The sequence below is a fragment of the Pollicipes pollicipes genome, unplaced genomic scaffold (genome assembly GCF_011947565.3).
Source record: "Pollicipes pollicipes isolate AB1234 unplaced genomic scaffold, Ppol_2.1 Scaffold_7261;HRSCAF=8764_pilon_pilon_pilon, whole genome shotgun sequence".
In the NCBI taxonomy this organism is placed as follows: Eukaryota; Metazoa; Arthropoda; class Thecostraca; order Pollicipedomorpha; family Pollicipedidae; genus Pollicipes; species Pollicipes pollicipes.
Genome location: NW_023597054.1, coordinates 13,954,766 through 14,202,321, shown reverse-complemented (window position 1 = coordinate 14,202,321; position 247,556 = coordinate 13,954,766). Strand labels below are relative to the sequence as shown.

At 56.6% G+C, this 247,556-nt stretch overlaps 13 protein-coding genes, 1 long non-coding RNA gene and 1 pseudogene across 28 annotated transcripts in view; 8 read left to right on the top strand and 7 right to left on the bottom strand.

The window, feature by feature from the left end:
* Nucleotides 1–4,561: 4,561 nt before the first annotated feature.
* On the bottom strand, nucleotides 4,562–22,023 carry LOC119111789 (uncharacterized; the record flags this gene model as incomplete). The annotated part of the gene is given in 11 exon segments (XM_037235613.1): nucleotides 4,562–4,699; nucleotides 5,158–5,288; nucleotides 5,736–5,874; nucleotides 6,379–6,782; nucleotides 7,013–7,097; nucleotides 11,123–15,554; nucleotides 16,636–16,772; nucleotides 17,279–17,345; nucleotides 17,753–17,915; nucleotides 18,138–18,194; nucleotides 21,745–22,023. Coding segments are annotated over 10 exon segments (5,712 nt in total), but the record flags the coding sequence as incomplete, so codon positions are not given.
* A 125-nt stretch (nucleotides 22,024–22,148) lies between these two features.
* On the top strand, nucleotides 22,149–31,114 carry LOC119111854 (neuroguidin). 3 transcript variants are annotated; one of them, XM_037235688.1, is made up of 3 exons: nucleotides 22,149–22,296; nucleotides 23,558–23,614; nucleotides 30,112–31,114. In XM_037235688.1, the coding sequence occupies exons 1-3, from the start codon at nucleotides 22,293–22,295 to the stop codon at nucleotides 31,068–31,070; spliced, it is 1,020 nt and encodes a 339-aa protein (XP_037091583.1). In that variant the 5' UTR covers nucleotides 22,149–22,292; the 3' UTR covers nucleotides 31,071–31,114. The 3 variants fall into 3 exon arrangements, with proteins under 3 accessions (XP_037091583.1, XP_037091584.1, XP_037091586.1); XM_037235691.1 differs by having other exon boundaries at nucleotides 22,160–22,184; XM_037235689.1 differs by lacking the exon at nucleotides 23,558–23,614.
* Nucleotides 31,115–31,294: 180 nt separating this feature from the next.
* Nucleotides 31,295–70,500, bottom strand: LOC119111074 (uncharacterized). Its single transcript, XM_037234900.1, has 9 exons — nucleotides 70,279–70,500; nucleotides 65,329–65,678; nucleotides 58,886–59,114; nucleotides 56,909–58,690; nucleotides 56,051–56,842; nucleotides 38,241–38,348; nucleotides 33,365–33,458; nucleotides 32,380–32,467; nucleotides 31,295–31,532 (listed from the first exon to the last, which is right to left on the bottom strand). The coding sequence occupies exons 1-9, from the start codon at nucleotides 70,498–70,500 to the stop codon at nucleotides 31,295–31,297; spliced, it is 3,903 nt and encodes a 1,300-aa protein (XP_037090795.1).
* Nucleotides 70,501–76,945: 6,445 nt separating this feature from the next.
* LOC119112905 (uncharacterized) lies at nucleotides 76,946–79,601 on the top strand. Of its 2 annotated transcripts, none has more exons than XR_005095799.1 (4): nucleotides 76,946–77,073; nucleotides 77,875–78,057; nucleotides 78,841–79,007; nucleotides 79,512–79,601. It is a non-coding gene; the product is annotated as an uncharacterized LOC119112905 (long non-coding RNA). The 2 variants fall into 2 exon arrangements; XR_005095800.1 differs by lacking the exon at nucleotides 76,946–77,073 and adding an exon at nucleotides 77,513–77,610.
* Nucleotides 79,602–82,254: 2,653 nt separating this feature from the next.
* On the bottom strand, nucleotides 82,255–89,784 carry LOC119112162 (store-operated calcium entry regulator STIMATE). Of its 9 annotated transcripts, none has more exons than XM_037236219.1 (7): nucleotides 89,607–89,776; nucleotides 88,936–89,219; nucleotides 87,844–88,027; nucleotides 86,892–87,036; nucleotides 86,458–86,579; nucleotides 84,837–85,033; nucleotides 82,255–84,436 (listed from the first exon to the last, which is right to left on the bottom strand). In XM_037236219.1, exons 3-7 carry the CDS (start codon nucleotides 87,965–87,967, stop codon nucleotides 84,248–84,250), a joined length of 777 nt encoding a protein of 258 aa, XP_037092114.1. In that variant the 5' UTR covers nucleotides 87,968–88,027; nucleotides 88,936–89,219; nucleotides 89,607–89,776; the 3' UTR covers nucleotides 82,255–84,247. The 9 variants fall into 9 exon arrangements, with proteins under 9 accessions (XP_037092114.1, XP_037092117.1, XP_037092112.1 ...); XM_037236222.1 differs by having other exon boundaries at nucleotides 89,661–89,776; XM_037236217.1 differs by lacking the exon at nucleotides 88,936–89,219 and having other exon boundaries at nucleotides 89,703–89,784.
* Nucleotides 89,785–90,393: 609 nt separating this feature from the next.
* Nucleotides 90,394–116,579, top strand: Usp32 (Ubiquitin specific protease 32). Its single transcript, XM_037234899.1, has 29 exons — nucleotides 90,394–90,653; nucleotides 92,574–92,701; nucleotides 93,945–94,050; nucleotides 94,964–95,085; nucleotides 97,052–97,211; nucleotides 97,777–98,016; nucleotides 98,327–98,434; nucleotides 98,933–99,060; nucleotides 102,205–102,372; nucleotides 102,625–102,755; nucleotides 102,993–103,170; nucleotides 103,240–103,275; nucleotides 103,630–103,770; nucleotides 104,212–104,356; nucleotides 106,183–106,355; nucleotides 106,707–106,872; nucleotides 107,567–107,705; nucleotides 108,912–109,017; nucleotides 109,492–109,665; nucleotides 110,130–110,304; nucleotides 110,969–111,120; nucleotides 111,551–111,748; nucleotides 112,078–112,403; nucleotides 112,871–113,078; nucleotides 113,503–113,694; nucleotides 113,972–114,094; nucleotides 114,572–114,925; nucleotides 115,183–115,272; nucleotides 116,451–116,579. Exons 1-29 carry the CDS (start codon nucleotides 90,596–90,598, stop codon nucleotides 116,529–116,531), a joined length of 4,506 nt encoding a protein of 1,501 aa, XP_037090794.1. The 5' UTR covers nucleotides 90,394–90,595; the 3' UTR covers nucleotides 116,532–116,579.
* Nucleotides 116,580–117,991: 1,412 nt separating this feature from the next.
* Nucleotides 117,992–123,420, bottom strand: LOC119112577 (required for meiotic nuclear division protein 1 homolog). The gene is made up of 6 exons (XM_037236792.1): nucleotides 123,259–123,420; nucleotides 121,716–121,821; nucleotides 121,021–121,240; nucleotides 120,384–120,546; nucleotides 119,872–120,069; nucleotides 117,992–119,236 (listed from the first exon to the last, which is right to left on the bottom strand). Exons 1-6 carry the CDS (start codon nucleotides 123,319–123,321, stop codon nucleotides 119,078–119,080), a joined length of 909 nt encoding a protein of 302 aa, XP_037092687.1. The 5' UTR covers nucleotides 123,322–123,420; the 3' UTR covers nucleotides 117,992–119,077.
* A 2,279-nt stretch (nucleotides 123,421–125,699) lies between these two features.
* Nucleotides 125,700–136,383, top strand: Cmpk (cytidine/uridine monophosphate kinase Dak1). 2 transcript variants are annotated; one of them, XM_037236103.1, is made up of 6 exons: nucleotides 125,700–125,900; nucleotides 132,308–132,451; nucleotides 132,739–132,885; nucleotides 133,178–133,315; nucleotides 133,967–134,143; nucleotides 134,634–136,383. In XM_037236103.1, exons 2-6 carry the CDS (start codon nucleotides 132,314–132,316, stop codon nucleotides 134,670–134,672), a joined length of 639 nt encoding a protein of 212 aa, XP_037091998.1. In that variant the 5' UTR covers nucleotides 125,700–125,900; nucleotides 132,308–132,313; the 3' UTR covers nucleotides 134,673–136,383. The 2 variants fall into 2 exon arrangements, with proteins under 2 accessions (XP_037091998.1, XP_037091999.1); XM_037236104.1 differs by lacking the exon at nucleotides 125,700–125,900 and adding an exon at nucleotides 131,900–131,923.
* Nucleotides 136,384–139,922: 3,539 nt separating this feature from the next.
* Treh (Trehalase) lies at nucleotides 139,923–160,457 on the bottom strand. 3 transcript variants are annotated; one of them, XM_037236101.1, is made up of 12 exons: nucleotides 160,263–160,457; nucleotides 152,520–152,605; nucleotides 147,776–148,021; nucleotides 147,102–147,290; nucleotides 146,556–146,765; nucleotides 145,945–146,082; nucleotides 144,943–145,064; nucleotides 143,463–143,683; nucleotides 143,008–143,129; nucleotides 142,460–142,664; nucleotides 141,777–141,993; nucleotides 139,923–141,521 (listed from the first exon to the last, which is right to left on the bottom strand). In XM_037236101.1, exons 1-11 carry the CDS (start codon nucleotides 160,359–160,361, stop codon nucleotides 141,778–141,780), a joined length of 1,854 nt encoding a protein of 617 aa, XP_037091996.1. In that variant the 5' UTR covers nucleotides 160,362–160,457; the 3' UTR covers nucleotides 139,923–141,521; nucleotide 141,777. The 3 variants fall into 3 exon arrangements, with proteins under 3 accessions (XP_037091996.1, XP_037091995.1, XP_037091997.1); XM_037236100.1 differs by lacking the exon at nucleotides 144,943–145,064 and adding an exon at nucleotides 144,215–144,357; XM_037236102.1 differs by lacking the exons at nucleotides 144,943–145,064; nucleotides 160,263–160,457 and adding exons at nucleotides 144,215–144,357; nucleotides 160,160–160,250.
* A 17,004-nt stretch (nucleotides 160,458–177,461) lies between these two features.
* LOC119111072 (uncharacterized) lies at nucleotides 177,462–178,231 on the top strand. The gene has a single exon (XM_037234898.1). The coding sequence runs from the start codon at nucleotides 177,482–177,484 to the stop codon at nucleotides 178,229–178,231; it is 750 nt and encodes a 249-aa protein (XP_037090793.1). The 5' UTR covers nucleotides 177,462–177,481.
* Nucleotides 178,232–181,545: 3,314 nt separating this feature from the next.
* On the top strand, nucleotides 181,546–187,326 carry Non2 (upstream activation factor subunit spp27 homolog Non2). The gene is made up of 4 exons (XM_037237001.1): nucleotides 181,546–181,657; nucleotides 185,071–185,453; nucleotides 185,830–186,040; nucleotides 186,666–187,326. The coding sequence occupies exons 1-4, from the start codon at nucleotides 181,615–181,617 to the stop codon at nucleotides 186,728–186,730; spliced, it is 702 nt and encodes a 233-aa protein (XP_037092896.1). The 5' UTR covers nucleotides 181,546–181,614; the 3' UTR covers nucleotides 186,731–187,326.
* Nucleotides 187,327–193,033: 5,707 nt separating this feature from the next.
* Nucleotides 193,034–195,424, top strand: LOC119112456 (uncharacterized protein F58A4.6; the record flags this gene model as incomplete). Its single annotated transcript, XM_037236655.1, has 2 exons — nucleotides 193,034–193,174; nucleotides 194,028–195,424. Coding segments are annotated over 2 exons (402 nt in total), but the record flags the coding sequence as incomplete, so codon positions are not given.
* A 2,324-nt stretch (nucleotides 195,425–197,748) lies between these two features.
* Nucleotides 197,749–214,415, bottom strand: LOC119112150 (bleomycin hydrolase). The gene is made up of 10 exons (XM_037236199.1): nucleotides 214,113–214,415; nucleotides 206,326–206,483; nucleotides 203,793–203,942; nucleotides 203,410–203,502; nucleotides 202,269–202,406; nucleotides 200,558–200,806; nucleotides 199,881–200,107; nucleotides 199,400–199,520; nucleotides 198,997–199,107; nucleotides 197,749–198,591 (listed from the first exon to the last, which is right to left on the bottom strand). Coding segments are annotated over exons 1-10 (1,356 nt in total). The 5' UTR covers nucleotides 214,114–214,415; the 3' UTR covers nucleotides 197,749–198,483.
* Nucleotides 214,416–217,534: 3,119 nt separating this feature from the next.
* On the top strand, nucleotides 217,535–229,348 carry LOC119111071 (kinesin-like protein KIF23; annotated as a pseudogene).
* A 1,612-nt stretch (nucleotides 229,349–230,960) lies between these two features.
* LOC119111070 (serine/threonine-protein kinase 10) overlaps nucleotides 230,961–247,556 on the bottom strand; it is an 18,990-nt gene continuing 2,394 nt past the window's right edge. Inside the window, exons 2-24 of the mRNA XM_037234897.1 lie at nucleotides 246,191–246,376; nucleotides 245,744–245,908; nucleotides 245,124–245,322; nucleotides 244,468–244,646; nucleotides 243,727–243,897; nucleotides 242,586–242,687; nucleotides 240,002–240,115; nucleotides 239,213–239,689; nucleotides 238,750–238,828; nucleotides 238,272–238,450; nucleotides 237,611–237,884; nucleotides 237,050–237,177; nucleotides 236,557–236,733; nucleotides 235,929–236,192; nucleotides 235,328–235,507; nucleotides 234,586–234,723; nucleotides 233,960–234,085; nucleotides 233,482–233,595; nucleotides 232,840–233,096; nucleotides 232,312–232,424; nucleotides 231,782–231,885; nucleotides 231,374–231,433; nucleotides 230,961–230,987 (exon numbers count right to left, since the gene is read on the bottom strand). Of these exons, the coding sequence (XP_037090792.1) occupies nucleotides 230,961–230,987; nucleotides 231,374–231,433; nucleotides 231,782–231,885; nucleotides 232,312–232,424; nucleotides 232,840–233,096; nucleotides 233,482–233,595; nucleotides 233,960–234,085; nucleotides 234,586–234,723; nucleotides 235,328–235,507; nucleotides 235,929–236,192; nucleotides 236,557–236,733; nucleotides 237,050–237,177; nucleotides 237,611–237,884; nucleotides 238,272–238,450; nucleotides 238,750–238,828; nucleotides 239,213–239,689; nucleotides 240,002–240,115; nucleotides 242,586–242,687; nucleotides 243,727–243,897; nucleotides 244,468–244,646; nucleotides 245,124–245,322; nucleotides 245,744–245,908; nucleotides 246,191–246,352 (3,789 nt within the window). The 5' untranslated portion in view covers nucleotides 246,353–246,376. The remainder of the gene's footprint in view (nucleotides 230,988–231,373; nucleotides 231,434–231,781; nucleotides 231,886–232,311; nucleotides 232,425–232,839; nucleotides 233,097–233,481; nucleotides 233,596–233,959; nucleotides 234,086–234,585; nucleotides 234,724–235,327; nucleotides 235,508–235,928; nucleotides 236,193–236,556; nucleotides 236,734–237,049; nucleotides 237,178–237,610; nucleotides 237,885–238,271; nucleotides 238,451–238,749; nucleotides 238,829–239,212; nucleotides 239,690–240,001; nucleotides 240,116–242,585; nucleotides 242,688–243,726; nucleotides 243,898–244,467; nucleotides 244,647–245,123; nucleotides 245,323–245,743; nucleotides 245,909–246,190; nucleotides 246,377–247,556) is intronic.

Genomic DNA, 247,556 nt, shown 5'->3' with positions numbered 1-247,556 from the left:
AGAATCCCACAAGGTCATTTCGTGAAAGGCCAACGAACACCATCTGGCTTTTCCATGACGCTTCAGCCAAGCAATGCAACGTTTGGATTTTGTGTTCCGTGAAGCTGGATGACCAACCTATAATATTAATCCTAGGTCAAGCCGGCGAAAATCCCATGCCAACAAGCTCTCTCTCTCTCTCTCTCTCTCTCTCTCTCTCTCTCTCTCTCTCTCGCCCTCGCCCTCGCCCTCGCCCTCGCCCTCGCCCTCGCCCTCGCCCTCGCCCTCGCCCTCGCCCTCGCCCTCGCCCTCGCCCTCGCCCTCGCCCTCGCCCTCGCCCTCCGCCCTCGCCCTCGCCCTCGCCCTCGCCCTCGCCCTCGCCCTCGCCCTCGCCCTCGCCCTCGCCCTCGCCCTCGCCCTCGCCCTCGCCCTCGCCCTCGCCCTCGCCCTCGCCCTCGCCCTCGCCCTCGCCCTCGCCCTCGCCCTCGCCCTCGCCCTCGCCCTCGCCCTCGCTCTCGCTCTCGCTCTCGCTCTCGCTCCTCGCTCTCGCTCTCGCTCTCGCTCTCGCCTCTCGCTCTCGCTATCGCTCTCGCTCTCGCTCTCGCTCTCGCTCTCGCTCTCGCTCTCGCTCTCGCTCGCTCTCGCTCTCGCTCTCGCCTCTCGCTCTCGCTCTCGCTCTCGCTCTCGCTCTCGCTCTCGCTCTCGCTCTCGCTCTCGCTCTCGCTCTCTCTCCGCTCTCGCTCTCTCTCTCGCTCGCTCTCTCTCTCTCGCTCTCTCTTCTCTTCTCTCTCTCTCTCTCTCTCTCTCTCTCTCTCTCTCTCTCTCTCTCTCTCTCTCTCTCTCTCTCTCTCGCTCTCTCTCCTCTCTCTCTCTCTCTCTCTCTCTCTCTTCTCTCTCTCTCGCTCTCTCTCTCTCTCTCTCTCCTTCTCTCTCTCTCTCACTCGCTCTCTCTCACTGCGCTCTCTCTCACTCGCTCTCTCTCACTCGCTCTCTCTCACTCGCTCTCTCTCACTCGCTCTCTCTCACTCGCTCTCTGCTCACTCGACTTCCTCTCTCAACTCGCTCATCTATCACTCGCTCTCTCCTCACTCGCTCTCTCTCACTCGCTCTCTCTCAACTCGCTCTCTCTCACTCGCTCTCTCTCACTCGCTCTCTCTCACTCGCTCTCTCTCTCTCTCCCCCTACCTTCCAACGGCCGGATTGGTTAGATCTGCTAGTGTGGGATCTGGATAAGCTACACCAACTACTGTTGGGGTGAATTCACATTTCACATGCGTTACCGTCGAGCGACCTGCCGTGCAGGCACTCCACGGATGCTCGACGCGTCAGTATCGAATATCACAAGGACCTCTCCCGCAGGCAGAGCAGGTGATGAGCGGAACTAAACAAAGGTGGCTGTGGCACATGTGCGTGGCACAGTGGTGGTCGCCACTTTCTTCCTTCTGCTTCGTTTTCTTTATTGTTTGTTTGTACTCCCGTCCAATCGCATCAGGTGAACGACCAGGCCACGATAAAATGCGTTTCATTATTGCTTCCCGGGACCGCTTTCAAGGAAAACGACAACCGTCATGTCCGAAAATTTACAGTAAACGTGAACATAAGCATGCGATAATTCAAGCAAAATAGCATAAAATGCACTTTGCAGTAAACCAAACCAAGAAGTTCTTGTGAGTCACGGAGGACCACCAATGGGCTTTTATGGCGTATTTACTATCATGACTACACTAAGTGCCACGATATCAATGTTACGGCTGATACTCCCAAAGACAGTAGTGCTATATAACTTCTACGCGACATTACTTAGCCTGCAAAAACTCCCACAGCCGTTACTTATACGCAATATTCCTTCTACTGCAAAGCCTTAAACGCGAAATGAGCGCTAAACGACATCATGCATGCTTCGAATACATATATCCGACACTACTTCTACCGTAAAAACACACCTGAGTCCCACGCGATGCCACTTATACTATAAAAGCGTATACTCGTGATTACTTCGACAGCCAAAACCTAAACCATCATTTCTTACAATCCGTATACGTTCTACTGTGAATACATATACGTCACATTTCTGGTATGAGACCGGTCGCACTTCACAAATTATACTTGAACTACTTCCCCTCATACAATAAGCCTCACCTTAAAGGGAAACGCAGGGAAAGAGGCCCAGAAAGAAAACGGAGGGAACGAGGCCCAAAGAGAAAACGGAAGGGAACGAGGCCCAAAAAAGAAACGGGGGAATCGAACACATGGTTAAGCCTCACCCAAAAAGGAAACAGGGAGCACATGGGAACGAGAGGGAGCGAGCACATGGGAATACTTGGATGGCAAAACCAGACTAGAAATGCCCACTGAATGGTGTCGATGCATTAGTGCTGCTGCAAATATTGCTATCGATATACCCACACCGGCAATGGTCTACACGGCATTTATTCTACTTGAAACATACCTAGTGTAGTGTCAGTGTTGCGGAACTAGCCTGGGGGCTACGCACAAAAAGACGGCCAGACCTGTCGCAAAATAAATGAGACACGGGGTTTTATCACGCAAGGGGTTCTACCACAAATTGGAGCTGGATGGAGTCCTCGCCTAAATATGAAACTACAACCCTGGCCTGGTGTTCACTAAACCGCGCCATTACTTCTGCTGCAATGACTCATTTAAGGCATACGTGTAACATGACGAGACTAGTGCCCAACAGTTATACCCGTCCTTGAGGCTCTGGAACCGCGACTGCAACAACCCACCAAACAAACCCACCACCGGACGACAAACACATCAAATAACGTAACCTATTAAATAGATCAATTTCATATCGGTACTATAAGTTAATAATTGCAGCATCACCCAGTCGGGGTACCCTGCCACAACCTGCGTTGTTCCTACACTCTTACTAGATGTCCATGCATTTTGCACTCCACGGCTAAGTAATGGCAGTAGAAGTAATGTCGCGCACACGTAAGGCAAACATTTCTAAGCATACGTTTTCACATGCAGCACGAATATGCGTGTGTTTTTTTAGTACAAATCATGTCGAGGGCAAATTTAAACTTTAACTGTCTAAATTTTAAAGCATAAGTAATTTAATTATTAATTTAAATGTAAGTTTTGTCGAATAGTACTAATGCTGCGTATTAGTATTTGCAGTACAAGTAATGTCATGCACAAGTGATGACAGCAGACGTTTTCGCAGTAGAACTAATGCCGGGCATATGTTTTTGAAGCATAAGCTTTGTCGTGTAGCACTTCCGTCGCGTACCATATATTAGCCGTCAAAGTAATGTCGTGGCGCTTTTATCGGGAGTTTTTGCTGCAGCACACATGCCGTGGAACTATGGCAACTCTACTGCGCGGTCCACATATCGTGCATACATAACACGACCGACTTCCGCGCTCGGGGAGTGGCGGTTCAGCACAAACGCACGTCATGTCTAGGATGCATCGCGCCGGCTCGGGGGCCGCCAGCCCGAGGCCTCCTCGTCCGTACTTAGAATAAACTATAACGAGCAAGGATCGACAGATCTACAGCAGTGCTCGACCACAAAGCAGATCTCACCACGGAAATACCAGACAGGCCATTAAGAGCACTTGCACCGATAAGAGCCGACTAGACTATTCTTGATATCGCGCCACAAGTGCCCCAGCGCTTCTTCCGATTGCTCTCGCGGAGAGACCCACACCGCACAGGCAGCCCCTCCCGAACAACAGCCACCCAAAAGATATCACCGTGTATGGTGGCGTTGTCCCTCGCTATTCTTGATGACGTCAGCACATGAAAAGACATCGGGCATACAACTGACGAGCCCTTAAATCTACGACCACCTGGGAAAAGTATCCCCACTCCCTTCGAGTTACTCGAATAACTATAAGATATACTAGTAACTAGTGAGCAGTGTAAGGTATCTTGACTTCATCTATTCATTAAGTGCCTGACACATGATAAATTCCACGCGTTTATGACTAAAAAGAAATAGACTTTGGGGCAGGTTGCTTAATTGTGCGTCATCAATAAAGGCAACCCCGGCGATTTTGACCTCCATTCATTCGCCGTTTCTTTCCTAGGTTTGCATTGCTTTGACGCAGTTTGTCCATTAAGTAGATTGTCTGCCAGTCAGGCTCAGCTACACCACACGAGGTCACATCCGATAGTTTACGTAGGTTAGGTGAGGTCAACTCGCAAGGGGTTGAACTAAAAGGGATTTGCTGCGCTTACTTGTAACAAGAGAGCGGGCGTAACTGATGCAGTTCTACAACAGTGACAAGGTGCGCAACTACAAGTATTGCGGGCGTTAAATGCCCCTGACGCCGTTTCCATTTTTCGTTCCCAAGGTTATCCGCTCGATCTGTGGTGCCATCAAGCACGTAACTGATGTCAACTCAACGATTTCTGTGCCAGACTGACCACGGCCGCTGATTGTCATTTGCTTTTTTTCGATCCCACGTTTCGGTCCTAATACGACACCGGCCAGTGCAGCCTCAGCCTCAAGCGGGGTACTTTCACCTCGCCCATGTGTTCGCGGGTCGCGGAACACCCCGGTAAGTGCTGGATTAATAAGCAAGCAAACAAAAGCGGATGCTGTACCTTGGGGATCCTGGCGTAGCATTTGGGTGGATCATCTGGGTGAAAGTCGATGAGATGCTTCTTGACGACGTTCTGCTCCTGGTGTGCGTAGCTGCAGTACGCGCAGTGATAGGCCACGTAGCCATGGCCGACGTAATGCTGCAGACAAGAACCAAGTTAGCCACAATTACATATCGTCGTCAAAACAGCTCATAATGAAACTTAACTGTTGACTGAGGAAAACAGCCTGCCACACGCACCAATATATACATGAGGGTTTCAGATATCATATCTGGCGTCGCGGCACGGTATATTCTCAATCGGATTAGCGTTGCGTGCCTGTCTTAAATTTTGTATCAACATTCATTCACGTACGCATCAATACAATGCATAGATATGGTAAGGGGGAGGGGCATGCACCCATGGAGGCGTGTGAGTACACCCTGTTCGCACCTACAGCCCCAGCCCCAGCAGATACGAAATCAACGGACACCTGACCAACCAGACAAAAACACCCACCACATCCCATCAACGGTTGGTAATTCAGAACACAGCCCTCTGAACAGCGGAGCCGACAAGTGGTGAAGCCGGCGCCGCACTGCCGGCCGACGGCGTACCCCGATCAGAGCGCCGAAGGTGGCCACCTTGCAGCCGCAGATGTGGCACGGGAAAGAGACGACGCTCGGGTGCGCCTCGCGGTAGTGGTTCTCCAGCACGGCCGCCTTGATGAACGCCCTGTCGCAGCCCTCTGGTGGTGGGAGAGGCAGGTCGGACACCGGCACGATACTCAACCGCGGGCCGGCCGGGGACCTGATACCAACAAAATGCGCGTCGCACGCCGAGGCGGCGATCAGCCGCGCGAACTGAAAACTGTCGGCGGCAGCACGAACTGCTGCTGCACCGGACGGCCGCCGCAAGCCCGACAAATCCAATGCACCGGTTTCTGACTGGCACCAATGGGACGAAAACCCGCCTGCATACAGCCCAAACCTGAACAGCACGAGCCACGAAACCCGAGCACCGAAGCAAAACACACTATCGCTGCCGCACAGCTCGACTAAAGCGACCCGAGGTTCACGCGCCCATCCCATGAACCGAAATCCAAGTCACACGCGACGCCCATCCCTCGCCATTGGCGCGCGTCCGCCGTCATGCCCGACAGCGGCGGGACCGGAGCGGCGGCGGCGGCGCCTACCCTGCGCGCAGATGTACGGCGTGAGACTGGACTCCCCCACCATCTCCGTCTCCACCAGGTGCGAGGCGTTGAGGCCGGGCGGCGGGTTGGCCGGGTCCGATTGCAAGAAGTAGGTGGGCATGTCACCGTGCCAGCGACGCTGCGGGTGGAAAGCACGCCGATTAGCGACGGTGAACCGCGGCGCTCGCAAACCGCAGCTCTTTTGATGTCAGCAGATATAAGGAACGACAACATTGTGCTTACTGGCAGGCTTATGCATGATGCCGCTCCGGCGAAACCGATTCAGAACCGGTAACTCCTATCGGGACTCATCTTCCATCACGCCCTGCCTCCCCACGTGGGCAGCCAAGTCAGCTCCGTGCATTCCTGTGGATTCCCGCCGACGAGCGTATACGGAGCTAAATCGACAGTCGCACACCCGTCCACACCGGCCTGTGCCTAGCAGACGGTTCGCACACCCGTCCACACCGCCCTGTGTCTGGCAGACAGTCACACACCCGTCCACACCGGCCTGTGTCCGGCAGACAGTCGCACACCCGTCCACACCCGCCTGTGTCTGGCAGACAGTCGCACACCCGTCCACACCGGCCTGTGTCTGGCAGACAGTCGCGCCCAGGTCCAGAGCCCCACAGCCAGCCCTCACCTGGTGCTCGTGCATGTACGCGTTCTGCCGGGTGCGGTAGAAGCAGTAGCCGCATTGGAACTGGGAGACGGCGTGCCGCTTGTACACGTGCTCGGCCAGGTCGTCGCCCTTGTAGCCGCAGTAGACGCACACCAGCCGCGTGTTCATGCACGTATAGGCGGCCTCGTTCGGGGCGCATACGTCGCACTTCTCGTGGTTGCGCAGGTGCAGCTTGAAGAGCGTGCCGTTGTTGGTGGTGAGGCTGCAGTGGACGGCGTTGCACTTGTACGCCGACTTGTGGTGCATGTGGAACATGAGCCGCATCACCTTCGACTGGTCCTTGAGGGTGAGGAAGTACTTCCACGGCCGCCGCTCGCCCCCGGGCGGGAACGAGAACAGCTCAGCCGCCTTCCCCGCGCTCCCACCTGGCGGCCAGAGCGCGACTCCGTTCAGCCGAGGCGCTCCAACACCACTACTTGCGTCGCGTCCTCGCACGGCTACACCGATCATTCGAAACCCAACCATCAACGCAGACCCGCTCCTCACTGTCAAAGGAGTTGGAAACTCGAACCGCACTAGGCGCGGCGGCGTGTCTCAAACCCAGAGTTCGAGTGCGCGCGGTCACTTTCCGAATGCTACGGGCGACCGGTCCTACCTGCGCCAGCTGAGAGTCCCGGGTCGGCCTCCGACCCGCCGGTCAGGCTCATCACACTCGATATCATCAGTCCAGTCCCGGCGCCCTGCGAATCATGTAGCACATTTACACGGATGCGATGGTCGATGGATACCTCTGCTACGACAGAGTTGATAAATTTGAATGAAAGGTTGGCGGTTAAGGATGTAGGTTGAGAAACACAACGTTTTATCAGGAATACTAGTTGCGTGATAAATTATTATGATGATGGCAATGGGCGTACAAAACAACTTGTTTGCAATGTGATATGTATGCAAACATATATATATATATATATATATATGAAACGGACCGAAAAGCATGTCAACCTTTACTCAAACGGGCACTTATACCACACGAGGTGTGTGAAGCCCCAAACACCCGTCAGTGGTGGCAAACCCAGGCAAATTTCCAAAGTCAGCACGGACCGTCATCTCGGATGACATCTACTATGAGCCAGAGGCTGACCGACTCATCTGACGTGACAACATTTTGCCCTTTTCCGGGAAAGTTCTGGGCGCCAGTGGATGCCTTACGTAGTCAAGAGTCCGTGCAAGAAGGACCCGGGGATATATCACTCTTGCACAATAACCGAGTTGCGTGAAATGAAAGGTACACTCCTTAGACCCCAAAAGCTGATCAGGCTTTATCTTTCAAGAGGCCCCATCGCCGAGTCATGTACCCAGTACTGAAGGAGGTGATGTATTAAAGCCCCTTGACAGACGCTAACACCATACAACATAACACCTTGATAACGGTCGATAGACCCGGAGTGAGCAGAGGCACGTTTGACGGCAGGAAGGTTATCGAAGGACATGGCACAGTCATTCCGCTGGGACGACCGGTCCGATTAAGCACCCCAGCCTCAGTTGTGTGTGACAATGATCGCCCATGCAGCCGCCAAAGGCCACAAGTCTTTCGTACTCGCCCCGTCTCAAAGAGCGCAGCGGCATAAAAGCGCTCGACAGTATCGTCGCCATGCGTCACATGGTGACCGAAATGTGCAGTCTGCCAAATTTCCAACCGAATCGCACGCAATGTCAGTTTTAGTCGTTTTAACCCGACTAGCGTGAGCGACCTCCTTCCCCCCCCCCCCCCCCCCCCCCCACCACCCCCAAAGGCAAGACGTACACTACACACGCACGCCGTTATCAATTCAAGCCACACGCTGTGGGAAAAGTTTAATGTTTTGGCTAGCGTCTATGCCTAATTATTTATCACTTAAGTTTGTATGCCTTTGTCGTAACATTTGAAACCAACAGCGTGCCAAAAAATGATTAAGCAGTGCATTCATCTTGGAGCGGTCGGTCGAATCGCCATCGCTGCATCACGTGACGGCGACTTTCTTGTTCACACGATACTTCGGTTGTCAAAACTCGGAGCCGTCATTGACGTGGCCGGCACACCCAGCCCAAAGGACGTTGAACGTCGGCCATGTCTTTGTTTGAAAATCCAACCCCAATGGGATGTTCACGAGCCCATGTTAAGTCCATGACTTGCACTTACAGGCCTCCTATTGCATAACTGCCTTTTGCCCACGAGGCGAGCACTACCGCAAGAATACCAATTAGGATGCATATGCGACCATTTATGGCACTTTTCATCTCTTATTAGATGAGACCAGTCAGATTTTATCGGCAACAAGTTTTCTTGAAATTTCTGGGAAGCTCAAAATCTTGAATTCAAGTAGGCGCCGCTGCGGGACAACGCTCAATGGATTCCTTGCTCACCACTACGATGGTAGTAAATTTTATGTGCGTTGCCTTTTCAACGTGTGTTCTGTATTAAAACACTTATTTTTTAACATGTTCGTGCGCGAAATGCCACGAAAACTTGAAACACTGGTAAGAGAAAAATATATGCAAGCGCGAGGCCATAACCACGCGAATTCGTGAAACGTTATACTATGGCTTTGATTTATCCCTACGATGATTGTAGTCATTCATACCCATAGATGTCCCACCAAGCCCGCAGGCACGCAAAGTGTGATTGAAAACAGCTCAAGAGTGATACCTCTAACCCGTAACCGCCGACAACGGCACTCTGCAGATTCTGCCGTCGTCCTGACGACGGCGATACTGTAGTCATTCACACCGATAGAGGTACTACCAAGCCCGCAGGCCGGCAAAGTGCGATTGAAAAGAGCTCACAAGTGACACCTCTATCCTGTAACAGCCGACAACGGCCCTCCGCAGATTCTGCCGTCGTCACGACGGCGGTTGTCATAACGGCGGCCGCGACACGCGACGCGATACTTCTTGCGGACTCTGGCTAAACTCTGGGCTATCATGAGGAGTGTCGTGCTGTTACAAAGCCATGTCAGCGTAATTTGGATTCAAATGCAATACAAATTTACATTCTTATTACATCTTGATGGCGCAGTGGTGACGCCACCCAGTGTTATGGTAAGACGTAAATGGTCCTGAGGTTTCACCAAAGTATATTTCTGAAGTGTTCCAAATGTGGAACACCCCCATTAACCCGACAGCAGCGCTCCAACGTGAACAGCAACGTGCAGCGTCCATCACACATGCAAGATACCCCACCGCACACTCCAGAGTCCCCTACGTCGGGCGAGTTCGGGAGTCGCAACCCACAGCCATAGTGCTTGGAGCACCGTGCGGACCGTCTTGCCTCCGGGGCGCGTCATTGGCCGCCGTTGGGCGCGCTGCAACCGGTCACGTGTGGAAAGCGTCGGCACTGATCCCAGGGGCAGCGCGTGACTGTTCAATGTTCTCTGTTCAAGTTCAACGCACTCTGAGGGCTGGGCGCAGGCAGCTCGCCAATTTTCTTCAGGAGGGCAATGCAAAATTTTCTCCAAACTCTGCGAATTTGGACCGAACTCATGTAAAAGAGCCCAACTATTACGTGTCAACCTCTTGGTTCATGGGCCCTTGCCACGCGCCCCACTCCCTCACCGGCTACGTCCATGCATACGCATTACTTGACAGGCTAGCGAACTGATCCATACCTAGATACACAACGCAGGTGATTCCCCGGTTGTCCGGGGCAATGCCGGGACGGGGAGTCCTCTATGGCGTGGCGATGATGTCAGGCAAAGCAGCCAGAGCGGGGGCAGGGGGGGGGGGCTGTCCTGGGTCACGTGTAGAGGGGCTATCCTGGGTAACAGACATGTTCCGGGTGGAACGTTCGAGCGATGCTGCGCTTCGCTTGTAACAATGTTTGAAACCGTACGAATCATTTAGTTTTTGCACGAACCTCTCGCACACCATACAAAGATACGCTGTTGCCCCTTTCCGACATCCGCCGCTCCACTTGTCAGTAATTGGTGGAACGTTCCCCGTCCTTTTTACAATGCCAACCTGGTTGGGCACCCCGGACATTCAGGTCAGATTGGGTGACACCGCGAGAACTGTACGACGCGCATACCTGCCACCCCAGTGCAGCAACGCGGGTCAAGTGCATGGGCACCCCCTACAAATTTTAAGGTTAGGGAGTGGATCTGTCACGGGGTGCTAAAAGCACGGAGGGAGGGTTAAAAGAGAAGGGGACATCTGTTTTTCTTCCACCAAACACCTGAACCGCTTTACACTATAACTCGCATGTGTGTCGGTGGGAGCCTTGAGCAATAAAACCAACCCGCGTTAGGTACCACGCAAAGTCTTTGCTCACTTTCCACCCATAGTAAACAATTTGTTCTAATGTGTTCAACGCAGGAGTGACAAAAATCTGAGCAAAACGTGCCTGCTCTAAGCACCCATCAAGATTCTGGGTGACTACTTTTGACTGGAAAATTATAGGCCTCATTATCAACTTGTATGCACGAGACACATCAGTTACAGGTTCTTCCCGCACCAGATTTCATAACACACCATTTTAAAATTGATCAACCCGGAACAGGCCGTGTTAACTGCACAATCTTTCAACCACTAAAACTGATGCCAAAAACGTAAACAGGAAACAAATCTCTGCATGCTGCGATACCGCGCAATCAATGACATTGGCAGTGTTACCACACGAAAATGTCTTCACGGAAACTGTGCCACTCGGGGCGTCATCGTTCGGCGGACACCTGAATGAGACAATCGCCCGATTACAGCAAACGTCGACCGAACACAACATGATACGTACCGTGTCATCCGAAGACAGCATGTCGCCACTGAGCTTTCGAATCCGCAGCTTCGGTCGGCTTTGCTGCTCCTGCTCAAACTGGTCGAAGTCGTTCATCAGCGATTCCAAATCGTCGGTCATCGAATTGAGGCCCTCCGTGGCCCTCGCGTCGGACTCGGCGCTAAACACGTCCAGCGGCTCCTGCTTCACAGCAATGGCCGAGATGTTCGCTGCGGCCGCGCCAGGCTCGCTTTTCGAGCCCATGGATTGCAGCCTCAGCGCTCTCGCCAGCTTCAAAGTGACCTGGTAGCCAAACTCGGACGTGTCGCTAGGTTCGGCCGACTTCAGCTCTTGCAGCGTTAGAGCGAGAGGGGGCACCTCAATAGGGCTCTCTTCGCCTTCCTCCTGAAACTCTGAACCCTCAGCATCCGATTCAATGTCGTTCTTTTTCTCCTCCTCTTCCTTTTCCACCTCCTGTGAGACTTGGTCCTCGGATTTCGCGCGCTCTAGAAGACGTTGCTTTCGCATGATCTCGAGATATTCCATCGGCGTTTCTTCTGGATTCTCCAGTTTGGCCATGAATTTGCTGCAATCCTGACGGGCTGCCAGAGCGAGCCTGTCGACATGTCGCGCCAGTAGAGCGTCCATGTCCGCCTTGCGCGACTGCTTCAAATTCGATTCCTCGTTTAACCACTCTTCCCCCACCACAAACACGTCCATGTCCTGAATCGGGGGCGGCTGGGCAGCCGCCCTCTTCTCATCCTCAGCTTTCCTTCGCTTTAAAGCATCGCTTACTTTTTTGCTGATGTCAATGGGAGGCCCCTTTGTTGACATGTTGACTTTGGCGTATGCCAAACTTCCTGCGTGGCAGTCATTCATGTGCTTCTTGACATTTCGCTCATGGAGCTGAACAAAACCACAGAGTTTGCAGGCATACCCATAGACCCATCCGTTTCCGATATCCACTTCTTCAATCGCTATGTTGTCCATCTGACACCCTTTGTGCACGTTGGCCATATGAACCTTGAGGAAATACATGCGGAACACTCGGTACCCACAGTACCGGCACGAGTATCTATATTCGCCCGTGTGCGAGCTGATATGATCAAACATTTCGTGAGTGCTCACGCTCTTGACCTTGCAAAATCTGCATTTGATCGAATACTGCTCGGGAGCAGAGGTCCCCGTCTGAAGATGGTCAGCGATGTGCTGCAGCATGTGGCGCTTGTTCAGAGCGGTAAATTTGCAGTACAGACAAGCGACGCTGTCATCGAACATGAGGGACGGTGGTATCCAGCTGAGATCGTCATTCATGAGCTTATTTTCTAGTTCCTGGCTCAGTGGAGCTCTCGCGGAATCATCACTTGGACCAAGTTCTTCCCCCAAAGTCGTCTCCAATGCCTCTTTGTTCAGCCTGACCGATATGGGTTTTCCAGGGTGGGAAACTACGTAATGGCGAATGACCTTCTTCCCACTGTATGGACAGTACTCACACTCGTCTGGTTCTATCCGCGGTTCCTTTTCGTTCTTTTTTACTACTTCCTCTGGAACAGGCATGCTACTCTTGACGTTAGAATCCGTGCTGGCCACAGGTGCCTCAACATCCGGGGACAAGACATCAGTCACATCTGTTGTGGAAGTTTCAGCCAGATTATTACCCAATGTGTCCGACCCAGTAGTTTCATCCACTTTCACTTCTGATTTGTTGGCCATGGCAGCTCTTTCCGCGTTTGTCCTCGCTCTGGTCAACAACAGCACTGGTTTCTTAGCAAGAACATTGGTAACGTCATCCGCTTTATCCGAAGCTTCTGACCTCCCAACTTGACACCGTTCTTCTTCGGACTCCTCTTCTGACAAGTTTTGGTCTTGTACCGCTGGCATGTTTTCGCGCACCTCTTCTTTCCCCTTGGTGCGCTCTGCAGCCTTACCCAGCCTTCGTGATGACCTCCGTTCTTTGGGGGCCTCCACTTGTTCAGTTTCCTCCGCGACATCACCGTCGCTTCTTTCGGGCCGTTCCTGCTCAGTCTGAACATGAACACCGCTAGCTTTTGAAACCGTCGATTTCCCCGCCTCCGACTCAGAATCGCTGTCGGACATCACAACCAGGCGAGTCCGCTTCCTTTTTTTCTTGCCAAGTAAGTCATCCGTGTCTACCGTAGAAGATACAGTATCTTCCTGGTGGCACGTCATTGGCTGCTTCTCATCCATCCCTGACTCAGTCTTGTCCAGGGGCTCAGGGTCCTCCTTCGCTGCTACTGATTCTTCAACAGAATCTGGGCGCTTAAGCTTGGGAATCTTGAAGCTTCCCAGAGAAGCCGCTTTGTGGGACGATTGGGGCACTGTGGCGGGTTTGGACACCGGTTTCTGAAGAATGAGAGGCATGTTGTTTCGAGCCGGTTTTTCCAATTGTTTGCGTTTATCTCTTTCCTCTTTATGTCTCCTCAAGATTTCCAACTCCTTTTCTAGTTTTTGCTTTTTCTGTTCTTCAAGCGTCATCTTGGCAGCACGTCTAGGATCATCTTTGCTCGGCAGGTGTTTCGCTGCCTGGCCTGGCTGGGCGTCGTATGGGTTGTAAAAATTATGCTTCCCGGGCGGTGGTCTTGCCGGGGCTTGATTCCTTGGGCCCCCGCCATGCTGTGGAAACCTGGGGTGATGGTGCAGAAGTCCAAGCTGAGACGCGTGTTGTGGGCTATACCCAAGCAGACCCGGGGCTGGCGGCCTTGGACCGAATCCCATCCCGGCCACGTGAGGTGGACGCAGGCTTCGGACACCGTGCACATGACTCGGGTACTGCTGCTGCTGATAACCCATGGGGGGTTGAGGCTGTCGCGGGTACTGGATTGTGGGACTGACAGGCGCAGGCTGAGACTGAATGTTTTGACGCTTCGCGTATTGGTCTTCACGGGCGTTCATATCCTGCTCGTATGTCCGCTTTGCTTCTTTGAAGATGGCATCCGCACATGGAGCAATCTTGACACCTTTACCATGCACTGTTTTTTCAGCAAGCTCTTGTTTGGCGCGCTTCGCTTCCGCGTGATCTACTAACTGCGCATATGCTATTCCTGTACACGCGAATGAAAAATCTACTTCTAAGACCAATTCAACCATGCCGAAGCCCTGAAAGAAACGAAAAATGTCCTGCCGCAGGGTCTTAGGTGGAAGGTTACGGATGAGCAAACATCTGTAAGTCGCATCAAGATCATTCACGGGCACATCCTTCTTAGCCACAGGGCTCATGGTCTGCTGAACAGTCTTCATAAGATCTTGCACGGAGTACTTCTTCAGCTGCTCACTGACTTTCTCCAATGTTGGATCTATCTTCTTTGCTGACTCTTTCGACATGGTAGATTTCATTCTCGGATCCTTCGACAGACCGGCCTTCGACGTACCTTCTCCAGCGGCATCTATCACTGAAGACGTTTTCGACCTGTCCATATCCTTACCACTGACATTTTTCACACCTGCACCTGACTTGGAAGGGGACTTGGATTTCGAACTGACTTCAAGTCTGTGAGACGATGCATGATCCCCAGACTGATGCCTTTTATGGGCATGGCTAGATGATTTGGCGGGGTCGTGATGAGTTCTACTATGGCTAGAATGCTTCATTTCGGCTTTCTGTTTCTTTCTTCGTTCTCGACATTTCTCGATTTCAGCCCTTTTCCAGTCTTCAAACTGACGACGTTGAGCCTCGGCCAGGGTTTCACCTTTTTTAACAACCCTGTTTTTGGTTGTAGAATGCCCGCGCTCTTCACTTCTACTTCCACCTGTTTTTTCACGTCGATCTCCGTCCGCCTTGCCTCCTGCTTCCCAACGCCGCTCACTAAATGTCCTGTGACTTTCAGGCGCTTGGCGTTCCGCTTCTTGCGACCTGACCTTTTCCGAAGATGTTCCTGTGCCGAGATCCCTGTTCAACTCCTCTAAGTCTTCTTTGGACAGAGGGGGTTTTACCATGAACGAAGGCATAAAGGCTGGTTTCTTCCTCAGCTCACCCCACTCGTCTTCGGGGTTGTAAGCATCCCCGTGGTCGGACGCATCCGACACCACAGCACTGTGTGAGACTGCAGGCCGGTTGCTCGAATTGGATCCCGCCACGCAATCTTCCTCATCATCAGCAGGAGGTTCAGTGTCAGGAGTTTCACTGCTGGTGCGTTCTAAGGGAATGATCTTCGGTCCTTTTGACTGTGAATCCATCTCCGAAGGACTTTCAACCCCAGTTTCGTCTAAGGTTTTAGACATGCCAACCATTAGTTTTCTGAGAATTTCCCGACCCCTTTCGAACTTCTTGTCCTCGCGATCACCACCCGCGAACGCCCCGGGTATCTGTGCAACAACTTCCGGACTTGGGCTTCGTGGCTGATCCATGTCATTGAAGTTCGTCGGCGATGACATACTAATCCGCTCCACAAAGGAGCTAAGCGGCGGACTATGTGTCGGAATGTCGTCTACCGGCCTGCCGAAAAAAACAGCAATTAGTGAACAGACTTTGCAGTGGAACTGAAAACACCATTGAATCATACTAAATCGATAATTAATGCATTCACCACTTTAAAAAATTACAGGATACATTTCATAATGTAATGGGACAACGTCCCATAAGCATAGCATAAACATGTAATAAGCATAAACCTGGCATTAATATTTGATGAACAATGTTGCAAATTCCACCCTACACTTAATCTCAGACGAGGAAATGCGGGACCATGATGCTACTGATCATGCTACCCTCTTCCCAGCAATTCTAGGTCACCATTCCCGGTGATAAAAAACATAAAAAACCGACACAGGCAAGCAAATACGCCGAGCCCCAATTCAACAAAGTTGGGAGACATAAAAACTCGCTAACGTTGGGAGACATAAAAACTCGCTAACGCCTGACCCACGTCTCCCAGTCGACCGTTTCAAATCTATCCACCATACCGGAGATGGGCTGAAGACCCCTGAGATGTGAAATTATTTCCACGCTACAAAGAACATAAAAATGGCGCTCGCTACACCAAGCATCCCCGTGGTCAGACGCATCCGCATTACGCATGAAAAAAGCCTTCGCTACACCGAATTCAGCATGCAACGCTGATACATTTTAACCCACAATGAGGCAACCTTCGTCCGAATAGAACTTTAAGGAGTCCACAGCGCTTTTCTCCTCCGTAATACAACACCCATCAAGATGCATTTGCGCTTCACGAGCAGAAAGGTCAGCCCAGCCCCAAACGAGTATGGTCAAACTCAGACAACTGGGGAGGACGGATGCCCCCAAGAGGTTAGCTAAGCCCGGACAGCCAGAAATGACGTGCCCGGATTACAACGTTCTTAAGTCATCCAGTGATGTGTGTAGGATGTAAATTAACTCCAAGTCAAACTGAAGACACCAAAGAAAAATGAAGCCGCTGCTATCTACAACCCTAACCCAACAACAAATTTCCGGCATGGCTAATCACTTCACCGGTACGTCTCGCAGTCTTTCATGTGGCACGGCTTCCACAACACACCATCAATACGCTAGCAATCAACAAAAACGACTTCACGCAAACCTCATGCCGGATGAGCTCGGTGTTGAGTTTTGCGTGTCCCGCGGTGGAGATGGACGTTCCCATTCGGATTCCGGATACAACAGGTGTCTTGGTGGTTCTGGTGGCCGAGGTACTTCCATGACGTCGTCGTCTGATTCCTACACGAAAACATCAGAAATCAAGCAGCAATTTAAGGCAACCCAAAGTTTCCTCCGCACCAACAGCACTCGGAGAGCACCAAAAGCAAGAGCGAATGGGTGTACCTGAGGATTTACCGGTTGCATTGGTCTTAGAACGAGTGGAAAATTGTGATAAGATACAACCATTTAACCAAAACAGGTTCCTAAGAACAGATATATCGCCACTTCGCCTTTCTCAGCCATAAGGGTATGTATAATAAAACCATCGCTGAGGAATACCCAGACTAAGACCTTTATACATGAGCAAAGACGCGTTTCAGCAGCGAAAGAAGAAACCAACGGAAAACCCACAAATGGCAACCAATTAGTATACACAGCGTTTGAAACGGTCTTGGTGGACAAAGTCCCTCACGATAAACTGAGTGGCACACCCCTAGCAGCTGTAGTTTTGTCACTACCTGCCCCCCCCCCGCAGTCTACGGTACACGTAAAAGTGCATCCGCAAAGTGTGATATGCATCTTACCCCTTCTATCTTGTCATGCAGCTTTTGTAATACTTCCTCGCACTTCACCAACAGTTCGTACTTCAGCCTGAAAACACATGGATGTCGCAGGTTGTTAGGTTCAGACAGTTAACATCCTCATTCATTGGCAGAACAACGAGAGTACAAACCACCAAGAAATGGTGCACGCAACACAAGGTAGCATAGCAATCAGATATTATAAAGAGCGGTGCTCTGCAACTGTAACCGAGGAACAGAATGCCTTTAGAACGGTGCCATAAGCACACACTATCTCATGAAGGCCGCTTGAATTTATTGCTTGCGCTAGCGCCCATCGTTTGGCCATCTAGCACCAATTTGTGAGCGTGCATGGATAGTAAGAAAGGCACACTGACGTCAAATATTAATGATGTCGTCAGAGCACATCCCATCATATATGTGCATACCATTTGAAGCGCGGCGTTCCGGTGCCACACTGCATAGGTTACTACTTACTTCCGGGAGCTGTCGGTCAAAATTCCGAGCAAATGCTTCATCTTCTGCAACTGCGCAGCCCTCGCTGGGTCGTGCGTACGTTCCAACTTCGTTATCATCTTCCGCAGGAAGGGTAGATAGCGCTGAAGTTTCTCAAGCTTCTGCTCGTACGGTTGACTGGAACCTTAAAGATTGATCAGCAGCTATCGATTAAAAACCGTTCACTAGAGCAAAAATTCACGAAATTAAATGCCTGTTGATGCAGATCAGACCAGGCGATACAGCAGATTGGCTAGCCCCAGGTATCAACGGTGGCGTCCATCACTAAGATGGTACCGTGCTATAACAAGTAAAAGCACCCTTACGATGCCAGTCAGAAAAGCACAAAAACGAGCTACGAACTTACCTTGAAAGCTACTCATCGTGAAGTTGTTGATCAATCGACGGACGTGATTACAACGTCCTGCAAGTAGAGTAAGTATGTTAACAACACATGCGCGAAAGGTCAATTTCACATCGACCACTCGCGAAACTGGGTACCTCATATGTATAGAAAAAAGTCCGTGATTTTAAAATAAACCTGCATTCATAGCAAAAAAGGCAAGGTTCGGAGGCATATGCGGCATATACATATCGCGACAATTTACCAATCCCACACACACAGTGCAAAATGGTAAAACAACACAGCTCCATGGTAATACTGAACTTGTTGTCATCTGACTGTTAAAGTGGCGTAGTGCATCATGAAACCAGTCAAAGAAGTACAGAGAACAAAGACGACTTAACGGTTTTGAACACAATGTCATTTACTTTGACAAAAAAGAGTGGGTTCACACGGTTTTTTTCACAGAACCAGTCGAGGGCGAGGATAATCTCCCCCGCCCCAGAGACCAGTCCACATTTTGGTGTCATCAGCTGATTGTCAAGCACTTACCAAAAATATGTGTTTCCAAGACCCCCATATATCATGAACACGATGGTTATGCGTACATCAGGGGGTTACCATTTCAACGGCGGGTTTCGATCATCTATGCGGTATATTTTAAGCCTATAAACCTATTTAAGCCTAAGTTGTTCATCAGAGTTCATAACCACTGAAGGTCACCAAGTCCTACATGGCTTCGAATGGCCCGTACACCTGATCACATTTCGCCAGATACAAGCCCATGAGCAATTTTGCTGCACCTGAGCAAAAAGTAATCTGGAAATATGTCCCGCGACACTTAATTCGGTTACCTTAAACTTCAAACTCGCATGGCCCCACCTTCACCTGACCCCTTCGAGTTGACCACACCATGGCCTCAGAGACCTATGAGCAGCTTTTGGGAGGATACTAGGCTCTCCGAACGTGTAAATATTTCCGACCCCACGATGGATTCCCGAGACAGGTTTCGGGGATCAGGGGGTTGGATCTAACCCTTCCGTCCCCGTCCCCCCCCCCTCCCCCACGCAGTCCTGGACTGCACATGATTACCACAAACTCCTTAACGAAAATCGAGTGTTTGTTATTGAGCATGTATGGAACACGACGCAATGCTCATAAGGACACTTCAATGGTTTGTTATATTTCCCTTCCCAACACATTTAATACGTAAGATCCAAGGTTATTGTCACCGCGTTGTTATTTCGCCTAATAGTCCAGCTATTTTTCGGCTTTCGGCTTTAGTATAGGGTGTCAAAAGCCAAATCTATAGTCATCGTTAAACGGCGACTTGGATGGAGCCTGCTACCCCCGCTCAGTAGAATTATCACTACTCTTCCCGGAGCACTAGAAGTTAAGTAGAGTGGAATACATTATCAATGTATTTTATCATCACATCAAGTGGAAATAAGCCTGCCAGAAATGCACCTAGTCATTGACCAACTGTGTGCTCAACTGGGGTGCCGGTAGCTTCGTGGTTAGGTCGCGTATGTTGAAAACAAGAGGTGCGGACGATTCCACGCGGAACCGACTTTCGTGCCACTGTGAGAGGCAGGCGACGCGATGAGGCCTCAGCTGCTGAGTGCGTCATAAAGCCTCCATGACCACGACTAAGTGACAAACTCCTGTTCATTTAAACCGCAGCAATCACGTGTATCACAGCCCAAAATGTTGTTCTTTAGCTTAGCAAACAACAGAAGATCAGCGCATATGTCATGCGAACAACATATCTTAAAAGGACGAACCATTTCGGTGCAGTCCACGCCCAGGGGGCGTCATTTCGTAAAAAAGGTAGAGGGGGCTGTGCAATGAAAAATGACTCAAAATCAATCTCTCCGTAACAGGCCACACACGGACTTCTTCCGGATTTGGCCCACTTTCTTCCCAAAGCAGGGGGGGGGGGGGGGCTGGAGCCCAACTAAGAAGCAAACTACACCCCCATCCACGTCATCTGACTGAATTGACTACGTAAGACTAGGGAAGGCAGTTCAGGAGACATGTGTCCCGGTGGGCATTCTGGGGGTGGCGTGACAGTGGTGAACCGTACTGGGTGGAAAAGACAATTCGTGGAGATGGGTGCCCGATATCCCACAACCAGTCCTATATACATGCCCTCTTGAAACCAGTGGGCTGTGCTGTGTTGTGGACAAGTTACGCACAATCACATACACCTCATTCTATGCTATAGCTTAAGTCTTTATCGCCCCCTTAGTAATCCACTATTTTTTGGTTTTGTTTCTTGGTAGGCATGAGGTGTCTTATTGCCCTTCATTAAAAAAACCGTGGTTGTCCGGCTGAGGCTTTGCTCGGTACTGCGTTATTCCTTGGAGTAAAACCTTGGCGCCAATGCGCCCCTTCGACGCCTGAACTCGTCAATTAGACCAGGAACTCCGCAGCAGCTTCAAGGTTCTCTCTAGCCGACATGATTCTCTTCGAAGACGACCCACCCTTGCTGGGCTCAGGGGTCAACCACCTGGGTACACGAAATTTCTAGCGTTATTCGCACTAACCATGAACCACGTGAAAGAATCCCATACTCCGTCAGATGTGAGGACACCACTTGATATACGCCACGGAAACGACTTTTGCAGGCCTTATTCCTTAAAAAAGATGTGGGGTTTCTGTTCAGCATCTATACTGTTATAGTACGATTAGGGGGAGGCCCCGACCCGGCTTTCTATCCGAGCATCCATTCTGTCTAACGGCGTGGAAAGTACAACGCTCATCTATCCATATCAGCGGTGCAGAGTCCTGGCACCTCCAGGGATCGTAACAGCGTGGTAAATCATGAGTGACCATTTGACGTCCAAAACAAAGTTTAACCCCACCCCCTTCCACCGAATAAGGTTCGGTAAAAATTTTGCGCCTCGTCTGGATTCATCAGCGATGCTACATTGTGGATAAGCCCCTTGGGACATTCCGTCCCCCAGTCCATCTGAGCTGTTCTGTTCATGGCTATGTTCAGGTTTGTCCAGATTTGATTCATATGTCCAGACACTCCATTCATTAAAACTACCTGACAAGGTCCGTCGCGTAGGATAATGCCCTCAAAACTTGCCGACATCCCGACTCCAAACCCTCCTCTACGATTTTTCATACCAGTCAGTGCTACCCACTTCCCCGCCCGCACTCGACGACCGTCGTGGTCACTGGGCTTTAGGACACACCCAGCTGCTGACATTATACGGCGTCGCCAGCCTCTCATCTTCGCAGGACAGGTGGACACCGCGGGGAATCCAACTCCATGCCTCCAGTTTCCCAGAGGCATACGATGATGCCTCACGATGACGCACGCATGGCATTCGACGATCGATCGCAGCATGTATGCCATAACGGATCACCGCATGACCTAACGGATGGCATGCATTTACCCATGAAAATACACAATGCAACGCATACAAGCATATGTCATCAGTTAGGCAAAAGCAGATTTCTCCAATATGGCTGCGGAGACTGCACCAGTGCTGCCCTTCACGGCGCCAACCGAAACAATGGCCGCCCGACGCCCAGCAGGCCGTTGTGCGGGTACATCAGGATGACGTCTTCTCCTCTAATATCAAGCCATATTTCAGTTCGATTTCTTAGCCCGTACCTGGAGAACACCTTCAGCGATGTCTGGATGCAAGCAGATCACCTTCGTCGTTCTCCTGGACGACAGGACACCATTTCTCGTCAGTCACCATTCTGGACCAGCTACCACAAATGCGCAGCGGAGGCGATCGTACATCTCTTCAGCGGAAAGCTAGTTTCCAAAGCACAACAAATCTGTTTCTTCAGTTTCTGACGAAACTTCCAGTTCAGCTTTCTTCACCTCCTCTTAATGTTGCACCATACGCCACTCTCTGTCTTCGGAAATTCTTTCCCCGATCGTTGCCACACATACCCACCCGCCCGCTCACTCCAACACTCCCCTGCATCCGTGCCTGCGGCGTGAACGCCATTCGCTGTGCTCCACCAACGGGCGCATGCGCAATAAGCTCAAAGTAATGGCGGCGCCCAGTGGCAAGGGGGGGGGAACACGAGTGTGGAATGGTGAGAGTGCTCGTATGATACCAGTGGAGCGTTGGTGGGGCTGTGCACGTTAGAAGTTTCCTGCTGTGAAGGAAACTAACAGCAATTCATTTTGCGGATTCCCGCACGATGGGTAAGGTCTGAGGGAGGAACGGATTGTGACTGCTCTGCTGTATGTGATGTAGGGATGCAAGTGCCTGCCCAGCCGTATAGGTCCCCAGCTGGTTAATGGGTGGCTACCTCAACTGTCATCAATGTTTTTGTAACCCATGTAACCCACAACCCATTTTGTAACCAATTTTGTAACCCATGTAAGCAGAGCACAATGCAAAGACTGTTCTCCTCAGGGGTTTGTAGCTTGGAACATTGGTACTGCTTTGTAAGAAAGTTGCTTATGTAGTTCCAACTATACAGTAACTCAAACTTGGGTAGACCAAGGTAAGGCTGCTGATGTTTGTGAGCTGTCTTGTGTAATTATTGAGTAAAGGCCAGCATGCTATACAAGCTTGCACAGTTGTGCCAGCAATTATTATGGTGTGCTTCAAAAATTATGATAACATGAATGAGCTACTATGGTGGGCTTGAAAAAGAAGCTTAGTGTATGCTAGCTGGTTCAGGCTAATTTCTTTTTTTTCTTCTTTCTGTGGAAGGTTAGGTTTTTATGGTATAACATTAATGTTAATGTCACAATTGTGAAGAGCTTAAGGTGGTCTCCATTAGGCCTTCTATATTCCAGCAAAAACATGTTAGATATCTGTAATATTTCTAATGCCATGAACCTCTAAGACTTTTCCCTTTCAGACCCTCTTTAAAAGCCAATAATCCTTGTGAAAAGTTATATCCCAAACTGGTATGCATTGCTACAAATATGTCCTTACAGATGTTTATGGGCTGCTTGATGATACCCCTAGGTTTGTGTGTTACATTCCTATTCTTAGCCCCATGTATTTTCAGCATGTCTTTCCCTCTCTGCACAGTCAGCATGGTTACCCTGTTCTCTGATGTTACCTGATATGTAGCATTGCTGCTGTCACAGGCGTTGGCCTTAGCTGTGGTCATCCCAGACAAGGGCAGAAGGCAAGCATCTGAAGTAAGCTACCACTAAACTGAACTGCTATAGTTGGTTAAAGTGAAAGGCAGGAGCTTTAACCAACTGGGCTATTGGGATTGACATATGTTCTGTGCCTATCTTGGGTCAAATGGAATCCAGGGCAGGTACCTCTGCATTGTCATGTTATGTGTACTGCTGTCATGTGCTAGTAGGTCATCTTCCATGTATAACTTAGGTGTTGCAATGCATCCAGTAGCAGAAGCTCTATGGTATTACGGGCATCTCACTTGAGCAGGAAGGGTGGGCACCAGGGGAATCAAACCAAAAATCTCTGGTCTTCCAGATACACAGCCTGACTGCAATACCATCAAAGCATCACTGCAACCTTCTGCAACATCAGGTGAACCATGTAAACACTCCAGAGGTTGTGGTTGAATCAGTTTTTGAATCGCATGCCTCTAAAGCAAAAGTGGAATTCTGATTGTCACAAAGAGTGATGTCATTTTACATGGCTGAAGCTATTTTTGGTGCTATCCTGTTTTTTGATGATCACTGTATGCCATCAGTTGTATGTACTGTTACAGCAGCATGAGCAAGATGTGTGGCATAGTTGCCATGATGGGTACATACATATATACACATCTAAACTTGTGCGCAGATCATGATCTGGAACTTGTCCCCATGCAATCATTGATAACATGCTACCACATAATACCAAGTGCACAATTCTGGATTTGCCATCCAGCAGACAGTTTAAATTAAGTTAAACATCATGCAAATAACCTTGACAGCAAATGAGCACCACCTGATCTCATTCAAATGAATGGGTAGTAGGTCATGCCCCAAATTTGAGTGAAAATATGTTGACAGTTTATTATGCAAACTGATGCTGCATTTTCAGTTGTCTTAGGCGTAGCTTAGAATGCACCCTTCCATGTACGCTGGTAACCTGCTACCATCCTACACCATGTGCCATCATGTAGAGTTAGCAACAAAGCATTTTGGCTATGAAAACTAAGTTGATGCAAAATGTCCTGGTTTTAGCCAGACTGCATCATTTACCTTACAACATACTTGAAATTTAACAGAATCATCATGGTATTTCTGACTGTTTCATAAAATGGACAGAGCAATGACTTTGAGGGCTGCAACTGTATGCAGCAGAAATTTCTGTGGGGTAGGTAGCCATTTTTGGTGGTTTCTTTTTAGTTAATGCCTATTGTGCCCACATTAAAGTTCAGAAAACTATGGGAATACCCCAGCTCTCTCCGTAGATCTGATGTTCCTGAACGGCCCTCCCCCTCCCCCTATCCCCAGCACTTTCCATGGTTTTGATGGTCCTGATGGCAGCATGTTTTAAAGCTGGCAGATGATTTGGAAGCATTTGGGGTGTACAAAGGCAATAGTAACTATGACCTGCTGCTAACTGATGTAAGCAAATTCAGTGAGTTGTCTGCAGCATGACAAATGAAATTCAACCAGCATTTGTGAAAGATCATTTGTGCAAGCGCATATCAATTGAGATGTGATCATTCAAGCTGTGGTAAAAGTGTCTAGATATTATTTTTAATGGTGAGTTAACAACATCACATCAGAACATAGAGGCAGGGCTAAAACACTTCAGATATTTGGGACCATTACTAAGTATGCAGCATATGATTTGGAAGGATTCATTATAAGAAGCTGTGCTTTGCATAGGTGAGGTCATCTTTGGACATGTAATTGGTCCATGCCTGTGCACCAACTTATCAAATAAGTTGTTGGATTTTACATGAGGGGTTTGATAAGGGGAACTAGAGCAGTACATGGAAGACATCACCATTGGTTAAGATTAAACTGCATCAGTATTGTTTTGCGGCATCATTGTCACAGCAACATGGAAACAAATCATTGAAGCAAACTGGGTTATGAATCAATCAAAATAAGCTCATTCATTTTTTCTTTTATTTAAACATGGTGCAGACAACATCTTCAAAGGACAGAAAAGGCCCTTTGGAATACAGGAAAAATGGAAGTGACTTCTGGTTATTTTAGGCAAGCAAACTAAATAAGGGGCGTGTCAAAATTTGATCAGCTGTGAGTCAAACAATGGCAGCTCAGTTCCTCAATATATGTATGTATCAAAACTATATCTGCTTTACTGGGTGGGAATGGTGCTACTTACAAGGGTTGCTGTGGCTCATTGTGCCATTTATGCCTGATGTTGTTTGGTCCTGCTTGTGTACATTGTATATCTACATCAAGTGACTAACAGGCTCATTAAGTACCAATTTTCACACTTGGTTGGTGTAGGCAGTGACCTGCTCCGCAGCTGCTAAGTAATGTCTGGCAGAGGTATCACGACATTTCCATCAACGTGGCTGTAGCCATAAAGCAAATGGCTGGCAGGGACTGGGGGTCTATCTTTAGTTGCTAGTTATGTATATCAACATCAATTTGATTCAGCTGAATAATTAGGTACGCGAAACATGAATCTGACGGGCTAAAGCGGTATTGATTCCGGAATCGGATTTGATTTTGCTAGAGTTAAGCACAAGCCTGGAGGCATGCAAAAATGAAATGCAACTGCTGTCTGTGTGCTTGCTATTGTTTGTTTTGTTTGGTTTGGTTTGGATTCTTTGTGAGTTGCTCATGTCTCGGATGTTTGGTTCTAGGGGGATCGGTGGATCGATGCTAACGTCTTCAGGAGATGTGGTCATATTCACGACACAACGATCAAATTCGGATTTGATTACGATGCCATTTGGCTCAGCCTTTCTCTGTGTTTGAGGGGCCCAAATGAGGTCAGACGGGCCTCTCGGGACCGAGGACCAATGGCCCGACTGGAATGCTAAAGGGCCCGAAGTGCCGGCTGCAGATCCCATGAAGAATCCCGATGCCAAGTGCGGTGACCTCAAATGTCAGTCAGAGGGCCTTTTGCACCGATTGTGGACCGCCTGGGCAATGCAGGCCTCTGTTTCGGCCAGAGACCACCAGCGCCTGAAAGTCGGCGCTGTGACGGTCCCGACCCTGGGTCCCGTTTCTTAAGCAGGGACAAGGCGGGGGCCCCTGATTGGTATTGATCGGAGTCTCACAACACAGAGGGGCCCCCTATGTCAGTCAGGGGCTCATAGTCGACAAGGTGCTTTTCAATGTTCCGTCCAGTGTCCGCAGTGTCCCTTTGTGAGTTAGCATGTTATAACTCCCGATATCATTATTGCTGTCCTATCAGCATGTGTATTATCCGCACGCACGTGTACGTACCTCTACTGATTGCAGTATTTTATCGTTAATTCATTGCGTTTCGAATATTGGAAACCATGCTTTGTTTTATTCATAAGTGTCTTTCTGCCCCTTTCTGTCTGCCATAAGCCTGCTTATCTTGCACGTGGATTGCGCGGTCACGTTGCACCAAGGATCTCTAAGGCCGTTCCGTTCATGAGTTGGTGAAAACAAGCCTGACACCAAAATCGCGTAAGCATGCATTGTTGCTCTATAAAACTATAACGTCATGCATAACTGAAAAAAATGGTGGTCCTGCAGTCCCTCATCCCGATTGCTGCGATACGGGTAACACAATATTTAGGCCGTTGCCTAATTTTAACTTTGGCTAGCACTCCGAAACATTATACGATGCTGGTCGCGTCATTTATCAAGGATTTATGCCTTTTCTTTTAAAATAGTCCTCAACTTATAGACGTCTCGCTCCTTACTTTATATCGTTGACCAATGTGATGTGATGATGTGAGTGTGTTGTGTTGACCAATGTGATGTCGAGCATTGCGGTCTCTGGGGGCGTAAGCGCCGAGTGGCTGGCGCCTTTGCCCTCCATGTGGGGATTAGAGTCCGAACCCGGTTGCGCCACGGCCCCTGTTTCACATGGCCCTCGCCCTCACGTTTCACATCGCTATGATTGCCTATGCAGTCGCTGGCTCTGCATAACGGGATCCACGACGATGTGCGTGGCTTTCTTTTTTTAAATAAGAGAGAGGCGCTGGTCCCAATATTCGCCTTTCCTGGCACGTCCAATTCATTTAAGGCGTACCCTGGCTGCCTACCTCTGCCGTCCAGACAGCGGTTTGCTGAGACACTCGGATGTTGATGACAGCCGGGCCTGAAGACTGCCAGCCCCTCGGTCAGATCGGGCGCCTGCGTGTTGCGCGGGAATGTTAGATGAGCTGTACAATTGCTCTCTTCCCCTGGTGTCGCCACGGCCAGCTTTCATTGGGTGCATGGACCGCTGCCGCGAAATATTGTCAAGCTGTTTCATGGTTTATTTACGAAAGGCAATTGTTAAACGGCCTTGCGCAGAACTTCATACGTTCCCTTACGTCATGCGTTTGCGGGCAACGGTTAAACGTTTGTGCGCTCTACCGGTATATTCACATGCAATTCAATGGCCACAAGCAGACGGTTGTCACCGCTGCTTGACATATCCCGTCCTAATGCTATTATTGTCGGCTTTACAAGGGCTCGCTCACACTTTGCGGGGTACCGCGGCGCGGCGCGTCGTTATAGTTCGTCTCGCGCCCGGGCGCGCCGTCCGGGCAGCTGCCGTCACGTCAAATCACAGATCAGCAGCGTCCGGTGGCCTCGGCACCGCAGGCCGGGGTGCCGCTAGCACCTGTACCGGTGCGTGCAGACAGGGCCTGCACCGCTTCACCACACATACCCGCATCTCGAAGGTTTTGACATACGCTACACAAGGCCGACAACGGTTGATACAGATGGCTCGTCGCCGGCCATGCCCGCCAGGCGGGAACTCCGCGCCTTTTAAACCCGACCACAGCTTCCCGCTGTCGGTTGGCCTTCCGCCTGTGTGAAGCGTTAGTGCATGTCCTATACGATTAGTACACTGTTTTCGTACGCAGTTTTGCAAGCGTACGATTTTCGTACTCAATTGTGCAAGCATTCTTATGGCGGTTCTGTTGCGAAATGAGTGTGCAGGTATAACACCGGCTTGGTTGCGTTTCTGCATCAGAATTGAATCGCCGCCTGCCACGAAATGAATGTTGGCCCGATAATTACTTAAACCGGTATGAATGTCATTCAAAACGCAAATTATGGAGTGAGGTGTCCAGGTTGTCTGAAGGCGAAGGCAACAATACGTACAAAACACAAGCACCATAACAACACATCGCATTCAGAGGACCAAAAACAAGTCGTTAAAGGTTTAACATTTCTCGTCACCGGCGACCGGACGCTTGCCAAGTGTCTAAAAAGCATACTCTATTGCACGCAGCACATCCGCGCCGCCTGGCGCGTGGTCCGCCTCCGTCCTGGTCCGCTCGTCGGCCGCCGTCCGCTTCGCGCGCCGGCGATGGCGGACGGCGTCGGCGCGGCGGCGCGCGGTTCAGGCACACTGTATCACATCGGGGGAATGGAGCCGCTCACAGGCACGTCTCTGTCGGCGAGCGCGTCTGGAAGAAGGTGGGCGCCGGGATACGGGACCTGCCGACCTCTCTCCGCGGTGTGACGCCGGCTGGCGGCGGCGGCGGCGGCGTCACGGCCGCTGGCGACGCCTTGTGCTGCCGCAGCAGCGCCTCCATCTTGCGCAGCAGCCGTTCGTCGCTGTCGATGTCTGGATCGTCGATGAGCTGCGCCAGGATGCCGCTGTACTTGCGGCGCGGTGGCGTGGGGCTGGCCGGCTGCGGTGGTGGCCGGCGGCGCGGCCCGGGCGAAGCGGACGTGGCGCGGCTGCGCGCCGCGGCGCCGGCCGACGGCGTGCGGAATGTGTCCGCGCCCAGCGCGGCGCGCTCGCGCGGCTGCCGGCCGCCGCCGCTCCACGTGTTCTTCCCGCAGCGGGCGAGGCGCGCCTCGCTGGCGCGGTTGGTGCGGAACGAGCCGCGCAGGCCGGCCTCGCTGCCGCCCGACATGCTGCGCTGCAGACCGCGCCGGCCACTGTCGGCCGACATCCGCCGGCCGGCCGCGCACGGCGCCGGCGGCGGCGGCGTGCACGGTGCGCACGGTGCGCTCGTCTTGGGCTGGCGCAGGATCTTGAGGCCGCGCAGCGCCGTGTCGATGAAGGAGCGGCGCGGCGGCTTGGGTGGCTCGGCGCCCGGCCAGGCGGGCGCGCCCGGCGCTGCCCGGCCCGTCGGCGACGCCGGCTGCTCCGGGTTCGTCTCGCCGGATTCGGTGGACGAGTGCGTCAGGCTCGACTCGGGACGGTCTGAAAGGCAGCGGACGATTACGGGGCGCCCACAGATGTCGGGCATGGGTGTGGCATAGATCAGTTATTGCTGTTATGTCACATACTAATTGTATATATTAACAGGATCCATTCAAGCTCACTACCTGTGGTTCACGAAATATTTGGCGTTCCGGGACCCTCGAAACGCCTTCACGAGTCAAGCGCAGCCATTGCCTCAAACAATGAAGTTCGTAAAGGGGTAGTCGCGAGGAAGCCCTGGGTGACACCTCTCGTTGATGACCTAGTTTGCGTCGAGTTAGCCAAAACCACGGACACGTTTTATCCCTTTGAGGACGCTTTTAGAAGCTTGTAACACCCCGCGCATGTCGAATGCCCTCGCCAGTATTCCTGAGAGCACGTTGGCATCCGTGTAAAACATGCCTCGTGGCTGACTGCTAACGAAGCGTTTGTTGCAGACATGCCTCATGGCTAACTGCCAAAGAAGCGTTCGTTGCAGGCAAGCCTCATGGCTGACTTCTAATGAAGCGTTCGTTGCAGACATGCCTCATGGCTGACTGCTAACGAAGCGTTCGTAACAGACATGCCACATGGCTGACTCGCGTGCGTTGCGGACATGCCTCATGGCTGACTGCTAACGAAGCGTTCGTTGCGGACATGCCTCGTGGCTGACTGCTAACGAAGCGTTCGTTGCAGACATGGCACATGGCTGACTCGCGTTCGTTGCGGACATGCCTCATGGCTGACTGCTAACGAAGCGTTCGTTGCAGACATGGCGGTCGAGGATGTATCGAGCGCCGACATGGCCCGCGCCAAGACGCTGCTAGACGACCTCTCCGACGGCATCGGTAAGACCAGCTCGCTGGTGGCCGCCCTGACCGCCAAGGTGAAGGACGGGCAGCTGGACACGGCGCATGGCCTCAGCTTCCTCGAGATGAAGAACTACCTGCTGCTGAGCTACCTGGCCGACCTGACGCAGGTTATGTCACTGAAGCTGCGCGGCCGCTCGATCGCCGGCGACGCCAGCGTCGACCGGCTGGTGGAGTTGCGCACCGTGCTGGAGCGCATCCGACCCATCGACCAGAAGCTGCGCTACCAGGTGGACAAGCTGGTGCGCATCGCCACCACCGGCCAGCTGGGCGAGGGCGACCCGCTGCGCTTCAAGCCGCAGCCGGGCAACCTAGCCAGCCGGCTGGACGACGAGGCGGGCAGCGGCAGCGACAGCGACGAGCCGGCGGCAGGTGCCGGCCGCCAGAAGTCCGACGGTGCTGCCCTCTACGTGCCGCCGCGCATCGCCGCCGTGCCGTACGACGGCGACGAGACGGCCGAGTCGCGTCGCGAGCGCCGCCTGGCGGCAGCGCGCCGCCGCGCGCTCAGCAGTTCGGTGATGCAGGAGCTGGGCCGCCAGTATCTGGACACGCCCGAGGAGGTGCACGACCTGAGCGACACGTACCGCAACCGCAGCACGCGCGAGGAGGCCGAGCGCACCAAGTACGAGGAGGACTTCATGGTGCGCCTACCGGAGACGAAGCAGGACCAGCGACGGCGGCGCGAGCTCACCACTGACTGGTCGCTGGGCGAGGAGCTGACGCAGCGCGCCGACCTCTCGGCGCTCGAGGGGCGCTTGCCCGGCCGCGGCAACAAGCGACGCCGCGCGGCCGCCGCTTCTAGCGCCGGACCCAAGCGCAGGAAAGGCAAGGGCAACAAGAAGCCCAGATTCAGTCTATAGTGGCGTAGGCGAGGCTGGTTTTCAATACACTGACGACGAGCGTTTTCTCCGTGTTCACCTGCGGATTGGTGACAGTTATTTTGTAAAAATGCGACGTGCTGCGTGGCTATCGAATCCCATATCTAGTTTCAGCGGGACGGCCCTGAGCAAGTGAAATGCCTCGCGCGCCCCGTGCCGTCGCGCGTGCGCCCAGCGCCGTCGGCGCGGAGTCGAGCACCTTGTCGTTACGTACCCATGTGCTCGGACTCCTTGAGCCCGGTGGCCAGCTTCCAGGGCCCCTGCGAGCGGTAGCCCTCGTCGGAGACCTCGGAGCTGGAGTCGCCCGACGCTTCCTCGTACAGCCGCTTGCCGGGCGGCGTGTGTGCGGAGCGGCGCTTGGGCGCTGGCGAGCTGCGGTGGCTGATGGGCGTCCGCGCCGCTGCCGTCGCCGGGCTGGAGGCGTCGGCGTCGCTGTCGTTCAGTCTGTCGGCCAGCCAAGCGTCAGCGCTCTGGTTTTGCTGTCGCTCTGCGCTGTCGTATCGTTCGTTAAGTCGGGGTGGGGGAGGGCATAGACATGCGCCGGCCAGAAAAGGTCAGTATCGTTCCGTTGTCCGGAAAGGAACGCCGTTTGTTTTGAAGCGTCGCCCTGGTCCCAGCTCCTTGTGCCGGCGTGGCGGGGATGGCAGCGGCCTGGGACCCGTCCCTGCTGCCCGCGCCCAGTCTGTCGATTGGGGGAGGGGACAGCAGAGCGCTGCACCCGTCCGCCCGCCCCCTGTTTATGGAGGACGGGCGGCAGCGTGCTACGCCCATCATCGTCACACTCGTTAGGTCGGCGCGGGAGCCTAGCGGGCTAAAAATGAACGTCCGCTGGGAGGATGTCTCTGACGCGCCCCACGCACCGCACTGACGCGACCGGCACCGTCTGTTTACACTCGCAGCATGGGTCGGTGGGGGAGCACACTTGGAGCGACGTGCTGAGCGAGCCGGCACTAATGCCCCGTCGATCGCTAACCATCAGCCCTTCGCTCTGGAACGGCAGCTATGCCTCGTCATCTCTGCTCACCCATCATTAGTGCCAGGATCAGTTACCTCCTCGCATTAGCGTGAGGGATATTAACTGCACCGGAGCTCATTTTGCACTCCACTCAGGACACAGGACATCTTGTGCCGCCTGCACGACCGTCCTAAATCGGAAGACGGGAATCTACCACACGCCACCCACTTGACACCCGATGCAGCTGCGGGCGCTACACGGTCGCCAGCACACCGGCGGCCTGGCCCCGACTGACCCGTCAGCGAACGGATGTCGCGGCCGGCGCCGCGCACTCACCGTTCGTATTTGACCCCGGACAGCTGGCGCTCGCCGTCGTGCGGCCCGCTCTTCATGAACAGCCTGGACGCGATCGCGGTGCGGTGCCCTGCCGACGGCGGGCATGTGACGTCACGCAGTGGCCGCGGTCGTCGTCCCGCTCCGTCCTCCGACGAGCCAGACCTGGGGTCGGCGTCCGGACCGCTGCGGGGCACGTGCGCCCCGGCCCGGCGGCCTGGTCGTCGCCGGGTCGGTGACCGCGGGCGGCGGCCACACATGCAGGTATTCACGCTCGTAATGGCCACCACATCCCGCGCTGTCATGATCCACACGGCGGGGCTGTCGGCCGCCCACTCGCCGACAGTGGGCATTAATTACCCTTTACACTTCACAGGCGTGATGTGGGCCGGGACCTTTCGCCAGCGAATAGACTCCAGTCCATATGACCCACCCCATAACCTGGCGCCGCTCAAAGCATAACGGCGCTGGTGAGCCCCACACATGCGGCGATTCCGCAGCCCATGTGTGAGTTTGCAGGCCGGACGAGGTCGCCGGAAAATAGAGCACGCCGTCCTCCACGCGGGATATGACGGGCGAATGCTGCCGGCGCGCCCCGGCTGCGCAGGGGGGGGGGGGGGGGCGGAGCCAGCCGGTAATCAATTCACGCTGCTGGCGAGCGGGTCTGTCCGCATGCGAGCGAGCACGCCCGTCCGCGAAACATGACATGTTTTACAGCCGCTGCATGCGAACGGGCACAAAGCCCGACGGTGGCCGCGCAAGAAATCAGCCTAATGAAACCGCTGTCGCTGTCGCGCGACCAACTGGAGCGCAGCCACTAAAAGATTAACCCACTGCGGCCAGCCTTTGTCCGGCTCTGCGTTTTCACCGCAAACGGTTCCCAGCCCGCCTGGCGAGGCCTCCCGGCCGTGCCGCGTCGCGTGGACGGGTCGGGGAGCTGGTACGCCGGCGGCCGATCTGCCGCTTCCTGCGCCTCGCGAGGGCTCACCTGCTTTGCACCGGCACGGGTCATGCTTGTCCAGGTAGTGCTCGAGCGTGTCCCAGCCGCCGCCGACCCGAACCATCACGTGGTTGCGCAAAATCTGGGGACGGGCGCGGTCATGAGCCGCGGCGAAATGCTGCCGTTCCCTGGCGATTCGCACGGGGCGCTGGCTGGCAATGCGCCGCGCTTCATGGCAGGTTCAGCGGCGTTGAGCGCGGCAGCTGTTTCACCACCGTTGTGCGACACGTCCGCAGAACACTTGACGGATGTGAATTTTCCCAGGAAAACGGCTGCCCTGCACTGGAGCGTGTTTGAAATGTTCATGTCATTCTGCATGGCAACTCCTTTAATTCCGGGTCCTTGGACCAAAGAATATGTGTATATGCTACACATATTGGATGCAGTCAAGCTCCATTGTCAGGACGCCGTTCACCTCCGAATGCACAGCCGAGTGTGGAAGGCCACACGGACACATATAAACGGACACATGGATACATATAAACGGACACATGGACACTTATGAAAATGTGCCTGGTAGCGCATCATGCAGAAGGTCTTAAAAAAACCGCCCGGCTCAAAAACTGGAAAAATCCCACATCCTGAACCAGAGTTGGATACAGGTGACGTACCACGGACAATAGCGAATCACAGACGCCGGTACTCCTGCATCCGTGACAGGTTCAACAATACGGGGGGAGGGTGATTGACGTTCTAGTCCACATACGATGCACCAGCCTGAAATCCCGAATCCTCGTCTCAGGAGTCCATGCGCGCACGTCATGCAGCTATCATTGTCACTTGTATTCGCTGCTCTTCACAACAGGACGAAGGCAAGTATCCTAGGTTTTGCGGAGCGCAAGTTCAAAACGCCTTAAAGGGATTGTACAGGATTCCTTACTGAAATGAAATGCAGTTTCACGCGTTTATTTCACCAGCAAATCAGTAACAGTTGTAGTGAAACTACGCCACTGCGTATGCAATCCATTACCTTGATGATTATTAGCGTTGGAACGTGTGTAGCAAAAGTATTTGTCAAGGAAAATCAGGAAATGCCACTTGACTTCATCATTCATTTAAGAGCGGATGACTTATTTTACATACTGCAGTAGTCGCCTATCTTCGTAAGACGAGCTGAAAAGGCTTCTTTTTACACGTTAGATACTACAAATGCGAAATTTGGTGTCACCATCTTAGAGATGGACAGCAGAGCGCCAAATGGTTCTGCAGAGCGTACCCTGGGACAGCAAAGTGTCAGATGGTTCTGCAGAAAGTACCCTGGAGCGTCACCGCGCGTTTTGGAACGATACTTCGTGCCGATGAAGCCACTTCCAGAAAATCCCGTTACCATTGGATTTCTTGATCTAGACCTTGATCTACCAGTTTCAGGAATAGCCCAGTGTCACAAAAAAGCATGCAATCCCGTTAAGACCGTTCATTACAATTACAATAAGCAGATGTCACCGACTCGTTTTGAAAGTTTTTTCCCCAGGGACAACTTGACGTTAACTAAGATCTAACGAAGCAAGGCTATCTGTTTTGTTGCAGCCGTAATGCCAACTGCCGGTTTTGTTCGGAAATCCCCTAATTCCTACTAAGACCGCAGCCCATTCCCATTCCTGCGCCATTGAGAACGCTGCAAAACAATGGCGCAACAGAAGATGTGAGGGAATGCTGTGACAGTAGCGATAATCTGCTTACAATAAGCACCTGGCGTTTTGTGGGCTGACGACTGGCGACCATGAACCCACAGGATGCCCGGCTCAGGTCGAATGTAAAGCTGCAGCCTCTCACTGGCAGCAGGCCCGTGGCACCTACATGGACCTACGCTCGTCAGAACGTGACAGTGCCTGCAAGGGAATGATGCCTACCGACTGCGACGCGCCACGTGAGGGAAGTACAGGGCTGCCAACACACCCATAACACAGGCCTCGCCTACCCCTGGATGACGAACCGTAACTCGCACTGTGCAAATTGTACTCCCGCGGGGCAAAATGACTCAAGATAGCACTCGCTGCCGCCAGCCTTGACGCTGCATTCCCACCAAAGATATGAGCCAGGGTTTCACGCCGCGGGGAACAGCGTCTCCCTGTCGTCCGACTGGGACGGCCCCAGCTGCAGCCGTCGGCGGCCCCAGCTGCAGCTCGACGGCGCCGTGGGCGGATTAAGGCCGTGTGACGGCGCACCTGCCCCGCCACGTCAGGCCTCCCCTCGCCAGCTGACCTCGGCGGGCGCGGCACTGACGCAGCGCTGGCACGCGCACTGGCAGACGTTCGGAACGGACGGTCGTGATGTCACCAATCACTGACCGAGTTGCGTGCGGCTCTCTGTCGTCATGTCTCGGCTCGGGACGGTGCCACCAGACTGATGCTTCTTGCTAGCTAATGACCATGTTGCGCAAGCGTGGGTACATCCGAGCGTTTGGTTGCGTTGCACCCAGGCATTGTACCCAAATAACAGTATCGGATGCTCATGACTATGTTTACGATCTGCCGCGCCCCAGCCGCTCACGGCGCGAGGACCTGAAGCAGCGAAACGTGCTTTCGCCGACGTCATGTACGCTCCCGAGTTAAAAGTCAACCCTGATCAGCTGTGCTGGTCACTGCACGCATGATTGTATTGTGTACCCCATACGATGCAGTCCGAACTCACTGTTCATCCGACTAGGAGCACACCCTGGCACCGATCTAGAGTTGACGTCACCCGGCTTCGGTATGCAGGGTCAACATAGCCAAGCCCATGGTTCTTGCACTGCTACCCGTGTCTGCATGACGCCCCCCCCCCCCCCCCCACCTCGCTGTGGTCTATGCTTCACAGCAGAAACAGGACCCTCCATGCGCGCCTCCCGTTGACTGGCGACGGGGTGCAGTGCATGCTACATTGACTGGCATACTGAGGTGGTATTGCAGCTGTGGGTCTGGTCTTCTGACGCCTCCTACAGTTGTGCTCTCATTAAGTCACATGCGAACAGCTCACGTTCGGTCCTAAGAATGCTGCTCGCTACCAGAGCGGCACTTGCTTTTGCGCAAGATGGCCTACTGTTACTGCCGGTCAAGACATCGATTGTTAGAGACCCGTAATATTGGGGAGTCGCTAAACCCCCCAGGGCCCATGGCCACTTGCCACACTCGCTCTGATCGACAAGGTGGATGAGGCGAGGTTAAGCGAGCACGACAGGAGAAGCAGCTTGAGGTGATGCAAAGCGGCCGGGCCGTGAGGCAACGCGAGCCGCGGTCAGTGGGACTCGGCCCACGGCCGCGCGGCGCCCGCGCCGCCGGCCACAATGGAAAGTGTGGACACCCGGCCGACGGCTCGGAACGCTTCCCACGGACCGAGCCGGCTCCGGTCCTCTACGGCCAGGGTTGACTGTTTACCGGCGCGGCTATGCGCGGTCGGCGCGCGGCGCGGCCATGGAGCGGGGCGCAGCGGGCGTCCACGCGCCCGCCGGCGCACGGGGCCCGCCCTTCCGGCTGTGCCGTTAGGCCGCCGCTGGCGGTCACGTCCGAAAATTCAGCGCCGGCTGCTGTGTCTGCCGCGGACGGTCCACTGGACTGTCGCGCGGCGTGGATTGAGCGGCCGGACGGCGCCGTCTGTCGCAACAGCGGCGCCGGCTGCCACGGGCCCGGCCACTCCAGCACTCCGCGCAGGAGTGGCCGGAGCCCGACAACCACCGCCGGTCGCCACGGGCCCGGCCACTCCAGCACTCCGCGCAGGAGTGGCCGGGGCCCGACAACCATCGCCGGCCGCCACGGGCCCGGCCACTCCAGCACTCCGCGCAGGAGTGGCCGGGGCCCGACAGCCACCGCCGGCCGCCACGGTTCCCACCCACGGCCGAAACGCGCTCCGATGGAAATGACACGATAACGCAACTCACACATCGTTTAACGTTGAGCCTTCGGCTTGCGAAACGCGTCCACGCACTGGCGTGGGCCCCGCCAGCCAGTGCGTCGGCCCGGGACTGGGCCGCACCGGCGCCATTCTGACCGCAGCGTTGCGAGGCGAACCCTGCGTGTTTCCGTAGCAGAGCGTGCATAGCGCCCGTTGTACAGGATAATGGGCGAACAAAGCGAGTGGTACACGCCGCCGAGTGTCCCGATGACAGCCTGCATGCCGTATAGAGCCGTGGCATGGATCAGGTTACGTGTTGAATGGTGGGCGACTTTCCCGTTCGGTTGACCGGTGACGCCCCGGACACGTGCCAGGGGTGAACCACCGACCGCCCCGTGTATTGGGCGCAGCACACGGACACAGCTGCAGGGCTGACCACGGCGGGCATGTCCCCGTGGCGTACATACGCACCGCCGGTGTGTTATGAGCACATGGCCTGGATACAGCAGGTCAGCACTGGTCAGGACGTGGCTGTCCACGGGCTGTATGTATAGCCGGCTATGTCCTCAGTTCACAGCACAGATGCAGCGCGACAGAACTGCCCAGGACAGGAGTGTCCCTGATAGGTGTGTGCCACCGGGTGTGTAGTCAGCACATGGTTTTGAGGGAGTAGGTTCGTACGATCAGGATGCCCCGTTCTCGCAGTGATGTACATCATCGGGTGTGCATCAAACTTAGAGCCGAGATACGGTCGGGGAAGGCATGCCCATTCCGGAAACGTAAAGATGTGATGTGCATCTCCACAAATGATCGCACGTCTCGGACAGAGCGGGGCAGGCCCTGCCAGGCCAGACCCTGAAGGGTCAGCCAGCTGAAATACGCCGAGACACTCCACTGTATGCGCTGAGCACCATTCGGGGTTGGGGGGGAGACTGCGGGAAGACGGCGTCGGACGTGATGTCCTCCCTGCCGACACCGCCGTCCGTCGGGCGCCGTGACCGCCGCTGACGCCGCTCCCCGAGGCCGGCCGCGCTGGACGCCGAGCCCGCTCACTCACCCGCACAAAGATGAGCGTCTTGGTGTCGCCGATGCGGTACTTGCCCTCGGAGACGCGGATCATGGGGAACTGGCTGGGGCAGGAGCACCGCTCCACCAGGTCGCGAACCTGCCGGCACGACGTGCAGAGTTAGCTGCGGTGGCGCGGGGCGACAGATCTGGCGCGGCGTGTCGCTGTGGCGCCGGGCAGATAGCGGACTCGTCGCGTCCGCGTCCGCGGCGGACGCTGATGATGAACGATAGGGCATCACGATGGCCTTCGACAAACGACCTGATACTGGACTGTCCTGGGGTGGCGACCCAGATGGTGACCGATACAAAGCTACGCTGGTCCTCGACCTCTACGCGTCGTTGCATTGTTTGACACCAAGACCGTTATCATTAAAGACTGCACCTTCAGCCCATCGCCTTTTGTTCACTGTGTTTCTGGACACGTTTTGATGTAACGGTAAGAACATCAATGACATCATCATTCAGGGATCGCCACAATCCGGACACCGCACTGTCAGATCAGCCTTTTATTGACTAACGAAGGGCTTAGACATGCACTGCGTTAAAATGTAACCAAAAACTGTGAAATTGTTGGAGCTCGACTAGAACATGCGGTTAATAGCGCTAATATCAGCAATATATGCATAAAGAGCAATCAACAAGCCCACCACATATCCCACATGCTTTCCCTGATAGTTTTCCAGCCATCAATTCCGACTGCCATCGTTCGTAACTCATTACCACGGCCTCTGAGGTCATCAACAGTATTTACTGAACCCGTGATATCATCAACAGATATTTAGTGAGCCAGGGGTCAATGCGGGTAAGTACCAATGGACGCGCCACCAGTGAGTACTAGCACGACTCGGGGTCACTTAGCGAGCCTGATATACCTACCTATCCTGGCATAGCAGACCCGCAAAACCAATCATTCATTCGCACGGCGTACTCGCATTGATGGGACGAAGTCACGCCTCAACATGCACGGCTCGAAGCAGGCAAGCACATCGGCTCAGAGGCCGCACGTGAGCGCCATCGCCCGAAGCCCACTCGAGTCGAAGTGGAGCGCAGCTCCTGCAGCGCCAGTCACTCCGCAGTCTCCGCGACCGCCGCAGCTCCGGCGGGAGCGCTGGGCCGGCACGGGTCTGCACGCGCCGGCCCCATTGTCCGACGGCCGCTCATCGGCGCGAGCATTGCCACACCGGCGGAGGGTTCACCGGTCAGCGCGTGGGGCCGGCGCCGCGCCCACGTGCGGCGCCGGCCGGCAGATCGCCGCCAGATACGGCCCGCGGACGCGACCTTGACGCCTCGGCAGACGCAGCTGCCACGCGAGCCGCCGGGGCCGCCGAGAAGCCGTTCCGACGCCGGTGCAGAGCTGGGTGGGTGTGGCACGAGCGGCCGTCCCGCGCCGCCCAGGTGTCGTCTGGGTCAGCCCGGTCACGCGTCAGAGGCAGTCTGGTCGGAGATTAGCCGCGGCTCTCGGCCAGGATACCGTACAAGGCGGTCACAGTCACGGCCGAACCGACAACCTAGGCCCAGCACGGGCATGACCCAGACCAGACTCCCCTGTGCAGTGACTCCCCAGACTCCCCAGACTCCCCTGTGTAGTGTGCCGACGCCGACTCGGGTGGTATAAGCTGAGGAGGTCCGGTCCACCGGCTTTAGCCGGCCCGAGAGATGAGCGGCCGCCGTATGGACTGAAATGTGTCTCAGCCTGGACCTGACCTGACCTGACCTGACCTGACCTGAACTGACCACACCCGAGCGACCGCCCAGGGCTACGAACGGGATCTAGCCACTCCGGAGTCCAGCGCCGCGGGGTGACGACGGGGGTGAACGCCGACACCCGTCGTCCAGCCACCGCCAACCGCCAGCCGCGGGACGGCGGGGAGGCCGATCCAATCAGAGGCGCACTCTAAGTTTGGCGATCTGATACCGGCGTGTGATAAGTGGCCTAGCAATCCCGGAAGCCATACGTTATCGCTCCCTTGTCTATGTTCGATCGGCTGGCGCTCTAACACCATTCCAAATGAGGAATCCTGGATCGCAGCGTGGTGGCGAGAAGTATGCAGTTCATTATGCCGTTAAGGAAGCGATAAACCTCCACCCATGCGAGTCATGCGCAGTTCATGCGCGACAAACTGCCTTGGCTTCCCGATATCCCAGAAGCTGGCAAACAACTGGCCCAGCCGCGTCATGTTTCGATGCAGTCGGGGGCGGACGGCGGTGGGAGGGAGGGAGGGGTGGGGCAGCTGCCCCTAACTCTAGGCAACATTTCACATTAGCCCTGTGGCGGTACATGGAAAGGAATGAGGTAAAAGTAATGTCCCCCCTCCCCCCCACACACACAATTTCCTCAGATGTTCTGCCGCCACTGGATGCAGAGAGCGAGGCTGCCGAACTGCGTCCGTTCCGGCCGTCTCAAGCCTTATCAGGCGACCGGAAGCCGCGCCAGTGCATCCGCAGCCAGTCAGACGAGCCCAATACCGGCCGCCGCGAAACAGATAGCCGGCCAGCCGCGCGCCGTCCGTCTCCATTACGGCCGCACGCGCCGCGCGATCGCCGTCTGCGCCCGGTCACGCCTCTGCGTCGAAAAGCGACCGGTCGACGGGTAACAGGAGCGTGCCGCGCGCGCTGGCCAGCTGGTCAGGGGCCGAACGCGTAAGCCGAGCGCGGACCGGCGGCGTGCCCCGCCACCAGCCGCAATCTGGAGCAGATCTCGTGCTCGGCTCACGGAAAATGCCGGCGGGAAGTCGCCGACCGGCAGAGCTGCCTGAAAATGGTCCGAAAAAGTCTCTGGCGGAGAGCTGGAGACGTGCGGTGCTTCACGCTGAATCGCAGCGATAGCGTGACATGGCACGAGAGCTTGGCTTAGGCGGGGCCCTGACGGGGCAAGACTAGCGGGCGCCGACCCCCCCCCCCTCCCCCTGGCTCGTCGGGCCGTGGACCGGCGCTTATAAGGTCATGTGGAAGAAGCCGTCCTCATCTCGGCCCAGTCCCGACGCGGGCATGGTGCCAGAAACGCGGCTCAAGCCCGGGGCCTTGCGTGAGTTGGGCCTTGGCGTGTGTTGCGCCGGCTCGCACCCCCAGTGAAGGGTTCCGGGGTTGCGTCGTGCGCCGTCGATAACGTGCCGGCACACCTGTGCGGCCGTTAGCACCTGCGCCGGGGCGTGCGGGCCGCCGCCGAGTCGGTCGGCGTCGGAGGCCTTGACTCCGGGGCGGCCGAGTCACTGTGTCAAGAGCGCATCGACTACGTGCGCGCCGGCCGGCCGACCCCGGACCGGAACTGCGGCGTCCGCGGCCCGTGCCCCGCTGGGCTCTCTCGAGTCCCGGGCCGGACCACTGCGGCTCAGTGCGGCGGGACAGGTCTCATGGACCAGTTCTGCGGCTAAGTCTTGCCGAAGGGGCTGGCTGGTCTGCACGGTTTCGGCAGGTGCGTGGTCCGCCACAGCTCGGCGGCAAAATGATGCACACAACACACAGGTAGCTACGATGAACCCCAATCCCCTGTTTGTGGTTGTCCGCCGTCATCTGCCGTATTTCGAACCCTCGTGAGCCCAGACGCATCACTGATCTGAGAAACGGCAGACTCGATTCGTGAACATGAACTCTGCCGAGGGATGGCCTGCGCAACACACACGCCAGGGGAGCTACCCATCCGGCGGAGCACTTGTATTTAAGTCGCTAAGAATAATGGACCCCACAATTATCATAGGTTTATCGCAACCTATAGAGCTAGAGCATTCAAAACGTTATCCGTTGAGTTCTGATACCGCTTCACAACGGCTACGCCTCATTCGAACCGTAAAACGTCATTCAAGGACGCAACGCCATATCTTGTGCCATGTTTGTTCTCGGCTTGTATGGACCCCCTATCTGGGCAGCCCCTGCGCCATTCGAGAGTGGCGGCATGCGACGATCGAACGCTGTCTGCCCTTCCCCACCTCGAACGCTCCTGTGAAGCACCGGCCCCGGCCCGGAATGTCCGGCATCCAGGCCCTCGCCGCTCGCACCCGCCTCCGCCGGCAAGGGGAAAGTTGGGTCGTTAGTACCTGCACTGGGTGGCCCGGTCAGTGCGCAGCGGAATTTGGCCGGCCGATGTGCGCCCCCTGGTCGGCGGCGGAGGCGGAGAGGTGGGAGTGGACCAGCGGCCGGAGCGGAGCTCCAGTTCCGCGCCCGCTCCCACGCCGGCCCCCATCGCTGAGTGAGAGTCCAGCCGGGCGTTTCACTTCAAAATGGGAAGACTTCGGGTTTGCGGCTCGGCGATTCATCATGCTCAGACAGCGCGGTCGAAGAGCCCAGGCCGGCAGGGCGGCTGGGTGGGCGGGCGGACGGGTCGAGGTGGCGCGGTGCACACGGGCGGCTCCGTCTGTTGACGACGGAACCTCGCGCCGATGAGGATCGTAGCGCCCGAGGCAGGCCGGCGCTTCATTAGTGGACCGGGGGTGTCGAGACGCCGGTCAGGTGGATCGAGCTCTGTCAGGCGATAGATGGATCCCGAGGAGGGAGACGCTCGCAGAAAAACAGGCGCCCGACCAGCCGACCGTGTGGGAAGTAGACGGAGTGGCGAGAAATTGAAAAAGGAGGAAAACAAAGTGGGCGGTGATGTGAGGCATAGAGTGGTGATCGCCAAATAAGCAAAAAACTGTAAAAACCTTATTGAAATTTTCACATAAACTGTATGCCACACTCGCACTTACGCAACTGCAACTGCTACATTTCAGAGGACCTAATGACCTCTAAAATCAGTGGAACCAGATATGTGGACCCAGTTAGCAGCACGGAATTGCACAGTGACAGGTCGTGCACGCACAGCGAGCAAGAAGGAAAACTCGCAAGCTCCCCACAATGAGCTGCAACGTGACACGGTGAGAGGAATGAAAGATGCCGTGTGATTCATCACATACCTTACCTATATCAGCCGGATAGTGCTGGCGGGCATGCGACATCCATCACCGGTCTGACGTGTGATGGGTGCGAAGAACCAAACACGCGACAGCATGACTAATGAACAAAATGAGGCAGGTGAGGAATGCCATGGAAGATGGAGCCGCGCAAGAACAGCTCGAGAAGACTGGCCGCGTGCACTGACGCTGGAAGGCCAGCCGCCGACCTTTGACCTCGGTGTGACGCATCGCCGCCGCACGCATACTGGTGTCGCGCATTCGTCCCGCATCTCCGACCTCCCGGACGACGATGGCGACAGCCTCCAAACGACGGCCACCGCCGCACGACAACAACCGCGCCACAACACGTCAGCGCACGCGCGTTGCGCCATCTCCTGTCGACCCGCGCGTTGATCGGCAGCACGCGACGCCGGCAGGAGACGAGGGAGTGGGGACGGCCGAAGCGACGGCCGAGACCGCCGCAGGGCACCGGCTGGTGGAGCGCATAGATCGTACACCGTTCTGCTGCCCTGCGCGGAGCCAGCCCGGCCACCGCGAGGGCTGCCGCCTGCGAGCAAACAGACCACAGGTAGAGGATGACAGCGGGAACTTTATTTCGTAAATGTTTGCGTGAAATGATCGCAAGCGATGACACCGGATGGCTCAGCGTTCCTGTGGTGGCGGGGCAGACGTCATCGCACAGCCGCGTGGGTGGCGGGGTCCCTCAGTCTCCCGCAAGCCCGTCGTTGCCCGGGTCACGACGGTCATGGCCGTCACGGCCTGCGTCACGCTTATCCTCGCCCCTGCCGGCGCACACGCCAGTGCGCGGAGGCGTGAGCGCGGACCGGCATCCCCGAGGCCGTGAGGGCGGCGGCCAACAGCCGGCGCCGCCCGGTCACAGCGCAGCGGCGCCGGCGCCACGTGACACCGCATGCCCCGGGGCGTGGCCGGCTCATCTCCCGAAAACGGGAAAGCTTTAATAGCCGGGCTGGGGCGACCGTTTTTGTGTGGGCGGCATTTGCATACGCGGCCGGCGGTCGGCTGCCGTGCGTCTGTCCCGCCAGCCGGGCGGCCGACCGGGCGGGCGGGCGGGCGGGCCATGTGACTGACGGCGAGGTCCGGCCGGCCCCAGCGCCTGTTTGTGTACGAGAGGAGCCGCCCCACACGACGCGACCGCCGCTCGGCGCCGCCCGTTAGGCGCGCCGCCGCCGCCGCCGCCACCGCCGATGACGGCTCGGTGGCGCCGGCGAGGTCGCCACGCCGGTGCCGGTGCCATGTGGCTGCCGGCCGCAAGATTACAGTCGCTGTTGGCACTGCGGGGACGGATTAGACGGCGGGAGGCTCAGGGCCGCACTGGCGAGTGAAGGGCGGACTGGGAGTGTTTACCCTCGCATACGTCAGCGTGCTTCATGGGAACAGGAGCTCACAGTGGCCGCTGACGTGGAGCATGCAATGAGACGTGGAATGGTCTGTGCAGAAATGGCGCTATCATGCATTCCTCACCGTCGTCATTTCAGACGTGAGAAAGCGAGGATATTGTTTGGGTAGCCTCCACTCAAACAATCCGAGGTCTGAACTCTGACCATGTGGCGTTTAAAGGTCGGCGCGGAACGGCGAATATCAACACCAAGAGCCAGGCGGGATTGGTCCAAACATGCCTGGACGCGGGCTTCCGACCGCCGGTCCCGCAGCCTGACGAAGACGAATACGAATCCCCTGACGGCGGCGGATGCGGTCGGACGCACCATCGCGCGTTTCATTCGTCTGGCATTGTGGCGGACAAGTTTCACACGTGCCTACCAATCATTGTGAACATATCGTTTTAGTTTTTGGAGAACGAAAAGACAGAAATAAAAAGATTTCAGACAATGAGAAAATGCCAGAGCATCACGTTTCTCCCTCCCCTTCCCCCCCCCAAAAAAAAACCTCACAACCACCCAATCGTCATCCTGGCCTTTTCGCGCTCTTTATCATCACTAGCCCGTTACGATCTACCAGCTCTGGGAGTCGTATCACAGGGGACCGGCTTTGTCGGTTTGACGCCGGGGTGAGTCCACTGTAGCGCCGCGTTCTCGGAACGGACGACTATCATTTCCTGCGGCTCGCCGACCGACCCCCGACCCTCCCGTCTGAGAAAGGTCCGTCCCGGCGCCGCGGGCGCTGCATGCTCGCCATTCCACAAATTTACGATGTGACCAGGCGACTGCAGCACTCAAAGACCGGACTGCTGGGCAGCCGTCCTGTAAACCGCGTGCCCCCCCCCCCCTCCCCAGGCCTGGGGGGCTCGCCCTGGGGTCATCGGCCAGGGTCGAGCGCCGGAGGGAGGGGTCGGAGCAATGCCTGCGGCTTCGGCCAGATGGGACGCTTCCGCGCCGTTCGCCCGCTGCAGCCGGGCATTTTTAGACGGCCTGTGCAGTGTGCAGCGCTCCGATGATGGCGCCCCCCTCGCGCTCCAGGGGCCATCAATCCTGCGCACACTCGGCCCAGATGTGCCCAGCTTCGGAGCCGTCTCTGCAGACGCCGACTGAGTGATGGGTCGCATGGTGGTCAGCGGGGTAGCGGGGAGGGGACGGGACAGGCGCGCGCCAGCTGCTGGGGCGCCGAGCCTTTTAAGTCCGTCCTCGTCCTTTTAAAGCCCCCGGGACGGCGAACATCCGATGGTATCGGGTGTCAGCGGCGCGAGCAGCGGCCCCGCGGCCGGATCCCGTCACGCGGGAGCGGGAGATCCGGCGGCGGGAGCGCGCTCGCCGGCGATGGCCTTGTGCACCTGTCCGCCGGCCGTCTGCACGTGCTCGTCTCGAGCGCGCCGGACCGCCGGCGGCCGCCGTAGTCACCTTGGCGGAGCGCGCCGCTCGCTCGCCGGCCACCGCGGGCGTGTCTCCGACGGGCCGCCGCATCAGCAGGCTGCGACGCGGCGTTAATGGCGCGCCTGGGGGTCTCGCTGCGTGCCACCGCCCGCAGATGGACGGCTTTCACGCAGCTTCGCCGGGCAAGCGCAGTCGGCAGGAAGCCGGTTGTAACCAGAAGCAGAGCTTAAAACGACGCGAAATGGCGCACCTCCGGCAAAGGCTCTGCAGTGACTTGCATTCGGCTCAATGTGTGCACGACGCTTACGTTCACGGTTGGGTAACGGAGGAGATCCTCGAGGTCGCACAGAGCCCGACGCGGAACTTCATGGGAATCGTGCGAGCTTCTACGGCGTGACGGCGTCTCTGGGACCTATGCGCACTTGTGACCTCGTAAGGATGCACACCCACTTTTATCGATAAGGATAAGACGTCAACAGCCTCCGAGCAGGTATTCATGCCCGTCTGTGATGTGAGTGCGCTTCTTTAGCTTTCAAATGTGACCGGGTGTCTGTGGATCAGTCATGCTTGGAGAATGCAGTATGACAGGGGAGGCAACGACGACGCAACGTCCTAGCTGCATCGAAATTACGCACATTTTAAAAGGGCATTGAACAATGCTTGTGACGGCAGCTTTCCCACACTGGCTTCTCTCAGTATTCTCCGCCCAAGCACCCTCCCACGTTCCCACGCGCCCGAGACTATCCGGCACCGGCGGGCGGACCGCCTCTCGCCGCCGCTGCCGTCTGACACGGTGCGCCGTCGGGGATCCGCCGCCGCCATTAGCGGCGGGGGTGCAGACGCGATGAGTTTTCCATGTCGCCGTGCCGCCCCTGGTGCGATCCATCAGCCGGGGTCGGCGCCAAGTCACGCACCTCCCCGGCCACCCAGCCACACGGCACATTCAAATCAGCCGCGGCAAAAACCGACACACACCGGAGACTCGGCCGGCCGGCCGGCAGACGGGAGCGGGACCAGCAGCCCGGCGGCCGCCCCGGAGACTTGGCCGGCCGGCAGACGGGAGCGGGACCAGCAGCCCGGCGGCCGCCCCGGAGACTCGGCCGGCCGGCCGGCAGACGGGAGCGGGACCAGCAGCCCGGCTGCAGCTCCGGGATCCGACGGTGCCAGCGCCGACGGGAGATCAGCGCATCTGACGAGGCGACGTCGGTCTGGCGGCCGGCGCCGTCAGTCGGCCGGAACAGCCGATAAACGGCGGAGGCGCGAGCAGAGCTGTGATGACTGGCCGTCGATCCGCCCAGCGGCCGGCCGGACCGCCGCCTGGCCGCCTGAAATAGGGCCTGACTGCCGGGCGGGAGAAATTAATCAGAGGCGCGCCCGGTGCCAGCTGCGGGCTGCCCTGCGTGAGTCAGGCTTCCGACGTCGGCAGCGGCGGCCCGGTGACCATAGCCACGCCCCCGCCTGCCGACGCCGACGGGCGGAGGTCGGCTCCGACTCCGGCTCCGGCTCCGGCGCAGGGCGCGGCCGTATTCGGCCTGACGCCTGTCAGAGTCGGACCATAACGGAGCGGGCAGAGACGGATCGCCGCTGAGTCGGCTGTCACGGCGCAGTCAGCTGAGCGGTGATGCCGGAAGACGACCCGAGCCGCAGCCTCAGACTGACACCGGGAGACTGGCGCTGAGGCTCAGACTGACACCGGAGACTGGCGCTGAGGCTCAGACTGACACCGGAGACTGGCGCTGAGGCTTAGACTGACACCGGAGACTGACGCTGAGCCTCAGACTCACACCCGAGACTGGTACCGATATTCTGACCAGGCCCGACCCTGTGTCAGGTTTGGTCTCAGCCGCATACCAGGGCTAGAATTACGCGACCTTAGCAGCACATTTGATCTTCAGACTGCGAATGTATTTAGTTCCATGGTCCTGACCTCTTTAACCTTTTAACTGACAGCCAGTTTTAACTTCTAGGTTACATCAAGGCCCAGACACATTCGCGGAAGTAAGATCGAACCGGCCCCTCACACTGAGAATAACGCCATGCCCACCCTTAATCAGGTCCTGCAGCCCCACCTCCGGCGCCGCCGGTGACGAAGCACCCGTGGGGTCATCCCTGGCGTTCCCGGCCGCGGGTGGTCGATGCCGGCGGCGGGCTTGGGCGGCGAGCCCGGCTCTCGCCTCACAGACGCCCCCCCCCCCCCCCCGCGTCCATCCCGTCCTGGCGTGCAGCTGCAGTACCCAGTCATACCGCTGTCCCGACGAGAGCGTTGTATAGCCGCCCCGGGAGGTGTGCGGCGGCCGGACAGCCGCGTCTCCTGCTCGGGGAGACGCCCCGCGACGTCCGGCGGGGCGGCGTGCGACGCCGCTGAGCGATCTCCTCCCCAGCGGGCCGGGTGTGAGAGGTCAAGCTGCCGACGTCCGGGGTCAGAGGACGCTCGGGTCGGGGGTCAGAGGTCAGGAGGACTGCCCGCGTGTCTCTTACTGGCCGCACTCCATCTCCATCTCCCGAGATGGAGGGTTGAGCCCACACCCGACAGCTGGGTAGTGGATGCGGGTCTGCCCACCACTTGGGCGTGGATCTGCGCCCGTTCGGTGCTATCACAGTCGCCATCCCATCAGCACTGGCCACCCAGGAAGACGCCACAGCTTGTTGCCACGCACCGGGTCCAGATGTCCTTGTGGGCGAGCGCCGATGGCAGAGGAGGCGGCCCGTCACGACCGTCACCGGCGGCCGTCATCGCGTTGGGACGGGCCACGGGCCGGCCGTCCGCGCGGCCGATAATGTGTTTATACGAGCGGACAGCGGGGAGCGCGGATCGCTGTCGGCCGACGTACCGTCGATAGCGGACCGGCCGCTGCGAGCCGACACGCAGCAGCTGAACATACTGTAAACACCGGCCGCCCGCCCGGCCGGCCACCGCCATCGCGGCGGAGCAGCTGCCTGACCGCCGACGGCGCGGTCGCGAGACGCCGCGCTGCGAGACGCTGCGGCGCGGCCGGGCGCCGCGGCGCGCCCATTGTCTGGCGGCGGGGCGGCGGCTGAGTCAGGGGACCGGCCGGCACCCCGAGCCGCGCCAGGTCACCGGGGCCACTTAACAGCTTCCGTTCGGCGAGGATCCCGTGAGTCAGGCGGCACGCCGTGACGCCACGGTCGGGAGATGTCCGGTCCCGCTCCAGCTGACTGGGCTGACCCCGGCTCGCCCCGCCCCGCCCACCCCGGCCCGCCGACCTCGCCCGGGCGTCCCCACCCGCAGGAAAGTGAGTTGAGCCGGCGCTGTCTGCAGCTCGCGCGGCCGGAGCGCACGCTCCCAGACAATTACGGCGCGGCCGGGCCGGCGCGCGCCGTTCCACACCACAGATTTCTGTGTCATCCACTGCTTTATGAAAGTATTCCGTGGCGTCCACAGATAATTGATGCCCACCGCTAAATGGCGGCACCAATTTTTACTTTTCTCGAGAATCGGAACGGCGGCGTGCGGCAGCGGCGGCCCGAGCCGCCCCCGGCAGTCGATCGAGCCCACAAACAATGCATTCGCCCGGCGAAAAGAAAGCAAACGTTCCGGTTTCGTCGTCGATTTGAGCATCGCGGCCGGCGGCCGGTTTTGTAACGATTCTAATTGGGTCCATTAACGCCATAAGGTGTCGGTGTCAGATGTTCGCAGGCGATGCCCGCCCGAGATTCGTTCCGGCTCTCGTTCCAAGTGCGTTCGTTCGCGGCGCGAGAGTGTGCGCCACATGACTCCACCTTCGCCCGGGGATGTGCGTGCCACGGGCAGGTTTCTCCGCGCGAGGCGACATACGGTCCGCCGCGCGGACGCCGGCCGCCTCCTGACTGGCCAAGTCCTCGCGCGACGTTTCCCTGACCCTTGACGGCACTTTCTTGCTTTCGACCCGAGCCGTGTACGGCCGGCAATGGCTCGCACGGCGCCACAGCCCGACCACGGCCCAAACCGGAGGCGTTGACCGTGCCCACGCGTGACCTGACCCGAACGGCACGATCTGATGCTGCGTCGACCCGGCTGGAGCTGTCACGGCGGCGGACGGGCAGCCGGACTCAACGCGCCATAAACGGCCGCGGCGCACCGAGACCGTCGCCGGCACCACCCACGCCGCCACCGCTTTCGGCCGCGGCGCCCTCCTTCGCCCTGCTGGCCGGGCCGAAGCCGTCGCGAGCACAGCGACGGCGGCCCGATTTGGCGGCGAGATGGCACGTTTTGACGCGCCAGCGCCGCCTCCTCCGATGCGACTTGTCGACGGGCGCGGGCCTGGCGCAGGTCACTGGACCTCATCCGCACACCGAGATAAGCGCGGCGCCGTCAACAGCGGTCGGCACGGCGGCACCGGTCCAGGAGGAGCCGACGGTGTCGCTGGGCCGGCTGCCGGCGGCGACGGGGCGGACCGTGGCGCCAGGCACACGTTCACGCGGCGCCGCCGGCCGCTCGTGCGCCATGCAGAACGGGCCGCGACAATTTGCACAGGCACGGAGCGCGGCGGTGTGCCGTCGCCTCCGCCTAACCTATATCGGATGAGCGATGATCGGGAAAGAGGTCCGCGCGGAGACCGGTGAAAATCGCCGCCCGCCACGGTCTGCCATTGACACAGTTGGCCGGCAGAATGAGAGCGTGGGCGCTGGCTGGCGACGCCGTTGGACACGCCGCGCCCACGGCGCCGCCGAAAACGAGAGCGCGCCCGGCGGCGCCGCCTCGGGCCGCCCCGGCACGGCACGGCACGGAATACGGCCACGGCGCGGCACGGCAGACCGCAGGATGGCCCGGCGAGAAGCGAGACGCCGCACGGCGTGGCCCTCGGGCTGGCAGAGAGCAGTCAGGACGCCGGCGTACGCTCGAGCGCGACGTCACGAGCTCCGATAGCCGAGGCAGTATTGGAAGCCTACTTACAATGCTCGTCATGTCTAAAACGATGACAACAAAACAAGGTCAGCCAGTTGACAGAGTCGAAACGAATGCTAAGATGAGCGAATATGCGTAACAACAAACCGTTTAAAAACGCCTTAACCGAGCGGGCACGGTTTCCCAAGCAGCCCTCGCTCTGGGCGCGCGGTAATAGCGCCGGTCGCAGACAAAGCCACGGGGCAAATCGAGTCTCAAACAACAACAGGCGTCCGAACAAAAACGTGGTCGGCTGAGCTGACGGCAGCGGCGGGCGGTCCGGTGTTGTTGGGGCGCCGGCTGGCCCGCCCCAGCGGCGCAGGGGGGCGCCGTGCCCTGCCGACCAGCCCAGCCACGCCGATGAATAATGCGCGTTGCGCAGGAGCGGTGCCGCCCGAGTGCGGCGGGCGGCGCGCGAGCCGCCTCAAAACAAATCCGCCGCCGCCCGGGCCACTCCAGCGAGCGTCGGTGCGGTGCTGGGCGTGTGCACTGGTCGGGCGGGACTGGAGGGACGGCGGGCGGTATTACCGCAACGGCGTCATGTGCACGTCCGGTAACCGAGGCTGAGCGGCGTGCATCCTGCCTCTGTAAACGACTCAGAAGGGCTCTCCGCGGGCTCCGCCGTCGGCGAGCGAGGCGCCCGTGCTCGCAGTCCCCTGACCGAAGCGGATGCTGGCGTCGCGGTCGCGAGCCCAGCCGTGACCGCAGACAGCTCCGCTATTGACGGCGCCGGCCGGTTTTCACTTCTGCACAGTCGGGTGCAGACGGACGGCGCATTCATCCGACCCTCGCCGGCGGCGCACGGACCGCCGGACCCCGACTGGCCATGACGGTCCTCCGCCGGACCCCGACTGGCCGTGACGGTCCTCCGTCGGCCCCGACTGGCCATGACGGTCCTCCGTCGGCCCCGACTGGCCATGACGGTCCTCCGTCGGCCCCGACTGGCCATGACGGTCCTCCGTCGGCCCCGACGATCACGTCAGCGCCGCGGGCCTTGCCGCCCCGCCCTGAGGCCGAGACCGGGTCGCGCCGCGGGCCGGCTGTCGGCCACCGGGAGGAGAGAGCGTGTCGCTGCACCGCATATGCAGAGCTGCGGCGCCCGGTGGCGACGAATGTCGTTTGTGGCGCCCGCGGGCGGCGTATGTAGAGTTTGTGGCGCCCGCGGGCGGCGTATGTAGAGTTTGTGGCGCCCGCGGGCGGCGTATGTAGAGTGCGCGGGGCCGGCGGGCGTCGGCGGATATGGAGTGTGCGGGGCTCGAGGCGGCCGGCTCGTCACTGGGCCGGGAGTGTCCCGCGGCAGCCGCGCTGCCAGCCGTCACGCCAGCCCAGTTCTCCGCCGCCCACTCGCCCGCGACAAGTGGCACGTAACCGGATCAAAAACGCGGCACGTCCCAGCGTGGCGCTTGCATGTCGCCAGGCGACATGCCGGGTTGCTGAGTGAGTGAAGAGAGAGAGAGAGGGGAGAGGTTCAGCTAGAAGGTGGGGAGGGAAGGAACCGAAGCAAAAAACGGTGAGAAAAAGGTGCAAGAGCAAAACCAATCCAAAACAGCGCAGACAAATAAGGAATTTGATTGGCCGAGGGGGCGGTAAAAAGAAAAAAGAAAACGGCAGAAAAGAAGAAATGGAGGGATATATAGCACACTGCAAAGATAATGCCACTACGCTAGCGCCCGCGCGCACCTTATCACCACCCACCAGCCTCAGACGTGCCCGCGTCTCGTCGACACGGCCGTCGGCGGATGGCGGCGGACGGTAAAAACCGGCGTCGGCTCGAGTCGGCGGCGGCTGTCGGCGCTCAGGGGGCCGCCGGCCAGCGAAGGTCGCCCGGCAACCTTCGGCGGCCGGCCACGCCGCACAGGCCAGACCTGCGCTCTGTTGACTGGCCCGCCCGGCCGCGGCCCGGCCGCCCGCTGCTCATTACACACCCATCCGCGAGTATGCGCCGTCCTTGAATGCCCCACCGGCCGCGCGCGGAGGAAGCAGGCGTTACGGGGGTTATCGGTAAAAAGGGCGGTACGGTTCGCCGCGCCGGTAACAATGCGCCTCATGGAGCGTAGAACGTGGGCAAGTAATCCAGCTGGTAGTTGGCACGCCCTCAAAACGTTCATGATAGTTAAACGGTGACAAAGTACCGCCAGGTCATCTGTCCGACGCTGCTTCCGTGACCTGTGTCAGCTGCTCGACACTGCACTTGCGCGCCCGCTGTCCTCATTGGGGGATATTACTGTTCTCACGCCCCGCCGCCGTCGGGCCACGCCGCTCATCTGACATGCCACCCTCATCTGCATGTGAGATGGCCGATCCCAATTGGGAGCAGCACCCACCAAAAGTGGGCTGAAGCGGCGGCCCACAGGGCAAGGCGGGGAGAGCGTAGAGCAAGTATACACGCTCTCCGGGCTCTCCAGGCTCGGCCAGGCTGCCCGACTGCAGCTTAGAGCGTTGCCAGGGTCTGGCCGAGGTGTCATGCACTTTGCAGCATCAGGGCACGGGAAGTATATGTCATTGACGCTTTACGACGCACTTAGCTGCTAAGGCTATGTGGCGATGCCTGCCTGTCACCCTGACAGGAAGGGCGGGCACCGCTGGAATCAGACCCCGTGTCTCTGCTTTCCCAGACGCGCGGTGGTTAACGCAGACGGGTTTACCACTACATTACCAGCATCCCGGGCACGAGGTGCGTGGACCAGCCGCGCGTCCGGTAGACTGAACACCTCCCAGCCTTGGCGGATATCGACCTGCTGTCCGGCGCGCCGCGTCCCAGGCTCTGTACGGAAGCCCGCCGGCGGCGCGGCCGGAGGTCAGAGGACCAGTGATGATCCGCAGCGCCGCACGGCGCCGGAAGCCGACCCAACCGCGCCGCGCCGCCCACGCCGCCGCCGGGATTCCGCGAGCCCGGCCGTATCACCTGACAAACGAGCTGGCCGGCGGGGCTGGCGGTCGCGCTGATGGTTCGGCGAGGGCAGGGATCGCTGGTCTGACGACCCAGCACCGCTCATGACCCTCGGAAGTCTCTGCTCGAGCTCGGAAGCGGGACGGCTCTAGCTGACCCACCATGTAGGGAGCGAGACCAGTCCATGAAGCCAAATCGGTCTGGCGGTCCAAATTGCGCTACAGCTCGGTGACCCCTCGCTCGGGACCGGTTCGGATCGGCGGACGGCGCCATTGACCGTCTCTCCGACCGCCCCCTCAGCCCAGCCGTCGCCCCCCGCTCCCAGCGCCCGGTCGATCCGGAGCGCGCCGCCGCGCCGGCCCGCCCGCTTTGGCGGGGTGTGGGCGCCGGCACCGCCCTGCCATTACGGGTTGGCGCGCCGGCGGCCGCTGTGTGACGGGCGTCGCCGGCCGGGTCGCTCCCGATCCCCGACCTGCCACACGGGCGGCGCGCAGCTGCGTGTGCGCCCAAGGCCGCTGGTCGGCTTGCCACAAGTGCGTCGTCTCCACGGCCTGCTGTCCGCCGCGCGTCGGCGGAAAGCCTCGATAGCTGCGCCGGCTTACCGGTTGAGTTGCGTCAGCGCGGGCGAGAAAAAAAAACCGACCTCCGGATGATTTAGGGCGGACACCCGCCAGCGCTGCAAATGCCCCGACACGGTGTATGCCGTACATTGTCGCCGAGTGCTTCAAAGAGACTGTGATTGGAAGGTATCGGCGTAGTCAACACCACCTCTGACGGTTGCCTACGTCTGTGAATTTTATGACGCGTCTGTGCCGCTTATGGCGAGAAGTGCAGAGGAGCACGCAGCATGAGCTAACGCGGCGCAACGTCTGACGAGGCTTCACCGCACCGCACGGCCCCCGACCGACCGCAAAGGTCAGACTCGGCGGGATGCGGAGCCCGGTTTCGTTCACTCGGACAAGGCCCCACCTCGAGCATGGCGAGAACAATGGACGGCCGCCAGTGCGCTGTCGTCGCAGACGGCTCCGTAGGCCACCCACCGTCTCACTCGTGTATTGCATCGGTGTTGATCATGCAGCGCAGGCCGGCGCCGGCCGGCCGCTGGACACGCGTCGTCGAACGCACTGATCACATAGCGACGATAAATCACGGCCATCTCACAAGCGTCCGACAGCACGACTCTTTGGCAGATCGCTCCCAGATCGCACGCAGTTCGAAGCTTTTGGGAAATGCTGGGCCTATGTCCAGCCATTCGGCGGCCTCCTCAAACTGTCGGTATAGACAGGCCGCAAAGATCGGCTGCGCCAGTTTCCAGATAACACAGGTCTACATCTAACGCCCAATAAATCACGACGGCGCTAAAAGCCCGCCTCTGAGAGGATCGTACGACTTCCGGAAGAATTTAGAGGGTAGTGAGGCCTGTTTTTAGCAAGATTTCACCATCATTCCGTTGATAGACGGCAATAAAACTAACCGTTATATCGCCGAAGGCCTGAGAGAGTTACCATCCGCAGCCAACAACCGCCCAAAGCCATCTGGAACTTTCACCTGTAGTAATGCCTATACATATCGCCGTGCAGCTAGGCTCAGCGGGCTCAAAATAAAATAAAAACTCCCTCCACCGTCCTTACAAATGCGGATCAGTCAAAACGAAGTCGTGACCGGTAAGGCTTCACGCGATGGGCTGGCCGCGCTGAGCACTGGCACGTTGTCCAACGCAGCCTCAAAATGGCGTCGAATTAAGACTTTTTGCGAACACCTATGCTGGCGTGAATGGCAGCGAGTGCTTGCGGGTAAGATCACAGACATCAGTCTTACGTGCCGACAACCACCTGCGTCTTGGTCTAAGCCGCCCGGGGCCCGATGTATTTCCTCCGAGCCACGAGGAATGTGCCCAGATTGTGGCCTGCCGATAAGAAGCGTGCAAAAGCTGCTTAGGACGGGACGACAAGCCCAAATGCGGGCGCTCTGATACACTTAGCTACCTTATCTTGCTACAACATGCGTCGGAATCCAGCCGACGACAACCAACCGACTGTCAGATTGACAGAATCTGCGATCTGGGGTGGCGCGGACTAAAACATCCGGTTCGAAGCCGGCGAAGCCGCCAGACCGGCCGCTCGTCCGCGAACCAGGGGAACGCAGCACCGCGTAACCAAGACCTAACGCTGCGCGAGTGACCGGCGAAACCGGCGCACCGCCAGCGCCCGCGGTCGTTCACCGCCCGGCCGCCGCCAGCACCAGCGCCGCCGCCAGCAGCAGCGGCGGCGGCGGCGCGCGCGCCCAACCCCCGCCGCGCGGAGCCGGCGTCGGTGGCAGCTCCAGCGGCCGCGGCGGCTCCGGCGGCTCCACGCGCCGGCCGGGCTCGCCCAGCGCAAAGGCGTGGCCGAGCTCGTTGCCCACGGGCGCCAGCGGCGGCGCCGGGAAGTCGGCTGGCAGCTCGGTCAGCAGCAGCGGGTTGCCCATGTCGATGTCGTCGGCGCTGATGTCTCGCGAGCGCTGAGCCGGTGGCACCGCGGCGCCGCTGCCTTCCTGCAGCCGCAGCTCGGCGATGACGCTCTCGATGAAGGCGCGGTCGACGCTGCCGCGTCGCGGCACCGTGCCGTTGCGCAGCGCGCGGATGACGCGGTGGAAGCGGAAGCTGGACTCGAAGAGGAAGGCGTAGTCGTACTTGGAGTCGTGCAGCGGTGTGCCGTCGCCGCCGAAGTCGACGCACTTGCCGCTGAGGCAGAAGGCGGTGCGCTGCTCGCGGCCGCGCGCGCAGTCCATGCCGGACGGAAACCAGCCTTCGCGGCCCTTGACGCGGTAGAAGCGCAGCGAGGCGTCGCGGTCCTGGCAGGTGACCGTGCAGGGCCGGTCGGGGTCCTCGGCCGACGCCGCCAGCTGCATGCCGATGCCCGAGAGCTGGCTCAGGCTGAGCTTCTCGCGGTAGCGCTGGCACACGTCTGTGGCGTACTCAAACGGCGTGCGCAGCGACACGCAGTCGGTGCCATCCAGCTGCGGCGCGCAGTGGCGCACCGTTTTGTGCAGGCCGCGGCAGGGCGCGCGCCGGCAGCGCCGCTGCACCAACTCCAGACCCTCAGCCGGCGCCGTGCAGCTGAAGCGGCAGCGGGAGTAGGAGCGCCAGGCGGCCCAGCCGACCGGCTCGGGTAGCCGCAACCCGTTGTCGGGCGCGGCGCCGAGCGGCGCGCGGCCGCACTTGCCGCCGGCGTCGGCGCCGGCCGCGAACAGCGAGTCGCCGTCGCAGGCGAACTCCTGGCAGCGACCGTCGACGCAGTGCTGCGGCCGCAGGCCGGTCGTGTGGCGCGTGGCACAGCGCACGCCGTCGGGGAACGACTGGCGGTGCCGCTCGAAGCCGGCGTCGCGCCGCTCGCACCAGATGTTGCACGCGTCGAAGGCGTTGCTGGTGACGCGGCTGATGCCGCGGCCGGACAGCTTGCGGTCGCCACGCGCCGCCTTGGCGCAGATCTCCTGCGCGTACTCTGTGACAGTGCGGCGGCCGGCGCGCGCGCACAGTGCCGTCGCGTCGCACGTCTCGTACTGGCGCGCGCCGCCGGTGCACTCTGTGCCGCCGTTGCGCGGGTACGGGCTGTTGCAGCGGCGGAAGCGCTCGCGCACGCCGGCGCTGCCCGCCGCCAGCGAGCCGTCGGCGCCGTACAGGCACGAGCTGGCGCACGGTGAGAACTCGCTCCACTGGCTCCAGCCGCCATCGGCTGGCGCCGAGGGCGCAGCGCTGCCGGCGGCATCGCGTGCCACGCACTGGCCGCGTCGACACCACGTGTCGTAGCCGCACGCGGTGCCCTCCAGCGCCGGGTGGCTGGTCCAGCGGTGGTGGTCGTACTTGCAGTGCAGGTTGACGCACACCTCGCTCAGCGGCTGCTCGCGGGCGCGCGCGCTGCTCGGCCCGTACTTGAGCCGGCACTGTTCGTCAGCGCCGATGCGCTCGCCGGGTAGCGAGGACGGCCGCTGCGCCGCGAACCCCCCGCCCAGGCTCCAGTCGCGCAGGCAGTCGGCCTGCCGCGCAGCCGCGAACCGGTCCAGGTAGTCGCGGCTGCACGTGGACCACGTGTTCTTGCCGGTGCCGAGCGTCGGTGACATGATGTGGTCCTCCTCGTTGCAGGCGTTGCCTTGGCCGTCGTGGTGCATGCCCAGGCTGTGGCCGATCTCGTGCGCCACGATGTACACCGACTCGAAGTCCTTGCCCTCGTTGACGGTGCAGCTGCTGGCGGCGGTGCACATGCCGCCGACGGGCGCGAAGCCCACCACCTGCCGGTTGACCTCGCGCTTGTTGGCCGTCTTGGCCGCCGTGAAGAGATCCACCCCCGTCAGCAGCACGGCGTGGTCCCAGTGCAGCGGATCCTCGTCCGCCGCTGGGTTGTGCCGCTGCTGCCACTTGCAGAAGCTCGTGAGGAAGGCGTTGATGTCGCGCTGCTGCTCCAGCTCGGCAGGAGCCGTCTCCAGCAGCTCCAGCCGCTTCAGTACGAAGCGGATCTTGCGCTCCAGCGACGAGTCGTCGTACAGCAGCTCCATGGCGTTCACCATGGCCATCACGAAGCGGGTGATCTCGTTGTCGGTGTGCTCGCCATACAGGTCCTTCATCTGTTTCTGCAGCGCCAGGTCGACGAACACGGCCAGCTCGATGGTCAGCTGGTGACGAGCGACGGCGCGGCGAGGCCGGCCGGTGCGGTCCTCTCTCACATCCTCTTCAGCCTCCGGGCTACGGTCCTCGTTACGCTCCTCGCTTCCGTCCGGCTCACAGTCGGGATCACAGCTCGATTCACCACTGGTGTCACGACCCAGGTCACGGTCCAGGTCTGAACTCCGGTCCGGGTCACCCTTGGGGTCACCGTCCGGGTGTGAACTCCGGTCCAGGTCACCCTTAGGGTCACCGCTCAGGTTTGAACTCCGGTCCAGGTCACCCTTAGGGTCACTGCCCGGGTCTGAACTCCGGTCCAGGTCAGCCTCGGGGTCACTGTCGGGATCACGCGCCAGCTCGAGCCGGTCGGCAAGCCGGCGCAGCGTCAGCGGTCCGAGGACAGCGCCGGCGAGCGGCGAGCGCGCCTCGCGCCGGCCGGACCGCGGCTCGATCACCAGGCTCTGGCCGCCGACTTGCAGCAGCCCCAGCGGGCGGCCGCAGAGACTGACGGCCGCCCAGCCGCGCTGCGGCGTGCCGCCCGTCCGCCGCACCTCGCCCCAGTAGAAACATGACCCCGATCGGCCGCCGCCGGCGCGCGCGATCGAGGTGAAGTTCTCGTAGCGGTGAAGCACGAGAAAGTCCGGGTCGACGAAGGACGGTGCAGGCTGCAGCGTTAGGTTGTAGAGGCTGCCCTGCGCGACGAACGAGAGCTGCCTGTTGTCGGGAGACAGGCCAGCCTCCTCCGCGGGTGGCACCACCAGCGTCGCGTAGAACGGTTCGCTGCGGCGAGGGTCGCCGCCGGGGCCGACGGTGGCGGCGCGGGGGCGACTTTCCCCCGCGGCCGCACGCCACGGCCCCACCACCAGCACCAGCGTCACCAGCGAGGCCAGACCCATGGCGGCTGTTCCATGCCGCGGCGCACCACACACCCGTGCCGGCCGGCGGCACCTCTGTCCGTCAGCGCTCCCGCGGCGGCACTGCCCCCGCCGACCTGTCTGCCGGGTGGCGCGCGGTGAAAATCGCCGCCGCCGCTGACCCGGCGTCCGGCTGCCGCGCCCCCGCGCCACTAACCGGCCGCGGCCGCGCCGCGCTGCACCCGCGCCTCGCGTCGCGACCTCCGCGCCGCGCCGCTCCGCCGCCGGCGCCGCCGAACGCCGCCAAAGTGAGCGCGCGCCGCGTCCTGCGCGCCGGTGAGCCCGCCGGCGGTACGCCGTGCAGCGGGCGTCGTGCATGGCTGGCCGGTGCGGGGATCGCCCACTATTCGGCGTCAGGATCGCGCTCCCGGCCAATACCGGCCGCCGAGCGGCCGCTGGCTGCCCTCGCCGCTAATCGCCGCCGAAGGATAGCTGGATGGCGGCGGGGCGGCCAGCGGCGGCGGCAGGCCCGGCCGAGCGGGCGGCGCAGGCTCAACGAATGCAGGGCGCTCTCGCCGCCGGGGGGCTCCGCCGCGGTGGGACGCAGGTCAACCCGCCAGGTGGCTCATGCATTCTGGCGGGGAATTGTGGGAGACGGCTGATCGCGCACCGTGGCAGCTCCCAGCGACACGGAGGGGATGACAGGGGCGTTCCGAGCCGACATCGGCGCTGTCGTCAGCGACCAGCACTCGTCTGAAGTCCTGCCCTGAACACTACTTATCGGGTTGTCATTGGTTAGAACCAGTTAAATGGACGCAAATGGACTCCATCAGATGGTTAGCTACCGAAAAATGCGGGCGCCTTGACGGATTAGAGCTCGTACCAGCCGCTCATCACCATGAACACATCTTTTGTATTCCATATCACATATTTTCCGATACTTATCACGATCGCGCCCTAAAAACGAAGTGTATGCGGACCACGTTCGCAGCCAAAGGAAATGCCGTAGCTAAATTCATTCACAGACCTTGCGCTTTTTTATGAAAACGCGTCAATTTTTGCGGCCACGGACGGGCCCGCACGCCGGCCGGGTAAGACATGCAAGTGACCATAACTGGGTCAGCCCGGCCGACCGGCGTCACGCGCCCGGCCAGCACGGTCTACACTGCACGTTATCGGCGGCAATCCAAGGCAAACGGTGGCCCCAGCCGGCTGCAACGAAAAAAGCGAATGGGACCGATGCGAAGCGATATGTGGGTAGGCGAGGGGCCGACGGTTACGGGTTCGGGCGGGGCGCGGCGGTGCCACGCCGGCGTGATAGACGCGCCTATGCGCCTACAGTGCGTGCGTCATCCACCCACACTGCCGCCCCCGGGCCGCCGGTACCGGGTGGCCGGAGTCGTAAACCGGGCAGCAGGCACGCACAATCACAACAATGCCAACAAACAGCGGGTAAAAACACCGGCCGTCTTGCAATGACGGCCGGTCGCCGGGCGGAGCGCGTTGTGGCGTCTGCCGACGGGCGGGCGGACCGGAACCGACCGCCGTAGAAAGTGAGACCGCTCGCTCCGGCCGACCCGGCGCGGCCTTCCCTGCAGGCGGCTGCCGGCGCCGGGACGACTGCAGCCGAGCGGTCAATGTCAGCGAGCGGCGGCGGCGGCAGCGGCGGCGGGTAGCAGCCAAAGGCCGCGTCGGCCGCTGAAGGCTGCGCCGACCGCTGGAGTGTCACCGGCTGTTGGCGGCCGGCGGAGCGGTGACGCCCGTGCGCCAGGTCCGGTCGGTCGGCCGGCTCGTCCAGAGGTCGGGTCCAGAGGTCGACCGGGCTGGCTCCTCAGACACGCGCCTCCGCGGAGTGAGACTACCACGCGCGACCGGCACCGGCGAGGAGCACGCGTGCGCGCCGAGTTGCGGGAGGCGCTGTGATCGGCGCGGTGTGACCTCAGGACGCTGAGCAGGCCGGGCCGCGGAGAGGCGCCGGTCGCCGGACTGGCGCCGCCGCCCCGACCGCAGCTCACCGCTCCATTGTGGCCCGGCATGACCCACTCGACTCGTTGGGAAGGGAGAGAAGGAGGAGGGGGAGGGGCTTGAAGGGGCGGCATCACGGTACCGGCCGCAGAGGCCAGGGCCTCATCAGTCAGCGATGGGAGATCGTCACACAACGCACGAGACTTTGATACCCGCCGACGGTCTCTTCGTGACTAATCTCTCAAGCCTCATCTCACCGGGTCAGACTGAGACACGCGAACCCAGCAGCGCGTTCCTCCGTGACCGGCTCGTCGTCGGTGCTGCGCGTGGGGTCATTCGGTTTATTAGCCCCGCCCGCGAGTAGCGTAGTGGGCAGTTCGTGCAGTGCAGAGGGCGACTTCTGAGCCGGTTTTCTCCGCACGACGTAGACGCTCCCGCGCGTCTCCTCCCGCACTCGCGACAGCGGCGGTTCCCGCGCTTGGACCGCGATGTCTGATTGCCAGACGGCTGTGGGGGTGCTGACTCAACACCGGCGAGACGGGTCAGCCGACGCCGGCCGAGACGGAGCGACGCGTCCGAGGTTGGACGGCCGGCTGCCGCGCGACACGGATCGAGGAGGGGACGAGTCGTGGGCTGGCCCCGTCAGCGGCGATCCAGCCAGAGACCGCCCGCCGGGCTGGACCACCCAGTGAGCCCCGGCTCGCCGCTGTCCCCACCACCAGCCAGCTCCTATCGTCTGCAGGCCGAGCGCAGGTCGCGGAACCCGTCCTAACCGTGCACGTCCGTGGTCGACTTTGGCAGGCGACCGGGCGATCTCAGCGTCGGCCGACCAGCCAGCGGCTCGGCGGGCCTGACGGAGCGCGTCACGGTCGGCAGGAACGTCCCACGGCACGGCAGTGCCAAGCCGTGCAGCCAGCGGCTCGGCGGGCCTGACGGAGCGCGTCACGGCCGGCAGGAACGTCCCACGGCACGGCAGTGCCAAGCCGTGCAGCCAGCGCGCTCGGCGGGCCTGACGGAGCGCGTCACGGCCGGCTGGAACGTCCCACGGTACGGCAGTGCCAAGCCGTGCAGCCGGCGGCTCGGCGGGCCTGACGGAAAGCGTCACGGCCGGCAGGAACGTCCCACGGCACGGCAGTGCCAAGCCGTGCAGCCGGCGGCTCGGCGGGCCTGACCGAGCGCGTCACGGCCGGCTGGAACGTCCCACGGCGCGGCAGTGCCAAGCCGTGCAGCCAGCACGTTCGGCGCATGAAAGGCGACTTGACATTGAAGGGGTCATTTCTGCACGCCGCCATTCATCAGGCCGGCGGACGCGCGCCTTCCATAGAACGGAACCGGTCCGGCTGTAAGTATTCAGTAGCCAAGTGAGCCATTTTTGCACGCATGCCATCAATCACGGCTGCAGTATTACGCACTTTGGCGGCAACGGCGCGGACGTGATGCCGGAGGAGAAAGTGTTGGAAAATGGCGCACTGCTCCGCACTGCACAGACGTCATGCGCTGAACTGAACCACTACTGTCGGCCGCACGTGACCTTATTGTGGTTGTCTGGGTCCCACAGCTTGTACAGCCGAGTAACTTAAATCCCCAAGTGCGGTTTAGTACACACATTCCCTGGGGGGCTCCGGCGGCGTGATTTCAAAAACGGCCATTCATTTAACTGATTTTAGGTCACAAGACATAGTGGAAACAAAGCTGTCTTATGAAACTTGATTGGCTGGATTCGAACCGTCTGGGAAAGAATGAAAATGGCCCACGGTGGTCTGCGGTCAGCACAAGTTCCAAATTGCTTTGTATCCCCGGTCGTTGCGCAAAAAGACAAATCACCTTCGAAACGCTTCCAAATCATCTCACGGGGATGACAGGAAACCACTTCGGGCTGGATGAGTGACGTGCGATCGTTCGCGAATTGGCCACGGTTGGGCGAGCTCCGAAACGCCACGATCGCGTGAGAGATGGGGGAAGGTGTTACGACCACCGAACGCCTGCAAAGATCGGTGAGCCGCGACTGGATGGTGGCAGAGTCCGCCTGAACACTGGGGCAAGAGATGCTGGGGCGATGGCTGGGGGGAGCGGTCTGACATGAACACGGAAAGCCACCGTTACAGCAAGATAACTGGGACCAGTGGCCTTCAATCAGCAGCCTAAACACCTCACTAGGAAACCAATAATGAGGTGCAAGACCAATTGAACAGGCAGGTACGCCACTTACACCACGGCCGTCGCCGTGACATTGGGCGTGGGGCGCACGTGCGCCACCGAGTTCAGCGGCCAGGTCAGCGCCAGCTGTGCCGCTCCGGCGGGCCACAGCTGCGCCGGACGCCGCCGCGGCGCCCAACAACACTGCCACTGTGACGCCGCACGTCGGGACAACCACGCCACGACGACCTTCCCGCCGAGAACCGGTCCCCCCCCCCTCCCCGGACCGGGGCCAGGCTGCGCTCCGCGAGCGCCGCCGGCGGCTCACCCCCCGCCGCAGCAGGTCAGCGCTGCGGCCGCCGCCGGTACCGCCCGCGAACAGCCGGTCCGGGCGCTGGCGGCGCGCTCGGCCGCCTCCCCGCCACGCACGGGCCGACTTCGCCGGCGCTGCGCACCGACGCCGCTGGTGTCTGCAGGGACGCGCCGCCAAATTTGTCCCGACTTAGCGGGGTAACCGGTCGGCGGGGGCCCGGCCGAGTCGAGGCCGGTCGGAGGCCCCCAGCTCAGTCAATAGACGGCCGGGGCCGCAGCTAACGGGACCGTCCGACGCTGCAGATAGCATAAGGGTCGGCAGCTCGAGCTGTTATACTGCGACAGACAGCCACGACCTTCACGAATGTGCTCTGTTATGTGCGTGACCTTTCCGTACCAATAAGCAGAAACTGTGTTAATACTGAATAACGGATGGAAGGGTAATCAAATATTGAGACTGGCGCCAACAAGCTACGACTTGTTCACTTGATATGCCTCCCACTTCGAACAGGCATCAACTGTTTTCTGACTGCTGGCTCGTTGAGGCCAGTCACGCGCCCGATCAAACATCACGTGTCATCACTGCAGCACTGAAAGAACGCGGAGAGTCAAGCCCGGCACAAGAGCTTGCTCACACAGGTATGGTAGATTCAAGCCCATTCCAGCCCACGGCCGAATAATAAGGCGACTCACTCAGTCTAACATCTCTCATTTCGCACCCGCCTGGATGCCAGTCCGCCTATCAGGCTGGAGGGCAAACCAGAGCCGCTGTCCGGCCGGACGGCCGCCGGGCAAACCGGGCACCGTGACGCTGAGGACCTGTCGGCGGACACACCCCGGCGGCGCGCGCAGCGCCCCCCCCCCCCCCCCCCGCGCCGCAACATGCCGACCGGCATGTCCCCGTGCTCTCCGCACACAGCTGCACCGACAGCGGTGACGTCTGCCCAGCAGAATCAGGACTCGGCGGCTCTGTTTGCGCGCGCGTTTACCCAGAGATAGCGAGAGCGGCGTCACGATTGGCTCAATTGCGCCGGTACTGTTCGACCGGAGAGACGTGCCTGGCGGCGGCGAGCCGACGATCGCCGCGATAGTCGATCTCGAGCGCCTCTCCACCACTGCGCCGCGACTGAGCAATCTTCGAGCGAAGTGGGCGTGCCGCTCACGACAGCAAACTCAGGCGTGATGCAGGCGGGGCACACAGCGAGGCGCGACGAAAATGTCACGTGCGGAGTGTGATTTCATTTTCCAGTTTGGGGGGGGGGGGCGCCAGTTCCCAAACTGGGCTCCAGTTCCCTCCCCTCCCCTAACTTTGAGAGGAAAGTAGGCAAAATCCGGCGGGAGACCCGTTTGTCGGAGTATTTTGGGGGCAGTCTGTGCCAATTTTCGCTGTTCAGCTCGGACGCGAGAGGAACAAGAAAATACGCAAACATGGGAGAGAAGGGCCCAGGGTACATAAGAGCGTCGGATAAGCCGGTCGATATGAAAACGTGCTGTTATTGGAGGCACGGAGCGATAACGTTCAGCTCGCTTCGAGCGCTCCCCGGCCACCGTCAGGCAGCCGGGCGGCGGCGGGCGGCGGCCGCCGGCCGGTACTCACCATTTCGTCGAGGCTCTTCAGATCATTTGTGACCACCTGCTGGGTGGGGCCGTACACCATCGTCGGCTCCTCCTCGTCGTCGTCAAGCTCTCCCTCCTCTCCTCCCGCTGCGACGCCGCCCTGCTCGCGCGCGATCTCCCGGTCGATCTGCTGCTCGAACTGCACCAGCATGGGCGCTGCCATGCCGAACTTGGCTCCGCGCCGACCAATCTCCAGCAGGCACAGAATCACGTGCTTCTCATTCTTGCGCGACACCAGGTCCTCGGTCTCGAACATGAGGCAGTCGAGCACGCCCAGCTCTTTGCACCAGCGGATGAAGTTTGAGATGTTGTCGCGCGCAAAGAATGAGCCGGCGCGCGCCTGTCGGTTGTAGTTGACCTCCCAGCTGGGCACGTGGAAGCCGACGGAGAAGCGGCGACCGCTGCGCGCCAGGTGGCCCGACTGGAACTGGTCGGCGTACAGGCGCACACTGTTGGCATGCTGCAACGGCGGAGAACACCGTCAGCAGGGCAGCCGGGCGCAGACGAGAGAGGGAGAGAGGAGAACGCGGCAGGGCGGTCGGTGGCCGGGACGATTATCCACATATACGCACACGCTGAGGACAGCGGGGAGCGAGCGCAACAACATGGAGCCTTAGACAAATACAGAAACGCGGGAGCAGTCAGCTTAGAGAGTCAGTAAGGTCAGCGCATTGCGAGATTACATGAACAGCGGAGAGAAGGGCAAGCCGAGCGAGTTGTCCGCTAGAGTGGGAGATGACGTGAGTGGAGGAATAGGCTGCATGCGTGGGGAGGTAGCTTTACGGTCAGCATTAATACACGCACGAGTTAAGGATGCCGAGAGCAGCGAGATAACGATGTCGAAATAGAGTTCTTTCAATGAATGAACGTCAAAATTAGACCTTTTTAGTGGAAGTCGGTGTTGCGGCTACCACACCTCCATCCATGCGTGAACGTTTAACAGTGTGGACGATGGCAGCGGGAGAAATGGCTCAGGACAACTCGCGGAACAGCGGGGTGGACAAACAGCACGCATTCAGTGGACTCTCAGTAAGTTGGAGGAAAGGACGGACAGTGAACGGACAGCTCTGGAACCACAGAATGGTGCACTGCGACATAGTAACGTGCCAGGCCATCAGATAAGCCTGCGGCAAAACATAACGTTTCGGACATGTGCCGCACTCGGCTGGCTGGACATGCAACCCCTTCGTGGAAGTTACGCCGGAAATATTAAGGAGTGGTAGACATTGGCGTGTTATTGTTCAGTCCGATCCAATCTCCACCTAAATGGCATACAGCCAACTCCGTCATAATGGAGTGTGAACAGACGGTTTCAGTCTAGGCGTTATTCCGCTGTCGTTCGACGCCGTGAGATCCATGGTCGAAGAGCACGTGCATACCTCAGCGCAAAGCTAGTTAATTTACAAAGCCGCCAGTTCCGGCCACCACGGAAAATTTCGGGGTTCCTTCAACTCGAAAAACGTAGTGGAAACTAATTACGCCGCAAGAGCCGATTCCAGGGTCGCGTCGTGCTGGTGAGCTCGTGCGGCGATACACGTCTGGTTCCGCTGGCCGAGTGTTACAACTCAACGCAACGGATCTGTAGCACCGGTCGCAGAAGCAGGGGCGCGTGCTGAGCTGACAACAAAACCCGGCACTGACAAAGGCTGGCCATCTACGGAGACGGCTCAGATTCCTGCAGCAAGTACCCTCAGGGCCGTGGTATGCAGCTACGCCCGCTCTTTGTCGAGTGGAAGCGGCACTCCGACACCGTGCGTTGAAACATCATTCACAATTTTCCGATGCAACGTATAGTTGCGTCGGTCGGCGCAGATAAAAATCTTCAGGTACACAGCGATCCCGGGTGACGCACGGCCTGAAGGTGCCACTCCCTGGGTTCCTGGTCAGGGAATGCGGTGCGACGGGATGACAACGATCTCAACTACCATCAATCTTGAGAACGTTTCTTAAGATAGCAGTAACTTTTCCGTTCGCCACAAAATGCGGACGGCACGGCCGTTCGCGGCGCCGGCCGCTCCGTCCTGCGTCACCCACGGCTGGGAAGCGTGAGCCGCGGTCTGCAGCCAGGCAGTCAGACATGCTCGGCGTGCTGTGTAATCTAGACGGACGAGCGTGCAGCGCCTGAGCGTTCTCATCGTGTCCGCTGCCCGCGCGACACGGGCGCTTCCGAGGGCATCTCATAGCTTGCAGCGGCGGCGAACAGCTTTCGTTCGTGATTGATTGTAATTCACAGATCATTAACAGCCAGTGAGTCGATCCGCCTGTAGGTTGAACGGCGCACCTGCGACCGACGTTGTCTGCAACAGTGAGGCTCGTCGCGAGCGCAAGACAAGACTCGCCAGACGCCAGCCGCATGCTGTGGTCCAACTCGCTATGGCTACTCGTTACCGGCGGTGGATGTCGTCGGCCGTGGAGGTGAACCGTTCTGACACAAGCTCAAGATCGGCACTATAAGACTTTACTAGCTGTGTACCAAAAATTATGTTATAAAAATGTGCCATCCATTTTTAACATTCGAAGCAAATGAGTTCGTTGGGACAGGGTAAGTGGCATACATCTCCACTTACCACCATTAATCATATCCAGAACCTGTTCCGTGCTAAATCTCTGATGTAGATTAACGAGCTTTTAAAGGAATCGCATGAATAACCTACTGAATCGTTTATCAGCATTTAGGAAACAGTTGACGAAACTGGATCTCATTGGTCGCATCAGTAGTCAATTTCCCGACCGATACAAATGTTGTGTTTCGCTGACACAAGGTCATGCGGAGGCCCCAAAAGATGTTCACGAATCACATAGCATTCGTATGCCCTAGCATGCTCATATTAGCCCCATGGCGGTATCAACATCCTCGTCCTCCTCGCGTACGCATGTACTCGTATCTACGTGCGAATCGGAAGGGATGCGCACTAGCAACTAAGAGCTGGCTAGCGCGCATCGTTTAGAGAAAAAAATTGAACAACTGGGTCCAATTTGCGCAACAATGCCTGAAGCGCCATATGCCATCATCATTACCGCCAGTTAGGCCGACTGTTCCAATGCCGGGTTATTGCCGCAGGAAACGGTGCAAATCCAGCACAGGGCTGCCCACATCGCTCGCAGCTACGTAACGCAACACGGGGAGTCAGAAGGAGACCACGGCCGGCGGAGTCGACACAGCCTTTTCGCTGGTGTATGGCGCAGCGCGGGACACGTGGCACCTGTCGGTGCGACGTTGAGAACCCGCCACCCCAGTGCGCACTGATACCCGAGACGGCGCCGCTCCAATGGTCGCGGAGACGACGGTCGAGCACGCATTCCGCGCGAGGAAAAAGCGCACATCGTCGCCACAACTCTTGAACAGTGAACCTCCCGCCCGCTTTGAAGGAAGTGACGCGCGACCCGAAGATAAGATACCGGACGTGAGGCTCGCGGCTCCATGTGGGCCGTGATAGCGGGGCTCAGTGCGTGCCAGTGATCTTAGTCCTCCTCCGCAGGCGTCCATTGTCGGGAAAGGATTGGAGCCGCCCGTTCGGCGCAGTTCCGTTTCGGATTGTCGTCGTTCGTGAGTGGGCCCGAGCGGTGCCCGTCGATCGACCGGATCTGCCGAGACCGCTCTGTGGCACTGGCGCCTGCAGTCCGACGGCGGCGAAGCGCATGACCACTGCACGGTGCGCCAGAGATGTGGGTGCGATTCGCAATCCGAATCAATGCCGTTGTGACTCAGCAGTGACGTTCAAGTGGCAACTGGCTGAGGTAGCCGTCCCGTGTCATGCCGCGCCGTGACGTTGCACGCACTTCAAACCCTTCGGTACTATTTGACGAGCCATCCAGTTTGCCTCTTGATCTGGAGGTAGTCCTTTGGGATGGTCTCTGCCAAAAGCTTTTCTTCGTAGGACCCTGATCCCAACACAATCAGCACGAAACAGACAGTGGGCTTTGTACGCATTTAAGGCTGTACTTAGCATTTCGGAAAGGAGCACGTAGTTCGCAATGCCGACAACTTTCAGCAGGAACGGCGCTTGAGCCAAAGTCACAATTTCTCGCGCATTCATTAGCCGCCATCCTGAGATCAATGTCAAGGACAAACTACCACAACAAACAAAAAAACTGTCGCAAATGAATTCACAGAGGCGTAAATGGCGGCAGCGAGCGCCGACACCTGTTCTATCGGCAGGCGTGCAGGCGGCGTCGCTGGCGTCGTCATGGTGACGACACTGCGTCGAGCACATGTGGCGGACTGAGACGGAACGCGTCGAATTTCGCGACTGTGGCCCAATTTATCACAGCCGGGCCTTTTACAATGTTGTAACCCGGGGGCCGCAAACAATGGAGCCGCCACGCGCCACGAGGACGATAACGAACAGCGAAACGACCGTCTCGGGAAATCCTGCCGATGGCCGATAGCGGCTGGCTCGGCGGAGACAATGCGGCTCTGCAGCGTCGCCGACCGTGCGGCAGCGTCGAGACCGGCGGCAGAGGCGGGGTCGGGGCGGGGCTCCAGTCGTGTGACCACGTCGGCGTATGGCTGCCGTCACAGGGCGTCACGACCCATACCGATCCGTGACGTGTCACACCGATAACGCCGCGGTCGCGTGGCTATGGTGATCGGTCCGTGGGCCGGTCATGTGCATTCGGCCGTGGGCTTGGTTGTTATTCGCTACATTTCCCAAGCCCCGCTACGCCCGTCGCCACGAAAAGGTCCAGCTTTGAGACCTCAGCTCCGGTCGTGGATGTCGGCGGTACTTGAATATGTCAAAATAGCGTTCTGTGGGTATGGGCATGTAACTTGCGTGAAATCTTAGTAAGATTCCAACTTTGACAACGAAAAAACGTTTCTTCAGTTTCTCCTTACCCTTATATATTTGTATTTCTCCACTTCTCTCTTTCTCTAATATCTCAGTTTTTTCAAATAGTAAGAAGCGCAAGTGAGATATAGGTGCAGTAGTCCAATTTACCGAAATCAACCAACCCAGCGCGTTACTAAATTGTCATCATGGGTATAGCGCACTGCGGCACAGATGAGCGTTAATTACACCACGAAACAGCACTATGAGATTTATACGACCGCTACTTACTTCGCAGAGGACGACGCCTGTCTCCAGCACTTCCATGAAGTTCTCCGCCGTCATGCGCAGGACGTACAGCATGTTGAGCCACTCCGCCAGGTCCTCCTTCATGGCGTACAGGTACTCCTCGGACGTCTTGAAGGGCCGGAACGGCCGCGGCTCGAGCGGCATGATGCCGTCTCCGCTCCTGTCCGCCGCCTCGGCATGGGGCGACGTCGCCACGGCCGACATCGCACCCGCGCCGCGGCACGTCTTCGGTTCGTCGCAAATGTTAAACGGCGGCGACATGTCACGAGGTCTCTGTGTCGACCCGCTCTTCCGACGGCGGCTCTAAGCCCCGCCGTTGACAGTCGCACCTACCGCCGCCGGCGCTCGCAGGACGTCCGCTCCCCGCCACGACAGGTCTACGCTGTGTCCACCCGTGAGGGGGCCGCTCACGTGGCCCTGGCGGACCGGAACCGAGGCGCGCGCCCACCCAGCCCCGCGCGCCGATCGCCACTGGCCTGCCGCCGCCGTGAGACGGCGTCGGCGCGCGCCGCCGTCGCCTCGAGCGCGCCGCGTCTTGAATGTCAGTGGTCAGCGCGCCCTGGCGGCCGGCCGGCGGCAGGCGCCGCGCGCTTGTATCACGCGCGGACTCACGGGGCGCGACGGGCTGTCGGATGTGCCACCCCGGGCACGGTTGAATGCCCCAGTCGACCTGCGATGAGGGTATTCGGAAGGGAGGCAGATCTGGATGCTTGGTCTATGCGGTTCAACGGTGCCGAGTCAGCGAAAACAGACACGGTGACAGGCAGTACTTCGTCTTAAAATTGTGTGTCGTGAAAGACAGCAAATGATTTACACGGGTTTATTTTCTATCACATGTTTCTTAAATGTGGTTAGTAGCGAACGCTAGAGATGAAGCAACGATGCGTATTATCCACCGAAACGGTGGTAGGACGTTCCACAATTCGGCAACACATTGAGTAAATATTCCGAATTGCTTCCCGGAGTCATCCCAAAATAGTCCTAATTCATATGTTTAAAGGCTTGGTGTGGAGACCGGGCCGCGTTGAGATATTTATTTAAAATGTATCTAATTGTTACATCTATTATTAATTGCCGTTTCCATCTGGATAATCTGCGCCGTTAAGTTGTAACTGCCCGGCTCCATTTGATGCAGCTGGCCGCTGCGTATTAAATAACTCCTGCACGGGTTCGGCGTTAAGCTTTCATATAAATTATCATGCGCTCCACATTGTGATCTGCCTGCGGTCGCAGCGAGATGTGACGGAGCAGTGTGCTCTGCAGGAGGAGACAGTTTTCAAGAACAGCCCCACCAAAGCATCGTTGACACGGCTGCACATCTGGTAGGCACTGGAGTGACTGCACATTTTAGTTGGTTCATCGCTTTCTACAAGCCAATCCCAACAACCAATGCGTAAACAGGTAAAGATTAGGCGTGCAATACACCTGCTCTTATCTTCCTGTCAAAATGAGCACGGTTACACGGAACTTTTCCTCTGTTTGCACTCATCCTACGCACAGTACTGACATCAATCGGTCAAGCTACGCCGAGGTCGCAGGCTTATCCTTCCCGCCAAAACACGCTCGGGAATGGAGTGGGCGATTACAGCGCAGCATCTGTACTAGGGCCGAATCGAGGCGGCGTGTCAACGGCTCGTGGTCCAGAGACGCTTGCTGCACTTCGGGACGGTGGCGAAGGATTGACTCGTCAACATGTCTCCCTTCGATCGACTGCGGAAGTCCTTGCAACCTGGAATTTGCAATGTTGCGGGCTCGGTTGACGCGGTTGACTTGAAAAAGCAAGCTGCACTCGTTGGAAACAAATCACAATGAAACGGAACGAATGCTTCGTCACTCCTCCGTAATATGTCATGCGACGCATGAATGCCACTGAAAGTAAGTAGCATTTTAAATGTTCATAAGAGCTCAGCACTTTTGGGCAATTGTAGGACGTTGCTAAAGTTTCGTACATTCCTATGGCAAAACAAGACGTTCAGTTCGGAAGAAATGCACCAATAACGATTTTTCCAACTTAAGTAGAAATTTGAGGGTTTACAATTGAAGGTCAATCGCTTACTTTTGTGGGGCTGAGAGTGTGTCAAGTAGGATGCTTACTTCTGCATCTTTTTTTGCAGTAAGCATCCTTCTTGTCATTGCAGCTATTGATATCACGCATAGGTATTCGTATCAATATTAGCAGTGACAACTCCAAACAATACATTGTGTGCAGAAGAGCGCGAATCACGCAGTCGGCTCCCGAATGGCTCTAATGCCTACAATCACAATGACACACGGAAGCCGGCACTGGCTCCGGATGCATACACATACCATTTGCAACACTGAAAACACAAGGTGCCAGAAAAATGGCGCATTGGTTGTATGATGTACGGCGTTTTACCTGATGCATTTTTCTCGTATGATTTTTTCGGGGAGCCAAGCGGAAAGTCAAAGCCACGAACCACTCGATATTCTTCCAGATCAGGCAGTCTTTGTCAGGGTAGCACTGCGCTCATTAACGAAGGTTCGCATGGAACATTGTGGCCGTCACAAGTTCAAATAGGATCACCAATATTCAGCACCTCGAACAAATGTTTCTAAAACAGGTGTACCAAAATTGTAGTTTATAAGCGTGTCATTCGAAAAGCTGCGGGCGCTTACAATCAGCGCAGGTCACTGACGCTGGACCAAAACGTGATAGGAACGAGCGTCAAGAACAGCTGCTCATTTCGCACCTGACGGACCACTTGTGATGAAAACAATGCGTCGCGATGCAGTGACGAAAATAAGTTTTTTTTTATTCTTAAAATTCGATCGGAACCCTTTGAATGGATGGATTTATGGGATCAGCGCTCACGCTAAGCAGTGCTTGTTGTGTGAGCCCTGACCCCTACCATCCGATCGCGCAATTCCAGGCAACGGCAGAATTTAGTGGCGAGAGCTTAACGTGCCGCATTGCTCGGCACGGTCCGTCCTGCCCTCTGACGTCAACTGACCTTTAGCGCGACCGCTGCTACCAGCCGCAGGCCATACCTGTCAAGGGCAAATAGCGAGCGCCTAAAGCGACCCGAGCCCACCCCGCCACGGGTGGGTGAATCGGGAGGCAGGCGCTCTAACCAACTGAGCCACCGGGACGGACGAATTTTCGTTCAAAAACCATAGAGATAAAGGCTGCCTTATTTTTACCTGGGGGCTGTGGTGCCCTATGCACGAACAAAACCTATAACTTTTTGAAGTTACCAAAAAATATTGCAGTTTTTTAAGTGAAGTTACGTTTTTCAAGGGACACCGCGTGCTGCTACGAAATTTTGGTTATTCTCGAATCAGTTTGTCCAATTATTGACAATCATAACTTTCAGAGGTCACCAACAGGGAGCAATGAGTCACGATCAGACGACATTGCGTGATACGTGGACGCAACGCGTGCATGGCAAGTGGAAATAAGTGTCTAAAAAAGCGAAAGAAGCTTCAGGAGTCGGTTTGTATTCACATATCAGCTCCGGTATACAGTTCCTGTCGGAAGACCCATGTCATTCAGAAGCTCATTCCCCTGGCCATCCGACACTATCTGACCGTGCTATGTGTTCAGGTGTGAGGTGTCGTGACTTCACGCTTTTGGTGACGTCACGACACCAAAAAAGTTTAAGATCACGACGCCAGAGTTTAAGATCATTAGTAACTGGGTAAATCCCGCCGGAAATAACCGCGGTGTCGTCTTCACAATTAATTGAAATATCGAAGAAATCTTATCTTGTTGGGGTTTTACTCAGTATCAATATTAGCTTATTGAAAACCATCCACATGTTGGCTGTTACGGTCTCAGGTCAAGGTCATTTTTTAAGTTGCATGCAGGTGTAGTATAAGAAGGCACACACATAAGGTATGCAAGTGAATGATACGAGCAATGCAATGGACAAAGAGCCCAAACAGACCTATCAATGCACTGCGGGCCGGATCAGATCAGTCGTCAGTGGTTAACATCACATCGTGTATGACGGTCTCAAACGCGCTCAGCGTGGTGGCATCACAGACGTACGGTGACAGGCGGCTTCCAGGCAGCTGCGGCTCGATGCAAAAAAGCCCTCTGTGTGACGGCACTCGGTGTCTGCACAGGTGCAGACTACCCCTATCCAAGGCGCGCGTTTCACTTGTTGAAACAGAGGCGCATGGGACAAAAAGCGCGCGGACCTCGTGAGGCGCACCTGCCTCCTTTAACGCCCTTAACACTTGAATCACTTCGTGGTGCGCCACCATGACCTCAATCCTCGGTCATGCACGGAAATTAAAGTCGGAGTTCTATGATGGTGCGTTTTACAACCGGGATTTACTCCTTGCGGCAAAGCTAACTTGTCTTTTTTAAATTTTGTGTAGCTGATTCCTGGTCGCCCCACCTCACATGCGCAGACAGTATGTGATGTGAGGGAACACGTGCACCTGGATGATAATTTTGAGAAGGTCTGAAGAGAATACCATTGCATTTTTTCACGACGCTCGAGATATGGGCACCCAATACAGACCGGAATCAACTATGACGCCGATAATTTCGATGCTACTTGAGGCATGCAAAGTCGAACCGTTTACTTTAAACTGAAAGTCAGCTGACTATAAACTTCGTTTTGAATCAACGAGCATAAAGACAGTTTTTGATCCGTTCATTTCGAGAGAATGGGCACTGCACCAGTTCTGAAGATCACGCATAGTAAATTCCAGCCTGGTTTTGAGATCGGCGAGACCCGGTCCGTCAGGTGGCGTGCAGTCCACGTACATGGTGTCGTCAGCGTAGGAGATGAGGCAGCCATGAGTCATGTATCCATTGGTAAACAAAATGAACAAAGTTGGACCGGTGCTCCAGCCCTGAGGCACATCACATGACATGGGTAGAGTGAGGCGTCCTTCATGCGCCACCTACCCTCAACCACTCAAATAACTCCTGAACCATCCAACACCGATAGCGCTTTACTAAGACAGCTCGATAAGGGTGACACCGTGGTCAATGCCATCGAATATCTTTGAAAAATCGATCGTCGTTACCGACGATACCAGACCGTCGCACGTTTTGGCGAGCAGGCGTTCGGCTGCGGCGACCACGGCATCTTCGGTTGAATGGCGCAGCCTACAGGCATACTGGGACAGATGCAATAGCGCTGTCGCATTCAGACATCATGTGAGCTGTGTGCAGCTGCCTTTTCTAAGATCTTAGAATGCACACACTGAGTAGAGATATGGGCCTTTTGTTGGGCGATACAGCCGGATCACCTGACTTCGGACCCGGTACAGCTCATGGCGTCTTCCAGCTATCTAGAAAAAGTTTGGTCACGAGAGATAAATTGACGACTTTTAAAGGATGAGCACCGACGACTGACGAAACATTCCTTCACAGCCTGGAGTGGGACCTCATCCAGGCCCACTGCCTGCGATGTACTCATACGCTGAACACATCGCGGCAGCTCTAGTAGCGCCGCAGGTCAGAACAGGAAGGCAGCGACGCAGACGGTGGGCGGTCCTGGGTTCTCGGTGCCAGCGTTCACCGCGCTCCGCAGGCTGGCTGCGATGCGGGCGTCTACGGCAGCGAAGTGGCAGTTGAGCCTGTTGGCCATCATGTCGACCTCTTCGGAACTCAACACAGACGCGGCCTCGGCTGGCTTCGAAGCTACCATGACGAAGCTCTTGAAGATAGGTCGAAAGCCGCGGTGGCCACTGAGCGCCACCTCTCCGCAAAGGAGCTCGCGCCTGGCTACAATGCTCGTCCCCATCCGTAGGAGTTCATTTCAGAAAGACATTTGATAAACAAATTAATGCCCTGAATAAAAACCTTACCCAGTTGCCATCACACTCAGTAATGACGAAATGACAGTGACTAGTACCAACGTTCTCGTCATCATGTGACCCAACGTTACATCAACGTTGCTAGCATTCACGGGTCTCCAAATCGCAGGGTTTCGAATGTCGTATCCTGTTTGGTGCACAGGCACAGCCGGGATGGGGAGGGGTTGCTGACTCATTCTAATATTTTTCTTCACCATAGATAGCTCCTGAAAGACATCGACAGACATTGACATCGGGATGCGTTCTCATTGAACTCCGCCCCCTTCTCCCCGTTAAGAAACTCCTGGCTGCGCTCCCGGTCTGACACATCGATTTTACAAGGCCGAATGTAGCATGGTAGATAGTAATGTTTTGAGTGGAGACCTCTGCGGGACACAACTCCTTTACTTCCTGGCAAATGCCTTTCTTTCAAACTTTCAATGCAAAATGTCGAAAACTCAAGAGATGAAGTCCATTCTTTATTCAAACGCTGTAGCGTCAATGCTCGGTTTGTCCGGAGATGGATGCCGCTACCTTTATTGCTGCATCACTTCCATCCACTCTTAATTAAATTGATTGTACAGCTATCCATATCAACTGAGCTCAATTAAAAAAAGCAGGTCGGAAAGTAAGATCCCGATGATATCAACATTTTCTAGAAGGGTTTTATCTGCAAAAAAATGCTTGTCTGAAACGTGCGGTTGTGATACTGTGCATTTCTCATGCATAAAGATAATGTAGCGCTCTATTTATTATTTTCTAACGCAGTATCAACGTGATATTGACTAAATGGAAAAAACTCACGTAAGACACGGGCCGCAATATAAATAATTAGTGCAGGGTTGTCTATAGTCGGTTTTACGCCTTTTGTAACATCCGTGTCAAAATACATATTTTTTTCAGGGCCATGGGGGCGTCATGTTATGACCGTGTTGTGTAACGTGGGGTTTGTTATGGTTGTTGCGTGGAAATGAACTGCAATGGCACCGACGTAAGGTATCAAGTACAGAAAATGAAGAGTGCTTTGGTTTTGAAGATCGTGATTTGAGCGTGAATGATCTCAAAAGCAACGTTTTTTAAATGGTGTAGGTGTCGGCTGGCGTTGAGGGGGTTGAAGGGGTTTACACTGGTGCATTTAACGCATCGCACTTGGTGGTTACGACATTTATTCAAGCAATTTGGTGTTTGCTGCTTGCATCTCGTAGTATCTGTGAAATACATTACAGCACCTTTTAAACATCTTGCAACTGTGATTACATGGTCATTTGTGTAATGCATTTATAGGGCCTTCTGCTTCCTTGAACTTTTGGGTAAATTTAGCAGCTCATTCCTTATTTAGAGGCGACTGAAGCTTCATCAGCATCTTTATACTTGGTTCAGGGTGTAGTCTTGTAAGACTATGTGGGGGGGGGGGGGTTGAGAAGAGAATGGTGTTGATTTTTATTTGTCTGAAGAAATCACAAGGACATTTTGTTAAATGTAGCACAGTGCTGATAATCCATAATAACTCAAAGTCAAATTGCTCAACAAAAGGTAATGAACAGGTTCTCAAGCTCCAGTCATGCTATACATTGTTGGATTAAGAATAACAGTTGGGTTTTCATCAGCCCAATTCAAAGTGCAACTTGGGGTGCTTTGTTCATAGCAATAATCAGACTTGGAGTCACTCATTCCAGCTCACTGTAGGCAATAGCTCATTTGGATCACCAGGTGAAAATATGGTTGATTTTTATTATGACCTAGTGCCAACTACATGGAGTCAGAACTCACGGTCTAACAAATATATCTGTCCTGCAGATGAAGCTGTGATGTTTCAAAGAAGAGGACAAGCCTAATTCAATTGGATGGATGCATCAGGGGAATCTGAGAGAAAAGTGTTTGATGGCTCAGCCAAAAATACCAGCACTTCATTCTTTGGACTGCCCCTTGCAGCAATTTTCTGCATTGCAATCATACTGTATGGATTGGCAGTGATCATATGTAAGTGAAACCCCTGTGGTTTACCCACTCCATCTGTTTTGGACTGATTTCATGCTGGAGGTTCTTTCTTCAAAGCATGCAGTTATGACTGATCATACAACTTATTGGAGCATAAATGCAGCTTGGTGTTGCCACTTGGTCCTTTTGCAACCTGATCTATACTAGCAACAAGACTGATGTGTCCCATCTCAGATTAGTCAATATGTTTGCTCAATCAATATTCTTACATTTACCATAGCTTTAAGATATGTATTTGAGCCTGGTGTTCAGTGGTTTAGCCAGGACTTGCTTCCAAAATGGGCAATTCAGTCCAAGGGGGTCTTTTAGTCAAGACAGCAGTGTTTTGTTGTTATAGGGATGCTGTTGCTATATTTCTGGGTTCGGAGGACTTTGCTAGCTCAAGGCCCTATTTGGATACGTGGTCCATGAGGTCCATCAGCTTGATATTTTAGGAGCTCAAAATGCACCTGATAATCTAAAAGTGTGAGATCTTTTTGACCTCAGGAGACCCTGTCATCATCAGGGGAGGGAGGCATGGCCCCAAAAACTCCAACCTTAGCTGTGTCATTGCTTGTGTTCAACAGTTTTTATATTGGTTGTGTCAACCAAGCCCATCAATACCATCATTTTCACCTATGAAAATGTGCTTAAGGACTTAATTTTGTTGGCACATCCCCTTTTGCAACACAAATTACTTGTGTCTGGTGCATCATTTGCATATATACAGATCCTAGTATCACGATACATTGCAATTCAAAAATAATGCCTTCATTTTCTTGCCAGGTATGTTTATGCGGCAAGTCATCTTAAATCGGCGACCATTGGATACCTTGGAATCTCTTCACTGCTGTGATTGCCTCATGCTGTGGCCAAGACCAACAACAGTTCTTAAGTTTCCCTGCAGCCAAGCATCAAAAACTGATCACCTGGCTTGGAGATTGCATTTGGAGGTAAGCAAGTTATTGTTGTGGTCCTGTGATGATGCAAATGCTATGTTTGGTTTGGCTATGCTAAGCTCAACAATTTTAAGTGGAAGCTTCCTTTTTGAAGGTTTGTGCTCTGCTTTCAAATTCATGAACTTGGCAATAATTCAGCTAAACTCCACTCACATTGAGCCTGGTATGTTTATGGTAGGTGTGAGCTGGAAAAGGCTGAGTCAGGCTGATTATTTGGGTTTAATGGTGCCACATTGACCACATTGGTGATATGGTGCACTAAATGCATTATGTCGACTGTAATGTGACCCAAAGATTTGTTATCACGTGAAGATTTTGTGACACCCATTTGCATGCTACCTTTTTGCCACATTGACTGAAATTAGTGATCATTGATGAGTTTTCAAACTGGTTGGGTTACCTTAAGGTCACTTTTGTTAATGATTTGCACAGCCTATGTAGCAATTGCATGATGATGTGTCAGAATGCTGCCACCCTGACTTGTCTGTGGCCTGGCAGTCGCTGTGGGCGCGCCTGCCGTCGGTCGGCTGCCGGCGGCCGGACGCGGCACGGGCGCGCTGCTGCTGCCCCCTGCGGGCCGCCTGTCCCAGCAGCGTGCGCTGCTGCGGCCTGGAGATCCGCCGCACCGCCGACACCGCCAAGCCGTGCATGGTGGACGCGTCCGTGTCGAGCGGCGACGTGCTGGACCGTGCCCAGCTGCGCTCGCCGACGCTCGACACGGCGCTGTCGGTGGCCGGCTCGGCGGCGGCCGCCCGACTCGACTCGCCGGCCGACCGCTGCGCCGGCTATGGGCCGCTGCCGCCGGCGGCGGCGGCTGCGCGCTGCCACGAGGTCAGCTCGCTTAGCGCCTGAGACGGCCGCCGACGCTGGTCTCAGATGAATGCTGCCGGCGTCTCGAGCAGACTTCAGCAGCTGCTGCAGCAGACTTCAGCAGCCGGGTATGGTTGGTCTCGGAAAGGTTTTCCTCGCCTGTTGCGTGAAGTGTTACCTCATGGCTTGAGCGGTCTGGATTGAGGGACGAGTGATGATCTCAAAAGATCTTGGTAGATGTCGGTAGTGATCTCCGTCAGCGGCTCAGGGGTTCGGTCGAGATTGGCCATATGCCAGGAATGCCTGCACTGTCCGTTCCGCCGAGTTTTCGACATTTGACGCGACCAGCCGTCCATGTGTAGTACAAAACTGGAAACCTGCTTCCGTCCCGGACGTCGGCGCGACCCCATTGGTGGATTCGCGCCGCATCGTTCCACGCTAGCCCGTCATAGATGCCGTGGTGTTGGAGGGATGACGTGGCAAGATGCACTCAATGTGATCTGTTGACCTGATGTTGTCAGGCATTGCTGCATGCATGTTGTATGTTGCCACCTTTGTGCTGGTTTGTGTTCCCCGTTGATAGATCTCAAGCGTCAGGTGTTACCACGAGGTCCTGTTGAATTGTCAAGTTGTACTGTGGCTGAGCTAAGCGCAGGCTAGACACGCCATTCGCTCACAGACACATATGCAGGTGTAATGCCGTCACTGTTTCACGTTATTTGTGTCAAGGGGTGAAAGGCTGTGCGTCAGCAATTTGCAATGGGCATTAGACATACGAGCTTATCACGCCAAATGTTCCAGGACAAACCCTTTTCGTGGCGCTACATCTGCCTGTTAGCTGCTTCCAATGAATGATATGCAATGCAAGTGTTGCAATATGTGTATTTTAAATGCATTTTGAATGGTAAAATCTTCAGTGTCATAAATACATGTCACAACGCATTTTTGTGATAACTGATTGCGTCATAAGAGCGGAGAACACTGGCCAGGCCCGTTTTTGACTGCAGAGCGGCCAACTGAAGCTACCAGCGTGCTACTGGCAACACGATCAAAGGCGTCGGCCCGGCTGGCCTCGCAGTCGCAGCTGGCAACGGCAATCAATAGTTTTGGGGCGAGTCCTTGAGCCTTCACGGCACATTGCGCATTCCACCGCTTCCCCTGGACCGAATACATGCCGCAGACGGCTTTTAACCTTGAGGGCAGATTCTGACGGGGAGGTGGGCTGGATGGCAAGCCGTGTTTATGTCATCCCGAATCCCGGCATTGTCCGCTATGCCCGAAATACATTTAGTTGAGTTTTTTCATTATCGATGATAGCAGAGCGTGCACTTTTTTGTCATCCCCGACGGCCGCCGGTGGTTGGTAGTTTTGATGACCCGGTCTGCGGGGCCACTCATCCCACCATGAGGGAGTAACCGGCGCCGCCACACGCTCAGCTCCCTCGGCCTCCTTAGCGCCTGAGACGGCAGTCTCAGGCGCTCAACTCCCTCGGTTCCCCCAGCGCCCGAGGCGGCGATCTCAGGCGCTCAGTTCCCTCAGCTCCCTTGACGCCTGAGGCGGTGGCATTGGGCGCTCATTTCCCTAAGCGCCCGAGGCGGCGGTCCCAGGCGCTCAGTTCCCTCAGCTCACTTGGCGCCTGAGGCGGTGGCATTGGGCGCTCAGTTCCCTCAGCGCCGGAGCCGGCGGTCTCAGGCGCTCAGTTCCCTCAGCCCCCTCGGCGCCTGAGGCGGCGGTCTCAGGCGCTCAGTTCCCTCAGCTCCCTCAGCGCCTGGGGCGGCGGTCTCAGGCGGCCGCGGCCGACGTCTGGAGACGGCTGCACACGCTGGCCAGCTGATGGTCCGTCTCGGAAGATCTCCCAGACTGCGACAGGGGATATGTTCCCTTGTCCGCGGTCGGGAGTGAGGATGACCGGCGGCGTCGAGAGCTCCTGGCCGATGTCGGTAGCGATCGCAGCCGGCGCCGTGAAGTGCGGGTGAGACTGGCTGGATGCCAGGAATACGTGATCTGCCCGTCCTGGCGAGTTCGAGAGTCGACATGACCAGCCCTTCATAGACAGTGAAAGGCTGCAGAGCTGCCTGTCTGCGTCCAAGGCGCCGGTGCATTGTTGTTAGTCAACTCATGGCGCACCTCTCCTCAATCAGTCAGACGTAATTGACTCGTTGAACGGTTCATGCGGGGAGTTCGACCAGGGTGTCGAGGTCTAAGACAACGCCCAATAAATCTGAACCAATTTAAATAATGGCGCAGCGACAAGTGATGCAACACTGACGAGTCAGTTTCTGCTGCTGCATCACGGGTCGCACGGCATGAGGCCGTCACCCCAGCCGTCCGCCCGCGCTCCATTCATGCCGCCCCCCCCCCCCCCCCCATCACGTCCAGCAGCCGCGCAGCATGCGTCAGCACGCGGACACATGAACATATCCCCACTGGGTATATGACTGTATTGTGACATAACACAGCGTCTCATGGTATGGCTGATAGCCGTGGGCTATTTCACCAGATAACACAAGAGCAATGTGATATAGAAGAAATGCTCGATGAGACGAATGTTACCAACCGCTTCAAACCCCCTTGAGTCGCCCATTATTGCTGGAAGACCCCGACAAAGATTGTCAATGATACGGGTACAGTGGGCGCATAAATACCACAGGATCTGGTTTCACATAGGTGCGGATTATCGACTAGTACCAGATATGCCGCAGGACTCGCACTCCCTCGTCATTGACAACCACGCGACAAGCGCGACATGTCTGGGAGTACGTGCGCTCCAGCGGAACGGTGTCGTGCCCGCCAGCGAGCGTGTCTATCCGCTGTGACTTGGGACATGCGTTATGCACGGATCGGCCACTTACGCGCCACGAGTTTGTCTTGGCTCGTGCAGAGCCAAGAATGGCCTAATGGATAGCCGCAAACCACTGCCAGTGGGAGACTTTCGACAGCGTGGTCAATGGCCTAAATGTGGTACATATAACAAACCATGCAGAGAAGACAGACAGGAGTGAGCAGCGCACGAACGTCGAGTTAGACGCGACGTAACCAGACAGGATGTACGCACCCGTATCAACTTAGTCGCTACAAGTCCCATCCAATTTGATGGCATTTGCGACCGACGACCGATTGTCATTCGATATCATATGTACATAAATATAATAGATACATGTTGGTACATGGATGTAAAAGACACCGCCGGCGAAGAAACATCACATTACATCCGTTGGCAAACATCGCTGCCCTCGTGACAGTTAGCAACGGTGAGAATATTACGGAGAGCAAAGCTGAGAATGGTTCGTAGAACACAGTTGGGAAAAGTACGGAGAACACAGCTGACAATAATATGGAGAACACAGAATAGTACGGAGAACACAGCTGGTGTACGGCGAACACAGCGGAGAACAGTACGGAGAACACAGCTGGTGTAAGGCGAACACAGCTGAGAAAAGTACGGATAACGCAGCTGATAACAGTATGGAAAGCACAACTGATAATAGTACGGATAGCACAACTGAGAATAGCACGGAGAGCACAGTTGAGAATAGTACGCAGAAAACAGCTGATAATAGTACGGCGAACACAGCTGAGAACAGTACGGAGAACATAGCTGATAATAGTACGGAGAACAGCGACACTGACTGCCATAGCCACCGACTCAGGAGGGGCCCACGCAGGCTGATGGGGACAGCCGCCGGCAATGAAGCCGGCCAAACGTGCACTAGCCCGTGGTGCGACCTCGTGGAAAACGGCCCGATATGGCTGATTAAAGCGAGATTAGGTGGAGCGGGTACAAGCAGCATGCCGCAAAGATTTCATCCGGATAGTTCGGATACAATCGGTTGGCGGGGCCCATGCTCCATTCATCTGCTTTGGGCAATGTGTCCCACTACTGGAGCAAAAGACGATTTCAAGGTTTGGCGATAGGGCTTAACATGTAAAGACACCTCAAACCAGTGCCTAAAAATGATGGAACTGCCAATGACAGAAGGGCAGATCATGGGCATCGGCACATTATCGATTGGAAAATGTTCACTTACGCAAACAGAGGACTGGACGCGCTAGTCCGCAAGCACCGTGCGGTTCTCACCACGAATCCATCACAGCTTGTCTGTTGGTGCCGTTCATTCCTAAAGAGCGAAGAGCTGACATCCCGCTGCATATACTACACAAGTGCACATTCGTACTATCACACTGGTCAGGCATCGTACGGGGCCAGGAGGCCCGTCGCATCTTATGAAATTCGTCCTCACGGATCCAACGGCAAGGCTCAGCCAAAAATACTCATCCGTGAAAGACATCCAACACAGTGTCCCAGGACCCCAATCCACAGGCGCGCGCTCCCCGCTGACACGCCGTTCGTCTGGCGCCGCCATATCTCGTGCCGGACGGTCACCAGATGGCGCGTTAGATCCGGCCGGTGTCCCGGTGGCGCGCTACGTCACGGTGGCGCCGCCGCTGGGGTGGCGCTGCTGCAGGTTTTCGTGGCCGTTCTCCATCAGCAGCACCTGCTCGTCGTCGTCCAGCTTGTCCTGGTATGGGCAGTAGCGACCGCGAGCCGGCGAGCGCGCCAGGCCCGGCCGGCGCCGCATCAGGAAGTTGTCCGTGATCCAGAACATGAGCGCCTGCAGCGGAGGCAACGGCTGATGACCGGCCCGCCGCGACACAGAAAGCCAGTCATTTCCACAATGGTCGAAAAACTTGATCGCGACAACCTTAAACTCATATCATATTGACAAACAGCTTGTACCATCGTTCTCTAATCTTCGGTTTCGGTTCCGTCGTTAGTCCCTGAAAATTAATCATCATTCGAACTTGCCCTATGTAACCGCGGGTGTTGTTAAGGCGGGTTCACCGAAATTGTCTCCAAAGTACTGCTTCACGAACTACGAGATTCGTAAGCCAGTGCTCACCAGGTTCACCGCCGTGATCACGTCACCGATTGGGCCATGCGGGTCTCGGGTGTGCTTTTCAGTTTCATTGTGCGCTCCGCCACCCGGCCTGCCTCCATGCGAATGTACTCACGTTGACGAAGAACGGGATGACGAGCACGACAATGGCGAGCTCCAAGCGCGGGTTGGTGATGGGAGACAGGATGATCTGGCTGACGCGGTCCCAGATGTCCAGCTGGATCAGCGCCGACACCACTAGCTTCTCCAGGATCATGATGAACACGTACACCACCGACTGCACCAGCCAGGACTGCGCCACCGGCGGATTACCTGAAGCACGTACACCACCGGTCACGATGATGACGTGTACTGTACGTGCACAGGTCTGTACTCGCGCTGCATAGTCGCGACTGCGCCGCCGCACAGTCGGGCTGCCTGTAAAGTGCGAGTCACCGGTTTGCTGCACAGTCGGACCCTGCGACACCGGCGGCCAGCCTGGCCCGCGCACAGAGTACACCATCGGTAACACCCACGGCCAGAACTGCTTCGCTGGCGGGCTGTCTAGCGCTGGGCGGCTGACCGGCGAGGCCGGTCTGTTATTTCTTCCCGTTTCGCTTATTGACGTGTGTGGCTCTTTAACGCATTCGTATGTCCAGCTAGAGTTGATGAAATAAGTGCGTCGATCCTAAAAGTGGACACGGGGTTTTGGTCGGGAATTTTCGACCACAGACCACACAGAACACAGGATTCACTGAAAATGCTGAGGAATCTTTAGGATCCTCGATCGGTCTGGAATGGGCGCAAAAGAAACCATAATTCCATCCGTCCAGATGAACTTTACAAGTTTCAGGATGTATGTCCTACATTGTAGCAGATTTTCCAGAGATCATTTTGGTAGCTTTAGGATCGACTTTGATGCCAAATAAAGCGAAGCTTACATTTGGCATTCGTATTCCAAATAGTCTCGATATATATATATATATATATATATATATATATATATATCAATAAGTATCCAACTGGTTGTCCAAATCTAAATGGCTAATCAGGCTGTCTAAATCTAGAAGACTAAGTCATATTTCTGCCACATCAAGCTCTCAAAACCCTTTTACAGCAGCCACCTGAACACGCGGTTGATTTTTTAAAGCGAACTTCGCAATGCTAGGTTTCGAGGGCTGTAGCAGATAGCACGATCACTTATCGATTTGTGGCACCCCTGCAAAGGTCCAAACAGGGGCAAGGCGTCACATTCAAAGGTTTAAAGGAGCTTTTGGAATCCTCCAAAGTCAAAATATCCCCGGACTCGTGTTGAACACGTTAGCAAATCAACTGGGATCGGAGATGAGTGAAACTTTTGCCAAAGCAACTAGCGGGCTAGAACATACTTTGACTAGTAGCTTAAAGAGAACCCATCCGATTTTGCGAGGTGTGCTTCCAAAATCTAAGACGTCCTTAACCTTGGAACTAATTTTGTGGGATCCATCATGCATTTTTCAACTTCGCCAAAATGTCCGGTGAAAACTAGGATCCGTCTTTTTAGGTCCACTCACAAATCCGCCGACGTAACAATGACGACTAATAATCACTAGAATAGAGAAGCTTGTACAATCTTCTTAAGTGATCTTGGAAACTTGCTGACTCAAGGACCTCTGAAAATCCTGTCCGGCAGATTTCGACCAGCCATCCACGACGTGCTATCGAAATAAAATAAATCCCTAAGTGGCATCGCCATTCTTTCTTACATAGACACTCACCGTATTCGCCGAAGTTGATGCTGGGCCAATCCTTCTGAACAGCTAAATGCTGGCATATTCTCACGCATATGAAAATTATGACTAAGCCGACCGTGGAGTCCAGCAGGAAGTTAATGATGTACCTAAAACAACGTCACAATATAAAAATGACAATCCAGACCCCCCTCCACGGCTGTGTACATCAGATCTACCGAGCCCACATCCATTTGGGTCGCATTAGCCACTTGAAGGCTTTAAGGGAGCCCAATTTGTGTGCACATAGAGATTCATCATGTCATACTCCTCAGACCAAACAGGTCTCCCTGTTTCTGCAGTGCACTGCAATGAGGGAAGCTGATTTGTAATAAATAATATGTGATGGAAGAATAAATAATTCTTAGCTAATATATCTTAGGAAGAATAAAAAATAAATAACGTCTTAGCCAGGGCGTTACCATGTGCACGGGTCCCCCGTGTATGTGGTGGCCAAGTAGACGTTGGCAAAGTGGACGACCATGGCGCCGACACCCTGCTTGGATGTGTCGTAGAACCAGATGAGCCATGAGCGCCGCTCGTGTTCCGGCTCGCAGAACCGCTTGACTGAAACGCGTGCCACGTGCCGGGTGACTACCCTGAAGAGTGGCAGATCACGCCTCCATGCACCAAAACAACTGAAGTATCGGGCGACGCCATCCGGACACACCACCATCCGGACGCACCATCGTCCAGACACACTATCGTCCGGACACACCATCGCCCGAACACACCATCGTCTGGACACACGATCGTCCGGACACATTGTCACCCGGACACACCATCATCCGGACAAAACATCGTCCTGACACACCATCATCCAGACACACCATCGCCCGGTCACACCATCATCTGGACACAAGATCGTCTGGACACACGATCGTGTGGACACACCATCGTCCGGACACATCATCGTCCGGACACACCATCGTCCGGACACATCATAGTCCAGACACTCACAGTCAGCTGCACTGTTTTACCAAAGCAGCACTATCTTATAGTGAGGCTTCCATTCCAGTGCTTGGCTGATATCACTGCTTGAATGAGCATTGTTCAAACATTTGAGAATGATACTGACAATACATATGTGATTGCAATCTACCATATTATATTCTTTGATAGTGGAAAGTTATAAGTGTCTAGCCCCTTGAATGTCATGCTGTCACCATTATCTGGTCATCCACATTTTATCATTTTAGTTTGATCTATATTAAACAAATGGGGATACACACAACTTGCACATGTTCAAAGTATCACAGTAAGTGTTCAAAGATGGATGCAAAATGTGGTAAGGGTGAATACATGAACAAGACATGTTGGATCATAATCAATGCAATGATTATAACCCATGAACATACAATGACACATACTTACTTATGAGAGAAGCAAATGCCAGCCCAGCAAGCAAGAATTGAATAAACCACCCAAATCCATCTGTTAGTGCATTTTGAGCACAGTGAGATGTGACATTGCCTGCTATTGCCATTTCAAAAGGCATGATGCTCAATATTTGGCTTCAATACTGCACACTGAGCTGTGCCTACCCATGTAGCACCATCTGTCAATAAAAAAGTGCAGTTAGAATTTGAAACAGAAGATATACCTCTAAACACTCTACAATAACCCTATGGCCATGACACCCAAACTTCACCCCACTTGGCACTGACCCAAAAAACACAAACACCAGAAAACATATTCAGGCACGAATCCAAGAAATAAGAGCACCGTACACTGGTTTCTGAACAGGTGGGGGCTGGTGATAATCTTTGTGACAGACAGCTGTTTGTGTGAGCGAGCTTGTTGTGCCAGCAGGCTCCTTGTGATAGGGGCTCTTTGTAACAGGGACCCCTTGTGACAGGAGGCTCCTTGTGACAGGAGGCTCCTTGTGACAGGAGGCTCCTTGTGACAAGAGGCTCCTTATGACAAGAGGCCCCTCATGACAGAGGACTCCTTGTGACATAGGGCTCCTTGTCATATAGGGACCCTTGTGACAGGGAGCTCCTTGTGACAAGGAACTCATCACAGGGGACTATGCTTGGAATGGGATGTGTGTTATACCGCAATAAGCAACACAACTGCCTCTTCCTCATCTTAGAGGATGACCTATGGAAATACAGGGCCCCATTTTGTTTGATGTGTGACACTCAGACTTGGCATGGCCTTGGTAAGGTAAGTTAGTGATGTGGTATGGTGTGGTCCCTAGCGAACCTGTGCGCTGAAACTGATGGAAAAATAGTATCTATTCACTGAACCTCATGCTAGACTATGGATGCATAATACTTTAAGAGGCATTTTTTCAGACATTTCCTTTGAAACCATAGGATTCCTCTCACTACAGGTTTATGCATGCTCAAATTAGTGAAGGCTATGGCCCAGGCTCTAAGAAGTCAGATTTAAAGCATGCAAGTGCTAAAACTGTTGCAGGAATAGTGCTCCTGCATCAGACATGTTCACAATAGCAAGTACTTTTTGCAGTCTTCCAACCACATGCCTTGTATGGTATAGCTGATGCCCCTTTCAGTTTGAGCATATCTTGTCTGACACAAATGCAGCTGAGAATGGGTCAAAGGACCCAGATATCAGCCAGTAGATTAACAGCACCATGGAGCAGGTGGCTTTTCAGATGAGCAGCTAGCCAAGGTTTCCAAACAGTAGCAAACACTGAGCATTCCAGTGGGTGATTTAGTAGGTTTCTTTGGCTATGCTGTCCACTGTTTAAGCAGTCTTCCAGGGCATGTTATCTCCAATGTCTATGGGCATATGGCAAGCATGAGGATTATGATATTGCATGCATCACCACAGTCTCATACAAGTGGTGTTACACTGAGATAAAACAAGTCACATAGGACTCAATAAAGCTGATACTCACTGATCTGTTTTACTCTTTTTCAATTCATGTGATAGAACTCCATTTGGAAAACCATCCTACCACATGTCCAGTGAATCCAGACTACATGACTAAAATAGTTGGCGGTATGTCACAAGCACATCATGAACACAAATAATGCACAACCAAAGTGGCATATTTTACCATGCACGACAGAATACCTACAAATAGATGCGCACAGGCGCACCAAGAATGCAGACGCATCGTCTGCTGCATAGAGAGCAATACCCTTGTTCATCCCGAAATTAACTTTCGTACAAGCTAACTACTCCCCGTGGTCTGCATGCAGCACAAACTGACGAACTTCAATACGACGGATCACGCACGAATCAACGGCAAAACACACTGTTATCTTCTTCACGTCAGCCTCATCCAATCTGGTAAGCCTGGTGAGTCGCGAACGACCACGCATCGAGCATATCCTTGCATTTGCGTACGCCCAAAGCTCCGCATACAGCTATTGACGCACATGTTGCAAATGTTTCGCCTTACAACTTATCTGAGCGTCAAGCATATCCAGCTGATGTAAGAATTGAATAGGATCATTTTTTGCTCATTTAAAGGCACAGAAAGGCATGTAAAAATAAACGCTACTCTTTAAAAAAAAATTACATAGTTTTTTATCTTTTTATTTTATGTCATAACCACAAAACTTAGAAAAAGAAGGATGACGTCATATATATGTCCATATCCCAAAGTGGTGTCTGCAACTGCAACCTTGACCAATTTTACAATCACGAGAGCGTAGTAAATAGTGATGAAGGCAGCTTTCCAGCTTTATCCGTATAAGTCGGTACTTGTTTAGTAGTTTATCAAATTCTTCCGTGCAAAATAGTTGTTATAGCTTTTGGATATGAACCGAGAAAATATAATAGATCTAAAGGAACATGCTGGAGAATTATGAACGTAATACTTTGATTTCATCACTGTATTTGTTTCCAAGTATAGAAAACAAGAGACTTGGAGATTTCGGCTGCGTTGATCCCTCTTCTCTTTTATCAAAACAAATAATTGTAGGCCAATGCTCGACGAGCGACCACACCAACATCGGCGCAAATTGAGAGTCGGGAGCTGAGTGGTGGTGAAGGGGGTGTGGGTTGGTTGTGTGAGGGCCTGATATGTTCACGTGGAAGGTTTTCGGGCTGTTTTATATGTGACCTTGTATGCTTTCGGGATGGCGATGCAGTCGGTTTGTTGAAGATACGGATTGTGAAGCTAGAACGACATCACTTATCTGCCATGGGGGGCAGAGAATCAAAACTGACGTGCATCTCCTACGAAGACGCCGTGAAAAGAGGTTGGTGAATTCTATGTCAAACTTTGCGTGAAAAAATTCATTTTTATGTGTGTAATTCATTTATGTAGGCACATCGGGCAAAGTGTTGGTCATATCTTGTTGCAGCCTGTAAGTCTGACTGCAAAAAATATTATGTTGATCAAGTCTGTACAGCAGTAACATCGCAGCAAAATGTCAGTGCATGTGCACAGCAAATATGAGCAATCAGAGTTTGGTCCTCAGTCAACCATTACTTTGTGGCACAATTTTGCTTGGCATGGGTTTGGCACAGGCAAGTGTCAGGTCCAGGTTCAGTGTACTGTGTCATGTGGGTTTCCAGTGCATTGGATGTATTTTTTGCGGACTTTCCGCCAAGTGGATGCTGTCATATACTAGCAGACTCACATTTGATTATCTTCATTTGTCTGAGTTTGTGGTAGATAACTTGCTTACCCCCATGTGCTATAATGGTATTATTAAGCTGAGAGTTAGGATGTGCGAATGACCAGTTATAAACATTGAATATGGACATCTACGGGTGTTAAAAAGGGTTTTAGGAATATGGCTAAATCTGATGAAATAGACTGATTTGTATCAAGCTGCCCTGATTAAAGCATTTCCCTTGTTGTAAAAAAGCCACAAGACTAGCTGTCATGAAATAACCTGTGTCAAGCACATATCTTGATGGTGGCCACCAGAATGGGAGACAGTTGTATATTGTGGATTGTTCATGTTGTTTTATTTTGTGTCTTGAACATTCTTATGTAATTTTATACCTATGATTTAACATTGGCATGGAAAATTCTGGTTTTAATTGCAATACTCACATTATGATGCTCATTAATCAACAATATTTTTCTAAAGATGTTGCATTTTAATCCTCAATAATGGATGGATTCCATGGCATGCTACCAGCATACATTGTCATCAACTACCTGTGCATCAACCATAACCCTGAGGCAAAAATATACTTGAGTATAGTATAGTTTTAGTCTTGTTTTAGAATGTCTGTGTAATGACCTGTGTATATTATTATTTTCTGGTTACATATATTATTTTTGGAGCATTTTTGGCTGCATATAGATGTGTAGCATTGCTGCATGTTGAGCATTGTTTGATCAATGACAGCTCCCAAATAACTGCCTGAGAAACTGCATTTTGCTTCAGAAGAAAAAGAAATATCACATAAATCTTGTGTTGTAAGCCCATTACAAACTCTGCTATTTTTTTTCTGGGATAGCAATTATTGAAATGATAATGAAGTTGATATGTTAACATGTAATTGATGGTGATGACATGTCAGGACCCTCAACATGAATACATGATGACATCTATGTTATATATTAGGTTTTTGGCTGACCAACTACTTTGCTGATTTTTTTGCCACTGTGTCCTGTCCAACCTGTACATTTTCTTTTTGGGAGTTGTACATGGATACGCCATATGACAGCAGCATGGCATACAACTGAATGCAACATTATACCAGATGCAACCAGATATCTGGATGAGATATGATATTTTGGCTTCAAGATTTGCATGGCCATTTATTGTTTGATTTAACCCTCTTTGTATGCCAATGCATGCAGTCTGATTTTGCATTTACTCTCTGTTTTGCATACTTATATGGAAAATTTGTGCACATGCTTACTTTATGAAATCAGGGTTTTGAAGATGTAATGAAGAAGTGATGAAGTAATGCTTCACAGGAACAAAATTAGCCATCTTCCCTCACCAGTGTGTGGGGTAGCGAACTCATAATGTAAAGTGAGTTGTACTTGATAATGATGACTGTGTACGACTGCTCTGATCATGGTTTTGTGTTTATGTGTGTCTCATTCTTTCATTGGCATTATGGTTTTGAAGGCTGTCCATTGATCACAAACTTTATATATTACACAGTAAATGTTTGTGATGGGACTCACTACCTTTTGCTTGCTTCAGTGAGTGAGGCTGACCTGAAACGACTGAGGGAGGCGGCCAAGCGTCTGGGCAACAGCAGCGGGGCCATCAGCCGCCAGACATTCTTCCACGATGTGCTGGGCGACAATGTTCCTGCTGCCCAAGCTGAGGTACATCACCACCAGTGTATTGTGTGGCAGGCTGACTGACCATGCTTCTTGTAATGGCTTTTGTAAATTGCAGTGGGCATATGACACATTTACCTCACTGTAATCCTTTGTGTATTGCATAACTATTGACATGTAGTTTTGAAACCATTGAAACATTACATTATATAATGGTGTGTTAAAGGGAATTAAGATTTTTTGTTTAGTAAGTTGCATTTTTAATAGTAAAAATCAAGCTTGCTGAATGAATATCATGTATATAATTATTGTAAGGAGGCCATCTTGATTCCCTTTTCATACTTACATGCCTTACATGCCTTACTTATTTTCATACTTTCATACTTACATGCTATGCCTTATGCTGCACAAGCATGGTACCATCTAGCAATGATGTTTTTTTCATTTTGTGGTTCACTGTGATTAAATTGCCAATGTTACCACTTCAATTTGTTCTCAAGGCTTCCCTCAGGGTCAGACAAGACGCCTGCAGTCATAAAGTGCTATCCCCATGCTCATATGCCACAGAGTCGGCTTTGTGTGACCTCCTCATTCACAACCATGTGCCCCTACTTATTTGTTGTGGTCTCTCATATGTCAGGTTTGATGGGTGGCCATAGACGCCCCACGGACGTGGCGGTGCAACTGGCCAACCTGCTGTGCCATTCCCTGGGCTTGGGCATTTGGCTGCTGCGTACCAGCACACGTGCGAGGGCCATGTGCCAGTCCGCGAGCACGTGGTGACTGCGTGTCCGGCTGGCATGTGATAGTTGCGTGGCTGTCTGGGGCTGTGCAACAGCTGTGACCAATCCGGAAACACGTGATAGCTGCGTGTCTGCCTGCGGACGCCCGACGGCTGTCCGCCCGTCACTGTGTGCGCGTGACGGCTGTCCGCCCGTCACTGTGTACGCGTGACGGCTGTCCGCCCGTCACTGTACACTTGAGACGGCTGTCCGCCCGTCACTGTGTACGTATGACGCCCGTCCGATCGCCACTGTGTACTTGTGGCGGCTGTCCGCCAGTCACTGTGTACGTGTGACGCCCGTCCGATCGCCGCTGTGTACTTGTGGCGGCTGTCCGCCAGTCTCTGTGCGTGAGTGTGACGGTTGTCGGCACGGGCGCGTGCCGACCCGGCTGTCGGTCGCTCGAGCGGCGCGGCGCGTGACCGTCCATGGCCTCGGGCAGCCACGTCACCAGCCTATTCGGGCGTGCTGCGGCTGCCACTGAGGCGGCGCCTCTTCTGCCGCAGATCATCTACACGGCCTGCAGCGGCGCTCAGAAGGGTATCAGCTTCAAGGACCTGCTCTGCGGTCTGGTGGTCATCACCAAGGGCACCGTCGAAGAGAAGACCAGACGTAAATAGAGGGCGATCCGCTCAGCGGGACGCGTCCTGTGTCCCCTGTGCACCAGATCTGCTCACGTGGTGCGGAATGTGGGGGATCATAGATGATGTCATTGTTCTTGGCATTTCTTTAGCTTATTTGAGGTCGAGGCCACTACATATCAAATCCAAGATGTTGCTTGAAATTCTCGCTCAAACACGGTAGGTGTATCTCAAGTCAAAATCACTGGCGTATAGCGAGGGTATTGAAGAGCTGGTCATTTGAGACCACGATGGTGTCAGGACGAGTTAACCGAAGCCTCGAAAATAGGTGTTGGTAGACCTTTCACATTGTACCAGTGGTCCCATATATGAACATCATGCGTGGAAGCCCGTCTATGGTCAAGGTCACGTGGGTCATGCAGTGACTTCGGATGACCTCGTTGTATTTTTAGAACGGATGGACGGCTGGTGTTCGCGTTTGGTCAGTTTTATTGCGCGCGAGGCTATGTAGAGCCAAGAGGTCACTGTGCAGGGCTATGTAGAGAGAGCAAGGGTGCAGTAGGATATTGTTTAACACAACCTGGCTGGTCAGATGTAAGGGATACTGCAAACTGGCCTGAGTGAAAGCTTCAGATCACTTACGGAGCTGCCGCACTTTTTGGAACCTTTGTTGTGACACGACAAAAGTGCGATCATTGTGATCAGCAGGAGGGTGGCACTAGCACCCTACGCTGTGGAAGGCGGCGAGACGTTGAAGTTGGCGAGGGTGAACACGCGATATTCGATGCTTGTGCTGTCGCCCGTCACAACAGGCGAACACCGGTCTCAAGTGTTCGATCCCTGTGTCGGTTTGTCGCGTCTGAGCTTGAGTCGGTATCGTGCCGGTGGTGGAGTCGCCTGGCCCGCCCTCGGCGCGCCTGACTGGCGGATGGCCTGCGTTGCAGTGCTGTTCAACGTGTACGCCGGCGACAGCGGCCAGTACATCACCCGCACGTCCATGCTGAAGGTGGTGCAGCAGTGCGAGGGCAAGACCAACGTGGACGGCTTCAGGGCACTCTTCAAAACGGTGAGCGACCGCGGTAGCGTGCCGCGGCGAGCATGTCGCGGGTCTGTGCCTGCGAAATGTGCCTGGAGTTACAAGGGCTGTGGCAGATGGTATCTCTCCTCTCTGATGGACGTTGAGGATAATGTGGGAGGTGAGTGTTGTGTTGGACTTAATTTGTGAACAACAGTGCGTTGTCAGTGCCATTTGAGGTCATCGTTGATGGGGCTAGTCGTGGGATATCGCGCGAGTTCCGAGCTACGTCGTTGCAGGCGGCTCTCGCTCCCGCCTTGCCGGAGGTCCAGACGGCCTGTGCGCCGTGCAGTTCTTGAAAAGGCCCATTGTCTGCCCATTGTGGGTTCAGAAGATAAGTGCCGGGTACCTGTGCGACATCCCTTGCGTTGTCAGCAGCGCCACAACAACGGGTCGTTATCTTGACTGTACCTGTGAGGCAGCTCGGTCGTATTCTGCTGATGTAATAGTTTGAGGTTCACTGACTGATAAGCTAGGTACTTTGGGGCGATGCTTCAGCATGCTGTAGCATGCGGGGCACAGGCACTGCAGTGTTTCCGTGAAGAGACAAGACTGGAAGACGTACTAGTATGATGACCCGGTTTCTGATTATGCTTTGGCATACTGCATAGTATATAGAAGGCCAGGCTACTTGGCTATGGTCAGTAAGGTCTTGTGCCAGTTGATGCTACTGTAGAACATACCTGAAAAACATGAACGTATGAATGAAACCCAGGGGACTCAATGCTGTGTCTCCTTTCTTGACACCACTGCCTTTTTGTCTGATTCGCTATGAAATTTTAATCATGCCAAACGTTCGGGGTGTTGAACTAAATGCCGCCCTTGTTACCGTGCAGTTGCACTTGCTGTCTTAATTAGCGAGGGATCACATATCTAGAGGTGATGGTATGGATGCATATCTAGATGTGCATCATAGTTTCTGGTGAATTCATTGAGGCATTTGTCGTGGATGGAAGTGCGAGGGAAGGTAAATATATGCTTACCTCTGTCACCATATGTATATCGAAACCAAGTCACTCGGTGCATTATGCAAAACGTTTGTGATGATGAAACTCGCGAGTGACAAATTTATACGGAGATGATATGCGATGACCGATGCATTTGAACGTAGGCGTCAGACGGCAGATTGAATGGGTTGCGGTTTCACAGCCTGGACAAAGCCATGAGACACGCCGGCCCGCCCGGTCCTATGGCACGGCTGCCCCTGTCAGTGTGTGCTGACACTGTCACTGTCGCGTCAGCTGTCGTCCGAGGGCTCACCCGGCTGACGAGTGTGTTATGACAGGTGTGACTTTTGTGGTGCCCACCATGACCTTTAGGATCGGCTGCGGTTGCCACGCTACCTGCCCAGCAGCGCCAGGACTGCATGCTTGGATTTCTTCGCGGCCGTCTGTTTTGGCTACTGATGACGCTAGAGCCCAGCTGCAGTTATCGTGCATTGGGGCTGTGCGTTTGTGTTACTGCTAGCTCACATAATCACGTCTTAAGCTGTTTGACCGTGTTAGCCAGCTCCCGTGATCTCATGTTGGGGCTGTGCGACCGTGCTAGCCAGCTCCCGTGATCTGGTGTTGGGCTATGTGACAGTGTTAGCCAACTCCCATGATCTCGTGTTACGGCTGTGAGGCCGTGTTGGCCAACTCCCATGATCTCGTGTTGCGGCTGTGTGGCCGTGGTACTGCTAGCTCACATTATCAAGTATGTGGATTATGTGGCCGTGCTAGCCAACCCCCGTGATCTCGTATTGTGGCTGCGTAGCCGCATATCTCCCAAGGCCGTGGATTGGACCTGTGTGGCCGTGTTTTGGTTGCGACCGTGGCCGTCGCTGCTCCAGCCGCGTGTTGTGTACACGGCGACTGTGTCAGCTGTCTGCGGCGCACGTGCGCTGCCGCCGCTGGAGCCCAGCGAGTTGTTGTGCGCTGTGTGGTGACGCCGCCGGCCGCGCGCCCACGCTCGGCAGGAGGAGCGGGTGGGGTACCCCGAGTACCGCGACTGGGTGCAGCTGTACGCCGCCTCCACCGAGCTCAGCACGTGGCTGCTCTCCCGCGACCCGGGCCTCAAGCTCTCCGACGACCTGGAGACGCCCACATTCTATCAGTCGCTGGCCGGCGTCACGCACCGTAAGTGTGGCCGCCACCGTCCGCTGCCGGTCGCGCGCTTCCTCGCCTTTGCGGCCGGCTCCCGCTGGAGCATCAGTGGAGGCAGGCCGCTCGAAGGAGGCGGACCGACAAGTGCTTTATAGAATGTCCTGTATCACAATATGTGTCTGAACGCTCTGAACTGTTCTTTACATAGGCCATGTGGACGACTGAATATTGTGTAGTGCATAGTTACGTGGGTGCTTCGGTAAAACCGGCTTCATTTTATTTTGATTTGTCGACTCGTGGTAAGGATTTTTGCAAAGGCACGAAGTAGTTGTGTTTTTAATAGAATGAGTTTTGATGGAAGTCAAACGTTTTTCTAATGTAAGTCAGGTATTGTTCTCTGCTGTGTTGTTTTGCTGTGTTGCTTCGTTGTAAGGATTTAGTTGAACAGCCATGACGTAATAATTTGTTTAAAACAGTTGCTGATTTAAGTCAGTCATTTCTAATGTAAGTCAGGTAGTGATGTCTGGGTCCGTAGGAGTTTTGATTGTTATATTGGATTGTGTTTAACTGTTGGCGTGGCGCCGTCCGTGCGTGACAGTGGAGGAGCGCGAGATTCTGGAGCTGGAGCAGAAGTACTGGAGTCTGAAAGGTCAGTCTCGTTCGGGCCGCTTCGACCGCGACCTGCTCGGCCCGCTGGTGACGCCGCCGCTGCCCGAGCCGCTGCTGGACGGCTTCTTCAACGCCTTCGACGAGAACCGCGACGGCCACATCGACTTCAAGGAGATGGCCTGCGGCATCTCGGCCGCCTGTCGCGGCCCGCACCTGGAGCGACACAAATGTGCGTACAGCCGGCAACCGGGCGTACACACAAATGCCTTCGGTCTCTGGGGTCTTCGGGCATTGATTCCGATGGCAATGTGGAACACATCTGATATACCGAATGTGTGCATTCTCTGCCACGTATTATGTGAATTAAACATAATGCTAAATAACCTTTTACATTGGAAGTTCATGTGTGACCTGCTGCTGGTACGGAGCGCTTTCCCGGTCATGTGGGACGCGCCGCTGCCTTTCTGTACTTGACGCGGCCATGACCACTCGGCTGCCACCGCCGGCCGGCCGCTGACGCCCGACCCGTGCCGGCCCAGTCTGCTTCAAGGTGTTCGACAGCGACCGCGACGGCCGGCTGAACGAGGCCGAGGTGCGCCTGATGGTGGACGTGCTGCACTGCATGTCGACCGAGGTCTCGGCCGCAGGTCAGTGACGAGGGCGCCGTCGCCGAGTCCGTGTCGTACGCGCGTGGCGTCAGTGGGAGATGCCCACTCCGGAGGCGGCAGGACAGCGTGCAGACTTAGTGCGGCCGGTTTTGCGGCGGCTGACGTTCTCTCCCTGCGCTCGAGCTCCCCCACCGCGTCACGGCCACGGGTTTGAGTTGTTCCAAGTGTGTCTCGATGTCGTCTGGTTTGCCCTGTCACGTCGTCCCGTCGGCTGCCGCGCTGCGGGACCGAGCTCGCGGCGGCGCAGCGCCGCGCGGCCACTTGCGCCGCCACCGGCGGCGGTGTTTGGGTAGCCGGAGCCGCCGGCGCCGCCGCCTCGTCGGCTGCCGCGCTGCGGGACCGAGCTCGCGGCTGCGCAGCGCCGCGCAGCTACTTGCGCTGCCGCCGGCGGCAGTGTTTGGGTAGCTGGAGCTGCCGGCGCCGAACGGCCTGGGGCGGCGGCGCGCCACTGACAGCTGGTTCCGGCCTCTTCGGCAGAGCGGGACGGCATGGTGGCTAGCATCCTGGCCGGCTCGGACAGCGGCGCCTTCATCACGCAGGAGGAGTACCTGATCTGGACGCTGGACAACCCGCTCTCCGACTACTGCCCCAGCCTCCTGTTCCAGGTGGGGCCGGCGGCGGCGGGCGAGGCGTCAGCGGACCCGACAGCGGCTGCTGTGTAGGGTGGGACGAGGCAGCCACGCCGACTGCGCCTCGGACGAGCGACCTTGAATCGGGGTCGCGAACCAGGCACGGCGGATCAGTTGTGCTCCGTTGAATATTGGCGGAAGGTACCGCTAGGGGAGGGGATCTGGAAGATTCCGGGGATCTCGCGCACTCATTTACATTTTTGAGGCCACTGCTTCACAGGGCTGTGGTAGAGTATTCACTAAGTTGGTAGTTACTTGCGCCTAGTAGTTTGCTCAACACATGGCCAGCCGTGCTAAACTTCACCCCGTTGTATCGGCGAATACGGGTGTTTTGGTGATTAACTGGACGCATCAGCGGGCGTATCTTGAACCCACCAGTTCTGGCCCTCGTCACAACACGAGATAAGCCGCCAAAGCCGCACGGTCGATTATTTATCTATTATTATAGTCGATTATGAGCCATCGTGCCGATGTCCAAAATTGCAACAGACCGCTGGATCAGAATTTGCGATGTTGTTGAGGAGCGGTAGAGTTTTTTTCCTTATTTTATTGTAACTAAGGGTTCTCAGCGCGTCTGGTTTGACTTGGTTTCCATCCATCCCCCTCCGGTGGGACCTATCAGTGGCATCCCCGCCGGTAGGTGTTGTGGGGGGTGCGGTGATGACTTGGGCGTCGGGTGAGCCGTCACGTAGCGCCCTCCTGCCCGGGCGCCCGGCGACTCTGCCTGGCCGCTCCCGTCCCAGCCGAGCCGTGCTATCCACCCTCCGGGCCGGCCGCCGGCGCCGGCCGCGCTGCCCCGCCGTAAACAGCGTCACGTTCGCCGCCGCGGCCGGCGAATAATCGGCTGCTCGCCGCGGCCAGCCGCCCGGCTATTGATAAGTCGCCGCGTGCCGCGCGCCCGGGAGCGGGCGCGCCCCCGGGCCGCCGCTGTTTGTCCCGCGGCGGCCGGCCGGGCGCGCTGATCCATATTGACCGGCCGCCGGGCATGACCCCGAATACTGTGGGCCGCCGCGGAGGACGCGCGCGCCGCGCTGTTCACGGGCCGGCCCAGGGCGCCTGCTGTGCGGCGCTCTCGTGATAAGATAGCCGCTCCCGGCGCCCTGAGGGTGTGGCCGGCGGTTTTTACCGACGGTTGCTAGGCCGGCTGGCAAATAATGTATGCCGATCGATGTCGGCGATTTACGACGTCTCGTCCTCTAAAAGCATGGTAATGTAATCGTGAACGTTTTACGTCGAGTGCTAGGTGTCTTTTGGTATGCACCGTTTGGTCTTTGACGGTGACGGTGATGCTGTTCAGATATTTCAGTTTGTTGAAGCCTCGGGCTCGTTGCGGCATTGATGCTGTATTTTTAAGCCTGCCTCGCACAATGTGCAACGCCTTGCACGTGCGCGATATCATGTCAGCTGCCGTTTGCTACACTTCGTTGGAGTGGGCCCTGGCACGTATAATGAAGTGCTTGCTGTCGTCCTCGTTCTTTGCAGATCTTCTAGGAAATAGTCAGCTGTCGGCCGGGCTGGGCACTGCGTCGTTAGTTGCCGTGCGAGGTATTCCGCGATATCGGCCTGCCGTGTTGAGGTGACCCCTGATCGCATGCGCAGTCAGCAGTGGGGGCTTAGCCCCTCACTCTTGCAGCGTCGAGCGCAGCTTTTCAGCGCGACGCTTTTGGATATACTTGCATTGTCTGGAGATCAAGACAATTTTTATGGCTTTGTATCTCATGACTACCAAGGCAATGGCATGCACCCAGCAGCGACAAGTTAATGTCAAGGCTAGAGGACAGCCGAGTGGAGATGTACGCGGCAGAGACATTGTTCCAGCGCCCGGCAAAACAACTGATGGCCCATTGACACGTTAGGTGCATCCACTGCACCTGCCGGTATCTGTTACGTCTGTAATCTGTTGGCACAGTGCAGGTACTGTGAGTGGCGCTGGATCTAGATCCTAACAAAATCCTAGTCTCCCGTCGCAAATACTGGCTGCGCTCCTACCCTTGATCGCTCGAACAACGATCGCTCATGATAGTCTTGTGCGACATTACCCAGTACCGTTAAACATATTTTTTGTTAGTTTTCCCTTTAGGATTTGAAGCTTGTTGCTTGCATCACTATCATGCTGCTGCCATCACATTTCTTTCGGATTTGATGGCATCTAGAGAGAGTTTTCCGTTAGCAAATGCACTGTTGATAGTACGCGATATCGATGCGATTCATCCTTTCGTTTTGGTATGCTTCGTTCCGGTCGCCTTCAGCCTTGCAAGAGTGGCTGACTTTGTGTAGCGGCATAATAGCATTCTTCGGTGGTGGCACCGTTAGGTCAGCCGTTGCGGCGCTGGACGGCTTGGCACGCTCCTGCAGCCCCCAGTGCCGTGCATTAGGGGGAGGGGGCTGGCTGATGTTGCCTCCGGGGTGACGGAGCAGTGAAAGGACCGGAGTTGAGCGGGGTTCGAGCAGCGCCAGATAAGGTGCGACCGATGTTCCAGCCGAGAACAGGAGAAGTGGCATTTAAAGAGGAGACGGCCTACGGTTTGTTGTATCTGCCACAGCTGCTGAGAAAAGCTATATGTTGGTTCATGTCGTGGCTTATTATGTTTGCAGGATAAGGATTTGACGAACGGGAATGTGGGTTGTCGATTGCGTTATCACCAGTCGTTTACATCTTATTTGATGTGCAGACGATCTTGAGTGTGTCAAAGCGAAGTAGTTCTTGCAGTGACGCGCAGCTCCGGTTTGCGTTCTTAGATGTGACACTTGACGGCAATGTTGGTCTTGCCCATGCCACACGAGATTTCCCTTTTCAAACTACGTCTGCGCTACGTGGCGTGTGTACCTAAATCGTTGGCTTCTCATGAGATGATGACCTGATACCAAATTTGTCACGTGGTACCTATCTTTACGTTGTAGATGTGCCTCATAATATTGGTCCGCGCTTTACGTGCACGTTTCGCCATGCCGGTCCGTAGTGTGCAGACGGGTCACACGGTGACACTCTGGGCACAACAGGAGTGGCACGTGATTTTGCGTGCGTGTTTCGCCGTGCCGGTCCGTAGTGTGCAGACAGGTCACACGGTGACACCCTGGACACAACAGGGAGTGGCACGTGACCCTGCGCGCGTGTTGCAGATGTGTCACGTGGTGCTGGGCCTGCGGCCGCGCAGTCGACAGGAGGAGGCGGACATCGTGCTGGGCTGGCTTTGCCGCCAGGAGGCGCTCGGCTACCGGGTCGGCGCGCTCTGGTACCTGGTCAACATGGCCTGGTGGAACGCATGGACCGACTACGTCAACTACCAGGTGAGGGGGACGCCCGCCGGTCAGTGAGTGCCCTCGTACCGGCATGACGGCCGTGCGAGTTGGACATTAAACCTTGTAAGCTGGGCAGGAATAGATGTCTCTCTGACACAGTGTGTGCGGTTTTGTACCACCGATGTTCAGTCCTGCGGTGGTTGTTACCGGCGCCGGCCCGGTACGGGGCTGCCGCTGCCGACTCCTCGGGGCCGCGGCACGTGTGTGTGTCCGCCGGTGCTGATGGCGGCGCCGTTCCAGGCCGAGACGTCGAGCGGCGGGGCGACGGCTTCGAGCGCCGCCTCCACCGCTTCGGGCCACGCCACGCTCAGCCGCTCCACCAGCCGCGATAAGAAGTGCAAGGCCGACGCCGTGGTGGCCAACGACGTCAGGTGAGCCGCCGCTCGAGGCCCGGCGAACCGTCGCTCCCGGTCATCCAACCCTCTAGATTACACCAGGCACCCGGCCTAAAGCTGGCACGACACGTTGGCCCCCGGTTTGCTGGCGTCCCCGGTTGGAGTGTTTTTCCCTGTGACTAGCGAGTGTGCCTGAGCTTGCGCCTGCCGCGGCGTGCTCCCGCCCGCCCGCCGCGCCCGGCTGACCGGGCGGCCTTCCCCGCATCTCGACAGTCCCGTGGTGGTGACCAGCGTGAAGACGCTCTCGGAGAACCCGAACGCCGACTGCCTGCGGCCGCGCTCCGGCGGCCCGCGGCCGGCCGGCTCGGCCGCCTCGCTAGCAACGCTCGAGCGCGCCGCCACGCCCTCGCCGTCGCCGTCGCCGTCGCCCAACCCCAGCCGCAAGCTGGCGGCGGGTGCCAGCCGCACCGCCGCCGCCGCCTCCTCCGCCGCCGCCGCGCCACCTCGGCCCGGCGCCGTCGACAACGCGCCGCTGACGCAGCCGCCGCTCAACAAGGTCACTGCGCGCGCCGCCGGCTGGTCGGGTGCTGAGCGCGGAAGAGGGTCGTCAGAGGACACGTGCAGCTGTGAAGACTGGGCTCGGGCCTGGTCCTAGAGTGTGGCCTTTGAATCGTTATCTGCTAGGGCGATTATGGTACACATTGGTCGCTGCACGCCCTGGGCGTGGTGTTTGACGAGTCGTCGCTGACTTTCGCGATTCTGTTCAGTCCTTCACATTGCACTGGCCACGAACCCGTGGGGTCGCGAAGCCGACGCTCCTCGGTCATGCGGACCGCACGTCCGGCGCGTCGGTGGTGAGGGACGAATGTCTGACGAGCGGTGACCCTGACTCGACGGTCGCGTCGGACAGGTGACGAACCTGACGGGCGAGGGCGGTCGGCTGCGGACGGACGTGACGCTGGTGCGCGGCCGCGACTTCGAGCTGGTGCCGGAGAGCCTGTGGAAGGCGCTGGTGCAGTGGTACGGCGGCTCGCCGGGCCTGCCACGTCAGGTGAGAGGCCGGGCTGGCTCTGGCGCTGGTGCAGTGGTACGGTGGCTCGCCGGGTCTGCCGTGTCAGGTGAGAGGCCGGGCTGGCTCTGGCGGCTGTGCAGTAGTACGGCGGCTCGCCGAGTCTGCCGTGTCAGGTGAGAGGCCGGGCTGGCTCTGGCGGTGGTACAGTGGCACGGCGGCTTGGGTGTGATTGCGGAGTGGCTACCACTACCGCACCAGCAAGTGTCATTTCGTCTTCATTTTTACGATCAGACCCTGGTTTTACTACCTCCCGCCACGTTCGAGGTCCTGAGTGGTGCCTGGCTCTTCGATGCGTGCGTGCGTCGAGGGTGTGACCCTTCAGCAGCGTGCTGAGCTGATGGTGACCCAGTGCCTGTCCTCGCTGTCGCCTCGCATGCGTCCCCAGCGGGGCGCGCGTGACCGCCGCCCTCGCGCCGCCAGGTGATCCAGCCGGCGGCCGGCGTGTCGGTGGAGCTCGAGCTGTACCCTATCAACCTGCGCCTGCTGCGCCACCAGGCGGCGGCAACGCGCAGCGGCCAGACCGCCTGGTCCGGCTCCGTTGGTGGGTACTCGGGCGTGCCGCTAGGTGAGGTGGACCCAGTCTCAGCACGCCTCCTCCCTGAGATGTGTGTGTGTGCGGTGTGCGGACCGGCCGTCCGGCGGCCGCCGCGGCCACGCATGCGGCGGGGAGGGCCAGCACGCGCCGGTGGCTGCCACGCACGCGGTGCCGGTGGCTGCCACGCATGTGGCGCCGGCGGGCGGGCGGCATGTGGTGTGGGGACGTGCGAACGGCCGCTCGGTGTGTTGGAAGTCCGGCACTGGTTCGGCTGGTCTCTGGGAGGGTTGGAGCTCGTTCTCGTAGCTGTTACTGCGCGTGGAGTATTGTTTGCAGGCGTTGTTGGTGTCTTCTTGGCGCTTCCTCTGCGCTTGGTAGCCGTTTTCGTCTCCTGTCGTGTCCCTGTTTTTAAATATATAGTCGGTACATGATTTGAAGGACACGTTAAGCATGTCATCTCCGTTTTAAACGCCTGGACCATTGTGTATGTAAATAGGCATGCTTATAGGTGTTATGGTTGTTCACCTTACACAGCGTAGTAATGTTACGGTGTAAGGGTCGAGTAGGTGTACACCTGCATTGCTGTTTTTGGCACCGCTGAAGTGGTCATGACACGCCACTTGAACGGTCAGCATCAAGCTCTGGCGAGCATGCACTGTGAGATCTGAACCAGCTGAGCAAGCCTGTTGGTGTTGTTTTTAAAAGCATTGGTGTGTTAAATAGCCCTGGAGGGACCCGGTGTCAAAGCCAAGCCCCAGCACAAAGCATTTCTAATTCATAGTTTGATTTGCTCGTAGTCAGCCATGTTTCGAACATAATGTGGTAGTTGTGCATGTCCCGTCCCCGCCAGGTGGACGCACCGATTTGTAATGGACTTGTTTGTTGAGGATCATGACTTACGGCCGTGGTGTGGTATCCTTATATTTGCCACACATTAGGCATTTGGCATTAGGCATCACCTGTTGACCTGCTGTCACGTTATGATATTGTGCAAAGAAGAGGCATTTTGAAATGACGTCGTGCTGCTGGTGCTATGAATTGCTGCTGCACATTGAAGTCATCGCTTTGTTTTGGCGTGAACGATCCACATATAGCTGTTTAATGATTTGAAGTCATTTGACTGTAGGGGAGACGTTTGGACAATGTAACTGTGCCTCAACATGTGTGCTCGGATGAACGTTATCGTAGACTTATGTTGACGATATGTTTTATATTTATCTTAGAGAAGCAAAAGACCTGACCGTAAACGGCGTCACGCCCTGCCTGCCCCAGCCATCCCCCGCGAACCGCCCTCCTGCTGAACATGTGTCCGGCGGCTTCTTTCGGTTCGACCTGTATCATCAGTCCTCCCATCATCAAGGCCTATCGATCCTGGAAAAAACACGCATTGTTGTATGACCAACGCCTGTTTACCGGGACCACGTCAGCTGTGCTTTAGCTCCATCTGTGGCGCAGAACCTGGCACTAAGCCTCAGAATATGTGTGACAACGCGGCCATACCCGAAGTCATGTGACGTACCAGGTTCGGTCCCGTGTCCTGCTTCGCACCTGTTTGTGGCTTTGAGCTGTTGCGTTCCGGCAGTCCGACCTGTCCCCAGTCCCCAGTACGGCCCGTGTGTGATATGACTGACATATGCCGCCGCCCCCGCCGCCCCCGCGCGCCGTCTCTAACTCCCGGCCGCCCCGGTTCTGACTCCCGGCCGCCCCGTCTCTGACGCCCGGCCGCTCTGTCTCTGATGCCCCGCCGCCCCGTCTCTGACGCCCCGCCGCTATGGCTCTGGCGCCCTGCGCGCCGTATCTGACGCCCCGTCTCTGACACCCCGCCGTCCCGTCTCTGACGCCCCGCCGTCCGGCAGTCGACGTCTCCTCGTACTCGACGATGCTGGGCAACAGCGCGGCGCCCAAGCGCTACGTGGCGTACACGGCGGCGTTTAGCCGGCAGGCGAGCGTGCGTCAGCTGTACGAGTTCCTCAGCTCGCGGCTCCGGCTGCGGCCCGAGGACACGCGGCTCTGGCACATCCGCGACGAGGTGCGCACAGCGCAGGCGGCCGCGCCGCCGCGCCGGACCGGCTGCTGCGCGCGCCTCCGCCGGCGGGTGACTGGGTGCGGTGTGCGGTCTTGGCTCACGTGCTACTCTTCTTACGAGGATTTATGTTGCGTCCTGGTGCTGGTGATGCGCGGTCGGTCGTTCGTTACAGTGGTTGAACGAAAGGAACGTGATCTGTATTTATGTATTTATGATGGTGGACTTCCCCAAGGGTGATCGCGGCCCTCGCTCGGCGTGGGGGCTGGTGTGGGTACGGGGTGTAGGGCTGTGCGACCTACGTGTGCAGCAAGCCTGGAGCGCCGTGCTTACTCCCGCGTGCGTGTGGTCCGCCAGAACAACATGGTGCTTTGGGAGGACGAGTCGCCTTCGCTGGAGCAGCTCAAGGTAGCCGACAACGACCAGGTGCTGATTGAGGTCCGCAACAAGGACCAGACATGGCCCGAGGAGATGTCGACCATCGCCAACCTCAGCCGGGCGCAGGCCGCCAGACACCGGCTAGGTGAGAGTCGTGCCGACAGGTCCGGTGAGAGGCGAGACCTCCAGACACGCCTCCAGACACGGGCTGGGCGTGAGTGTGTCCGCCAGACACCGGCTAGGTGGGAGTCGTGCCGACAGGCCCGGTGAGAGGCGAGGCCTTCAGGCACGGGCTGGGCGTGAGTGGGACCGCCAGACACCGCCCAGGTACGAGCCTAGGGCGTCAAATATTACTGGACACCGGCTAGGCACGAGTCCAGGCCTCCAGACACGGGCTGGGCGTGAGTGTGACCGCCAGACACCGCCCAGGTACGAGTCTAGGGCGTCAAGTATTGCTGGACACTGGCTAGGCGCGAGTCCAGGTCGCCAGACACCGGCTGGGAAGGACTCAGGCGACGGACGAGGCTGGACGAGTAGCGGGTCGCTCATGTCACTGCTGACCTCTTTTTGCGTCTGGTGCCTCCCTCCACTCGCGGCAGCCAGTGGATGGCATTAGCCCGATTTTTGGTGGATTCTCGTGCGTACTGCGTGTCGATCTGTAAGTATTTTTAGACCTATGAAAGAATCGTGGCCAAGTTTGTAAATATGCATCTTTCGAGCCCGTAATTAAGTTTTCTTTAAGCCCGTTAAGGATTTCCTTGCGATGGTCCTGTGTTCATTTTTCGCGCGTGGCCGCTGCTCATTTTGTGCCATGCTTCATGATAGCGTTCCCTTTTCAGCGCCGATCGAAAAGGGTGTGACGGGTTTGAACAACGTGGGCAATACGTGCTTCATGAACACCGCGCTCCAGTGCTGTAGCAACACGACCGCCCTCACCAAGTACTTCGTAGAGAACATGCACCTGTACGAGGTTAACAGGTGGGTTTTTTTCGAGAAGTTTCGCTGGCCAGCAGGGAGACTGCCCATTCAGTTTGGAGGAGGGCATTGTTAGAGTTGGAAGGCTATTGTCATCAGTGGATCAGGCGTATCTTAGTGCAAAATCGAACGATATTTCATCACCCTGGGACGTGTCAAAAACGTGCGTTAACTGTCGTGAGAGCAGCCATGTTTCGGATGCCGTTGGTCGACAGGAGACTGGCCGGAAGCGAGGTCGGCCGCATCAGGGCCAACAGTCTGTTAACCAGCCGCGTTGTCTGTGAGCAGCTACGGGCTGTTAATTAATGCAGGATGCTCCACGGCTGTTCTCCGCGGTTTATTTCCGATTTCGTGGTATGCATAAGGTACACACGAGCCATCGACTCAGCGGGATGCTCGGCGCGCGGGACAGACAGAGCCAGCGGTGGCCGCGGTCAGGTCCCCGTTCTCGCGCGCTTGTCGGAAAGCTCGGCCCGCCGGGTCGTTACGACAGCCCCGCTGGCCGTGCCGGGCCGCGGCAGTCTGCGCCGCCGCGCCGCCATCAGCCGTGACCAGTAGAGCAGCCAGCGGCGCAGGGTGGCCGCGCGCGAGCGGAAGAGTCGGCCTGATGGCCCGGCCGTCGACATTGGGCGCCTGGGCACTGGTATATATGGCAGTGTGCATGGTGAAGCTTTGACGTGTTTCTGCCAGCTTTCGACCGCCTAATGGTGCCATGCCGATGAAACATTCCCGGGAAACTTTTGACGGTTCCGGCATGGGACACAGCGAAAGGGCAATGTCTGAATTGAACGCCACAATCAGCTAATAAGTTCCAGCTGGCGAGCCGGCGTGTTGCCTGTCGCAAGCACTTTACACAGCCTCTCGGAGCCCGCAATCGAGCCTGCAGTTACGAGCTCCTTGGAGATGGGGTAGTAGTAGCTGCCGCTCTGCGCCCACCGGTCGTCCGAGCAGCCGCGCGTCCCGCCGAGCACGATGGCCCGCGCCAGCGCCAGCACCAGTCCCCAGCACCGCGTCCTGCTGCCGCCGCCGCGCGTCCTGATCTGCGGCGTCTGACGCCGCGCGCGACCACGGGACCGGACCGCCGGCCCCGCCACTGGCGGCGGGGCCGGCTCCTGCCATGTGTGTTTGTATGTTGGTGGAATGTCACGCTCCCCGCGCGTGTGTCGGCGGGAGCTGCTGTTTTACGCTCGGCCGGCCCTCTCCCTGCAGGAAAAACCCGCTGGGCATGAAAGGCCACATCGCGCTCTGCTACGCCGATCTCATCCAGGAAATATGGCGCGGCACGACCAAGACGATCGCGCCGCTCAAGCTGCGGGTAAGGACGCCGGTGCGGGGACTCCCCTCCCCACCGGGACGCGCCACGAAGTCTTGTCTCTCGTGTTCTGCAATACACCGCGTGTGAAAAACGGTAAACAGGTATGGTGCATCAGGTCCCGTTCAGGAGAGTTCTGGGTACCGGTTTTAATCAGCCCTAGCCTGACATTAAGCATGGAGTGGTCGGAACTGGCGCAACCGCGTTTCGGCCACGGCGTATGTCTCCGGAAGGTGTGGCGCGTGAGCAGAGCACACATATACGAGTTAAAGCCTTGATATGTGAATTAAATTATACCGACGCCGGCACGTTTTGATGATATTGGCAGCATCCTGTCTTTGCCGACCGCTCTGTGCCTCACACTGTTGGAAGCCTGTTCGGGGCGACAATCTGGCACTGCGCGCACCCTCTGGCTTTCGCACTCGCGTCTTCCATGGCCTGGCGCCGTGACGGGCCGTGTTTTCCGTCGCGCACCAGTTCACGATCGGCAAGTACGCGCCGCGCTTCAGCGGCGTGCAGCAGCACGACGCTCAGGAGCTGCTGGCTTTCCTGCTGGACGGCCTGCACGAGGACCTGAACCGGGTGCACGACAAGCCGTACGTCGAGCTGCGCGACAGCGAGGGCCGGCCCGACGTCGTCGTCGCCCAGGAGGTGGGCGAACCGGTGCTGTCGGTGTGCTGACTCGGTCTGTGTTCAGCACCGGGGCCGGCCGGCGAATGGCATTATTGGTAATCGCGTTTGTTGTAATTGTTGTTGAGGACCACGGTCCTCGTCTCGCGTGTTTTGGTATGTGTGTCAGCATGTCTGACCGATTATCGAGGACCATCGTCCGAGCAATTGCTTCATCACATAAATCAATCAAATAGTCGATTAGTTAAATCAGTCAACTAGCTCATCCGTCAAATTCGCGTCGCACGTCCACATTGCTATTTGTGTGCGGGGAGCGCGCTGGGTCTCCTGACCCCGACACACCGCGTGCGTCACCCGTGGGTGCGCCGTCCGGCCCTGTGTGGGGAGCGCGCTGGCTCTCCTGACCCCGACACACCGCGTGCGTGACCCGTGGGTGCGCCGTCCGGCCCGGCCGCCGCTGACCGCGTGCTCCGCCGCCCGCTCAGGCCTGGGAGAACCACATCCTGCGCAACAAGTCGATCGTGGTGGACCTGTTCCACGGCCAGCTCAAGTCGAAGGTGACGTGCCGCCAGTGCGGCCACGAGAGCGTCCGGTTCGACCCGTTCAACGTGCTCTCGCTGCCGCTGCCCATGGAGAACTTCACGCACGTCAAGATCACCCGTGAGTGGGCGCCGAGCCGCGCCGGCCGGCCGACGGAGATGGGTCTCGCCATGGGTCGGGGTTCGGAGGTGGCGCCGGGCTCCATGGAGCCGAGCGCCGTGGGGTGGGGCTCGGCGATGGTGCGGGGCTCCGCCGAGCCGAGCGCCGTGCGGTGGTGTGGGGCTCCGCGGAGCCGAGCGCCGTGGGGTGGGGCTCGGCGGTGGTGCGGGGCTTCGCGGAGCCGAGCGCCCCGGGGTGGGGCTCGGGGGTGGTGCGGGGCTCCGCCGAGCCGAGCGCCGCGGGGTGGGGCTCGGGGGTGGTGCGGGCCTCGCAGAGCCGGGACGCCAGGCGTTTGTTTGTCCGCGTGGTCTGCAGCTGCGTGTGGTGTCGCAAACGATGGCGACGGAAACGGCTGGCGCTGCTCCGCACGTGCCTGGTCTGCAGCCTTGCGGCTGGGTGACGGCGTCGTTCCGCCGTGGCGCTGTGGCAGGTGTACAGTGTACCGACAGGCGTCGGCGACTGCTGTATTTCCGTCGCTGTCTGAGGCACGCCGGGGTATGGAGCGGCGAACGCGGGCGAGGTGGCGCAGCCGACCACTGCTGGCTCGTCGCCGAGCAGCGGCGGCGGTATGTCCGTCGGCGTCCCTGCGACACGTGTCCACGCCTGTCTCTGTGTGCCCTGCCAGTGGTGCGGCTGGACGGTTCGGTGCCGGTGCGGTACGGGCTGAGGCTCAACATGGACGCCCGCTACTCGGCCGTCAAGCAGCAGCTGCAGCAGATGTCGGGCGTCAACGAGGCCAGCCTGCTCGTCTGCGAGCTGGCCGACCCGCTCGTCAAGGTGGGACGGCTGGTGACGTGCCGGTTCGATCTGCAGGTGGAGCTGCCGGGTTGGGTGCCCCTCCCCCTCCCCATCCGCTATTGGGGTTTGGTTGTTTTATTTCGTTGCTGACGCCGCTGGCAGTCAACGAGACGGGGCTTTGTCTGGTCGGATGAACCCGTCGGACCGTACGTAGGCCGGGCGCGTCCTTTGCTTAAGTCGGCGCATTGAAGCGCCCAACATCATCCCATTATGGAGATCGCTTATGTAGGTGGCACCCAATCACCCGATGTCCTTTTCGCACAGATGGGTGCCCGGTTGCGTCGCGCTCACCTGCAGCTGTGGTGTGACCGCCTCCTGACAGTCGGCTCACCTCCCCCATGTGCGCCGTGTCGCGGCCGTCGGCCTGTGCCTGTCGCCGTCTCGACGCCGTGTCCCCACCCTGCCGCAGTGCGTGCTCCCGGACGACCAGCGCGTGCGCGGCTCGACGGTCGGCCTGTACGCGTTCGAGGTACCGCTGGCGTGGCAGCGGCCGGCGTCGGCGCGCACCGGCTCGGGCGCCAGCGAGTCGAGCGAGCACGGCTTCTCGCACATCCAGCGCTCGCTGCCCAACGGCGCCGCGCACCTGCCGAACGGCGAGGTGCCGCATGTGAGTCCGGGCCCGGCGCGGAGGCCGCGCTGCTCACGGCAGGGGCGCGAGCCGGCGCTCGGCAGCACGGGAATAACGGATACGGAGTTAATTGGTGGACTGTCAGCGGCTACTTTCAACTATATCAAAACGAACCTTCGTGACTTTCCGGCTCTGAAGGATCGTAGCGAGACCAATACGCATATCATGATGTGGCGGTGTGCAAGACCAAATCTGGGAAAGGAAATATAATGTTTTAAATCAGTAGCTTCTTTTCAATCGTTGTATTTGTTTCCCGAAGTGTCCGGCTTATCGGCCCCCATAAGTCGGTTGTGTTCGTGTCGTGGCAGGAGGAGGAGGTGCCGGCGCCGGGTCGCTACTCGGACTCGGACGCAGCTAGCACGGCCTCCTCGGGCATCAGCTGCCAGCTGGACCTGGACGACCTGGCCAAGGGCTTCGTGGTGGCCTACCACCGCAAGATGGAGCGCCAGGAGAGCTACCTGCTGTCGGCGCAGAAGACGCGGCCGCTGCTGTTCGGCCTGCCGGTCATGGTGGCGTGCGGCCTGGTGGTGTGCGGCACGGAGCTGTACCGCGCCGTCTGGACCCAGGTGGCGCGCCTCGTCTCGCCGCTGCCGCCCGCCTCCGAGGTGGCGCTGGCCAACCACGCGCAGGACTGGTGAGAGGCCGCGCGCACGGGGTAGGGTCTGGATCGTGGCCATGGTTTCGCTCACAGTGCCCGGGGATTCCGGTCAAGCCGGTCCGTGCGTGTCTCGGAAGATGTACAATGACATCCGTAGATGTGTAGGCTGGTTCTGCCACGGACTCTGTGTAAGGCTGGGACAAAGCTATGGTCACTTTGTGACCATTAGAACTCAAGGGCAAATGTGCTTGATTGTGCACGACTGCATGCTATATCAGCCTCACGACATTATTTTGTATTGGGTTCATGACTTGGTAGTAAACTCTGCAACATTGGCATGCCTCGGCTCTGAAACGGCGCTGTGTCTGAAGTGATGCATAGTACGTGCGTTGGTGGCCGGTCAGACCGGCCCGGCTCGTGTGTCGCTGCACGTTGCCCAGGCGTGTGAAAGTCAACCCTCGGCCCTACGCCCGTCTCACCGGCGTCTCGCGCCGCCCCCGCAGTGACGACAGCCTGGGCTACAAGTACCCGTTCGTGCTCAAGTGCGTCAACAAGACAGGCACGGCGTGCTGGTCGTGCCCGTGGTACCGGTTCTGCCGCGGCTGCTCCATCCCGTGCACGGACACGGTGCTGTCGGCGGCGCCTGCCTACCTGGCCATCGACTGGGACCCGACGGCGCTCCACCTCCGCTACCTGGGCGGACAGGAGAAGGTCGGTGGTCCGGCCGCCCGACCGGCGCGCTGGAAGCTCGCCGGCGCCGGTTCGTGCTGGTGACGCCGCCGTGTCATGCTGAGGGTCGCAGGGATGTACGGACGGCTGGGAGATCCGTGTTGGACCTTGTCCGCCCGCAGAGACATCTTGAGGGCCTTTCGATCCGTGCTCGTGTTGTTGTCTGTGGGATGCGATGAGGTAGCGACGATTGAAATTTGCAGTTCGCCGACGAGTGGGATCGTCTCGCTCCCGCCGTCCGCATGTCTGGGCGGGATGCATCCTGTCCCTCGTCAGCAGCGTGTTCTGGAGTACCTGTCGCCCCTCCGTCTGGCGTCAGCAGCCAGCGTGTCTGTGCGGCCCAGCGCCGTTCAGCGTCGGATCAGCGGGAGTTTGTGGAGACCCTGACGCCGTCGGCCGCCGTCAGGTGTGCCTGGAGGACCCGTCCGTGCCGCTGACCCGGCAGCGACAGACGGAGCCCATCGACCTCAACAGCTGCCTGCAGGCCTTCACCCGCGAGGAGACGCTCGGCGAGCAGGAGAAGTACTACTGCTCCAAGTGCCGCACCCACCAGCCGGCGCTGAAGAAGCTACAGATCTGGCGGCTGCCGCCCATCCTGGTGCGTCCGCCGACGCCGCTCGCCGCGCGGTGACGTGTGCGTCTGGCTCGCCCGCCACCGACGTGGAATCTGCCGCGAGTCGCTCCGTGTTCCACTGCAGCCAGTAATGTGTCGTGGCGATCGGTGTGCTGCTGACGTCGAATGGGAGAATGGCAGCGTCCTTTTGCGGTTTGCCCTCGTGACTAGTGTCGCAGCCTGCTGACCACTCTCTGAAGGACAACCGCACGGCCTGTTCGGTCCTGCTTTGCCGTGACGGACCCGGTCGGTGTTCTCTCAGATCGTGCACCTGAAGCGGTTCCAGTCGGTGGGCGGCCGGTGGGTGAAGTCGCAGAAGGTGGTCAACTTCCCGTTCAACAACTTCGACCCGACGGACTACTTGGCGTCCGTGCCGCGACAGACGGTCAGTGGCGGCGCTTCAGTCTCGGTGCTGTCTCGTGGTCAGATGTTGTGTGCGGTGTCACATTTCACCCCCATTGTCCGCATGTGTGGGGGCTGAGTATGTCGTCTCTATATCGCCATTCCTTCCCGTTTGCCCTTTTCCGGGTACGTCATCACTAACAGTTATGACGCCGAATGGCGCTGCACATGGCTTTCTGAACTTTGGTGCCGCCTCAGATACACGTCTCACCAAAGTGTCTGTGGCACATGGTGGCCGATGTATGCATATTCCAAGACTGATCGGTATATTTGTTGACTAGATGCCGACCTGGTTCGATCCGTCTCGTACATCTCCCCCCCCCCCTTCCCATCAGGTACTGTACCGTCTTGCAGGGCTGAGCGTGGTGCGCGTGTATCTGGCGCACGCCCAGGGTGCCGAACCGTCGCAGATCTGCGTACGTGCGCATTAGATGCTGACCCGTTCGCGTGCCCCCGCCAGGTGCTGCACCACCGCGCCGAGCTGGGCGACCTGGCGGCCGACTCGCCGGAGCTCGACTGGGACGTGCTCTCGTCGTCAGAGGACGCCGGCGGCGGCGGCGGCGGCGGCTCGCTGCTGCCGCTGCCGGCCGCCGCCGGGCCGCGCGGGCGCATCCGCAACGGCTCCGTCATGTACGGCGACGTGCTGCAGGACTTCCACCAGCACCGACTGGCGTCCGGACGCGACCCGCTGCTGCTGCGCTACCGGCTGTACGCGCTCAGCTGCCACACGGGCATCATGGGCGGCGGACACTACGTCTGCTACGCCCAGAACGACGCCGGCAAGTGGTTCTTCTACAACGACAGCTCGTGCAAGGTGAGCGGACGGCCGGGGCGCAGCGGGAGGGGGCGGGACTCGACCGCGCGGTGGCGGGGATTAATGTGACGGTCCGAGTGGGCTGGGAGAGGAGCTGTACTGCTAAGCAGGGGAGGAGTGGTACTAAGCATGTCACTTGGTGGGTGAGTTGTGGTGGTAAGATGAGTTGTGGAAATCAGTTTTTTTATTGGTCGTTTGATCGTTCCACCCGCATGGTGGCTGTGGTCACTGTTTGTCACCACTTCCTCTGCTTGCAGGAGGTGCCAGAGTCGCAGATCGACACCAACTCTGCTTACATCCTCTTCTACGAACGGGATGGCATCGACTATGACAGCTACATGCCAAAGGTAAGGATGCGGGCCTTCTGCTGTCCGCAATCACCCAGGTCGTCGGCAACTGCTGTCTGCGTCACGTCCGTGCGATAGATCCATGCTAACGAGAATGTTTCACCACTACCTGTCAGAGAAGGCCGGAGCACGATTAAGCAGCTCACCCTGGATGTGGTCATGCTATTTGTTTTCAAAAGTGCTGGAAATCTAACACCTTTGTGGCAGAAAAGGGCCTACCCCTTGCGTTGTACCACACATTGAATGCACACAGCCAACCACTAACCAGCAGCAGCGGTCGGCAAGCTGCCAGTGAGAATCTGAACCCGATAACGTGGCCGGCCCACATTGACCCGGCGTTGACCACGTTTTGACCTAGCGGTCCTGTTCGACACAAGACCATGAACTGGCGTCAAAATTTTGCATTGCATTGGTCTTAGATTGTGCATTCAGGCCCAGGAACTGGAGCGTCTTCGGCCGGAACCCTGTATTTGGGACATTTCAGTTGAGAGGGCGTCCCGCCCTGCCGCCCGCGCAACATACGTAAGCAATCGTCGCATGTGTTAATGGAAGCATTGTCTGGATGTTGCGCAACATACGTAAGCAATCGTCGCATGTGTTAATGGAAGCATTTTCTGGATGTTTTCGAGGAATCTCGCATGTCGAAGCTTCCATGTCTTCACATGTCATATGCTATCACCACGTCTTCCCTCTCCCCGTGTGGCCGCGTGATGTGACGAAGGGCTCACGTTCTGCCGTCGTGCGGTGTCAGCGGCTCAGACGAGATGCCGACTCTAGCGCATCGCCACCCGACCTGGCGCGGTCGTGGCTCGAACGCGCCGTGACCCGAACTGGCGCGGTCGTGGCTCCAGCACGCCGTGGCCCGACCTGGCGCGGTCATGGCTCCAGCATGCCGTGACCCGAGCTGGCGCGGTCGTGGCTCCAGCACGCCGTGACCCGAACTGGCGCGGTCGTGGCTCCAGCACGCCGTGGCCCGAACTGGCGCGGTCGTGGCTCCAGCACGCCGTGGCCCGAACTGGCGCGGTCGTGGCTCCAGCATGCCGTGACCCGAACTGGCGCGGTCGTGGCTCAAGCACGCCGTGACCCGTGCTTGCGTGGTCGTGGCTCGAGCACGCCATGACCCGAACTGGCGCGGTCGTGGCTTCGGTATGCCGTGACACCCTCGCGTGTTCGGCCAGGTGACGGGGAAGCCGGTCAACAAGGAGGAGGTGCAGCAGGAGTACGAGTCCGAGTTCAAGAAGGTGTGCACGGTCATGTGACCGGGCGCGGCGCGGTGATCGCGCGCTGCCCACCTGCCAGCGCGCGACACCCGGTCCGCGCGCGCGCGCGCGCGCACCGTGGCCACCGCCGCCCCGCTCGGGCGGCCGGGCGCTGGCGGCAGCTGGCCGCCTGTTTCAGTCTGGGACGGCCCGGACCGCGGCCGGCGCGGTTCGGGCCACGCCGCGGGAGGCACGTGCAGTTGAGTGTGTAGGCTGCGTCGTGTTGGTGTCACGCGTTAATTGCTGAATCGGCGTTCACATCGATATCATTTAGCAGCTAGTGCGACCCGGAGGTCGGCACTCTTTTGCGTTCATGTGCTAGTACAAATGATTGTCAAGCCTGCCGCGCCGACCCATGCTCGCTTATCGTGCCAGTTATGTCAGATTGATTTAAGCGTTTATTGCCGCACGCCGAATCAAAGCCTTGTCTATTCTTGTTACGGCTGTCCGCCCGTGTCATGGTACCCAGACGCCGCTGGCCCGCATTGACCCTGTCGTGCAATAAGTTGGGGGGCCCGGCGGCGGACAGGGTGGCGCTGGCTGCCAGCTGCCAGCTGGTGCCGCCCCCCGGCTCGAGCCGCTGCCGACGCAGAATCTCGGCCACGGCTTCCTGAGTTCGCGGCGTCCCACTGAGATTACCCATTACCTACCTACATATAGATATATATTAAAAGCATATATAAGCGGCGGTGCTGATTTACCTGACGTGTGATATCTGAACATTTATCTACTTACTGGCCACTTGTAGGCCGCTGTGTATCTGATTTCGTAGAGCATGTAGCGTGCGCGGCGCACTGCCGCCGCGCGCCGGTTTCGCCGCGGTGTGTGTGGCCGGCCAGCGGCCCGCGGGCGGGGCGCGCCATTTTGACCTCGCATGCAGTGGAGTGCCGTCGCGGCGCCCAGCGCTGCGTGCTGGCGACCAGCGGCCGCCGGCCAGCCCGACTGTGCGTGTACTGTCCTGTGATCCAATATATCCCAGACCGTGAGACGGGCGGCTGCGCGGCGGTGGGAGCCGGTGCGGCTCGGCAGCGGGCGCCGGTGCTGGACCGGACGTGGGAAGCGGCGCCGGTGCTGAGCCGAACGCGGCAGCGGGTGCCGGTCTGAGCCGGACGCGGCAGCGGACGTCGGTGCTGAACCGGACGGGCAGCGGGCGCCGGCGCTGCATCGGACGCGGCAGCGGGCGCCGGTGCTGAGCCGGACGCGGCAGCGGGCGTCAGTGCTGAACCGGACGCGGCAGCGGGCGTCGGTGCTGAACCGGACGCGGCAGCGGGCGCCGGTGTTGAGCCGGATGCAGCAGCGCCACGGCTGGCGCTGGCGGCGGCGGTCGGAGCCGAGTCTGTTGCGTGGAGGGCTGCAGCAACCGGCCACTCTTACATGGTCCATTCGTTTGTTCCGTTCTTCCAACACCGAGCTGCGCAATCAGCACTAGCGACTCCAGGATCAGAGTGGCACGCACGCAGTACATCGATACTGGATTTATTCGACGATATTTCACTAGAAAACGTATTGCCACCCCCCCACTGCCACCCATACAAAAACAGGCCGTGGGGTGGCGTGTCGACTAAAGATCAGCACTTGACTCAAACTGTAGACCCCAACAAAACGAGGCACCCCGATCACCACAAACACGCCATGTCGCCACGCGCGTGGCTTGTCCACACATCGCGGGTGTACACGCCCGACGGCAAGACACGCCCTAAATCGTGACCCGCAGGGCGGTCGGACTCCGCTCTGACCAAGCCCGTCACAGCGCCAGGGGCCCGCCCCCGGCCCCCGATGACGTCGGGGTGACGTCAGGCCACAACCAATCGCCAGTCGCTGCAGTAGGCGGCGGCGGATTGGCGGCACACGACTGACAGTTTGAAGGCTGCCGGGACTGCCAGCCGGTCCGCAGGACACGTGCGCACATCAGTGGGTAGCTGGTGTGACGTCACATGACGTCACAGATCTCCAGTGAACATGAAAACGACAGCACGGCACACGCATCAACCATGTTCTGGCACCCCGAACCTATATATCTCCCCATCTTCCTCAGAGATGTCTTTTTGAGCCGCGGCAGCTGGCACGATGCGCTTATGTCTGACTCCCGAATATCCGGAAAAGATGAAAACGTTCCTCTAACAGGGTCTCACAAAACCGACTTTGAATTTATCACAGTTGACACGCAAACGATTCGGCCCGACGGGTGCACTGGCAATACACAAGCTGTGCTTGATATGTCCAGGACGGAAATCACATACGCTTCGATGAAAAGTGGGATAGATACAGCACCCTTCATCAAATGGCAGGGGCGGGCGTGACATCGCAACCACCACGGCGCCTCCCTTCAAAGGGAGCCATGCGGAGACGGCTTTTCGCTACAGCACAGCACACTGAGCCATCATCAGACCGCACGCATCGAGCACATCAGCCCCCGCCCCCTCCCTCTTCCGCACACTGGGCGGAAGGTCCACAGCTTGGCATCGATAGTCGTGAGGTCCGGGCGTCCTTGACGAGTCCATCCGGGCCGCCGCCGGCGTCGCAGGCGCCGTCCGGGGTGGGCCCCCTTAGGTATACCGCTCGAGGAAGTGCACCACTTCGAAGCCCACCTCCACCATAATGAGCGCGATGATCATCCACTCCAGCCGGACATGGTGCTGGTCTTGCAGGTTGGAGGTGAGCAGGTCGGCCAGCTCCACGCAGTGGTTCAGCTTCTCGTTCATCACCTGCGGATGGGCGCCAAATGACCGGTGCAGTCGGCGCATCCTAAAGTCCAAATCATGATCTCTATGATCGTTTTCATGATAAGAATAAGAATAACAACAAAACTAAGAAGAAGAAGAATTGACATCGTCATCATCATCATCATTATCATCAGCGCTATCGTCCGCGTCATCATCGCTATCATCACCGCCAGCGGCACCGGACGGACCGTCAGCACAGAGCACGAGGTCGCGTTCCATTTACAACGCGGAACAGGGCAAAGCAGCTGCGCATCCGAGCGCTCAGGGTATACTGGAATATTGCGTGTGTCCAGTCTACAGCGAAACCAGCGGCCGTGCGGTACTAGCTGTGCAGTCATTGACATGGCATTAGAGTCAGCGCGCTCATTTGCCCCACGTGAGCCGTAGACAAAGTTTTTTTGGAGGGTGCTGTACTGTGGCGCATTCCACTGTACTGCTCTGCACTGCAGCTTGGTGCAGAATCATGTGGTGCGTGACTTATAAAGATGCGCACAGCTCGGGCAGACGCCGTGCCGCACCCCTTGGCTGCATATATGTCACCAGCATTTTCACCACCCCTGCCGGCGGAATCGGTGATTGCTCGAGGAAACCCATGCACGTGTTCTGCGCCCTCTCACCCTGGTTCGCTTGGCGATGTTCAGGTGGTTGCACGTCTTCTGATAGAGGCTCTCCAGGTTGTCCTTGTCCCAGTAAAAGTCGGGCGTGTCCAGACAGTCGGAGCTGAGGTTGATCAGATGGCGCAGACCGAACAGCTCGCCGTTCTTCTTCAACACCTCCTCCTTCTTCATGATGATCCGGCCGCCCTTCCTCAGCTCCTAAGCACGAGAGCAATGGAGTCAGACGGTGGTCTTGGCTGAAAGGTACTCAACTGTCCAGGCCATTACTAGCCTACCAAACGCTGTCAACCGTCACCCGCTCACGTCAACGGGCCCAACGGGTGAACGCATGTGCGCATCTGGCGGCTCGCTAAGGAGCCATCCAGACTCGGAGTTGGACCAAAAAGTTACTACACGCGTAGGCAAAGCTCACGAATCATCTGTTCTGCGTGCAGAACCCCTTTCCCTATATCCAAACACCCCTAAATCTTGCAGAGAAGCACCGACAGAGCGCGCGCCAACGTCTCACCTACCTCGGTCACGTGCTTGATGCTGTCGATGTACGTCTCCAGCGCCGACTCCCAGATGCCCAGCTTGACCGAGAGCGCCATGGCGTTGGAGAAGGCGTACTTCTCCAGGTCAGTGGAGCCCTCCATGTTGAGCAGAATGCGGCCGTTCACCAGACGCGTTTTGTTACTGCCGCACACAGAACAGGGTCAATGGCGTCAAACGACTAGAAAACAGACTACTTCGACCCATTCACGTGTAAATATACTAAACAGCTGCAACAGACCGACGGCAGCTGAAAACATTTGAACAAACGAACAAACGAATCACCAAGTGAATGAACGAATGCATAAACAAATAAGTGCGTGCGTAAGTAAGTGAATAGATGGATAAGCGAATGAATGAATGAATGAATGAATGACTTACGCTTAAGGTTGGACTTTTCATTTAGACGGTGAGGAAAGCTGGCGGCGTCAAGCTGCCCTTACGGACGTCCTTCAATCAAGACATTTTAAAATTACTTATTTTGATGAAAGCTGGCGCAGGTGCTGCCACGACCACCACACAGCATTCTCCACCCACGCTTGCGCTCTACAACACAGTACATTTTCACATGCTGAACAAGTCCACACCGAAAGTCGGACGCGTGGCTGCGGTACTCACAACACCTCCGTGTAGGAGTACGGCATGCTGTCCGACTCCTCCTCCACCGTGGCCGAGTCGTAGCTGCCCTCCTCAAACTGGCGCAGGAAGTCGAGCACGCTGCGCCGCTCCAGCTCGGGAACGTTCCAGAAGACGACGGTGCCCTCGCGGAACAGGTAGATCTCGCGCGGCTCGGCGCCCAGCGTGTAGCGCGCCGCCACGTGCAGCACGTCGTGCACGTCTGGCGGCGGCGGGCGGACGCCGGTCACCGGCGGCCCCGGCCGCAACACCAACGCACCTACAACAGCTGCTCCCGGCGCGCTGGCGGGGCGCGGTGGGCGAGCAGTGCCGAGCAGCGTCAGCTGCTGGCCGCCAGCACAGAACGGACGTCACGTATAATCCGTGATGCATTCATCAACGATGGCGCTGGCTTTCTGCCAATGGGCGTCGGCGCCAATCGGACGAAGTACGCAGTCCGCGCCTACACAGCACGACAGCGTACAGATGGCGGGCCGAAGGCGCCTATTTTGGGGGCGGACTTCGCTACTTGCGACATGACTGACCTGTACAATCTGCTATCGATCAGCGTTTGACGTTTACGTAAACGCGATGTCATCGCGTCGACGGACGCTTTGTTTCCAGGATGACCCGGGAACGTCGGGAGGTTCGGACGGTAGCCGGGAGGGTTCGTCCCCGGGTGTGGTGGCTGACGGTACCTTCGGACATGGCCGACGGGTGGTAGAGGTTCTGCTCCTGCAGACCGCGCACCAGGCCCTCCAGCGAGTACTCCTCGGCCGTGCTGTACGCCACCACTTCCATGTCCTGCGGTACGGCTGGAGTCAGCGGGCGGCGCAGTGTCCGGGTACAGCCGGTGCCGCCAAGTCTGCGAGAACGGCGCTCCAAACCCGCAGCAAGCAGATATAAAAAATGCCCCAGCCGCAGATGACACCGACAAGCCTGACTACGCGGCTCCCAGACTGTACGCTTTGCGATGAGAAGGGCATCCAAATCGTGGGCGAGAAACCGACAGATCTTTGAAAATTCATGATTACGGCACCAATACCGCTTTTGGAACGCGACTGGGACACGTCGAAACTAAACGTTATTAAAGGTCAATTTAAAAAGGGCTTTTCTACCCTAACAAGTTAGCAAAATGGTAAAAACAATTCCACCACTTGCAAAAGAAAGCGAAGTGGAATCAAAGCTGGCAGCTGTTGTGTATGCTAAGGCTCCTGCAAAACCAACTTCGCTATGTCTCACGTCACATACTTTCTTGCTCTGATAACCTGCCACTGCAAGATTCATACTTTCAACCAAAGCATGACATGAAGACCACAAGTTGGCTCCACATTCACCACCAGCCTCCTGTCAGGGCTGGACTTGACAGCAAATGCGACTCTAGCACATTTTGCCAGCATGTGCTTTATCAAAAACGCATTTACTAGCACAAAAGCGCACACAAAACGCGTTTACTATTCCCCTTTTTTAGTGCAAGCCAGCACACATGGTTGACTACAAAGCATACTTTACACCAAGTATACTACAACACCAAGAAGCGATATGAGAAAAACGTGTGGCATGCTCCCAGCGGCCAGGGACTCGTCTAACATTTTACTATGTGGGCCGAACCCGTGAGCCGTGGCTTCTGCCCATCCAGTTAATGTGATACACTGTGCAGAACTGGTCACTGAGGACAGTGTAGCTGCATGGCAATACCCGACCAAAGTTCCTTAGACGAGTCCCTGCAAATGGCAGTGTGGAAAGAAGGCAGCCAAATTCTGGCGCCTGCGCTGCTACAATACAGATGCCAGTGACTTAAAACATCAATACCATGGCTTGGGTGAAGGAACACACTATGGGCTTGTGTCCAGGCCTTGTGCTCTGCAGATGACTAATACAACCAGGCAGTGCTTACTTTGTATCTTTTCTTGGTTTTAGAAGAGGACAGTTTTTGATACGACGGTAGGTACGAAGGTATGTCAAGCTCTGATGAAAACACATGAGACATAAGCGTCTCTCTCCCATTTCTTGTCTGTGCGCGCTGCAAGAGAACAAGACACCAGTGTCCCAACTATGCACTCTATGTCCTACAGGAGAAGGCCAATGGTGCACTACAAACAATGCAACAAAATGAACTCAATAATCAACACACACACACACATCGGCCAAGCAGAAGCCGTCGCCGCAGCCTGGCCGGCTCGCAGGCCGACAAAAGTCGTCCGGCACGCCGCCATGCTCGGTGTGGTCCCAGGGGCTCACCGTCTCCTCAGTCGGCTGTTGCGCGCTCGCCTCGTCCGTCACCACCGACCGCTTGCGCTGCATGCGTCGCTTCGAATGCACAGCCGACAGGTCGAGCTCGATGGGCTTCTTCGCGTCGGGCAGCGGAGGCGGCGGCGGCTGGGGGCCGCGCTGCGCGGCGCACGCGGCGGAGGCGGCCGTGGCCAGCCGAGCCGTCGGGCCGTACCGCTGCAGCGCCGTCAGCACGGGCGACGGCGGCGGCGCGAGCCGCGAGATCAGCCGCGGCATCGCTGGCCGCGCCGCCGGCAGCAGCCGCACCAGACCCGCCGCCGCGCACAGCAGTCGGCGAGCGGACATCAGGCCAGTTACAGGCTGCAAGGAGATGGGCAGACACACTGCTGATGCTGTGTCGTGTTCTGAGTGATTTTTTGGAGTAGCTGAAACTGATATTCACATCAAACACTGGCTCAAACAACAAACATTAGCCTAGTCACATTTCTGCCAAATTGTGTGTCAAGCTCCTATTACAACAGGCAAGGTAACAATACAAGTTCTCCATTGTTCCCACACTGCTTTCTGGTTATATATGTCCAAATCCAAAGTTTGTAAATCAACTAACTATGTTCTATATGTCCAAATCCAAATTTTAGTGATTAACTAACCAGCAGATATAGAAAGCAACATTTAATTGCAGTAACAGCATGATGAGCTATAAGCGTGTCTATGTATGTTATTCTTTCCAGAAAATGCAGAAAATATGCCTTGTGTAGCAAGTTATCCCAGCCAGTAGTCCATTAGATTTATGTTAAGGAAAGTGTATTATTATGTCTATTTATTTATGTTTTTTCCCTCAACCTTTTAATAGTTGGAGTCAGGGCTAGTCAACCAAATCAACTCTTAACTGATAAAATGTAGATTTACATGACACAATATGCCATAACCTAGACAGCTTATATGTGCACCAATAGCAAGACACAATAATAAACAACTGTTTTTTGACACAATAATAAACAACTGTTTTTTGACACAATAATAAACAATTGTTTCTTGACACAGTAAATGCTTCTGAATGTTCTTGTGACAAATTCAGAATGTGTATATGCTAGACCTGCCTCTGGAACTGGCCTAATTTGAAATGATTTCAGAATTCAGCCACATCCCCCCCCCCCCTAACACAGACATAAGCATCACAACTACGCTTTAACTTATGGTGATATTTGCAGTCAGAGCTGACAATGATCATGTGGGCTTCCTCCCAGAATAATTTCCATTGAAGCAGGTTTTGCATTTAACAATATCATGAGGAGGGTCCTGTTGAAATCCTGGTGGACTGAACAACCTCATGACATTCACACCACTCCCAACAGATGAAAAAAAATATGATGCCCACTTACAAAGAGGCATGACTGTATGTGGATAAATTGGCATAACAGCCGCAAAGAAACACACCTAATGTTCAACACACTTCATCCCAATGACAATCAAATGGGAGACCAAGATGATACCCAAATCAACGGATGGACTACATGGACACCATGTGGTGAGATGGCATCCACATCTGGAACCAATCTTGTTGTGTCTGTCTGCGATTGTGATTGCCATGAAACTCACTCTCCCTCAGCCCCACACAGCGTCTTGAGCTTAATTCTCAATCGGGTTGAGCGCCAGAACGTGATACCTCGCAGACACCTACGTTTTATTTCCGATCCTTGTTATGACCTTGGCAGCGATCAACGTTCCGGAAGTTCTAAACACAGTTCCTTTCGGAAGGAAGGCGCTCTTAGGATAGGAGTGAAAAATGTATGACGCAAGATCACAAAATACGTCGTTGTTATTTGTTGCAAAAATAAGACAAAAGAAGGTACGAAGCATCGTGACGTAGGGAGCGTCATTTTCCAATCACGTTTTAATCTTCACCATAGCAGGGTAACTCCAACAGTATACGTAGCAACTCGAAACATATTTCGCACCCTGTAAACTTTATGATTTGGTGACGTGTTGCCTTTTTCCAACCATGCAGCTCAAAGAAACTAAAAGGTAGACTGATTTTGTTGCAACTTTGTGTCGTCGTTTAATATCATAGGAAAATCTTATCTACAGTGACTAGAACTGCAATGTTGCATGACCTAGCTATACGTCCACGAGGAACTGTGGTACAAATTTTGCACAAGTACTATAAGATGGTAAAAAATGAATCAGAAAGCTCCACAAGAAAAGCTAACGCACTCCTGAAAAATTATACTCTTACACCGAATGGCTTAGGAGTTATACGTTCACGAATAATCAAATGGTTTGCCGTCTGAACACAATGAACTTTGGCAACTTACTTACCGATACAAAAACATTGCGAAGGACACTGGTCTCCCAAATTCAGGCAGTCTTTTAATTTGCAATGTAAGCTGTCGACGAATTCGAGGAACGAAAACGGCGCACCACAAAACACGATTCCGACGATTCCGACGGTTTACGTCACGCGACAGCCGGTTGTCCGTGGTGTAGGAGTTGTTGGAGGCTGGGATTTATTCCGAGGGGCGGTGGAGTTACCTCCCTCTAATCGAAATTATACGAAAAAAACGATAAGTGTAAAACAGTGACAATAACAGTGTTGTTAAACAGATCGCACTTACTCAAGATACTTGGTCCCGCAGGCCGGAGAACAAAAGGTGTGTATTCTTTTCTCTATCTTTGGAGTCTTCAGATGAGAAATCAGTGTCTTACCGGTCAGGGTGTACTTTCCTACCTAACGTTACAAAAAAATCATTGCACATCATTCGTCGTGTTTAAGGCAGGACATATCGTTAATAATCACAAAACAGGTAGATTCATGCTCTTACCTTCAATTTTTTTATAATTACGACGGCGAGCTCCCGAGCGCCGCACATACACAGCACCCGCGACACCGGCGCCATTACTGCGCGCGGTCACAACATTACTGCGCATCAAGCAGCATCAAGAACCATAAAAATGTACTGGGCCAAGGTAACAAGAATCCATGAAATTTGATCTCTGACGCCAACTGGATGATGGGTTGCAGGGGGATTGGGTGGGGAATGTAAAGCAAAATGAGAACATGGCAGCTAAATAAAAGCTCATTATATGGCACCTATATATGGCATGGAACATGGATGCCAATGGGATGCTGGGTTGAAGGGGATATAGGGTGGGGAGGTTAGGTTAGGCTGGGTTAGCTTAGTTAGGTTAGGTTAGGTTAGGTTAGGTTAGGTTAGGTTAGGTTAGGTTAGGTTAGGTTAGGTTAGGTTAGGTTAGGTTAGGTTAGGTTAGGTTAGGTTAGGTTAACTTAACCTCCCCACCCTATATCCCTTTCAACCCAGCATCCCATTGGCATCCATGTTCCATGCCATATATAGGTGCTGTATAGTGAGCTTTTATTTAGCCGCCATGTTCTCATTTTACTTAACATTCCCCACCCAATCCCCAAAAATATGAATCTACCTGTTCTGTGATTATTTACAATATGTCTTGCCTTAAACACGACAAATGGTGTACAATGATTTTTTCTAATGTGAGGTAGGAAAGTACACCCTGACCGAGGCATGTGATGCGGGTGATAAGCAAAAGAGAAGATATGTTAAGAACCATAGGCCATGTTATCACTTCAACAGTGGCCAGCACTTGTGTTTGGGTGCTGACTGACTTTCTGTGTCAAGGTCAGTTTGCAATATATTCATCAATTGAACTGTGTGTTCACATGACAGCAATGTGCTAAACCTGGAACATGCATGCTTACAATTCTGGACATGTCTAATAAGGCTTAGTTTTCAGAGTTTTGCCAGTGAAGAGTGTTCAGTTTTTTTCAAGTATACCTGGGCAATGCCATAATTCCTTGAAAAAATACCTATCTGCACACTGAAAGTGGTGGCGATGATGTAGCAAACTTGACCTTTCAGATTTATCTGCAGCTTGTGTGCATTGAAATGGTGGTCAGGATTTTACCCTACCTTACATTATGATGATATGGAATGATAAAAGGCCACATGGCTTGGTCCTGGTCCTGTCAGGCTTCCATTCCAGTAATCAAATGGCCTCAAATTATGGGTAGATTTGGCATGGAATCACACACATGATGTGTGCCCATCTTGCTGCTGCTTTAGGTACGTTTGATGTAACATGTATTCTTATAGTCCAGCACTAAGGTAGGGAATTAATAATATTTCTAAACATATTAGGCAAGGAAGCATGAGTGCATGTCATGAAGTTTATGGGTACATATTGCATGACATTTTATATTTCATGTTTATTGTCATCAGCTAATCATGTTTACTAGATTCCATGTCTGTATTTATAAGTCATGGAACACTTATTGGCTTAGACATGCTAAGTGAGATTCATGTCACATTGTTGGAATATAAGCTGGTATTATCCCTGGTATAAGGGGCAACAGGGTGTTAACTGCAAGACTTTGTCATGCAGGAATGCAGGGGGACCCTTGTTTATACCCTAGAAAAAAGTCTAAGAATCACTGAAAATGAATGCAAGGGCATCATGTACCTTCTGACTTTTAGGTCACATCCTCTTGATATCACTAGCTTTCTTGCATGTCCTAGTAGTTTGCACTTTGTTTGAAAATGTGTAATGAAGCCTAAAATGACATGAAATTGTGTAATCAGTAATTTGGCCAGCCTTTGGTTGATTATTGGGGGTTTTGGTGGGTTAACTGCTGTGGTCATTTTGTACCAAATATAGCTGCCTGTAAAATGATATCCCATTTTCCAGTCATAAATAAAGAGTTGACATGTGCAATGAATTTTTGAAAATTGCCTTTAATGAGTTCAGAGTTCAATAGTTTTACTGATGTACATTATTGGACAACTTACACTCATTGTCCCATATAACAAGGGTGCTGAGAAAGCTGTGTTCTATCTGCTATGATATATGATATAATGAATACATATGACACTGATTTGTTGAGGAGAGGTATGGTGCGCCATGATTTAGCCAAGGGAAGGCTTTTTGGCCATCTTCCCCCCCCCCCCCCTCCTGAAGGCGGTGGCAGGGGCGGGCGTGGGACTATGAATCTGAAGTTGCCAGTAATTATTGACAGTTTAAGACTTCTGTATATCTTGCAAAAGCTTTTCCAAATAGTCATTGAGGCATCAAAATGGGCTCTTGACCTGTAAGAGGTCCCAAGATAAAAAAACAGGATTCCTGTACCAATGAAGTAGGGCTGCTATGTCTGAAAGGACATCCTATGCCTGATTTGATTTGATATATGCCCCTTGTCTACCTGGTCTGGCCCTTCATGCGCGCAATCCTGGTTACACCACTTGTATGATTAGATATGATTAAGGAGTACAAAAGTAAAAAAGGAGTATGATTAAGGAGTACAAGAAGCTGTAATGCCAGCATTCTGAGCACATACAACATGTGGAAAGTATCAGCAGTTAATGCAAATATTTTCCAGATGTTGTAAATGTGTTGTGCTACTAGGGAATATGGCAATACTCATGTCCCCACTCCAGGGCATGATGAATGAATTAAATGTGCCAACATGAGAGATGGGTCTACATCCTATTCATGTTGTCATGATGACAGCATGGACTGCAAAGAAGTTTTTGTTGGTGCAGGTCAGTTGCTCTGCATGCCCATCCAGTTGGGTACCAGAAGACGACTTGAAGGGGAGGCCGTGCCTGTCTTTCTCCAGCCCACCCAGCCAGATGTGTGAAGAGGGCTCGAATGGGAGGACTCTGCAGAATGGGAGGACATGTCTGTGTTTGGCTTGCCCACCCAGCCAGATATCCGAAGAGGGCCTGAATGGGAGGACTCTGCTGAAGGGAGGATGTATCCGTGTTAAGTTTGCCCACCCAGACGGGCCTCCGAAGAGGGCTTGAATGGGAGGACTCCGCTGAAGGGAGAACTTGTCCGTGTCTCGCCACCGCTGAAGACGGAGCGCCCGCTGAGCTGTGTTCCGGTTTTTGCAGAGCAAGAGGAGAACGCGCTGGTCGGCCGGCGCGATGGACGACCTGGCGCTGGACGCCGACCCTGAGCTTGACTACAATGAGGACGAGCTGGCCGCCGGAGAGTCGTCCGCCTCGATGGAGGACGGCGAGCTGGAGGACTCGGAGCCAGAGGCGGCGCCGCCGCCGCCGGCCGCCGGCCGCCCGCTGACGCCGCCCTCCGAGGAGACGCGCCGCCGCCGGGAGCAGCGGTTCGGCGCGACGGCGGCGCCGGTGCCGGCGCCGGCCGAGGACGCGGCGGCGGCCGCTCAGCGACGTGCCATCTACCGTAGCCTGGGCCTTGCTGAACCGGGCGAGGGACCGGCACAGTGGCGCTCCGAGGCGCTGCACGTGCGCGGCACCGAGACCATGGCCACCGGTGACGTGATGGGCTACTTCGCGCGCTATCGACCGGCACACGTGGAGTGGGTCGGCGACGACTCTTGCAACGTGGTGTGGATGGACGAGCAGGGCCCGCTGCTGGCGCTGCAGCAGCTGAGCTCGCCAATCGCGGTCGCCGCCGCGCGGCCGTCGTCACCGCCGCCCGACCCGGACGCGCTGCTGGTCGGGCTGGACCACATGGATTCGAGCGCGGCGGAGGGCGCCGAGGACTCGCACATGAAAGAGGCCGGCGAGGAGGAGGCCGTGGAGCCGGCCGACATTGGCGTGCCCCTGCCGCCCGGCCGCTGGCGGCTGGGCGTACCGCACCGGCTGGCGCAGAACCTGTTTGTGCGTTTCGCTACACGCGGCGACAAGAAGCTGCCGGGCGCGGAGCAGCGCAGCCAGTACTACAAGCTGTACGGCGACCCGGGCCACCGCGGCGTCTCCGGCATCCTGACGGAGCGGCGGCGGCGCGAGCTGCGCGGCGACCCGCTGGACGAGCCGACACCGGCGCCGCAGCTACGCAAGGCCAACCCTTGGGGCGGCATTGCGGCCACCTGGGCGACGGCCGAGGCCGTGAGCCGGCCGGGTCGCGACTTCGACCACGACCCGGAGCTGAACCTGCTGCGCGACGGCGGCAAGCCGGCCGACCTGCGCCGCCGCCTGGCCGAGCGCGCCGAGCGGCCGCCGGCGCCGCTGCCGCGCAAGCGCGAGCGCAGCAGCAGCAGCTCGAGCGCCGACAGCGACGACCAGCAGTGGCGCGTGCGGCTCAAGCAACCGCGCATGCGCATGCACGCCGACGACGAGCGGCGGCGGCCGGCGTCGGTGCGGCCGGCCGGCCGCGACCTGCGCGCGCGGCTGGGTGGCGCCGACCGCTGGCGCACCAACGCCCAGCTGACGACCGCCGAGCGGAGTGCCGCCGACGCGCGCGCGCGCCGTCCGCCGTCGCCGCTGCGGCTCGACTACGACGTCTCGGACGAGGACGTCAAGGGCGCGGACGAAGAGGACGAGCTGACGCTGGACCCGGCCGAGGCCGCCGCCGACAAGCCCGTGAACATCAAGATCACGCGCGACTTCAGCGGGGACGAGCTGAGCGGCGGCGAGTCGGAGCCGGACGAGGCGCTGCTCGACCGGCGCACCGATCGCAACAGCAGCGCCGACCTGCGCGCCCGCCTCAACAGCCGGCGCGCCGGCGCCAAGCGAGGTCGGCCGCCGCTGCGCATCGAGGTGGATAACGACGAGTACTACCGGCTGATCGGCTCGGACAATGACTGACTCGGCCGCCGTGGCGGGGGTAGTGGAGGGGATGGGAACAAGCGTGAGTGGGAGTTTTATCGCGGCCTGCGTCGGAGGTTGATGGTAATGTAGTGTAAAAAAATGCTGTGTTCGTATTTTAAGTACGTAACTCCTGATGAAGAGATTGAAAGCAAACACAAGAAAATGAAACCAAATCTTTGAGTGAACAAGGCGAAGCCATAGTGCAAAGAATTACGGCGCTTGTTCCTATTCTGTGCCAGATGGGTCCCGTGACCGTGTCCATTCTGCCCGTCGAAGCGTTTTAGATCAGTGTTGGCGCGGTTTGGAGCACTATGGATTAGTGTTTTGGGTGCCTGACGGTGGAGAGGGGCGCACATGGGCTCCGCTGTGATTGGGGTGTGACCGATTCACTGCCCCCATCTGTCGATACTGGCAAACAATGTTCGCGTGCTCTGCTGCGCCTGGGTTAAGAGTCGGATCGTGGAGCTGCATGATATCGTTGGCGTTACACTGCACGACGTGGTGGTCGGCTGTGTTTATGTTCAGTCGGTAGTGTAGTTTGGTTTTAGGCGTATAGTTTGACTTGTCCTGGCCTGTTTTCCCCTTGTTCCTCACGATTCCGGTGCTCATGCGTACAGGAATCGTATGCAGTGCCCGATTTTGTGTCTATGCTGGCGGTGTCTCTTCACTCGTTTTCAGCTAGCTGTCGAAGTGGATCATTTGGTTATGATGTCCCGTGATATCTAGCTGGCGACCCTTACGTCAAGAAGAACAGGACCGTGAATCGCTTGTTTTGATGTTCTCATGACCAAATCGCTTCGTCCATCGTCATGCACACGTCTCGAATAAATCATCCCGGTCAGAAGCGGCGTGTGCTGCTGTGGATATGGCCCCGGCCGGCTGCGCCCTCGCCCGGTGTCCTTGTCCCCAGTGCCTATATCCGGAGCCGGTGTCGCCACTGCCCCCGCCGGGCGGTGGCGTGACCAATGACGAACGATCGCGGCCCAAGTCCAACTGATAACACTGCGATCGCGAGTGGCGGCCGGCCGCCGTCACCAGTCCAGCCGTGCACGCGGCCGTGTAAACAGCGACCCGTGAGGGCTGCGCATAAACACGGCCCGTCGGCACGCGTCCTGCGCGTGCCCAGCCCGCATTGTGCGATCGCCTCCTGGCGTCCGTGTTTGCTGTCCCGTTGCTCGTCGGCTCGGCTGGGCATCCGCCGGGCGGTGGGCTTTTGTGCGGTTCGGCCGCGCAGCAGGTGGCCCGTGCCGAACTCGTGAGGGTCCGGCGCTGGGTCTTCTGATGACGGAGACCGGGTTGGTCTGCCGTCACCGCCGGCGGCAGTGTCGTTCGACCTGCCTGCTGTCTAGAGGTGGCTGCTGGGTCGGCCCGCCGCCTGCGTGCGGTGGGTCGGCGTATTTATAATGACCCGGCGCGCGGCGGCTTGGCCTGACCCCGGCGCGTTTGCTCCTCCGCAGAGTCCCATGCTGTTGGCGACCGTCCTGCTGAACGGATTCAAGAGCCTGGTCACGTCCGCCATGTCGTCCAACAAGTTCAACGTCGTGTTCGTGCTGGGCGGGCCCGGCGCCGGCAAGGGTACCCAGTGCGCCCGCATCGTCGCGGTAAGGACGTGCACGGAACCGGCCAGGCAGTCTTGGGGCGCTGCTCAAGTGTATATGGTGGAGTGACTTTACCACAATCTTCTATGACATGCCCAGCTCCTGGGTGCTGTATAAACGGCATGTGCAGTGTGTTATTCGGTCAGTTCTTGGCGCTGGCACGCGCTTGGCATTTGCGAGCCCGTCTTGCGTCACGCCGTGCACTCAGCAACCCGTCCGTCTCGGAGCGCTGCGACGCGTGCCAACGCTCGCTGGCGCGTGCGTGACCTGTGCCTCTGTGCCGGCCGGAGGAGTACGACTTTGTGCACCTGTCGGCCGGGGATCTGCTGCGGGCCGAACACCAGCGCGAGAACAGCAAGTACGGCGCGATCATCGACGAGTACATCAAGGACGGCAACATCGTGCCGGTCGCCATCACCTGCAAGCTGCTGGAGCAGGTGGGTCCGGCAGCCGACCCGGTCCGCCTGGTCGCAGGCCAGTGCTGCTGTCTACTCAGGCAGACGCAAGCCTGGGTGGTGTTGTGTTTTACACCCCTGTTTTCATCGCAATGCATTTGGCCGACGTTGCACGTCGTGCACTTCAGCTCTGTGCTGGCTAATGCCTGGGAAAAATGATAAATACTTGCCGGATATTTTGGCTGGTGTCCAGGTTGTGGTAAAAACCTCAGATGATTGATTGACTACCACCCGTTTTTCACCTTACCCTAGTTCGGATTTGTCTCATTCACAGGCGATGCAACAGAGCAGGTCGAACAAGTTTCTCATCGATGGCTTTCCTCGGAACCAAGACAATCTGGACGGCTGGGAAAAGGAGATGGGCGACAAAACCAACATCCTCTGCGTGCTGTTCTTCGACTGTCCCCGAGAGGTGTGTGCCTATTTCAATCGGCTTGCTCTTAGTTGCCACCTCCTCACACGTCGTTGATGTTGGATCTCAAGCTCTCTCAACACACTTGCCTTTCTAGCCGGCTGGCCTTCGTCTGACCAGAGGGGCCCCGCCCCTGGTGCGCTCCGGCGGATACTCGCTCGCGTGAGCGCCTGCCGCGGCGCGCCTGGTGCCCACACCGGTGCGCGGGCCCGTACTCTGGCGTAAGCTGTGCGGTGCCTGTTTTACAGGGGCGTTTGAGGTGTGATAGTGGCGCGATAGCCTGGCCCGTGTCGGAGCAGATGGCAATGGATCTCCAGCTCGGGGTTCCACGCCCCGAGACCTGTTGTCCGTGGACAGGCGACGCCTGGAGAATCCTGACTAGCGCGTCTTCGGCGGCAACATCCCCTGGAAACGCCCCCCCCCCCCCCCCCCTTCGCTTCTTTTGTCAGGAGAGCTCAAACTTAATTTCAGAATAGCAAATAAAGGACGTGAGATTGATTCCCCAGTTGTCCACCGTAGGTACCTGCGAACGCTGCCGTGACCACTGACCGACGGACCAGGTGTGCACTGGGCTGGGTCTCGGCGTTGCCGCGCCGCACACGAGTGAGCGCCGATCTGATGGCTGACCGCGTCACCCGCGCCGTCCGCCAGGTGTGCGTCCAGCGGTGTCTGTCCCGAGGCGCCGCCGGCAGCGGCCGGGCCGACGACAACGAGAAGTCGCTGGTCAAGCGACTCGATACCTACATGAGCTGCACCATGCCCATCATCGAGTACTACGACAAGAAAAACCTGGTCAGGAAGTTCGATGCCTCGCCGCCGGCGGACAAGGTGAGCCCGCGTGATCAGCTGGCCCGGGCGTCGGCCCAGGAAGCGACTCATCTCGCTCTCTCATCGTGACATTCGCAGACCGCGCTCGGATCTGTGAGCAAATGTCGCATGGCATAGTCACATGTTTAAGGTGTGTCTGTGGCTCGCATTTTCTTGCATTCTTAAGTATGGTGAGTAAAAACCAGATAGGTTTTTTGTCAGTCATGCCATTCTTGAAGAGACCATGCTCGGTCAGATCGTGACGCGGCGCTCTCTCCGCCCTGCTCTCGGTGCTCGCCTCTTCTCGTCGCTCTCGTTCTTGACTGGACAGTGCAAATTTCACTCAGCTCACTCAGCTCGCTGTTCTATCCTCTAGCCGAGGGGTCTTCCAGTGCGCTGGACCGGATAGATTGCGGCTCCAATGACCCGACACTCCCCGCTCCACCTGGCTGCAGGTGTCCTCAGTGTCAGGCGCTATTATGCTCACTAAATCAGACGCCCCCGTCCTCAGATCTTCGCCGAGGTGTCCAAGCTGTTCAACTCGCTATGACGGCCGTCGGCACGCGCGGCCGGCCCCGGCGGCGGCGGCGGCGGCGCCGGGTCGTGAGAGCTCGGCAGACGCCGCGGTCTTGTCGCCGACCCCGGCTCGCCACGCTCCGCGACGGTCCGCTAAGAAAACACTGTGCCTCTGCCGTCAAGTGCAGGCCGTCGTGGACGGCCTCTTCTGGCGCTTGACGGTAGTTAGAATTCTGCTTGGCATCTCTTTCCATCTCCACGCCGTTTTCCCTGGCGTGTGTGCGCCTGCACGCTCGGTTAGGTAAGAGTGTGTAGTACCTTGACCCGTTATGACCCCAGGAGAACTTATTTCACCGCATCGGCTTGGTAGATACCTAAAGAATGGTAGCGTATTTCCACATGTCAGCTTTGTTTATAACATTTCGGGCCGTGATTGAGCCCTTGTTTGGTAGTATTTAATGCCTGCAGCCAGCCGATTTATCTTGTGAAAGCGTGTTTCCGGCAAATATTTCCAGAGATCTCTGCGCTGTTACTGACCAAGGTTTCCCCTGTTCAGACTGTTGCCACCTGAGGTCGACCTTTGGACCAGAGTTGTGTTCGATAGCCACTCTGAAGTGACCGAGAGACAACTCGAGGCATTGGAGGGGTCCGGTCTGTCCTAAAAGCTCACACGAAAAGACCTGGACCGTCACTCCAGTGTGGCCAATGCTACTCTGAGCAGAATGGAAGCGACTCCGCTATCGCCCCCCCCCCCCCCCCCGTCCCCCCCAAACCGGGGATTCTTCATTTCCGCGACGAAGGGGAAGATCTGGCATTGGGTTCATGAAGTCCTCTTTGCAGAAGACGCGGTACGTTCCGTCATCGACGCTGTTACCGGCAGCATTTATTTTGCCTAAAATGTTGGAGAAAACATTTGTAACATGTGTAGACGCTAGGATCTGGTTTGGAACTGTCCCGCATGGTTTGCTAGTATGTTTTGCTGTTTTGTTGGTTGCGTGCCGCCATTATTTGACGAGTTCAGGGTTTGTGTCTGTGATGGTCTCGTTACTTAATCGGTTGTAAAGTGAGCCAGATCCTCAGATGAGTTTGGTGGCGATTACGACGACGTGACGTGTGGCGACGTGACGACGTGGTATTCTCTTCAGCTTAACGCAGTTAACATCAATTAAGGCATTAAGCAGCATGGGCAAAGTTTTGACATCGTCGAAATCGTAGCAAGTGAATGAATACGTCATAAAAATGCCGTAATATTTTCGCATCAATTTGTATTTTAAAGTCTCATTCTCTCATCCACCCCAGAAAGACAAGTGCCCTCCGCCGGTAACCTTTTAGGCAACCTAGATTCTACATCGTCGGGTCGGCAGAGGCAGTCGAGCCTCTTGCTTTGGCAGCGAGCGTTTTAGACGTCTGCAATGTTAGGAGGCGGGAACACCATCTCGGTTGTGGCAAGACTCTCCGCCCATTTTCCGTTGTAATTGCGCTAAACGCCGCGTTTTTGTTTTGTGAAATGTAACGGTATGTGGTCACGGCTAGAGCGAAAGTAGGTCTGTTTTGAGCCGGCCGATCGACAGACCGGATCTCGACGGCTCAGCGGCTTCAGTTCGTCCACCGAGGGACCTAACACCTGCGGCGCACCGTTCAGCAAGGGGTGTTCCAGTGGCATTCCACCAGGAGGTGACCGGGCCAGCCCAGAGAGAGGCCGATGTTTTGGTGTCAGAGATGATCGGTCAGCGGAGCTCACCTGCTCACCTGCTCACCTGCTCACCTCACCTGCTCACCTGGTGGTGGTGGCATCGGCAGGGCGGTCGTTCGGAGGTTTCCGAACTGTCCTCTACAAAGGCGTGTGCAAACTGTCCTACAAAAGTGCGTGTAATGGCCACAATCATTGTAGAATCGCAAAAACTACGTGGATCGGTGAATTTTCGGCTCAGAAAGCACGGGTATCTGTAACATTTTTTTAATGAAATGCCGAGCCCCCGAGATATCGCGACGGGACCTGAGGTAACACTGCGCATGCGCGCTCAGAACTATTTCAAAACCATGCGCTGCGTTCTGTATGCATCGAGCACCCGGTAGAGACCACTGAGATTGGATATTGGCGATTCAGCTGTTTTGGCAGATTCCTCGTGACGTCCCGTGATGGGTGACCGGTGTCAGTCGTGCGTCGCGCGTCGCGCGTGACGCTGGGCGAGGTGTGATGTTCTGCAGGACCCGTGATGGGTGACTAGTGTCAGTCGTGCGTCGCGCGTGACGCCGGGTGAGGTGTGGTCTGCAGAACCGTGACAGATCGTCGGGCGGTGGTGGACGTCAGGTGGACGTCAGGGGTCCTGGCGTGTCGGCGTCCTCGTCCTCGGGTTCCCATCGGTGGCGGCCTCTGGGAGTGGTGATGGGTTGGCGGTGGTGGTGGTTGGTCTCGGAATGTTCATGGTTGACGGTTAGGCGCCTCAAACACGGTGCAGAGGATGTCACGAGGTGCTGGTCTCGATGTCATTTACATTGTTTGCGCCAGTCACACCTGAACCAATGTTGTGGAAAGGCGAAAGGTGATACGAAGGCCTCCCAATGTGACGTCGCGATCAAGGCTCGACGCTGTCATAGACACGTGAATGTTTAGAAACTGCATCGTCCTCGGTTCGCTGGATCCCGCTTGGGAAGCCACCTATTCATGTGTTTGTGTTTGTGAGGCCTCTTTTAGGTGATTCGCACACGGTCCTCAGTATTCTACGTTTCGAAGATTGCTTCCCCGGTGACTCTTCCTCTCTGTGTTCGCTTAGTTGGTTGTCGCTGGCGTGTGCTGCCGGGGGTCACTGCACGAGTTAGCTGACAATGTGCCGGTCGCTGGCGCGTGCTGCCGGGGGTCACTGCACGAGTTAGCTGACAATGTGCCGGTCGCTGGCGCGTGCTGCCGGGGGTCACTGCACGAGTTAGCTGACAATGTGCCGGTCGCTGGCGTATGCTGTCGGGGGTCACTGCACGAGTTAGCTGACAATGTGCCCGTGTTCAGAACCAATACACAGTTGAAGCGTGGGATTGGAGTGTACGCATACCTGAGGCGGAAGGGTTAAACCAATGGACTCCGTCAAGAGGCTGCAGCGGCCTTTCGTGTGTGACCGCCCAGTGACGGCAATACTAGATCCTCGCCAGAAAGACACGTGCATTTAATCCGAATAAGTTATGCGAACAGGACATTGATCACATTTGCATACATAAATAGAAGTACGGCATGGTGTCCTGGTAATAGTGATGTGCGTCGAACACTCGAATTAAGAGGACACCTCTGAATGCATGAGCGAACGGTTCTTACACGCTTTGAATACGGATGACTTACTGACTATAGCTTTAAAGGCGATGCGTTTGACACATCGCAGTTGCATGCTCTGACTTGTACGCCATATTATATACTGTGATATTGTTGCTGGCTTCTAACCACTGCGCCAGCTATTCGATATACACATGCTCGGAAATCACCGCAGCTCATCTCAAAACAAACGGTCAGAAGGCATGCATCACCACGAGTGAGGCGCCAACCGTGCGCCACTTCATTGCAACTGCGCGTGTCGACATCGGCGATCGCAATGTGCCCCCTCCCCTACACCCCTCCCCGCTGAATGGCACTGGCCCCGTCAGGTCAGTAGTAGCTGAGAAAACACCTGGCCCGGCTCCTCCCGACTGAACAGAGCAGACAATCGCACCACTCTCCGGCATGTCTCGCTGCTGAGATCACAGGGCTGGCTCCACTCAGAACCAACCCGGCGGAAGACACCTCCTATCACACGTCTCGTATGTCGTCACGCGGCGAGGTCCGTCGTCCTCGCGCCGCGATTGACATCGCCCTCCGCTTTGCCAACTTTAAAAACAACTAGCTGATAGTCATGCACCGTCCCTGAACACGTCAACGAACCAAGGCCAACTTCATTGACGGGCGGCGAGTTTGGTGAGGTGCTCCGGCCGCCCGTTGCCCTCCTGATGACCAGTCGGGGTGTGACCCGGAACCTGGCGGCTCACTTGTCACTCACATGCCACTCGCGGTCGCCGACGGTCCGCCAGGGAGGGCCGCGCACCGGGGAAGCCCTGAGCTGCGGCGGCTGACGTCATCGGCCTGGTCGTCCGTCTCTTCTGGGGTCCGAGGGTTCCTCGTGGTTCGCTCCCCGAGCGGTGAACGGGCACCACAAATGGGACAGATGATGCGCTGATGCGTCAGAAGTCTGAGCTGAAGCTGTGCTTTCCCTCGCCGTGCAGCGTCTGGTCGCGCTGCTTCAGTCGTGAAGATGTCTAGCCGCACCACTTCTCGGGGCTCAATGCCACGGCAACGTCCGGTAGGGGTCATTCCGATCAGGTACCGCTGGCAGGGCGACACGGGTACGCCCTGATTAAGTTCTGCGTCGGTCAAAGCTTTTAAAGTCTCGGACGCGCACTCTGCTGCCGTCTGCTGCACGCAGTTCACACGGGACATCCGTCGGCACCGTCCGGCTTACACCCCGGCCTAGACGGCGGCGCCGGCGAGACGCTGTGTGGGCGCCTCTTCGTCTGCGGCCGCGGTGCCGCCGTAGTCGAGGCGGCCGGCGGCCGAGCCGCCTGGGTCGTCCCCTGCATCATCCTAGTCCTCCCAAGGCTCGTCCGTGCGCAGCGGCCGGTACCGCTCCTTCATGGGCAGCGTCTTGGAGTCGCGCAATCGCTGCAGGACGCCGTCGCGCCGCCTGCTGGACGACAGGGCGAGGGGTTAGGGCGCTGGGGCTCCTGGCGATGCCTTGTGGGAAGTACGGCAGAGTTACGGGTCTGGGACAGTCCGACACGCCCTGAGGCGGTCCGTGCAGGTGGTATAGGTCGCCTTACATCAACCCCCTCAAAAACGTCGTTAGGCGTCGAAAAGCACGAAGGACCTAAGGTATATGGAGTTGATGTGAAAGCAGCCGCGCCCTCAGCTTATCATTCACCATTTGCAGACAGCCTGGCACACCTTCGGGAAAGAGCGTCCAGCATGCAAGGCCCAACACCAAAGAACCACGAGACAATCGCAGTCTAACAAGTGAGATTGGAAAAGCAAAAGGCACATGTAATCCGCTGTGTAACACACCATGCCGCCAGTAGGAATTGTCTTACCTTAGAAAGATGTGATTATGTTGCAGTTCGAAGCTCCAGCGCACCGCATCTCCCAAGACCAACCAGTGGCAAACAGATAACCAGCCAGCGTGCTACAGCCTCGATACCACCACCAGCGCCACCACCATTTCAAACAGCTCAAGCAACCCCAAGCCCCAAACCACCATAACCAGCAAAGCGGCCCTAAGCGCACATATCTTTATTCATCAGTCTACAGATTCATCGCTCAAACAGGCATAGTACGACCCGGCAAGCTCGCTTTCCAAATGCGGCACAGTGTCGCTCACCAGCTCGCGTATAAGTGGGACCGACACCAAAACAAGTGGCAGAAAAGACCCGGCGACCAGCGCAGCGAACTCGCCCAACTGATGGCGTCCCAGTGTGAAGAGGGCTGGCTCGCCTTATGCAACATCGGGCGAGAGATAGAGACCACTTCTTCAACGTCCGCAGCGTAGAGAAGCTGAGACACACGGCACGCGGTCAGCGCATAACACATGAAGGCGAGGGACTTATTGCAGCCAGACGCCACACCACTCGGCGGCTGGTTTGGTCAGCCTCGGATCTTATGGACGGGGTGGTGTACCAAGGAGTACCCTTGACCCGTGTCCACCATTGAGTAGAGAAACCTTCGGTTGTGTTGTCTAGTATCGAATGCAATCGTGTGGAAGACCAGTGCGATTTGCAACTGTGCTGCCAACGCTTGCACGGATAGCCTCCTTTTAGAGGTGAAGTCTGGTGACGATGACTGATCGTGTCTGCATTGCATAATGCCTTACTGTGCGAAACACGAAGCACGGCCCGCGCCAGTTCAAGCCTGAGTGGATGTGAAAACATACGCAAGAAAAGAATCATAGCGCATGGCTACGTGGCACTGTGGATATGTACGAAAGGGACCAGCCCGTGCAGCCTGCTCAAACATCAATGGAGACCTCCGCCCATCTCGCCTCCTAATGAGTTTCAGGACCCCCCCCCCCCCCGCCGCCTCCAACTGTTTCTTGGCACACAGCTGCTGTGACTTTCTGGCCTCAGGGGATGGGGGCTGATCAGTTCTCACAAACAACCATCCGTGAATGCATTGTACCCACTTAATTCGAGCTGCCTTTAGTGGCCATCCCAAGGTTTTGCAAGGCACGATGGGCTTCCTACAGAACAAGGAACCCATCCTTTGCATTAACCTTGCCACCTTATCGCTTAAAGTAGCTGAATTTGACACGACACAAAATGGTCAACAATCCAAGTAACTTAACTAAAGGTAGTAAGAAAGCTCTTATGTTTTAAGTTCCGAGTCGAGTTCGCACGTTTTATGATAGGATTATGCTAAAAAGCGTGACGTGCACCGTCACAGAGTGTAAAAGGCTCCGGAAACGCTGTCGGTACATACGCACTGGTTAGAGCATTTGCGAGGCATTTCACAAATCAGCGACCCGTAACGTGTCCCAAAAACCAATGCTCAGAAACTCTAGCAATGCCCTGGAAAAGGAGCCCCTGCATGGTCTTTGTCGACCCAACGCCTGTGCATTGCGGGTGCGTGGTCATTAAGACCATGGACGCAACTTCAAACCCCTGAAGGAACTATCTGGCGCGATTAAACAGCTCGTCGGGGCAGGGGGTACACGGGTCGCACATTCGGTACAGTGGGGTGACTACATCAACTTCGGCCGCAGCCGATACGCGTGGCGCAAACGCCGCGCGAAACGTCGAGATTCAACGCCGTTACAACCGTAAACCCGGCACCAGGCTGAGAGCGCGCCCTTCTCAGCCCCCTTGAGGGCACCTCACGCATCTGAAACGGAGAAAGGAACGCGGCAATGCGACATACGCAACACGCTCTCCTCTGATCGCACGCTACGGCCTTCCAGCCAAGAGCAGGAGTGTAAAATGACGCGCTCACGGACGGTAGATCATGCCACGCAGCTCTGCCAAGGTAGGTTGCATTCGTCCCTACCTGGGCTAACGCGGATCGTTTACGCCACGCGTTCCCCGCGTCACGGCTGCTCCAGCGAGTGGTTGTCGGTGCAGCCATCTATCGGATGCTCACCTCACCATAGGACGGCGGCCATCGCCGCCATGGCGGCAGCCGGCAGCAGCAGCGCCAGCACCCAGGTGGGCGGGGAGCGGGCGGCCGCCGACGGCGCGCGCAGCTGACTGCCGTACTCGTCCGCGAAGGCCATGGCCACGCCGTTCGTCCAGCCGAAGCCCAGCTGCACGTCGTATTCGCCGCCGCCGCCGGGCAGCCCCATCTGAGTGACGTCGTACTGCGCGCCGCGACAGGACGGGTCAGGTCAGGTCAGGTCGGGCGTCGAGGTCGGCGCGCGCTTAGTGGCCGAAGCTGACCGCCAGGGCGAGGGATTCCACTCAGTCAAGCAGTATGCAGTTATTTCCCTCGCATGCGTAAGTTTTCTGTCACTGAATCCCTCACCACACAGTGTGACAAGTTGTCAGGTAAACAATCGAGATTCAACAATTGCAAGCTTTGAAATTCAGTTTGGTTGGTGAGCACTGACAAAGTTTCGCTGATTACCGCTCTAAGGAGCTCAGCACGACAGGAGCAGCTTACTCACCAGCCCTGCGGCGCAACGTTACACACCGGCGATCGATACACGCTCACGACCAGACTTCACCTGCCCGGCTGCCTCCACACCTGCGCGAGACAGCGGGTGCTCTCGCCCGTGCCCAGCACGCGCCGCCCTGAGCACTGTCACCCCGGGCGTATCGCCTCACCTTCTCAAACATGGCGTGCGGTTTGGCCTCCATGTAGCTCAGGTAGTTGGTGCTGATCCACTTCTGCACCATCTCGAAGGCCAGCTGCTTGGCCTCGTCGTTGTCCATTTGGTTGAGGCTCTCCACCATGACGTGCTGCAGCGGCGGCCACGCGTTCGGGAAGTCCCACTGCTGACCAGAGTTCTCCAGCGAGGTGGGCACTCCGCTGCGTGGACGAGGTGGGCAGCGTCATGCGGACAGTTAGGCGTACGATGAGCTCGATGCATCCCACAAAAGAAACGCGTCAGCAGCAGAAAAGCTTTAAAGGTCACTAGTAGTGTAGCGACGATAATGTACACTAGTTCAGAATACGATCGTTAACGTATGGTGCCAATTAATTGGTCTCCAAAAAGAGAACAGTTCAAATGTCTGACGCCATACTAGGACGATTCCGTGATATGGAGTTCACCCGGCGAGGACCTGGCGAGGCACTGGTGTAGCACAACTTACTTTGGTTGCGCGATGAACCGTGTAATGGAGTTTGGCCGGGGAAGTCAGCCGTCACTCACCTCAAGAAGTTCGTCACGTTGACCCGATTCAGGTATTGGAGGAACTTGGCGTTCTGCTCAGACGTTGAGGCGTTCACCCAGACCGGGAAGATGTTGGACGGAAAGAACTTCTTGTTCAGTCGCTAAAACAAAGGGTGGACGTAAATAGTTGCCTTAAAATTTGAAACAAGTATATATATAGTGATCATATCGTGAGCAACAGCCACATCATATCCAACTGGCAAAGACGGAGAAGAAATGTGTCTGATTTCCCTAAATCACCATTCGCCACACCGTTTTCAAAAAGCGTCAACTCAGTCCATTTCACGCTTAAAATGCGTGCAGGGTTCCATACTCCCAGCCTAAGCAATCCGCACACTCTGTTTAGCGAATGACGCCTCGCCCCAACCGCATGGCGCCTGAAGATGGCCGTGCACCGCGCGTGCCCCTGACGGCCGCCCGCAGTGCTGACTCACCATGTTGGCGGTGTCGTAGTCGAACCACGAACCGGCGTCCTGGTCCCAGAGCACGTTCTGGATGTTGTTGCGCAGCGTCTCAGCCTGCTCGCGATACATGGCCGCCTTCGAGCCGTTGCCCAGCAGGTCGTAGAACTCGGACAGCAGCTTGGCGTTCAGGTACAGAAGCGAATTCAGGTCCACCGGCACGAAGGAGCGGGTCTTCAGGTCCTTCAGCGTACCTAAGGACGGGCATGCCGTTGCTGACCGGTCTCAAGAAGGTATGCGGTGGTTGGTCTACATCTCTTAATCTACTCTGTTGGGACCATGAAATATTGTCGACAAACGGGCATAAAACAAATGAATACTGTTACTGAATACTGCTTTCGCCCTGAATTTGGCAACGCGTTAGTTAAAAAGGTCAAGCAAACAAGCTCCAAACCGGTAGATTTTCAAATGTCACGCGTGAAGAGAACACAGCTGCAAGAACAGCAGGCTTAGTGAGCTCGGCAACAACGCCAGGATCCAGGATGATGACCACCTGCACAGCGCCCGTGACGTCACCAGGCTGGACGGCGAGATGGCGGGGCGGGAGCGGGGAAAGTCAGCGGACTCCGCGCCGGCAGTCTCGGCCGCCCGACCGGTGACTCCAGGCGTCCAGTGGCGGCCTGGCTCGGCCGGCGGTCAGCAGCTGCCGTCGGCGGAGGCGGCGCGGCAGGGAAGCGGGCTCTCACCTGGCGGGGGGGGGGGGGGGGGGCGGCGCCGTCCCTCACCTGGGCTCGGCTGGCCGGCGGCCGGTATGAACCAGCGCGTGGAGAAGTCCCAGCCCGACTCGGCGCCAGACTTGAGCTGAGTGTGCAGCGTCTGTCTGGCGCCATCGACGCTGAACGACCGCTCGGCCAGCTCGTAGTCCTCCCTGCGGCGCGAGCGAGGCCTGAGCGGCGGGACCGTTGGCCGACGACCAAGCCGGGAAGCGGAGGCGCTAGAGCTGCGGGGGAGGAGGACAGCGGGGCAGGAACGGGGGAGATCCATGAGGAATAGCTTCGAGGCAAGCATCAAGGCATCAAGGTGAACCTGGTGACGTCGCTTTGAGCGAAGGGGACTGAAGACGAACAATGAGGGATGGAAACTTATAGGTAGGATAGGTCTGTAGGTGGCCGGGTGAGACAGAGACAAGTAGCTTGCGGCTGAGGGACAGAGGCAAAAGCTTGGAAGCTGATCAAGCACTGGATGTGGGACAGCCTGAGGATGAAGGATAAGCGAATCGGTTGGAGCTGGGACGTAGTTAATGAAGTTGCCGTCTGGAGCCAAGTGTTATGGTTAGACGAGGCGATATCATGACCGGAGAGGAATCAAAAATAAAAAGGCTAGCACGTGGTAGCGGTCGTATACAAGAGGCGAAGCAGATTGTCTGCGCGACATACTGTCAGGCAGACGGCGCGCAATACGTCAGCGGTCGCAGCCTCCTAGCGGCGCAGCTGCAGACACAGCTGCTGTTTACCTCCTCCGCTCATCCACCGCGTCGAAAAGTCCCACCCGGATTCACAGCCAGCTGCCAACTCATCGTACAGCGCTCCCTTCTCCTTGTCACTCTTCAGGTGCTCGGCCATCTCAATGTCCTCTCTGAGTGACAGCGTGCAAAGCATCAAAAACGCCGCCCTCCGTGCTGGGACTGTGGTCCAGGCGCCCCGCTGAGACCAGCGTGTTAAAAGGTGTCGTCGCCGCGAGAAGTCCCAAGCCAGGAAAGGGCAGCCGACAAAGGCTACCAACAACTCGGGCCAAGGTGCGAGACACAGACACGGTGCGTGGGCGTCAGCCACATGCCTGATTAGGATTAAGCCCAATACATTACAACTCACTTTAATATTAAGGTTCGGTTCTCATCCATCCCAGCGGACGTTTACAAAAAAAAACAGTATATACAAGAGCACCCGTTAGAAGCGGACACAGTGCGCACCACACATGCCTCCCTCGTGAGTACCTGAACAAGCTCATGCAACAGAGGTGCTGACAGTGTAGCGGTTAACGCGTCTGCGTTAATCACCCCGCGTCTGGGAAACCAGAGGTACGGGGTTCGATTCCCTGCGGTGTCCGCCTTTCCTGCCAGGGTGAGGCAGGCGACACCAGACATCAGACCTCAGCAGCTGAGAGCGTCGCAAGGCCCCAGTGACGACGAGGCCCGTGCAGCAACAAAAAGGCAAAAGTCCCGTCACGGAAGTCTATCAATGTAGTACGCGCACAAATGTCTTCTTTCATACCTACCTCCCACCCGCAAACACCCGCAGCCGTTCGCGCAAAATCCGCGAGAATGCGCTGCATTGGCAGCGGGCTCTGGCAGAGCGCGGTGGCGGGGTGCGCGCGCCGGCGAGTGCCTACCTGTAGGACTCGGGTCGCGGCTCGTCCACCTCCCATCTGTAAACACTAGCGGCCGTTCGTGCAAAATCCCCGAGACGCGGGTTCTGGCAGAGCGCGGTGACGGGTGCGCGCCCCGGCGAGTACCCACCTGTAGGACTCGGGCCGCGGCTGGCCCACCTCCACGTTGTAGCGGTACATCCGGTAGGCGCGGCCATCCTTCTGCACGTTGACGGTGCGGTTGGCCTGCCAGAATTGGTACTCCCGTTCCAGCAGCTTAATGTTGGTCCTGCGGCCGACACGTGTCAGACAGTGATGGATGCCACTCGCCAGCTATTTCCGTTCACGGGCACGGGGCAATTTGTCTTTATGACGCAAGTTACCTGGAAATAGCTCTGCATTTGTTCTGATTCAAAGAATCCCCAATTTTGACGCGACGCCAGTGTGCTTAAAGCTCCTATTTGTTTCTGCGCGTCGGCGGCGGACTTGCCAGTCACTTGACTTCTCAACTTGCGCAGAGCCGCAACATCAGTGGTAAAGAAACGGAAGCATACAGTGGTAGGGGGGGGGGGAAAGGGGGCATATCAACAAGCTTCTACAACCTTCCCGTATTACTGCATGTTTTAAATTAACACAAACAAGGTGCACTCAACCCCACACCGCGCGCTGCGCCAGCACCAGCCGCTGGTCGGTTTCTGCGCGCACTTCGAGACAGCGCGACAGCAAGCGGAGAGTTTTCCGCCGCTGGATACTAGCGGATACCTGAGGAAGTCCATGTCGTTCGTGGCGTCCAGGTACAGCTTAACCATGGGAATGAGGAAGGGTGGCTGTGAGCGGCGCTCGAAGTAGACGCGTCCGCCGTTCGGCACGAAGCCGAACCGCTCCACCATCACCAGGAAGTTCTCGAGCATGCCGCGCACCGTGTGGTACATCTCGGAGAGCAGCAGACCCTTGATGACCCAGTACGAGTCCCTGTCGGCGCCGGCAGCCGCCGCCGTCAGCCACGCGGTGACGTCACAAAGGGGAAAGACGTGCGGCAGACCGAGCACAGCGTTACGCAAGGGATGTGAGACAGATGAGGGCGGACACGCCCAGTAAAGTGCCGCATGTGACGATCGCCGCAGCCGGTGCCGTATCTACCAGAGGATACCTCTCCCCGGGTCCCATGACTGCTACAGCACGCAAGTGCGTTACACTCGCGACACGGAGCACACTTCTGGCGATAAACGCACGGCGATGATAGCCATGACGGCGAACGCTGGAGGGTGGGCTGCCGAGAAGTCGCCCTGCCTCGCCGGTGACCCTCACCAGTAGTAGAACTCGCGGAACCGTCCGCCAGGCACGATGGTCGGGTTGGGCACGAAGATGAGCGAGAAGCGCTCCGGGTGGAGGTACACCTCGCCCGTCACCTCGCGGCCCAGCTCCTTCCAGAAGCCGTGTAGCTCCTGGATCCAGACACGCAGCTCGCGGTCCTCGATTCTGGACAGGAACTTGGGGCTGCGGCGCGGGAGGGACGACGGTGAGCGCGTGCCAAAGAGCACATTTGAGCCTCTAAAGGTTGGAAAGATTGGGCTCTCAAAACAAGGACAACATGACATCCAAGCTCGAAACGTGGGTCACGTGACCGGTGATGCTCCATGGTGGAGGCGGGCGAGCACGACCGACCAACTTAAATGCTGGCACAGGAACATGGGAAGGGGCGGAGGCTTTGCCTCACACTCTCATGTAAGTCGAACGTTGGCCCAATGGTGATGCATGGAAAGAATCGATTGTGACAAAGGACCGGACTCACTCGTTTTGGTGTCTTCTTACGCGATTCGCTTCTGAGCACAAAGCATCTCTCTGTCTTAGTGGAGAACACTTTATGCGCTGCACACTCGGTGCCCTGTATCCACGTCACTTAAACCGGCACAAAGGGCGCACCAACGGGACTCCAGCCCCCGACCTTCCATGCTGCAGTCAGCCAAGACAAACGGACTCACTTCTCCGTCCAGTCGGAAGGCCGCCACTCGACGAACTCGCTGCCCGGCTCGTTGAAGTTGTCCTCGAGGAAAGCGCGCACGTCCTCCTGGGTGGGCTGCTGCCCGGTGCGGCGCATCATGGACTGGAAATTGGCCTTGACCTCCTCCGGGTCGTGGCGCATGCTCATGTCCACGAAGTGCTTGGAGTCCTTGTGGAGTCGCGCCATCTGCACGGTGTGCAGCAGCGGACCTTCGCAAAAAATGTCACTGGAACATCGAGTCATTAGGTCAGCTGAGCTGATCACATGTGAATCACATGTGCAGTGGACGGACAGGCTTCGCATAGCCCAATCGGCGCTATTGCAAGAACTTCACGCTGCTCCAAAAGCGGGTGACGCGATGGTCACGATGATTTTCTCTGATGCCAGGTGTGCATCACACCACCCACACACGTGGCATGCTTCCCGGGCGGTGCCGTCTCATCCGAACGTGACGTCACAAACTCTGGATCGGTGCCATTTCTGGGTGATCCCGTGATCGGGCCGCATGACAGCATCACGAGAGGAGGTCTCGAAGTTCGCACCACGCTATCAATCGCTGTCACGGAGAAAGGCAGCATCTCCGGCTGCTCCGCGCAGAGCATCGCAGCTTAAAGATCAGCACACCTCACTATCAATGCACGTGCGTTGTTAGCTGCTCGCTTCGTCTGTGAAGATGTCAGAAAAGTCGTCCGTCTGGAAACGAGATATGACCCCGAACGCCGGGCGCGCCGGCCCGTACCGCTGCCGGGAGGCTGACAGAGGCTCCTCGCCGGGCGTGACCTCGAGCGCGGGCGCGTCGGTCCGTACCGCTGCCGGGAGGCTGACAGTGGCTCCACGCCGGGTATGACCTCGAGCGAGGGCGCGTCGGTCCGTACCGCTGCCGGGAGGCTGACAGTGGCTCCACGCCGGATCCATCCTGCGCAGGCGACATGCGGACCGCGTGGCTGACTGTCGAGGAGGCAGCGGCGGCGGCGGCGGCGGCGGCGCGGGGCACGTATCGACCGGACTCCTGTCCGGCTGGCTGGCTGGCCGGGTCACCAGGGCGCTCATCGACCGCAGGCGCGCCCCTTCGGGCCCCTGGCACGCGCCACGCCCTCGGGCGGCATCGCAGCCGAGCCGCACCGCCGCGGGTGCCACGCGCTCTGAAGTTGGGTGGCGCAGGCGTGCCCTCCGGCCAGAAATACGCCGTCAGGCCGGCCGGTCAGCTGCGCGACCCCGTGGGGCAGACTTGGCAGCCGACTGAGCCAGGGCTGCCGGCGCACGCGTCGTCTGGCCGTGCAACGTCACCATGGCAACTGTCGGCGCCGGCGCGCTCAAACGCTGCACGTTCGCAGTCAGCTGTCTTGACGTAGGTACGTGGCCACAGTTTCCTCCAGGAGCTGAGACAAACGTCAAATTTTACCTCCTAGCCGCTGCAAATTTAGACCGACTTCCCGCAAAATAGTCCAGTATCTTGTGAAATCGTCTCGGCCGGGGGGAGAGGGCGTGACCCAAGTGCCCTCTCCTCCTAGCCATGCCTCTGGTGTGACCTTCGCGGGGGTCAGAGCGAGGGGACTCAAGCTAATTGGAGGGGCCTTCTGACGGGCTGTTGGTGCTCTTCTGTACCAGCTTTACGAAGATGAACGGCCTGTCGCAAACAAAGCGGCCGACGGCCAAACTCAGGATCGTCAAATCTTTGCGGCCTTGTTAAAGTGACTTGAGGCTGCAAGTTTCCACGGAGTCTCAGTTCAAGTGCTTCACAAAATACGCTGCGCACTGTTAAAGCACAGCAGCCAAGATAAAACAAAACTTAAAAATAGCAGCAGGTTTGATTATGACTTTAAGTGGGGCAGAGCATGTGAGATGCATACTTACGACCGAATAAACAAAAATCGCTTCAGGAATTTGCCGATCGCCAAGGAATGTGCAAAGGCAGACCGGATCCTTGCTAACTTTGTGGCGCAAAGAAGGAGCCGGCATGGAACCGAAATTACCGTCTGGGGGGCCGAATGTCAGCTTGTGATAGAATCCTGCGAAAACGCGCACGATAATACGGGTAAGAAACGACTGGATAAGCGTCGGTAGGTGCCCAGGGCCAATGTAAGGCCGCTCAGGTTGAGAGACCGAAAATAGTTTTTGTTATTTTTTTTCCAAACGACACCATAGGACCGATGCAGATTATCAAAGCTGGGGTGGGGTGAAGGAGGGGGGAGCTCATTCCCTTGGCCCCAAAGTTCCCGCACCCGTATCCACCACTCGGGCGTGAAGGCCTGTCGGCACTGGGGAACACCATCACGGGACGGGACTTGAGTAGTGACTCAGAAAATATAAAAACCTTAATATTTTGATGATTCAAACAGGAACACTACATCTAACTGCCACGGTCGGCCTCCTTTAGAGTAAAGGATGACGTTAAGATGTCGGTATAAATTCGACCCGCATACCACATCGTACTAAATACCTTTATTCATACCAAGGTATTTCCGTAATATGGTAGCACTAGGTCTGCGATGCTAGCGCCACTTATTTCATTTGGCAGCATCTGCGCTGCTGGCGTCGCTGGGGCGCTGTGATTCGCCGCCCAGTGGTTTCCTGCCTGCGACGGCGAGAGCAGCAGCACTGCCGTTTCGTTGTCTCCGCCAGTAAGAGTACGCAGCCAAGGTAAGTTTCGTACTTAATTCGCCTTAACTACTATTTTTACCGCATTTTTCTTTCAATCTCGTGCTTGAATGATGCAGGGGGATAAGCAGCGGCAGCTTTGCGTTGCCCTGGCAATTCCATGTGGATGAGAATCGCTCTCAAGAGACCGAATTATCGCTGGCAGTTCAAACGCTAATCGTCTAATAAGACCGCAGTTTGTGATGTTCGTGACGTTTGTGAAAGTGGTAACAGTAGTTGTCACTTGGAAAATGATGACTTTTTATGTCTTATGCATTTGTTAGCATTTGAATCCACATGGGGATTCACATTTTCTTATGCACATTTTAACAGCCCCATATACATTTTTTGCCATAGGGCGGCTTTGTCAATCTGGACTATCAGCTTTCATGGTGTTCCATTTTGTCTGAAAAATTCTTCAGATTATGGGGAAGCTCATTGTAGAAATTTCTCACAACTAATGCACAGCTCCTGGTAATGTGCATCTTTTACAGTCTGATCCCTGTTGCCCTGTTTGCCTCATATTGGAGTTGCTGACTTATCCAAATTCATTATTTTTACAAATAGGATGAATTTCCTTATCATTTCAGCCTCCCAGTCCTTGGCCAAGACATTTCAATCTCTGGTACCTTTTACAGGGGCAGTTTTGCTGCAATGATGGCCATAGCTACTGGCATTGGAAGCATTGAGTGACATATTTAGCTATTGCCAATAAGAAAAGCCTCTTCAATAAAAAGTTAGATTTAAGGGTGGTATTAGCCTGGTATGCATATTTTTTCTGGGTTTCAAAACATGGTATATGCTGTTATTTGTCATAAGACATTTTTATTTTATTCATTTATCATTTCATTGTTCCTAAGTGAGCCATCCAAAGGCATCCATGCAGTGCTAGATTTGTACTTATTATCCAAGCAAATTTACTTCTAGAGCATGCCATGCAACTTGGCATATGGTACAAAACTAGTGTAGCCATGGACTGGTATGAAATGCTTTTGAACCCTAACTTGTCATTAGAAAATGTTTTTTAAAAACTTGATTATTAATGTGAACCATGAATATGTTTTGCTAGATGGAGATGTAATCAGCATATGTAATTATGATGACTTGCAATGTATTTGTCATCAACCTCTTATGAGCCCCAGTTAGTGGCCTGCCCATGTGTACTTGTTGAACATGTCTGAGCACACTTCTCTTAACTGTTTTATTTCTTTTAGATGGGTGGTGGTCCAATGAAGTACCCCTACACGATCTCTGCCAAGCTGGCCCAGTTCCCGTGGGGCATGTACTGGAAGAATGCCTGGGTGTTCCGGTATGGCGCATTCGCGTCTGCCCTCACCTTCCCCCTCTTCGTCATGATCCAGAACGCCGTGTATTCGCCCTCAAACGTGCAGAAGTGGGCAGAAATCCGGAAGAAGGAGTTGGAGCCAAGCCACCACTAGGTTGTGCGCGACAGAAACATCGTGGGAAGTGCGACGTGTGTCATCGTGTTATAGTGCGCGCTTTTATGGGTGGAATAAATTGATGAATGATGGAAGATGTTATGTGAAGGCCGGAGTCGTCGTTGAGAGGCGAGCGAGCTTACTCGGACATATTTGGTCGCGGTAATGCTATTGCTTGGATAACACGTCACCCGGGATGCGACCTGTTCTACAAGCGAATCGACATTTGAGTGTATTCACGACGTCGGGCCCTGTGCAGTCACTAGCCTTCGCTCTTGTCTTCTGGTGAGGCACTTTCTGTGATAGACTTTTGATGCTACCAGTTCTCCGCACGCTTGCCCGTTCGTGTCCCCACTCAAGTAAGGTGACAGCTGGCCTTGCTTCTTGTCCTCGTTTAACCCAAGGGCGTGTCCAAGCGCCCCGAGGGACAGGTCTGACGTGCTATTACACCCGGACGATTGGCCCAACGAGTTACATCAGCGGGTAGCGGAGTCTCAGCTGAATAGTCTGACGGGCGCTGAGTCTGAGCCAGGGGGAAGAACCGATGGCGCGGCTGGTGTCTCACTACGGTCACCGCACGCTGGTGCCGCCGGGAAGTGACAGTCCTTTATATCTCGCGCTGCCGTGTCACGCGCTGTCGACACTGACCTGTCACACGGAGGCGGTAGAATCTGTCCGTTGGAGACCGTTGTGGCCAGCACCAACGCGGCGTACTGCACCACACGGGGTGCCATCTGCAACGAGAAAACATCGTTACCCGAATCGCTCGCTCCGCGCCTGCCCATTACCGCCCTCTTCGGCCGATGAGCTGACGCGCGCGACATCGATTCGCGCTCCGCCCCATCGGTGGCGTCGCGCCGCCGGGCCGGGTGACCGGCGCCGGCCGACGCGGTTTGCACGGGGCCCGGGCCCCGGCGTTCAGACAGGCCCCGAGGCGGTGCCCGCCGGTATTGATCGGGACCGTGCGTCTCCGGGCGCCGTGCCGTCTCCTCTCGCGCGCAAACAGCGCTCCGCTGCGGCCGGTCCCCGGGGGAGCGGGCTGAGCACCACCCCGCGGCCGGCGGCCGGTGGCGGGTCAGGCCCGGCCGCCGCAGCCGCTGCCGACCCGGGGCAGCCTCCCAGGCGCCGCTGGGTCGGCCGGGCCTGGGAGGCGGTGACCACCAGGGATCTTCGGGCACAGGGATCACCAGGAGAGCCTGGGCAGCAAGCTCTGATGTCTTTTAGGCCTGACAGTCCACCAGTTCAGGGGACCGCCCAACAACAGTGACGTGTCAACTCCCACCTTCCCAATTTCCAGCCATCAGGCCTTCCCTCTCCTCGAGCCCCGGTGGCCGTCAGCCCCCCCCCCCCCCCCCCCCCCCCACATGAGCTCGGGCGATCGGCAGCCTCTGCTCCCCCAGGTGCCGGTGGTAGATCCGAGTTGGCGTGTCCCGGGCAGCGGCCGGGCTGCAGAGCTGCAGCGCGCCGGTCGGCTCGTAACAGGCGGGCCATTTTAGTGGCTGGCCGCGGCCGGTCCGCCGCCGTTGCACGTGCCACCGGCCGTCGATACGCCGGTGCCGCCGCCGGCGCCCGGTACGGCAGCGGTTCAACGGTTTACGGACCGACGCGGCTGCTCTTTGGATGTGGCCACCACGACAATGCAGCTCCCGACGGAGATGTGCGCTGTTGTTTTCTCAAAAGACGGACCATTCACCTCTCGCAATTTCGCCCCAGTCAACGCCCGTTCTCCGCTGGTTTCCGTTGTCGTGTTTACCTTAGCTGAGCAGTTTGTTGTTCGTGCGGCTTGTTATGACTGCAGAAGGAAAGAAAATAAATGGGATTATAGCTTATCCCAAGACCCATGCGTTTGAGCATTTTCGTAATTTTCGTCGTTTTACACCCATTCCTGTCCTGATCTCCGCCACAATGTTCCTCACGCAACATCAGCCTTCGTGTCCTCATCTGAAGAAAGCTAAAGGTTTGCTAGCCGCTGGAATTACCGCCATCTCGTAATCTAGGCCGCATCCTACGGGGAAAATGATGACGCATGTTCCGTGCTATATGCGTTTTAAATGACCGAAGCTAGTTTGCGTCATTTTCTGACTTTTACGTCTTAAAACCGGCATAAACTGGCAAAAAATTCAGAAAGCCACAATGTTTTTCTATCAGCTGCGTCTACAACGCAGTCGCAACGTCTTATGAAATGCCAGAAACGGCTCTCAGACACGACACCATAGTGAAATTTGTGGTGGATTTGCAGTACCTGTTACATAAATTAGCTCCTAAACACAAGAGCTATTGCCATCACCCATGTCGCGTATGATGTGTGAACGCCCCAAGGACCGGTTGCGGTGTACAGTGGCGTCCGCCAACTTCTGAGAAGTTTGTGGGCGCCACTGTACGGTCCTAGTGATGATTTGCTACGCAGTCTGAAACTCTGATGTGCCCTTTGGCTTTGAAGTCCAGACTGCAGAAACGTGTCATGTTTTGCCCAACTTGGTCCGTCTTGAGGTAGCGTGGCCGGGTCCCCGCCTCTCCTTGAATCGGTCCTTGAGTCAACATTTGATCGAATGGTCGGTAGAAGGTTTCCATTTGGTATTTTAAACACCTGCCAAGTGAAAAGTGCGGTTGTTTACCTGCCTGGGTGGTCGAGAGTGCGGTTGCAAACCTGCCTGGGCGCGCATCGGCGCCGGAATTTGCTTTATCAGAGGTGAAATTTGTCTTGAATGACCAACAATTGGGGCTTTTATTATGGCATACCGTCTGGCATTGTAACAGCATATGCAAAATCATGCTGGTTGCGTGAAATCGTCAACATTCACGGTAAATCGATTTCACCGCCTTAAGGCTGTCATGTCGCCTGTAATGAATGGATTACAAGTCAGCCGACATGTTTCTCAACATTCAATACTTGTCTCATTGATTGGCGCGCATGGCAGGATCCCATGCACCTGTTAAGCAATCTCTGATCGTGTGCAGGTTTTGTCGCCAGTTTTTATTTCTACCGCAGTATTCCAGGTGCATGTCACCATGCACACTAACGATGCTTGGCATGTAGTTCACATGATCATTCATACTGTTCCATCGGCCACCATTAGCCAAGCACGACTTGTCTTCCTGTGTGTTAATTGTCACCATCAGAAGTTTCTGACCGGCGGTTGTACTCAACAAAACCTGGCTGGTACAAACGGTTTTAGCTAGCTGCTGCCAACCCTGCTCCGGGAGAGGTTCAAATGGGATTCAATTTGGTTTGTTTGTAAATTTGCCACCGTGGATCTTTCCGTTAACAGATTATGTGAACCATTCTTAAAACTTTTTCTGGCTTCAGTCTGTCAACCACTGCGTAATTCTTTAAGAAAATCACCGCTGGCAGCCCCCATCATGAGGAAGAAAAAGCAATGGGCCGCTTCGCTGTCCCACTCACAGGCGGTGTAGTCTGGGGGGGGGGGGGGGGGGGCGAGAGCGTCTCGAGGTCCCGTGACGCAACCACAGACGGCACTCGAGCGTCGTCTGTGCAGAAGTGGCCCGGCCCGGCCCAGGACGGAGCGCACAGGGGGATGCCGAGGCCTTATTCAGGTTGCGTAACTCCACGTCACCGCATGACGGAGACATTGCGGATCAATCACCGGATTGGACGAGACAAGACCGCGCGGCGTGCGGGCCCCTACATCATCAGTCGGTAGGAAGTGTGACGGTGCAGTAAAGGGACTTGAACGCTTAGAAACGTTCCTTAACGGCAAATTTGCGCCTCAAGGCCAAAACAATGAACCACCCGTCCGCGCACTCGCCCAAGGGTCCATGGGCGGCTGGGTGGACCTGCTTGCACAGCAAGCCGGGACATGGAGGTCTGCGCATGCGCAGGACCGGTCGTTCTGCCCGACGATTGGGCGCCTGGGGACCAGCGTTGGTGGCCTGTCGCCCATCCCGCCCGTATCCAGCCGGGCGACTTTCGTTTGCACCGGTGCCGAAATGTCAGCAGCCAACCGCTGCAGCGCATCTCCATAAAACAACCAGCGGCATGCCCCACCGTCATCTTACGCTGTTTGGCTCCCGCACGTGCAAGGTCATCGGCATGTACAATGGCCCCGAAAAATTGTAGGCATCTTTACTCCGCCAAAAGAAATCCTCTTCACAGGCATTCCATAGCGTGTCAGACACGTAGCCCATTGCACGTTATCGTAAAACGTGGAATGAATTTGAGCTTTCGGGTGCCGGGAGAATCTTTGTGGATGCCGTGTGCTGGCGGCGCCATGACAATTTGACTCGGAGACATTGCTAGCGAGTGACGCATTGACCGGCGCTCGCAACAAGGGTGCAGAAAGACCACTTCAAGGGTGCTAAGACTTAACCTATCGCATTTAACAACCAGTCAGCAGACTGCTTCATTGTCTGCCAGCTTACGCCAGTGCCGTGGATGGCAATTCGCGTCTCGTGCCTGGCGAGCGCACGCGCGGCCATCTCTCGTGCCTGGCACGAGGCGTTCGATAGGACCCGGGCCGACGGCTTCCCGCCACCAATCGGACTGATGCGTTTTGTCCCTCTCACACGCTCTCGTGGGGATGCATTGGAAATTTGGAAGATCGGCCAGTAAAGGGCTGGAAGTCCCAGAGACGCAATTGCCCGCTCGCATCGCGCTGAGCGCTGCGCTACACGCGCATCGGCGCCCTGCCTGCAGTTCCCACATTCAGAGCACATCTGTTCTGAGAATCACGGCCGAAGGAGTAGGGAGCATGGGATTGGCAGCCACCATTCGACTGAGGAAACACTGTTAGCTTGCGCTGGACACAGCGATACACGGTAACGAATTCGATGCCGTTTTAAAAACGAACATTCTGACCCGGACTCAAAAGTCGCGCGTCGCCGTCCTCTGCGCGCGCCCTTAGAAGTCCAGTGTGCCACTCCTGAGGCTTTCACAAACGCAGCACTGCTGAATGATATTCAATGGGGCCTCAATCGTGATCAATTGCCTAACTTTCAAGAAAAGTGTCCCTGCACGTCGCGAATGCATTCCTCAAGCGGATTGTCACGAAGCGAGCGTATGTTAAAAGCGCGTTTCAGCTCATATCCCGACAAAACGTTCCGATGGACGAGGCAGCGTTACTCTGCCGGGCGATCGGCGGTAATTGACGGCCCGATGTGTACGGCACACACGGTCTCACACGCTGGCCATGTGTGTCTGGCATTGGGGCTTTACGAAGCACTCAGCTACTGAGGCTATATGGCGTCGCCTGCCTTTCACCCTGGCAGGAAGGGCGGGCACCGCGGGGAATCGAACCCCGTGTCTCTGGTTTCCCAGACGCGCGGTGCTTAACGCAGACGTGCGGTGGTTAACGCAGACATGCTAACCGCTGCACTACCGGTACCCCATACGCTGGCCATATTTCGTGCGTTTACTTTGAATATGTCTAAGTTGAATGTTGCCATTTGTTTATGCTAAATATGTTCTTTGGTGTTTCATGATAAGTACCTTAACATCAACATGCACCTGCATGCATCGTTACGTGCGCCCGGGTTTTCTTGACATCGGGGCGGATGTTGCCTGTGAGTGTCACGGGTGGATCTACATTACAATTCCTGAGTCCATACATGATTTTGCACACTTTTAGTATCTTGTGGGTCTGATGGTCATGCCCTACAATGCAAATCGAAGGAAACGCATGCACTGCGCCGCGGGAAGTAACTTTACTGCGAAAAGGTTTACCAATAACCTGGTCGTCGTTTCGTATGTTCCAGCATCCCTTTCCATCCGCTAACCATGCAACACACCCGTTAAGCCTTTTGACATCCTCCTCCTCAAGCTGGATGCACTGTACTGTCACACGGTCACCAGATGCAAAATGATGCTACGATATTGAGCCAGATTCCAATAACGTCTTGCATTTTCAGTTGACGTAGGGATCGTTCCTCCCATACGAAAAAGGGGTGTAATTTCGCGAAAAGAGTTGGGGAGGGCTAAGCAGTGAGAAACTATGCCACCTACCCCGAAAATACTCCAACAAACGGGTATACATTCCAGTGGATTTGGCCCGCTTTCTTCTCAAAGTTAGGGGCTGGAGCCCAAGTTGGGGGCTGACTCTCTCCTCAACTGAATTGAAAACCATACCACAAATACAAAGGCTGTGCGCACGTATTAATTTATATCATCTGATATCATGTCTCACGAAAAAGACATTTGTCCTCAATTTTGTTTTGTCCCATCATCAATCCACATAACGGGACACAAAGCGTATTCGCAACCAATCAAAATTATTCTACAGAACCCCCAGAATCCGTGATGTAAAGCCTTCAAGTGTCTACTGAGATGCGCAGCGGGGGAGGGGGGGAGGGGTAGCCTGAAGTGGGGGTCCTTAAACCTGACTAGGTTGCATGCCAATCTCCAGCTAAGCAGGCGGCGGACACAGCTTTGAAATCCGCTGACAAGCTGTTGCCCAGTGTCCTGGAATTGCCGACTTTGGGTGTAAAGCAACGCCCTATGAGGAGGAATTGTTCACTCCTTTTTCCCATATTTTATCTGAATTTTTCATTCCTGCCTGACATTGTCTAATCGCACATGCCATACCCCTCTTTCCCTTTCTGACCTTTTCCGATGTCATCCAAAACCGAGCTGACTTTAAACCGTCAAGCATAAACGAGGCTCCACAGAATCTGGACACCTATGGCTATGTTCTGCCTCACCTACATCTGAATCATGTCTATGTATGCACAGGGCAAGGGCACCAGGCACCTCCAAGCCCCAAAACCCCAGCGACCCCAGCCGCTTGCACGCATTAAGTTTGGTTTGTTTACGAAATCCTTCACAATCTGCAGCTGTGCACCAAATACAAGGTTTTCACCCATCCCCTATTTTTTTTTTTGTCTCACCACCACACCACGAAAGCAGAGCCTGGTGCAAACAGCAGCAAGACAAATTTAAATTCTAGGTTGGTTTACAAGGCGCCCCCAGAACCTAGGCAACTGTCTCTAAGCAAAAGGTCACAAGCCCATTTGAGGTCATTGACCTTGTTTGGCCCTTTGAAGGCCATGGTGACCAAAATGATACAAGACCGCCCTGAGTTTGCATTTGAATAAGCGACAGAGACTACGCTAGGCATTATGTTCCTAAAACAAAAAGCTCGACCCGGGTCATCTTAGGTCAATGGCCTGTTCTGACCTGCAAGAAGTCAATTGAAGATGTATAATGCGGCTCCTGCTGTCAATAAATTCGAAATGAGTACCAAAACTATCCCCCACAGCAAGCCCTAAAGTAATAAATCATGTTGGTTTTGACCTTCTTCTAACCTTCATACCTGACCTTAGGTCAACGTTATTTGCTCATTCAATATTTTTGGTGTCTAAGAAAGCATCTCAGGAATGTATGTCTTCGCCAAACACTCTGTTGCTGTATCAGATGGAATGATTTCCTAGAAATTGCCTTCGCTGAAACCAGGGCCTGACTTTGACCTGTCATAGGTCAGCGGCTTTACAAGGCATATCTAAAATTTGTATGTCAAACGATCCTCTTTGCAATTTTTTACATCAAGGCAAAGGTTGGCGCGGCTACGCCGCGCCGTTCAGAAACCATTCGGGGAAAAACCCTCGGGGGTCAATTTGCCCCCACCCCACCCGAGCGTATGTTAATGTATTCTGTTTCACTTTAATGGCCTAAAATGTTAAAAACGAAATAAATTGGTCAGGTTCCGATATTACGTCCATGCCAACTTGAAATAGATGTCTTTGTTTGCTGAAGCATCAGTCACGAGCTCAAAGTTCCACCTTTTGTGAACTGATTTTTTCACTCTCGCACGGTCTTTTTGCAATGGAGTTTTTCACTCCCACCCTAGTTCAAAAGCGATTCTAGCTCCCTGCTGTTGCCGCTTCGCCTTTGGCGCCAAGCAAAACTGTGGTATTTCTAATTATTGGGCCTGGGGGTTTGTGCTGAAATCGGGCCATGCTGAAATAATTGCTCATGACACGGAAGTTTCGCGTGTGGCCTGCACATTCGCGATCGCCTGCACACGACTGGCATCATGAGCGACCGAACGCGTACACGACGCTCACACGGCACCACCGGGGAGCGGACGAGAGGACGCCGAAAATGAGGGCGCTGGCGAGCAGCGCCGGCTCGGCAGACTTATCGGCGCTCTTGAACTACCACCTGATGAGCATTTTCACGGCAAATTAGCACAGGTCGGGTTAACATCCATACGTGGCCTTGGAACAGCTGTACTTTTGACTGAAGCCCAGTGGCATGCAGGATCAATGGCTACACGCAGCAGACCAGCCCTGCCTGGGATCTGATCCGTCCCCAGTCTGTGCCGTACCGCGCTTACCGGCGTCGTCATTGGAGAGCCGCTTCGAGAGCACCACGCAAGGCCGGACCCCTACCACGCGCAGCCAACAGGTCCACTGCCCGGCAGCACGCGACCGGCTCACCTGAACGTCGTGTGTGGGTACAGCCTCTGCCGACGGCGCCGGTACAGCCTCTGTCACCGGCGCACGGCGACGCACGTTCGGGACGGCAACGCTGGGCATGTCGACGGAACCGGCACGGATTTCAACAATCTGAATACTGGGGAGCACGCGCTGCACGCTGCTGATGCGCTGGCGCTGACGTCGTGGTTGCAACTGAGCCGGTCCTGCTGCGTCTGTCGGTCCGCTACTCGTATCGCACCGGAACGGCGGGAGGGGTGGGGGGGAGGGGACGGACGGCGACCCGTGACGTCTGGCCGAACCGCGCTCGGAAGGAAGTGGGCTCGGGCGGGCCTTTTGCAACGTGGACGCATGAAAGCCCGGCGTAAAAGCCAGAATGGCTGCCCATTGTTCGCGGAAGCTTGATTCAGCGGTGTTCCTTTCTCGGCTTTAAGCTTGATAAGGGAGCGCTGAAAAGCACGTCTGCTGTCGTCATGTTGCCTGGGTTTAAGGCTGCAGACGTGGCAGAACGTAGGCTTATATAATGTGGAACTAAGTCAGTGCACTTGGCCGTACGTCACACGTTGGCGTGCGCCTCACGTCTGCTTCCGCATACTGAAACTCGGCCGTCGGCTCCTTGGCCGGTAGTCGAGCGTCGCGGCTTATGAGTGATATCAAGTGTTGGTTCAGTGCCAGTAACCGAACCTCTCGGAACCCATGGATCAATGTCGAGCTTTCTTCCCACCAGCGGCGCTCTTTTCTAAAACGCAATGAAGCGGCAACACCTCCCAACGTTGACAGCCTGCTGTTTTTCAGCCTTCCGCGGTGGATGAATGTCCCGCTTTACGGAATATATAACGATGTTTATAAGGATGCATCATGTTCATGATATCTTTAGGGGCCGCGAGCCACTTGGTTGTGAATCTCCCCGCCTTGGATTGCACCAAGGCAGAGAGAGAGGGAGAGAGAGAGAGAGAGAGAGAGAGAGAGAGAGAGAGAGAGAGAGAGAGAGAGAGAGAGAGAGAGAGAGAGAGAGAGAGAGAGAGAGAGAGAGAGAGAGAGAGAGAGAGAGAGAGAGAGAGAGAGAGAGAGAGAGAGTTCCAATCGTCACTCCGTGAAGCGTCCCCCGCCTTTCAGGGTGGGGAGCGGCATTTCCAAAAAGGCGGGCGTTGCAGCGGACTGCTAGCAGCTCGTTGGCTTGGTGGCGTGTCTCGAAACTGGCGGCGCTGCCGTGCTGATGCAAGTGCCGCGATGATTGCAGGTGTTAGACCGAGACTCAAAGCGCTGTGCATAGCGTGCTTGCTGTCGATTTCGCCGTTGCCTTGGCGACCGGCCAATGCGCAGCCTAACTAGCTCCATCATTGAACAAGAAGACATAGGCCTTGATGTGGAAAGAACAGCTTCACAAATCCTGCAAAAGAACATATCGGCGCAGGAGGGCGGCGGGAAAGGTCAGACGTCTTGGCAAGCACTACTTGACAAGTAACCGGTTCGCGTTTCCAAAGACCATTCCGTCTGCATCGCAAGAGGCCGTTTTCCCGTACGCCGACTGTAAACCACCTGTTCATGGCGGGCTGGTCCTTCGCTGAAGCGTTGCCTCACCACACGCCGTCTGATATGGGGACAATCAACGGCATTACGAGCAGGCTCATTTGTCTACATCACTGATTCATGGCGAACCTTCGACCCCCGGGAATTCGGGCTGTGACCTATCGACTGCTTCCGCCGAACTACGGCGATTGGGGTTCGTTATTTTATTTACTGGTGTTCGATCGAGCGAGCCGGCGGACCCTGGCGCTTCCTGCAGCCGGTCGTCAGGGGCTCTGCCAAGCGAGTCCGCCACGCCGTCACCCACCTGTCGGAGTCACGCGATACCACGGGTCACGTGGGGGCAGGCCCCAAAATATGCCGGCGTGGGTCATGCCAGCCGCTACGAGGGACTGCCAGATCGGCAACCGCTAACGAGACGTCAAAACGAAAATAGACAATAGAGAAGGTCAGCAACGACGCCGCGATCCGGAGAAACCTGACTGGCGGACAGTCGGTCTCCAAGTGGGTCAGAGTTTCGTCAATTGGCGTGCGTCCACTTCCCTCTCCTGTGCTTTGATCCCACCATCACCCCTGCATAGTGCATAGGTACCCCAGATACCTGTCCCACTCCAGCTGTACCGCAAACATAGATTACTCGGCTGGACGGAGGGAATGGTGAAGGAGGGAAGAGAAGTGGCGTGGAGTGACTTTTAACAAGTCTTAACGTAGTACCAACACCTCTTTGATCGTGCTCATAACTTCGTTACAACCATCAGTCGTTGTAAACTTAATAACACTTCCAACACATAAATGTGCGCCGCAAAACGACACATGTTAATGTAGTGAGTGTATCAATAACAGCAATATAGCACTGTCTTTTCCTTCGCTGTAATGCGCCGCGACGTGATTTTCTCGCCGCCGATTGAATACACTCAAATGTAGTTCTGCTAAACGTTGCACTTTGGAGATGAGTAAGGACTTTGCTTGTTGATTTTTATGAGTATTGTTATTTTATCGATTATCGATCACCTTGCATGCCAAAATGATTTCATCACCTAGCTGTCGTGCGGGCTACTGCACGTAGCAATGGTTGCGCAGAAAGCTTCCTGGTTGGAATAACCCCATCTGCAATGTGTCGGCTCGTCGGTGAATGGAATTTGCACTATTTCCATCAGACTGATCAAATTTCTCAAAATCTCGGTCGCTCAACATTGACGACGCAGAACATGTGTTCAAAATCATGTCAAGCATGTCAGACACGCCAAGACGTCAGTCGTCGCGTGTTGCTGACACGCTGTGCGCCCAAGCATGCTGTAGCCAGCCGCGGTCGTGCCATCGCGTTGCGAGGTTAGTGAAAAAGACGGAGATATTTCCAGCTGAAGTGTCCGTTTTCCTGTTGTCGAGGGCGACCTTGGCGTGTCCGAGGGACAGACGCCCATCTGCTGAGTGACAGGAGCCGCCGCCCTCCCAACGATAACGACGCTGCGGTGAGGGTGAGGCGGAGAACGATGCGTCGTAGGTGCGCCGGCGAGCCGTGGCACTTTTTTAGCACGCATGGGGACGACGCCGGCTCGGCTTTGGCCCCGGCTTTGCGAAGCCGCAGCTTTTATCCAATGCTTTCGGTTTGGGCTTAGGCTTTGAGCAATCTTAAAATTATGACTCCAGCTTTGGCTTCACGGGATCTTGATCGCATGGTTTCGGTTTCGCCAAGGCGATTTTTCACTGCTGCCGCGGCCTTACCTCACAAAAAGCATCGCTGGTCCTGTCACCCAGGGGCGTTACTTTACGTATATATGACGTACGGGAGTGTCAATCTTTAAAACGATTGGGTGGGTCGAGCCGAGGGCCCGATAACCCACCGCCCCCCCCCCCTTCCCTATATTTTCGCAACGGATTTAGCACACTTCATTTTGACGGAGGCCATTTATACTTCAAATCTGCGTATCATTTAAAGAGTAGTCTTAAATCTAAGTGGCATCGTATGGTCATACAGGGGCGGAAGCCGAAAATGGGAAGGGGCGGGGACACTGGAGTCACGTGCTACTCGTGATCAGGAAGTAAGGGCCCTCTAGAGGCCGCCTGGAGGCCCGCCTTAGGGCACCGCAGGCGCACTACTATGGTGGCTATGGACAATGGTACGTATTTTTGGTTGTAGGAGACGGAGACGGGGTTAGCCACAAAGAATGAAGTCATTCCCGTACTCTGGAGCTTTTCAGTTTGACCTCTCAAGCCTTCGCGTCTCTGATGGCCCCATGTGTTGTAAAATTTATTGAATCGTTTGTCAGCTCAGCCTTTGCGATTTTTATCTGGAGGTGAGATCAAACACGACTTTTGATTACGGGGAGGTGACGTTCAAATGCTGGGAAGTACATCGCTCTATGCGTCAAGCATATATGGTTCGTCTCTATAGGGCGGTAAACATTCCGCTACATTAACGAATCCAGCTGCGGGATTTGCGGGCCAAGCCATTCGGCCAAATTACGCAGCCCACTCCAATTTTCTGTTTATTTGCTCTGGGACTGAGCTCACAGCCCACCTCCCACCTACAAACCAGCGTTGCTTTATTATGCCACGATTCCTGCGTGACACGCGAGTGGTGCGCGAAAACGTCGGTCTGAATTTGGTGTCCTACCACCTCTTTCAATTTAACTATATCATGGCATCAACATTTGCAGTAAAAAACATAGTAGAATCAAAAATACTCGACAACACTCAATCACGCTCGACAAGTCATAATGAACAATTCACATTAACCAATACATGCATGGGACTGGGACTTAAAGCAAACCAATTCAGTTCGATGCATAAAAGTGCGTTGTGAAACAAGAGCAAAGAATGAGTTGGTTGTAACTGTAGTGTATAAATGCATGTGCTATTAACAGGAGCCCCACGGACACGATCGTCATCAAATCGTTGTTGTGCGCTTGAGCTGCAGGTAAATTCCCTTTTAGTGGATGTGTGATATTATCAAGCCATTTTAACTTCATGTGGCTTGGTTCTTCATCAGAATAACAGGGTAGCAAATGGCCAGCGTATGATCTCAAGCTAACTTGACTGCATACGATTGCGTATTATTTGATGGCATCATTCTCTGCTGCACATGGCAATGCATTCGAACTTTCCATGCACAAACCTCATCTGCCTTGCGGTCTGGAAGTTTGAGTTAACCTTGAGTCGTTTAGTTCCCTAAATGGTTAAAACAACGCAGCTAAGTATTTCAAAATAGATTGGGCACAGGATCCAGGCAGGTAAAGCTCAAACATTCCCGTAGTATTGTCCGAAGAGCGTGAGGGATGCCAAAAGTAGTACCTAAATTCCAGTTGACGATGTCATGTATGTATCCGAGCTCAAATATGCATGACTGCTTTCTAGGTCACATGTGATATCTTTGGCAAAAATAGTTAGTGAGGAGGCGGCAGCTCATAGACACCCTGTTTCTACCAGCCCGTTGGCCGCATTGCGTAAAATGTTTGCAAAAAGAGCGTATATTGCCGCGCGACACATCGATCGTGACGTCAGTCCGACTTTGGTGGAGTGCTTGACACGTGGAAACGTTTACCGCCAGATGCTTTGGCCCTAACATCGGTAGGGCATTTTAAAGCAGTGTTCACCTGGTTGCAGGCTGATGGTGCAAATCGTGCAACCCAGGTGCTTTTCTTGTCAAAAATGGCATATCTTTACGTGAGTTGCAATCAAACTAACTGGTGACTGCGTCGCGATCTGTGGCTCATGTAATGACCCGGAAATCAGAAGAACCACGTCGTGGAGACTTTTAACATACCTATACTTTCCCGTGGGAAGGGGAAAGTATAGGTAGGCGACCAAATGTTGCCTTGAGCCCCCCCCCCCCCCCCCCCCCAGTGCTCCTCTGAGCTCCTCCCCCAATAAATATCGACAAAAAGAACTGTTGGGCCAAGGAAATGCAGAACATTGCCCAGAAATGCTAGTACACCAGGTACTTCACTATAAGACTTCACTATTTACACACTTATTGAAAACTTCACTATTAGTTTTACTGTTCGTTTTGTTTTACATAGATTATGAAGACGTCTCTCTTTGAAGTTTCCTTTTGGCGAGACGGTCGAATGTGTAGAATGATCGGATATGATTCATCGCCAGTGAGGAATCCTGGTTTTGATGATGAGCGTGCGACAGATACGATATTAAAGTAAATCCTTGAATTGTTGGCATCTACACCAAAAAAAAAAAACTACCCAAATCCAGGATCCCGGGATGCCTCCGACACTGAACTTCTCAAAATATCGGGATCCCGAGATTGCGAAAAGTCCCAAGCTAATCAGCATTACTCCATGCCTGGTGTAAAGTCGCCATATAGGACTGAACGGCGCCTGCCCGGCTGGGTGAGCACGCACGCCGTCGATCGAAGGGCCGGTGACGGCGTCACCTCTCCTGAGCACCCTCCCCACCCCCATTCGAACGACGCGCGACACCAAATCGCAAAGCGTCGCGTTTGCGGCCGTTACCCGGTCCTGCACTCTGCCCCGGGAGCTCGACCCACGCCGGGCGGCCCGACTCGCTTCAGACGGAGGCCGCCCGCTATCGACCGCACCCCCGGGATCCGCTCTGATGCAACCGCGCCGGGGGCGCGTCACGCTCCACCAATGGCGCTGCGGTCCGTCGGGGGCGCTCCGGCCGTTCCCCGAACAGTCACGTGGTGTGGCCGTGACGCGATACGTCACGCTCGACCAATGGCGACGCGGCCTGTCGTGGGTGTTCCGACCGTTTCCGGAACGGTCACGTGGTGCGACTCGTGACGTCACGGACTGCGGCGGGAGCGGCCCGCGGTCGGGCGCGGCCTGTCTGCGCTGCACGCGTGCCGGCGTCGCGCTGCTCTGAATGCCTCTGCAGTCAAGCAGCAACAGAGAGGGCGGGTGATTATCATCCGATTTGTTCATATCAGTTGTAGGGGTTGGTCTGGAATTTGTAATGCGCCGCTGGTGTTAACCTGTTCGAGTTAAACCGCCCTGCTCTTCTTATTCTTTGATTAATGGTAGCGCCACGCCAACATGCAAGCTGCAAACATCAATGATATGCGCAAGAGTGCAATTTTACAAAAGTTGGCACCTACACCGCTGTGATTTAGTTACACAATCAACTTTAAGACTGATGTCTTGCCAAGTCTCACCATGGCTGCGCGACGAACGGGCAATTTTATGGATTGCCTGTTCCATAAAATTGCCTGCCATAAAATTGTTGCGGAACGACAATTTTATGGATCAAAATTATTTGGGCCTAGTCCAAGGACAGCTTGGGGCCGATTAACAGTATCGGCTGGTCTCTCAGGCGGAGAGCACGTATCCTTGGATGGGAACCACATGCTGAAAATAGCGCACATGCGAAACTGATGCTTTTTGTTGACGAGTGCGTAGTCATCAGCGGCCGTGATACACCTACGCCATTGACTGCCAGGACTGTGATGCTCATAATACGTCACACTGCCAATGGGGGCTCCTGTGATGGTAGCATCTTGCATGTGGCGTCTTTAGGCATGCCAATTCCGCAGAAGTTCGTTACATTCAATACTACATTGCTGATCATATTTTGTTGGCACTGTTTTGTTATTTTCGGAGGGGAAAAATAAACCAGTCGGCATCACTAAACGCCTTGCACCACCACTCAGATTCAAACGAGCGCGTTCTTCCCACGTTCCAGACGTGGCCAGCCAGACACTTCGCTGCGATGTGGCAGGACGCGCGACACGTCGCCTGTTTGCTGCCCTTGTTTCTTTGCTTGCGCCAGCCGGGTAGCAGTGCAAGCGACTGGCGGAGGGAGCACATCTTTGTCGCTCCCTGGTCGGCCGCGCTATCGACACCAGAAGTCATCTGAAGAACGTTAGCGCGACAGCCTAACCAAAGGCGCCGCCAGCAGACGTTCTGAGGCAACTGGGGAACGGTGACGCGATATTTAGCTTGTTTCTTCCATGCAATGCTATAGGGCCGTTGTTAGTTTTCCCATGACAGGAGTTGAAGGGTGGAGGAGTGGACAGCTTTTACCTCCCATGTCTGCCGCCTCTGGCCAAGGCGAGGCTATGCCCGAACGGCCAACTGATCTCCTTTGCAGAAGTTTACAAAATTACAAAAGTTCTCCGCTAGGTCGGCAAGGGTCATTTATCTCGGGGTACTTCTCCACCTGCTCGGTTCCCACAAGAAAGTACTGGATACGCCTCTGGCTCTGCGTGCAGTCTTGCAGACTTTGTCGTCGGAGGCGATTCGTTGCACCCCCAACCGCGTCCGGAGATAGCGCACACGTGCAGCCAGTTCGCAGCATTCCCCAGCTCTGTCTGCCCGCCGCAGTAACTCGCAGTCCCCGAGGCCTTTTCGCCGTTGGCAAGTTGAACAAGGCGAACTAAAATGGTTACCGGTGATACATCACCGCCATCGATCAGCCAAACTCTCGAGTGCCGACGATTGTTCGGGGAGGGGGGGGGGGGAAGAACGCCTATGGAGCTACGTCTGTCGAATTCATGCCGTTGTCCCTTTTTATAGACTGAGTGAGAACCGAAAGGTGGACCAAGCAACCGAAACTATGGCTGCGAAGGGCAAAGCCTGTTTCTGAAAATAACAAATCAGGTATATCTAAGCCTTTGTTAACGTATGTTGTTCAGGCTTATGCTCAGGGGCTCAGCGTTTACGTGTCAGGAATTTGTGGATATTCCCCCTCGATGAATCCAGCTGTTAATGGTGGCACTCGGCCGCGGATGTTTTGTCAAGGTTCTTATCTGACAGCAAATATTAGTTAAATGTGACTATTAAAATGTGAGAACCTGTGCGCTTCCATATGGTAATGCCTGTTGCGTTCGCGCAAGACCAGCATCTCCGCTAGAATTAAGGCCCCACTCTTGTTTTACTTAAATGCGACTATCACGTGAAACAGACCATGAGCCAGAGTTATGAGGTAAAAGGTTGACACTTAATGTTCGTTACCGAGGCAGTCTCGCTTCAGCCATTCTATAGACACGCGAACGGTCATCCAGACGATGCGTCTACTAAACACAGAACTGGGCCAGGCTGCACTAGTTCTCGAGTCTGTCTGGCGGTATACCTTGGCATACCTCGCTACACACAGTCGGACAGTCCAGAGACCTTCACGTTGAGTCAGACATCCCCTGGGTTTATCCAGGCTGGTCAGATTTACGTGTCAGACTAACCGCGATGACTTCAGTCGGGACAAACTTGTACCCAGGACCGTCAGTTGGAATCAGATTCGAGATAGGGTTCAAGGGCTGTCAATGACTGACATACTAGTCGCCGCCGAATCTGTCAGGTCGAGTCAGACTAGCCCCAGAATTATCAAAGTGTCAGGGTATCCGCGACAGCCAAAGCAAGCCCGGCAACCTGCCAAGTCTCCACGGCTCTTCGGCTGACGGGCTGAGTCGGATCGCCTCAGTCATGCCGATGGTCTCTACGGCTCTGGGGATGACGGGCTGAGTCGGATCGCTTCAGTCATGCCGATGGTCTCCACGGCTCTGGGGCTGACAGGCTGAGCCGGATCGCTTCAGTCATGCCGATGGTCTCCACGGCTCTGGGACTGACGGGCTGAGCCGGATCGCTTCAGTCATGCCGATGGTCTCCACGGCTCTGGGGCTGACGGGTCAAGTCGGTTCGCCTCAGTATCCCGGTGGCCTCCACGGCTCTGAGCATGATGTAACATTATGATGAAACCGCGGGAAACTGCAGCTGAGGCGGATAACTGCAAACTGGTGAACCATAATCGGGTGATTAAGTGTGCACCATAAACGCTGCAGCGCAGCAACGGAACTCTGGATAACATATAGCTAATTCAGATTTAAGAAATTAGTGATCTCAGCGAGAGCAGAAACACCGGTAGTCGGTAATTTCAACTAATGCAGGCATTTTGCGAACAACCCATGTCAAGGACTGCTGCGTCAGGTGTAGGTGCAGATGTGCGCGCTGTGAAGCCGTACAGGTGCAGATGTGCACGCTGTGAAGCCGTACAGGTGCAGATGTGCGTGCTGTGGAGCCGTACAGGTGCAGATGTGCGTGCTGTGGAGCCGGTGCGAGCCAATTCTGCTCACATGCATCATCTAAATTGTTTTGAACTGGCCCGGCCCCTCCCTCGCACCAAAACAACGAGAAAAAAATGAAATGAGGGGTAAGATTTCCTACTGAGCACAAAAAGTGATATTAACAGCTATTGGGACTGCACTTGATTGGGTTGGCACCGTCAACACATTCTAAGTCACAGCCAGTCCGCCAGGGCGTCTGTCTGGGGTAAGTGGGCTGTCAATAATGTCCTTCCAATTTAACTTTCTGGAGCACGAGTCGAAAAATTGATTCCAAACAGAAACAAAGCGCAACTAGCCGAAATGCAGCTACATGTACGCTTTGTTTTCAACAGTGGTGCCTTCGACGATAGCAGCGATAATACATTTAAACGACTACCATAACTAGTCACAATTACGTGTTGAGGCCTCCAAAGCAAAAGGGGGACCCAGATGAATGACGGTAGCACGCTGCAACTTTCTACGCGTTCAACTTAACGATGAATTTCGGTAGCAACAATCCCTTTAAAATGACATCAGTTGTGATGCATGCCACGTACCTACGACGTACATATCATACCAACATATCAAATGGTGCATACCGTGCCAACGATGAATGCAGCACGCCAGGTGTCTTAGCAGGAAAAGGGCGAGAGACTGAAATGGTGCACGTAGAACGCAGAAAACCAGTGACAAAGCCGTTAAAGCTGAATTGTGATCATCGCATTTCCTACCATCAATGCAATTGCTAAAGGCGTATTAACTGCCTGACGGCGGAGGAATTGATGAAGCCGTCCCCGTGAAATTTCTTGCCAACATGTGTAAGCAGTTTCCAGTGGACATATCCCTCAGACAGGTGAGAAACGGTAAATGTTGAGTGAGGACATATCACCTGTGGACATATCATCATATCCACCGGGATACATAGGTACACGTGATTTGTGGAGTGAAAGAACCTTTTTCATCAGAGATGCTCGTAATGTAAGAAAAGAATGTGTGTGGTGTGCATTATTACCCAGGTTGCCGACTGCGGCTTGACTTAAGCGACCAAGGACTCTGAATGTTTCATAGTCTTGTGTTTTTATAGTTCAGCCCTGGGGCTATTGGCTAGTCGTTTATTTCCCTTTTCTTTTGTTTTTTTTTCTTTTTCAGCGGTAAAATGTCAAAATGCTTTTCAAAATGCTTTTCAGCGGTAAAAGCCACGGTTATACAAAATTTAGATCTTAAAACAGTGTTTTGTAGCTGATTCACATAAGGTGCCTACATCTTTTAGGTTGTTAATCATTGATGCTCGGCTTGCATAAGTTCAGTTCAGCCTAGTTTCGTAAGAAAAACAGAATTATTGACTGACTGATTCCGTGCTTATTCAGGAAACGACATCTAATAGGTGACCCTCGTGTGCCAAGTCCCCGTCGTTATGTTGCTAAGCCACTTCCGTTTCAACTGCATGCAGTTATTGTGCCTGCCGTTCTCGAATGTTAAATTGATGTTCACGCCGTTAACGCATCATCTACAGGCGTTCAAGAGCCACCTAGGAAAACGTTGCATGCGATACTGGATAGAAAAGCCGACCCGTGCAAGAAAATCCAGCTACTTGGCTCAGCCGTTTGCCGACTGTAACGTAGATACCCACCGTGATAGTCCCGAAGAGCCAAACGTCTCACGAAGGTTTACAGCTGAAGTGAAAACAAAACGGACGAGGAGCGTTGTTTCCATTTTCAGCACGGCAACGTATGGGTGGTGGATAAGAGCAGAGCGTGCGTTGCGCCTAGCCGTCACCCTGCCCCTCCCTCCCCCCCCCCCCCCTTCTGCTGCTCGCTCAACTCGCTTGACATTGTGACATGATGTTGACATAACATATGACACGCTGCTAACATGTCATGACGCTGACATTCGATATGACACGCTGCCAGCATGGCATGACATGTCACCCTGACACACGACCGCCGTTTCCCGGGCCCGTTCATGCAATACAACAGCAGTCCATCTCCCACCTAGGCGCGAATAACCAACGTAGTTGATTCAATGACAACATCTCCCAGCAACGAACCCAACTTCCACGTCTGAGCATCACCAAAACCACTGACCCGTCCCGACGGGCACAGTCCGTGACCCCGGCGCAGCCTCAGCCGGTGGTCACTTGAGCCCGTAATGCCAGCGCACGCCGTCTTATCGGTGTCAGATGTCGTCATCGGTCGGTCTGGCCGCAATCGTCGCTGGGCGGTACCGAGCGTCGCGTGAAATCACCTCCGTGTGAAGTGGAAATTGTAAACCGCCTTCCACGCAATCGAGAGTAATCGGGACAGGAAGGCTGTTGTGATGGGGTAAAAAACTGAAAGGTTGGTCGATGGAAGCCGAGGGGGCGCGTTCACAAAAACCGAGCGTTGTGCTGTCTAACAAAAGCCGCCAGAATCGTGATGTAATTTATCGTACACATCTACACATTATAGACGATACTGAATCGTGCACGTCTTCCACTGCCGCCCGCACCCACTCACGGACGTCAGCCAGGGACCCTTGGCTGGTATCGAGTCAGACCAAAAAAATCAACAAAGTGTTAGACGACTATGAGGAAACCTCTGCTGCCCAATTATCCCTCATCAATATCATGGCCGGTCGGTCTAAGAGTTTAGCCCATTACAACTCCCAGCTTTTTTATCTCCCCGCCAAAAAAGGCAATAACAGGAAATCCTCTTCCCGAACGCCAAAATAAGAACTCGAAGGAACGGGCCACCGGAGCTATGCGTTTCCGCAGGGCCGAACAGCTCCATTCTAACTCTCCCGCTGCACATCCCCAGCCATGCCATGGGTGAGGGTCTCCGCCCGGGCCGCCCGGAACAGAGGTCCGCTGTGCGCGGCCGTCGCGAGCTGGCAGGCCGCGGACGTCGGCTCGTTAGTCTCCAGTTACTGCGGCCTGTTTTCAGCCGTCGGCCGGCTCGTGTCTGGGCATACGGCCGCCGGGCTCAGCCGGCCTCTCTGCCGATCGGAGCCGGCGCGCGCGCCCGCCGGCATGGAAATCGGACATTAGAGGCCCTGCCGCCCGGCGGCGGGTGTCAGGTGGCGGCCCAGCGACGTCACTGTGCCCCCAGGGTAAACGCCGGGCCGCTACCGACGCGGGCTCACGCTCCCTCACCAGGGAACGCCGGGTCGCTGCCGAAGCGGACCCACTTCCTTACACGGGAAACGCCAGACCGCTGCCGAAGCGGACCCACGCTCCCTTACCGGGAACATCGACCGCTGCCGAAGCGGACCCACGCTCCCTTACCGGAACGTCGACCGCTGCCGAAGCGGACCCACGCTCCGTCACCGGGAACGTCGACCGCTGCCGAAGCGGACCCACGCTCCCTTACCGGGAACGTCGACCGCTGCCGAAGCGGACCCACGCTCCCTTACCGGGAACGTCGACCGCTGCCGAAGCGGACCCATGCTCCGTCACCGGGAACGTCGACCGCTGCCGAAGCGGACCCACGCTCCCTTACCGGGAACGTCGACCGCTGCCGAAGCGGACCCACGCTCCGTCACCGGGAACGTCGACCGCTGCCGAAGCGGACCCACGCTCCCTTACCGGGAACGTCGACCGCTGCCGAAGCGGACCCACGCTCCCTTACCGGGAACGTCGACCGCTGCCGAAGCGGACCCATGCTCCGTCACCGGGAACGTCGACCGCTGCCGAAGCGGACCCACGCTCCGTTACCGGGAACGTCGACCGCTGCCGAAGCGGACCCACGCTCCCTTACCGGGAACGTCGACCGCTGCCGAAGCGGACCCACGCTCCCTTACCTGGAACACCGGGCCGCTGCCAAAGCGGACCCACGCTCCCTCACCAGGAACGTCGACCGCTGCCGAAGCGGGCCCACGCTCCCTCACCGGGGGACGCCGGGCCGCTGCCGAAGCAAACCCACGCTCCTTCACCGGGGGACGCCGGGCCGCTGTCGAAGCGGACCCACGCTCCCTCACCGGGAACGTCAGACCGCTGCCGAGGCGAACGCACGCTCCCTCACCGCCGGAGACTGAGCGTGTCTGACGTGCGTGATGGTGTGGTTTGAGCCCGAACTGAGGCGGTTTGTCTCGGCTGACCGGCATGGGTCACAGTTTGGCCCTGGCGCGCTGGACCGGTGCGCTCGGCATGGGTCCCAGTCTGGCCCTGGCGCGCTGGACCGGCGCGCTCGGCATGGGTCCCAGTCTGGCCCTGGCGCGCTGGACCGGCGCGCTCGGCATGGGTCCCAGTCTGGCCCTGGCGCGCTGGACCGGCGCGCTCGGCATGGGTCCCAGTCTGGCCCTGGCGCGCTGGACCGGCGCGCTCGGCATGGGTCCCAGTCTGGCCCTGGCGCGCTGGACCGGCGCGCTCGCGATCTCCCGACGCCTGTTCGATACTTCGTCTCAACTTAGGTTAGCGGGCGGCACTGAGCTCAGCAGGGTTGAGGTGCGGGAGTCGCGCGGTCTTCATAAGCCCCTTGCGTTAAAGTGGCGGTTGTTGTGTTGTCTCACTTATTTTCAACGGAAACCGCCCAGCCACTAATAAAATATGGGCCAACGGCTGCAAGGCAGCCTCAAAGTAGCCCCATACATCGCCATGCTCCCGGCTATCGCGACACGTGCCCGAGTTGTGAGCTTGTTCGCTATAGTCGGCCTGACGGCGCGCCACTCCATTCGCCTTCAAGGACCGGGTATTGATGACGGTCACCTGAGTCACGTGCCTCTCTGCTTGAACAGCCACGTGACCACGAGGGGAGGACCGGTGCCGAGCTGATCGTCTCAGTGCCCTCCCTGCCCTCATTGTGGCTACTCTGGCAGCACTGCCGCGAAATGGCGTGACGTGCCATTCATGGATTACGGCTTCAAGAACTACCATCACTTTGGCATTCTACCTGGAGCTCCCTCGAAAGGTGTTGACAGTTTGCCCATTGGGGCAGCATCCTGAATATCACTATAGATACCTGTACAAAGCTACCGAACGGTTACGTCCGCAAATGCACCGACCATGGTTGGATGTTTTTTTAGCCCTCTCTCTGCGTTGCTGGGCATCAAGCGTGGTTGTAGGTCAGAACAGATTTTTCAGAGAAAATTAACGTGTGTTTATGTGTGCATGTGCGTGTGCATGTGCATGCATGTGTTTCAACACCTGAGGGTTCTGGGCTCCTCCGCTCGGAATGAGTGATCTCCCCGGGTCGTAATTTGGTTCGATGTCCCTGGCCCGAGTCGATGTCCCACTTCAGGTCAGCACAGAGCAATAGCCGAAGGTGCTGGGCTCCTCTGTTCGGGATGAGGGATCTCCCCGGGTCGTGATTTGGTTCGATGTCTCTGGTTTGAGTCGATGTCCCACTTCAAGTCAGCACAGAGCAGCTTACAAGTGCATACAGGCATACCGTACGGGACTCACGCCCGGGATCAAAACAGTCTTCACTTGTCTTTTGGTGCTACACGACGTGCTAACTTCAGTTATTTTATTAGTGCTATGTTCGAAGCACCGTTAATAGAGCGGATCGAGCTTTCAAGTGTTCACGCCCATCTTTGTGATTGCGAAAGGGAACGACTCTCGTCATCGAATTCATTGCTTCGATTGTACCAGGAGCAAGATACTTTCAGCCAAATCGCGGTAGCCCTGCAGTTTGGCAGCATCCAACTGCACCGTTTAAGCGGGTGTCTTACATTTTATGGGGTTTGGAACTGAAATAGCAATCTTGAAGATCACTCGGTGCAGTTCACAGCCCTGCCCCTCTTGACACCTAAACCCTTCTGGTGTCTCAGCTGCACGCCCGCGAAGATGTGCGGGTCATTTGGGGAGACTATTCCAAGGTAACCCAGGCATCAATGACGTCATTATAATGGCATTAAAATATTATCATTCCACTGACCGTGCGACGATCAAGGTTAAGACAAATCTAATCGCTGGGTGGTTCATATCTGGCGTTCGCAAGCACGATTTCTAGATATGATAATAGTCAATTGGCTCTCAATCAATGTTGTGCAAGATACGATAAGGCAATCGAACACTGACACATTGAGGAGCAGATCTACTAAACAGAAATTATGTTGCGTGTAGCAGCCTTTCCACTTAAAAGCATACCAATAGTTACAAACAAGCTTATTCCATCACATCTGATGCTGGCTTCAATATTTTGAAATCTGAAGCATTCCCTTTATACACATCGGTGTCGAGCTTGTTAAGGTGGACGAAAAGACAAGTGCATAATGGGCGAGTCCATTAGCACAGATGTTACGTGGAAAAACGGAAATTTGGACGCACTCTAGAACAAACAACTTAACCACCGAAGGTGCTGACCAAAGCGCCGCTGAATGATCTATGGCCTTTACAAACGTCGCGTGGCTGCATCTGACTAGATCCGTTACCCGCCTGCACGTGCGGTACGCCTGCACTGGGCATGCCCTGCCATTTCGCGTTCGCAGCTGACTTACTTGCTCTAGAAAGCAACACAAGCAACTGCGATGTGCGATGTATCTCTATTGACACCGTCTGTCTATCTTATCTAGGTCCCTGTTGTTATGTCTGGTATCTATTGTGCTGCTTCTTTGTCCGTCTTCATTGGTAACCCTCTTCAGTTTGGACGTGTGTGGAGCATCCGGCTCTGCCAGTTAGTGTTGCAGGGGCAACGCTGGTTTTTCGTCAGGTACACTTATTTCTGAGTCTTTCTGTCCAGTGTTTGCTGCTTAATACGGCAGGTTTGCCACAGCAGCCTCACCATTTTTCACCCTTGCCTCGGGCATCACGCCCAAGTGTCACGTTGAAGCTTTCCCCCGCTGAAAACGCCCGTGACCGCAGAATACAAAGCACCCCCATGAGGCCGCAAAACACGGCAGGCAGCAACAGCCGAGTCACGTGGCGCTCACAAACGTGACGTTGATACCCTGATAGCCACCGGGAGATAGCTTGGTGCGTTCGGGGGTCAGTCACTCCGGCCGGGCTGGTCCGGACGACACCGGTGCAGGGTCCGGCGGCGCCCCAGGTCAGTCGTGCGGCGGCCACTCTGCCAGCTCCGCCAACATGACGTTGCGCGCCGAGCCGGAGTTCCTCGTCGGGGAGTGCCGTTCGCACGACTGCACGGCGCTGCCCGCCACGGTTAAATCCTACGGCACGGCGAGCGAGGGTGGGCCTCGCCCGCCGCCGCCGGCGGACGCGTGTCCGGAGCCGGTCAAGGCGAGCTACTCGAGCCAGCAACGGCGCCTGCTGGTCGGCATGAGTGTGGTGAGTGTGCTGAACGGCTCCCTCATGGCCGTAATGATCCCCTTCTTCCCGGTGGAAGCAGCCTCGCGCGGCGTCTCACAGACGGTCATCAGCGCCGTGTTCAGCAGCTTCGCATTGACTCAGGTAGTTCTGTACCCGCTGGTGACTCGGGTGGCCCTCCGCGTCGGCGTCACCCGGCTCTACAACATCGGCATCGCCACGGCCGGCCTCTCCACCGTCGCCTTCGGCACGCTCTACTACATCCGCGACGCGGACGCCTTCGTGGTGGCCTGCTTCCTGGTGCGGGCGGTGGAGGCGGCCGGCACGGCGGCCGTGTCCGGCTGCGCCTTCACTATCATCGGCAACCAGTTCGCCGGGCGGGCGAGTACGGTGGTGGCGGTGGTGAGCGCGGCGCAGTCGGCCGGCCTGGCTGTGGCGCCGGCGGTGGGCGGCGGACTGTACGCGGCCGCCGGCTTCGGCGCGCCATTCTACGTGCTCGGCGGCGCCATGATCGTCACGGCGATCGTCAACCAGCGCTTCATGCCGCCGGTAGTGAAGACCGTCGAGCCGGACGTGCGCACGTCACACATGCTGCGCTGCTTCGCCGGCGCGCGCGAGAACTGGCTCTGTCTTCTGATTGTGTTCTTCTACTCGTTCGACTTCCTCACGTTCGAGTCGTGCGTGGCGCCGTACGTGGACCGCGTGTTAGGCATCACGCCGGCCACGCTCGGGCTCTACTTCCTGGCTGCCACCGGCTCGTACGTGCTCACCAGCCCGGTGTGGGCGCGGCTCGCCGACGCCTGCCGCAACCCCTACCCGATGATGGCCGCCTGCATCCTGACGGTGACGGTCGGCACCCTCATCATCCCGCCGTCGCCACTGCTCGGCCTCGCGCCGCGCTGGTGGCTCTTCGGACTGGGCATGACGCTGCAGGAGGCCTTCTTCGGCGGCGCCTACATCCCCTGCTTCCAGCAGATGCTGCAGGCGAGCGTGCGACGCGGCCTGCCCGACGACCTGCACACGCACGCCTTCGTGTCGAGCGTCTACTGGAGCGTCTACTCGCTCGGCACCGTCGTCGGGCCCGTGTCGGGCGGCCTGCTCGTCGACTCGTTCGGGTTCCCAGTCATGATGACGTGCGTGGCGGCGCTGACACTGCTGCTGTTCCTGCTGACGCTGGCGCAGGCGGTGGCCACGAGCTGCCGGGGCGACAGCCGGCCGGCGGACGTCACCGACGAACGGGAGTGCGCGCCGGCGTGACGGTACCAATGATGCGTGACTCGACCTCACTCACCTGCGCACGACTGTCGGACACGTTCTTCGCTGGTGTTAAGAACTATTTGGAGTGCGGGGAGCGACGAAACTGTGACCAATTCATGCTTGTTGCTCGGTGTCGCTACCGCTGTTCTTGAGTCGTCCGCTGCACTGGCCTGTAGGGGAGACAGGCTATGCTGCACCTGCCTGACGGCAAATTTTTCCCGGGGCATGACACATTCTGCAACACTGTGTGGGCAAGGACCTATACGCGAATGGCAAGTTTCTTCACACCAAATAAGCACATGTACCTCAAGGATGCGTTTACGAACCTACCGAAATGTCACACACAGCTGGGCGCATTTCGGGGAATGTAGTTTCACTGCTCCGGTTTTTCAGTTATGCTAGATTTCGGAGAAGCCATCCATCATACGGCAAGCGTGCGTTGCATCAACTAACTACGATTTCTTGCCTTTGGAATGTCCCATAATATTGTCGTTAGGAAGACAGCTATATTTGTGTCAAGGCTTCGTTGGCCGCCCAGCTGCCTTCTTGGGTTATACTAAAATACACAAATACACAAGACGCCCTAAGGAAATGCTGAAATAAGTGTGGATACTTCTCTCCGGGGTGGGGATGTAAAAAAAGATGGACAATGGTTTATTCGCCGGTGATTCGAGTGTGGGACGTCGGGTTCGGTACTTTGTAAGCCAGAGGTAAAGCAAAGCTCGAAACGTGTTCCAACGCCGAATGAAGTATTTTTCCACATATTTCTGGTGTCTGAGCGCGAGAAGGATGGCACACGTTGGGGCGAAATGGTAAATTAATTGGTGCCAAACGATATGGGAGTTCACTGAATGAGTAGACGATGCTATTTTACTTAACATTTTCTTGGAGCAGGACTCCGGGCCCTCGGAGACCGATGGGTCACGGCCTTCTTCATCGCGATCTCCCACACTCGTTTGTCCCGGTAAAAGAACCATTGCCCATTGAATGGCGTCGTCCATTTCCCACTGAGACACGGGGAGGTGGCCCAAACAGTGTGAGCAGACGGCCGTGCGACTGTCCCGCGCCAATCTCCGTCAGCTCAGCTGCAGCAGGCCGTGCGACTGTCCCGCGCCAATCTCCGTCAGCTCAGCTGCAGCAGGCCGCGCTCGAGGCGCGACTCGACACAAAACGCCAGTGGCCGCCTCCCGGTCGGTTAGCGACACACTCGTGAGTCAGCTGCACTTATGCCTCTTATCGAATTGTCGGCGGTTCATTCGTTTACGAAATGCGGTTGGGTTGGCCCTCCGGTTCGGTTGCCAAGATTTGACACTAGTCCTCAAAAAGGCCCCCGAACGAGCCGAGCCGTGGTTTGCGCTCGGGGCCACACACATGGGCCCGCACTGTTGTGAGCAAGATCGTGCGTTCTCTGATAGCTGCCAAATAGCGTTGGTTTCGTGTCGCTGCCACGATAGGTCGACGGTATGTGAGCCCGGTTTCGACTCGAGCGATGCAGCTTCCCGCACTTAGCGAATCGTGTTTCCCTTGCTTATCTAATGGGAGCATCGCTTTCCTTTGCATTGAAACGCTTCAGCGAAATCATGTCTGATCAAATTGTCACCTCTTGTCACCTCACAATGTCACCTCCTATCTTCAATGCTGCGATTCGTGGTTGCAGAGGTGTAAGCTCTCAGGCAGCGTGAAAGCTGGGAGATGTATCTCTATCTACAATTTTGCTCATTGCTGAGGCATGACCAGCATGCCACGTCCGGCCTTTGACGTCGCCCGCGATATATTACGGCTACGGAAGCTGCAGCTTTATCAGTTCAACTTGTAAGGCATAACTTACACATTCAAATGCATGATTCATGCCATCTGTTTCCATCGATGCGTTATTTTTCATGACAAGCGCTGTGGCTACAAATAGCTACCTTTGCTTGTTCAAAAGCCGATCGCAGGAGCGTCCAAGTCCCTGATTGTGCGTTTGAAAGCACCGATTCACGGTCGCGATGCCTGGTTTTGCCTAGATGACGCTAAATGCTGCTGAAGAGGTGGCGCTAGTGTCTGGGCCCATATTTTGGCTCGTCCTTGGTCTCCCGCCGTGTGTTTTGTTGCGTGTAGCTGTACCGGGAGCGACCGCACGGCTTGGACCATGTGCGTAGCAACCGGAAGGAGGGGTCAGGAAGCCAGTGAATTTTTCCAGACAGTTCAGCATTTAAAGTGATGCGCGGAAAGGATCGACCGCAAAAAGGGCCGTACGGGGTTGTATCTCCCACCTGTTGGACGCCCGCCTATCCCGTGGCCTGGGCTTCAGCTTTCGAAGATTCCTATCTTAACAGTTTTCTCACGTAGGATACTGTAAAAGTACTTACCTACGCTATATTACGACTAACAACATTTTCACTGGTGCTCCAGTCGTCGCATTCTGTCTTGTAACTAGAAATCAACGCCTATCGCCTGTTACCGAGACACGGGATCCTTTGTAACCAATCGAGTCGGGTCGGGTCGCCGAGGAAGGGGCGGGACTGGACGGGTCGGGTCGGGTCGGGTACGACCGGGTGTTATATTTCGGTTCTCAACGGATCGCCGGAGCGCCTTTCAGTGAAATCCGATTTGCTTATTTCACGCTCAAAATTTAGATACGGGGATCTCCCACAACCACGCAGTGTTTCTTTTAATTACACGCTTTGAGTTCAGGTAACGGGATGTTCTGTAAATCCACATCCATCGTAGCAAGTGTTCGCCCTTCGACGCAGGCCAGCAATCACAGGTAAAGTGGGGGCCATACATGTCTGCAATTCTGCGCGCCCGGGCAATTCATGACGACTGCGATAAATATTGTATGGCGTGCATGGAGCTCCTGTATCCAGAGCTGATTTATTTTTCAGTCAATGACATATATAAATCGAACGGGAGTTCACCCTTACTGTAAATTCCAGCTTAAAATGAATCGATCTACGCGGTGTGCTATGCAGGATAAACATCGAACCGGATGTCATTTGTGCCTCGCTGCAGTGGGTCCATGAACGATGTCATGACACATGTTGCGCTGTTGCTGGGCTCCTTCAGTCCGGGCTGCACGATAGCGGAGGGTGCAACACAGAACACAACACAACGATTGCCAAGGCCCGAACAAACCTGCACGTTATACCGTCCTCGCGAGCAGGTCCCCCCACACCGCGTCCACATTCACGTCCACCAAGCCAGCACACCTTCCCTGGTCCTCCGCGGCCCCGTGGATGCGTTCGGCAGATGCAGCTGAGCTTTGTTTTATTGTCGCCAGATACCAGCACACACGGGCAGGCGTCCGGTTAGCGCCGGCACCGGCCGGATCGGGCCCGGCGCCGCCGCCGCCCGGCCCCGGCCCTGCCGCGCCGGCGCCGTCCCGTTCCTTGCGCGTGAAAATGGCGAGCGTTACGAGGGAGCAACTCCGGGCTGAAATCGCCGGTAAGTTGGTCATCTCTGACAGTGACCATTTCTGGATTCGTGGAGATGTAGCTCGATGTGTCTGAAAGTGTTTTTTAGCCTTACTTTCGTCGTCCGTTGTGATTTTGTGGGTGAATTTTGTTCTTAAAGGTGTGGACCTGGGTACAGTCTCTGACATATGCGTCCACCATGTTGGGCCGGCCGGCGTCCGCGTTGAAATTTCGTCTGAGTTTGCATTCAAAATTTACTTCCGTCTGTGCCTAGCTATGAGGTTTTGAATGCATCATATATCATACCAATCGTTATGGTAGGCTGCTGAAATGCGCAGTAGTTTCGTTGTTTTCCCGGTATTGGTCCCTGTCTGGAACGTGGCCGGTACGGTCCTCAACATAGCGGCTGGGACACGTCGGCGAGAGGTTGGCGGAGCTGACGGCGCGGTGCCGGTGGCGGCCGCCGGCGGTAATCCTCAGCACTAGCGACGCTCAATCCGTGCTCCCGCCGCGTCGCCCGTCGTTCAGCGTCGGGTGGCCGCAGGCGCCGGCGCCGGCCTCTCGAACGGAGACGTGACGCTCCGTGAGGGGCCGAGGCTATTTCTGTCCGTATCGTGCATGGTTGCGGGATGCGGAGCACGATGCCTCCGACGACGCATTGACAGTCCGGGCGGCTGAGGCGTAGTCGTCGGACATGGGGGACTGACGCCTGAGCCTCTCTGTCCAAGCATCTGGCCAATATTGCATTGATGAACGTCTCTCGGTTAGGAACATACTATTCACACATTATATATATATATATGCATACATATATATGTAGGAATATATATATATATATATATATATATATATATATATATATATATATATATATATATATATATATATGTTCCTACATATATATGTATGCATGCATATATTCAGACTACTGATATGCACACATTTCTATATTATGTGTGATGTCATATGTATTTTGTGTTGCATTCGACCTTTATGTATTTACGCACATGCACCATATATATATATATATATATCATGAGTGTGGACATGTGTGTACATGTGTATTCAAAACCGAAACAAACCTTGCACCTTGGAAACCTTGCACATGACCAGACTTGCGTCCGCCTGAATTCTTACAGTGGACCAGACTTGCGTCCGCCTGAATTCTCAATTCTTACCACTGAATTCCATCAGCCATTCGTCATTTGCGGCCGGGAGGACCCCATCAAAATCCCATCAAAATCGCGGCCGTCACACTGAGACCGATGCAGGGCTAGGGGATGCGCCCTTTGCTGGCACTGTAGCTCTGCGTGGACTTCGGTCCCAAGGTCTAGTTTCACCGTCACCGCCGTGGCGTGGGTGACGTCACTGGACCCTCGTCAGCCGTGCCATTTTCCGGATCAAGGTTATTCTGCGGCTACCATCCGCACAAACGTCGCCATATCAGGGAAGCTTGATTAGCCGGCTCGTGTACGGCGGCACGCTGAACAAGTAACCCGAGCGGCCGCACGGCGAGGCCGTTGCCAGTATTGGATGGGACGGCAACGGCAGCGTGCTCCGGGTGGCGCAGGCGCGGCGTGGGACGGAAGGTGTCACGACCCCACCCCAGCGCACTGTTGCCCTTATCAAAATGCCGCGCTCGTCCCCAGCGAGGGTGGGGCTTCGCGCGGTCCGCCGTTGGACGTTCGCTGTTTGAACAGGCCGATCGGAACTGACGCGGCCACGAGTGTGACCTCACGGCAGCTCCGTCCTTCGGCCGAGGGATGGGGGAGCGGGGCGGGGACTGCCGTTACTCTCGATCTCTGTGCGACAAACGTTAGCTCGGTCTGAGTTGTGCGAAGAATGCATGTTACGTTGTGAGCCGTTTTTTGAGCAGAGGACCGGCGTATGTCAGGGTGGTGTAAGAAGATTTGGTTTTGTTGTGACGAGTGTTGCCGTGTTTCCGCGCCAGTTCCGTGCATGCCACACGACTGGAGGATTGAAGCGCACGTCACACCAGGATGTGAAGCGAAGCTGACGAGATAACCAACCGCAAAACTTCAAATCGGATTTCACGTTTTGGCAGGCATTAAAACATATTTCTAAGTTACGAACTCGTCTCCCTGCCAGATCCCGGCGTTATAACCAACGCATAAAACCTCGCGGGTTACGCATTCTTGCATCGCGGGTGTACCGCAAATTCGAGCGAAGGCGCTCGCGCGATCAGCTTCCCAGCACCGCCGCGGCGATAGCCGGTACTCTGGAGCGTCTGGCAGGCCGCCGGCGGCTCCCGCCGTGTCCGGGTAGCCGCTGCAGCCACGTGTGACAGACCTGTCATGGGCGGCGCCGCCCCGCGGCCGTACGGCGGGGGTGCGCCGCTCACGCTGACAGCGCGTGGCGGGTGGGCGCGGCAGTCGGCCACCCCGCCGCGCACGGCGTCGCCGGCCGGCTCGACCTTGACCTTGCTGGTGCGGCCGCCGGCCCGGCGGACGGCACATTCCGTCACCGTCGCTGCACAGCTCCTCTCTCTCCGGGCAGCGGGTGCTCCGGTAGAGGGCCGCCAGACGCCCGGCCGCCAGCCGGGCCCAGTTCAATGACGCGACCTTGGCAGGGGGTGTCGGCGGTTCAAGACAGCAAGCGCAGGTGGTGATTGCTTTGTCGTACACGTGGAGGGGGCACTCTCACCGCCGATTTAGCGGGTCAGGTACATGGCATTACCGGGCATAAGCTGGCGTCTTAAGTTCATTGCTCGGCGTAGAACCAGACTACCCAGAAAAGGTCGCGTTTTTGTGGTTATGAGATGTTCTTGGGTGACTTTTGGGTGATTGGATACAAGATTGTGTGGACTGAGACGTACTAGGTGGGGGGGGGGGGGGGGGGCGGGGTATGCGTGCTTTCGCTGCTTTGGTTTGGCGCCCCTTCCCTTGATTGAAGTGGCTGAAACAAAAGAATAAAAGGATAGGGGCAAAATATGGCTCCTCCAAGGGTGCCATGCAAAGGATCACTCTTGGAGTCGAATTCCCATGAAGTCAACTCCCCCAACGTGGTGATACTCTTCAATTATAACCTCTAGTTAAATGTTTAAAAATGATTCGTACATGCTTAAGGATTTTCTAGGGAATCTAGTGATATTGTGGGCCAAGTTTTAGAAGACACTGGCGGAATTTTACGGGAAGGTCCTGGCCACCGCTAGTCGGGACCCTCCATAAGCATACGGTCGCTCGGTCTCCAGAACGATGCTTTATCATTGTATATTTATGGTACGTTGGGCTCCAATAACCTCAGATTTAACATTAGGACGAAGGTGATGAGTGTAAAGAATTGTCCCAAAACGACCAAATCTACTGGTGGAGGCCGTGCCCTCCAGTTCGTCGTTGGTGTGTCGTCCCTGCCCTGGGGTGCAAGAACACGAGACCCTTGAACGGGCGGCTGCGAGTGCTGACCTGCCGCGCCCTTTGTCCGCAGCCCAGCTGGAGGATGCCGACCTAAACTCGGTGTCTGCCAAGAAGGTGCGCCAGGCGCTGGAGAAGAAGCTGGACGAGGACCTGACCAGCCGCAAGAAGGAGATCGACGAGCTTATCGATGAGGTGCTGAACGAGAAGGATAAGGCCAGCGGCGCCGAGGACGACGATGACGACGAGGACGCTGAGGAGGAAGAGGAGGAGAAGAAGCCAGCTCCCAAGAAGAGGAAGGCGGCGCCCAAGAAGGACGCCAGTGATAGCGATGAGGCTAGTGACGATGACGACGAAGAGGAGTATGCGCCCAAGAAGAAGCGCGGTGCCCCTAAGAAGCGCACCAAGAAGTCGGACAGCGAGGAGGACGACTGGAAGGCTTCCAAGAAGCCGGCGGTGAGTCATCCGCGGGTGGTCATGTGTCTTCAGTCCACAGATTGTCTTCAGCAGACATCGGTAATGTTTGGCGATGTGGGATGGAAAGCGAGTGCGCTCAGCTTGTGTTTAGATATATGTGTATACATAGACCGTGCTCCCTAAGTATTGGGCGCCGGAGGTTGGTTCACAGTACCAGTACTTTTTTGGCTGCCCCAAAACACGCTTGTGATGGAGTTGGACAAGCAGAAGGCCATTATGATCCTTGATAAATGAGCGGCACCGTGTAGCTTATGGCAATGCCAACCATCGGCATTATCAGTTGTAATCATTGACAGAAGGATGATGTGTGTTGCGATCTTCGAGACGTTATCCATCGAATTCCCAACTTCTGCAGGCAAAGAAGGGAGGCGGAGCCAAGAAGGCCGGGACCGGGTACACAAAGCAGTGCAAGCTGTCTCCGGCGCTGTCCAAACTGATGGGCGAAGAGCGTATGGCGCGCCACGAAGTCATCAAGAAGATGTGGTCCATCATCAAGGAAAACAACATGTATGACCCGAAGAACAAGCAGTACGCTATATGTGATGACGCCATGTTCTCCGTGATTGGTAAGTGGCCCCTAACATGGCAGGGTTGGTGAGAGCGAGTGGGACGGACTCGGAAGCTCAAAGGTCGGGTCATGAAATGCATGATGGGGCTCCTGCAATGCCTCATGCAAATGCTGCTTGTGTGTATGTGTGTGTGTGTGTGTGTGTGTGTGTGTGTGTGTGTGTGTGTGTGTGTGTGTGTGTGTGTGTGTGTGTGTGTGTGTGTGTGTGTGTGTGTGTGTGTGTGTGTGTGTGTGTGTGTGTGTGTGTGTGTGTGTGTGTGTGTGTGTGTGTGTGTGTGTGCGTGCGTGCGTGCGTGCGTGCGTGCGTGCGTGCGTGCGTGCGTGCGTGCGTGTGTGTGTGCAAACCTCAAAATGCAAATGCAAGCTTGTGTTTGCGGAATAATGCCGCATCAGGCAATGATTTGTCTCCCTAAATTTCTGCGCACGGCGGTCCTGTTGGGGCGTCTTGTGAGGTATTCCTCAAGTGGTGATGTAATATGTTGGACGTGGCTGGTATTTGTGCAGCGGACTGACAACTGAGTGTTGAAGCTTGTACTACCGCAGGTACGAGGGCTCCCCGACCCTCACCCGCTTGTGCGGCGGCATTGCCCCGGGCTCAATGTAAGCGTCACCTCCCTCCGCAGGCGTCAAGCGTTTCCGTACCTTCGGCATGATGAAGTACCTGAAGGACCACTTCACCAACGAGTAGGCGCTGCCGCTCGGTCCCATCCGTCATCCCGCCTGTCGGGCGTCTCTTCACGTCACCAGATAGGTTAGAGTGTCATCTGGATATGTTGTCTCCACGTCTGTCGCTCGGTCGAGCGCGCGCGCAGCGGCTCCCCGCCGGGGCTGCGCAGACGGGCAGCGGAGCCACGGCTCCCCACCGGAGCCGCGGCTCCGGAGCAACGCAGACGGGCAGCGACAGTCGTGCCGGGTTTGAGAAAAGCAGTCTTCATCTGCAATATGGTTTCCGATTTCTTCGTTGCCGTCTCCTGGTGCGTGTTGGCCCGGGGCAGCTGGTGGGCCGTTCGGACGTTTCTGTTCACTGTCCAGTGTCCTGGAAAGCCCGATAGCAGGGTAGGCGTGGTGAGGGGTGCTCGCGCCGGACAGAGCGGTGCACCGGCTGTGTTCGCTGGCCGTGACAAAAAATACGCGTTTTGATTCGTAACTAGTTTTATTTACTCGTGCTTTCTGAGCTTACGCGGCATTTCTGATAGTTGTGCGGTTTTGTTTGCAACGTGCGTTGTCTGTGAACGTCTAATTGAATGTCGTCTCTTTCTACAATACATGAGCTGGTGGACTACATGTCATGTTTTTTTTCTCAAACTGTTGACTGATGACCCAAAAGTGGAACGAATCGTTGCGCTCGGCGTTGAACCAGGAGGAGGGGGATTTCGCAAGATAAAGTCGGGGGCTGGCCAGTGAAAAAGGGCAATACGACCCACAACATACCCAAAATGCAGGTTATTCCTCGCATACATTTTTTCCTTTCATTCGCTTTCCCCTTGCATTCGCGCGGACCTGGAGGCAGCCCCAGACCCCCCACCCCCTCCACTGGAGAGAGGAAATTACACCCCCAGGCTGCAGACAACGCGCCGACTGGTTCCCAGAAGTACATCCCTGGGGTGACCGTTGCGCATTAGCTGGGTTCTGGGGAAGCTCTCTACAAAACGATCGCTGATCGCTAATCAGGCATCCTTTTTGGACTGACATCTGCGGGACTCAGAGAGGAAAGCCGCCTTCTGTGGACGTTAGTCCGACTGGGATGGCAACTTTTGTTCGTTTGTTTGCGTGCAACTAAACTCTTGTCATATTATCGGGAACAGGGCTACGCGTCAGGTTCAGGGGATGGCAGGGTGTTCGGAGGGAGCAGATGCCCCCATGTTTACATGAAAATTAAGACCCCGCGTGGTCGCAAAAAACGACGCAAAGACTAGCTGCCCCCATCTACAATCAGGTTTCGCCGCCGCTGTTCTGCACAAGCTTTTTAGCTAGCTGTTGACCCGTTCAATGGCAGCATGCATTTGATGCAACTGCTGTGCAACTCCCGGATGCAACTGCTACCCTGCACTGGTAATGATGGCAGTGTTTTAGGCCATAAGGTTACAGTACACTTTGTCAAACGCCGTACAAAACTAGCAATGTTCGTGTAGTCATGCATTCGCCGCGGTTGAATATCAGCTTTTTATAAACAGATCTGCATTTAAGCTAACTTCTAGGGAACCAAAGTTGGGATTGTTTATTCGAAGGCGCAACAAAACGTATTAAACACCTGACAATTTTGTAGCAGTGATTTCGAACGGCATGTCAGCTGTTGCGTCAGCTACAATATACATAAATGGCGCGGCCCTTACGTTTTCCAGCGCATGATGAGTACTGATGTGCGGAAGTGGTGTATCGCGTGCCGCCCTGACAGCGACATGGCCGAGTCAGATCCGGCTGGCTCTAGCTAGGGTGAAGTATTTCCGTCGCTGTCCGGTGATCGAGTCGGATTGGTGCCAGCAAGCACTGGTGGGTGCAATTCGTGTGTAATGGTATTTATGTAATGGTAATTATTGGACTTGCAAGGTTAGATGGGGCGTAATACCTGTCGAAGGTGATTTAGTCAGAAAAGGTTAGGGATGGGAAACCGCTAAGAAGTGCATGGGCAAGTGAAGTGCATGGCCAGACTCAAATAATGGATTTGGGATATATCAATCCACGCTTTCAGCGTTTTGGTTAGGATAGCTGATCTTAGCTGATAGCTGATAGTTGAGGTTAACTTGATTACATAAGTTTGATTACCAGTTTTTTTAGCATGCCGGTTTTATAAGACATTCAAACACACATCTCAAGTTTTAAGCTGTTTGAAAACTGTTAGTGGAAGGGAAGATTTTTAAAATTGGAGTTACAACACGTAAAAGTGAATGAAGCAACTTATTATTTGCTTTGGGGAGAGATGATTTATGTTAAGATTTTTATGGCTTATTTTTCAAGATTTTCTCTGCAGGCATAAGGATGTCACTCAAGTATCCCTTTGGCTACTGCACTGTGTAAGGCCTTTGGAAAGGTACTGGTATATGGGATGCTGTCTTTGGTCTTGAAATAATAGTATACATGTAACTTATTGGATGGAATTTTCAAGATGGGAATAAATGTTGTATGCCACAGGTCACACTCAGAAGAAAGACATTCTTACCATATTCTAGCTATGAACAATCAGCTGATCACAGAAGTGGCAATCGGGCTAGCCACCTGTGCCAGGTTGGTTAGCCACTGACAAGGAAGCCAGGTAGCTGTAACTGTCCTTGCATTACCTACCTCGTGCATCTTGTTACTTCATATTCTAACTTCATGACTGGGAGTAAGCTTGCTTAAGAACACAAGTATCATGCAATTTGTAGGTCACCATTAGAGTGTAATTTGGCTATCTAGCTATCGCTGGTTGATGGTTACCATTAAACAATATTTCAATAATGGACTAGAACCACAATAGACCTGGCCTTGAATTCTCAAATGCTATTTTGTGTTATATGGTTTAGCCTTATCAATTCTTAACAGACCAGTTTGCATAATTAATCTGACTAAAGAGTAGTCTTCAGATTATGTCAAAATGATCTGGTATATGCTTGTAGATGTAGTCTTGGTCATTTCTAGGTTGTGTTTGTTCATTGTTATGCCCATTCATTGTTATGCCCATAGAGCTATGCAAAGAGTGGGACACAGTGAACAAGCCATGAGAGGCTAGTATGCAGAAGCATATTTTATGGTAACTTTGTTTTTATCCAAAGCACTCTTGCCAAAGACAGTGCAGAGGTGGCAGCAGTTAAGTTGTTTACACTTTGCATGCATTGTAAAGGTGATATTTAGAATCAGAGTGTCCCCTTAGTCTTTGTTCCAGGAATGATAACTAAAACAAGTCTTGTGTGAGCCCAATGTCTGGAATAAGGCTCATTTGAGCATGTTGTTTGGCCATTTCTGGATTTAAATCACTCCTGTGCCAGAAATAAAAGCCTTTGTAGTAATAACAGTCAACAATTAAGCCACTGATTACATGTAAACATGCCATAATGCAGTGAAATATCTGTCACTGTTATGGTGTTCAATTCCTATGGCATTATATGGACAGGCTGGTAACCAAAGGTCTGTTTTGGTGAATTACAGGGGATACTCAGGTAGCACATACAGTGTGAAATTTATGGCAAGGTGAAAAAGCAGCAGGTAATAACAGGCCTTACAGTTCTAAGAAAACTCATGGTCACTGCATCAGGCAAATGTCAGTTATAAAGTTTGTAACATTCAAAACTTGTTCATCTGTTCATCTGCCATTTGGATGTGTTTCACTGGTGTGGGAGTATAAGTAATGTTTCTTGTTCTTTTTTGTGTCATTGCATTAACCTCCAGTTTTGTTCAATTGATGTCATATTTTTCATGCCTGGTATTGCTTTGATTATATCAGTTGATGGCTTGAAGCAGTCAGACCTTTGTTACTGAGCAGGGTAAACACACTGAACAATATGTCCTGGAATTTCCTGAGAACTGTTGTAATTGGTCATTGCACAAATGAAACAACAGCATAAGTGTCAGCAGGTTCAAGTCAGGCTTTTTAAAAAAGGCATCCACCATACCATACCTAATGTATATCACAAGAAAGTAAGTTGCACTCTTTGTAACATCTGTGGGCATTGCTCAATTTTCCCAACACCTTGCTTCTCACGTTTTATTGTTTCTGGCGCCTCTTGTCAGCTGTTGATGACGTGCGGTGACAGTAGGTAATGTATTTGCTGTAATTAATGAGCGACATTCACTTGCTGTTAACTTTCAGCAAAGCAACTTGTTTGGTGTGGGATGGGTGGGACGACAAGGGGGAGACGACGTGAATTACGTAGCGCCAGTTTGGCCATCTCCCTCGCTCCCTGGTTACTGCTGGGTAGCAAACCCTTCGACCCTCCCACTGCATCCGACCCTCTTATCCTGTCTCTTACTTTATCCTGAATCCTCGCGACGCCCCGCTTGTCCGGTGCAGGCGGCATGCGCCAGCCACGAGTTGGCCGAGAGGCTCCGTGGTGGGGACCCTGACCGGGCGCCCGGTGTACAACCCGCAGAGGGGGGCAGGCTAAGGCCGGGCGGTTGCCCCCCCCCCCCCCCCCAGACGCTTATAGTCGTGCCCCACCGTCATCCATTTTCCTTCGTGTTATATCCCTAAAATGGTCATTATTGGTCGAAAGGGCTCTAATCCAAATAACGAAATAATCAAACCCTCCCCCTGGTGACACTGCTAATCGTAAGTTCCCAAAAAGTGACTTCCCGAGTTAGAGGCGCGGAACAAGGAGGCACGGGCGTGTTGCTCGTCATGAAAGGAAGCCAAGCGTATCCGGCTTTAAGGTTTTAAAACCTTTTTGTTACAGAAGACGTCAGCTTGATGCGCCACCACACCTAAGGGTAACGTTACGCCGTCCAAACCCCCCTTTCCCCTGATACGCTTCGGTCATACGACATCAACCCCTCCCGCTCTTATGGTCAGCATGATCCGCAACCACACCTAAGGGTAACGTTACGCCGTCCAAACCCCCCTTTCCCCTGATACGCTTCGGTCATACGACATCAACCCCTCCCGCTCTTATGGTCAGCATGATCCGCAACCACACCTAAGGGTAACGTTACGCCGTCCAAGCCCCCCTTTCCCCTGATACGCTTCGGTCATACGACATCAACCCCTCCCGCTCCTATGGTCAGCATGATTCGCAACCACACCTAAGGGCAACGTTACGCCATCCAAACCTCCCTATCCCCTGCTAGGCTTCAGTCATACGTCATCAACCCCTCCCGCTCCTTGCGTAGCATAATGTACGGACGACCTTCTGCAGATGTGAGAGTTTTCGGGTGTCACCTAGACGACGCCAAAGAGTAAGCCATTTTGTGGACCCAAACACCAACGGTGCCCGGTATCATTGATTTTGCCAGGGATTTTATTAATGCATATGAAGTTCTTCCTTCTGTGAGGATGTCACAGACGGGTGTCCATTCAGGTATTTAGGTAATTCGCGCGCTAATGCAAAAATAGCTCCGCTTGCGAAATGGATAGTCAGAAATCTGGCCGGGCTGGGAACTTGAGTCAGCGACATGAATGAATTGATAATGAGTTACAGTCTTGGCAATCGTAACCAAAGCATTGAAAAATATGTGTCATGCATCAGGCATCATGCATGCATGCATGCAAATATGCATCACTCATCATCATGCATTACCCCAACGCTGTTGAGTTTACACGTTTACATGTGTTACCCTCACGTCCGTCAATAATGTGGGCCATGTATATATATATATATATATATATATATATATATATATATATATATATATATATATATATATACATGGCCACTATATATATATATATATATATATATATATATATATATATGTATTAATATGTATTACATATACATACATTTTGAATTAATTGGTCACAAAAAACCGCACCAAACACCTGTGTGCATTTCAGGGTTATATTTGTGTTTTGGCGTTTTTGTGCTGTATTCGATGTCGTTTGGAAAGGGTGAAGTTGCCCATTTGCTGGCCCATGAAGTAGCACTCACTTGATCCGCGGCCTCGCTCAAAAGAAACTGCTTGAACGCATCCTGCCGTATGTGTGTATACCAGTAGCATTCATCCACGTCGATTTAGAAGTTAACTAATCGATGGCTGTCCCAGCGATGTGACACGCTCACCCCAGGTCATCCCAGGTCAACACGGCACGCCCCAGGCCGCCATGCTTCGGATACGAGTGCGGTCGGAGGGTGGCCGGCGCTACCCGTCGGTCGCGCTGGCGTGCGACGAGGGCGCGACGCGGGTCGACCCAGCCGGTGCGGACGCCTCGACGGTCGACCGGCTCCGCGCGGCGGCGCGGTACCGGACCAGCGGGCTGCTGGCTGGGCTGGCGGTGCGGGAGCTGCGCTGCTGCGCCGGCTGCCGGCGCGCCGTCTGGCGGCACCACGGCGGCGCGCGCCTGCTGCTGGTGCTGGTCGAGCCAGGACCGGCGCCGCTGGACGCGCGCTGGGGACGGCTGCTGATGCATTTGCTCTGGAAGCGGCGAGAGCTCGACTATATGATGTCCTGGCTTTCGACACTGGGTGGCGCGTTCTCGGCGCTCGGCGACTACTACGCCGACTGCGTGAGTGGTGGCCCGGAAACGGAGGAGGAGGGTGGGGCGACGGGACGTGGGCGGGACCCGTGTGGGGCGACGGAACGCAGGTGGGACCCGTGTGGGGCGACGGGACGCGCGTGGGACCTGTGTGGGGCGATGGGATGCGGTCGGGACCTGTGTGGGACGACGGGGACCTGGCGACGAGCTGTGCTCCTTGTTGGTGTCCTCTTCTAATTCAGCTTCCATCCTCTGCAGCTGTTCTTGGGTCATGGTGACGCATCGGAAGTAGTTTCCCCGCAAACTGAGTAGTTTCCCCGCAAAATGCCTGTGATATAGTGATGTAGATTCGGTCGGAGCATGAGCCAAGCTCAGAGGCTTACCAAATCAAGCCATTCCTAATTATCTCAGGCGCGCCGCGGCCGCAGCGCTCTGTCTGCGTTTGTACAGATATGCCTGTTGAATCTCCGTCTCCTCTGCCCGTGGAATCTCCGCCTACTCTGTCCGCTGATTCGCCTCCTCTGCCCGCTGGTCGGCCTCTTCTGCCCGCTAGCCGGCCTCCTCTGCCCGCTGATCCGCTTCCCCTGCCCGCTGATCCGCCTCCTCTGTCTACTGATCCGCCTCCTCCGCCCGCCGACCCGCCTTCTCTGCCTGCTGATCGGTGTCTCCTGCCCGCTGATCCGCCTCTTCTGCCCGCTGATCGGCCTCCTCTGCCCGCTGATCGGCCTCCACTGCCCGCTGGTCGGCCTCTTCTGCCCGCTGGTCGGCCTTCACTGCCCGCTGGTCGGCCTCCTCTACCCGCTGATTCGCCTGCTCTGCCCGCTGACCCGCCTCCTCTGCCCGCTGATGGGCCGCCATCTGACGCCCGTCGCCGCGCCGCCAGGCGGTGATCGCCGGCAGGATCTCGGTGAAGCAGCTGGAGCTGGCGCTACGGCTCGGTGACCCGCTGACCGCGGCGCGGTGCAAGCTCTACGCCGCCATCAGTCTGCTGCAGCGCGGCAGCTTCGAGACGGCTGCGGCGCTAGTGCGCCAGCAATACCGGCTGCGCGAGGCGCGCCGCGACCGCCGCCTGCGCAACATGTGCCGCGGCATCTGGGCGAAGCTACAGTACGAGCGCTGCCGCCGCGCCGCCGAACACGGCTAGCGTCCGGCCGTCGGCGGGGAGCGGCGGTCGGGCTGCCACCCCACGGCTCGCGGTCATGGGGCGATGGGGACGAGATTAGCTGGATCTCGGGACGCGGGCCTCGCCGAGAGCCCATTCATGATCTCTCAGTATCGGGCGGGCCTGTGGTTGAAGGGTGTCGAGGCTGGGGAACCCTCGACGTGCGTGTCGAGACAGGACGACCCCCTGCTGAGGCCACTGCACATTGGCGGCCAATCGATTCGTTCGGCAGAAACGAAAGACGCTTGTGCGCTTCTAGCCATCGGGGTCTGACGATTTGCGTCTCTGCCTGAAATTCACGATATCTGAAAGTCAGGTGTAACCCGGCTGCATGGTCACCAAACAGCAACAGGCACTCTCCGTTTTGCATGCTTTAATTGGAACTCATAGACGACACCAAACCCCTTGGATCAGGTTAATCTAAGCTTACTCATGATGAAAGGATATTTTAGAAATGACGGGTGTTTCTGTGTCTGTTACAACACTGTTGTCCTCTGGTCGAACCAACCAGCGTGCAGGGGTCTTTGCGGTTGCAGCTATGCAACTGAGTCCCGTTGCTGTTTGAATGTTTGTGTCCAGACTGCGGAGACGCCAACTGCTTCTGCGGCCCGCCGAGCCCACGCCCACCGAGCCCACGCTCCAACGAGCCCACGTGCATCTAACTGCCGCTGAAACTGTCGCCGGCTGGTTTCAGAGGTGTTGGCCGTTGTCGTAGTAATACTCAGAGAACACCCAACGTAGCTTTGCCAGCGATGTCCGCGTCTCGTGGTGCCTTGGATTGGCTCCAGGTTTCCAGATGCGTTGCGACTATGATTTGTGGCGTTGCCAATCTCTGAGCAGTGTCTGCCCCGTCACCGCTGGCCGTCCGCCCCGTTCCCCCCCCCCCCCCCGTCCTTTAACTACCAGGTGTTGTTCTCATGGGCATGGCCTTCCCTTTGATAAACGCTGTTGCCACGCAAGCCGGTGGCCCGGTATCCTGCCGAGGTGAAGGAATGGCTACCTCAGCACGTCCGCGAACGGGACCGGACCTTTCACTGCGGTGTGGTGAGATGTGAATTCTCGTCTGTGATATGTTGAAAGCTGGCAGATGCCAGTGACAATACAGGTTTATTACTGAAAACGTGGTTGGGTGTTTTGTGATGTGTTTGGGATCTGCAACTTACATACGCTGACACCAGTAACGGTCGACACAGACGACTCGTCAGGCAGTGTTGTTACACGTGCTTTAAAGGGAGTGTTTCACGCTTGTAGGGGGTTTTGAGATTACATATCCATCTTGAAGATCACTCAGTGCAGTTGACAGTCCTGCCATTCTTACTACCCAAGCCTCTTTAGTTCTGAGCTAGACGTCCTCGAAGATATGCGGACTTTATCGTGCAGGCTTTTTCAATGTCACCCAGGCATCGATGACGCCATAATGACATCGCTTAAATCCTGTCATTCCACACGCATTAATTGTGGAGTGGTTCGTATTTGGGGCGCGCCATGTACATTACATGCATCGCGTGGCGCCCCCAGGGGGCAGCACCAATCACGCCCGCTACAGCAGAAATGTCAGCGCGGCAGGCAGCCCGCCCCACACGTCGCGACCGCCATCTTTGCGATTGGCGTGGTCACCATGACATCACCGCGACCGTGGCGGGTGTCTCATGCGTGAACGGGCGTTAGTGTATCGTTACCCAAATATGTCCACTGTGGGGCAATGCTTCAAAACCACCCTTACTGATGGCGAGAGCCGAAAATGTTTCCTCACGCTGAAGTTCTCTGGTCCAGTGTGGCCCAGACGCAAGTATAATCCAGTTGTCTGGCTCAGACATGGCTTAGGATCTGTTGGCGCCACCTCGCATTTTATATCTGGCAGACTTATGATGACGTTGCGATAATTATGTAAAAACCTCGAGTTCAGGTCAGTCGAGACAATCGAGTCCGCAAAAAAGGCGTTTGGCAGCCGTCGGCCGCTGGTACCGGGCGGGCGCAGGTGGCTGCCCCACCCAGCCGTTCCCAGCGCGTTCTCATCTGCCGTCGCTGGCTGTTTGTTTAGTCAGGCAGCGCTGATTCGACGTCGTTTTTTACCCACATGTAAACGTGATGCTCATGCTCACCAAGTATGGGTTCGCTTGGAAGAACGACAAGCCCGAAAGGTGTGTTCGCGGATCTGTCGTTTCTTCGCATTCAAACTTCCATCAGGTCACAATGTCATGACTATCTTTCAAAATTACAATACCTCGTGGCTCTGATTAGCACGCGCTCGGGTGCGGGAGCCAATGTGACCCTTCAAAGGTTTTTACAACATAATTTTCGGAAGGTGGGGCGTGGCCGGGCCACATTTGATCAACTGTTGGCAATGGGATAGCGGATCTTGTGGTCGAAACAATTATTTGTACCTTGCGAGGCCACTGAACTGTGGCAAGTCGAAGTCAGACCGTGGCTGTCAGTTGCAATTTCTATGAATCTTTCAATCCAAAGTGACAGCGGAGGGCTAAACGAAGCCATGCATCGCTAAGATAGTTTCTCGGAAGTAAGACAATAAAATTAAGCATTACAACAAATTCCATCGACCTAAGGGCAGGCGTGAAGATCAGACCGAGGCCAAAATCGGCATGTTTTTTTTTACTGTAGAGCGTGGTTAAGGGGATAGTTCTTGATGCTCTATTCCAATTTTTTGATAACGTGGACCACAACGGGCATCTTCCATGTGCTTCTCAAATATTAGAGTAGGTCATTGTCCCTAAACGAACCGAACTAATCCCTACTTTCTAGGAGCGTAATGCGTAGCGTGACCTTTAACGCTTACTAAACAAACAAAAAAACGATCAGTCTAGAAGGTTTTCGTTCACCATGACCTTCGAAAGGCCGCACAAGGTCACTGACCAAAAATGAGCTCCAAATGACACCATTCTTGAGTTTGATATTGTTTGACATTCTTTGAAACGAAGGTCATGACCCAGTCATTCTTTGCCCATGACCAGACCTTAAATTTGGCGGAAGTGAGTTAACATACAGACCAGCCTGCCCTATGAATTTGGTGTCTCTAGCTTCCTTGATGTCTTTTTGATCACTGGATTCGGGGAACAAATTGATCTTCTCCAAAGGAGGGGCATTCAACCGGCCATTCGTGCACGTGTCAAGTCTAGTCCCCATTATGGCATCATGCGCGCCACATCAAAAGTAACCACCCACCAGGCAGCCGCACTCGTACGCCACGTCCACAGCCTCACACCAGCGGAGAGCTGTTGATAAATGTATTCACAATATCTCCGCGCGAACTTCACAACAAAACATGGCTAGCAAAGTTGTCTCCGGAGCGGCGCATGCGTGGATCGGTCGGTGCTGCGGCGGGGAGCGCGCGCCCGCGCCAGCTGGCTGACAGCGCGCCGCCGGAGCCCGCGGTCGGACCCGAACTGCGCTCGTCGCGCGCTGGGGGGCGGGGGGGGGGGGGCGCTCACGGCGCCGGCAGCGCGGGCCGCTCACGGCGGCGCGGCGGCCGAGTGGCGGAGGTAGCTGGTGTTCGGAAGGCGGGCCGGACCTTCTCGTGTGTACTTTGAACTGGCGCAGCGAACGAAAGGCTTGTACTCGGCGCGCGACGGGGCGCCGGAGGGCAAGGTCGGGCGCGCATCTCGGCCGAAGCGCGGGGCGCTGCACGTGCGGGCCGAGTCTGCTGTCAGTAGTCGAGAACGTAGCTGCAGGTACGCAGACAACTGTCTGCGGGTCTGGTTGGCTTGTACATTGGAGAAGACACGTCGGTGTGTCACAATGTGTGGCGAGATTTCGCGACATGGATCGCCAGCGCACGCAAATGACATCACAAGGGTAGGCTGAGCCTGCCAGTGGGTATTGCAGACAAGACAAACTGTTCAAAGCTGGATGCACTTTTCGGCAAAGTGTGTTGGCTTCTCGGTTAATACGCCTATAACAACACCACAAACTACCAATTATAAATCCATGCAGTACATCGTGCTCACAGGCGACCACGTCGGAGGAAATCTCCTCGGGCCACCGTGAGAACCACTGCTCCCCCTACGTACCGGGGCATGCCGTATCATAAAACACGTACACGAGTGGCGCTGTGTTCTCGCGCGCCGCACACCGATAGTGGTAGCGCACTGTTCTGCCGGACCATCGCCGAAGGCGACGGCCGGCGCCCCAGTACGACGGGTCGCCGCCGGGCCGGGCGGCCCTATGCGCGCGCCAGCGCACCGAGCGGATCCCAGGCCGGCAGCACGGTCGGCTCCTGCTCGAACACGGCCATCACCTCCTCAGGCACGTACTTCTTGTCTACCACCACCTGTTGGCAGCACGCCGAAGCTGAGGTGTGGCATTTCGCCGCTCGAAAGCGGTACAGGGCACTATACGCCTTGAAGCATTCCAGCATTGTGAAATGCAGCCTCTGGCCAAGCGGGCCCAGCTCTATTTAGGCACAACAGTCCTGGGTCCTGGCCATCGGTCCAGGTGGTTAGTTGACCGACCGAATACAGACCCAAGCAAAACGTTGTTTCCTCACACATTTTGTCGTTACACAGAATTTGGCCCGCCCACAGCTCTAGGGTGGAAAAAACAAAAAGCCAACGAAAACATGCTTTCGCACCATCAGGGAGCGTGTGTTTTCAGGTGACGGTGTTCCCAACCCAAGCATATCCGCATGCAGCACGCCGGCGTCCCACCAGCGCGATCGCACGAGAGCGCGACGTACCTCGAAGACAAACTCGAGGAACCAGCTGTGCGACATGACCAGGTAGCCGCTGTCGCCGTTCTCCTCACCCCACGAGTTCTCCACGCGCCACTTGAGCGGCGTGCCGTCCTCCTGTCGCCGGCAGTGGGGGCCAGGTCAGCACGCGCTACGCCGCGTACCGAGCGCACGGGCCTTGCATAGGCTTGTCCTATCTCAGGGCGCATTGCAATGACATCGAGAGCTTCTACGGCGCGAGCGCTGCAAACCTGGACTCGAGAAGCGCCCCAGAAATCCTCCGTTCGTGCGTTCAAGTGAATCAGGCCAGACCGTTCCTAACCACAACACACGCTGACCAGAATGCTGCCACTAGCTGCACATAACCCACATCTGCGGTGGCCCGCGGACCACGCGAAATCCAACTTACATCGAGTGTGACACCCGTCAGGCACATGGCGTGGTTCATCATGGACTCGCCGAGCAGCAGGCGCTCCGCCTTGCTCAGTGGCAGGCTGACGTCCACACCGAACAGCAGCTTGTAGTCGTATCTGTAACGGCGAGGCCGGCCATTAGCTCTCAGCACACCGACCCGACACGCCGAGCTCAAGCAGAGCCGAGTCCGTCCCCAGTGTTACAGGGAGTCTTTCCGGTTGCATGGCTTCCAAAAGCGGGCATTACGTACAGTGTAAATAACTGGGTAAAATGTGGCGATGAGCTCACCAGCCACAGAACGGAGGAGGAAAATAGCGACGTGGCAGGGCAAAACAGGACGTACGGAAGAGGCATAAAGTGGGACGGGGAAAGGTGAGCACCAGCGCGCGTAAGGGCGAGAGAGGTGGGAGACGGACAAACACGGGGAGCGCCGCGAACACCAGTGACAACAAAACAAACGAGTTATAGCCACTAACATTGTGGGGTCGCTGATGCCCAGCTTGCTGGCGAAGGCCTTGCCGACCTCGCAGCCGAACCAGACGGGCTTGCCGTCGGTGAGCGCGGCGGCCGCCAGCCGGCCCAGCAGCTCCACCGGCTGGTTGTTGTAGATGGTGCGCCGGCCGCCCACCATGTTACCCAGACAGTCGACCGTGTAGGCGGCGCCGCTGGGGTTGGCGGGCCGCGGGTCGTGAATCAGACACACCTGGGGAGCAGGGCACGCGGCGAGCGTGGCGCGTTAGCGGGCGGCCGGCCACTGTCACGCCGGACAGGGCACCCACTGCGAGCGGGACGAGCACGAGGCGACACGACGCTAGCGACACAACACCTCGCCAAGTCAGAACAGACGCGTGTAACAGCCGACACAGCAATCAAGCCCGCTACCATCCACAATTTCACTGCGTGCCTGGGTACCCAATGAAACACGCTTAGGATTATTTCGCCGCCCGATAGCGACGAACGACGAGCAGCTGCGGCGCTGGTTATCACCACGACCAGCACCAGCCGGCTATGCCAGTGTATCGTACCACGTACACGCCGTGGACGTTTTACAGGGCGACAAACCGTCCCACGACCATGGCACCACGGTCACTATCTCTGCAGCCGGCCGACCGATCGCGGCAGCTCGCTCCCCCGCCCCTCGCGTGTCGGGTACCTGCTCAGAGGCGTTGAAGTGCGGCTTGACGTGCTGCTCGTAGAAGTCGCGCGGCGTGATGGGGCCGACCTTGTGGTAGGCCTTGTTCTTGTCGTAGTACTCCCAGGTGAAGGTGCGCGGCGGCAGGCCCAGGCAGATGGCCAGAATGCGGTGCACCTGGCCCACCTGGCGCGCGATCGTCGCCTCCAGGTCCTCGTCCGAGGCGCCCTTCTCCACCAGGTGGCGCAAGTCGCGCGTGAACTCGCGCAGCTGAAAGACGGAGCCTCCACTGTCAGGGGTCTGGGGACTGTGTGTGTGTGTGGAGGGGAAAGGGGGCAGCGCGTGCGGTTGACGGTGCGGCGGCCAGCTCACGATATACACTATTGCGGGGTGCTGGCTTATGTTATGTGGTAGGGTCACGTGCTAGTGTTTATAAAATGAAACGCAGGTTGCCATTTTCAGCAGCACCGCGTCATTTATGACGGCTAGATAAACCAACCACAATTCACCCCAGACGGGCAATGATTCTAATGATGCAACGTTACAGCCCTGTGCGGAGCGTGCTATTTCGGAAAAATTGCCTGTGGTGAGGCTTCATACATATGGTGCGAACTTGCCCGGCTAACTAGCGATGCTCAAGCAAAATCGTCGCACTGGAAAGTCTTGTTGGCTAGGAAAAGCGGCCCTATCCAAACCCTCCACATTCCGCGGCAGTTCAGCACGACTTCTGAACGGCACGAATTCCACTCCGGCGCTTGCCTTGCCTAATCGCCACCATTGCCGGCATCCCACCCCACAAACACGCACGCAGCTACACAGTCACAGAGAGCGCCGCGTCCGTCGACACTGGGCCGTGTTCGCGCGGTCGTCCGCGGGCTCTGCGGACGACGCCATCGCTGCCCGAGCCGTGCACTGCCGGCACCACGGTTACGCCACCACTATACAAAAACTATCACTGCATCCGTGATTTACCGGAGTCGGCGCCGCGTAATGCGGCGAAAAGTTTAACGCGTGGGAAATCACTGATGCACACCTGTACAGGATTGTCGGCGCAGTTCTGACAATCTCCGGCGAAACTCAGATCCACGCAGCTGGATGCCAAAGACGCCGAAGTTCGCGAAGAACGCCATCGCCGCACCCAAATTACCCATCCGTGAGAGATAACCATGTATCGTGGGATTCATCGCTAAGACTAAACCCACGTTCACTAGCGTTTTTCACATCAATGAGTTCGTCAGCAGCCCGTGAAGAAAGCGAACACGCACGTTGCAGTTACACTGGCACCCACAGTCAGATAGTAGTGAGGGGTAAGGGTAACCAGCAGCACTGTTCGGAAGACCGTTATTGGGCCACTGGCTCCCAACTTTGACAAGCACCGAATGAAACGATACAATATTAAACGATGGACAGCACTGAACCAACTGATGAATTACCACCGTTGCAGGCTTTTCTTACTTATGCACCGAGTGTCATACTTCGCATCTTCCAAAATTGTCAGTCTTCGCGAAAAGAAGCTCAGCGAAGGTAACAGTTACAACGACGGCACTGTCCGAAACGATTTTTTCAAGCGCTCCTTATATGGGCCGCCTAGTGGCCGATGCTCACAAAATACGCAGGCTCCAAGGACAGACACAAAGTCCAATATCAGCGGCCAGCCTGGCCGACCTCAGCGATGCTCTCGCCACATCCGGCCGGTGTCGCGCGCCCGGCGCCGCTCGCGGTCTCGGCTCACCTTGCTGGTCACGATCGAGTTCATGCGGCCAGAGTTCTTGCCGCAGTGGGCGTCCGGGAAGCAGCGCTTCGGCACCACGCCGTACTTGTTGATCAGGTTGAGCAGCATGTCCCACTGGCCGCCGTCGCAGATCGGGCTCTGCGGTGCAGACCGGGGCACCCGCTCAGCGCGAGGCCATAGACCGGGGCACCCGCTCAGCGTGAGGCCTCAGACCGGGGCGCCCGTTCAGCGTGAGGCCACAGACCGAGGCGCCCGCTCAGCCTACGACCACAGGCCGGGGCGCCCGCTCAGTGCGAGACCACAGACCGGGGCGCAGGTTCAGCGCGAGGTCACAGACCGGGGCGTCCGCTCAGCACGCGGCCAAAGACCGGGACGCCCGCTCAGCCTACGACCACAGGGCGGGGCGCCCGTTCAGCGCGCGGTGACAGACCGGGGCGCCCGCTCAGCCTACGACCACAGGGCGAGGCGCCCGTTCAGCGCGCGGTGACAGACCGGGACACCCGCTCAGCGCGCGGGGAGAGCAAGCGGGGAGCGCGACCGCGGGATAGACAGTTGATTCTCTCATGTCATGCCACGAAGCCGGGCCTGACTTCTGTAACACCTGGAACAAGCGCGCGACTCGCTCTGGATATGATTGCATCTGTCCGACGAGATGAAACTAAATGTTAAACAAGTAATGCAGCAACATGATGAATGTATACAACTGCCGTATATGACATGGAAGGTAAATGGTGCCGGCGAAAATGCACGTTGTTCAAAGGAACACGGACAAACAGGCTTCTCTAGTGAACAGCGCACGCGTAGTGCGCGTGACTTTCAAAAAATATTCGGCATGCCTGAGTGTTTTTCTAACGCGACGCCACGCCCTGAATTCGGCTGACGGCCTGAACCATGTACAAACTACTAAATTTCGGTCTCCAATCGAAGACAATTTGTGGTCAGTTTGTCGATTTGGTTAAAAAGGATGAAGGTTAGTGACCCAGACAAATTGCTTGCACACATTTTTGGTCTGTCTTTGTGTCTGATGGCTGAACATATCGTCATAAAAACAAATGGAAAACGCATTTTCAACCTAGGAACGCATAATCTCAGCAAAATATCCCCCCTCCAAGGAGGGGAAGGGGGACGGGTAATGTCCTACCGAGAGCAGGAACGACACGAGCCGGCCGTCCACCGGCTCGCCGCGTTTGGCCGTCTCCACCACCGTGTGCAGGAAGTAGTTGGACCGCTCCACCTGCGCACAGGGCGGCCGGTCAGACGCACGAGGGCAGGCCAGGGGCGCGCGCACAGGCCGCCAGCATAGCCACGCGACAGCTGTTTGCCGCAACATTCTGCAATAAGTTTGAAACGGAAAAGGAGAACATTAAACAAGATAATACAACAGACATTCAGTGGCATGCGTTACATGACGGCCGTTGCGTACGCTATCCAAAAAGCAGCTCCACCCCACATGCAAGCGACTGTCTGAGCTACTGGGACCGGACAAAATGCCACCTCGCGCCAGGCGTCCGCCAGCGGCCGCACCTTGTCCCAGTAGAACAGTTGGCTCTGGCTGAACTCGAACTCCTCGATGTTGAGAGCCTTCATGAAGGGGATGCGCATGGCGTTCAGGCCGGCGAAGATCCAGCAGCGGCCGCTGGAGGCCTGGTCACAGCGCGGCCGCGCCTCGTCCACCTGGCGGTCCACAACGGAGACAACGCCGTCAGCAAAGCCGCAATTGGCAAAACGGCACCAATGCATCGTGTATTCAGACGTAACGCGAAAGAGACAATGCCAGAGGACAAACAACACTGCTAATGTCGCTCAGCGAACCCGTAAGGTACACCGCGTCACTGGAACCAGCATTTAGACAATCGCATCCTTGGCTTCTTAAGAAGCTGTCGAAGGCCTATTCCCCCGATTGATACCTGGCATTTGACCGCAGATTACCTCGAAGCACGCTAGGCCTGGCGATCCAGCTAACAAAGACAAAGGTACTCGGCGAGACGCTCGTTTGACGTGCCGGGTGCCACTTACTACAACGGCTGCATTGTACGCCCGTATCATGCCTGCACGCCATTACAACGCAAATCTCGTGCTTTCACGGCCCATGAACGCTACTTCTCGGCACTATCCCACAAAGGATGGGGTGCTCCCAGCAGGGAGGATGATAATACGGTTGGAGAAGTAACGATTCTGCTAATGGCAGAGTCACGGAGAGTGGGGAACTGACGCCTTCTGCTTAAGCTTCATGTCACCATCAGCAAATCTCGGAAACAACTGAAGAACAAATTGCATGCGGTGTAAAACCCCACGGCCTCCTTAAGCTTAATTAAGCAACGACTTGCATGCGCCGTACTCGCCGTGCACCTGTTCTAAAAACGCCGTCAATTTTTCACCTCGAAAATTATCGGCTTGAGGCTCGTAGATCTGCTGGCAGGGATCATTCAGAGAAGCGGCACGATCGTGGCCACGCCACCAGCTACACCATCACGGACATTGGCCACCGATTCGTCGAAGCGCGCACGTTCAGCTGGCGGACGTGGGTGTGCTGAAGGCCGGCGGCGCGGCCCGTGCAGCGGGGCGACCCGCCCCTGCCAGCCCGGCCCGCTCAGCTCAGCTCCTGCCAGCCTGGCCCGCTCAGCTCAGCTCCTGCCAGCCTGGCCCGCTCAGCTCAGCTCCTGCCAGCCCGGCCCGCTCAGCTCAGCCGCTGCCAGCCCGGTCCGCTCAGTTCAGTCCTGCCAGCCCGGTCGGCTCAGCTCAGCCCTTAGCCAGCGCGGTACCGCGTCCGTCTCAGCTGCGGCGCGCGCTGGGCGGCGCGGCCGCGGGGCATCCGAGCGGTCCAGCTGAGCGCGGCGAGGTCAGCCGACCAGCCGCCACGTTCGTCGAGGCGTGCACAGGCCGTCGTCTGGCAGCGGGCCGACTCCTGCCCTGCGGGCTCGCCGCCACCGGACCCAGCGGCGTTCCCACGCTTTCCATACGGACGGGCGCGGCGCGGACTTTCGCACAACACCGCGCAATCATCCGTAACGGCGGCCGCTGACGGTAATCACGGCCAATAGCGCCGGCCGCTGTCCGCGCCCGCTCAGTCCACTCGCTCTCTCTCCACAGGGCACAGGTCGGCGCGAGGAGCACTGCGGCGCTGGCGGCCAATCGCATTCGTATCGAAATCTCGTGGTCTTAGGACGCCGCAGCTACTATGGTTATTTGTGTCCGTGCCGTATCCCCTTCACTCACTGATGATGTAGTAGGCACACGCCTGCTCAATGCCTGGCGCGAGCGTGTATTGGGGACTGTACACTGGGAGCGACGGTTGACGTCAGACTGCGACACCGTGACGTCAGACTGCGTCATGAGAGAAGCTCCCCGAGTTTGCCCGGAGTGCGCCAGTGGCCAGGCCGTGGAGCGTGAATCGGCACCTCTTCCCCAGCATCGTGATGGGGCAGTGTTACACGCGCAACTGACGCCCATCACAGACACCAACGATCCTCCGAACGACGACACTGGTCAGCGACAGCGAGCGCCGGTCGGGCGCAGCTTAGACACCAGCGATCCTCCGAACGACGACACTGGTCAGCGACAGCGAGCGCCGGTCGGGCGCAGCTTAAGACACCAGCGATCCTCCGAACAACGACACTGGTCAGCGACAGCGAGCGCCGGTCGGGCGCAGCTTAGACACCAGCGATCCTCCGAACGACGACACTGGTCAACGACAGCGAGCGTCGGTCGGGCGCAGCTTAGACACCAGCGATCCTCCGAACGACGACACTGGTCAGCGACAGCGAGCGTCGGTCGGGCGCAGCTTAGACACCAGCGATCCTCCGAACGAAGACACTGGTCAGCGACAACGAGCGCCGGTCGGACGCAGCTGAGCGAGCGCGCGCCACGCGCCACACCCGGCCGCCTCCGTTGCCGCTGCGTCTCCCCGTCACCCACGAGCCTCTCACAATGATCAACTCCTTGGTTAACTCCCTGTTCGGCCAGGTCGCGACCCATCCGCCGCCGACAAGCGCGGCCGGTGCGCCGGGCGGCGCCGGAGCGTGCGGCGCCCCGTCAGGCGGCGTGCCGCCCCTCTCACCTTATGCTGGAACACGTGGTTGATTTCCTCAAGCGCGCGCCGCCCGATTGCCGCCTCGTTTGGGTCGTACTTGGTGCAGACGTTCTGGGCCAACAGGTTCCTCGGCTCGGCCACGAACTCGGCGCGCAGCCGGTCCATGAACTCTTCGCTGAGGCTCACTGCCGGCGGGAAAGGTCAGGTCAGCCCAGACCGAAAGTGGCCCGGTCACCAACTCACACTCCCACACCCACACACAACACTGATATCTCACTATTCTCACACCTGACATCACACACCAGGTATCTCGCTACTCCTTCCAGACCGATGGCATTCCACATCTTCCATTCACCGATATAACACGCGCCAAAACGGATATGCAAAACAAATCCGAAGCACTGGTGGTTTACATAAACTATTTGATCGTCTGGCACCCAAATGCATAGCAAGCTGTTTTGAATGTATACGTAATGCGCTGGATCAGTGGAGGTTTATGAAACGCATGGTTACTCGGACACTCCAGCAGATGTGCTTCCGTTTGGCGGACCTCGTCCGCATCACCTATTTTTACCCGACTGCACACGCCGCACACTCGAACGCCCCTGTTCCAAACACGGCGTTTTGCAGCAGCAACGGCTCGCACCGGGGGCTGGATGTCGCATGCGGCCCGACGGCCTGGGCAGTTTACACCCGACATCCGCATCGTGGCTATTGTATTCCGGATTCCTGCACGGTCTTCCCTGTGGTCGTTGGGCATTCCATTTCCAAGTTGGCCAGCTGAACACATTTTTCCCAGCCAGCTTCCCCGACGGTTCAAAAACGCCACTTCGTGCACTGTCAACGCCGACTCCACTTCATAACCGTATGCGGCTACCCGCCATAAGGCCGTATTAAAGCGGACCTTTTTGCCGCTGAGAGTCTATACCAAAGGCACTCAATGTTTGTGGCCATCAAATTGCTGAGGCGGCTTCGAGAAGTGCGCGTGTGATTCGTCCTCGCAGCCCGAGTGGCCGCGGGGACCTTGCCAGACCCCACGAGACCACTGGCGACACTGAAGGGAGGCGGCTTCGAGAAGCGCGTGTATGATTCGTCCTCGCAGCCCGAGTGGTCGCGGGGATCTTGCCAGACCCCACGAGACCACTGGCGACACTGAATGCCAGCACCACCGGCTGTTATTGCTCTGCATTTCGCAATCGCCGATAAATTTAACCACATATCTCGACTCTTGGAACGCGCCCACGTCAACACCGTGACGGTTTTGGACGTCAGCGAACCCAGCAGCATGCGATCGGGTTCAGCGGTCCCGCGTCTGTAGCATCATATCAGCGTCGTGCCGTGTCCGCAGCTTCGTGGCCTCAACTATGTGTCCGCAGCCGCGTGTCCGCAGCTGTGTTGTGCTCTCCGCTCCGTGCCCGCACTGTGACGTGTCCGCAGCTGCTGTGCCCTCCGCCCATGTTCGTAATGAGCCGTGTCCGTAGCTGTGTCGTGCCCTCCGTTTCGTGTCCGCAGCTGGGTCGTACCCTTCGCTCCGTGTCCGCAGCTGGGTCGTACCCTTCGCTCCGTGTCCGCAGCCCCGTGTCCGTACTGTGCCGTGTACTCTGCTGGGCCGGGCGGACGGCTTCCACCCCCCCAGGGGGGCCCAGCGCCGCTGGCTCCAAGGGTCAGGAGTGACACATCTGGATATAACGGCGCGGGGTCAACTGTCCACGTCGTCACTGAACGCCCGGTGTCCACTGCGGCCGGCTCCTGGTCCTGCAGCCGGCTCCTGGCCCTGGTCGGCGCCGGCCGGCTCGTGGTCCTGCAGCTGGGTAATGATCCTGAGACGGCTCTTGGTCCTGCGGCCGGCTCCTGGCCCTGGTCGGCGCCGGCCGGCTCGTGGTCCTGCAGCTGGGTAATGATCCTGAGACGGCTCTTGGTCCTGCAGCCGGCTCCTGGCCCTGGTCGGCGCCGGCCGGCTCGTGGTCCTGCAGCTGGGTAATGATCCTGAGACGGCTCTTGGTCCTGCGGCCGGCGCTCCGCGCTTTCCAGCCGTCGGCTGACCTAGTTTGCCCACCCCCAGTCTCCTGTGAGGTCTGATCCCGTCACTGCAGATACAGCAATCCGAAGTCAGGGTGGCGCAAGGCCCCGGACAGCCTGAGGTCTCAGTCCCTCAGACAGCAGGGGCAGTCGTCCCAGGACTGGCGCGGTGTCGCTCCCGGGCCTGTGGATCCGGGCGACTGATCCGGCCTGCTGCATGCGGTCCCGTGACCGCGCTCCGCGGCTCTGTGTTACATCGTGCGCCTCCGAATGCGGGCCCCCGAGATATGCGCCACCAGGGGCCGTAGTGGGCGCCTCGTTTGTTATGAATCACATTCCGCCGCGGACTCCGACCGCATCATCCAAAGGCAACAGACGGCCGCCCAGCCACACGGCCGGCGTTACTGCCGCTGTGAGGACGTGGCTGGTGAATAGCTTTGGCCCAGCACGATCTCTCGGCACAACGCCCAGACAAAGAGCGCTGTGGGCGAAGGGGTGGCAGAGCGGCTTGTGCCCCCCCCCCCCCCCCCCACGACAGCGCTGATCCCATTGCTTCAACGGTTCCGCCACCGCGTCAATGCTCTGCCCCGCCCGCCCCCAGACACCAGTGTGAGTCCCAGATTATCCGTTTGATCCCCGATGCTGTCAATCCTGATGAAGCCCCCCTTCAGACACACATGTTTTCGTTGATGAGATCCGTAAACGTCTTGCAACTGCAGTACCGTTCGGGACAGTAATCCAGCCAAATACCACGTCATACCGAGATTCCCGACGTTGTGAGCTAAACCGATGCATCCCACGCGAATCTTACCCATTCATGTCCTGCATCCACGTACTCTGACATTATTCATTTCAAAGCCGGTCTGTGGCTCTCCGCGCGAGCGACCTAAAATGCACTCCGCTTGCTGCGGAACCGAACGGCGCCCGCCGGCCGCAGTCAGCGAGGCCGTCAGCTAGGCCTCGGGCAATCCTGGGCCGCAGGTCATCAGCGGGGCAGCGGGGCGCATCTCTTTGTACATGTCACACTTAAATCAATGAGCGAAAGGATATTCATCGAATCACCGCCGATCGCATCGGCACGTAAAACCGCAGGCGACGTGAAATAGTCGCTGCGTTTTGCGCACATAAAGGGGAAAGCGATGCATACACGAGGCACGCACAGGCACAGGGACGGCTGTGCGGCTTCGGTCGGACCGCAAGACACCAGATCCTGTTCAGTGCCCGACTCGACCGAGGTCCTCATTAACATCCATAATGACGCCCATCGTTACAGTAACACAATGTCACCCACGGCATACGTGGCTAACACAGCATGCTTGTGTTGACACTGCGGTACGCGGCCACAAAACGTGCGCAGCGTGGTTCGGTTGAAGATAGGTGCTGGACCCAAGCACGCAAGGCAAATGGTAATAGAGGTGAAGTAGCCATAGCAGAGGAGCATGACTGATCGCCGACCCATACCGGGCTCTTACTTTCATTCGAGCTCTTGGCTTCGTTTCTGCTAGCACGCCACGATTGCATGGGGAAAAATGTGGCCAATTGTGGTATCCTTTACGAGCCGGAAACTTTTAGACCATACCCAGAAACACGAGCATGTTGCTAGGTGGTGCATTCCACAGTTCATGCAACATACATGTGAACGGGACAGCCCATCCAGCTAACGCAGTCCTTTGGATGTAATTTGCATGACCTTGCCGTGTTTTCAGAACCCATGATTTCTAAATGCGCCAGTGATATATAGTATCTGATGTAATCCTTCAGTCAGCTCGAACATGTTTACTCTGGTGGCGACGACGAGAACCCTGAAAGGCGTTCTTCGTTCTCTAAACAGTCCTCGGACGGTATCAAGTCACACAAGCAACTCAGGTTATACCGTTCGCAGATCAAGTCAAACCAAGTCGCAGCACGAGCGTGCGCCGCTTAATCCAAGGTGTAACACACGGCTCTCTAGTTTGCAGACGACAGAACACATAAAAGCACGAAATGGGAGCTATGCGACAAATCTTCCGTCCTCAGGACCAGTACAGCACAAGAAAAGCTTTCGGCATCCTTTGGTGGGAATAGGCAACACTTAGGCAGCACAATGTCCTCGATACAACATAACTGGTCATTCTTGACAGGGCGCCTTCCCGTGCGTGGCCACAATCCGCCGCCGCCAGGCCATCTTGCAGCACAGCCACAGAAGTAACCGGCTATCAGTACCTGAGCGGGCAAAAGCTCTCGTTCCGCAGCCATTCTCGTCTCGTCGGGATACAAAACTCGCTAGCGTCGGGCCTAATGGCCTGCATTGTCAGACGAGCCACTAACGGACTTATCTAAGCCGCCCCGCAGAACGTAAACCGGCCATTAGCGGCACCCGAGAGAGTGAAGGCCACGCACCCGTTACCCCCCCGACGGCCGGCACCGCCGCTGCGTCTCGGGGGCCGGTCCGGCGGCGTTCCGCGAAGCGGCGCCGGCCGGCACGTGTCATCCTGTTTGGCGGTGGCCGGCCGGCCGCCGACAGACGCCGTAAGTGGCGCAGCCGACACCCGCCGCCGGGGCGGTACACAGAGAGAGAGCGCGCGGCGGCGGCGGCGGCCGTGCGCAGCGGGCGGCGTTCACCGAACGGCCGGCGCCGGGGCCGGGGCGCTCCGGCCCCATTCAATATGCGCATATCTGCACGCGGCGGTCGGACAAGGACACGGGCTGGACGGCCGGCGGTCAGCCGGGCCGTGCGGCTGGAGAGGTCGGGCGCCCGCAGCTGCGCGCGCCCGGATCGGGCAGATGTGGCCTACATGCGTTGGAAGCGGTCAGTAACTACCGACACTGGACCGGTGGCATGTGGCTTACACGCGCCACGGCCAGTCAACCGTGCCTGGCCAAGTAAAACCCCATATCACGGCTGTGGTCGGCTGACACCGGGGGTGTCCAGTTCTCTACTGTCCTGGTTTCTGGCGCCATGCCAGCCGCGTTCCTCATCCAGACGTGACACGATCTCGGTCCGCTCGGCCATTCGCCTCCATTTCTTGCACTTCCGCGACTGCCTGCGTGAGGTCATTAACTGGACATCATAGAGGCCTGCGCGAACAGATCTGTTTGCCAAATAAATAGTGTGTGGTTTATTTGACCAGCTGGCACATCCAAGCATAACGTGCCTATTACGCGCCCGTCTCATTGCCGTTATTGCTGTTTATAAATCCAGGCTAGCCGAGCAAGTATCCCTTTCTCAACCAGAAGATGCATACGGAAGTACTGTTCGGCGCCATGGGTGAAGCTTGGTATCTCTTAACAAGGACCTTGCCTTCGCCTAATGGTCGTTTCAGCCCCCAGACGCCGTGCCGAAAACGCATTCGGAAACATTTGGGCAGAGCGTACAAAAATTGCGAAATGCCTCCTGCTGCCGAAACGAGCCAGGCATACCGAGCAGGAGCAGCTCTGGAGAGTAAACGTGCAAATGCACGTCATTACTGGAATACATTAACGCTGGAAATCAATTAAAAAGGCGGCAGGACACCTGCTGTCTTCCGCGACATTAGCCCGATGTTGCGCAGGCGACCCGTGGCCACCGTCAAGGGACCAATTCACGGATCATGGCTGGGCAGCTACAGACGCCAACAATAACAAACATCGAGTAAGCGGATCACTTCCTTCCGTCGAAACCGTGATCGACTTAACACCAAGCCTCTCGGTACTGACTTTGAAGCCCGTCTCCTGGGAACACAGGCTTTCACCCGAAGGGCCACCATAAACAAACCAGGTAGCTGCTAACCATGGAAGAGTCCCAAGCAAAGCGTACACAAGGAGGCCGGGTCTACCGCAGAGCAGAGGACCGTTTGCAACGCTCTAACGCACCAGTACGATCCTCCGACACATTTGGCGACAGGAAACACGGCGGACGTATACACGAGTCGATAAGAGCAGAAGTCCGTGACCGACCACAGGCACGGAAGACGTTCGGGCGGGAGTGAGGGGAAAGGGCGGTTAGACCGGGCGTGCTTATTGCCGAGCGTTTATGGAAAACACAGCCCCCACCCGCCGTCTGCCATCACGTCCATGTCGCGGGTCGTGCTAAAGTGCCGCTGGTGTCCATGCCAACACCAGGCAGAACAGCTTCAGAGCGCTGACCCCTGCCAGGAAGTGTTACGTTTTTTATCAGCATTCTACAAGCATTGCCTAACATACTGTTCAAACTGTCCCATGGCTGGGGGTGTCCATCCTGAGGAATGAGCCTGTCTGTTCCAAACAACCTGCAATCTAACATGCTCAGAAAATGCCTCAGGAAAGCAGGCAACAAATCCAAGCAAATGGGGGACAGAATTGCATGGCTCCCATCCAGTGCAGAAATATCTACATACTTGGAGTGAAAGAATGATGATATTTTAAGCTAATACATCCTGGCTCAGGTTGCACTACCTGCTGTTTCTCCTTTTACTTAATAACTGCCAGTCAGCATTGTGCTGGCTGGAGGCCAAACCAGCAAGCATCTAGGCACCTCTAGCTTGGCAAACCTGCTGGGCAGGTGTCACATGGGTGGGCTTAACAGATCTGCTGCCCATGTCACCTTAAGGGGCAGAAGGCAACTCATTATCAGCCAAGAAGATGAGCTGCAGGCAGGATATACCATCACACAACCATAACTCTCTTAGCATGATGTAACATATGCACATTGTACACTCAACTCCATAAATTTTGAAATATTGCCCAGTCCAACTTTTATATTTTAGCACTTATTTGACCAAGAGAAACAGTCAGTGGTAAAGTGTTGGTTTTGAAATGAGGTTGGCACGAAAACATTTTTCAGAGCTGGCATGGCAATATCAGGCAGATTGATGTTCATAAACCTTCATGTCAATTGCTGTTTAAGGCAATAGCAAGAATCATACTTAGACTTGAATTTGACTCACTTTTTGGTACAATTACTCATAGAATTTCATACATTTAAAATAATACATATTGCCCTATCCTCCAGACTTTTGTATGTTTCTACTCACTTCCTACATACATAGCTCAAGAGCAATTTTTGACAGCCCAATCCCTTCAAAATGCATGAGCATCTGAAATTGGGTGCAAGACTGGTCACAATAGCAGCTAAAACCCAGTGCCTTCTTGCCAGAAACTCATGTCCAGGCCTTCTTGCCAGAGAGCTGGGTGTCACCTGCAATCAGAAAGACCCTCCACAATTTGGTCCTTGGAGACATAGGGAGCTGTCTCTGGAAGCTGAGCTAAAGTCTGCATCACTGGATAGTGGCCCAAATCAGTGGTGGCTATAGCATCAATGCACTGTTGAGTCAATGCATGCTCATTTGCTGGGATGCTTGCTGTCAAAATTCAGGTTGTAGTTTGCTGCACTGCTGGTAAAATCTGGGCCATCTATTTTCTTTTTCCCTTTGCAACATCTTGTTCTCTTTTGCATGCACCCACAAGGTCTCTGGCAGGTTAAAAGCTTTCAACAGGACCAGAATTTAAGATGTGGCAGCCTCACTGTCATGTGTTAGCAGCATACTGTCTTCCTTCTGCACCAATGGTGGATTTTCATATTCAGGTAGGAAAACTCTCATTCCCAGCTTTGGGATAAAGTGAAAAGCCATTTTACCTTCTATTTTATCTACAGGAAACCCCATATTAACATGTTTTGAGGGTAACTTTAGACATTTTCCTGATTATCCTCCAGCTTAACTTATGACCTACACCTCTGGTTTGAACAAAATACCAACTTGTCGTATCATTATGTGCTGCGGGCAGATGGGGAGGTGAAATGCATTCACACATTCAGCTAATCAATCAGACTATACCTTTAAAAATATGGGCATACTTACTTTTGCTTCTTAATGTTGGTAGCCCGACACTTCGTCCTGGAAGGTACCGATCGATGGAAGCGAGCTGTGCTGCTGTGGAGGCGCAGGCCGGAACTATGCACACCGTCTTCTCTTTCACTTATGAGCTCAACCTTAAGCGTACACGAGTGATATAGCTACGCAAATCGATGGGGCAGATGAAAAGTAACCAAGTACGCACCTATCCACCCTCCTACCCCGGCACAACCTCGCGAGGGAATGAACCGAATGAATGACGGCGCCCTCATAAAACGCCTTCCTAACTGTTCCCAACGTCTTCTGCCCTGCGGAAAATATGGGAAAATAGTAGATGTCCCTAGCTACTACCAATCAAAGCACTGGCATGTGCCAAAAGCTGCGCTATGATTGGTCTAGAGGATCATCGTTGGGCTCTCGTTTACTAATGACAACAGCACTTATGAATGCGGCGTAAGGTGCACCAGGAATGTCTCCAAAATGTGACTCGTTCGTAGAAAGAATGAACTTATAACGGAATGTACTACTCATGTGCACTTATGGCAGCTATAGTTTCTGGTATGAATTTTGCTTAAATTGCATAATCTTTTTCTAGGGCTGAGTTAAGTCTTTTCATGATATTCAGAATTGCTCTTGTCGTGTCATATTTGACACAGCAGACGAACATACCCATTGATGACGCATCAAAACTGGCTTACCTAAAATAACATTTTATTAACTCCTTTTATAGCGACTCAAAATACCAGTTCAATTTAATTTTAGCTGCATTCTTGCGTTATCAACGCAGGAAGTGTAGTGGCTCCTTCTGTGGATGGCGATTTTTTAAACTTTACCAGACCTGTGCGTTGATTGGTTACTACGGATCATTTTGAACAACACTGCCTTGAGACGAATTGTGACGCGGGCAGTGAAGGTGTATAGGCTTCTTCGCGCACTGTTCAAAAAAGTATTTTCAGCTGTAAAATTTACGTTGAGCAAACGGACGTCGTGCGAGAGTCTTTTATTGCGAGGAACCGCCCAACCTTTATGAGAAGGTAGTGATTGGACACAAGTGGCTGCAGGCCGTGAAGAGGCCATTCCTGAATCGTGATGAGGCCTCTGTAAGTTGAATCGCCACTTCTACCGTTGCATGTTTGATGCAGTTTGAAAATTATGGTCATTTATGAAGAAGATAGAGGGTTTTTTTACTGATCTTGTTTGATCAGTTTTGTGTCACCATTGTCAACACCCGGTGTATTAAAGCTCTTAGAGAGGGAGAGAGAGAGAGAGAGAGAGAGAGAGAGAGAGAGAGAGAGAGAGAGAGAGAGAGAGAGAGAGAGAGCGAGAGAGAGAGAGAGAGATATATATATATATATATATATATATATATATATATATATATATATATATATATATATATATATATATATATATATGTATATTTGTGCACATATTACCAGAATCCAATTGAGATTTTCAGGGTTTGGGACCATTTAAAAAGTTTGGAAACTTGAAATGTCAGCTTTAAAAAAAAATTGTGTCATAGTCTGAATGTAACCAGATGAAACTTCAAATCCAGCTTGTAGCAGAACAGAACTTGTGTGGGCTGTGTGTATGATATGTACTGGCATAAAGTGCGGTTTGGTGCACCAATATGTGCATTGCCTGTTCGGTCATCAATGTATTCCTGTTGACAATGTTTTTTGTGCTTGCGTGATAGTAGCAAAGTGAATTCAATTTCTTTTTGTTTTGTTTTCTGTGGCACATCATGTGTTTTTCTATGTGTAGTAGTTGCACTGTGCACACTTCATCTGATGCAGCTTATTTAAATGCATAGTTGTAAAATCCTGTGTTTTTGTGTTTTTTTATGACAAAAGATTTAGGCATGGTATGGTGGGTATATTGAAATAAGTGGTAATTGTCATAAATATGGCACACAATGTAAGTGGTTTTGCACTTGTAGCCATCCTTTTCCCATTAATGTCTATGCCATCCAATCTCACATGACCAATATGCAAGATTTGTGTACATCACATTCAGGATGCACCTGGGCCAGTTTGCAAAACATCCCTCCACTACACTTTGTTTATGTGCCTAAACCTGGGCCATGCATATGCTGGACTCAGGTTAGGGCTAATTGTGTTGTATGCTCAGCTCATTTTTTGCTTGAAAACATGTTTTAGATGCTGTTTTCTGAAATATGTTTGGCACAACATGCATATTTACAGCATGGCAATTAAGATTGCAGCTCTGCAAGCAAGTTACATAAACTTAAGATTTGTAATCAACAGGGAATACTAATATGTTAGGTTGTAATAACAGGAAATGATCTTCTATTATGCATAGCTTGAAATGGTTTTTTGATATTTAATTACCGTAGCCACCTGCGGCCTGATGCTAAAACTTGAACCAGCCAGATTTAACCATAAATGTTCCACTTTATTGAAAGATATTATTCACTGGTTGTTTCAAAAATCACTTAATTCTGACATGTGCCCAGGTGTAAAAGCTGCTGGGTTGTAAGATGCTCAAAGTTCTACATAGTGTCAGCAAATTATATTTGACTTATTTCGGGTACACCTATCTCCTTAGTTGCCTGGTACTAAAATGGCAGTGAGTCATATTGAACCATGAATATGCTGTTTATATGAAACATTATTTTTAACCAGTCATTTGAAAAGCACTTTCAGTTGTTATATATGCCTAAATGTAAAAATTGCCCAGTTGTGAGATGTTTATAGCTGATACTTGGTGTAAGTAGATCACTGTATATATATATATATATATATATATATATATATATATATATATATATAATTTTGAAAATGATGTTTCCTGCAACCTATCCCTTAGAAAAACACACATGTGTATATATGTGTATATATATATATATATATATAGATATATATATATATATATATATATATATATATATATATATATACACACATATATATATATATATTACACATGTGTGTTTTTCTAAGGGATAGGTTGCAGGAAACATCATTTTCAAAATTTAGTGTCAGTGCTCAAAATGTTCAAAGGAAAATTGGTAATGTCTCCAGGCTGGTGATGGATGTCTTAGCCTGAAGTAAACAGAGGGATAGTTGTAGTGTGGTTCTTTTTAGCATAGGTTTAGGTAGTTACTGAAACATCACAAATTATCACTGTTCAGATGTGTTAAATCACTGCTAAATTTCTATCAGAAAGGAAGCATTCCACCCCATGGGTGTTCCATGGTCTGCTGTGTTTTTGGATATGTCTTACAAGCTCTTGCCCAGGATGACATTTTGACCAAGAGAGGCTAGCATACTGTGACTGCCAGCATGCTGACCTAATGTGGCCCAGCTCAGCGACTGCTGTCGCTGTCCGCACTCGGCCTGATCCTGTGCCCATCTTGCCAGTCGGACCAAGGCGGGCGTGCGCAAGACGCCGGTCGGCCGGCGCGGCCGGCGCTGCCCGAGGGCGTCGACCCGGTGCAGGTGGTGTGCCGGCTGCGGCCGGCCGCCGACGGCGAAGAGAAGTGTGTCGAACAGCTGGACGACACGGCCGTGCTGGTCACGCCGCCGGCCCACTCGCAGGTCCGTCCCCGCCGCCCGCCGCCCGCCGCCCGCCACCCGCCGCTCCCGGCTCGCTCGACGACGGCTACTCCGCGTGTAGCCAGCGTCTCCCCGCATGTAACCGCGTCTCCCCCACGTGTAGCCGGCGTCTCCTCGCGTGTAGCCGACGTCTCCCCGCATGTAACCGGCGTCTCCCCCACATGTAGCCGGCGTCTCCTCGCGTGTAGCCGGCGTCTCCCCGCATGTAACCGGCGTCTCCCCCACATGTAGCCGGCGTCTCCTCGCGTGTAGCCAGCGTCTCCCCCGCGTGCAGCCAGCGTCTCCCCGCGTGCAGCCAGCGTCTCCCCCACGTGTAGCCGGCGTCTCCCCGCGTATACCCAGCGTCTTCCCGCGTGTAGCCAGTGTCTCCCCCGCGTGTAGCCGGCGTCTCCTCGCTCCAAGCTGTGTCCACGCCTGTCATCTGTTAAGGCCTGTGAAACGAATTAATTTTACCGTCTGCAAGGCATGGTTGATCGCACGCCGCATGCATCCTCCTGGTCACTGCGACGCGCCGGGCGGCAGGCTTTCCGGTACGGCACGGCCAAGGAGCAGCAATACAAGTTCAACGTGGTGTTCCCGGAGTTGGCGTCGCAGAAGCAGGTGTTTGACGCGGTGGCGCGGCCTCTGGTCAGTGATCTGCTTAGTGGCAAGAATGGTCTGCTCTTCGCCTACGGCATCACAGGCAGTGGCAAGACACACACCATGATGGGTGAGGGAGCGTGCGACGGCGGTCCACAGCGTGGTCACGCCGCACCGAATAAATCCGAATGTTGTGAGGGCGCACGCGTTGAAACGTTATTGTGTGCCGGTATGACTAAGGGCATAGTTAGACGTCGAGTTGGTAGTGCGAACGTGGAGACTGTTGCCAGCCGGTATCCTGTTAACACCGGTGAACGTAAATGGCCTGCCTATGTAGTCGTTGCTAGGTGTTCCCGAAAGTTACGGCCCGAGTGGTCTCTGTTGTTGCCTGTGAAGTGCGGTCGAATGACGTGCCGTTTTGTTTTTGTTGTATTTTTTGTATGCTGCCTGCGATTGAATGTGGCTATGAACGTGCTGGCCACACTGGTTTGTGTGTCAATGTGTTCTTTGTATCTCTTGCATAAGCGTCCATTCGAAGCCTTGGTGTGGAGTTCATAATCATAAGACTTGTAGGTGCCCAGATGGGATCACTTTGAGGCAACAAGAACTAGCAGTGCATCTGTATAGGTTTCAGCTTCGCACACTGCGGACTGCCTCAGGTACTCCGTCTGACGGCGGCATCATGCCCCGGTGCATCGACGTCATCTTCAACAGCATCGTCAACTACCAGGCGCGCCGCTACGTCTTCAAGCCAGACCGTCTGAACAGTTTTGACGTGCAGAACGAGGCGGACGCCATGCTGGACCGGCAGCGGGAGATCCTCAGCACACCCAAGCCGGGAAAGACGCCGCGTAAGAGGTGAGCGACTGGGCAGGGTGGCCTTCGCCACGCTGTTAGTGCCGCCGGTCCGATCTCCAGCCGCAAAACCAGCGGCTGGAGGGCATCTGACGTGCTGGTGTGGTGTAGCGCGCTCGGTGCTGGCCGCCACAGGCTTGTACTACTTAAATAGCAAACCATGCGCTGTGGACCCAGTATGCAGAGCCCTCTGCCCAGACTAGGGGGCTAGGGTACCCTTGCTCATGCCTTAAGGCGAGATTTAGGCAAAGTTATATATATACTATATATATATATATATGTATGTATATATATATATATATGTATATATATATATATATATATATATATATATATATATATATATATATATATGCATAAAGCCCCAGATGATGAGTGGGCAGAGCGCCGTCTCCCTCCATGACGTCAATGGTGCCCTTTGTCGACGACTGACGGCCGTGCGTCGTCGGCAGGCGTGTGGCACCGGCCGGCAAGCGGCAGCGTGGACGCCCGAGGAGAGTGATGCCGGCCTCCACGCGTGTGCCAGAGATCAGCCAGGTGTCCGGCCTCGACGAGGACAACGCTTACGCCGTCTTTTGTCTCCTACGTGGAGATCTACAACAACTACGTCTACGACCTGCTTGAGGAGGTCGCCCCGGAGAATATGAAAAGTGAGGCCACGGGCAGCCCCTGTAGTTTTTTTTTTGTAGGCAGCCCCTTTGGACAAGGACGAAACACGTAGCGCCGCTGTTCGATGCTGATTTTTCAATGTGAACCCCGAACCCCGCATGCTTCAATATGATTTGACTTATTTTCTGAAAGAGGCTCGTACAATCGTACCACCACTTGGAATGCGTGTAAAACAGTTTGATGGACCTGCTCGCATTTGTCGATTTCAAAACCGACCACGCCACGCAAAACAGTAGGCGCCGGGCAAAGGTGCCCGGCTGGACGCGTCTGCCTCACACCCAGCCGGTGCGCTCGCCAGGTCGAATGCAGTCCCGCATGCTGCGCGAGGACAACAACAAGAACATCTACGTGCACGGCGTGAGCGAGGTGGAGGTGTCGTCACCGAGCGAAGCGCTGGAGGCGCTGCGGCGCGGCCAGCGGCGCCGCAAGGTGGCACACACCACACTCAACACGGAGAGCAGCCGCTCCCACTCGGTCTTCACCATCCGCGTGGTCCAGGTCAGCGGCGCCCGCCCGGCCGGTCCTGGAGACACGGGCTCCGCGGGTGTGTCAGAGCGTGCTGGGGACGGTGCTGTATGCGCGCTGGTCAGTGGTGGGACTCTGCTCTGGCGGCTGTGGCTGGGTCGGCGCCTTATACCCGGTCGTCCTCGGCCTCCGTTGTGTGGCGTGTGTGCGGTGCCCGTTCTGATGGCGGCCGTGCCCAGCGCAGTGGCCTGGTCTCGGTCGCTCTCGGCTGCCCGGCCCGACACGTGTGTCCGCCTGACCGGAGGTGCTCGCTCCACCTGGCTGCGCTGCGCGGCTGACCGGCGCCTTCGCTCCACTCGGGCCGATAGGCGCCGCTGGACCCGCGGGGTGAGGAGGTGCTCGACGACAAGGCGCTGATGGTGGTTGGCCAGCTGTCGCTGGTCGACCTGGCCGGCAGTGAGCGCACCAACCGCACCAAGAACAACGGCGACAGGCTGCGCGAGGCCGGTCCGTGAGCAGACCCCGCTCTCGTGGGCCTTTCGCTGTCTGCTGAAATGGGGCTCGTACGGTCTTAGAGTGCTTGTTAATGAGTGTCAGGTTCAAAGTCTTCTGTCGAGCAGCTCCTAGAAGCGGTTGCTGTAGGTTTGCGTTGTCGGCTATGTAACAAAAAACTTTATGTTTAAGATGTACTGGGCAGTGACATAGTCAGCTATTTATTCCTCCTTCTCCACTTGTTGGTTTCGTGGTCAATTTGTGAGCTGATCCCCATCGCACGAACTCACTGTTTGCGTGCCTCAAGTGTCTGAGTGTGCTCGGTGTCACGCGAGCCGTGCCGTCTGCGCCCAGGCAACATCAACAACTCGCTGATGGTGCTGCGCACCTGCATCGAGACGCTGCGGGAGAACCAGCTGACGGGCGCCAACAAGATGGTGCCGTACCGCGACTCGCGCATCACGCACCTCTTCAAGAACTACTTCGACGGCGAGGGCAAGGTCAAGATGGTCGTGTGTGTCAACCCGCGCGCCGACGAGTACGACGAGACGATCGTGAGTGGGGCACGGCCGCGTTACTGGGGTGAGGCGGTGGGCGAGTACGACGAGACGATCGTGAGTGGGGCGCGGCCGCGTCGCTGGGGTGAGGCGGTGGGCGAGTACGACGAGACGATCGTGAGTGGGGCGCGGCCGCGTCACTGGGGTGAGGCGGTGGGCGAGTACGACGAGACGATCGTGAGTGGGGCACGGCCGCGTTACTGGGGTGAGGCGGTGGGCGGGTACGAGACGATCGTGAGTTGGGCGCGGCCGCGTCACTGGGATGAGGCGGTGGGCGAGTACGACGAGACGATCGTGAGTGGGGCGCGGCCGCGTCACTGGGGTAAGGCGGTGGGCGAGTACGAGACGATCGTGAGTGGGGCGCGGCCACGCCACTGGGATGAGGCGGTGGGCGAGTACGACGAGACGATCGTGAGTGGGGCACGGCCGCGTCACTGGGGTGAGGCGGTGGGGCTCCGTGCGAGCGTGGAGGCTAGCGAGACGGTGGCGGGTCCCACGAGTGTTGATGAGCGGCGGCCCGCTCTGGTGTGTCGTGTGTTGTCTTTGCTGTATGACGTGGCAAACCTCTCCTGGGTGTCCGATGGTGACAGGCGGTGCCTGATGATCCCCCCCCCCCCCCCCCCACATACAAACACACCCAGCCCCCGCCCGCCGGCTCGCTCGTCGTGACCTGTATAGCTGTCGGGCACCGCCGACTATCCCGTCTTCTCCGTGAGCACGCACGCTGGTGTGTGACACCGACGCTTGCTAGCGCCAGTGTGTGACGGACGCGTGCGGCGGCGCCTGCAGCACGTGATGAGTTCGCCGAGTTGACTCAGGAGGTGGTGGTGGCGCGGCCGGCCGACCGGCCCCTGGACGTCGGCATCGGTCTCACCGCCGGGCAGGAGGAAGGCCAACCAGGTGAGAGCGGGGGACTCACACCGCGGCCGGCACCCGCACCGCTCGCTCCCGCCCCGGAGGTGCTGACCCGTCCAGCTTGCCTGGCCACTCTGCCTCAGGCCACGCAGCACTGCGTGAAGTCCGTTGCGTGCGCTGCCGGACTTTTTGTTTCAGCGCGTCTCCTTTGATAAATGCCCGCTCAAAATATGCGACCACCAGATTTAACAACACCAGCGATTTATGTGTGGCACTTTGTATGTGATGACTGAGCGAAGTTGGTGCGGTCATAGGGGTCGGTGTCAATGACCGTCAGCACGCGGCTGCTGCGTTCACGTTCGTCTTTCCTGGTGTTTCTGATCTTGGTGTGACCACCCCCTGGTGTTCAATCTCTGGTTTTAGGGCAAACCAGCGTCAGCCGATATGCCAGATTTGTGATCGAATTGGCCTGCGTCCTGGAGCGTGTCGTGACCCTTGTCAGTCCTTGTCGCCGTGACCTCTGTCAGTCCTTGTCGCCGTGACCTCTGTTAGACCTTGTGATCTTTGTCAGTCCTTGTCGCCGTGACCTTTTGCCAGTCCTTGTTGCCCGTGACCTCTGTCGGTCCTTGTCGCCGTGACCTCTATCAGTCATTGTCGCCGTGACCTCTGTCAGTCCCTGTCGCCGTGACCGCCGTGTCAGCCGGAGGCGTGACCTTTGTCGCCATCTGACCGTCAGATCCTGCGCGAGGCCCAGCGCCGCCTGGGGTCGGAGGTGGGCGCGCCGTCGGACGCCTCACCCGACGAACTGGGACCCGTCTTCTGCCTGGGGCCCGTCTGGCCCAGCATGGCCATGACGCCCGGCGAGGAGGAGGAGACGGTGCGCTGCCTGGTGCGCTTCCTGGAGCGTCGCGTCCAGTTGCGCGCCACCCTGCTGCACGACCTGCCACCGACAGCGTCAGTACCGCGGTGGCCGCCGGCGCGCCGCTGGCACGGCCCCCCGCGCACTGCCGGCGCGCGCCGGCCGGGTGCTGTGTTGTGGGCGTCCTGGGTCGGCCGCTGGGGGTAGATACATGCTAATACGGTTTGGCTAGTTGTGTGCTGGGTGGTGAATGAAAGTGTACCAGTACCCGTGGTGAGTGCGGGGCTGACACTTGCGGGTCAAACGGCGTCAACATGTCCAGAGTATGTGGCTCGCCGTAAGGCGCGCCGAAGTAAGCGGGCTGAGTTTTTCAGTATTATATAGATTTGGCTGGGTACCAAGTTCGGCGCGCACGGGCTTCCCAGGTCACGTGTTCACGGGTCCGGCACGTGCTGCGTGTTGGGTTTGAACTGAATTGACGTCACGCCGGCTGGCGACATCTGCTTCGGAATCGCGTGCGCGGTCATTGAAGGCGTCGACCCCAGCCGCGGGCAGTCGCGTCGACGCCTGACCGGCCGCCCGCGCCGCCGCCGACAGAGGACGCGTTCCGCCAGCTGCTGGTGAAGACCGAGATGGAGATGGCGGCGCTGCGCCAGGAGAACGGTACGCTGCGCGCCGCGTCGGAGGGCAGGCGGCCGGCGCACGGCCGCGCTCGAGGCGCGCCTGGCCAGCGCCGAGGCCGCCAACGACAGCCTGACGCGCCGCTTCCGCGAGCTCAACGACAACCAGGCGGCGCTTGTCAACGAGGTGAGCCGGTCGGGCGGGGTGATGGCCGAAGTCCTGGCGCGGAGGGCAGGGGTGGACCGCATGGTTTGGGCGAGGGTTTGGTGCCGGATATGGGTGCACGGAATGGCTGCAAGCGATCAGGCCTGTGTCGCTTATATTATTTGTTTTCTTTCCACTCTTCAGTGAGGGTCACGACTGCGTAATATTCAGTTCCTGGTTTGATGTTTGGGTGTGCGTTTTCGTTGTGCCGCGGTAGATAGCGGTGGATACCCATGGTCGCCTGCGCATAGGCCATCAGCAGGTAGAAAAATAGATGCATCGTCCGGTAAAGGGACGTACGTAGCGCCACCCAGTTAGGCAATTGCATTATATGTACTCAAAGTGAACAAACCGCCAAACGCATGTCAGTTGGAGTGCGTCTGACGGCCACCGCTGTTGAGACCCTCGCCTGGGTCCGTCCGTTGCGCCGTCCGCCGGGCGGGCCGCTTCGTCGCCACGTGCCCTGTCACTTGGTGTCCGTCGCCCCGCACGTGTCGCCCGGCCGGTGGACCCTGCTGGCCGGCCGCCTGTCTGACAGCTGGACGAGAAGGAGATGAAGCTGAACCAGGAGGGCCTGGAGCGAGAGGCGCGTCAAAGCAGCGCATGAAGACCAGGATGCAGATCGAGAAGGAGCGGCTCGCCTCCGACATGAAGAACAAGATCAAGGTCAACCGGGAGCAGATGAAGGTGAGTCAGCAGCTCCGATCGGTTGCGCCTTCATGGCTTTTGTCATTGGTAATGATTTTAGATAATTTTCCTGTTCCCGCAGATTCGTTGTCATTGTCAGGATCGGCTCTGTCTGTGGAATTAGAAAAGGTTCTGCGTGGAATTTCTCGAATTTTTGGAGGGCGCTCAACAACACCCATGCGACGGTCGCTCGGCGGCTTGCTCGACACACGGGTCTAACCCGCGTTCCGGTGGCGTAGTCGCACTCGGCTGTCTGACGCCTGCGCCCTGGGACGGTCGCTGGGCGGCTTGCTCGACACACGGGCATAACCCGCGCTCCGGTGGCGTGGTCGCACTCGGCTGTCTGACGCCTGCGCCCTGCGACGGTCGCTCGGCGGCTTGCTCGACACACGGGTCTAACCCGCGCTCCGGTGGCGTGGTCGCACTCGGCTGTCTGGCGCCTGCGCCCTGGGACGTCCTGACTGCGGCGTCGGTCGGCCTGGGTCGTCCGTAACACAGCGCCGCCGCCGCTGCCGCCAGACGGAGATCCGCGCCAAGGACGAGAAGCTGCGCGCGCTGCGTGACATCATCAACAACGACGACGCGCGGTTCGCTGTGCCGTCGGCGCCGCCGACGCCGGCGCCGCGGCCCAGCGTGTCGGGCGAGGCGGCCATCCGGCCGTCGCGCTCCGACCCGCGCCTCTCGGCCACCCCCCAGCCCAAGCGGGTGAGTGTGGGACGCGCCGCGGCCCGCCGGTGACGTATGTGCTCAGATGTGGCGGCACCGGCGGCCGCCTGTGGCTGCTGTCAGTCGACGCGGTGTCGAACGCCAACTGTCACGGCTGACCAGGCTGTGACCGTCGGCGAGCTGAGTCTGCCGCAGACGTGGCGGCGTAGCTGTCGGCGCTTTGGTGGCGATTCGAAGGGAGTGACAGACGCTGTCGGATGGTGCCACAGCGCCACGTGGGCTCAGTTCCCGTCTGAGGTGGCGTGTTTTCCCGGCGGGGTGATGCATTTACCGCGGACGGTTGTGGTATCGCATGCCATAATGGTATGCTATCTGCCATGCCTGGTAAAAGTCCGCCGGCTTGGTCAGGCTTGGTGGGAGCTGATTGTGGTGCTGGCAGAGTAAACAGTCCACGCGGCAAAATTTCGTTTTCAGCGATGCCATTAAAAAAAACCGGAAGATGGATGATGGTGCGTGCTGGGTGTGGGCGGTCAGCATGTGTGTCTGGGGCGGTCGCGCTGAAGGTTGGCCACAAGCCACCTGCCTTTGGCGCCTTATGTGCGACCGCTAGCACGCGGCCGCAGCTGTGTCGGTCGCTTCGCCGGCGGGCGGTGCTCTGACGGCCGCCTCCACCGTCGGGCGGTGCTCTGACGGCCGCCTCCACCGTCGGGCGGTGCTGCGGTGCTCTGACGGCTGCCTTCGCCGGCGGGCGGTGCTCTGACGGCCGCCCTCGCCGTCGGACGGTGCTTTGACGGCCGCCTCCGCCGTCGGGCGGTGCTCTGACGGCCGCCTCCACCGTCGGGCGGTGCTGCGGTGCTCTGACGGCTGCCTTCGCCGGCGGGCGGTGCTTCTGACGGCCGCCCTCGCCGTCGGACGGTGCTTTGACGGCCGCCTCCGCCGGCGGGCGGTGCTGCGGTGCTCTGACGGCTGCCTTCGCCGGCGGGCGGTGCTCTGACGGCCGCCTCCGCCGTCGGGCGGTGCTCTGACGGCCGCCTCCACCGTCGGGCGGTTGCTGCGGTTGCTCTGACGGCCCGCCTCCGCCGCAGACTGTGCCCATCGCCAATCCGCGCCACCGCCGCTCCAAGTCGACTGACGCCGAGGTGTGGCTGGACCATCGCCCCGGCCACGTGCTCGAACTGGCCACCATTTTCCAGGTAACGAGCTGCGGCCGGCCGCTGTCTGTCGGCCATCCGGTAGGCTGCCAGTGGACCGATAACGGGTTGATGACGGGTGGCGCTGAAGGGTTACGGGAAACACTGCTGGAGAACGCTGACTGATCTCTGCGTGTCACATATGCTGCCTGCCTCGCTCTACCACAAGCGCACCAACTCCCCGTACTCAAACCCCAGCACCGCAGTCCCCTGGGCTAACTCGTGGCCGTCGGTACGCTTGGTCTCTCGTGTCCCCTGCGTGTTTGTCCCGTGCGGGCTTTCAGTGCGCACTCGCGGTCCGCTTGCAGCCAAAGATGAAGAAGCGCAAGTCGGTGACGAAGCTGGACGCCAAGGACGTGAATCAACGACAAGACGTCCAAGTACGTGCTGACCCATCAGGACCAGGACTCGGCCGGCGAGGTGGAGACGCACAAGATCAAGGTGAGCCTGCTTGCTCGCCCCTTCCCGCCCATCCTGCTCATCAGCTGCTCGGCAGGGCGCGCGCTTCACTAATGCGAATTTAGTCCGTGGGAAACGCTTTCCTCCGTCTGTGTTCAGTGTTCGTTCTGCTTTGTGTCTTATGCGCGGGTCGCGTGCTTTCTGACGGGGCCCATCAGCATCGACTCGCAGAGCGAAGATGTAAACAGCTGTCTTGAGTGCACCACCAGCAACTGTCCAGCAACTGTCTGTCAGCTTTCGGACTGGTCCGCCTTCGCCGGCGCACCACACACACCAGCGCCACCGTCTGGTGCCGCTGCCCCGGCCGTGTCTAACGTCGGACCCTCTCTGCCGGCGCAGGGTGACGTGGTGCCGACGGTCGGCGGCGGCCGCGCCGTTATCTTCAACGACATGGAGACGCTGTGCGCCTGTCCAACCGGGCGCCAAGCGGCCGTCCGACGAGCTGGGGCCCGGCGTGGACCGTGAGCAGACCCGCGACCGCTGCTCCACTGCGCTCGAGGGACACTCCAAGCGGCACAAGACCCTGAGCGCGCCGCGCGGCCGCTGCGTGGCGGCGTCCACTGGCAGCTCGGGCGGGGTGTGGGCGTCGCCGGCGCGGCACTGTGCGGGTAGTGGTGGCGAGTGGCGCCGCGGGGAGCCGCGGACTGTGCCCGGGCAAGGTGGCCCAGGCCGCGTGCGGTGCGTGGGGACAGTTGCGACCGCTGCGGTGGCACGTGCTGTGTATACGGTGATCGTGCCGGCTCAGCACCAGACTGCAGGTTGTGCAGTTGGCCGAGCGCTGGACGGCAGACTGCTACGGACCGGACTGGACGGCAGGCTGCTACGGACCGGACTGGACGGCAGGCTGCTACGGACCGGAATGGACGGCAGGCTGCTACGGACCGGACTGGACGGCGTGCTGCTACGGACCGGAATGGACGGCAGAGTGCCGGCCTTGCGGTGGCGACGCGCGCCGTTTTATAATCGCGCGGATCGGGGCGTGCTCGCGGATGTGAATAGTATTTTACGCCGGGACGTGCGCGTGTTGCCGTGGGCGTCCGAGTGTATGGCGCTGGGGAATGGTCTTCTGTCGCCTGTGTAGTGACACTCGCGCGGGGCTTGTAGTGCCCTGTAGCACCCCTGCCGATGGGTTGATGTAAGTGCGTGAGCCGAGCCGCGCAGCATTTAACCGCGTACTTAATGTCTGTCCCTCGTTGCTAGGCTGAGCTTTCGTGTGCGTGTGCCCGGTCTTGTTATAACCAGCTACCATGTACCAGATACCTAGGCGTTACAATAAACCATGCAACTGTCTTCTGTTGCTCTGCGGCGACGAGGGTAACGGCTGACTGTCGAGGGACAAACGAGTGCTCGCTTGAGCCCTTCTTAGAAACTGGCTTGATGCTCTGCATGACCACATGGTCGTCGTGTGTAAGAAAGTGCATGTAGGTTGTGAGGCACGTGTCGGTACGATCGCGATGTGCTACGAGCGCAGCCGAAAGTCGCCATCTGCGCGCCGGCCAAAAGCTGCTGAAGACTGCTGAGGAGTCCCTAGTTGAGGTTCTTTGCCATATTCACTTAGAGTACAATGGGTTGGTAAATATATACGGGGATGGTTCCAAGCCAAGAAGGGACGAGGTGTGTGCCGGTTGGCCAAGTTTTCACATGTTACATCACATGGTGCTACACTATGCTCAAGTGTGCACTGCTCGATTGTTACTGTTAGATTGCGCTGTGAGAGAGGTGCTGTCTTTACGCAGAGAACTACCGAGCGGAGCGTCATTTATATGTACCAGACTCTATGCAGCATGTGAAACTAAGCATGCCTTAGTGAAGGACATCCTGACAGCGGGTGGCAGTTTTTGAGAGGGCCGGAAAACACGGCGGTTTTTGTTTGGGTGTCATTGGGCTGGTGGGGATGGAAGAGTCGACGCTGCTGCTAAAGGGAACGCAGACGGCCCTCCACTTTGCTTTGGTCCAAGCACCACGCTTCAAGCGGTTGTTGTCTGGTCGTTTGGCAACACAAACTGGCACACAGGCTTGCGACCAGCTGAGCACAGATACCGACGATAGCATGAATAATAAACTCAGACAAGACAAGACACGGTGATGATTGGGTGTCCTCCCAACGCGACAGCAGCAGGAACGAAGTCGGCCATTTATCGCCTCATTATCGGCTACACCTACGGAGCTCACATTTTCTAGCAGGTCAATGTGATCACACACTGATAGTTGCCCATGTGACTACGCAGTGTCACTACTGGAGCTGGGCGGCAGCGTTCCTTTGGCCCGTACGCCCGGCCGGGAATGGCTGCCTTACTTCATTAGGGAGGAACCTGTCTGAAGCGAGGGCCATTTAAACTTTGCAGAGCACGTAGACTCTCAGATAATCTGTTAACCCGTGTAATGCTCCGCGACTGTGTGCGACTCCAGCTTTGAGACGCCTGTCAGGCTCGATGACTCGGAGCGCTTGGCGCGCCATCTGCGCATGCGCCGGATGACTAAAGATCGCCTGGCAAAGAAGTAGGCTCTAAATGGCTGCCTGCAGTCGAAACCCAAATGCTAATGATTAATGCTTACGCTGGGGGCTAACCACTGTGATGAGTAGTTTTCCTCTTGCATACGCGGGCGTTGCAACACGACACCATTGCAAGTGTCAAAAGTGGGTGTCAAAATCGCAAGTTGCATGGTTTTGTTCTCATTCGAGATCAGGTGGAGAAATGCTAAAATGATATGCCAGGTTATATTCCAGTGGATGGATGTGGATAGATACATACCAGTGGGCACATGCATTCCCAGTGTGTGGACCATCCGTGAAGCAAATCCCACCTCCCCGAGTTATGTGGAAGCCGTCACCGAAGCCCGGCCGGCGGACGGCTGGTCGGTGGGTCAAACTGAGGCGCACTGAGGGCTCGCGCCGCACGTGCAGCGTTTGTGCAAATAATCGGTAGCGGTCAATGGGCAGATGGCCTGGGCCAGTCTGACACGGAGTGGTCCCACCTGCCACGTTGAAATTATTTGGTACTGTTTGCCTTTAAGACCGAAACAAACTACGTTTTTTCGCGTTACACTGGCAGTGGGAACACTTGAAAAAGGCTACGCATACTTAGGACTGATCTCTGCCAAGCTTTCGATCAATGCAGAATGACCTGCAGGGACATTGGATGTAGTTTATAGTCCGAAGGTGGTCTGGTAGATGCCTTCGACGAAACCTTTAGGCCAGGGTCCGATGAACGCTTGTCATGGCAAATTTGAGGAATATGTACCGAGACATGCCACACCCCAGCATTATCCCATGGGAAAGCGTTGACCTGCGGGTGACCTGGCCGTGGTCAGTCTGGCTGCAAGCCGCGGCCGCCCGCTCTCCGCTGCCCGCACACACGCTGCGCAGATCGGTACCGTTTATTATGAACCGGGCGTGGCGGCCGACAGACGGGCAGACGGCGCCGCCGCCGCCGCACCGGGCGCGGCCGGCCGGGCCGTCTCGGCGGAATGTCACCGGGCGGTCGGAGCCCAATCACAGACGCGCGGACCGGCGCCAGCCCGCTCACACCCTCCACTAACCCGTAGATTCCCCTGGTTAGAGCAGCTGAAGCTAGTCGCACGTGGGTCGTGTACACGGGTGAAGCGATTAAATACGCGCGTCGCCGTTGGGCCTGCTCAGGGGAGGCTTCCGACAGCCCGTCATCACACGCGGAATACTGCACGCGGCGGCGCCAGCTCCGGCGCAACGGCCGCGCCGCCGTCCGCACTTTGGTCGTCCCGCTCGGGGCGGCGCCGCCCGGCGGGCCGCGCTGGGTCCCCAAGCTAACACGCGCGTCAAGTGGTCAACACTCGGCCCGCGGCCCGCCTCCTGGAGGCTCGGGCGCAGGGCCGGCACCCAAGGCATTGCATAGATAAAGCCACACTTTGAATCACCGTACAGATCGGCTGCAGTAAAACGCGCCCCCACTGTGGGCAGCGACGAGAGAACACAGGCGCGGGGAGTCACAAGATAAAACGTCACTGCGATCGATATTGTCAAGCTCTGGTCAACCGAAGCGCGTCCACCATCGCGCGGAAGACGCGCCGACGAAGGGGGGCGAGGCTCGCCAGCACACCTGGTGTGAGAAGACTCCGCTGTGTCGCCGCGGCGGCGCTCAGTCAAGGCAGCGCCGTCGCCGTCCCTGCTAGCGGTCCAGGTCGCCAGTATCACCGGAGGACGGACTACTGCCGTCGGCGGAGGAGGAACATCACCGGCTGCCCGCGGCACCCTCGTCCGTCGTGATGTCTCCTGACCGGCCGTCGCAAAACCCCTTAAACGACCGTCGTGGCACCCTAGCCGGCCGTCCCCGGGACCCTGACCGGGTGTCACACCGATGGCGACCCTGATCCGTCGTCACCGGGGCCCCAACCGACCGGCACGGGCCCCTGACCGGCCGTGACCGTGACCGTGACCGTGACCGTGGCCGGCGGCGGCCGCGCGTCACTGTGACCGGTAGCTGGAGGTGCTGACGCGACCCAGGCTGGCGCGGCCGTCGCTGAGCGGCGCCGTGTAGCCGCCGGCGCCCACCGGGCCCGTGTAGAACTGCTCCTGCTCCTCCAGCTCCACCGCGAAGTCGTCCTCCAGTTTCTGGCGGCGGGCGCGCGCACGCTCAGCGGGCGCCCGGTCCGGCTCCGGGCAGCGGTCACCAGGCGAGAGCCGACAGTATTCGGCCCGGCCAGCGGCACGGACAGGCGGCGCTCATGGACAAGCTCGCTCAGCCTTCCATGTCAAAACACAAGTTGTAGCATCGCAATCCATTCAACGGCCTAGGTTTGTGAGGGAGAAGTACGCGCCAAGGCTCGGTCTGAAGGACAGGTCAGCTGCACGTCGCGTCTCCTCGCACGCATCTCTGGCCGCCCGACAAGCCGGCCTGATCAACCGAGCCGCACACCGGGAGAGCCCGGCCAGGCTACCGACTCTAACGGTCATGCTCACCTGCTTGCGGGGCTTCAGCGAGTGTTTCCACTCCTTGAGCTCCGTCTGGTACGTCTCCTCCAGCGATTTGAGCTTGATCGACTCGTGCTCCATCAGCATGCGACCTGCGCGTGCCAACCAAGACGCCGTCATTGCGGCGGCCCCCAACGCAAGAGCGGCGGACCAAAACGACATGGCCGGTGAATTGGCACATAACGGGGCTGGCAACATCCCTAGTATCCATCGCCAGTGTTCAAGGAACGCCCAAGTCGACGTGCTGGGATTCTCAGGTGACAATATCCGGTGGCGTCGCCATACGGCTCAGCTGTGTCGACTGGCCCCGGGTCGCAAGGTCCCAAACCCACCGGCCGCGCGCAGGGAAAAGCCGGGGATCGATGCGGTCAAACTGCACCACACTCCACAACTGCCGCCATTTAAGTATTAACCCTACGCGGATTCAGGGACGGACCAATTTCAAAACGGGTCCTCCGTTTATCGGGAGGCTCATGCGCTCCTGTAGGCCGACACCCCAAGCTCGCCCAACCACCCACGTTTCTCGTTGTGCAGCTGCTCCAGCTCCTTGATGGTGGCATCGCCCTTGGCCCGCAGCTCCTCGAGCTTGCGCTTGTGCTTCAGGTCGAACCGCTGCTCCTCCGCCTTGTACCTGCGTCACACCAGCCGACAGTCACCAACAGCGGCCGCGGGTACACTCCTCTGACTGGCCGCCCCGCTCTGTGCGCTCAGAAAGAGAGGCTCAGGCCACGCACAGAGCGAGCCGACTACGGCCGGCGGGAAGACGCGTAGTGACGGCCGCTTCAGTCGAGGCCAGAGCATGACACCGACGTGGAAACTAACGGTGGCGCGCAGCACGTTGTCGGACTAGCAACGTCACAATGACCCTCCGGGATGTTAACCATTGCCAGACTCACAAGCCGGTCCTAGCCGGCGCCGCAAACCGCGTCAGCGTCCCACAGCCCCCACCGCGCACTGTGAGAACCCCACTACCCGCACGGGACCAGCCGGCACTGCCCACACGGCGTCGCCAGCCGGCTGTCGAGCGCCGCGGCGGCACCACGCACCGTTTCCGCTCCTGCTCCAGGAACTTCTTGAGCCGGTCCCGCTCGTCGCCGTCCGCCTCCGAGAGGCTGGCGCGGTGCGGCAGCGTGTTGCTGATGCGCATGCTCTCGCGGAACATGAGCTCGCGCGCCTTGCGCTCCGCACGGATGCGCTTGGGCAGCGCGCGCCGTTCCACCTGCTGCTGGCGCGCCAGCTCGTCCGTGCGCCGCGTGTTCATGCGCCGCACGTGCTCCAGCTCCTTGTCGTGGCGCAGCAGCATCTGGCGGAGCAGGACTGAGTCGGTCCCGGGGAGAGCCGCTCAGAAGGGCGGCGAGTCATCCGACGGAGGCGCGGGAGTCGCTGATAAAGATAGCGGATAATAATAACCCAGGAGAGTGGCCAGACTGGCACAGTCAACCACGTCGAGCACAGTCGGCATGACTGTGGATCGCGTCACCAGACGCCAGCCGCCAGCCACATCAAGCAATACAGCCATCAGCGGAACCGACAGGACACTGCCGTCTGGACCTCGTCTGGACCGGCACCGGCGCGTACCGGCGCCGGCAGCAGCGACGGTACACGTCCCGCCGCGTTCCGGAAGCAGGGCGGGTCGAGCACAGGGCGGGGCCGACAGGACGCCTGTCGGGCAAGCCGCGCTCGCTGACCTGGTGTCGCTGCAGGAAGAACACCTCCTTGACCTGGTGTTTGCTCATCTGGTGCTTCTCGTGGATCTGACGCTCCTCCAGCTCCCAGACGGCCGACTCTTTGGCGCGCAGCAACTGTGGATATACCGGAGTCAATACGCGAGCCAGCTGAGCTGGTGCGTTCTCACGGCATGTGTCTCCCAAGCACCACTCGAAACTTGGACCTAGCTTCAGGATCTGATTTGAGGCATATTTGATTCGGATTCGACAAAAAGCACATGGACATATGTCCATGGCAAGTGAGCCAGAGCATATGACACTTAACACCAAACAACTCAAACCCGTCGGCCAAGTACCACCGCGGCGCGCTTAGAATGCATTAGCGTAGACGTGGTTCTGGCCATCAGCCCACTACCCAGCACGCCATCCCTGGCCCAGCACTTGATCCGCCGTGCCCCAGAGCTCAGCACCAAGTCCCTGGTCGTCGCCGACGCCCGACCTGCTGCTTCTGCTGCAGGAACTGCTTCTCCATGAGAGCGATCTTCTCGCGGTGCTGCTCGGCCAGCCGCTGCAGCGACGACTCGTGCGACTCGTTCAGACGCTCGATAAACGCCCGCTCCTTCTCCTGCCGACCACGTGGGCACCGGTCAGCGGCGGCCTCTGGCGCTGACCCGGCGCGGTCACGGACACTGGCGCTGGCGGACGGGCCTCACCACCATCCGCCCTGTGTCCCAGCGCGGCCAGCGGACGGTGCGCCCCGGCGCCAGCGGAGCATCCCCTTCCCCCTCTCCCTCCCCGCGGTCGTGATAGGCCACCGTTCCCCCGAAACAGACTGGCGATCTGTCGAGCTTCGACTGCCAGGTCTACCAGGTACTTTGTGAAGCACGACAGACGCGATCACGACCCCTTCAAAATACCACCGTCCTGCAATACACTGGGACACATACGCACCACCGCATCACAACTGCACAATCGCGCTGTAACCGACGCCAATAACGTTACAATGTACTGATGTGCCCTACTGACCGGCGACGTCAAGCGACGACGCCCGGTCCGGACCTTCTGCGTCCGATCCGAGCACGCGTCAGTGGTACGGCCAGCGCCGGCGGATGCCGCATTGTGTACCTGGTGTTCGCCGTCCAGCTTGTCCTTGCGGACTTTGTGGGCCTCCTTCCTGCGGTCGCGCGGCAGCATGTCCGTCTCCTGCTTCAGCAGACGCAGCTCCTGCTTCAGCGAGTCGCGGAACGTCTTCAGCTCCCGCTCCTGAGATGAGGGCGGGAGATAGTCAGTTCGGTCCACCCGTCTGCGCCGCAAACTTTCCCACAGGGCCCATCCGGTCGCCTGCACTGATGTTGATAATCGAAGCTGTACTGAAGTCAACAGTCAGGGAATCGTGGGCAGCTGAATGCTGTTTCACCTGTTGTTTTGGCAATCACCTCCTCACCTGCGTCCGGGGAGTCGGTACGGATATTCACCCACAAGATGTTTAAAACGTCTCGCGAAGCCCTTACGGAGACGGTGGATGGGAAAATCAACGACAAAGGTATCTCTGCCAATATACAGCTCACAAGTTGGACTCAATATTGGCAAAGATGTCAGATCTATCAATCGACATTTGTCATCAACACAGCAATGCCTTCTGGCGTTACATCTGACACATAAATCCAAGAAAATAACTCGCCGCTTTACCAGCTACTCCCCATCTCACTGGTGGGAAAAACTGGCCAGTGAGCTGAACCGAAAATGTTCTTTCACATCACATTTTCACATTGTCCGCCTTGTTTATGCGGTCGGTAGTCGTCATGCCCGCTCTCCACCCCGTCCACGCTGCCCGTATGTCTGCCCCGGCAGTGACCCCGCCGCTGACCTGCTCGGCGCGGATCTTCTTGCTCGCCGAGCGCAGGTCGTTATCCTGCTGCAGCTCGGCCCGCTCCACCTGCGTCTTCTGCTGCCGCTGCAGGCTGTCCAGGTCGCTGTCGTACTGGCGCACCAGCTGCGCCATCTCAGACTCGAACTTGCGCTGCTGGTTGTCGCGGCCCAGCTGCGACTGCGGCGGCGCGCGCCCGACACAGTCAGCGTGCGGACGTGGAGCGGTCCAATCACAGGACGACGTTCACTACGGACGGTCCGCCGTCCGATCCGGACACGTCCGCGCGTCCGACACAGTCAGCGTGCGGACGTGGAGCGGTCCAATCACAGGACGACGTTCACTACGGACGGTCCGCCGTCCGATCCGGACACGTCCGCGCGCCCGACACAGTCAGCGTGCGGACGTGGAGCGGTCCAATCACAGGACGACGTTCACTACGGACGGTCCGCCGCCCGATCCGGACAGCCCAACGCGACAATCGCACATGGCACCGACCATGTTACCAGATCACACCGGTCATGATGAATGGAAATGAACATTGTCCAATGCCGCATGCATTGCCTCCTGAAATTTGCATTTCCCAGTTCCCATGACGCACCTTGGCGTTGAGCTCGCGGAACTGCTTCTGCTCCTGTTTTTGCAGCATCTTGAGGTCGCGCAGCTCCTGCTTCCTGAACACATGCTCGTCGACGAACGCCGACTCGTCGTCGCCGTAGAACACCTTGTGCGTGGTGGTGGTGACGACGACGCCGTCGATCTCGAACCGCCGCGTCCGCTTGCGCGTCTTCTTGCGCAGGTGCGAGATGGCCTGCTCCTCCTTGGTGCGGCTCATGGTGGACGAGCGCGACACGCTGGACGAGTCCTGGCGGCGGCCGGGCGCGGTGTCAGACCTCACGCGCGCCTGCCACCATCACGGCGCGATGAGTCGCGTTTGAGCTACTGACGCCGTTATGGTCGAGCCGGGTGACGGTTTGGGATTTTTGCGAAACGCATTCGGCGAGCACGGAGTCTCCGGGTCTGCGGTTAGTTGTGTATAAATATAACGGTTGCACTCAATGGCCCACATACACCTCGTGTTCCCGAAATAAGTGCATAAACGGCAACAATGGAGCACTTGCAACAACGCATTCCTCACGCATCCCGAAACTGCCCGGGCGAAGATAGCACGCCAGTAGGGCAGCGGTGCCAACCCCGCCGGGGGGACGGCGAAGGCCGACCGGTGTTACCTGGGAGGACAGCGGCGGTCGCTTCTTCCTCAGCACCACGTCTTCGTCCTCGTCGTCGTCCTGCTGGCGGCGCGGCGCGGGCACCGCGGACGGCGGCGGCATATTCTCCTTCTGACTGCCGGCCGAGTCGGCCTCGGGCAGGCCGTCGCTGTCGGCGCTGCTCGCCCGCGAGCCGGGCTGGCGGCGGAGATCCCACACTCAGGGGACACGGGCGGGCCCGAGGGGCAGGGGTGGGGTCAGGAGACACAGGCGGGCCCGGGGGCAGGGGTCAGGGGTGGGGGGAGCCACGGGACCCGGTCCGATACGGCAGCATCCGTAAAGCACGCGTCGTGATCGGCAAATGCCGCATGACCAGGGAGGGCCAGGGAAACTGACTCGGTTACAAAATCCGATACACGGATTCCACGTGTGATGAGACTAACCCGAGCCTCTCTCCCTCCGCCTCCCCCGCCATCCACACCAGCCGACGGCGCAGCTGGCCGGGCCTACTGACCCGAGCGGTGGAGTTGAGCTCGGGCGAGAACACGCTGCCGTCGTCCTCGTCCTCGTCCAGCTGGTCCACGTCGGACGAGCCCACCGTCGTGCCCTCCACCAGCATGGAGGTGAGCGTGGCCTCAGAGCCTGGCGGCGCCGGGCACACGCACTGTCACCGGGACGGGGGGCCGACGCCAGCCCGGCACGCGCGCCACGGACAGCGGGTGGGGCGAAGGACGCTACATTCAGTGGCATTCGAAGAAAGTCGTAGAGAAATAAAATGGTGCAATGACGACACCATGAAAGTGGCTTGCAAATCTGTTAGATGATCAGGCACAGGAAACAGTAGTTTAACATTGAGCAGGCGTAAAATTCATGCGCAGTAAGGTAAGTTAAAGATAACATAAGATAGAATTCAAGCACCTACCCCTTCCCGGGTCTAGCAGCCACCATGTGACAAGCCTGAACAAGTTCAGGTGGTGATATCCGGGCACTTATCGCCGCGGGTCTGTTGGCTAGTGACGAGCAGACCCGGTCAACCTGCCGCGGGCCCGGCGAGTGACACGCCACCTTAACCCACCTGCCGCCTTCTCCTCCTCGGGCTCCACTTGTATGACCGACACGTGCGGCTCAGCCGGCTCCGGCTCGGGCGCGTGCTCGGGCTCGGGCTCGGACCGCGGCGTGCCGGCAGTCTCCTCCAGCGTCAGCTCGAACCGGCTGCCGGGGTCGGAGTCCGGCGGGCCGCCGTGTACGATGCTGCTGCCGGCGATCACCACCTCGCTGTCGTCGAGCCGCTGGCCGGGCGGCCGCGGCGCCGCGCCGTTCGTCAGCCGCGATTCGGCGCCGTCGGCCGCCGCCGGCGCGTCCACGGAGTCGGCCGTCGAGCTGGCTGCGGAGCTGGCGGGCGAGGCACGCCCCGGCAGCGCGGTGTCGGCCTCGGCACGCGTGACGCCGGCGCCCGTGTCGTCCACCGCACGGGCGATGTCGGCGCCCGCGCCGCCGTCCTTAGAGGGGGCGACGACCGCGGCCGAGCCGTCCTCCGCGTGGGCGGCGCTGGCCTCCGCGCCCTCTGCGTTGGCGGCGCTGGTCTCCGGACCGTCCTCCGCGTGAGTGACCGCCGGCTCCGAGCCGTCCACAGTCGCCCGGTCCGCCGGCAGGCTGACGGGTTCGCCGTCGGCCGGCGCCTCGTCGTCAGCGAGCGAGAGCAGCGCCTCGTCCAGCGACTGGTCGACGGCGCCGGCGGCCGAGCCGTCGTCCGAGTCGTCGTCGCCCTCAGCGCGCCGGTCCTCCTCCTGGAGCCGCAGTACCTCGCCAATCAGGGAGTCCATGATCTGGTGCGCGCTCAGTTCAGCTTCGCTTTCGGCCTCCGTGCCGGGCGGGGTGGCGCCGCCCTCCGGCGAGCGGCTGCCGTCGCTCCAGTCTGCAGACACCGCCGGAAGGTCAGTGAAACAGACCACAGGACAGCAGGGGGCGGATTACTCCTCTCCTTCCCACACATACCCACACACATAGCGACAAAGCAGCTCCAATGTTGACAGCCCATGACAAAGACAACGGCACCAAGGACAGGATCGAACGCCCATCTCCACACTCAACTGTTAACCAGCTGAACGCCACCCATTGGCAAAGGGAACGGAGCACATGCACGCGTCTTCCCGGTGCGCCCGGTACCCGACACCTCGCCTGCCGGCCCGACGCCCCACGTCATCCCACACTCACCGGTTCGGCCGGCGTCCACCACCTGGATGCGCGCCTCGCCGTCGACGCTCTGGATGAGCGTCGTCACTGTGCCACCCGCCTGGTCGTCGCCGGCCGACACGATGACGCGCGCCGCGCTCTGGTCGTGCGTCAGCTGCGGCGCGCCCGTCGCCGCCTCCCAGTCGCCAGCCGGGCCCAGCGCCACCGCCGGCGACTCGTCTGGAGACTTAGGTGGCGCCGGCGGCTCGTCCGTCTCCATCGGCTCCGGCGCCGCGTCACCGGCCGGCGGTAGCGGTGGCGGCGGGGGCGGCGGGGGTATCGCCGGGCCGGCGGGCCGGTCTTCCGCGTCCATGGCGACCGGCCGCTCCGTCCGGGCGGGCTCCGCATCGCCGCCGTCTGCCACTGGCCGCGGCTCGTCTACCGCCAGTCCCACCGCGGCCGTCGCCGCTGTCGGTTCGGCGTCGGAGGCCGGCGCCGGCGCTGGGGCCGGCGGCGGACCGCTGGTCGCCGCCGCAGCTGGTGCCGCCGCGGCCGGCGGCGCAGTAGCCTGCTCGGCTGGCGACTCTGGTGCCGGTCTCTGGTCGGCCGGCCGCGCCGGCGTCGGCTTCTGTTCCTCGATCGCTGCCGGTGTCGGATCCACCGACGGCAGCGCCTCTGTCGGAGTCGCACTGGGCTCAGTTACCGCAGACTGAGCGGCAGCAGGCTGGGCGTCTGCGGGCTGACCGGCAGCAGGCTGACCGGCTGCAGGCTGATCGACTGCAGGTTGTGAGGTCGCCGGCACAGGGGCAGGCTTAGTTTGGGCCGGGTCCGGTTGGACCTTGGCGGACGGAGCGGGCGCGGTGTCCGGCTCGGCCGGGACTGAGGGCGCCACTGCACTGGCGACCGGCGGTGGCGGCGCTGGTAGCTTCTTCTTCTCGGGGGACTTGGTCGGCTCAGCAGGCGCTGGCGGTTTCGGCGCAGGCTGCCGACAAATCATGCAGGGTGATCACGGGCTGCGAGCGATGATAGCACACAACAGAGAATAAACAGCTACACGCTGAACAACACAACCCAGGCGATCGCACATTCTGAAGCTGTGCCCTGTGAAGAAGTACAAAAGGAGAATGGCTTTATTGGAAAGCCGAAGGGGAAAATAACTCACTCGGTTGAGTCTAACGGACAGATCGCTGTGCCCCATGAATTATTATCATCTCCGACGGCAGCCGAGACTGATCTGACCGACACACAAATCGCGCTTCAAGCTGCAAACGTCGCCCGAGCCGCCTGCACGCACCTTTTTCTTGGGTGAGGCGGGCGGCTCGGCGGTGGTTTTGGGTTCGGCCTCCTCGTCGGCCTCGTCGGTGGGCGGCAGGCCCGAGTCCAGGCTCAGCCGGGAGGCGCGAGTGTCCTGTCGGCCGAGGTCAGAGGTCAGCATCGTTCCCATCCGGCTCGGCTCGGTGCCGGGCTCGCGACGGAGAACAGGCGGGCGGCCACAGGGACACGAGCAGGGCGAGCGACCCTTCCACGTCCGATGGAGAAAACAGTGACTTACCATACACGACACCTGAGGCGTGAGTACTGAATTATTTAAACCGCATGTTGTCTCACCACTTTCCCGCACGTGCCAATACCTACGTCACCGGCGGCACTACACCTGGAGGAAGCCGGGGCTCGATATCCTAGCTCGGCCCCCGCCTCCGGCACCTGGACCCACCATGCGCGTGCAGTGTATGACCGTGATATTACACGGTGCAACGTGCAGCCTGTGTGCCAGCGGCGCTTAGTTCCAGCTGATATATGCCCTCTCACTGTCCCCCGTGACCACTCAGCCATCTCATGACACCCCCAGCCGTCAGAACCCAGCCACTCAACATCTGCACGCCAGGGTCCTATCGGGGAACGCGGCGGGCCACCCTCGACCGGTGCCGGGCGAGCGGCAGTCACCAGGGGGCGGGGCGGCGCGGCGGCGGCGCCCAGCGTGCGGCGGGCGCCGCGCTCCACCCACCTGCGGCGCCGCCTACCTTCCGGGCGCGAGCTCCGGGCGGCGCTCGCCGCCTCCTGGCCTGGGCAGCGTGAAACACAGGGGCGCGGCGCGCTCACACGGCGGCACGGCGGTACGGAGGCACGGGTCGGCCCCGGTCGGGAGGCGACGGGTGAAGCGTGCGGCACGGACATGGACGCTGGACACACAGCCGAACAGCTCGCGTACGAACGAGCGCAGAAGACTGGCCGCACGAATCAGCTCGCGAAGAAACAGAACGCAAAGACTGACCGCACGAATCAGCTCGCGAGGAAACAGAACGCAGAAGACTGGCCGCACGAATCAGCTCGCGAGGAAACAGAACGCAGAAGACTGACCGCACGAACGAGCTCGGGGGGAAACAGAACGCGGAAGACTGACCGCACGAACGAGCTCGGGGGGAAACAGAACGCAGAAGACTGACCGCACGAACAAGCTCGGGGGGAAACAGAACGCAGAAGACTGACCGCACGAACGGGCTCGGGGGGAAACAGAACGCAGAAGACTGACCGCACGAACGAGCTCGGGGGAAACAGGACGCAGAAGACTGACCACAAGGGACACTCATCACTCACAACACCGTGAAATGGATAAACAGTGTATTATCACTCTCGAGTAATGTTTTTCCTTTCTAAAATGTATAAACAGTCATGCTCTGAGCCTGCGGTCAACACAAGCTTCACCGAATTGGGATTTAGATGGCTAAATGTTGTTTATCTATCTGGTCTGGGAATATGACATTGACTGAAGCCCAGGGCGTGTAGAACATCCACAACTTACCGCAGTCACAGCTTTGTCTTTGATTCGAATTACAATTTTGCTTTCTTTCCGGTCACCGTACCGTAAACTGTGCATCAGTTTAAAGAACGTTACCCTGCTGCCGTTCTAGGCCCATACATTACAAGGAGTAAAAAAACGTGATCTCGATGGCCTTCATGTTCACTTCGCAACAACCGAAGATACGACGAAGACGACCGAGACATGAAACGTACATGGGTTCGGCAGAGCTTCTTTAAAAAAATGTAATCTCCCCTCTGACTCCTGAGAATCATACTGCATCCATGAAGTCGATCGACAGCAGGTCTGGGTTCCGTAACACAATATTTACTGCAAGCTCAGCATATCAGTGCCGCTTACTTTGAAAGCTCAAAAGCCACAGCTGCAAGTGGGCTCAAGTGGGCAAATCACAAGTGGCTCCAAAGGCTTGAGTGGCTTCATCACTGAAAAGGCCAGCAACGAACCACATGAAACCAGCCACCGTTACCGCATGGTCCGTATCAAACTGCACGCGCTCCGTTTCATGACGCACTTTTCACCACTTTCACCGCGCACTTTTCACCGACGATCCGAGTTTGCACGGGGGGGGGGGGGGCTGTCCTGTGCGCGGGGCCGGTGGCGGGCTCGGGTCCCGGCGCGGGAGGCCGAGCTGACGTTGGGACTGACCTCGCCGGGGGGGGGGGGGGAGTCTCCTGTGCGCGGTGGCGGGCTCGGGTCCCGGCGCGAGAGGCCGAGCTGACGTCGGGACTGACCTCGCCGGAGAGGGGCTGCCCTGTGCGCGGTGGCGGGCTCGGGTCCCAGCGCGGGAGGCCGAGCTGACGTCGGGACTGACCTCGCCGGGGAGGGGGCTGCCCTGTGCGCGGTGGCGGGCTCGGGTCCCAGCGCGGGAGGCCGAGCTGACGTCGGGACTGACCTCGCCGGGGAGGGGGCTGCCCTGTGCGCGGTGGCGGGCTCGGGTCCCGGCGCGAGAGGCCGAGCTGACGTCGGGACTGACCTCGCTTGGGGGGGGGGAGGGGGTCTCCTGTGCGCGGTGGCGGGCTCGGGTCCCGGCGCGGGAGGTCGAGCTGACGTCGGGACTGACCTCGTCGGCGGCGTCCTCGATGCCCTCCACCACGTCGGCCTTGTACTCGAGCAGCAGCTCCCGGATCGGCTTGTTGTCCAGGGTGCGGTTGATGAACGCCATCTGTTGGCGACACGCGGGGCCATGTCGCCGTCAGCTGCGGCGAGCACGGCTCGCGGAGGAACGCCGACGCCGAAACCACTTCGGTGAGCATCTTCTCAAAAGGCGAACACCGCCAGCCGCATCGTCAACAGCGGCGACACTCATCCTCGGGAACGTTACCACATGTAGCGACACTTGAAATCCTCTTACAGTCGCGAGCATGACACGACGGACCACTTTGTGTTATCCTAAGAAGCGGCAGCTAGCACTTTGTTCAGTGCATGCTTCCGGGCGGCATTTGGCAGCCGACAACTGAGACCACAAACATCTCTTGACAGATGTATACGAGATGGCAATATCTGCGAGTGTGACAGATTGATTGTTAGTTTAGACCCACGACCGTGGCAGAAAAACCATGTCGTGCTGATGAATACGGCTAACAAGAACCCTCGCTCTGGACCACTCAAACAACCACTTGAGTGGAGTGCAGATACCGAACCACCTCGACACGTATCTACAACCAGGGATGTACGCGACGATTTGCAAAGCCCGCGATTCTCATACGGCTTCCCCGCCTGTGTGCAATCTCTTTAGCTTGGATTGTGTGCCGCCCGCCAGGCCTTCTGTGATTCTTAAGCCAATAGAACGGACCGGCAGCATTGTGCTAATCGAAGGTTGGCTCGCGGCCGAAAGCCTGACGGGCGGTTGGCCTCGCCAGCTGTGCCGACCGCCCCCCCCCCCCCCCCCCCCCATTCCCCGGCATCCGGCGGCGGGACAGGCGCCACCGCACAGCCACCTGAGACGCCGCCGCACGGCCACCTGAGACGGGAGACATCGCACTCCGGCTGCGGGGGGCGATCGGTAACATTGGTCCGCTGTCTATCGACCCACTCAGCGGCGGCTGCGAGCGTCCCATCCATCGGCCCGCCCAGCCGCGATAGTGCGGGGCAGCGGCTCGTCCGGCGGCAACAGCGCGCGACACCGCCCCGGCCCGGCAGCAGCAGGGCTCCTGCGGTCCCCATCGCGGCGGCGCGGCACCCGGCCGCCGACCACGCCCCACCTGCAGCAGGTCGACGGCCTCGGGCCGCTTGCTGGCGTCCTTCTTAAGGCAGGCGCGGATAAAGGCGTTGAACTCCTTGCTCCATTGGCTGGGCCGGTCCAGTGTGGGCGGGTCGTACTTCTGTATCCGCAGCATGGCGCGCACCGGGTTCAGCTCGTTGTAGGGCGGCTCCTGCGGACGCGCGGTAGCGTCACACCCAGTCCCGCACACGAAAACACGGCGGCGCCGGTCACGCGCTGGTGCAGGGCTGCCCGAGAGTGGTCGTGTCGGCACGGGGATAGGGACGTGCTCGAAGTGCGTGTCACTTATGAACCAGGCTCTGATCTCGCCACGATCAGGAGCAACGCGCGGCATCAATCGCCCGTCTGCGCTTCCGTATTCAATGTTCAGTGTCTGGGACGCGGAAGTGGGTGCAGCCCCGACAATACCCAGCGACCCTCAAGGATACCGTACACATCAAGACCTGCCACCATACTCAATACTGAGCTTACATACAGCAAAGGTACATGAGGACCCCCAAGGAAGAGTGGCCATAGAACTTATCTCCCCAGCACCCCTTCCGCCCTCATCATCACCATGCCATAACACAGCCGCTACGTCACCATCGCGTCAAACGGAGCATGTCACACACTCTTCACTGCACTAAGACACCTCTCGGCAAATGTTCCGCCGCTAACCCAGGCAGCTGGCGCCTCACCACCAGCTGCCTGACGCGGCGGCTGTGGGCACCACTCTCCGTACCTTCTGCGCGAACTCGATCATGGTGATGCCCAGTGACCAGATGTCGGCCATCTTGTCGTACGGGTCGCTGAGCGAGGTCTCGCAGATGATCACCTCGGGCGCCATCCAAAACGGCGTGCCGATGAACGTCGTATGCTTCTGCAGCGTGTGCTTGTTCTTGGCCGACACGCCGAAGTCGGCTGCGGGGAGACGGACGGCGTCAGCGTCCGGCGACGCGGCGGGCGGCGCCGGCGACGCGACGCTCCCGGACGCGACACGCGTCGAGGTCACGGGGAAGGCACCAATCGTTCCTTCCTGTACATAGCGGTAATACGATCAAAACGCAGCAGATTTGTTCAGTCGGTCAAGGTCGACGCAGTCCACTACTCTCACACAGCTGATGAAAAAAACCGCGTGCACAGGCGCCTCCGCCCAGAAAAGACACCCGCAGTTCGCAAAACATGCGTCGGCGATAAACTTGGGGGGGGGGGGGGTCTCCGGCCGTGCGGGGCCTGGGCCAGCGCGAGCGAGCGGCGCTGGGGGGGAGGGGGAGGGTCCCCGGCCGTGCGGAGCCGGGCCAGCGCGAGCGAGCGGCGCTGGGGGGGGGGGGGGGGAGGGTCCCCCGGCCGTGCGGAGCCCAGGCCAGCGCGAGCGGCGCGGGCGAGCGGGGCACTGACTCAGCTTGACGCCACCGTCCATGGTGAGCAGCACGTTGCCAGCCTTGATGTCGCGGTGGACGACTTTGTTGTTGTGCAGGTACTCGAGGCCCTCGACCATGCCGCGGGTGATGTAGGCGATCTGCGGCTCCTTCAGGCCTCGGTCCAGCTCCACCATGATCGAGTCCACCGCGCCGCCGTCGCAGAACTCCAGCAGCATCTGCCGCGGGCGTCGACACCGGTGAGCTCTCTGACACACAATAGCCCCGAGCCGCATAAGAGCCGAAGGACAAAGAAGAGCAGATGAGTCCATTACGTCATCTCGGTTTGAGTCGCGTGTAACGATGACCTGGTGCCGCGACGCCTCCACCTCCGGCTGGCAGCATCTACCGTATGATAAGATGATACATGCTGGAGGACGGAACACACGACACGTTTAAACAAAGACAAGCAAAATTAGACGACTATCGCAGCAGTGGTAGCTCCTTGATGCTCAGTCCGCAATGACTGTGCTACGAATGGGTATAAATAATGCAAAAAAATTCACGCGATTCACAGGTCGCGAGCCACAGACTAGCTACTGTCAGGGCCACGCTACATCTGTTACACGTCTCCACCAGCCGCATATCGGTGCTGCATACCCAGAGCTGCTTCCTCTGCAAGTAGGCGTCCAGCAGCTTGACCACATGCTTGTGCTGCATCTCGGTGAGGATGTCGATCTCGACCATGAAGCCCTCCAGTTCGTCGTCCTCGTTCATCTCGCACACCTTGGCCGCGGCCACCAGCGCCGTGTCCTTGTGCACCGCCTGTTGAGGGAGGAGCGCCGGCTCAGAGCAGTTACCTCCTGTCACGTGTGCCAGCCACCCACTCAGGCAGCCACTAGTCAGCCAGTCAGATGAGCAGTGGCTGGAATACCTGTCCAGCGTCGCAGGAAGTCCGCCACGTTTGGGGCACAAGCTTTTTATGGCATGATAAAAATCAAGACTGCAAGATCTCCAAATCATGAGATCACACAAAAGAGCACGTATCATTTTGCTCAGACGAGAATGACGCTGGTACCAAAGCGGGCTGTGCTAGCTAAGACTGACCTTGTAAACCTTGCCGAAGGCGCCATCGCCCAGCTCTCCCTGCAGGTCCCACACTTCCTCGGGGTTGATGCCGACTTTCACATTGTTCAACACGCGCCTCTTCTTGGAGGCGTTCTCACCGCCTCCAGTGAAGAGGCTCTTCAAATTCTTAAGAAAAGACATCTTGGCGTTCTGTTACACCATGGTCTGTAAAAGAGGAAGGCTTGCAATGAGACACCATACACACGCACACAGTCTGATAAAAGCGCAGTTCTCCCGGCGCTCTCGGGGGCCCTTATTCCTACCATTCATGCAATGAGAAGCATTAGTGGCAAGTGACACTGCCATAGGTGATACCATAGGTGTGCAGCTATGACGGGGTTCGCGATATGACATTGGCACATTGCTTCGTGGAATGGAACAGTTAAAAATGGACAAAATGCAAGCTGTTCAAAACATCGACTCCAGTAGAACCGAACCAGCAAATTTCCGCGGCAAGACGTACTATGCCATGGCCTCCGTTGACGCCCAGACCGTTTTGCCGTCTGCCCTGTGGTTGGCCTTCCGAGCCGGCCTCACCGAGCAGTGCGACCGCATACGGCGGGCGCCGGCCGCGCCGCCTCGTATTCCGACGCACACTCCCGGGCCGGCCGGGACCGCGGTGCCCTCCGTGTCGCGCCTGACACGGCGCACCTGCCGGCGCCGCTATCTGGACGGCCGCACGCGAGCGTCACCGTGCAGCAGCACGGACCCCCTAATCGCGGCGGCGCACACAGCACACGGCCGGAGTCGCGTGCCCGGCCGCGGCGCGAGTCCCGACGACCATGACCATGGTAAACAGACGCCGGCGACGGTCAACAGCGGCCACGGCCGTCGCCGGGCGGCGATGCGGTCCGGCTATCAGAACCGGCGTCAACCGGCGCCGGCAGCGCAACAGCTGCCCGCTGACGGGCTCCGTGCTATTGCCGCACCAGGCGTACTTGCTCTTTTTCTGTGTCCCAAGGTCACCCTAACGGACAGTCGGGCTCGAGCATCGTTCATGCAAATGCAACCTCAGCAATCATCAACCTAATACAGCTTCCGTCGCCATCCACAGATCGGCGGAGATTGTTCAGTCACCAATAGACGCCATTGTGCCACTGGCTGAGCAGCTGCCCTGTTGCACATAATGTTCCGCACCCCACAATCTGCAGACTGGCACCAGGATAGCTGTCACCTCTACAGATCATCACAATAACCTGCTGGCATTGCCAATGGATGGAAGATGGACTGAAGACCTGTTCTTGGCCGCAGGTCACGCTGGAATTGAGCCTGGAGTCAATCAGAGCCTGCAAGAATTCATTCATTTGGAACTTAAAGAGTCAGAGCCAAAGTTACATCCTCCACA

Bases quoted from the DNA above. Each gene is read 5' to 3' on its own strand.
- LOC119112577 (XM_037236792.1), bottom strand. From the start codon at position 123,321: ATGCAGCGCAAGCGGTCGGTGGTGACGGACGAGGCGAGCGCGCAACAG. The intron at 121,241-121,715 runs GTACCGTCAGCC...CGCCGCCGCCAG, and splicing joins CCCGTCGGCCATGTCCGAAG to ACGTGCACGACGTGCTGCAC. The intron at 120,547-121,020 runs GTGAGTACCGCA...TGTGTGCGGCAG, and splicing joins TACTCCTACACGGAGGTGTT to TAACAAAACGCGTCTGGTGA.
- Non2 (XM_037237001.1), top strand. From the start codon at position 181,615: ATGGCGAGCGTTACGAGGGAGCAACTCCGGGCTGAAATCGCCG. The intron at 181,658-185,070 runs GTAAGTTGGTCA...CTTTGTCCGCAG, and splicing joins ACTCCGGGCTGAAATCGCCG to CCCAGCTGGAGGATGCCGAC. The intron at 186,041-186,665 runs GTAAGTGGCCCC...CTCCCTCCGCAG, and splicing joins CGCCATGTTCTCCGTGATTG to GCGTCAAGCGTTTCCGTACC.
- LOC119111074 (XM_037234900.1), bottom strand. From the start codon at position 70,500: ATGTCGGCCGTGGCGACGTCGCCCCATGCCGAGGCGGCGGACAGGAGC. The intron at 65,679-70,278 runs GTAAGTAGCGGT...CCGCCGTTGCAG, and splicing joins CAGGCGTCGTCCTCTGCGAA to CATGCCAACAGTGTGCGCCT. The intron at 58,691-58,885 runs GTGCGGCGGACG...GACCGGCTCGAG, and splicing joins CATGTTTCTACTGGGGCGAG to CTGGCGCGTGATCCCGACAG.
- LOC119111072 (XM_037234898.1), top strand. From the start codon at position 177,482: ATGATCGTCACGGCGATCGTCAACCAGCGCTTCATGCCGCCGGTAGTG.
- LOC119111854 (XM_037235688.1), top strand. The intron at 23,615-30,111 runs GTGAACCATGTA...CGTTCGTTGCAG, and splicing joins GCAACCTTCTGCAACATCAG to ACATGGCGGTCGAGGATGTA.
- Cmpk (XM_037236103.1), top strand. From the start codon at position 132,314: ATGCTGTTGGCGACCGTCCTGCTGAACGGATTCAAGAGCCTGGTCACG. The intron at 132,886-133,177 runs GTGGGTCCGGCA...TCTCATTCACAG, and splicing joins CCTGCAAGCTGCTGGAGCAG to GCGATGCAACAGAGCAGGTC. The intron at 133,316-133,966 runs GTGTGTGCCTAT...GCCGTCCGCCAG, and splicing joins TCTTCGACTGTCCCCGAGAG to GTGTGCGTCCAGCGGTGTCT.
- LOC119112150 (XM_037236199.1), bottom strand. The intron at 200,108-200,557 runs GTACCCGACACG...CCTGCTCCCCAG, and splicing joins ACTTCAACGCCTCTGAGCAG to GTGTGTCTGATTCACGACCC. The intron at 199,108-199,399 runs GTAAGTTGGATT...TGCCGGCGACAG, and splicing joins TGACGGGTGTCACACTCGAT to GAGGACGGCACGCCGCTCAA.
- Usp32 (XM_037234899.1), top strand. From the start codon at position 90,596: ATGGGGGGCAGAGAATCAAAACTGACGTGCATCTCCTACGAAGACGCC. The intron at 102,756-102,992 runs GTGAGCCGCCGC...GCATCTCGACAG, and splicing joins GTGGTGGCCAACGACGTCAG to TCCCGTGGTGGTGACCAGCG. The intron at 114,095-114,571 runs GTCAGTGGCGGC...TGCCCCCGCCAG, and splicing joins CGTCCGTGCCGCGACAGACG to GTGCTGCACCACCGCGCCGA.
- LOC119112162 (XM_037236217.1), bottom strand. From the start codon at position 87,967: ATGCCTTTTGAAATGGCAATAGCAGGCAATGTCACATCTCACTGTGCT. The intron at 87,037-87,843 runs GTAAGTATGTGT...CACGCGTTTCAG, and splicing joins GGCATTTGCTTCTCTCATAA to TCAAGCGGTTCTGCGAGCCG. The intron at 85,034-86,457 runs GTGAGTGTCTAT...TACGTGCTTCAG, and splicing joins CATCAACTTCGGCGAATACG to GTAATCCGCCGGTGGCGCAG.
- Treh (XM_037236100.1), bottom strand. From the start codon at position 160,361: ATGCCCAGCGTTGCCGTCCCGAACGTGCGTCGCCGTGCGCCGGTGACA. The intron at 144,358-145,944 runs GTGGGTACTCGC...CTCGCGCCGCAG, and splicing joins CCGCGGCCCGAGTCCTACAG to GGAGGACTACGAGCTGGCCG. The intron at 143,130-143,462 runs GTGAGTCAGCAC...CCTTTGTTTTAG, and splicing joins ACTACGACACCGCCAACATG to CGACTGAACAAGAAGTTCTT.